The following is a 239,732-nucleotide window of genomic DNA, read 5'->3' on the forward strand; positions in this document are numbered from 1 at the left end:
AACCACATTGCTTGGGTGTGAAGTCACACGTAGGCCAGGCAGGGTAATTGTAAAGAGCATTAGTGAACCCGATGGGTTTTTTATAACCATTAAAGATAGTTATCATTGTCACCATTATTGAGATTAGCTGTTTAGTCCTTTTTAAAAGAACAAATGATCAAATAATAATAATAATAATGAGGGGGTGACAGCCCCTAGTGGGGCATTAGAACTTAAAAACATAAAAGGACACAACTAACTAAACCAAAATGTCATTTCCAGGGGTAAAGTTACACTCCAGCCTCCATGGTGCCCACGGGTCACAGAAGGCCTCAAGTGTACAAGTGGACACCACGTGCTCCCTCTCCAGGGCCACCACAGTAGAACAGGCAGACGAGTGGGACAACCCCCTTGACTGCCCACTGCTTGGACCTGTTTATGGCCATCTTGGCCAGGCCCAGGCCTACGAGGAGGTAAGAGGCATTAGTGATCCAGACGGGTTTTTATAATCAGTGATAGTTTCATAGTCACCACTAGACCGTACGACGTTAGAGCAGAAGTAGGCCATTCGGCCCTTTGAGTCTCTCCGCTATTCAATGAGATCATGACTGATCTGATAATCTTCAACTCCACTTTCCTGCGTCGTCCCCATAACTCTTGATTCCCTAGCCAATTAAAAATGTCTACCTCAGTCTTGAATATACTTAATGACCCAGCCTCTACGATAAAGAATTTCACAGGTTCACTACCCTCAGAGAAGAAATTCCTCCTCATCTCTGTTTTAAATGGGTGACCCCTTACTGAGATTATGCCCTCTGGTCCTAGACTCTCCCACAAGGGAAAACAGCCTCTCAGCATCTACCCTGTCAAGCCCCCTAGAAATTTTATATGTTTCAATAAGGTCGCTTCTCATTCTTCTAAACTCCAGTGAGTACAGGCCCAACCTCTCGTCATAAGAAAATCCCTCCATACCCAGGATCAACCTAGTGAACCTTCTCTGGACTGCCTCCAGTGCCAGTACATCTTTCCTTAGATAAGGGGACCAAATTGTTCACAGTATTCTAGGTGTGGTCTAACTAGTGCCTTGTATCGTGCATGACTTCCCTATTTCTATACTCCATTCCCTTTGAATTTAAGGCCAACATTCCATTTGCCTTGCCTATTACCTGCTGAACTTGTATGTTAGCTTTTAGGGATTCATGCACAAGGACCCCCAAATCCCTGTGCTGCAGATTTCTGCAGTCTTTCCCCATTTAAATAATATTCAGCTCCCTCTACTCTTCCTGCCAAAGTGCATAACCTCACATTTACCCATATTATTCCTTTCCCAAGTTTTTGCCCACTCACTTAACCTGTCTATATCCCTCTGTAGACTCCTTGTGTCACCCTCACCACTTGCCTTCCCACCTATTTGAGTGTCATCCACAAACTTGGTGATAGTACATTCACTTCCCTCATCTAAGCCATTAATATATTTTGTAAATAATTGTGGCCCCAGGACTGATCCCTGTGGCACTGCACTAGTTACAGGTTGCCATTTAGAAAATGCCCCCCTTATCCCAACTCTTTGTCTTCTATTAGTTAGCCAATCCTCTATCCATGCTAATATCCTACCCAACACCATTGGCTCTTATCATATTAAGTAGCCTTATGTGCGGTACCTTATCGAACGCCTTTTGGAAATCCAAATATATTACATCTACTGGTTCCCCTTTATCTATCCTGCTAGTTACCTCCTCAAAGAATTCTAATAAATTTGTCAGGCATGATTTCCCCTTCATGAAGCCATGCTGACTCTGTTTGATTAGATTATGTATTTCTAAATGCTCTGCTATTACATCCTTTATAATAGACTCCAACATTTTCCCAATGATAGATGTTAAGCCAACCAGCCTGTAGTTACCTGTTTTTTGTCACCCTCCCCTTTTGAATAAGGTGTTACATTGGTCGTTCTCCAATCCTCTGGGACTTTTCCAGCATCTAAGGATCCTTGGAAGATTACTACCAGTGCATCCACTATCTCTGTAGCTACTTCCTTTAATATCCTAGGATGCAACCCATCAGATCCAGGGGACTTATTGGCCTTTAGCCCCATTAGTTTTTCTCTAGTGATAGTTATTATACATATTTTCTCCCCCACTTTTGCCCCTTGATTATTTAGTATTTTTGGAATGCTATTAGTATTTGTTTAGTATTAGTATTCCCCTGCCATTACTGAGACTAGCTTTCAATTCCAGATTTATTCATTGAATTTGAATTCCACCATCTGCTGTGGTGGGATTTGAACCCAGGTCCCCAGAGCATTACCCTGGCTCTTTGGAATACTAGACCAGTGACAATACCACTACATCACCACCCCCCAAACTCAAGTCTCAGGATTTACCACATTAAAAAGCACTATATAAATGCAGGCTGCAATGATTAGTAATCCAGGCCTCCTGATCACTAGTCCAATAACATAATCACTTGCGGATTCTGGAATGGTATGAGAAGCCAGCGTGGTGGACAGGTTAATTTTGGACTAGTTAAAAAAGCTGGCACAAATACAGTGGTGCCAGACTGTCTCCATGGACACAAGAAATCTCTAACTCTTAACAGGAATGGGCAGAAATAAATGAAAAGTTAACAGGTGGTGTAAAATTTGGACATTTTTAAATTATTTACTAGAGCTTTATATACAGTAAGGTGCACAAATTACTTTGAGAATGAAAGTGTACAATTTAATACACGAGAGCTGGCATACAGCCCAGGCAATGGTGATTTCCACAAACACTCCAACTCAACAGTTCAAAAGCCAATTTAATTTTCACATATCTGTTAATACCAAGCATTCTTAAAAATTAAGAAAACCATTGATCATTATCTGTCAGAAAAAGTCACATTAAATCACATCACAGCTTATATCTGATTTCAAATCATTAAATCTGCAGCAGGAAATTCCTTCGATAATCAAGAACCTGCTGAACCATCACACTGCAGTTTAATGGCAGGATGAGGGATGCAATTCATGCTTCTCCCCCTCAATAACACTGAAGACTGTCCCAACCAGTTCTAAGCAGCTTACTCGCAGTTACCTGTCGAATTAACCTTTGACACTGTTGATTGGCTACTTAATCCCAGCTACACAAGTCTATGAAAGGAGGACTGATTGTTCTAACTCCCACACTGTGAGCAGGTGGCAGTGCAGAGACTGTGTTGAGCACTTATTGCACCAATGATCGTGTGGCATTCTGTTCATTCTAGTACACGGTGGCTCAGGATTAAAAAGTGTCCTAGAACGGAACCAAGGTGTGGATCAGCCTGCTGTGTTGGGGGCGATGGGTCTCACTTTGCAGACGCAGCAGGTGTAACTGTTTGCTGCCCCGAGATGTTTGCTGCCTCACAGAGTGGGATTTCTCCTCCATCCATTACAAGTTACAGAAGAACAGTCGGCCATCTTGCTCAAGTGCAGCACGGCGATTTAGCGGACTTAGAATTCATATTCTGATTCAGCGCCACCGTATCGGAGGGTTTCATTCGCTCCTTCACAATGCGCGACACAACCAGTTCAAAAACAGTCTCAAAGAGTAGGTCAACATTGTGGCCGGTTTTAGCACTGGTTTCAAAGCACACTTTCTCAGCCACTGGGAAATCCTTCTCATCCAGCATCTTGTACTTAATGAGCTGTTTGTAGAGATGAATTGCATCCTCTTTGAAAGCCTGTTTACTTGCTCTGGGAGCAGGGGATGCTGGAATTGGCCCCTCTCCCTCGGCTTCGTCAATCTCCGCGCAGTCATCAGTTAAGTCAGACTTGTTCCCCACCACAGCAAAGATACAATCGGGCTGAGCCGTGTCAGTCAGGGTGAGGAATCTCTCTTCCAGCTCCCGGAGACTCTGAAGGTTTGTCACATCGTAAGTGAGGATCACAGCAGCAGCTCCGCGACAATACATCGAGCCCAGCCCATGGAACTGCTCCCGCCCTGACAAAATAAAGCAGCACGTCAGAGAAATCGACAGAGTGGCAGAGCGAGAATCCCCCTAGCCCCTGTTCCTATGCTGTGCAGTGGTGGGGAACTGAGCTGTCCAACTGGCTGAAATGTTCAAACCTGCCTGCTCTCTCAGGTAGATGGAAAAGGTGCCCTGGCCACTATACCTCAAACAAATCAGATGATCTCATTGTATTTTGTGGGATCTTGCTGTGCACAAATTAGCTGCCATTTTCCTGATATTACAAAAGTGACTACGCTTTAAGAGTGTTTAATTGGCCTTTGGGATCGCCCAAGGTTTATACAAGTGCAAGCCTTTCCTTCTTTCCACCCAACTAACTCGGGTTTAACATACGAACCAGTAGCAGGAGGAGGCCACTCGGCCCCTCGAACCTGCTCCGACATTCAGTAAGATCATGGCTGATCTGACTGGAACCTCCCACCTACCCCTGATAACCTTTCACCCTCTTGCTTATCAAGAGTCTACACAGCTCTGCCTTAAAAATATTCAAAGACTCTTCCTCAAAAGGCAGTGGATGCAGAGTTCCAAAGACACACAACCCTCAGAGAAAAAATTCCTCCTGACCTCACTATAGGCAGATACAGGAACTCGCCACAAGCTGTGTGAGGGCACTGCCGCTATTCTCCTGTCTACATGCACACGCTGCACCCCTAGTCGAAGGGGAGGAGTTGCTTCAACCACCCCCACCACCCCGGAGTCCGGCTGTGATAGGCACCACTCCCTGGAGATACAAGCAGAGATCTTCAGACAACATGCAGGTAATGCCTCCAGTAAGCTGCCAACACAAAGCCATAATCTTCTTGTTCATTTCAGTTTCAAACATAAAAAATTATTTTCCTACATGGGGAGAGACTTGTACTCCCTTGAGTATCGAAGATTGAAGGTTGATCTAACTGAGGTGCTTAAGATGATTAAAGGATTTGATAGGGTCGATAGAGAGAAACTATTTCCTCTGGTGGGGGGTGGGGGGGAGTCCAGAACAAGGAGCCAGATCCTTAAAATTGGAGCCAGGCCGTTCAGGGGTGATGTCAGGAAGCACTTCTTCACACAAAGGGGAGTGGAAACCCGGAACTCTCTCCCCCACAAAAAACTGTTGAGGCTGAAATTCAATTAAAAATTTCAAAACTCAGATTGATAGAAATGTGTTAGTTAATGGATCTAGAACTAAGGTGGGTGTATGGGGTTAAGAGACAGATCAATCATGAACTTGCTGCTTGGTGGAACACGCTCAAGGGGCTGAATGGCCTCCTCCTGTTCCTACGTTCCACTGGAACTGAAATTAACAATGTATTGCAATAAGTTTCTCTTTTTACTAACAAGAGTGCCCTAAAACATGATTTATAGGGAACACTGTCACAGGGAGGTGACAGACTGAATGATTTAAGGATCGCTCCACACATTTCCTTTACAACACTGACTGTTCCAAAGCAAATAATGCTTCACACTAATAATCTTTATTCCCCATTGAGGAACTGCAAATATTTTGTAAAATGCTGATGTTGAAACATTTGGGATGTTGATTTTTTTTTTACAAAAGTTGCACAAAAAACTGTTACAAGTTAAGAAAAAGCGGGTCAAAGTTTACTTACCAGAAAGTGGAAATTTTACTTTAGAAAGTTTGTCATGTTTTGAGTAAAGCGGTGACGATATTGCGGGACAAGGTCTATAGACACAAAGCCACGAGGAAGTGTTACACACAGGAGTTTGATACAATTGATAGGGACACAGGAATCACTGGACGATGAAAGATTGGGATCCATCGAGTTCACCTTCTACCATCCTGGCAGTCCCATGATGCAACGATAATGGAGTTGTTGACCTATCAATCTCTATCAGAGTCTACAATGAAGTGAGCAAAACCTCCAGTGGTGGAGAGATTTGGGAACCATAGATCCAAAATCACCTGTTTCACTCCAACAGGCTCCACTCACCACATCATCTCTCAAATTGCTCAGTGTCCCAAAATATGGTAATATTCTCTGACAGAGATCTCTCTCACTTGCATTTGAATGAATCAATAATGTTGAAAAAGTTGGTAACAAAAAGCTAAGGAGAGGTTTTGTAGTTTTAGAAGGGCCACTGGGGGCAAATAACAGCAGAGGGCTGTTGAAGGGGAGGGAAGTGCTGGGTCTCATCGGTGAACAATGGATTGACTCCAGACCCAGGGAGCATGTGACTGCGGATAGGGAATGGGGACATGTCCCATCAGGTAGAGGCCCACCCAGAAAAGGAGAAGGATGATGAGACCCACCCAGAAAGAGGGTGACACGAGATGGATAAAGGTCACAAAAAGGAGGGCTACAGAAAGGAAACAAAACCCAGAGGGTAAGAGGTAGTTACAAAATCAGCATAAATGTCACAATGAAAATGTAGAGATGCCATTTACACAAATTGTAAAACAAACGATTGATCAAAGCAGCAGTTTTGGTGATATTATTAGAGGGATAAATATTAGCCAGGACATCGACAACTCTCACACTCTTCTTTCAATAGTTATCATGGGATCTTTTACAGATGCCTGGTCGGGCAAACAGGACATTGGTTTAATGTTGCATCTGAAAAATGGCGCCCCCAACAATGCAGCACTCCCTCGGCACTGACCCCCCCCGGCAGGGCGGCGCTCCCTCGGTACTGACCCCCACGAAAGGGAGGCGCTCCCTCGGTACTGACCCCCGCGACAGGGCAGTGCTCTCTCGGCACTGACCCCGCGACAGGGCGGTGCTCTCTCGGCACTGACCCCGCGACAGGGCGGCACTCCCTCGGTACTGACCCCCGTGACAGGGTGGCGCTCTCTCGGCACTGACCCCGCGACAGGGCGGCGCTCCCTCAGCACTGACCCTGCGACAGGGCAGCGCTCCCTCAGCACTGACCCTCCGACAGTGCGGCGCTCCCTCAGTACTGACCCTCCGACAGTGCGGCGCTCCCTCAGTACTGACCCTCCGACAGTGCGGCGCTCCCTCAGTACTGACCCTGCGACAGTGCGGCACTCCCTCAGCACTGACCCCGCGACAGTGCGGCACTCCCTCAGCACTGACCCCGCGACAGTGCGGCACTCCCTCAGCACTGACCCCGCGACAGTGCGGCACTCCCTCAGCACTGACCCCGCGACAGTGCGGCACTCCGTCAATAACAATACTAGGGTATCAGCCTGAATTATAGGTTCAAGTGTCTCAATTGTCTCAGGGAAGTTACGCTGAACATTTATAAAGCTCTGGTTTTGCCACTAGAGCATTGCATCCATTTCTGGTCACCACAATTTAGTAAAAGTGTAAGCGTCCCTGACATTGTGCAGAGATTTACCAGAATGATCCCAGGGATGAGGGGGTTTTAACTACAGGGTTAGGTTGGAGAAGCTGGGGTTGTTCTCCTTGGAGCAAGGGGGGGTTGAGGGGAGATTTGGTCAAGGTGCACAAGATGGTGACAGGTTTGGATAGGTAGGCAAAGAAAAGCTGTTCCCATTGGCTGATGGTCCAAGGATGAGGGGACACAGATTTAAGGTTTCAGCCAGGAGATACAGGGGGCTGTGAGGAAATGAACTGGAACTCTCTGCCCAGGAGGATGGCTGGAGTGGAGATAAAGAATGATTTCACAGGAGATTGGATGGACATTTGAGGGAAATAAACTTGCAGACCTACAGGGGCAAGAGCTAGCGGGAATGGGACTGACTGGGTTGCTCTCCAGGGGGCCAGCATGGGCCCGACGGGCTGTATGACCTCCTTCTGTGCTGGAATGATGGTGCTCAAACCCACAACCTTCGGACTGAGAAAGTTACCAAGCTAACACACTCAGAGGAGGTTCCCAAACCTTCTAAATAAAGTCAAATACATAATTTCTGGAACAGAAAGTATCTCGGTGTCAGTGCTTTCAATCAGAAAATCCCTTAATGTCTGCCCTCAGCAAAATATAGCTTTCCTGTATTGCAAGAATTTAGACCCTCGAGTCTAACTTTAGCTCTGCAGAAGCCAGCCAACCTCACTCCCTTGTGCAACTTGGCAGACAGCCAGTGTCCTCTTTCTGCTGTCAACTTTTTCAGTTTCCAGTTAACTTTTGCAACTTCTCTTGGTTGGAATATATGCCACCCAAGCCCCTCCCACTGCCACCCTTGTCCAAGCTTCCCCACCCCCCCCCCCCAGCTCCTACTGCTTTGTTCTCCGAAACTGGGCGTTAGTCCAATATTTTTCAGGGGGTTGTTTAAAGATGAAGAGCTGTATTGACCTTAAGGATCAGTTGCAGCTCAATACAAATATTTTACTGCCATTAATTTCATCCAGAAGAAAGTCCAGAACGACCAACAAAATAGACTTTCAGGAAACATTCATAGGGGGGAAAAAAGAACAAGTTTTATTTAAATGTAAACTTGCCAAAGAGTTTTTGAAATCTGAAAGTGCCTTCAAAAAACTAAACTGTTGGAAATGTTTTCCACAGACACATCCAAAACCCACTGTTGAAAAAGCAGAGTGAAAACTAGAAAGAACGCAGGTGATTAAGCTGAAAGATTGTCCGCAAGGTGGATTTGTGAAATGTCAAAAAAACAGAAGCAGCACAATTCCTTCGGGGTTGGGAAGCAGAGGGAATCCGTTTGTAGAAAGGCCTCCACTTCCATAGGAATGTCATCGACACATTCCCACATCATAAAATGTCTCAGGATGCTCCGCGGGAGTCATTCCCGGCAGAGAGCCAGAAGGAGATATTAGGGGCAGGTGTGACCAAGAGCTCAGTCAAAGAAATAAAAGCAAAAAACTGCAGATGCTGGAAATCCAAAACAAAAACAAAAATACCTGAAAAAACTCAGCAGGTCTGACAGCATCTGTGGAGAGGGACACAGTTAACGTTTCGAGTCCGTAAGACTCTTCAACAGAACTAAGGAAAAATTGAAGAGAGGTGAAATATAAACTGGTTTGGGGGGGGTGGGACAGGTGGAGCTGGATAGAGGGCCAGTGATAGGTGGAGATAACCAAAAGATGTCACATACAAAAGGACAAAGAGGGTTGAAGGTGGTGATATTATCTAAGGAATGTGCTAATTAAGGGTTTGAAGGACAAGCAAGGTACAGATAGCCCTAGTGGGGGTGGGGTGGGGGGAAGGGGTCGAAATAGGCTAAAAGGTAGAGATAAAACAATGGATGGAAATACTTTTAAAAATAATGGAAATAGGTGGGAAAAGAAAAATCTATATAAATTATTGGAAAAAAAGGGTGGGATCGGAAAGGGGGTGGGGATGGAGGAGAGCTCAGTCAAAGAGGTTGGTTTAAAGGAGCATCTTAATGGAGGGGCGATAACAAAGAGGCAGAGAGGTTCAGAGAAGGAACCCCAGGGCTTGGGGCCCGGGAAGCTGAAGGGACAGCCACCAGTCGCAGATTGGTTAAAAATCAGCAATGCTCAAGGGGCCAGGATTGGAGGGGACAGAGATCTGGGAGATTTGCGGAGACAGGGAAGGGCAGAGGTCAGGAAGAGATGCGAAATCAAGGATGAGAATTTTAAAGTCAGGTTCCGGGATCAAAGAACCAACGAAGGGGTTAACATGTGATTGTTTCAGGCAAAACAGAGCTCAGAATAGCAGGCATACGCCCCAGAAAGTGTTATCCCGTTGGAACATAGGATAGAGGCTCAGGCCAGGCCAGCTGTCTCTGCTGTTCACTTTGAGGTGCAACAATTGTAGAGATGCCTCTACTTTCTTCCACACAGTGCAGAGACTGACCACACAGCCCAATACGGAGCCTTTCACAATGTTAGTCTTTTAAAAATCGCATTGTGGGGGCTGGTATGGTTTAGCCTGTTCCTCCTCCCCATTGCCACCAGACCAGAAACAGATTTGTACCCTCCGCTAAAACCCACCCTGCAGATCGTTAACAAAAACCGATTCTCCAAAACAGTCTGAACACAAGCTCACTGATGTCAAACCTTGGAATCCATCTTAAAACGGAAATGAAAGGATCACCCTGTCCAGTCAGAGGCAGATTGACCCCCCACTTTGTGTTGGCCCGATTGCACAAATTAGCAGCTACATCCCCTCATGCAACCCCGCACCACTCCTTAACCTTTACACTCACAACCAACTGACTCACACACACTTTTAACCGGATTTCCTCCCAATAACTTTCGGCATGACTGACAAGCTTTTCAGTGCAAAGATATTCTTGTCCTCCGATTAATTCCAGTTTCTTACCAAATATGGGAAGAAACAAAACCACAACTAATCATAGAATCATACCGTATAGAAGGAGGCCATTTGGCCCATCATTCCAGCGTGGGCTCTTTGAAAGAACTATCCAATCTGTCCTACTCACCCTGCTCTTTCCCCCAGGCCTTTCAAATGTTTCCTTTTTAAGTACTTATCCAACTCCTTTAGAAAGTTACTATTAAATCTGCTTCCACCGCACTTTCAGGCAGCACATTCCAGATCACAACGACTCATTGTGTAAAGAAAAATTCTCAACTCCCCCTCTGGTTCTTTTTCCAGTTTCATTAAATCTGTGTCCCTCTGGTTACTGACCCTCCTGCCACTGGAAACAGTTTCTCCTTACTTGCTCTATCAAAGCCCCTCCATGGTTTTGAACACCTCTATTAAATCTCCCCTTAACCTTCTCAAGGACTTATCAAGAATGGCTAAACAGGTTAGGCCTTTATTCATTAGAGTTTAGAATAATGAGGGGTGATCTTATTGAAACATACAAGATTCTGAGGGGGTTTGACAGGGTAGATGTTGAGAAGATTTTCCACTAGTGGAGGAATCTCGAACTAGGGGACAAAGTTACAGAATAAGGGGACACTCATTTAAAACTGAAATGTGAAGGAATTTCTTCTCCCAGAGGGTAGTGAATGTCTGGAATTCTCTACCCCAGAGAGCTGTGGAGGCTAGATCACTGAAAGTATTTAAAAAGGAGGTAGATAGATTTTTGAAATATCAGGGAGATGAGGGTTATGAGGAGCTGGCACGAAGGAGGAGTTGAGGCCTGAGGCAGATCAGCCATGATCTTATTGAATAACAGGGCAGGCTTGAGGGGCCAATGGCCTACTCCTGCTCCTATTTCTGTTCTTACGTTCTCTGCTCTAAGGAGAACAATCCCAGCTTCTCCACATGAACTGAAGTCCTTCATCCCTGGTCCCAGTCTAGTAAATCCCCTCTGCAACCTCTCCAAGGCTTTGAATCCTTCCTAAGGTGTGATGCTCAGATTTGGACCCAACTATCCAGCTGAGGCCTGATCAATGTTTTATAAAGGTTTAGGATAACTACCTTGCTTTTGCACTATCAACCTCTATTCCTGAAGTCCAGAACCCCATATGATTTTTAACATTGTTAATTTTGTGTGTTACTGGGACATTCAGAATTCTGCAAACAAATCTGTGTCCACAACAGTTAAGAACTTTTTTGGATATTTTTCATTTTTAAACCGTAACCAATGTTTTGATATTTTGTATGGCTGAGGAAGCAGTTACAGATTGGGGTCGAGGTTAACAACCCATTCAACAGCTCCAGCTGACACGGTGTGAACGCTCGTGCTGTCACCAGGAATGGGTCTCTCAGGGAAGGACTTCAGTATGGAAGCGATGGTTTGACATGGATGACCACAGTCATAATTTGATCTGTTCCTCAGGTTTCACTTGTGGAACCGGTGACCACATCTTCCCTGACTTGTCCTCAAGCGGCTGAGGGTTGTCCAGGTTGAAACCTGAGACTTCACCACTTGGGTCAGTTACCAGGTTGTTGTTGGTGATGTTTGTGGTCAACCTGGAAATTTGCCATTGAGAGGTGGGGCTGCTGTCAGTTTGTAAGGGGTGGTGTGTGGTCCAGCAGGGACTGCGGGATTTCAGACAACCGGGTGGGTTTTCTGTGAGGTTGTGTGTCAATGGGAGAGCTGAACCAACGACTGTTACAAATCAGACCCATTTACCCTGTGTCTAACGCAGCCGACTCTGAATTAATCACGACATTTAATCTCTAGCTATTACTGGGCTCAGCAATCAACAGAGAGAATTGACCAGACACCAAAACTAATCCTAGATCCAAACAGAATTGTCACTGTGATCACCCTTTAGTTAAACTGAAACCTGTCTGTATAATGTGCTAGAACAGAGTTAAAGAGTTAAACCAAACTTGAGAAAATACAAAGTTCAAGACAGCAATTTGAACTGAGAAACTAGAAGCTTATAGTATGTTAGATTGGTTAATATTCCTTGATCAAAGGAAGCATAGAATCAAGAGGCCATCCAGCACCTCGAGGCCTCTTGCACCATTCAATAGGATCATGGCTGATCTGTATTTTAACCCCATCTACACGCCTTGGTTCCATAACCCTTAATCCCCTTACCCAACAACAATCCATCAATCTCCATTCTGAAATTTTCAGTTGACCCTCAGCCTCAACAGCTTTTTGAGAGTTCCAGGAAGTGTGGAGGAACAACTCTCCTTTGTGTGAAGAAGTGCTTCCTGACATCACCACTTAGCTCGAATTTTGAGGTTTTTCCCCCTTGTTCTGGTCTCCATCCACCCCCCCCCCCCCCCCCCACCCCCTCCACCAGAGGAAATAGTTTCTCTCCCTACTGAATCCGTTAATCATCTTCAACACTTTGATTATGTCACCCCCTAATCTTCTAAACTTGAGGGAATACAAGCCTAGTCTGTGCAGCCTGTCCTTGTAGTTTAACCCTTTCGGCCCTGGGATCATTCTGGAGAATCTGTGCTGCACCTCCTCCAATGCCAATATATCCTTCCTGAAGTGCAGGGCCTAGTCACTCCAGAGTTTTATTTAACTATAACATAACTTCCACAATTTTGTATTTCATCCACCACTTGAGCTAAAGGTTAACATTCCATTAACCTTTTTAAACTGTTTTTTTTTGTACCTGTCCACTAGCTTCTGGTGATTTCTGTAGTTAGGCCTCTAACTCTCTCTGTTCCTCGACAGTTCCTAAGCTTCTCACATTCAGAAAAGCATCTTCTGTTAATGGCAAGAGGTCTAACTAGGCAGCTAATAAAACTTTACACAACCAAGTGACACATTGTGGTCAGAATCCTTATGAAGATATTGAAACAAGCTCCTGACCAGCTAGACTAGATCAGCCCACCTCGGTCTTGTGATCCTTCAGAACTGGAGACAGAGAGAGAGAGAGAGAGAGAGCTTTAAAAACAAGCCTCAATATAGCTGGGAACATTGCACAATCAACAATCTATTCATGACTCAGAATAAAACCTGACATTGTGTTACACAACCCTCAAGCTAATGGGGAAAGATTGCACAAAATCTGCATTATTGCAAGTTGTAACTGGACTGGTATTTGGACAATACTGTACTTCAGATTGTAGGTGATAATAAACTGAAACTTATTAGCACACCTTCTCAGGTTAATCCTTCAACGTTCTACAGAATCCCCCTTGTTATAACAACAATTGCATTCTGTGGTTAAGAACAATGCAATGGGAATTTATTTGGAAATTATCCAAATGTAGCCCACAAGAAAACTTTTTGCTATCCGGTATTAACAGCCCAGAAACAGGTCATTCGGCCCAACTGGTCCACGCTAGTATTTCTTCTCCACGTGAGCCTCATCTCAACCTATCAGCATACCCTTCTACCTGCAGAGAGGTATTGAATAGAACAGGCCTTCACTGGACACGACCAGATGTGAACTTTTCTCTACAACTTACATTATCAAATCTGGCCGATGTTTGAAAGCAGAGATTCCTCCAACAAGAACAGAAAGTGTTTATCTTGTACAAAAAGGGAAACGAGGAGGAAAAACTTGCATTTCTATAGTGCATCCTGAAGCACTTCACAACCAATCAGCTGCTTCTGAAGTGCAGTTACTTACTGTAGTGAATGCTGCCAATCTGCACATAGCAAGATCCCACAAACAGCATCCATACTGGACTATTAGTCTAGATTAAGGGTTGATAAGGTAGATAGACAGTAGCTATTTCCTCTGTTGTAGGAATCCAGCACAAGGGGCCAGAATCTTAAAATTGGAGCCAGGCTGTTCAGGGGTGATGTCAGGAAGCACTTCCTCACACAAAGGGGAGTGGAAATCTGGAACTCCGGGCAGAATCTTTCCCTTGGCGTGTGGGATTGGTGGAGATGGTCAGGAAACCGTCTCCTGGCCCGCGATCGGCAGCATTCTGCGATATTACATTGGCGGCCTAATTAAGGCCCACCCAGCGTGGTACGCAGGTGGCAGTGCTGAGTGCTGTCTGTGCGAGCAGGGTGGGAGTGTGAGCAGGCCTAGCATACCATTCAGGCATGTGCACGAAGGAGCGTTGAATAATCTCCCTGAGGCACGGAGCTGCCTCAAGGGGTTGAAGCAAGTGTTGAAAAAATTATTAAACGGCACAAAAAATGAATGAAACTCTGTCACATGAGCTGGGACATGAGGTTGTGGGTGAGGTTTCCAAAAAAAAATGCAAAGGCCTCTTGGCCTTTTTGCCCACCAAGTGTAAGGTTGAACAGGCAGTGAGAAATTCAGCACAATTGATAACATAATGGCCTCATTTGGCCTTTTAATTGTCAGTGGGCACGCTGCCGGCTCTGGTGTGTGTCCACCGACCGAACTATCACGCGACTGTGCGTTGGCGCGCTCGGCCGAAGTCCTTGCGCGTCATTTCACGCTTGGTCGAGTCGAGCACCCACCTGCCCGCCAAGCTAAAATCCTGCCCTCTCTCCCCTTAAAAAGTTGTGGCTGATGAGAGGTCAATTGGAGCGTTCAAGCCAAGGTCAATTTTTATTAGTAACAATATTATGGGATAAGGAGTAAAGGTAGGTCAATGGAGTTGAAGTGCAAATTAGCCATGATTTAACAGAATGGAGGAATGTGCTCGAGGGGCTGAATGGCCTCCTCCAGTTCCTCAGTTCAAGACTATGGAGTGGGCTTGAACCCATTGACTTACTGAGCTACAGCTGGCACAGGTAGCTATATGTGGGAAAAAAAATCAGACCAACTAAGTGGCTTGTACAATGCCCAGTCATTGCTCCCAGTGAGTCTAAATCTTCAACTCTACCTGAATTGCATCCCGATTCATTTTAGAAACACGTGTTGGCATTGGAGAGGGTGAAGTGCCATCGTTTCACACCAATCCTTCCCCCAGCAGCTGTCTCTCTCAATGCCTTACAGGAGCTTCAAATAAAACAGAAATAAGAAAGATTCCAGCTGTGTGCAGATGTTTCCTTTTAACTGAAGCTTACCCAAGGATTATCTGAGCATCAGATGCTGATGATACAAAGTGTTAATTGATAGAGTTAATTGAGTAAAGGACCATTTTTGGTCATTTTCCAACTGTGTACAACTCCACAAACACTTTGTGCTGAGGCAAACTGACCCCAGAGGGTTTTTTTATTGTATTGCTACAAACAACATCAGACATAAATCGAGCAAGGTGTTTGTAGAACTATTTTTTGCAACACCAGTTCTGTCACTTTCTATAATGCTTTAGTTTTGAGTCTCACTGTCAGGGTGGAAAGTAATATTGAGGCTTCTCAAACAGCCACCTCAGTAACTCCCCATCCCCACTGATTTAATAACAAGGCTTCAGCTTTGACTGTTCAATCAAACAAGACCCTTTTCCTGTGTTACCTGGCAGTGGAGAGGGAGGTCATCCCAAACCAGAAGAAAAGGATGGCACCAAAACTGCGATCTTATAACTAGCAGGAAATATAAAACAGCCCGAGACTCTTCCCCAGAAGAGAGAAGATTGAGGGGGTGGCCTGATAGAGATCTTTAAAATTATGAAGGGGTTTGATAGATAATGTGTATCCGCTTGAGGGGTCATCCAAAACCAGCAGGTTTAAATATAACACAGTCGCTCAAATTCATTAACTAACTCGGAAAAAATTCTTTATCCAGAGAGTGATGGGAATGTGGAACTTTTTCCCACACGGAGGTGAATAGCACAGATCCATTTAAGGGGAAACAAATGAAGAAGAAATAGAAGGATACAGTGAGATGATGAAGGGTGGGAGGAGATTTGTGTGGAGCATAAAAACCAGCATGGACCAGATGGGTCAAATGGCCTGTTTCTGTACAGGACATTCCAATTAACTTGACAATCTGCTGGGCTGTTCTCTGCTGGGTCAGTATATTAAGTGGACAGATCAGCTACTTGAAATACAAACAATAGTTTGCTCTGTTTAAATATTTTGGTGCTGGTATCTTAATGATTTCTGTGGGTTGGAGACTTGAAGTTTTACAATTGCCTTTGATTTGCAGTCGCAGGAGTGAGCGCTGGGTCTATAATTCCACAGTCCGATGAGGGAGATAGTTTTTAGCTTTGTGAACAATTTACGTTTAAGTGTCTTTAACGTGGGAAAAGATACCAAGGAGCTCCACAGGAGCGACTATCAAACAATGTGCATCTCCAAACCACATTTGCTGCAATTGTACAGGGCCTTGGTGAGACCACACCTGGAATATTGTGTGCAGTTTTGGTCTCCTTATCTGAGGAAGGATGTACTTTCTATAGAGGGAGCGCAGTGAAGGTTTACCTGACTGATTCCTGGGTGGGGCAGACATATGAGGAGAGATTGAGTCGGTTAGGATTATATTCACTGGAGTTCAGGAGAATGAGGGGGGGGGATCTCATAGAAACCTATAAAATTCTAACAGGACTAGACAGGGTAGATGCAGGAAGGATGTTCCCGATGGTGGGGGGAGTCCAGAACCAGGGGTCACAGTCTGAGGATACGGGGTAGAGCATTTAGGACTGAGATGAGGAGAAATTTCTTCACCCAGAGAGTAGTGAGCCTGTGGATTTCGCTACTACAGAAAGTAATTGAGACCAAAACATTGTATGTTTTCAAGAAGGAGTTAGATATAGCTCTTGGGGTGAAAGGGATCAAAGGATATGGGGAGAAAGTGGGAGCAGGCTATTGAGTTGGATGATCAGCCATGATCTTAATGAATGGCGGAGCAGGCTCGAAGGGCCGAATGGCCTCCTCCTGCTCCTATTACCTATGTTTCTACGTAGGGAGATATCAACGTAGGCAATGAAAGCATCGTAAAAGGAGAGAAAGAGAGAGAGGCAGTGAGGTTTAGGGGGGGGGGAATTTCAGAGTTTAGGGCCCGAGCAGCTGAAGGCATGGTCACTGTGAAATAATTAAAATCGGGATGATCAAGAGGTTAGATTCGGAAGATTGCAGAGATCTCGGAGGGTTGTAGGGCTGGAGGAGGTTACAGAGATAGGAAGGGGTGAGGCCATGGAGGGATTTGAAAACAGGGATGAGAATTTTTAAATCACAATGTAACGGGTGAGAAGCATGGAATTACATCGAAAATATCTGATTTTAAAAGACTGTTTTCTGATCAAGGACATACAAAAGGACAAAAGATAAGGAAAATGTTTTTGAAGGAAGGTGTAAAGGACAGGGAGTGACACAAATCACCCACACACACACACACAGTTTACTGAGCCAATCAAGCAAATACAACAGGTTGAGGAGTTGGAGAAGGTTAGAGAGACAGCAAACAAACCCTTTTCTGCAATCAAAATATAAAAGCACTATATGTTAGCACACCCTCAGAGTACAAAGCATGAAGTATAGTACGCAGCACTCTAACTGTGAGAGACAGATAATTGGAGGCAAATAGAGAGGGGTGCTGATCTACACTGGCACCTGCTCAAGCAACATCTTCATTTAAAAATTCGCATCTTTATTTTGAAATCCCTGCAGGCCCCTCTCTAGCGCTGTACTTTTTTCCAGTTCCACAACCCCTTGAGATCTGTGTTCTTATAATTCTGGCTTCTCGAGCATCCCGATTTTAATCACTCTATTGGACCCTCAGCTCTAGAAATCCCTCCCTAAACCTCCCTGCCTGGCTAACTCATTGCCCGGCTTTAACACGCTCCTTAAAATCTAGCTCTTTGACCAAGCTTCTGGTCACCTGACCAAATATCTGCTTATGCGGCTCAGTGTCATGTTTTGTTTTATAACGTTCCTGTGAATCATCTTGGGGTGTTTCATTATGTTAGACACACTATAGAAATATAACCTGCTGTTATTAGGGTGCGGAACCCTGTCAGCTCACTCCAATGTGTCACAAACTGTAGTCGCTCTCCAGTGCCTGGGTTAACATACAGAGATTTGCAGCATCTGCAGTATTTGGCCTTTATTTTAGCATACAGAGGGCTGTTATGGTCAGAAATTGATATGTTTTTGGATACTAAGGGAATCCAGGGACATGGGGATGGTGCAGGGAGGTGTGGCCGAGGTAAAAGATCAGCCATGATCACACTGGATGGTGCAGCACGCTCGAAGGGCCGAATGGCCTCCCCCTGCTCCTTCGTGCAGCAGAGAGAAAACGCTACAAAGGACAAACCTGCATTTGAAATTTGTCTGTCAATGTCCCAAAGCCCTTTACAGCCAACGAAGTGCTTCTGAAGTGCAGTTGCTGTTGTAATGCAGAAAACCCAGTGCACAGGAAGATCCTAGAAACAACAGCGGGATAATGACCAGACCATCTGGTTTTAGTAATACAAAAGCAGAATACTCCAGGTGCTGGAAATCTGAAACAAAAACGGAAAACGCTGGAAATGCTTAAGCGGTCAGGCAGCCTCTGTGGAGAGAGAAAGTGTTAATGTTTCAGGCCTGTGAGGTCTGTGACCTTTCTTGAAATATTAACTGTTGCACTTTCCACAGAGCTGCTGTGTGTTTCCAGCATGTTCTGTTTCTCTTTTAGTATTTAGTGATGCTTACTGAGGGATAAATATTTGCTGCAGACACCAGGGAGAACAGCTCTTCAAAATAACATCACGGGATCTTTTACATCCACCTGAGAGTAGACATGGCCTCGGCTTAACATTACATCTAAAAGAAGGTATCTCCGACAGCGCAGCACTCCCTCAGTACTGACCCTCCGACAGCGCAGCACTCCCCTAGTACTGACCCGCCGACAGCGCAGCACTCCCTCAGTACTGACCCTCTGACAGCGCAGCACTCCCTCAGTACTGACCCTCCGACAGCGCAGCACTCCCTCAGTACTGACCCTCCGGCAGCGCTGCACTCCCTCAGTACTGACCCTCCGGCAGTGCAGCACTCCCTCAGTAGTACACTGGGACTGTCACCCTGGATTACAGACTCAAGTCTCTATAGTCAGGTGTGAACTCACAACCTTCTGACTCACAAGCAAAAGACCGAATCAGATTGAACTGTCCAGCACCTGAGTGAGAAACAACAGCTCACACCCACACATGATCCCATCATCAGGAAAATGAAATGATTGCTCAGCTCCTGTTTTTGCTGGTGCTGTTTGAGCAAGGAATGTTGTTCAGGAGGGCCCCCTGGTCACTCCCCCTCATGGCACCGGGAGGGACCCCTGGTCACTCCCCCTCAGGGCACTGGGAGGGACCCCTGCACCATCTGATCTTTATGTTGCGCCCTCCCAGGGCCTTGGTTTAGCACCTCATCTGCAAGAGAGCATCAACAGTGTCGCACTCCATCTGTACTCCTTTGGAGTGTATCAGCACCGATTACAGACAAACTCTGGAATGGGGGTTGGTCAGACCCACAAGCTGCCTGCTCGACAGAGAGAGAGAGAGAGTGAGAGAGAGCACAATTCATCGAGAAACCTCACAGCCCAACAGAACAAGCAGCCAACCTGACTTACAGAACATTTACTGGTGATCTAAAAATGATGCCAAACTCAGAAGCAACTTACATACAACATCCATCAGCTCAACCAATTAATCCGAGCTACAGACCCAGTAGGGTGAAAGTTTAGAGCTTTTCCCCCCAGTCGGAGTAGAGTTTGGGGTGTTACCCTGATTAAGGGTATGGGTTGAGGTTTTACCCCCAGTAGGGGTGGGGTTTGGGGTTTTTAGCCCCAGTTAGGGGTAGGGTTTGGGGTTTTGCCCCCAGTTGGTGTGGGGTTTGGGGTCTTACCCCGATTAAGGGTATGGGTTTGGGGTCTTTACCCCGATTAAGGGTATGGGTTTGGGGTTTTACCCCCAGAAGGGGTGGAGTTTGGGGGTTTTACCCCCAGTAGGGGTGGAGTTTGGGGGTTTTACCCCCAGAAGGGGTGGAGTTTGGGGGTTTTTGGGGTTTTACCCCCCAGTAGGGGTAGGTTTTGGGGTTTTACCCCCAGTAGGGGGAGGGAGTTTGGACACTGACTGACCTGCTGTGTCCCAGATGGACACACTGTGCTGTCCCCACTGTTTCAGGAAGAAAGCTCCGCCGACAGTGCTAACCGTTCCCTGGAAGCGACGCTCGGTGTAACGATGCAGGAGGGAGGTTTTACCCACGTTCATATCCCCCAAAATCACCACCTTCACATCGGGTTTCATCATCCTGGAGCCGGACCCGGAGGTGGGGGGAGGACCTGGCTCACTTTCCGATCTTGCTCCTCTGGCCAGTTCCGCGCAGCCCCTTGTAAAACTTTCCCTGGGATCCAAACGGAAACAGGCGGAGACTCCGCTCGGCGCCCCGCCCGCCTCCAGCGGCCGCTCCCGGGATCGGACTTGGGGAACCCTCCCCCTTTCCCGAAGAGAAGCTTCCCCGCAAAACCTTCCAGGCTAACTGATCTCCAGAGAGGGTTTTATAGTCCTAGATTTGGTTTCTTGTCTCTCTCTAACACAACTTGCAAAAGTTTCCTGACAAGATTGAACTTTAAGCTATTCTGACAATCTCACCACCACCTCTCTCCACTGTCTAAATTATCAGACTGTTTATCCAGCATTCAGTACTGGGTGAGGAAGAATTTCCCACAATTAAATATTGGGAAGACTGAAGCCATTGTCTTCGTCCCCGATCCAAACTCCATTCCTGAGTTATACTAGAGCTGTACCTTGAGTGCCCTACCATCCGTTCTGAATTAGCACATTCATTTAGATAATATCACCACCTTCAACACCTCTTTGTTCTGTTGTCTGTGACATCTTTTGATGATCTGCTCCTATCACTGCTTGTTTGTCCCTACAACCACACCCCACCCCACCTTAAACCAGCTTATATTTCACCCCTCTCCTTGGATCCACTCAGTTCTGTTGAAGGGTTATGAGGACTCGAAACGTCAACTCTTATCTTCTCCGCCGATGTTGCCAGACCTGCTGAGTTTTTCCAGGTAATTCTGTTTTTGTTTTGGATTTCCAGCATCCATAGTTTTTTTGTTTTTATCCATTCCTGAGTTACTGACTCCATCCCTCCCCCTGGCAACTGTCTGAGGCTGAGCCACTGGGCTCAAATTTTACATTTCCCTTGGGGGTGAGGTACATGCTGGGCGTGTTTCCCTCGGGGGTGGGGCACGTGCTGGGCGTGTTTCCCTCAGGGGGTGAGGTACATGCTGAGCGTGTTTCCCTCGGGGGTGGGGCACATGAAATAAGGTGAGCACCCATTCCATCACCATCCCACCAACCCCTGAGCTCTCCTCCATAATACGAGCGAGGGAGGGGACAGGCCCAAAGTTGGCTACGCACCCGCCATATTTAAATGAATAAGTGTGGGTCTATTAGGCTTGTTATCAAGCCAATTGACCCTGACAATACCCTGCCCATACCATGGGCACGGACAGCTGGGCGGGAGCCTGTTTAAAGGGGTGGATCGGTCTTCAGTGGTTGCCCTTGGCCAATCACAGGGCAGCACCCCTTAGATTGAACGCCCCCCTTCCTTCCTAGCTACCTACTGCCCCACCCCTCTCCCTAACCCACCCAAAACCTTGGACTTAATACTACAGGGATCCATGGGCCTTGGTCGTCTTCATCTCCTGCAGTCCCGGCATTGGCCACTGATGCCTTCCTGGCGTTGCTGGGACCGATGAGGCTGCCAGCCAATCGGATTGGCCGGCAGCTCCAGAGGGCGGGACTGGGGCCGATGTCCCACTCGGGTCTGCCCCACCACGCTCTACGGTTGCAAGGCAGGTTGGCAGCATCGTCTGCACCCCTGCATTATCCGAGCCAGTGTCTCTGCAACATTGGTGTCGTATTCAAACCCCAGATGAGCTTCCAAACTCATCACTAAGGCCAAATAAAAACAGAAAATTCTGGAAAAACTCAGCAGGCTGGCAGCATTTGTGGAGAGAGAAACAGGGTTAATGTTTCGAGTTCGTGTGACTCTTCTTCAGAGCTAAAGAGAAGTAGAACTGTGATGGGGTTTACACTGTGTAAGAGGGGATGGAGCAGGTGGAGCAAACCAGAAGGTCAGGGGTAGGTGAGAGCTCAGGAGAGATTGACAAAGATGTCATGGACCTGAAACATGAAAAAGGGAGTGTTAATGGTAGTGTTAAAGACTAAAGAATGTCCTGATAGTGGCAAAAAGGTAAGATAACAGAATGTGTTAGTAGCAGAACAAGGGTCAGTGCTATGTGAAAGCACAATGTAGAAACAAGTGTCAGATGGCCCTTTTTGGAGAGGGAGTTGGGGGGGAAAAGGATAAAAAAAATGTAAAATTATTTAAGAAATTTTTTTTAAAAATAAGTAAATATAAATAAATAAAAATAAAAATATTGGATTGAAAAAAGAGGTAAAGATGGAGGAGAGAGTTCATGGTCTGAAGTTGTTGAACTCAAGGTTGAGTCCGGAAGGCTGTAAAGTGCTTAATCAGAAGATGAGTTGCTGTTCCTCCAGTTTGTGTTGGGCTTCACTGGAACATTGCAGCAGGCCAAGGACGGACATGTGGGCATGAGAGTTGGACCATTTATTTCCATCTCCATATCATTGCCCATTTTCACCCCTGTCTCAGCTCATCTGTTGATGACATCCTCATTCAATGCTTTTTTTTTATTCATTCTTGGGATGAGGGTGCCACTGGCTAGGCCAGGATTTATTGCCCATCCCTAATTGCTCTTGTTAACTCTAGACTTGACTGCTCCAATGCACCTTGCAGCAAGTCCCATTTCCCTATCACCGCTATGCTCACTGACCTTACACTGGCTCTTGGTCAAGCGATGTCTTGATTTTAAAATTCTCATCCTTGCTTCCAAATCCTTCCATGGCCTCACTCCTCCCTATCTCTGTAATCTCCAGTCCCACAACCTCCTGAGATCTCTGCGCTCCTCTAGTTCTAACCTCTTAAGCATCTGCAGTCTTAACTGCTCCACCATTTGGCAGCTGCGTGTCAGCTGCCTGTGTCCGAAGCTCTGAAACTCCCTCCTAAACCTTCTCACCTCTTGTAAGCCAATGTACTATTTACCTTTTTAATGTGCAATCACTTTTCAACTGTTTCTTTATTTCTTTTAGATTAATGAAAGTAGAGCGGTTGTGGTGTAACCCTGTGCATGGAGTCTGTCTCATGGAACATTGAGGTATAAGAAGAACCCAAACTGAAGATATTATAAAGAACTGAACTGAGCTGCACTCAGGCTCAAAACACAAAGCATGATGGTTAATGTAGACAAATGAAAGCCTTGCTAAAATCAGCAAGTTCTGCAAAACTGACTGAACCTGTGGGAGGGTTTGTACCAGGTAAAATAAACAGACTGAACTTCATCAAGGGGCAATAAATGTGCTGCCTTCTCCTGGCTCTGGAGCTTGATAATGGCTTTGGAGATAACAACGCAGAGTCAAGCTGGCTATGGTACCTCTAGTGTGACCTTCACAAGGGGCCCAGCCTGGGTACATCTGGAGAAAGCAGGGAGGTGTGCAGTGATGTAATTGAAAACCAATTAAATGGACTAAAAATCAGGCTTTACCTTATATGGCACAGGGCCATTGCAGTGAAAGGTATAAAGAAACATCCCACAGAACCATTCCTACTGCAGTGGCTTAGAGCAATTGGGCAGCTGCTCGGAAGATGCACATGGAGCACTCGTCATCAGATTGACCACCGAGACGGACTCCGACTCACAGGGAAGCTAATCAACCAGTATTATCGAGAGTATGTACTATTGCTTAGCGGTTTAATAAATGTGTATCACCTTTGATGAAACTTCATCCAAGTTGTTGTGTGCTGTTGATGTCCAAGAGAAACCTTCAGACCAGGGACAGGCTCTCACACTCTCAAACTCTCTCCCCCCAGCCCTTTAAGATGCTCATTTAAAAAGCATCTATGTTCAAGGCACTTTAACTTATTATTGGTGTAACTTTCCTGCTCTTCAGTGGCAGAGTTTGGGTAGAACTTCCTTCGCTTTTAAAGGGGTAAAATGTAGATTGTTCACTCCTTGGGAAAGATATGTAAGTGAGAGGCGGGGACCACCCAATAATCCTTTTGAGGGTGGAGAGGTTAAAAAAAGAGGTTCAAGGCCTGTAATGTAATTCAGGGGACAAAACTGGGAAAAGGCAGCCTACTTTCAAAGCAGAGCAGACTGGCTTGGTCAACCAACAAGCATCTAAATCCAAGGCCCCTTGTGAATGCCCATTGTCAATGGAGGGCAGAAGGCAGTGAAGAGGCAAGCCTATGGGTGTGGCACTGGAGTCACATTTTTGCCCAGAGTGGGTTAGGCCAGTAGGTTTTCTTCCCTAAGCACATGAGTGAGCGCTGCTATGTTTGCTGTGTCAGCTGAGATGTCACAGGTATGATTCGAGCTTTGCCGTGGAGCCTGGGGGTTTGCGACTCTGTGCCTGGACTCTAGATTATCAGTGTCAATCTTCAAGACAGTAAAACGAGATAACCCCAGTGAAGTCAGCCAAGCAACATTAACAATGCCTTTACATTTCTGAAGGAAAATTTGCCTGTTGTGTTTCTTACATTCCCACTTGTGGAAATTCAGAAGTAGGAGCCATCAATATAAGACAGTCACTAATAAATCCATCAGGGAATTGAAGGGAAACTCCTTTACCCAGAGAGGGGTGAGAATGTGGAATGCCTTACCGCAGGGAGTGGTCAAGGTGAATAGTATGGATACATTTAAGGGGAAGTTGGAAAAGCATATGAGGGAGAAAGAAATAGAAAGATACATTGATAGTGTGAGATGAAAGTGGGGAGGGAGGAGGCTTGTGTAGAACACCAGCAGAAACCTGATACGCCGAATGGTCTGGTTCTGTGCAATAAGTTCCACATAACAAGAGCGACAACACTGCAAAAGTACCTCATTGTCTGTAAAGCATTTTGGGAAATCTTGAGCCTGTGAATGGCGCTATAGAAATGCAAACCGGTCTTTCTTTAAAGTTGTCTCTGTTTCCTCAAACAAAGCCATAGAACCACAGAAACATAGACACATAGACACATGGAACCACAGAAACATAGACACATAGACACATGGAACCACAGAACCACAGAAACATAGACACATAGAACCACAGAACCATAGACACATAGAAACATAGAACCACAGAAACATAGACACATAGCCACATAGAACCACAGAAACATAGACACATAGACACATGGAACCACAGAAACATAGACACATAGACACGTAGACACATAGAACCACAGAACCACAGAAACATAGACACATAGACACACAGACACATGGAACCACAGAAACGTAGACACATAGACACATGGAAAAACAGAAACATAGACACCTAGACACATGGAACCACAGAACCACAGAAACATAGACACATAGACACATAGAACCACAAAACCACAGAAACATAGACACATAGACACATAGAACTACAGAACCACAGACACATAGAACCACAGAACCACAAAACCACAGAAACATAGACACATAGAACCACAGAACCATAGACACATAGACACATAGAAACATAGAACCACAGAAACATAGACACATAGCCACATAGAACCACAGAACCATAGACACGTAGAAACATAGAACCACAGAAACATAGACACATAGCCACATAGAACCATAGAAACATAGACACATAGACACATAGTACCACAGAACCACAGAAACATGGACACATAGAACCACAGAACACAGAAACATAGACACATAGACACATAGCCAACTAGAACCACAGAAACATAGACACATAGAACCACAGAAACATAGACACATAGAACCACAGAACCATAGACACATAGAAACATAGAACCACAGAAACATAGACACATAGCCACATAGAACCACAGAAACATAGACACATAGACACACAGTACCACAGAACCACAGAAACATGGACACATAGAACCACAGAACCACAGAAACATAGACACATAGACACATGGAACCACAGAAACATAGACACATAGACACATAGAACCACAGAAACGTAGACACATAGACACATTGAACCACAGAAACATAGACACATAGACACATAGAACCACAGAACCACAGAAACATAGATACATAGACACATAGACACGTAGGCACATAGAACTACAAAACCACAGAAACATGGACACATAGAACCACAGAAACATAGACACATAGACACATGGAACCACAGAACCACAGAAACATAGACACATAGACACATAGACACATAGAACCACAAAACCATAGAAACATACACACATAGACACATAGACACATAGAACTACAGAACCACAGAAACATAGACACATAGACACATGGAACCACAGAAACATAGACACATAGACACTTAGACACATAGAACCACAGACCCACAGAAACATAGACACATAGACACACAGACACATGGAACCACAGAAACGTAGACACATAGACACATGGAAAAACAGAAACATAGACACCTAGACACATGGAACCACAGAACCACAGAAACATAGACACATAGACACATAGAACCACAAAACCACAGAAACATAGACACATAGACACATAGAACTACAGAACCACAGACACATAGAACCACAGAACCACAAAACCACAGAAACATAGACACATAGAACCACAGAACCATAGACACATAGACACATAGACACATAGAACCACAGAACCATAGACACATAGAAACATAGAACCACAGAAACATAGACACATAGCCACATAGAACCACAGAAACATAGACACATAGACACATAGTACCACAGAACCACAGAAACATGGACACATAGAACCACAGAACCACAGAAATATAGACACATAGACACATAGTACCACAGAAACATAGACACATAGACACATAGTACCACAGAAACATAGACACATAGACACATAGAACCACAGAACCACAGAAACATAGACACATAGACACGTAGACACATAGAACCACAAAACCACAGAAACATAGACACATAGACACATAGAACCACAGAAACATAGACACATAGACACTTAGTACCACAAAACCACAGAAACACGGACACATAGACACATGGAACCACAGAAACATAGACACATAGACACATGGAACCACAGAACCACAGAAACATAGACACATAGACACATAGACACATAGAACCACAAAACCACAGAAACATACACAAATAGACACATAGACACATAGACACATAGAACTACAGAACCACAGACACATAGAACCACAGAACCACAGAAACATAGACACATAGACACATGGAACCACAGAAACATAGACACATAGACACGTAGACACATAGAACCACAGAACCACAGAAACATAGACACATAGACACATGGAACCACAGAAACATAGACACATAGACACGTAGACACATAGAACCACAGAACCACAGAAACATAGACACATAGACACACAGACACATGGAACCACAGAAACGTAGACACATAGACACATGGAAAAACAGAAACATAGACACCTAGACACATGGAACCACAGAACCACAGAAACATAGACACATAGACACATAGAACCACAAAACCACAGAAACATAGACACATAGACACATGGAACCACAGAAACATAGACACATAGACACATAGAACCACAGAACCACAGAAACATAGACACATTGACACATAGAACCACAGAACCACAGAAACATAGACACATAGAACCACAGAAACTTGGACACAAAGACACATAGACACATGGAACCACAGAAACATAGACACATAGACACATAGAACCACAGAAACATAGACACATAGACACATAGAACCACAGAAACATAGACACATAGACACATGGAACCACAGAAACATAGACACATAGACACATTGAACCACAGAAACATAGACACATAGACACATAGAACCACAGAACCACAGAAACATAGATACATAGACACATAGACACGTAGGCACATAGAACTACAAAACCACAGAAACATGGACACATAGAACCACAGAAACATAGACACATAGACACATGGAACCACAGAACCACAGAAACATAGACACATAGACACATAGACACATAGAACCACAAAACCATAGAAACATACACACATAGACACATAGACACATAGAACTACAGAACCACAGAAACATAGACACATAGACACATGGAACCACAGAAACATAGACACATAGACACGTAGACACATAGAACCACAGAACCACAGAAACATAGACACATAGACACACAGACACATGGAACCACAGAAACGTAGACACATAGACACATGGAAAAACAGAAACATAGACACCTAGACACATGGAACCACAGAACCACAGAAACATAGACACATAGACACATAGAACCACAAAACCACAGAAACATAGACACATAGACACATAGAACTACAGAACCACAGACACATAGAACCACAGAACCACAAAACCACAGAAACATAGACACATAGAACCACAGAACCATAGACACATAGACACATAGACACATAGAACCACAGAACCATAGACACATAGAAACATAGAACCACAGAAACATAGACACATAGCCACATAGAACCACAGAAACATAGACACATAGACACATAGTACCACAGAACCACAGAAACATGGACACATAGAACCACAGAACCACAGAAATATAGACACATAGACACATAGTACCACAGAAACATAGACACATAGACACATAGTACCACAGAAACATAGACACATAGACACATAGAACCACAGAACCACAGAAACATAGACACATAGACACGTAGACACATAGAACCACAAAACCACAGAAACATAGACACATAGACACATAGAACCACAGAAACATAGACACATAGACACTTAGTACCACAAAACCACAGAAACACGGACACATAGACACATGGAACCACAGAAACATAGACACATAGACACATGGAACCACAGAACCACAGAAACATAGACACATAGACACATAGACACATAGAACCACAAAACCACAGAAACATACACAAATAGACACATAGACACATAGACACATAGAACTACAGAACCACAGACACATAGAACCACAGAACCACAGAAACATAGACACATAGACACATGGAACCACAGAAACATAGACACATAGACACGTAGACACATAGAACCACAGAACCACAGAAACATAGACACATAGACACATGGAACCACAGAAACATAGACACATAGACACGTAGACACATAGAACCACAGAACCACAGAAACATAGACACATAGACACACAGACACATGGAACCACAGAAACGTAGACACATAGACACATGGAAAAACAGAAACATAGACACCTAGACACATGGAACCACAGAACCACAGAAACATAGACACATAGACACATAGAACCACAAAACCACAGAAACATAGACACATAGACACATGGAACCACAGAAACATAGACACATAGACACATAGAACCACAGAACCACAGAAACATAGACACATTGACACATAGAACCACAGAACCACAGAAACATAGACACATAGAACCACAGAAACTTGGACACAAAGACACATAGACACATGGAACCACAGAAACATAGACACATAGACACATAGAACCACAGAAACATAGACACATAGACACATAGAACCACAGAAACATAGACACATAGACACATGGAACCACAGAAACATAGACACATAGACACATAGAACCACAGAACCACAGAAACATAGACACATTGACACATAGAACCACAGAACCACAGAAACATAGACACATAGACACATGGAACCACAGAACCACAGAAACTTGGACACAAAGACACATAGACACATGGAACCACAGAAACATAGACACATAGACACATAGACACATAGAACCACAGAACCATAGACACATAGACACATAGGACCACAGAAACATAGACACATAGACACATAGAACCACAGAAACATAGACACATGGACACATGGAACCACAGAAGCATAGACACATAGACACATAGAACCACAGAACCATAGACACATAGACACATAGACACATGGAACCACAGATACATAGACACATAGACACATAGAACCACAGAACCATAGACACATGGAACCACAGAAACATAGACACATAGACACATAGCCACATAGAACCACAGAAACATAGACACATAGATACATAGAACCGCAGAAACATGGACACATAGACACATAGAACCACAGAACCATAGACACGTAGACACATAGAACCACAGAAACATAGACACATAGACACATAGAACCACAGAAACATAGACACATAGACACATAGAACCACAGAACCATAGACACGTAGAAACATAGAACCACAGAAACATAGACACATAGCCACATAGAACCATAGAAACATAGACACGTAGACACATAGTACCACAGAACCACAGAAACATGGACACATAGAACCACAGAACACAGAAACATAGACACATAGACACATAGCCAACTAGAACCACAGAAACATAGACACATAGACACATAGAACCACAGAAACATAGACACATAGACACATAGTACCACAGAACCACAGAAACATGGACACATAGAACCACAGAACCACAGCAACATAGACACATAGAACCACAAAACCACAGAAACATAGACACATAGACACATAGAACTACAGAACCACAGACACATAGAACCACAGAACCACAGAAACATAGACACATAGACACATGGAACCACAGAAACATAGACACATAGACACATAGACACATAGAACCACAGAACCATAGAAACATAGACACATAGACACACAGACACATGGAACCACAGAAACATAGACACATCGACACATGGAACCACAGAAACATAGACACATAGACACATGGAATCACAGAAACATAGACACATAGACACATAGTACCACAGAACCACAGAAACATAGACACATATACACATAGAACCACAGAACCACAGAAACATAGACACATAGACACATGGAACCACAGAAACATAGACACATAGACACGTAGACACATAGAACCACAGAAACATAGACACATAGACACATAGAACCACAGAAACATAGACACATAGACGCATAGAACCACAGAAACATAGACACATGGAACCAATTAAACACAGAAACATAGACACATAGACACATAGAACCACAGAAACATAGACACATAGACACATGGAACCACAGAAACACAGTAACATAGACACATAGACACATAGAACTACAGAAACATAGACACATAGACACATAGAACCACAGAAACATAGACACATAGGCACATAGAATCACAGAAGCACAGAAACATAGACACATGGAACCACAGAAACATAGACACATAGACACATAGAACCACAGAACCACAGAAACATAGACACGTAGACACATAGAACCACAGAAACATAGACACACAGACACATGGAACCATAGAAACATAGGCATATAGACAAATAGACACATGGAACCACAGAAACATAGACACATAGACACATAGAACAACAGAACCATAGACACATAGACACATAGAACCACAGAAACATAGAAACATAGAAACTAGGAGCAGGAGTAGGTTATTCGACCCTTCGAGCCTGCTCTACCATTCAATATGATCATGGCTGATCCTCTATCTCATCCCCATATTCCCGCTTTCTCTCCATATCCCTTGATGCCCCTAATATCCAAAAAATTATCAATTTCTTTCTTGAATATACTCAGTGAATTGGCCTCCACAGCCTCTGTGGTAGAGGTTGACCACTCTCTGAGTGAAGAAATTTTTCCCCATCTCAGTCCTAAATGACCTGCCCCATATCTTGAGACTGTGACTCCTGGTTCTAGACTCTCCAACCAGGGGAAATATCCTCCCTGCATCTAGTCTGTCTAGCCCTGTTAGAATTTTATACGTTTCAGTCAGATCTCCTCTCATTCTTCTAAACTCTAGTGAATACAGGCCCAGTCAAACCAATCTCTCCTCATACGACAGTCCTGCCATCCCCGGTATCAGCCTAGTGAACATTCGCTGCACTCCCTCTATGGAAAATATATCCTTTACTAGGTAGGGAGACCAAAACTGCACACAATACTCCAGGTGTGTTCTCACCAAGGCCCTGTATAACTGCAGTAAGACATCCCTACTTCTGAACTCAAATCCTCGTGCAATGAAGGCCAACGTACCATTTGCCTGCCTAATTGCTTGCTGCACCTGCCTGTTTACTTTCAGTGACTGGTGTACAAGGACACCCAGATCCCTTTGTGCATCCACATTTCCCAATAGATCACCATTTAAATAATACTCTGCCTTTCTGTTTTTCACACTAACGTGTATAGCTTCACGTTTATCCATGTTATACTGCATATGCCATGTGTTTGCCCACACACACACTTGTCTAAATCACCTGAAGCCTCCTTGCATCCACCTCACAACCTCACCCAGTTTCATGTCATCAGCAAACTTGGAAATATTGCATTTGGTTCCCTCATCCAAGTCATTTATATATATCGTGAATAGCTGGGGCCCAAGTACTGATCCCTGCAGTACGCCACTAATCACCAGCTGCCACCCAGAAAAAGACTCATTTATTCCCATTCTCTGTTTCCGGTCTGTCAATCCATGCCAGTATATTACCCCTGATGCATGTGCTTTAATTTTGCCAACTAGCCTCTTATGTGGGACCTTATCAAAAGCCTTCTTGAAATCCAAATGCACCACATCCACTGGTTCTCCCTTATCTATTCTACTAGTTACATCCTCAAAAACTCTAGTAGTTAAGCATGATTTCCCTTTCATAAACCCATGCTGACTTTGTCTAATCCCATTAATGCTTTCCAAGTGTTCTGTTACCACATATTTTATAATAGACTGTAGCATTTTCCCCACTACTGATGTTAGGCTAACTGGTCTGTAATTCTCTGTTTTTCTCTCCCTCCTTTTTTAAATAGTGGGGTTACATTTGCCATCCTCCATCTGCAGGAACTGCTCCAGAGTCTATAGAATTTTGGAAGATGACCACCAATGCATCCAATATTTCCAGGGCCAGCTCCTTTAGTGCTCTGGGATGTAGATTATCAGGCCCTGGGGATTTTTCAACCTTTAACCCCATTAATTTCTCTAGCTCCATTTTCTTTAACTAATAATGATTTTCTTCAATTCCTCCCTCTCACTAGACCCTTGGTTCCCTAGCATTTCTGGAAAATTATTTGTGTTCTCTTTTGCGAAGACAGAACCAAAACATGTGTTCAACTTTTCTTCCGTTTCTTTATTCCCCATTATAATTTCCCCAGCTTCTGTCTGTAAGGGGCCTACGTTTGTCTTCACTAATCTTTTTCTCTTCACATACTAAGAGAGGCTTTTACAGTCAGTTTTTATGTTCCTGGCAAGTTTACTCTCATACTCCATTTTCCCCTTCTTGATCAATCTTTTTGTGCACATTTGCTGAATTCTAAACTGCTCCCAATCCTCAGGCTTGCTGTTTTTCTGGCAATTTTGTATGTTTCCTTTTAGATCTAATACTATCCCTAATTTCTTTTGTAAGCTATGGTTGAGCCACCTTTCCAGTTTTATTTTTGTGCCAGACAGGAAAGAATAATTGTTGTAATTCATGCATACACTCCTTAAATATTAGCCATTGCCTATCCATTGTCAATCCTTTTAGTAAGGTTCCCCAATCCATCATTGCCAACTCGTGCCTCATACCCTCGTAGTTCCCTTTATTTAGACTCAGGACCCTAGTTTCAGATTCAACTTCTTCACTCTCCATCCTTATGAACAATTCTATCATTTTATGGTCGCTCTTCCCCAAGGGACACGGCACAACAGGATTGTTAACCTTTTCTCATTGCACAATACCCTAGGTCTAGGATAGCCTGCTCTCTGGTTGGTTCTTCAACATATTGGTCTAAAAATAATCATGTACACACTCCTGGAAATCCTCCTCCACAGTATTATTGCTAGTTTGGTTTGTCCAATCTATATGTAGATTAAAGTCACCCATGATTACAGTTGTACCCTTATTGTATGCTCTCTAATTTCCTGTTTAATGCCTTCCCTTACATCTCCGTTACTGTTTGGGGGCCTATAGATAACCCCCACCAACATTTTCTGCCACTTGGTGTTTCTCATCTCCACCTAAACAGATTCCACATCATGATTTTCTGAGCCAATATCCTTCCTCGCTATTGCATTGATTTTCTCTATTACTAACAGTGCTACCCCACCTCTTTTCCCTATTTGTCTGTCCTTCCTAAATATTGAATACCCCTGGATATTCAGTTCCCATCCTTGGTCACTCTGCAGTTTGTCTCTCTAAATTACAACTATATCATAACCATTTATATCTATTTGTGTTGTTAATTCATCCACCTTATCATGAACGCTCCGCACATTAAGATACAACGAATGCCTTTAGACTTGTCTTTTTAACCTTGTTAGTCACCTTAGCTCTATTTTGCACTATAACCCCATTTGTTTCTCGCCCTTGTTTTTTCTGCCTTCCACTTTTGCTTCTCTTTTCTGTCTTTCGTTTCTATCCTTGTTTCCACTTCCTGTCTCCCTGTTCAGGTTCCCATCCCCCTGCCATTCTAGTTTAAACCCTCCCTGACTGCACTAGCAAACACCACCACTCCCTCCCCCTCCCCACTGAGGACCTTGCTCCCAGCCCTGCCCCGATACAACCTGTCCTGTTTGTACTGGTCCCATCTTCCCCAGAACTGGTCCCAATGTCCCAGGAATCTGAGTCCCTCCCCCTACACCATTTCTTCAGCCACGTATTCATCCAATATATCCTGTTATTTCTTCTCTCGCTAGCACCTGACACTGCAAGTAATCCTGAGACTACTACCTTTGAGGGCCTACTTTTTAATTTACATCCTAGCTCCCTATATTCAGCTTGCAGGACCTCATCCCTTTATTTTAACCTATGTGGTTGTTACCAATATGTACCACGACCACTGGCTGTTCACCCTCCTCCTTCAGAGTGTAACATAACAGAGCAGAGCGATTGTTCATTTTATTTTGCAAAAGATTGAAACAATATTCACCTTTAAATCAGTACTTCACAAGAAGGTGAGCTCACCGCCACCTTCTCAAAGGGAATTAGGAATGGGTGATGAATGCTGGCCAAGCCAGCGACACCTGCATCCCAAGATTGAATAAATATTAAAAGGAGGGTGGTGACATGATAGCAGTGTTCTCCTGTACCAGCCAGGACAGGCTGCACGCACCCACTGAAAATTCACCCCACCATCAGGAGGCAGCTGCTGCTGCACCTTGTCTTCCAGGATCACCCGTTCCTAGTTCCCTTTGAGAAGGCGGTGGTGAGACCACCTTCCTGTGAAGTAATGATTTAAAGGTCTCACCAGCATCAAAGAAAACAGAGTCACTCACAGCCCTGGTGTGAAACAGTGAATTACACATTCTATAATGTCAGCTGTAGCCCCAAGCAGAAGAATGTGTCAAAGACGCAAGCACAAAGTTCAGGGAGTACTGTCGGAGTGCTGCACTGTCAGAGGGCCAGTACTCTGTAAAGAAAATATCACTTTTTCCATTATTACTGTGGGATACTGTGAAGCAGGCTTGTTTGAGTTGCGTGTATGCTGTTTGTGTGTTATTAATTTAGTTAGACTGAAGACAGTCAGGCCGCAAGGTTTAAATCATCAAAGGGATAGGTGTGATGCAAGCCTTTCTGAAGTGGAGATGAAGGAGCTAAGATGGGATACCAGTAGATACAGCATGAATAGGAATTTGCATTAGGAGATAAATGAGGAGTTGAATTTTTAGCTGTTGAATTTCAGAGGGTCAGTACTGAGGGAGTGCTGCACTGTCAGAGGGTCAGTACTGAGGGAGTGCTGCACTGTCAGAGGGTCAGTACTGAGGGAGTGCTGCAGTGTCAGAGGGTCAGTACTGAGGGAGCGCTGCACTGTCAGAGGGTCAGTACTGAGGGAGTGCTGCACTGTCAGAGGGTCAGTACTGAGGGAGTGCCGCACTGTCAGAGGGTCAGTACTGAGGGAGCGCTGCACTGTCAGAGGGTCAGTACTGAGGGAGCGCTGCACTGTCAGAGGGTCAGTACTGAGGGAGTGCTGCACTGTCAGAGAGTCAGTACTGAGGGAGTGCCGCACTGTCAGAGGGTCAGGACTGAGGGAGCGCTGCACTGTCAGAGGGTCAGTACTGAGGGAGTGCTGCACTTTATTATGGACACCTGAGGAGGGGTAAAATATGACCCCCCTGGCCTACCACTCCAAGTCTGACCACAACAGGGTTTGTTGTGAATTTAGAAGGATGAAGGTATTTTACTCATTGTCTATGTTTAACCATTTACGTACTGGTTGTAAAGAAAAGAGTGACAGGCATTCTTGAGGTTTAAAACAAAAAGAGGTTGGTTTTTATTGAGTTAAATCCTCACTCAGGTAGATAGAAAAATATTTAGAAAGGTAGTCCCGCGCTTCTTGAGTTTTCTTTCACATGCACACAAGCATGAACGAATTACAAGTGATACTGTCGGTAGTTACTTTCTTAGCCGAATTAAAGTTGAATGCTGAAAGTTAAAGAAATGAAGAAAGAATGAAAGGCATCGGTGAGGGTTTCAGCAGCCGAAGAGCTGAGGCAGGGATGGAGTTTGGTGGTGTTATGGAGGTGGAAATATGAGGTTAATGATGGTACGACAATATGGGCAGAAACTCATCTCGGGGTCAAATGTGACACCAGAGTTGTGAGCAGTCTGGTTCAGCCTTAGATAACTATGAGAGAGAGGCACATGGAGTTGGAAACTAGGGAACGGAATTTGTAATGGGAATCAAAGACAATGGCTTCAGTCTTCCCAATAGTTAATTGGAGGAAATTTCTACTCCAGTACTGGATGTTGGATGACAGTCTTGATAATTTAGCAACAGTGGTTGGGGGGAGTGGAGAGAGATGGTGGTGAGGTAGTGCTGGCTGTCATCAGTGTACAACAGTAGGGAGAGTTGAGAGATGTGGTGGTGAGGTAGTGCTGGCTGTCATCAGTGTACAACAGTAGGGAGAGTTGAGAGATGTGGTGGTGAGGTAGTGCTGGCTGTCATCAGTGTACAACAGTAGGGAGAGTTGAGAGATGTGGTGGTGAGGTAGTGCCGGGTGTTATCAGTGTACAACAGTGGGGGGAGTTGAGAGATGAGGTGGTGAGGTAGTGCCGGGTGTTATCAGTGTACAGCTGAGGGACAGTGTGTAAATGAGAAATAGGAGGGAGCTAAGGATAGATTGTTGGTGGACACGAGGGGTAATGGTGCGGGAGCAGGAAGAGAAGCCATTGCATGTTTCCTCTTCACATCCAACTCCTTAGGAGTTACCTCTGACCAAGTTTTTACTCACCTGTCCTAATATTTCCTCCTGTGGCTTGGTATCAAATTTTGTTGCCCCTGTGAAGGGCATTGGACTGTTTTACTATGTTACAGGTGCTATGGAAATGTAACTTGTTGATACAAACTTTGCAGCATCAGATAATGCAGAGATCTAATTCACACCAATAAAAGACAGGGCTTGCCCTGCTGTATCAGACACTCCTTTGTTGCTCTCTTCGAACGTGCTAAGTTGATATCAACTAACTGCTGATCCTCTTCCTGGTTTTTATGTCTGAATTCAGTGCGGTTGGAGGGTTTGAATTGAACTTCAACATACCCTACCAATCTGGCCTTTGAACCTCAGCTGACTGCCACACGGTAAACCGAGGCCTTATCTGTCTTCTTCAAGCAGGCGTTAAAGACCTCATGGTCACTATTTGGACAGAGAGCAGGGAATTTTCCCTGGTGTTCCGGTCAATATCTATCCCTCAACCAACAGCATAAAACAGATTATTTGGTCATTATCACGTTGCTGTTTCTGGGAGCTTGCTGGGTGCAAATTGGCTGCCACATTTCCTGCATTGCAACAGCAACACCCCATAAAAAGGTGATTCATTGGTTATGAAGCGATTTGGTGTGAAAGTTGTGAAATATTCAGGGAAGATCCCATTAGATTGGAAGATAACAAATGTAACTCCGTTATTGAAAAAGGGAGGGAGACAGAAAGCGGGGAACTACAGGCCAGTTAGCCTAACATCTGTTGTAGGGAAAATATTAGAAACTATTATTGAATAAGTTATAGCAGGGCAATTGGATAAGCTCAAGGTCATCAGGCAGAGTCAATGTGGTTTTGGGAAAAGGAAAATGTGTTTAACCAATTAATGGAGCTCTTTGAGGAAGTAACATGTGCTGTGGATGAAGGGGAACTGGTGGATGTACTGTACCTAGATTTCCAGAAGACATTTAATAAAGTGCCACATCAAAGGTTATTATGGAAAATAAAAGCTCATGGTATAAGAGATAACATATTTGATGGCTGGCTAACAGGAAACCGAGTAAGCATAAATATGTCATTTTCAGGTTGGTGCTGGAAAAACTCAACAGGTCTGGCAGCATCTGTGGAGAGAGAAACAGAGTTAACGTTTTTTTTGCAAAAATATACTTTATTCGTAAAATATCTAAAAGGACATGACAAAACATTTCAAAATGGTTGTTACAGAAATTGCAATGATATTCAAATTATCTGCATAGATCATGTTGCTCTCTGAGGTGCATCAATACATTTGTGATACATGTAGTATTTACTGTATACATTCATTGTGAGTCATACAGCCCGAGGGCTCTATACAATTCTCAGCCCCTGGGTGTACTATGGCTGAAAGGCCATAGACAGCAATCTTTGCCCATTGCACCTCTGCAGCAGCTGCCCCAAGCTTTAGCGCGTCCCTCAGCACCGAGTCCAGTTAACTTTCGGGTCCAATATGATTCTGCTTTAGAACTGGAGAGAGGTAAAAATATGATGGGTTTTGTGCCTGCTGAAAAACTGGGGAGGGGGGTCAGGTGGAACAAAAGAAGGCCAGGGATAGGTTAGAGTTTGGAGGTAGATTAAATGGCATGGAACAAAAGGCAAATGAAGTGCTGATGGCAGTGGTAAAGAAACAAAGCATTGGTCCAGAATAGGTGTTAATGGCAGAATTAAGGTCACTCTGAAAGTGCAAACATGAGGACAAGATACAGACTGACACCTGGGGAAAAAAAGAAATCAGAATGGAGCTCATGCTCTGAAATTGTTGAACTCACTGTTGAACCCAGAAGGCTGTAAAGTGCCTAATCGGAAGTTTTGAAGACTGAGAGTTGAGCTCATTGAAACATACAAAATTGTGAAGGGGTTTGACTGTGAAGGGCGGATACTGAGAGGTTGTTTCTACTGGTCGGGGAATCTAGAACACGGGGGCACAGTCTCAGGATAAAGGGCCGATCATTTAGGGCTGAGATGAGGAGAAATTATTTCACTCAAAGGGCTGTGAATCTTTGGAATTCTCTACCCCAGAGAGCTGTGGACGCTCCACCATTGAATGTATTTAAGGTTGGGTAGACAGATGTTTTGGTCTTTCAGGGAATCAAGGAATATGGGGAGCGGGTGGGAAAATGGAGTTGAAGGCCAAGATCAGCCATGACGGTATTGAATGGTGGAGCAGGCTCGATGGGCCGTGTGGTCTACTCCTGCTCTTATTTATTGTGTGTTTATGGCTACTCACCAGCTTTAAATACACCCAGCCTATCAGATGTGTCCTCTTTTATCAATTTTTAGTCCATTTAATGTCTCAACTGCCTCTTCTTTCACTATGATTCGGGCAGCATCTTCTTCTTTGGTGAAGCCAGGTGTAAAGTGCTCAATCATTTACTAACTCAGCCATGGCCCCCTCATCACTCAGACAACACTAAAAAGAACTTGTGGGATCTTACTGTGCACAAATTACAGCCTGTGTTTCCTACAAAGTATTTCAAAATCTATTTCATTGGCTGTTAAGCGCTTTGAGGCATCCTGATTATGTGAAAGGCACTAGAAAAATGCAAATCTTTCCATTATTTGTTGCAATATCTGCAATAAGTGCCAAGTGGATAGTGACGTCATATGGAGAGGCTGTGAATGGCTGACTCTGGGGGAGGCTATGATTGGCTGGTTCTTCCAGACCCTGTGATTGGCTGCCTCTTTCATAACCTGTGATTTCTTCCAGACTCTGTGATTGGCTGTTCTTTTCATACCATGTGATTTCCTTCAGACTCTGTGAGTGGCTGGTTCTTTCAGACACTGTGATTGGCTGGCTCTTTCATACCATGTGATTTCCTTCGGACGCTGTGATTGGCTGGTTCTTTCAGACCCTGTGATTGGCTCGTTCTGCAAGACCCTGTGATTGGCTGGTTCCTACAGACCTTCTGATTGGCTGAGTCCAGTAGACCATGTGATTGTTTGGGTCCTGCAGCCAATGTAAGTGGCGGGTTCCAGCGGACGCTCTGATTGGCTGCCTCATTCCGGATGTATCAATGTAAACAGCTGGCGGTCGCCGGGCTCCGCGCCGCAGGTAAAGGGACCGGGACCGGGGCCGGGGCCGGGGATCCGGAACCCGCGCGTGCTGCCCTCTCCCTGCTTTGGCCCCGGTCACAGCCGCTTTGTGCTCCCGCGGGTTGAGGGTAGAAACTCACCGGGACACAGTGATTCCGTCCCGGCCTCCAGGCACAGAGAGAGCCGGGGATCCACTCGCTCCCGCCGGGGATCCACTCGATCTCACAGGCGATCCACTCGCTCCCGCCGAGGATCCGCTCGCTCCCATCGAGGATCCGCTCGCTCCCGCCGGGGATCCACTCACTTTCACAGGGGATCCACTCGCTCTCACTACGGGCAATGGAGGAAACAATGCAACCGGAGACCAACCCTCAGTGCTGACCCTCCGACAGTGCAGCACTCCCTCAGTACTGACCCTCTGACAATTCAGTGCTCCCTCAGTACTGATCCTCTGACAGTGCAGCACTCCCTCAGTACTGACCCTCTGACAGTGCAGCACTCCCTCAGTACTGACCCTCTGACAGTGCAGCAATCCCTCAGTACTGACCCTCTGACAGTGCAGCACTCCCTCAGTACTGACCCCCTGACAGTGCAGCGCTCCCTCAGTACTGACCCCCTGACAGTGCAGCGCTCCCTCAGTACTGACCCCCTGACAGTGCAGCACTCCCTCAGTACTGACCCCCTGACAGTGCAGCACTCCCTCAGTACTGACCCCCTGACAGTGCAGCACTCCCTCAGTACTGACCCTCTGACAGTGCAGCACTCCCTCAGTACTGACCCTCTGACAGTGCAGCACTCCCTCAGTACTGACCCTCTGACAGTGCAGCTCTCCCTCAGTACTGACCCTCTGACAGTGCAGCACTCCCTCAGTACTGACCCTCTGACAGTGCAGCACTCCCTCAGTACTGACCCTCCGACAGTGCAGCACTCCCTCAGTACTGACCCTCTGACAGTGCAGCACTTCCTCAGTACTGACCCTCCGACAGTGCAGCCTCAGTACTGACCCTCCGACAGTGCAGCACTCCCTCAGTACTGACCCTCTGACAATTCAGTGCTCCCTCAGTACTGACCCTCTGACAGTGCAGCACTTCCTCAGTACTGACCCTCTGACAGTGCAGCACTCCCTCAGTACTGACCCTCTGACAGTGCAGCAATCCCTCAGTACTGACCCTCTGACAGTGCAGCACTCCCTCAGTACTGACCCCCTGACAGTGCAGCGCTCCCTCAGTACTGACCCCCTGACAGTGCAGCGCTCCCTCAGTACTGACCCCCTGACAGTGCAGCACTCCCTCAGTACTGACCCCCTGACAGTGCAGCACTCCCTCAGTACTGACCCCCTGACAGTGCAGCACTCCCTCAGTACTGACCCCCTGACAGTGCAGCACTCCCTCAGTACTGACCCTCTGACAGTGCAGCACTCCCTCAGTACTGACCCTCTGACAGTGCAGCACTCCCTCAGTACTGACCCTCTGACAGTGCAGCACTCCCTCAGTACTGACCCTCTGACAGTGCAGCACTCCCTCAGCACTAACCCTCTGACCATGCAGCACTCCCTCAGTACTGACCTCTGACCGTGCAGCACTCCCTCGTACTGACCCTCTGACAGTGCAGCACTCCTTCGTACTGACCCTCTGACAGTGCAGCACTCCCTCAGTACCGATTCTCCTACAGTGCAGAGCTTGCTCGTTCCCGACCGTTCGACAGTGCGGCACTCCCTCAGTACTGACCCTCTGACAGTGCAGCACTCCCTCAGCACTGACCCTCTGACAGTGCAGCACTCCTTCAGTACCGATCCTCCAACAGTGCAGCACTTCCTCAGTACTGACCCTCTGACAGTGCAGCACTCCCTCAGTACTGACCCTCTGACAGTGCAGCAATCCCTCAGTACTGACCCTCTGACAGTGCAGCACTCCCTCAATACTGACCCCCTGACAGTGCAGCACTCCCTCAGTACTGACCCCCTGACAGTGCAGCGCTCCCTCAGTACTGACCCCCTGACAGTGCAGCACTCCCTCAGTACTGACCCCCTGACAGTGCAGCACTCCCTCAGTACTGACCCCCTGACAGTGCAGCACTCCCTCAGCACTGACCCTCTGACTGTGCAGCACTCCCTCAGCACTGACCCTCTGACCGTGCAGCACTCCTTCAGTACTGATCCTCCAACAGTGCAGCTCTCCCTCAGTACTGACCCTTTGACAGTGCGGCACTCCCTCAGTACTGACCCTTTGACAGTGCAGCAGTCCCTCAGTACTGACCCTCTGACAGTGCAGCACTCCCTCAGTACTGACCCTCTGACAGTGCAGCACTCCCTCAGTACTGACCCTCTGACAGTGCAGCACTCCCTCAGTACTGACCCTCTGACAGTGCAGCACTCCCTCAGTACTGACCCTCTGACAGTGCAGCACTCCCTCAGTACTGACCCTCTGACAGTGCAGCACTCCCTCAGTACTGACCCTCTGACAGTGCAGCACTCCCTCAGCACTAACCCTCTGACCATGCAGCACTCCCTCAGTACTGACCTCTGACCGTGCAGCACTCCCTCGTACTGACCCTCTGACAGTGCAGCACTCCTTCGTACTGACCCTCTGACAGTGCAGCACTCCCTCAGTACCGATTCTCCTACAGTGCAGAGCTTGCTCGTTCCCGACCGTTCGACAGTGCGGCACTCCCTCAGTACTGATCCTCCAACAGTGCAGCACTGCCTCAGTACTGACCCTCTGACAGTGCAGCACTCCCTCAGTACTGACCCTCTGACAGTGCAGCACTCCCTCAGTACTGACCCTCTGACAGTGCAGCACTCCCTCAGTACTGACCCTCTGACAGTGCAGCACTCCCTCAGTACTGACCCTCTGACAGTGCAGCACTCCCTCAGTACTGACCCTCTGACAGTGCAGCACTCCCTCAGTACTGACCCTCTGACAGTGCAGCACTCCCTCAGCACTGACCCTCTGACAGTGCGGCACTCCCTCAGTACTGACCCCCTGACAGTGCAGCACTCCCTCAGTACTGACCCTCTGACAGTGCAGCACTCCCTCAGTACTGACCTCTGACCGTGCAGCACTCCCTTGTACTGACCCTCTGACAGTGCGGCACTCCCTCAGTACTGACCCTCTGACAGTGCGGCACTCCCTCAGTACTGACCCTTTGACAGTGCGGCACTCCCTCAGTACTGACCCTCTGACAGTGCAGCTCTCCCTCAGTACTGACCCTCTGACAGTGCGGCACTCCCTCAGTACTGACCCTCTGACAGTGCAGCTCTCCCTCATACTGATTCTCCTACAGTGCAGTGCTTGCTCATTCCCTACGGTTCGACAGTGCGGCACTCCCTCAGTATTGACCCTCTGACAGTGCGGCACTCCCTCAGTACTGACCCTCTGACAGTGCGGCACTCCCTCAGTACTGACCCTCTGACAGTGCGGCACTCCCTCAGTACTGACCCTCTGACAGTGCGGCACTCCCTCAGTACTGACCCTCTGACAGTGCGGCACTCCCTCAGTACTGACCCTCCGACAGCGCGGCACTCCCTCAGTACTGACCCTCTGACAGTGCAGCACTCCCACGGTGCTGACCCTCTGACAGTGCAGCCTCAGTACTGACCCTCCGACAGTGCAGCACTCCCTCAGTACTGACCCTCTGACAGTGCAGCACTTCCTCAGTACTGACCCTCTGACGGTGCAGCACTCCCTCAGTACTGACCCTCCGACAGTGCAGCACTTCCTCAGTACTGACCCTCTGACAGTGCAGCACTCCCTCAGTACTGACCCTCTGACAGTGCAGCACTCCCTCAGTACTGACCTTCTGACCGTGCAGCACACCCTTAGCACTGACCCTCTGACAGTGCAGCACTCCCTCAGTACTGACCCTCTGACAGTGCAGCACTCCCTCAGTACTGACCCTCTGACAGCGCAGCACTCCCTCAGTACTGACCCTCTGACAGTGCAACGCTCCCTCAGTACTGACCTTCTGACCGTGCAGCACACCCTTAGCACTGACCCTCTGACAGTGCAGCACTCCCTCAGTACTGACCCTCTGACAGTGCAGCACTCCCTCAGTACTGACCCTCTGACAGCGCAGCACTCCCTCAGTACTGACCCTCTGACAGTGCAACGCTCCCTCAGTACTGACCCTCTGACAGTGCAGTGCTCCCTCAGTACTGACCCCCTGACAGTGCAGCACTCCCTCAGTACTGACCCCCTGACAGTGCACCACTCCCTCAGTACTGACCCTCTGACTGTGCAGCACTCCCTCAGCACTGACCCTCTGACCGTGCAGCACTCCTTCAGTACTGATCCTCCAACAGTGCAGCGCTCCCTCAGTACTGACCCTTTGACAGTGCAGCAGTCCCTCAGTACTGACCCTTTGACAGTGCAGCAGTCCCTCAGTACTGACCCTTTGACAGTGCAGCAGTCCCTCAGTACTGACCCTCTGACAGTGCAGCAGTCCCTCAGTACTGACCCTCTGACAGTGCAGCAGTCCCTCAGTACTGACCCTCTGACAGTGCAGCACTCCGTCAGTACTGACCCTCTGACAGTGCAGCACTCCCTCAGTACTGACCCTCTGACAGTGCAGCACTCCCTCAGTACTGACCCTCTGACAGTGCAGCACTCCCTCAGTACTGACCCTCTGACAGTGCAGCACTCTCTCAGTACTGACCCTCTGACAGTGCAGCACTCCCTCGGTGCTGACCCTCCGACAGTGCAGCCTCAGTACTGACCCTCCGACAGTGCAGCACTCCCTCAGTACTGACCCTCTGACGGTGCAGCACTTCCTCAGTACTGACCCTCTGATGGTGCAGCACTCCCTCAGTACTGACCCTCCAACAGTGCAGCACTTCCTCAGTACTGACCCTCTGACAGTGCAGCACACCCTCAGTACTGACCCTCCGACAGTGCAGCACTCCCTCAGTACTGACCTTCTGACCGTGCAGCACACCCTTAGCACTGACCCTCTGACAGTGCAGCACTCCGTCAGTACTGACCCTCTGACAGTGCAGCACTCCCTCAGTACTGACCCTCTGACAGTGCAGCACTCCCTCAGTACTGACCCTCTGACAGTGCAGCACTCCCTCAGTACTGACCCTCTGACAGTGCAGCACTCTCTCAGTACTGACCCTCTGACAGTGCAGCACTCCCTCGGTGCTGACCCTCCGACAGTGCAGCCTCAGTACTGACCCTCCGACAGTGCAGCACTCCCTCAGTACTGACCCTCTGACGGTGCAGCACTTCCTCAGTACTGACCCTCTGATGGTGCAGCACTCCCTCAGTACTGATCCTCCAACAGTGCAGCACTTCCTCAGTACTGACCCTCTGACAGTGCAGCACACCCTCAGTACTGACCCTCCGACAGTGCAGCACTCCCTCAGTACTGACCTTCTGACCGTGCAGCACACCCTTAGCACTGACCCTCTGACAGTGCAGCACTCCCTCAGTACTGATCCTCTGACAGTGCAGCACTCCCTCAGTACTGACCCTCTGACAGTGCAGCACTCCCTCAGTACTGACCCTCTGACAGTGCAGCACTCCCTCAGTACCGATTCTCCTACAGTGCAGAGCTTGCTCGTTCCCGACCGTTCGACAGTGCGGCACTCCCTCAGTACTGACCCTCTGACAGTGCAGCACTCCCTCAGCGCTGACCCTCTGACAGTGCAGCACTCCTTCAGTACTGATCCTCCAACAGTGCAGCACTCCCTCAGTACTGACCCTCTGACAGTGCAGCACTCCCTCAGTACTGACCCTCTGACAGTGCAGCACTCCCTCAGTACTGACCCTCTGACAGTGCAGCACTCCCTCAGTACTGACCCTCTGACAGTGCAGCACTCCCTGAGCACTGACCCTCTGACAGTGCAGCACTCCCTCAGCACTGACCCTCTGACAGTGCGGCTCTCCCTCAGTACTGACCCCCTGACAGTGCAGCACTCCCTCAGTACTGACCCTCTGACAGTGCAGCACTCCCTCAGTACTGACCTCTGACCGTGCAGCACTCCCTTGTACTGACCCTCTGACAGTGCAGCACTCCCTCAGTACTGACCCTCTGACAGTGCGGCACTCCCTCAGTACTGACCCTCTGACAGTGCGGCACTCCCTCAGTACTGACCCTCTGACAGTGCGGCACTCCCTCAGTACTGACCCTCTGACAGTGCAGCTCTCCCTCAGTACTGACCCTCTGACAGTGCGGCACTCCCTCATACTGATTCTCCTACAGTGCAGTGCTTGCTCGTTCCCTACGGTTCGACAGTGCGGCACTCCCTCAGTACTGACCCTCTGACAGTGCAGCACTCACTTCGTCCTGATCCTTGAGGTTGAGCCTGGAATTTGTGCTGAAGTCTCTGGGCTGGTGCTCAAATCCACAATCTTTTGACCCACATGCGAGAGTGATACGCATTGAGGCACTGCTGTCAGTTTCCCTTGATTCTAAAATCAGTTGGAAAGGGGCAGTGAGGAATGAGAGCGTGTTTAAATGTTGGTCCTTTCTGGTTATGTTACAGGTTGTGTTTCTTTGTTTCAGTTCTGTACAGAACTTTTACATTTCACAGTCACAGACCTGCAGGAAGTATGGAAAAGAACCTGCAGCTGGTCAGGAATATTGTTCCACCTTTAATCGAGAAAAAACATAAAGGACAAGATGGAAAGATAGGGATTATTGGTGGATGTACTGAGTGAGTGCACTGTAGACCCCATTACTGTCACATTCTTTATTTTCTTGGTTTGAACTGAAACTATGGGCTGTCGATGAAATTGCACATGGCAGCAAACAGTTCGGGCACTTTCTGGATGTTTGTTTGTGTTTTGAGTCTTGCTAAAGTTGTCAGACTGTAACAACAGCCTGCATTTACACAGCACTGCAACCATCAGCTAATGTTCCTCGTGATTCAGAGGTGGAGGTGCATGCTGAGGCTGGGACAGTGGGAGGAGGGGTGTAGGGGCAGAGGCTGGGGCAGTTGGGGAAGAGGAGACAGGGAGAATGGGGATGGGAGTAGGGGGTAGTGATGGGAGGGTGGCTGAGGGAGAAGAGAGGGAAGCTGGGGGAGAGACGGTCTGTGGGTCTAATAGGGAATGATGTAGAACAGCTACCATCAACTGCCAGTGTGCAATGTATACTTGCCATTTGTATTTTCAGTTTAAAAGTACTCACACACAAAATAAAACTGGGTGAAAAATAATAATTGGGAAAATTAAATAACTTGTGTCACACAAAAACTATGTTTCAATAAATTCTGTCCATTTTTCTCATTTACAGGTATACAGGGGCACCTTACTTTGCTGCAATTGCGAGTCTTAAAGTGGTAGGTTCTTAACCCGAGTCTGAAGAATGATATTTATATTTTGAAAAAAAATTGTCCCAGTTTCTGTTGGGTTTGAATATTAGAGACACATATACTGACCAGTTTACAACAGCACCTTTGGAACACAGTGATAGAACAGTGTTGACTTTAACTGATTTATCTTTTCAATTGCAAAATCTCTCAGGAACATTGAACTTGTGTAGCATACTGCAGATAATTAGACCTCAGAGTTTTGGCTGTGAAGAGAAACGCGCTGTCAGCTGAACTGCTCAGCGACTTTGTGTTTCACATGTTGTGTTGGCGTCAGCACACAATGGAATTGAAATTAAAGAATTTGTATTTATACAGGACAGAGGAGCCCAGCAGTTGTTAGATTGTTGTAAAAACTCAACCGGTTCACTGACCCGTTAGATTGGAAACTGTCGGTGAAGCCCATTTGAATCTACACGTGACTCCAAACCCATGCCGTATGGTTGGGCTCTAGTGTCCTCAGCAACCAAAGATGAGAATAAATGCAGGCTGGCCAGACCTGTTTGGATTGTGTGTTGCTGGATACAGTAGGTGTGGATGTGAGAAAGTTGCTGAGGTGTGTGAAGTATATTTAATCTCTCTTTTGCTTCCCTAGGGTGCTGACCTTTCCCATGTCTTCTGCACTAAAGATGCTGCACCAGTTATTAAATCCTACAGCCCGAATGTCATTGTGCATCCTGTCCTGTAAGTTTACTTTATGTCCTTAACAAGAAGCAGCGCAAAGCTCCTCGAGTCTGTTTGAGGCAGATTACAGGCAATGTTGTTACGATCTGGTTAGGGAACATTAATGTTTAAAGAAATTCAAGCAACTAGCAATTAACCGACAGAAATACCCCACAAGATTTCATGTTTTTAGACAAAAACAAACTTTGTTGTATATCAAAAAAATTAAACAAATTAAGCACTGTTAATACTATAGCTCATAACGACTGATGCTATAAACTCAGTTCTACTTTCCCCTCCGAGCGTTCCTTCATCTTACAAAATCTTTAAGATTCATTTACTTTTCCTGGGACCAACTCAAAAATTATATCACCGCCCTCTGGCATTCACTGATTTTTCTTCAGTGTTCCAGTCATTCACCAAGGTACATGGGGGCCTTCCATTAGCTTTTGGTGAAACGACTCTCCAATTTCTTTACTGCTCTTGTGACTCTGGATTCCACAGCTCCAGCACAGCCTCCCTGCGACTCCTGCGCAGTGACTTAAAACGTCAGAAAACACCCTTGGTATCCAGTAGCCCACTGCTATGGTTTCAAAATTCAACCAAACTGATTACTTCCAGAACTCCAGCTGCAACAAGATTAACTTATTGAGAAGATTACTGCAGATTCCTTCCTTTAGCTTCCATCAAAACAAATTTTTCCAGTCATTTTCCCCTTACCAACTGCATCATGGATGAAGATCCAGCATTTACTTCACTGCAGCTGGAGGTCTGGCTTTCTCTCACAACTTCCAAGGAGCTCCAAGTTCCTGGGTAAACTGCAAATTAACTACCTTTTAATTCTAAAGCTTTCCTTAATTCTGGGAAACCACATGAAGATCCCGCACTTGAATAGCTGCTGACATTATATCTCTGGTTCTTTAGCTAAATAAGCCCTCTTGCTGTTCTTTGATATTACCATTCTAACTGTTAACTTCTGTTTTAAGTGTAATAAACTCCAAGCTTGATTGAATTGGCTTTTACTTCAGGTTACCTTTACCAGTTTCTAAACCAGATGCCCCCATTTTCTGCAATTAAAACTTTAATTCCTAAAACTTAGTTATATTCTAAAACATACAAATTATGAACTAGATATTTACAAGAATATAATCAAAGGGTTTAAAGTGATGAAAGGTTTGGACAGGTTAGATAGAAGCAGACTGTTTCCAGTATTCAAAGGGTGAAAAATAATGGGTCATTGATAGAAGGTTAACTAAGAGATTTAGGACAGGGACCAGGAGAAAAGTCCTCACACAGAGAGAGTTGGGAGGCTGTGGGATTCACTCGCAGAGTTAGAGCTGGAATCAGAAACCTTGCCAACATATGGGATTAGATAAAGGGAGTTGAAGGATTACAGAATCTGGATTGGTAACGGTGATTAGTTGCTCTTGCCGATGTGGACAGGATGGGCCAAAGTGCCTGTACCTGGGGCTGGGATGGCAGTGTGGATACGGTGGGGGGAGGTGGGGTAGGCAGAGCTCAGCATTGTGTTGTTTCCTGAGTTGCTACTGATTTATCATCCTTCCCAGAGAGACGCCCATATCAATGCAGATCAATCCAACAGTGAGCAGACGCACTGACCCTATCCGAAGTACCCAGTTAGCGAGTGCAGAGTTGTGTTGTTAAACTGTATCCTATTTGGCAATGTGGTTTTGTTTTTTCAGAGACAGTTCCAGTGGTGTGGTGGATGTGGAGAAATGGTTTCCTGCTCTGCACACAATGGTGATTGGGCCGGGGTTAGGAAGAGATGAGAAAGTCTTAGAGAATACCAAGGTGAGGATCACAATCCATGTGACAGTTCCTGTAGTGAGGTCAACCAGGAGGTACTTTGGATGGTTAGAAGCAGGCAGCCAGTGTGCTGTTGGTACTCTGTTCCTTCTCTCTACACATCTCAGAGGGCAGGGACGAGAGGGAATGAGAGCGTTGGAGGGTGAGAAGGGCCGGGGTATGGGGGAGATAGGGGGCTCGGGGCAGGGCTGGGGTTGACATTTCCAGGGCCAGTTTCTCAGGAGCTGATACGTCAATGTGTGTGTTTTTGGTGGGTGGGGGTTGAGGGTTGGAGTTGTGACGGGGTGGGAAGTGTGCTGATTTGAGTGGGCGAGTACTGCCTCTCTGAGGTCTCGGCATGACTGGGTCACCCTGAGGCAGCTTGTTCCACAGCCTTACTGGAGGTCATTAGAGGACCAGCGATAAGGTTCATGCTTACAGTAAACTTACCTGAATGTGGAATTCAGAGAGGCAGGTGTCACAACCCTGCGTCCTGAGAATACAGACAACATCCATCCCTATCCCCACAATGCTACCAACATTCCTCCCCAACTGCTCCTGCATCCCATAGGAGCAGGAGGAGGCTATTCAACACCTTGTTTGTTCCACCATTCCAATCGATCATGGCTGATCTGTCTGTATCTTACCTCCCATCTCCCCACTTTGGTTCCTTGTCCATTCGTCCCCTTACCCAACAAAAACCTATCAAACTCTCAGTTTTGAAATTTTCAGTTGACCCCAGCTTCTTACTTAATGAGAGAGTTCCAGATTTCTGTTCTCCTTTGTGTGAAGAAGTGCTTCCTGACATCACCGCTGAACGGCCTGGTTCAAATTTAAAGATTCTGGCCCCTTGTTCTGGACTCTTTCCTCCTCCCCCCACTAGAGGAAATAGTTTCTATCAACCATATCAAATCCTTTAACCATCTTGAACACCCCAATTCAATCACCCCTTAATCTTCTAAGTTTAAGGGAATCCAAACCTAGTCTATGCAACCTGTCCATTTTTATCCCTGTCCTATTGATATTAACGTTAACTTGACCCAGGGGCTGGAGTTAGCATCAGATGGGCCCAGCCTTCAAACACTCACCACCAGGAAAGCTGCTTCTTGCTGTTCATAGCTCACCTGCTTCATAGATAAGAGGGCTGAGTCCCAATAGAGGGGACATCCCAGGCCCCACAATTTACCCTGTGCCTAGAATATCCAAGCACCCATCTTTTAACAGTTGAATTCTGGGGGTAAATCTCACGATGTGGCATCACTCCTGTTGTTCCTCTGGTGTCTCACTACGCTGCTGGGGACAATAACTCAGTTACAGAACACGAGTAATGTTGGATAATGCCTCAATTGAATCAAATCTGAATCTGTTGACGCTCATATTGCCTGTGGCATCTCTGGCTCCGCAGAAAATTCAATATGAATTTAAAAAGTGTATCGTCACCAATATAGGACAGTCACTAATAAATCCAATCAGGAATTCAGGAGAAACTTCTTTACCCAGAGTGGTGACAATGTGGGGATCACTACCTCGGAGTGGTTGAAGTGAACAGTATAGACACGGGAAGCTGGATAAACACATGAGGGAGAAAGAAATAGAAGGATATGCTGATAGGGTGGGAGGAGACTTGAATGTGGCTTAAACACTGACGGACAGCGAATGGCCTGTTTCTGTGTTGTAAGCTCTGTAATGTGGGCAGCCTGTTAAATCCTTGCGAGTTGGAGAATTAAGTTTTTTTCTTGAGTGATGTGGTGACTGAAAGCGAATTTCTTTCACAACAGGTTATAATAGAGAAGTGTAAGCAGCGAGGGTTGCCCATTGTAATCGATGCCGTGAGTAAATCTTTTTGGCTCCAATTCACACAGAACTCACCATACTTTAAGCTTTGGGATCTCGCATTTCTTGGATTGTATATTAACTGTCGAATCTGTCACTGCTGAATCCAGAATTGGCATTTCTATTTCACGAAATTGTCTTTCGTGATCTTAGGACACCCCAAGCGCTTTCCAGCTAGTGAAGTACTTTTGAAGTGTAGTCACTGTTGGAATGCAGAAAACAGCAGCCAGTTTGCACACAGCAAGATCCCATAAACAGCAATATGATCTGTTAGTTGAGAGATAAATGTTGACCGGGACACTGGGGAGAACTCTACTAATCTTTTCTGAAATAGTGTTGTGGTAACTTTTAAATCCATCTGCGACAGTGCCTCTGACACTCAGCGCTCCCTCTGTGATGCAATGGGAATGCCTGTCTAGATTATCTGCTTAATTCGCTGTTTGGAGCCCTCACATTACGAAAAGCAAAGAATCCATGTTATTTAATTAAAAAAATTGTCTCTAAGCATAGTACGGGTGTGTAGAAGAATAGATCATTTTTTGAATTTTTAAGCTGGGAAATTAATTGTTCGATTCTCCTTGTGTCCTGGGCACCAACCATCAAGAATCTTGACAGTTTTTATCCTTTTCTTTTTCAGGATGGATTATGGGTGATTGTCCAAGAACCCTCTGTGATTCAGGGATACAGTAAAGCCATCCTAACACCAAATGTCATTGAATTTGCCAGACTGTACAACACAGTGGTGAGTCTTTGAGCAGGTAAACAGCGGGACTTTTTAACCAGCAGTGTGCTCAGTGGGAGCATGTTAGCCACCTCAACCTTTGGTGGGTTGAATGACATCTTAAAAAGCAGTTGCTTTAGTAACATTAGCTCTGAACTGGCTGATTGCATCAGTCAGCTTGGACACAACTCTTACAAAGTTGCTTAGTATTACCTTGTCTCTTTGAGAAACCGTTTCCATTGATAGAAATGTTGGTAACCAGAGGGACACAAATATAAGGTATTTGGTAAAAGAACCAGGGAGGAAATTAGATATTTTTAATGCAAATTGTTGTAATCTGGAACGCACTGTATGAATGTGTGTTGGAAGCAGATTTAACTTTAATAAGATCATAAGAAACAGGAGCAGGAATAGGCCATTCAGCCCATCAAGCCAGCTCTGCCATTCAACATGATCATGGTGGATCTGGTTATGGCCTTCACTCAACTTTCTTGCTTTCCCCCATTACTCTTGATTCTCTAGTAGATCAAAAATCTGTCTAACTCAGCCTTGAATATATTCAATGACCTGAAAAGAATTCCAAGTATTAACACTCTGAGAGAAGAAATTCCTCCTCATCTGTCATAAATGGGAGCCCATTATTTTTAATACTATGCCCCCTTGTTCTAGATTCCCACACAAGGGGAACCATCCGCTCAGAATCTTATGTTTCAATAAGATCACCTTCTCATTCTTCTAAACTCCGATGAGTATAGGCCCAACTTGCTCAATCTTTCCTCATAAGAGAATCCCTTCAACCCAGGAATCAGCCAAGTGAACCTTCTGTGAACTGCTTCCAATGCAAGTATACCCTTCTTAAGTAAGGAGACTAAAACTGTACACAACACTCTAGGTGTGCTCTCACCAATACCCCATACAGTTGTAGCAAGACCTCCCTACTTTTATACTGTATCCTCCTTGCAATAAAGGCCAACATTCCATTTACCTTCCTAATCACTTGCTGTACATGAATGCTGACTTTTTGTAATTCGTATACAAGGTCACCTTGATCCCTCTGTACTGCAGCATTCTGTCGTCTCTCTCCATGTAAATAATATTCTGCTTCTCTATTCTTCCTGCCAAAATCGACAACTTCACGTTTTTCCACATTGTACTGCAACTGCCAAATTTTTGCCCCTTCGCTTAGCCTATCTATCTCTCTTTGCAGACATCCAAAAGGGGAACTGAATAAGTATTTGAATAGAATAAATTTGTGGGGCAATGGGGGAAGAGCAGGGGAACAGGGATAATTCGATAGGTCTTTCAGAGAGCTGGCACAGGCATGATAGACCAACGGCCTCCTCTGTGCTGTATGATTCTACTATGCTTTGCACAGTTTGTTATAAGCATTCGGGTAGATGAGAAGTCACATGGATTCTCTGTGCTTAGCTCAAGGGTCCTTTGGATGAGTACGATCACCAGGGCAACTTGCTTCAACTCAGCCAAGCACTGGGGAACGTGACTATTGTCCAGAAGGGACAGAAGGATCTAATTTCAGATGGAACCACAGGTGAGCTATACTAATGTAAACTTTGTCACCTGTTCCAGGCTAATTGGTTGTTTTGGGCAGGAGCCCCACAAACTTATGCAATGTCTGCTCTCCTCTTGCCAGTTGCACATTTCTGGTGTCCATCGCTGCAACATTGGTGATCGTGACTTCAACTGTCTGGGCCCTAAAGTCAGAATTCTCTCCTTAAACCTTTTTAAAACTCTGCCTAAAATACTTACCTCTTTGAGTAACCAACTTGATATCATCTGATGAGCTCGATGTCAAATTTTGTTTGACATTCGCTCCTGGGAAGCACTTTGGGACATTTTACACATTAAAGACACAGGTTGTTGAGGAAAGCAACAGTGAGACTTTGCAAACTCTTCAATGTAAACAAGAGATGCATTGATGTGGATGCGTTTGATAACTTTGGAAATCAAGCCAATCGGATAGTGACAGAAAAATATCAGCTTTTTTTTTATTTGTTACTTTTCGATTGTTGAGATTCTAATAATCAGATTTTTACTTATATAAAGGGTTTAATTTTGGGTGTTTTCCAACAATTCCCAACTCGGAGCTCCTGTTTTGTGTCCAAACCAGCTGGGTTTTAGTTCATTTGACAATAATAGATCCAATCTGTCCTTTAAGAATCGGCCACACTAATATATTAAAAGTCTCCATTAATTCAAAAAGATTATCCAATATAGGAGTGAAGAGCGGACTGGGAATTAGCACTCAGCAGTGGAGTTTGTCCTGATACTTGGACTGACCAGTGGCTCCTTACAGGGGGACAATGAATGATTAAATTATGATTAAACCAGTGTTAAATACAAAATTGACGTTTCCACACTGAATCATTTATATGCAACAGTAGGTTTCGGTTAGGCCAATGTAACATTTAAATGTTTCAGACACTGAGAATCAGCTTAATTCAAATAATTCATAACATCATCTACTGTTTCCCTGTGTTATACAATATTTTAACCCATAGTCAAATAAAGCAGCCACAAGGACAAAAAAAACTTGTGTGAAGTTCACATGCATCACTGATTAATGATGCTGTCTATCACTCACTACTTATCTCATAAATAAAATGTAATTCACTCCATTTGGATTCTCAACTAACCACAAGTGACAGGACAGAGAAAAAACAAACTTGCATTCCTAAAGCACCTTTCATGACCTTGGAACATCCCAAAGTGATTCACAGCTGGTGAAGTCCTGTTGAGGTGTAGTCACTGTTCTAATGTCGAAAACACAGAAACCCTCAGTGCAGGACTCCCTCTGTGCCCCCCCCCCCCCCCCCCCCCCCCCAAATCTCCCGCGCAGCACAGCAGTTGCTCAGTGCTGCTGTGGAAGCGTCACCTTAGATTTTGTCCCCCTGTAAATATTCAATGTGGAGTTATCACAGGTGATTCAATGTTGAGGGGGAGGGGTGGGTGGGTGGTTAGGGGGTGTTTACAGAGGGAACAAGGGAGCATTTGCACTGAATGATTAAATTATGATTAAACCAGTGTTAAATACAAAATTGACGTTTCCACACTGAATCATTTATACGCAACAGTAGGTTTCGGTTAGGCCAATGTAACATTTAAATGTTTCAGACACTGAGAATCAGCTTAATTCAAATAATTCATAACATCATCTACTGGTACAGGTTCCGGACTGATTAAACAGATCTTATCTCCTTTCTAAATCTTTCTCCTTTTTAAAGTTCATTAGTAAGTGGATAATTTTAACATGTGTTTCTCGTAAAGGTTAAGCTAACGGAGTACCTGTTTCTCTGTGTTTAGTGCTGGTATGCTCACAGCAAGGCAGTGGTCGGAGGTGTGGAGGTCAGGGAGACCTCCTTTCTGGATCACTGGGGGTCCTTGCCCACTGGGCTTTCACCGCTGGGAACGAGAAAACAGATGGGTAAGAATGGCCAATGGTGTGCCTCTGAGCAGTGGAAATACGTTTGGGGTTGTATTATTTGTGATGCTAATGAGCCTGTACCTGCTTACACAGGAGTGCCTCGTTTGGAATAGTGCTGGCACTCCCGCCTCTGTGTTATGGGTTCAAACCCCACTCCAGACAGTAGCACAGATCTAGACGGTGTCAGGGAGAATAGAGACTGAAGCTTCAGTCAGCAGGGGGCAAACTGGAGCGTTGTCTCGAGTAGAATATTCAAGTCCAGTGGATATGTCTCTTCTCCAACCCACCCCCCCCCCACAACCCCACCCCACACACACACACACACACACACACACACACACATATATGGGGTTGTGGACTGTAGGCTCTGTACATTATATGGCGTTGGGACTCTATTGCCTGGTATAAAGATAGCTTTGGTCATAAATGCAACCTATCAGACTGTTAAACAGCCTCACAAAGTTACCAAGGGAAATACAAGAGCAATATCCTGGTTAAACAGGATGGTTAATTGACAAATCTCTGCAGAATGTAGATATGTCTGGTTCAAGTCAATGATGAATCTAACTGTAACCAAAGATCCAGAACCATGTGCTCTGGGCAGAAGAGACTTTTAAAAATCTAGTTACTTATTTCTCCTGTTTGGACTTCTGCTGCCTCTGCATCAGTTTCCCAGCTCAGACTCTATGATGCTTCCTTATTTCTCTCACTGCTTGCGAGGCCAGGTTGGAAAAAGCTGCTGTCCCCCTTCTCCTGGCAATGTTTAACATCCTGGCTGGAGCCCTAATGCCCCTGTGGCTGAAATGGGAGAGGTCATGTGCAAAATTGGGAGAATGAAAGTGCATTTTCACACACTCCAATGCAGTGATGCATTGTCCATTAATCATGTCTGCAGTGAATCGGGGATGCAGAACACTAAAAAGCAGTACTTTAGAGAGATTTCTTTTTTGATTTGTGTCAAAGGGAAGATTTAACAGATGCTCAAATTTATAAAGGGTTTTGATAAGGAGAAACTGCTTCCACTGACAGGAGGGTCAGTAACAATAGACACAGAATTAAGGTAATTGGCAAAAGAACCAGAGGGGAAATGAGGAGAATTCTTTTTACACAATGAATTGTTATGATCTGGAATGCGCTGCCTAAGAGGGTAGTGGAAGCAGATTCAGTGATAACTTTCAAAAGGGCAATTGGATAAACACTTGAAAAGGAGAAATTTTCAGGGTTCTGGGAAAAGAACAGGCGAGTGGGACAGACACAAAGCTGTGATGTATGATTTTAAGATGTGGGTGTCTCTGAGCCTTTCCTACAGTAGCTCATCGTACTCTCTGTTCTCCCTCAGGTTAAATCCCACTCTTGTAGCTGCATTTGGAGCCTGTGCCTTGACGAGGCAGTGCAACCACCAGGCTTTCCAAAAACACCGACGATCAATGACAACCTCGGACATGATTGTGGAGATTAGTACGGCTTTTAACAAACTCTTTGAGAGCTAATGGGAAGAATCAGCTTTTGGCAGGAAAAGTGTGATGAATACTGTACTGAAGTGCCAGAGTTCATGTGGTCTGCACTGGCTGTTTGTGGGCAGTCCCCAACTTGGCAATGTCTCTGATGATTTTCTTGCTAAAATGTATAAGTCCAGCTGGCCAGCTACAGTTAAAAAACAGGAACCAGCAGTTACGATGGGCTGAATTCCTATGATTCCTATCTCAGGAATAAACACATCAAAATAATGGAAATATTTTGATGAATATAAGTGTAACTGCTGGAGTGGGGGACAGGAGAGCAGGTCCAGCATTATAAAATCCAATGCCTCGTTACCATGCTTCAGCCTTTTATGTTGGATGAGTTGCTAGAGTGTCGATTGAAGTTAATTTCACTCTCTGATCTAAATAAAAACATTACAGCATTGTATTGAACAGATTGCTTTTTCAATAATGGTGTCTAAATTTCCTTGTTTTAACAGCTGAGTATACAAATTTGAAGGCAATTTACCTTAGGCTGTAACTCACTGATCTGCACGGTGAATGTTTGACATATGATATTGAGAATTAGGATCGTTGCTGGTCACCTGGACATGAGCCCACTGCGGGCATGAGGAGGCAGGAGGTATGTTTAGTTAAGCTACAGTTGGATCACTGAGTGTCAGCTGTGGTTCAGTGCCTCTGAATCAAAAAGTTGTGGGTTCAAACCTCACTCCAGAGATTGAGCCAATAATCCAGGCTGATAACTCCAGCACAGTACTAAGGGAACGCCACACTGTTGGAAGGGCGGTATCGAGGGAGTGCCATGCTGTCAAAGGTGCCATTTTTCACGGATCCTGGACTTTAAATCTATCAGCACAGAAGTAGACCACTTGGCCCATATCCCTGTGCTGGCTTTTTGAAAGAGCTATCCAATTAGTCCTACTCTCCTGCTCTTTCCCCAGAGCCCTGCAATTTTCACCCCATTCACATATTTATTCAATTCTCTTAAGTTACTAGCCAATCTGCTTCTACCACCCTTTTCAGGCAGAGTAAACAATTGTGTTTTTTAAAAAAAACATTCCCTGCCACATAGTTGTTAATTTTTTAATTGTCTCAGAGAGCTGTGCCCTTTGTTTCCAGTGGCAAGAATGTCAGTAATAAAGTTGCATATTTTGTTAGACACGCATGAATTAAGAGCAGGAGTAGGCCATTTGGCCCCTTGAGTCTACTACTTGAGGTTGATCTGCCATTCAATGGGCAAAATTTTACAGTCCCGATTCGGCGGGGATGAGGTTGTAAAATGTGGCGAGACATTATAAACCCCATTGACTTCTGCGGGAATGTAAAATCCCACTGCCGTAAAATTCTGCCCAATAAGCTCATGGCTGATCTGATTGTGGCCTCGTCGCCACATTTCACCTACACCCAATAACCTCTGACTTCCTTATTGGTCAAGAATTTATCTCCCTCTGCCTTAAAAATATCCAATGACCCAGCCTCTACCATTCTTTGGGGAAGAAAGTTCCGCAGACTAATGACCCTCAGAAAAAAATTCTCCTCCATATCCGTCTTCAATGGGAGACCCCTTATTTTTTAAAACTGTGTCCCTAGTTCTGGTCTCTCCCACAAGGAGAAATGCCCTCTCAGCATCCACTCTTATCAATCCGCCTCAGGACCTCTCATTCTTCTAAACTCCAATGGATACAGATCCAGCCTGTCCAACCGATCCTCATAAGATAACACCACCACCCCCATCCCAGGAATTAGTTGAGTGAACCTTCTCTGAACTACCTCTTAATGCAATTAAATTCTTTCTTAAACAAGGAGACCAAAACTGTGCACAGTACTCTAGATTAGGTCTCTCAAATTCCCTGTACAACTAAGCAAAACTTCCCTACTTTTATATTCCATTCCCCTTGCAATAAATGCCAACATTCCATTTGCCTTCCTAATCACTTGTTGTACCTGCAGACTGACTTTTCCTGATTCATGTACCAAGACACCCAGATCCCTCTGTACCAGAGTTCTGCAATCTCTCTCTATTTAAATAATTTGCTGCTTTTTTATTCTTCCAAAGTGGACAAGTTCACATTTTTCCACATTATACTCCAAATGCTAATTTTTGTCCCATCACTTAACCTATCTAAATGTCTCTGCAAACTCCTTGTGTTCTCTTCATATCTTACTCCCCTACCTATCTGTGTTATCAGCAAATTTAGAAACTATAAATTTGGTCCCTTCATACAAGTCATTGATATAGATTGTAAGCAGTTGAGACCCCAACACTGATCCCTGTGGCACTCCACTCATTACATCTTGCCAACCTGGAAATGATCCAAATATGCCTACTGTCTGTTTCCTGTTAGCTAACCAATTCCCTATCCATGCTAATATGTTACCACCTACACCATGAACTCTTGTTTTGTGTAGTAACCATTGATGTGACACCTTGTTTAATGTCTTCTGGAAATCTAAGTACAGCACATCCACAGATCCCCCTTTGTCCATATGGCCGGTTACTTCCTCAAAGGAGTCTAATAAATTAGTCAATTTCTCTTTCACGACACCATGTTGCCTCAGCTTGATTGCATTAAGATTTTCCAAGTGCCCCCCTATAATCTTAATAATAAATTTCTAGCATTTTCCCTATGACAGATATTAGGCTAATTGGCCTATAGTTTCCTGCTTTCTGTCTTTCTTTCTTGAATAGATGTGTTACATTCTCTATTTTCCAATCTGATGGGACCTTTCTAGAATCCAGGGAATTTTGGAAAATCAAAACCAATACACCTTCTATCTCAGCAGCCTCTTCTTTTAAGACCCTGGATAAAGTCCATCAGGACCTGGGGTTAGGTCAGCTTTTAGATCCAATAATTTTCTCGATACCCTTTGCCTGGTGATTGTAAATTGTTTTAAGTTCCTCCATCTCTTTTGCCTCCTGATGCAAACTTATTTCTGGAATGTTACTTCATCTACAGTTGAGACAGATGCAAAATATCTGTTCAATTCTTCTGCCCTTTCCTTATTTTCCATTAATTCCACAGACTCTCTCTACAGGACCAATGCTCACTTTACTCACTTTTCCTTTTTAAATACCTGTAGACTTTAATTATTTTTTTATATTTCTAGCTAGCTCTCTCATACTCTAATTTCTCCCTCCTTATTATACTTTTAGTCACTCTTTGCTGTTTTTTATATTCTGCCCAATCTTGACCTGCCACTCATCTATACTGAATTGAATGCTTTTTTTTCAATTTGAGACTACCTTTAACTTCCTTGGTTAGCCACTGACAGTACATCCTTCTCATAGTCTTTCATTCTCACTGGAATTGAAATATCTCCTTGACTGACTGTTGTTTTATCATAATTTAGTGTTGAATAAAGCTGCTGTGGAGAATTCTACCCTCCTGAAATTAGGAGCAAGGAGCCACTAGTTGAGATGAAGGTCAACATTCCATTAGCATTTTTAATAACTGTTTTGTACCTGCCCAATAGCTTTCAGCGATTTCTGTAGATCTCTCTGTTGCTCTACAGTTCTGAAGCTTATCAGCAGTTAAAAACCACTACCTTACGTGCAACTGTTTAGTCATTGCAACACATCTGTGTAACACACCACTATCAGAATCCATATCATGGACCTGATCTACCATGGAAGATCTATAAGTTATTTTAAAATGATGGAATCAGCAGAAATGACTGAAGAATCTGCAGCCAAGTGTAGCTGTTTCGAGGCCGCCTATTACCAGGGAAACAAGAATGAACTGAGTACAAGGAATGATTTCCATCAATAACGCCAAATTAAAAGCACAAAGTTCCTTTCAACTGATGAGTGAATAAAGGGTTAAATTCAACCTGGAAATGCTTTTCAAACACAGCTGTCACCTAGCAATAGAAACAGAAAATGCTGGAAACACTCAATAGGTGAGGCAGCATCTGTGAGGAGAGAAACAAAGTTAACACTGGTAATCTGAACACTAGCATCATGAGCATGGAATTGTCAGACCCAAATGCTACGTGGGGAGTCGGTGCATCGCCGTAGAATGTTACCACAATTGGCCACAGTTAGTAACCTCATCCCAAACACAGCTACAGCTCCATGTATTCATAAACTGCTTAAAACAGGGTGGGGGGTGGGGGGGGAGATTCTTACTCTACAAACTTGCACACCTATTGTGGAACTTTGTAGTTCAGTGCACATTTGGGGAAATCAGGTTCAAAGATCAACTAAGGGCTACAGGATTTTATGGATAGTGCTATTTTAAGAGAGCAGCATTCTTTAGCTGTCTGGGCCTAGGTTCCCTACACCCCCTCTCCCTGCCAGTCCCTTTCCCCTTCCTTCCCATCTCCCCTCCCCACACCCACCCCACCAGAAACAGAATAAGTGGTCACTGTTGCTTGAACTGCAACCTTCAGGTTGTTCTAAAATGGTCCAAGTTGTCTGAGGATGTGATGAGCTGTTACTTCATGTAAGTGTAAACTCTTAGTTTTCAAAATTTTTCGCAACTTGTTGAATACACCCAGAGTCAATTTTTTTAAAATAATTTATGTATGAGACAGAAACACAGCATGATCAATGAACATGGTATGAATTAGCTAACTACAATCCACTATGATTTTTAACTTGCCTTCGGTGATCATGATTCATCCTTTGGCTTGAATGGCTTCCATCAGTTTTTCTCACCACTACTTGGTGTAACTGTGATTAACAAGCTCCCTGCTGGAAACTGACATTAACATACCTGATCCACAGGAAAGGCAGCATGGAGACACTGCAAGTCACTAACAGTCTGGCCAGCCTCGGCAAAGTTAAGCACAGGTCAGCTGTGCCAGTCCAGCCTGGGACGAGAACTCTGAATCTGACCCCTCTGACTCTCAGTCCAGTATTACCACTGTAGCTAACACTGGAGCCTTCCAATTTGTGATAATACCAATGAACAATTTAACCCAAAGATAAAATGTACGTCTCCATGACTATCAATAGGTTGCCTGGCACCCCAATATTGGTGTCTATGAGGCTGAAGTAAATGATCAGGCTTCACTTTTGTTTTCCTTGGTAAGATGTTCTGTCAGCTCCCACGATGAAGTTGCCCCTCGATCCTATGAAAGAGCAAAATATAGGTTTGTACACAGATTCTGGGAAATTATGACAGTGTAAAACTAATCCTGTATTCTGCACAACCATGGTTCAAGCTCTTCACTAGAAATCATCAGACTCTAACACATCTTCGTTCTCAAGCTGCCCTGGGTAGATGGAACCATGGCTAGCTGAACCCCTGATCCCAGTGCGTCCTGTCAATTCAGCCAGTGGAAAATGTCTCTATTTATGACCTCTTGGCAGAGAATGCATTGCATCGACTATTAGCCAAAATGCTAACCCTGGGTAGATGGTGTGGTGTATTCATTTGTCTCATTCATTAGAAACTGATTGAAATTAAGTACACTGAGATTTGAATATATTTTTCACTCTAAATTTCCTTACTGTCTGAAACTAAAACAGCTTAATGATTTGTATCTGGCCTCATCTCACTAAAACACCATCAATCCATCTATTTAAACAGTGCAGGACTGCAGTGAGGCCTCTACAAAACACACAACATGCTGTTCAGGTCGCAAGGGAGTCCCAGATTACACAATGGCCTATTGGCCAGTACAGGCAACTCAAATTCCAATGTTCAGCTGCCTGGGTCTTAAACTCTAGAATTACCTTCCTAAATACTTATCTCTCCCTCCCCCTCCCTCTTCCTTTAAACCCACCTCTCCCACCAAGCTTTTGGTCACTTGTCCTAATATCATATGTTTGTCTCGTTGTCAAATTTGGTTTGATAATGCTCCTGCAAAGTGCCATGGGACATTTCTTCTACATTGAAGGGGCTATTTTAATGCAAGTTGTTATTGTTCACAGTAAGCCAGATGGAGCTGCTTTACAGGAATAATGAGAGCCATTGAACCAAAGACACACCTTTGTTTCTGCTCTGCCTTTCTGCATGTTATATCACAGAATCACTCCAGGTGAATCATTCCATCGAAGCCTTTCTGCTTTAGATGCTGTTCTGTTGAATTTGTTTTTAAACTTCCGTAATGGAAAACTTATTAGTGTGGACAAATAGCCAGTGTTGTGAATGGCTGCTGATCTAATGTGGTTATGAGAGATGCTGTTGATGCAGCTTTGTTTCAGTATATCTTTAAAAGGATGTTGAATAATGTATCTGAGTCAGTCATGGTTAGCAGTGCTTGAATTCAATTTAACTGGTAGCATTCAATCCTGGGCTCTCACTACATTTACTTTGATATGGGATACAGACACATATAGTTTATGGGGGATGCAAGGGCTTGGGAGCAGTCATCAATGGTGAATTCAGCATAACAACTAAATTTGGAGGAGGGAGTATCAGAAGTTGGTAAAGGGTGAGAAGGGTCATCAGTCAAGATGCATGGCTGGTGTAAGTTGGCAGTAGAGGAAAGGGAGAATCAGTGAAGGCAGAGAAAGGATGCTGGCCAGCAGGAGGAGGCAGACTTCCTCTAGTGCATAACTTGGCACAGGAGAATTTTGACAAAACCAGCTTAAAACCAAACATTTGCAGAGGTGGTGATTTCGACGAGTACACGTTTTTGGCCAGACACTGCAGAACCGAAAAGTTGGCTGGAAATACTTTACCGCCCCTTGGCTCGAGGCATTTTCACGCAAAGACTGAACAGATAGTACAAACTCATTGTAAGTCTTTGCTATTTCTACAGCCTGTGATTTAAGATCAGAATCACACAGTCAAATACTTAACCAGCAACAGGAAATGCTGAGTTGAACCTACAAATATCTAGTAGCAGAGCTGGAGGATATCTGGTTGATAGTCAGCTAGAGAAAATGCAATGGATTATAAGGAACTACGGCAATTAATGTTAGGGGAGCAGTCTCTTAAGCAGTTCCAGATGATCAGAGAGTGTGTGGGATTAATCAGCGGTTCAAGAAGGCAGCTCACCACCACCTTCTCAAGGCAAATTAGGGATGGGCAATAAATGGTGGCCTAGCCAGCAACATCCACATCCCGTGAAAGAATAAAAAAAGCTTTGGATGGTTAAGGAAAGACTTGCATTCCATAGCGCCTTTCACAACCTCCCTAAGCACATTGCAGCCAATGAGGTCATTTTCACAAATTGTCCCTGTGATAGATACAACAGAGATGTGTCGAGTAGGTACTTTCCAGTTTTACGTCTTTAAATTAGGTTAACAAAAGCATCAGGATGAAAGGTGGCTAATGAGCTTAGATATGGCTTCTCCAAAGATCATGACCAACGACAACATGTTAACCTGCCTCAGTAACCAGTAAACTTCTCACAGAGATAAAAACAAAAAACTGCGGATGCTGGAAATCCAAAACAAAAACAGAATTACCTGGAAAAACTCAGCAGGTCCGGCAGCATCGGCGGAGAAGAAAAGAGTTGACGTTTCGAGTCCTCATGACCCTTCGATAGAACCTGAGTTCTGTCGAAGGGTCATGAGGACTCGAAACGTCAACTCTTTTCTTCTCTGCCGACGCTGCCAGACCTGCTGAGTTTTTCCAGGTAATTCTGTTTTTGTTTAGTAAACTTCTCCCCCCCTCCCTCATTGTGTTAGGAAGTCTCTGGTCCCAGATATTTAGCGGAGATGGTCTGACAGGCCTCTTCCCTTCTACCTCCGGACATGGCAGACAAATAAAAAACTGCAAGGACAAGCTTTGGCCAGGATCCATTGCGGAATGCAGGATGGTAACTAGGGGTTATTTTAGTTCAGTAACAGGATGTACCAAGCTTGAGAAGTGCAGCATCTTCATTATTTTGTATTTATTGCTACAAAGACAAACTGTACTGTTTGAACTGAGTGAATTTCCTTATAACTGATAACTGACATAAAATAGCTGAACAATCTATTTTCAAAATGATTAAAATGGTACACAAATATCTGCTTTAGATCTCAAGGGGGTACCTTCTTTTACTGGCTAATCAAGTCAGTCCCATTCCCCCACTCTATCACCGTAACCCTGCAGGTTTATTAACTTCAAAAGCCGATCCAATTTTCTTTTGAAATCATTGATCATCTCTGTTTCAACCACCCTCATAGACAGAGAGCTCCAGGTCATTACCATATGCTGTGTAAAAAAAAGTTCTTCCTCTCATACCCCGGATCTCTTGTCCACTGCTGCATCAAAAGATGGGAGGATATTGAGAGGGGTAGAGGAAGTGAGAGACCTTGGTGTGCATGTCCACAGGTCCCTGAGGGTGGCAGGACAGGAGGATAAGGTGGTAAAGAAAATATATGGAATACTTTCCCTTATTGGATGAGGTATTAAATACAAAAGCAAGGATGCAATGCTGGAACTTTACAAAACGCTGGTTAAGCCACAGCTGGAGTTTTGTGTACAGTTCTGGTCACATTACAGGAGGAGCATAATTGCACTGGAGAGAGTACAGAGGAGATTTACAAGAATGTTGCCAGGGCTTGAAAATTGCAGCAATGAGGAAAGCTTGGATAGGCTGGGGTTGTTTTCCTTAGAACAGAGGAGGCTGAAGAGTAACCTAATTGAGGTGTACAAAATTACGAGGGGCCTAGATAGGGTAGACGGAAAAGACCTGTTTCCCCTAGCTGAGGGGTCAATTACCAGGGGGCATAGATTTAAGGTGATTGGTAGAAGGATTAGGGAGGACATGAGGAATAACTTTTTCACCCAGAGGGTAATGGGCGTCTGGAGTTCACTGCCTAGATTGGTGGGTGAGGCTGAAACGCTCAACTCATTGAAAAGGTACCTGGATCTGCATCTGAAATGCTGTAACCTGCAAGGCTACAGACCAGGTGTTAGAAAGTGGGATTAAAAATGAGCGGCTAGTTTCTTTTTTCTCTTTTTATGGCCAGCATAGGCACAATGGGCAGAATGGCCTCTTTCTGCGTCGTAGCTTTTTTATGGTTCTAAAACTAAAGCAAGATGCTCCATGTAGCGGCGATATTATCCATCTGTTCATCAGTAATAGCCAATCCTAATTTATAGTGAACTTTTTTCAACTGAGAGAATAGAGTGGAATGTGAACAGTAAGAACCGTAACCTGATTTGACAAATTAATTTCAATGCAGATTAAGTGCGAGGTAATACACTGTAGAAAGGAGGAGGTCACAGACTCCTTGGAAAGAAAGTGTCTGAATAGGGTAGAGGAACAGGGGAATCAGGAGTACAGATACAGAAATCACAAGTACTGATGCAGGTTAAGAAGGCCATTTTTGGGATGAGACATTAAACTGAAACCCTGTCTGCCCCCTCAAGTGAATGTAAAAGATCCTATGGCACTATTCTGAAGAAGAGCAGGGGAGTTCACCTGGGTATCCTCTGCCAATATTTATCCCTTAAGCAACATCACAAAATCAGATGAACTGGTCATTATCACACTGCTGTGTGTGGGACCTTGCTGTGCACAAATTGGCTGCTGCATTTTCTACATTACAACAGTGACTCTGCTCAAGAATACTTCATCGGCTGTATAATGCTTTTGGATATTTGGTGGTCATGGAATGTATTACAGAACTGAAAGTTTAATTTTATATTGACATTAAGAACAAATGGTGGGTAGAGTTTGGGAGATCCAACAACTTGCGAACACCAACGACATACATGGTTTCTTCAGCACTATTAAGATGATCTATGGCCCAAACAGCCGAGGCCCCACCCCACTGAGTGCCGAGATGGGGGCGAGCTCGTCAAGGACTGGGAGGCAGTCGGTGTCTCACTGGAGAGGACGTTTTGAAGAACTCCTCAACCAAGACTCTGCCTTCGACTTGAATGTCCTCAACTTCATTCCTCAATATCCCGGTTTGCTCAATCTTGGTGCTATCCTGGTCTGGAGTGAAGCTGAAAAAGCCATTCAGCAGCTGAAAAACAACAAGGCCTTGAAGCAGATAAAATCCCTATGGAAATTCTGGAACACAGTGGAGAGACACTCCATACATGGCCGCACAACCTCATCTCCCAAGAACAACACATGCCGGGGGTCTCAGGGACGCTGTGACCATGACTATATTCGAGAAGGGACACAAGTCTGATTGTGTTGCCTACAGAGGATTCTCTCCGTTGTCTGCCACAGAGAAGATTGTTGCAAGGATCCACCTCAATTGGCCCTCCCAGTGTCTGGAGAGTTCCTTCCAGAGCCGGTGTGGTTTTCACCCTTCGAGAGGCACCACAGACATGATCTTCACTGCACGGCAAATTCAAGAGTAGTGCACAGCACAGCACCAGCCACTGTACACTGCCTCTTTCAACCCATAAGAGGTCTTTGGCTCTATCCACTACAAATCCTCCTCAAAATTGGCTGCCCACAGAAATTTGTCACCATCCTCCACCTAATCCACAATGGCATGATTATAATTAAAGGGAAACAATGGACAAGGTGGAAAGACATCCGCTTCTCAAGATTAATGCAATCTTCACTAAGTATTAAAACTTTTCTTAAAGGAATCATACCAAAGTCAAACAAATCTAAGCACTTAATCCAGTCCTGACCAAGGGGTCCACAGGGAGACAAGGCTGTTCTTGAAAGCCCCGTTTCAGTAAGGACATTCTGCTGATAAACAGTGGCTTTGCAGTTTGCAATGCAGCATCGCAGCGGTGCAATCTGTACTTTGAGCAGCAGAGGGCAGTCACAGCCTGTTCAGCCAATGAAGTTTAATGCAAGGCCACAATAGTTCAACCTTTCTGGGGCACAGTAGGGAGAAATGTAAAGTCTGGTGTAACATGAAAAGAGTGCGCAAACAGTGGTTAATGCCTATGCATTGTGTATTATAGGACATTGTGACTTGTTAATCACTAAGCACTGCAGAATATCAGTACATTGTGCTCCAAATGAACCATATTTAAATCATTTAGTCAGTCTCTCCTAAGTCCTTGACTGACTAGCCATCTTCCGACTCCCTTCTCTCTCCCCTTGTCCAGTCCCTTCCCACCTACATCCGTGATTCCTCTGACACCTTACGTCACATCAACAATTTCCAGTTCCCTGGCCCCAACCGCTTCCTCTTCACCATGGACGTCCAATCCCTCTACACCTCCATCCCCCACCAGGATGGTCTGAGGGCCCTTAGCTTCTTCCTCGAACAGAGGCCCGAACAATCCCCATCCACCACTACTCTCCTCCGTCTGGCTGAACTTGTTCTCACGCTGAACAATTTCTCCTTCAACTCCTCTCACTTCCTCCAAATAAAAGGTGTGGCTATGGGTACCCGCATGGGCCCCAGCTATGCCTGTCTCTTTATGGGGTATGTGGAACATTCCTTGTTCCAGTCCTACTCCGGCCCCCTTCCACAACTTTTTCTCCGGTACATCGATGATTACTTCGGTGCCGCTTCATGCTCTCGTCGGGACTTGGAAAAATTTATTAATTTTGCTTCCAATCTCCACCCCTCCATCATTTTCACGTGGTCCATCTCTGACACTTCCCTTCCCTTCCTTGACCTCTCTGTCTCAATCTCTGGTGATAGACTGTCCACCAATATCCATTACAAACCCACCGACTCCCACAGCTATCTCGACTACAGCTCCTCACACCCTGCTTCCTGTAAGGACTCCATCCCATTCTCTCAGTTCCTTCGCCTCCGTCGCATCTGTTCCGATGATGCTACATTCAAAAACAGTTCCTCTGACATGTCCTCCTTCTTCCTTAACCGAGGTTTTCCACCCACGGTCGTTGACAGGGCCCTCAACCGTGTCCGGCCCATCTCCCGCGCATCCGCCCTCATGCCTTCTCCTCCCTCCCAGAAACATGATAGGGTCCCCCTTGTCCTCACTTATCACCCCACCAGCCTCCGCATTCAAAGGATCATCCTCCACCATTTCCGCCAACTCCAGCATGATGCCACCACCAAACACATCTTCCCTTCACCCCCCTTATCGGAATTCCGTGGGGATCGCTCCCTCCGGGACACCCTGGTCCACTCCTCCATCACCCCCTACTCCTCAACCCCCTCCTATGGCACCACCCCATGCCCACGCAAAAGATGCAACACCTGCCCCTTCACTTCCTCTCTCCTCACCGTCTAAGGACCCAAACACTCCTTTCAAGTGAAGCAGCATTTCACTTACATTTCCCCCAACTTAGTCTACTGCATTCGTTGCTCCCAATGTGGTCTCCTCTACATTGGAGAGACCAAACGTAAACCGGGCGGCCGCTTTGCAGAACACCTGCGGTCTGTCCGCAAGAATGACCCAAACCTCCCTGTCGCTTGCCATTTGAACACTCCACCCTGCTCTCTAAACCACATGTCTGTCCTTGGCTTGCTGCATTGTTCCAGTGAAGCCCAACGCAAACTGGAGGAACAACGCCTCATCTTCCGACTAGGCACTTTACAGCCATCTGGACTGAATATTGAATTCAACAACTTTAGGTCGTGAGCTCCCTCCCCCATCCCCACCCCCTTTCTGTTTCCCCCTTCCTTTTTTTTCCAATAAATTATAAAGATTTTCCTTTTCCCACCTATTTCCATTATTTTAAAAAAAAAACCCCACTAGAGCTATACCTTGAGTGCCCTACCATCCATTCTTAATTAGCACATTCGTTTAGATAATATCACCAACTTTAACTTTAACACCTATGTGTTCTATTGTACTACTGTCGTTGACATCTTTTGATGATCTGCTTCTATCACTGCTTGTTTGTCCCTACAACCACACCTCTCCCCCCCTCCACCTCTCTCTCTCTCTATATCTCTCCGCCCCCCACACACACACCTTAAACCAACTTATATTTCAACTCTTTCTTGGACTCGAACTCAAGTTCTGTCGAAGGGTCATGAGGACTCGAAACGTCAACTCTTTTCTTCTCTGCCAATGCTGCCAGACCTGCTGAGTTTTTCCAGGTAATTCTGTTTTTGTTTAGCCATCTTCCAACTCTGAGTTGTATTGGTCTATTTAAGGAGCTATTTAACACAGTTTGTCATAGGAACAGGAAGAGGCCATTCAATCCCTGAAGCTATTCCTCAATTTAATTAGTTCGAGGTTGATCCGTGACCAAATTCCATATATACACCTTTGCCCCATATCCTTTAACACCTTTAGTTAATAAAAATCTATCAATCTCAGTTTTGAAATTTTGAATTGATCCCCAGCCTCATTAGCTCTTTGTAGTGAGAGAGTTCCAGATTTCCACTCCCCTTTGTGTGAAGTGCTTCCTGACTTCACCCCTGAACGGCCTGGCTCCAATTTTAAGATTCTGTCAACATTTCACTTGCATTTCCCCCAATTTAGTCTACTGCATCCGTTACTCCCAATGTGGTCTCCTCCACATTGGAGAGACCAAATGTAAACTGGGCGACCGCTTTGCAGAACACCTGCGGTCTGTCTTTTATGCTCCCCCCACCCCCATTAGAGCTATACCTTGAGTGCCCTACCATCCATTCTTAATTAGCACAATCGTTTGGATAATATCACCAAACCTCCCTGTCGCTTGCCATTTCAACACTCCACCCTGCTCTCTTGCCCACATGTCTGTCCTTGGCTTGCTGCATTGTTCCAGTGAAGCCCAACGCAAACTGGAGGAACAACACCTCATCTTCCGACTAGGCACTTTACAGCCTTCCGGACTGAATACTGAATTCAACAACTTTAGGTCTTGACCTCCCTCCTCCATCCCCACCCCCTTTCTGTTTCTTCCACCTTCCTTTTGTTTTTTTCCAATAAATTATATAGATTTTTCTTTTTCCCACCTATTTCCATTATTTTTAAATATTTTTAAATCTTTTATGCTCCCCCCACCCCCATTAGAGCTATACCTTGAGTGCCCTACCATCCATTCTTAATTAGCACAATCGTTTGGATAATATCACCAACTTCGACACCTATGTGTTCTTTTGTTCTGTTGTCTGTGACATCTTTTGATGATCTGCTTCTATCACTGCTTGTTTGTCCCTACAACCACACCACCCCCCTCCACTTCTCTCCCCCAACCCAAACCGCCACCCCCCCCCTCCCCAACACACCTTAAACCAGCTTATATTTCACCCCTTCCTGGGATTCACCTAGTTCTGTCGAAGGGCCATGAGGACTCGAAACGTCAACTCTTTTCTTCTCCGCCGATGCTGCCAGACCTGCTGAGTTTTTCCAGGTAATTCTGTTTTTGTTCAAGATTCTGTCCCCTTGTTTTGGACTCCCCCCACCAGAGGAAATAGTTTCTCTCCATCGACCCTATCAAATCCTTTAATCATCTCAAACATCTCAATTAGGTCAATATTCCAGGGAATACAAATTGAGTCTATGCAACTTGCCCTCAGAATTAATCCCTTTTGTCATCAATTTCAATTTTAGGATGAGTTATTTTATTTCTGGTATCATCCTATCCTCAAGAGATGTCATTGATGGGAAACAAGGTAAGGGGCTAGGGGCAGTGCTGTGTAGAAGTTACACCAGGACTGTGTATAACAGGTCCAATAGACCAGTAAGTGTTTTCATATGTCCTTTTCCACATATCTCTCTGCTATGGTCACACATCTCCCACTAACCTTTATATTTATTCCTATAGCACTGAGATTCTGCCGCAGCGAGTCACAGGTCTGGAGGAGAGGTTGCCGCTCACTCAGCAGCTGCCTATGCCTCTCCTTCACCTGCTGTTTCTCTTCCTTGGACAGCTCTCTGCCTTCACTCATTGCCAGCTCCTGGTCATCCACTGCCAGGGCAAACTTCCTTACTTCCTGTCGAAAACCAACCAGCTGCTCAGCGACACTGCGAAGGGTGGCTGAAGATTGGTCTACTGCCCGTACCTGGAAAAAGAACAAAAATAAACATGTGAAACAAAACAGCAGAGCCAGGATAACAATAGTGAGGCTACCCAATGCTCTGTATACTCAGGGCATGACGAGCTTAATTTCCACCATTACTAAATACAGGGATTAATTACTGGTGACTGCTAGTTGAAAAAAACAGACAAAAACAAAAACTGACCACAGAAGTTATAGGTGCTGATCATTCAGCCCATCGAACCAATGCTGGAGCTAACTCTTGTTCTGTCAACTATTACCACATCCTGTATCCTCTTATATTACTTATTTTCAGATTCTGATCAATTCCCCTGTGAATGATGTTACAGTCATTTCTTAAATTTTCCCTGTTTGTTTACCTCAGTAATCAGCATGTGTGTGTCACTGATTCACTAACCAATGGAAAACACCAAATATATTTCACTATTTTACCCTCTCAAAATTATGAAATTTTCTATTAAATTCTCCCTTAGCCAGTGGTAAAGAGCCCCACTTTCTTCCTAACCACAACCTCTCCTGGTATCAGCCAAACTCTGCTTGCAATGTTCATCCCATCAACTAAACAGCTGGTTTTTTCAAGGTACAGCCTTGAGGAATCTTCAAATATTACAGTGTGCAATGACGCAAAATTAAACTGGGAGGAAAATTGTAAATTAAGTTAGCGGGGGTATTTTTCAGTTCTATTTGTGGAGTGGTTTGTCACATTCTGGAGATGACAAGTAATCACTGCCACCCCTCTTGTTTACAGCAGTGGAGGGAGGTGCAGCACATAGAAAGCAAGCAGGAGGTGACTTGAACAGCAAGTGTGAGGTAGTGGTCAATGGAAGTATGACAGTACAGGGAGCAGACAGCGGGAGAGAGAGGAGGGCTCAGTGTTACATACAGAGTATAGGACAGATAAAGGCCGCTCAACCCAGCTGGTCCATATCAGTGTTTACAATTCTCCTCCCACCCTTCCTCATCTTACCCCATCAATAACATTTCTGACCACAAAATTACCGAGGCAACTTAACTTGGTATTTAAAAATAATCACTTTAAGAAATCTGTTCAGCACTCAAAGCTGACAAATTTCCTGTTTATTTTATTTGACCACTCAAATAAAATGAAGAACACTCAACTAATCTCCCAGTTTTTCAATAAAAACATTAACTGATAGGGTTACAGATGTCTCAGTATTGTTCAGTGGTAACTTGGAAACATACTGCAGCACAGTTTATTCAAAGTTTTGCTGAATGTGGTTGTTGACAATTTTTTAAAAAAAGACTTCTAACTTGATGCTTGAACTAGGTTTAACATTGTCAAAGAGATCAAATAATTTAAGGGGCCACTTTCATTTTCATAACTGTGTCACATGACTAAGAGATACTACTACAGGAAACTAAAAGCAGGTTAAAAAGGTCAGGAAGAGATCAACATGTGCCACTTTCTCCAGCCACTGTGCAACTGTATTTTCAACGAAACTAACTTTATCCTAAACAAAAACAGAATTACCTGGAAAAACTCAGCAGGTCTGGCAGCATTGGCGGAGAAGAAAAGAGTTGATGTTTCGAGAACTCCAGTTCTGTTGAAGGGTCATGAGGACTCGAAACGTCAACTCTTTTCTTCTCCGCCGATGCTGCCAGACCTGCTGAGTTTTTCCAGGTAATTCTGTTTCTGCTTTGGATTTCCAGCATCCACAGTTTTTTGTTTTTATTTTTGTTTTTATTACTAACTTTATCCTGTTTGTCTCAGAATACAGTCTGTGAAGCAATACTAGAATTTATCACAAGCACATCTCTCCAGAACTGATGGATAAAAGTGAGGTGGAGGGGTTAAAGAACCTACTGAGTACTTTAATAAGCCAGAGCACCCTTACTCACCTCTACTACATGCACAAATAAATGTATCAATTTTATCCTAAAGGCTCCATTTTATTAGAGAGTTTAACAAGTCAGACATCTGGTGCACATCTGTTGTATCAGATTTTAGAGACTTCACACATGCCAACAGCATAAACAATAACAATGGTCAAATACGTCAACCATACTGAGTGTCTGAAGTTGACAGGCTCCGAATCTGGTCTGTATCTGAACTCAATGTATTCAACCCTGGCTCTGTAACCTTTAATATCCTTACTCAACAAAACATTACTAACTAACAACCAATCAAATTTCTCACTTTTAGCAAAACTTGAATGTCTTAGGGGCCAGAACAGCACACAATGTTTGCAATGCATTCTGTCCAAAGCCCCACACTGTTGGTCACAATCTGTATCCTACTGGTTTGTGATGAATATAAAAGGTACAAGAGGAACAAACAGTAACAAAAGCAGAGAAACAACAAAAGGACGATACACAAAAAGAGAAAAAGGACAAGAGAGATAGAAAATTAGAGGAGAGCCACACAGTGGGAGCAGGAAAGGCAACAGAGACCTGCACAGCAGGACAAATGTAAGGGAATCTGAAACATACCCAGAGATAAAAGACATAAGTGAGAGGAAAAGAAAATGAGAAAGAAAGAAAATATGACTTGAAAGAAGGTATCAGAGCCCGGGTAAGGTATCAGAGCCCGGGTAAGGTATCAGAGCCCGGGTAAGGTATCAGAGCCCGGGTAAGGTATCAGAGCCCGGGTAAGGTATCAGAGCCCGGGTAAGGTATCAGAGCCCGGGTAAGGTATCAGAGCCCGGATAAGGTATCAGAGCCCGGATAAGGTATCAGAGCCCGGATAAGGTATCAGAGCTTGGATAAGGCATCAGAGCCTGGATAAGGCATCAGAGCCTGGATGAGGTATCAGAGCCTGGATAAGTATCAGAGCCTGGATAAGTATCAGAGCCTGTATAAGGTATCAGAGCTTGGATAAGGTATCAGAGCTTGGTTAAGGTATCAGAGCCTGGATAAGTATCAGAGCCTGGATAAGGTATCAGAGCCTGGATAAGGTATCAGAGCCTGGATAAGGTATCAGAGCCTGGATAAGGTATCAGAGCCTGGATAAGGTATCAGAGCCTGGATAAGGTATCAGAGCTTGGATAAGGTATCAGAGCCCGGATAAGGTATCAGAGCTTGCATAAGGTATCAGAGCTTGCATAAGGTATCAGAGCCTGGATAAGCTCTGTGCATTACAGGAATAGCTGATTTTTCTCAACTCGTGTGTGTGTGTGTGTGTGTGTGTGTGTGTGTGTGTGTGTGTTCTCATCACATTCTAATATCATGTTTTATTATGTACACTGCTGCTGCCACTGATAGATTAAGTTCTCTCAAATCAGACCCTTACATATGAGAACCAATGAAGATCTACTCCAAAACAGAAAAATAATCTTCTAAGTTCTTTTTTCTCAATTCCTTTCTGTTTGCCTTTTTGACTGCATAAATCCAAAAATCTTAGGCTCAAAGTAAGACTTATAATAGACCGAGATTGATTAAAAATCATACATTTCACAATAGCAAGATTAACTGTCTAGAAAACAGTCCTGTTTATCCTGACTGAGGTGGGGAGAATTGCCATTATAAATCAATAGGATATGCTCAGCTCTGTACCTGTTTATCCTCAAGTAAAAAAAGTTTTACTTTTCTTTAGTTTCAAAATAAACAGAATCAGGACCATAAATTTCAGAACCTTTTCAAAGGATGATTATGTTGCTAATTTTTAAAAATAGAAAATAATGAGAATATTTGGAACACACATGCTTGGCTTTGCTAAATGGATTCAAGAACAATTATTGTTTAAAACTGTATTTATGTTTCACAGATCAAAACGTGAAGAATATTGTTCCTTGAACAACAATAATATTCATGAGTTTATATTTCCAAATGATTTGAAAACAAGCTGGAGGATGACCTGGTAACTGAGGCAAAACTTATTTTTCACTTGAGAGAATGTTCCTGGCAGTGAGAGACAGGCCAACAAACTGAGACCAAGGCAGTGATTTGAGCAACTGCCTGTTATTCTCCTGAGATTGAGAGAATAAAATAATTGAGTATTCACAGAAAGATTTATTTATGCAGATCAGTTAATTACTTTTTCATCCAAAATGCAGATGGATAAGGGGCACTTGTTCATTTTCCAGGAACCAATCAAAAAGATGGAGATACTTATTTACAAATTCTGTCCTTGAACATATGCATCTGTCCTCCTGCCACATCCTGACACCCCTACACCAACCATCCCAAAACTCCATAACCTGACTCCCCTTGACACACTAACATTAAAATATTAGATTCAGCATGTTGACACCGTGCTGTAAAATATCAAACGCACCACAAGAAAGTGAGGCAATTGACTCAGAGAGTGGCTCCTTCTGACCTGGAACGCAAGACCATTATCATCTGCAAAATCTCTTCAAAGATCAATAACACATGGTGCCCCTCATAAAAAGCAGAATATCTCAGTTATAAAGCAATAAATCAGCACTTAGGACAACATCTGTTTCAAAAGCACAGAAAGTAGTTTAAGAAAATACAAGGAGGATATGCAAAGATATGGAATAAAGTAGGAGCAATTAGCAAGCTGTGCCTACAAGAGAGAAAGTGAACCAGTGGACCTGTCTCAACTCCACTCCATGCCACACAACCTAAAACATATAAAAGCTAATATTTAGCAAAAGCATAATGATCTGTGTCGGCCCTACAGTGAAACCCCATGTAACCATGTCTGTCAGAATTACCAAGTCTGAAACTCCAGGAACCAACTTATCTAGTTGAAAGCTTTCTGTACTTTAACTGAGAAAGTTCTAGCCAGCAGGACATCTAGCAATGGAACAGCAAAACCATGCAAATGATCTGATGGTATATCTTGGCTCAAAAAGCATCAGACTCCACACACTGACGCTCAGGCTCCTCGAAACACAGGAAATTCTCTTGTCCTACCCACTGCAATGGGACACCCTGCAATGGGCTTCACTGCACCTCAACTGGCCTGTTTATAAGAGTGGATGACCAAACGCAAGGGGCTCCCATAGAATTGGAGTGATTGTTTTCACAATGACAGCAAAAAATACATTAAAGAAATACATAACAAAAAGTGAATGCTGGAAATCTGAAGTGGAAGCAGAATCTGCTAGAAGCATTCTGCAGATAGCTTGAAGGAGAACAAAAGGCCACCATTCTGGGTGGTGGGCCCTTTCACAGAACCACATGGCGATGAACTGATTCTGCTGCACATTTTTAGCATTTTTTGTTTTTACTAGAGTCCAAGCCAAATAGGACATCAATACTTTGCCTCATTCACATTTCAGCTCCAGCTCTCCATGAGGCAATAGTCTCAACAAAAGGTTCACTCTTATTTGCAAACTGCTGGAGTGAGGTGTGTCTGGAATGTTAGACACCATCCCATGTTGCCCAGTCATACAATCCATACTGCACAGAAAAAGGCCATTCAGTCTATCGAATCCATGCTGGCTCTCTGTAGAGCAATTCAGTCAGTCCCATTCTAACCTGTGGCCCTGCAACTTTATTTCCCTCAAGTGTCTGTCCAATTTCTGTCCCTGACTGAATTTTTGGCAGAGGGTAAAACAAAGAAACAGAAGTCCACTCTTAGTAGCAGAGTGTAACGGTTTATCCAGCATTAAAACAGATCAAATAATGGGAGTCCGCCTACATTTTCTTAGTTTTACAAGGCTGCTTGTAAATACAAGTCAAGATATATTTAAGATAAAAGCAAAAAACTGTGGATGCTGGAAATCGAAAACAAAAACAAAAATACCTGGAAAAACTCAGCAGGTCTGGCAGCATCTGTGGAAGGGAGCACAGTTAACGTTTCCAGTCCGCATGACTCTTCAACAGTTTTTCCAGGTATTTTTGTTTTTGTTTTCGAGATATATTTAGCTTGTTTTCACATCAGCTAGTCAAAAAATTTGAGGGAATTACAGACCAGAGGATCAGCAGATACAGAACATATAACATAGCAAGCAACTTCTCTACTCCATAAAGCAAATTTTGAAATGTTTGTACAATAGTCTGTCTAATCATTCTCAAACCATTGGAGCATTGAAGGAAGTTTCAAGCTTCTGCTGGGTGGATGGTGAGATGATCTGCGCAGTGTATGATCTTTCGATATAATCCAGTCTCCCCATACAAACCCAGAATAAAAACTGCATCATTAAGAGTTTGCTGTCAGGTAGTTCTTGCCTAGCTGAAGGAATTCATACTGGAGCCACAAGTCAGTTCCACTGCCAACTCAATGCAAGGGAATAAAAACAATGCCAAGGATGGGCAAACAGGAGGAAAATCAAAACTAGAAAATCAGGGAGCGGGCAGGAGGCATATATAGAACCATAAAATGTCAAAGAAGACCATTCAGCCCATTGTACCTGCGCTGGCTCTTTGAAGGAGCTATCCAATTAATCCCACTTCCTGCTCTTTCCCCAACATTTCCTCCTTCAAGTATTTATCTAATTCACTTTTCAAGTTATTATTGAATCTGCTTCCAACACTTTTTCGTGCATTCCAGATCACAACTCACTACTTGCAAATGTGTTTCTGTATATCATTTCAGATTCTTTTGTAAATCACTTGAAGTCTGTGTCCTTCTGGTTACTGACCCTCCTGCCACTGGAGACAATGCTTTCTGAGTTGTGAGGGTGCAAAGAGGCTTCAAGAGAATTTAGACAGGCTGAGTGAGCAAGAACATGGCAGATGGAATATAATGTGGAAAAGTACAAAGTTACCTATTTTGGTAGGAAAAACAGAAATGCGGAGTATTAGGAAGTGTTGATGTCCAAAGGGACATGGGGTATCCTTGTTCATAAGTCACTGAAATCTAACATGCAGATTCAGCAAGCAATTAGGAAGGTAAATAGTAGTTGGCCTTTATTGCAAGAGGATTTGAGCACAGGAGTACAGATATCTTGCTGCAGTTGCATTGAGCCTTGGTGAAACTGCACCTGGAGTATACAGTTTTGGTCTCCTTACCTAAGGAAGTATATACTTGCCATAGAGGGAGTGCAACAAAGTTTCACTAGAATGATTCCTGGGATGGCAGAATTGTCCTATGAGGCGAGATTGAGCAGACTGGGCCTGCATTCTCTAGAATTTAGAAGAATGAGAGGTGATCTTATTGAAAGTTACAAAATTCTCACAGGGTTTGACAGGGTCGATGCAGGAAGGATGTTTTCCTTAGCTGGGGGTTGGGGGGTCTAGACCAGCGGACACAGTCTCAGAATAAGGGACAGGCCATTTAGGACTGAGATGAGGTGGAATTGCTTCAGTCAGAGAGTGGTGGATCTTTGGAATTTTCTACCTGAGGGTGCGGAGGCTCAGTCATTGAGTGTGTTCAAAACAGAAATAGGTAGATTTCTAGGCATTAAAGATTTCAAGGGATATAGGGGATGGTGCAGGAAAATGGCATTGAGGTGGATGATCAGCCATGATCAAGTTAATCGGTGAGGCAGACTTGAAAAGCTGAAAGGCATACTCCTGCTCCTGTTTCCTATGGTCCTAAGAATGAAGATGACAACCAGTACAGTAGGAAATTATCTTCCTTCTTCATTCAACTTCCACTTAGAAATGACTTGTTGTCAAATTAGAAACAGGAAACCATGCCTTTAAGTGTTGAACCAAGGCCCCCTCTGCCCTCTCATGTGTATGTGCAAGATCCCACAGCCACTATTTCGAAGAGGAGCAGTGGAATTCTCCCCACTGTCCCGGTCAATACTTATCCCTCAATCAACATCATCAATAACAGATTATGTAGCTATTACCTCAATTCCATTTGTGGGATCTTTCTGTGCACAAATCTATTGCCTTGTTTCCAACATTAAAACAGTGACTACATTCAAAAGTACTTCACTGACCGTCACGCGCTTTGGGACATCACGGGGTCAAGAAAGGTGCCGCATAAATGCAATCTTTCTTTCTATTTCAGGCCATTTTGCAGCCAAATACGTGTACCCTCAGCTGTCCAAATACGTGTACCCTCAGCTGTCCAAATACGTGTACCCTCAGCTGTCCAAATGGTGCTTTCAAAATGGTGTCAATTGCAGTATTGTAGATTATACCAATTTTCTTTGGGTACTCAGCTGACAAAGCCCAACAGCACAGGTTGTATAATTTTGAGCAGTATTCCAATACACAATTAGTTAAATCCTGCTCCAGAATGGCCTAGCTAAATCTTTGTTAAAAACAAAACAAATGGCTACCTCAATAGTAAGTTGAAGCATCTCTCCAGGAATTGAGCCCTTCAACTGAAGGAGTGCTGCACTGTCAGAGGAGCAGCACTGAGGGAGTGCTGCACTGTCAGAGGGTCAGTACTGAGGGAATGCTGCACTGTCGAAGGGTAAGTACTGAAAGAGCGCTGCACTGTCAGAGGGTCAGTACTGAGGGTGCACCACATTGTCCAAGGGTCAGTACTGAGTGTGTACTGCATTATCAAAGATTATGGAGGTTCAGATGGATGAACAAAATTCCTAGTGGGTTTAATAATTTCAGATATTCTGTGTGTTCAAAAAGGTAGACGGACTAGCACTAATATAGCACCTTTCACAATCTCAGGACATCTCAAATCGTTTTATAGTCAATGAAGGCCTTTTGAAGTGTAGTCACTGTTATAACATAGGGAAGTGTTCAAAGCATTGCCTGTTCCAACAGTCATCACTAAGCACCACTATTTTTTCCATCATTCCCTTTCTATGGATCCACAGTCAGGCTAGCCACCTTGTAAACTGAACCTACCATATGGAAACCGGTCACTCTGCCCTTCCAGTGCCTGCCATTTACCCTCCACATGAGCAAGTGGTAAATAATGAATGTGGAGAATACTGAAGTCAGCATTAAAAAGCAGACAGAGTCAGGTAATGCATCACCCACTGGATTCAATGCACTAATAAATAGAAGGCAGTAAAGATCAGCCATAATGGAGATTTAGAATCCTCATCAGCTGAAAAAGAAAAGTGTGGCTGCCTCAGGCATATCTTGGGAGTAAATGTTAATGGAATATCCTTCTCCTGTAAGCCAATATGCAGTGTCGCGAAGTGACTGCCTCAGCTGACTCAAACTTTATGCAAAGACTAAATCAACTCTGCAACACAGAAACTCTGAAAGACTTCCTGCATTGCAGTTACTCACCTGACTTTCTCCAAGAGAAATACCAACAACATCCAAGAATCGCTCTATATAAGAGATTATTGCCCCAAACACAGCAGGACTCCTGGGGTAGTCGCCCTCCTGCCATAAACATAAAGAGCTGACTGTTAGGTATGCCAGAACGGTCAAATTTCAGCCACAAATATATATGCATTCTCAGTGCTCACTGATCTCAGAACTAACACCAATCCTCTCAGACCTTGTAATGACCCTACTGAATTGTCTGATAGGATACTTTACATCCACCTGAGGGCACACAGTGCCTCAGTTTAGCATCTCATCCAACAGCATGTTTGACAGTGCAGCACTCCCTCAAAACTGATCCTCTGACAGTGCTGCGCTCCCTTTGTAGTGACCCTTCGACAATGTGGTGGTGCCTCAGTCTGGCCCTCCAACAGTGCAGCTCCATACTGACCCTACAAAATGCAACCCCTTCAAAAATGGCAACCTCTCTTTTATAAGTAGGATCATGGAGCATAAAACTGGTGTAATGATAATCCTACAGAAAATCATTGATTGAAACATATCGAGAAAACAGTGTCCAGTCTTGGCTGTTCTAGTGGAGGAGAGTCTATGTGGTGGTCCAGCAATGTTTAGGGTAATACCAGGGGTGGGAAGCTTGAGTTGTGAAGGGCGACCAGAGAAACTGGAGAGCTTTTCACTCAAAAATAAAGTTCAAAATTATCAAAAGTTTTGATAAGACAAATAATTTTTTTAAAAATCCTCTGGTCAGTTGGTGGACAACAAGGTTACCATGAAAAGACAAAGGAGGAGTGATGGAGAATGTGTTATTTTTTAAATACAGTGGGTTAGTAGGGCATGAATACCTTGCCAGAAACAGGGTTGGAAAGCTTTCAAAAGGAATTGATAAACATTTTGAGGAAGAAAAATTTACAAAGGATAGAATGGGGAAAAATGACATAGGAATGGGGATCAATTTGGATAATTCTCTCAGAGCTGGCACAGGCACGATAGGCTGAATGGTTTGCTTCTGTGCTGTATCATTCTATGATTCAATCAATTAATCTTCACTTTGTATTTTATATGCAGTGTCAACAAACTTGTTCAAACGTTAGTGGAAGATTCCTTGCTGCCCATTTGAAGCCAGTATGCGTGCAGCCATCCACATTACTGAACAGTGGCTTAGTGGAGAAACTAAATCTGTTGCCACTTACAGTACACTGCTAACAAGATTCTCTGCATCCTGGGGAAAAGCTATGCCGTGGGTTTCCTTGGGGAAGAGACTTACTTCCCCAAATATTTTCTGATAACTAATCTAGTCCAAAGTGAGTGAATTCTTTGGCATGAAAAGATAATATTCGCTGCAATATTCCCTGCCTCTGCTTCCTTTCTCCAGCACCATTTAACACTGACCAACCTCAGGACCACTGCCAATAGCAACTCAGATGGATTAGAATTACATAGAACGTTCAGCACCCAAACAGGTCATTTGGCCCACCTGGTCTGTGCCAGTTTATGCTCCACACAAACCTCCTTCTACTCTACGTCATCTTACCCTATCAGTATATCTTTCCATTTCTTTCTCCCTCATAGGATTACCAGGTTATACGGCACAGAAACAGGCCATTTGGCTCAACCAGTCTATGCTAGTGTTTTTGCTCTGCTTGAGCCTCCTCCCATCTTTTCTCATCCAACTCCACCATCATAATTGTCTATTCCCTACTGCTTCAAATGCTTGCCTAGTTTGCCCTTAGTGTACCTTTACCATATGCTTCAACCACTACCTAAGGTAGCAAGTTCCAGATTCTCACCACTTTCTGGGTAAAGAAGTTTCTTCCGAATTACCCATTGGATTTCTTGGTGACTATTTTATATCGATGGCTTCTAGTTATGCTCTTCCCAACAAGAGGAAACATTATCTCTGCATTTACTCTATTAAAACCTTTCATGATTTTAAAGACCACTCTTAGCCTCCTTTTTTTCAAGAGAGAGGAGACCCAGTCTGTCAATCCATGTGTTATCCAGCTTCCCCTTTAATGCATCTAAAGTATTCACCTGAACCACTACATGTGGTGACTTCAAAAGGACCAGTGCTACAACTTGCAATCCCTAACATCAGTTTAGTGAAGTTATGATTTAAATTGAATGAGTTCCTAAGCTGAAAAACAACAGCTCATTTCGAATTAGTGCACGTAATGAAACTTAATGCTCCAGAGTCTCTCATCTTTCTCATTGCTTCCCAAGAGAGCTGCGACACTAACTATCAAAGCACTGTACAAACCCCCGCCTCACCTCAACAAACCTAATGATGGTCTTGAAAAATCTAATACACCCATCGTGGCCTTACTCTGAATAATGCACTACCTTCAGAGGGATTGTGAAATCCTAATGGGTTACCTTGGTAACTGCTTGAAGCTGTCTGTTGCCATGGTGAATGAGGTTCATAATTGAATCAGTAGCCCCTGGGGTGTCAAAATCATCAGCGAAGGCAGCCTGCACATTGACTTTAGCTGCATTTAACCTGGATACAAAAGAAAAAAGCAGAGAGCACGCAATTTACACTTTAAAAAATAAAGAAAGACAAACCTATATATTTTTTGAGCCACAACAATAAAGGCACTATAAAATTATTGTTATTGAAAGCATCTGATGTGATTATAGCCTAAAGAATGAAACCAGAGGGATAATTGTGTGATCCTTCACTCCCAGCAGGGTACATTACTCTCAGGAAAGCTGGGCATAGCAGCCAGTGGCTTTTGTTTTGATTAAAATGGAAAATCGCAGGTGCTCCCAGAGAACACACTTCCCCATTTGGCAGCACTGGATCACATGGTCAGCCCGCTCACTACTGTTAGTTTTTGATCAATATGCCAGCCGATTTTCCCTGGCTGGTCATTGCAGAATAAGGCATTTGGACACTGCAGAAAGGGGATTATTTTTAGAAAGTGTTTCTACCTGCTGGATCAGCTCAGCTTTGTGACACAGGGTACAACATATAGCAGCATTGTGGCTTGGTGAATTCCCAGCCCTTTAACGAGCCTATTTCCTGAAACAACATGATAAAAAAGTCTGAGGGGGTCACAGTTTGAAAGGGTAGCACACAACAGTGTTTACAAATCACACAAACATCAGCTGTGGCTCAGTAGGTACCACTGTCATCTCAGAATCAGAAGGTCATGGGTTTAAGTCTCACTCCATTGAGACCTGAGCACAAATTCAGTGCTATACTGCAGAGCGGGCTGTTTTTGGATGATTTCTATTTCAAATAAGAGTGGGGGCAGGTTTCCCCAGTTTCATAACCAATAATTATCTTCAACCACACCTCAAAACAGATTATCAGGTCATTATCTCATTGATGTTTGTGGGTGCTTGCTGTGTGCAAAGTGACACTGCATTTCTTATAACAGTAACTACATTTCAAAACTACTTTCTTGGTTGTAAAGCGCTTTGGGATGCCCGGAGGCTGCAAAAGGCGTTATAGAAATGCAAGTCTTTCTTTTCCTCTGCCTTACCTTTCCCACAACAAAGTTTCATCGACCGATGGGCAGATCAACTGTCCTTTCATGTAAGCAGACGCGTCATTGATAAAAGCTGAAATGGAATGGAGAAGGTTTCCAGCCTCTGTCATGCTCGTATCACTGTATTCCACTGCTACAATTCAAACACAATACAGATTCAGCATGGTCCTCCCATCACACATCAACCTTTTTTCCAAGCTATTAAAGCTTTCTTACCTGATCTGTATTTTGATAGAAGACAAAACATTCGAAAATGATTTGCAGAGAATTTTTCCAAGAAACTCTGGTTAATAATCAGAGAAATTGAAATGTTATCATTGTGCATTACATGTATAAAGTATTGATAAGTATTAAAAATAATGTGCTGGGGCACAGCAGTCCTCATTCGACAAATTCGCCAATCCATTCAGCGCAAATACTAAGCTGTCGCCAGGAAATGCATCAATTTCACTACATGGTAAGAATCAAGTCCTGAGTCTTTGTAAAACAGAGAATGTACAGCACAGAAACAGGCCAACTGGCTCAGCTGGTCCAACCTGGTTTTAATGTCCCAGTCAAGTCTGTTCCTCCCACCTTACCAGCAAGGACAGAATTTTATGGTCCCCCGCCAGCAGGCTTTGCAGGCTGGGGGGGGTGGGGGGGGGGATGGAAAATGGGTCATAAAATTCCCCAAGTGGCCTTCCCACCCTCCTCCCACATGCCCTGACCTGTCTGCAATTTTACAGGGGAACAGGCGAGGCCAAGGCCAGCCCTTGCCCCAGTTGAGGCCCTAAGTAGACAACTAATGACCACTTAAGGGCTGTTACTGCCCGGCCTCAATTTTGAGGCTGCTGGAAGGATCTCACCCTTTTTGAGCATCAGGCGAGAAGGGCAGGGTCATCTCCTTCTCTACATTGGGCATGCCCCCAAGATCTGTCCCAGCTTACCCTTTGGATGGCAGGGTGGAAAACCCCACCATGCGAAAAATCCTACCCCATATCCTTCTAAACCTTACCCCCTCATGCAATTAACTAGCTTCCCCTTAAATATATCTACATCATAAATGTATCTATACTATTCACCTTAACCACGCACTGTGGTAGTGAGTTCCACATTCTCACTATTTTCTGGGTAAAGAAGCTTCTCCTGAATTCCCTTTTGGATGTAGTAGTGACCATCTTATCTTGCAAAATCTGTAAATTAGGGAAACCTAAGGGACTTGAATTAGGTCTCCTTTATTTGCCGATGTCTTTATTTTCAAAAATGCTGTATATGTAGTGAATCAGATGAACCAAATACCCCAAGATTGGCTGCACCTCCCCTTCCTTCTTTTCTCTTCTCACCTAGGAATGTACCTATTCTGGAGCCCTGGTGGCAGGATTCAGTTTCAATTCTATTCCCTGCTTGTTGGTAGAAGCTGCAAGGAGCTCATCAGTGCTTGATGTACTGGTGAAATGAGATTCAATTCTCCAATCACAATGGTACATTTTCCTGCTCTCTCTCCAGCCACTTCGGTGTTTTAAAGTTGTATTTGGAGCGCCCAGACTTGTGTTTGCAGTGCCCAGGCTTGTGTTTAGGATTGTGTTTGGAGTGCCCGGCTTGCGTTTCGATTTGTGTTTAGATACCTGGGCTCGCATGTCATGCCCACTGCTCGTAGTCTGACCAGAGCTTTCCCCTGTGTGGCTGCTTCAACGCTGCATCCATGCTCCTCAAATTCTGATCACATGATGTTCTGACCACATGATATCTGACAATACGATCACGTGACATGTATTAACATGTAATGCTTGGGTTCACTGAAGTTGACTCTTTCTGCTTGTAGATTCACATTAGCAGCTGGTGTGTGAGAAGTTCCGAGAACCAGAAAGCCTGCAGTAAGCAGGAGACACAGGAGGAGCATTTCAGCTCCTGATGTTTACACTCTCCTGAATTCCCCTCAGACACTTTTATATTCCTCCTTTTCAAATATTAATTCCCTTCCCTTTCATACTAAACATTAGTCTCAGAATTACATGTGGCGAAGGATGCCATGATCTAACAGCCCTCAGTTTAATAACCTGCCTCCTGCAAACACCAACCCCCAACTCCCAGGCTCTTTCTTCATTTTCCTTTTTTCCCTCTTTCTACTTCACCCTGACGTTCCACTCGCCACTCTGCATTTCATCCCGAATTCCCCAGTCTACCACTTCCTGCCCCAATTTCAGAGTCCTTCCCACACCTGACTTCATTATTCCCTTGAATGCTAAGACCATCACATAAGACCCTCTCCCGAAGGTCAACACCAATGAGCCCCAATTCTACAGGCCCCTCCCAACTGTGCTCCATGCTGTCACAGCTCTCTGCGGCGGGGGTCAGGTGATGTCATGCAATGGGATGGGGTTCACAGATGCAAGAAGTTTAATCCAGTGATATACCATATGAATAGAGGTAATACCATGGAGGTCCATGTCATTTTGCGCCCGTACCAGACATTCGGGTACAGTTTCCGGTTTTTGTGGAATGGGAAGTTCTTAATCCAGCAGGCACAGTGGCAGTGAACCCTCTGTATCGCTGGGACAGAGCCATGCAGGCATCCTCGAGATAGAGGGGTTTCCCTACCAGTGAATGCTGGATAAAGAACTCCACATTTCACAAAAGTCATTTCTTTCACCTTTTGCTGCCTTGTATCCAACCGTATATCCCATGTTTTCGATTACAAACGGATTTGGTGAAATGAAGGGTGAGATTAGTTTGGAATTTGTAAGTGTCTGTGGTTTCAAGGGGCAGTTTCTATCTAATATAATGCAAGTTATTTGGCACTATCTGTTTGTACAGGTTTAATTTTAAAGACAGTTACGGGGTTAGCCCTCAGCCTTCTCTGTTCTAGAGTAAAGAACCCCAGGCTGTTCAGTCTCCTTCGTGCATTTCTTCTGTCCAGAGGAGGATGAACACAGCACACTTGTCAGTTTTCAGCAGCAGTACTTTTATTATATAATACTGACTGTAGGGACAACTATTAAAAGCCAAGGAGTAACCATTGCCCAGGGTCACAGAACTTATTTTACACAAAGATGCTCTAAGCCATTATCTTTTGAAATTTTATTACTGCTATGACCCTTGGGTCGATAGCTCACTTCTACAGATTCAGTCAACATTTATAGGATCAGGGAACGATTACAGTGGAGAAGGCCATTCCAACCATTCTGTCCATGCCAGTTCAATGTAGGAGCTAATTGGCTAGATGCTAGGAAGTTTTTTTTCTCAAATTGGTCAGACTAATCTGAAAGCTTAACGGCATCAACTTGTTACTGTTTTTCTCTCCTATCGGACACTGAGATTGCTCATTGGAGAGGACTGTTTATTTCTCTCAATTAGTCAGCAAAGCAGAAGGCTCTTTCTTTACTGCTCCTCAGCAAGTTGACCAGAGGTAATTCTGAGGTAATCCTTGCTTGCAGCAGTTGGAGAATCAGGGCTAAAGCTCATTTACACCTCCACACCTGCAGCCTAACTGTACAAAATAACCTGCAATGTTTCAGTCCCAGGTTAGAATAAGTATGTGGGTTTCCTTCATCCAGTTGGAGAGCGGGACATATGAATATATGAAATAGGAGAAGTAGGCCCCTCAACCCTTGAGACTGCTCCGCCATTCAATAAGATCATGGTTGATCTGTTTGTGTTTCAAATTCCACATTCCCATCTACCCCTGATAACCTTAGATTCCCTCGCCTAACAAGAATCTCTTTACCTTTACCTTAAGAATATTCAATGACCCCGCCTCCACTGCCTTCTGAGGCAGTATTTCAAGGTCGCACAACCCTCAGAAAAAATTTCTCCTCATCTCTGCCTTAAAAGGGCAATCCCTAATTTTAAAATAGTGCTCCCTAATTCTGACTCACCCACAAGAGGAAACATCCTTTCCATGTCCACCTTGTAGAGATTGTTCAAAATCTGATATACTTCAATCAAGTCACCCCTCACTCTTCTATACTCCATTACAACAAGCCCTGTATAACATCCTTCCTTTTATGTTCAATCCCTCTCGTAATAAAGGATAGCATTCCATTAGCCTTCTTAATTACTTGTTGTACCTGCATACTAACTTTTTGTGACTCATGCACTAGAACACCTAGATCCCTCTGCAGCTTGGAATTCTGCAGTTGTTTCCCGTTTAAGTAATACTCTACTTTTTATTTTTCCTGCCAAAGTGAACAACATCATATTTTCCCACATTAAACTCCATCTGCCAGGTTTTGTCCGCTCACTGAACCTCAATATCCATCTGCAACCTCATATCCTCTTCACAGCCTAATTTCCTACCTACCCTTGTGTCATCTGCAAATTTAGCTACCATGTCTTCGCTCCCCTCAGCTAAGTCATTTATATAAATTGTAAAAAGTTGAGGCCCCAACACAGATCCCTGCAGGACTCCATTCATCACAACCTGCCAATCAGAAAAAGAACCATTTATGCATACTCTGTTTTTTGCCAGCCAGCTAATCTTCCATCCATGCTAATATGTTACCCCCTATACCATGAGCTTTTATTTTCCATAATAATCTTTGATTTGGCAACTTATCAAATGCCTTCTGAAAATCCAAGTACAGTACATCCACCGGTTCCCCTTTATCCACAGCACATGTTACTCCTTCAAAGAACTCTAATAAATTGGTTAATCATGATTTCCCTTTCGCAAAACCATGCTGACTCTTCGCAATGATCTTGAGTTTTTTTAAGTGCCCAGCTATAACCTCTTTAATGATCGACCTTAACACCTCCCCCACGATAGATGTCAAGCTAACTGGCCTAGAGTTTCCTGCCTTCCTTCTTTCTTGAATAGAAGGGTTATATTTGCTACTTTCCCAGTCTGATGGAACCATTCCAGAATATAGGGAATTTTGGAAAATTAACCCCAACACACTACTACCTCATTAGCCACCTCTTTTAAGACCCTAGGATGAAGTCCATCAGGACCTGGAGACTTGTCAGCCCGCAGCTCCATCAGTTTGCTCAGTACCATTTCCCTAGTGATTGTAATTTCACCAAGTTCCTCTCTCTCACCTCCACCTCCTGACTTACAGCTATTACTGGAATGTTTTTTTGTATCCTCTATAGTGAAAACAGACGCAAAATATTGTTCATTTCATCCGCCATTTCAATATTATCTATTAACTCCCCATTCTCTCTCTGTAGGACCAACACTCACTTTACTTACTCTTCATTATTAAATACCCGTAGAAACTTTTGCTATCTGTTTTTACGTTTCCAGCTAGCTTCTTCTCATACTTTCATTTCTCTCTCCTGATTAACCTTTTAGTCATTCTCTGGCATTCTTTACATTCTGACCAATCATCTGATCTGCCACTCATGTTTACACAGTTGTATGTTTTTTCCTTAAGTTTGATGCTTTCCTTAACTTCTTTAGTTAATCATGGATGGTGGGCCCTCCCCTTAGAATTTTTCTTTATAGTAGGAATTTACTTATCCTGAGTATTCTAAAATATATCCCCTTAAATGTCTGCCGCAGCTTCTCTATTGATCTATCCTCCAGCCTAGTATCCCAGTTCACTTTGGCTAGCTCAGCTTTCATCCCCACAATGTTGCCCTTATTTAATTTAAGATACTAGTCTTAGATCCATTCTTCTCCCTTTCAAACTGGATGTAAAATTCAAACATATGGTGGTCACTGCTACCTAGGGGTACCTTTACACTGAGGTCATTAATTAATCCTGTCACATTACACAATATCAAGTCTAATAAAACCTGCTCTCTGGTTGGTTCCAGAATGTGCTGCTCTAAGAAACTAACTCCTCATCCAGGCTACTACCGTCAATCTGATTTTTCCAGTTTACATGTAGATTAAAATCACCCATGATTATTGCCAGCCTTTTATCAAAAGCACAAAATGTTTCTTCCTGCATACTTTATCCGACATTGTGGTTACTGTTAGGAGGCCTGTAGACCACTCCCACCAGTGACTTCTTTCCCCTATTATTCCTCATTTCCACACAAACCAATTATACATTCTAATCTGAACCAAGATCATCTCTAACTATTGCACCAATACCAACCTTGACTAACAGTGCTACCCCTCCACCTTTACCTAGCTTCCTATTCTTCTTGAAGTCCCTGGTCAAATGCATTCTTCATCTGCACTCCAGATACTCTGAAAATTATATTCTATTAGGGAATGTCTGAAGGACATCTTACTGGGAAACACAAGGCCCCAAGAACCTTTGCTCTTGGAATGTAAGCAAATTGCGTTGCCCAGCCCTAGCTGCCCCGAAGACAATATGAGACAATCAGATAGTAAAGAAAGACATTCACCTGTAGAACTAAGGGTATAGGTTCCTTTCCCTGGAAGCTATTGGTGAACCAGTTAGATTTTTATGACAGCCTAACAGCTTTCATTGGAAAATGTTTTTTAAAAAAAGGAACAGTGGAAAAAGTAAACAAATGGATAGTTACCTTAATTGTGATGTAATTTTTCAAAGATTTCGACATCTTTGCTTCACTTCCTTTCAAACGCAAATGCCCTGAACAAAAGGGATGCAGACAAGATAAAGATGTTTTCTTTCCATTGTTGAAGTCATGCAGGGCTGAAATTGGTCTTGGAAGGTAGCATGAAACGGGTGATGATAAATCTGCCGTCCATTTTACACTGCATCCTATTTTCTTTACCATCAACTTTCACAGAAAAGATCAGTCAGAATGTAAAGGAGGCAGCCAGTACCACAGTGCCTGCTTCCGGTTACTGCCAATTTCAAAGCCTCACCGACTAGCCCTGATCTCATTATAAGCCCTCAACAGAAAATGGGGAAGATTAGAAGAAACACTTCCAGGATAAATTATTGGGATGTGATGTTTGGTGTGAAGTCAATGGCCACATTCAACAAATATGGATAACTACTGAAAGAATGTAGAATAAAAGATCTGGAGAGAAAGCAGGGATATGGAACAGTATAAGATCAATTACCGAAAGGCCAAAGCTCAGCACAGGTAAGAAGGAACAAATTGGTCAAAAATATCTAGGTTCCCAGGTTAAATACAAATAAATGGCAGCAGAGCTGTAAATCTGGTTAAACAGAAGAACCGTTTTAAAGCTTTATATTAATAATTTCACTACTGCGCAACGAATTAGCAGGACTGCTGGAACTAAGAACCTTAGGCCAAAAGAATTCTAATCTCATGAATCAAAAACTAAAAAGCCTGGATTGTCAGCCTCTTCATGGAAATTCAAGAATTACATTCTTAGATCAAGGCACTCAACATGCTAGCAGTTTAAGCAGCTAAACAAACTCAGAGATCCCTCTGCCAGCAAACAATTCACTGTTGTTGGCGAAACACTTTCAAAAACATAGCACAATCTTAACAGGGGTTACGATGCACTGCTCCAGGGCTTGAAGTCAATTACATTCATTCTGCTCATTTCTAAGCCACAAAATAATTCCCCTCATCACAAGGCTGCAATGCTTGTTTCCCAACGAGGCCAATTAATAAATGACTATTGTATATATTTCATCTTTTACAACCAAGAGACTTGGAGGAAAACTGAAAAAAAAACATCCAAACTGCTCAGGGATTTTATCCAGACTGAAAGTTGGTTACGATGCTGTCTCTGTTGTGAACCCTTTAGAAACATAATGGATAGGTTTTCCATTACATACTCCCAGTGTCGAAGCTTTCCCTCCAGAGGACACATTAAGAAATTGCATGATTAAAATTGATGGTCAGAAAACTACACATAGATTACCAGATACACACACTCTCACAACAGAAAAATTACACTATATTTCCCTACTAATCACTCAAGTATCAAAAACTCATAAAAGCTTTTGAACATTGATTACTGTCTTAATTTGAATTCGATCTGCCCTTTATCCAATGCCCAACCAATACATACCTGAGTGTAAAAAGTAGTTGCCCCATTGTTCACACTTGTGGTAGGCCTCACATTGAGCAATCTCATTCTCGTGATGGGGAAAGGCCAGGTCTATTCCACCCGAATGGATGTCCAGTTTATTTCCAAACACAGAGCTGAAAATGCCACACAGTGAAGCTCGCCATTTGTTATAATGCAAAGTGTGAAACTATTTTCGTAGTCACAACAGCACACTGCAATAATAAGGGGTCTTGGATATGCTTTTATGCGAACAATACAGGGAGTTCACTGGAAATTTTAAAAAATCTGTAAAAACTGAAAATGGATGAGATATTGACTCTCAGTCTGGCAACGCCTCAATTTTAAAACTCTCATCTTTGTCTCCAACTCCCTTCATTGCTCTTGCCACCTCCCTATCGCTGTAACCTCTTAAAGAGTCCTATAACCTTACAAGATCTCAATACTCCTCCAATCCTGGCATCTTACACATCCATGATTTCTATCACTCCACCATTGCCTGCAGTGCCTTCAGCTGCCTGGGCCCTAAGCTCTGGAATTTCCTCCCTAAACCTCTCTACATCTCTCTCGTTAAAACATAGCTCTTTGACTAAGCTTTAGCTTGCCTGTCCTAATATTTCCTTCTGTGGCCCCGCGTCAAATTATTTTTGATAACACTCCTGTGAAGCAGCTTGAGACACTTTACTCTGTTAAAGGCACTTTATAAATGCAAGTTGCTGTTATTGAGTGACAGCATGTGGAAACACAGGTGGAGAGAGACAAAAAAAATGGACACAAGTGTTGTTATGGCCAGAAATTATGACAACAGTAAGATTCTATGTTTGTTCCTTTAATTCCAGCACTAGGACACTCCATACAGTTAATACACGGTCATTGGATTATTAAAAATCCCAACAGACATTGGAATCGAACTGTCATAGAGATAATACTATTACCAGATCAGAAAATGAGCACGATAGTTAAACAAGTCTGCCTTAACGTGATTCCGCTTCGTGAGCAGTACAACTCCCAGGTCAGCTTCAGTCAAGACACTGTTCAACAAGAAATACACGGCACTAACCTTGCAACTGTCGAACACTCGATGTGCCAGCCGGGTCGGCCCTTACCCCATGGGGACACCCAAGATGGCTCATGTGGTTTTGATGCTTTCCACAGGGCAAAGTCTCTGACATGTCTTTTATCACCACCACCTAGTAATAAAGGATCAACAAATAAAATATTTAAAATACTTTTCAGAACATAAACTTGTGCCATGTTGTTGATTACCACATCAACATATCGTGAAGGGGAGTTCTCCTATATGGTTTACTTATCCCTCCTTCCTCCACTGGCTCCTTCCCTCCGCCTGCCATTGCAAGAGAGGAAGAAATGTTTCCACTTGCAGACGAGACCAAACTTCTAACATCTTTCTGCTCTGATGAAAGGTTATCGACCTGAAATGTTAACTGTGTTTCTCTCTCCAAAGATGCTTCCTGGCCTGCAAATCATTCCCAGCATTTTCTGTTTTTATTTCAGATTTCCAGCATTTGCAGTATTTTGCTTTTCAATGGTTCCTTTGTCCTGGTGGTGAGAGTAGTCTGTCTGTGGCCAACACACATTGCTAGCTTATTTAATAGGACCTTATTCAATCAGAGGTCTGTCCCGATTTATTATCTTAACCCCCCCCGCCGCCGCCATCCAAATGTCTACCCAAATCCTTTACTACTTTACTCTAATTCTAGTCTCTTGCACATTCTTCACTCCACCATTGGCAGTCATGCCTTCAACTGCCTCGGCTCTAAGCTCTGGAATTCCCTCCCTAAACCTTTCCACCTCGCACCCTCTCCTCCTTTAATTTGCTCCTTAGAATTTACATCATTGACAAAGCTTTTGGTCACCTGTACTAATATTTCTTACATTTTCTCTTTAGGTGTTTCACTACATTTATATAATACCTTCAATATAAGTAGTTGTAGCTATTGTCAAGAACCAATCCAACTGGGAAGGTACAAACAGGTTTCCCAGACCACAGTTACTGTGATGGGTGTCACTTTTATAAAACAGACTCCTTCTAGGAAAGACTCTTCATAATCCAGGATTTCTCTCGGGGACTCAAATCTCCTCACCTCTTCCATAAAAGGGAGATAGCATCACTAAAATAAGTCTTACCATCAGAGATGTCTTTCTAAGAACATGCTCAGAGTGCTGCAAGAGTTATGTACACTGTGTTTAAACAGGCAGCCAAGTTATGCAATGTGCAAGTAGATTCCTTTACTATAGAACCAGACATAATATCTTTATTTTAAATAAACCTTTTTGGCCATTTTGGCGCACCTTATTTGTTATTTGCTTCAGATGACAAGGGAGCATGGGAACATCACCACGTTACTACAATTCAGAGACAACTGTCAAATTTGGTGACACTGACCCTTACATTGCAGGGACTAAAGGAACAGCTTCCAGTCTGGGACCCAATCTGCTCACAGAAACTCTGGCCACAACCAGCGGAAAGATGTTAAACATAACAACTCAAACAGTAAAGAAATTAACACAATTGTAGATACATACTTGTTTCTCCAGCAGTATCAGCACACATCCCAACGAACTTCCCGTACTGACCACCAATAGACTGGATATTGAAATATACATTTCCTGAAAATTTTCAGAAAAAAAAAGTGTTTTGCTCAATAAGTAAAAAATTGTGTTCTGAAATCATGACAGGCTTAGATAAGAATTTCTTTGTATGTTGCAAGATCAATACCTCATTTGTACTAGGATTAAATGATACTGAGCTGCATACTGTCACTAAAAATCACTGTGAATCATAGAATAATACAGCTAATGGAGGCCTTTTGGCCTATCATGCCTGTGACAGCTCTTTGAAAAAGAGCTATTCAATTAGTTCCACTCCCCCGACTCTATCCCCATAACCCTGCAATTTTTTTTCTTTCTCTAGTATATGTTCAATTCCTTTCTGAGAGTTACAATCAAATCTTCTTCCACTGTCCTTTAAGGCAGTGCATTCTCAATCATAACAAATCACTGTGTAAAAGAGAGTTCCGATTTCCGCCACCACTAACCCTCCTGCCCTCCCCAGAATTTTTTGACAATTATTCTAAACCTGTGTCCTGCTACTAACCCACCTGCCAATGGAAATAGTTTCTCCTTCTGCATTCTGTCAAAACCCCTCATTATTTTGAACGCCTCTATTAAATTTCCCCTCAAAAATGAGGGCTAGATTATTGTTACTATCTGCCACTATATTATTTGGAACAAATTAAACCAGCTTGGCTTCAACTGTCTTAGTAACACTGAAGTCTTAAACGGTACCTATTTTCAAATCAAGCTCCTCTCAAAATGGTGAAATGGCCCTGGAACAAATTCCCCAACAGCCCCCCCCTCCCCAACTTAAACGACAAGCCCGCACCAACGTGGCAGTTACTGTCCCAGTAGGGACCAATCATTTTTTAAAACCAAAGTTATGCCCACAACACCAACAGAAAAGAAAACAGCTGGACAAGATTTCACTTGTTCAAACTTTTACTGTTAACAAACCAACTAAAATCAACAGAATTCAAACAGTAATTAACAACCAAAGGATATTTCTAACAAAAGGTAAATTTCATTTTAAATAGTCAACACAACAAAGATACACCTCACGTAGGTACTACGCCTCACATAGTAAAGCACTTGCATTACTTCCCACACAAATGTCGGACCACAAGCAATCTCACAGGCTTTCCAGCTTGGCCTCCGCTATGTAGAATCTCTCACTTCCCCCAGTCAATTGTTTCGGCCCTTTAGTCACATTCACCAGTAGCCGTATTCTACCCGAAGTCCCCGACACAGTGAACACCAACAAGGCGTACGTCTCCAAACCTTCTCTCAATTGGATCACGACAGAGCTGACGGCACAGAATGCCCAGAGACTCCCTGGGAGTCTGTGGTCCCTTTAAATGGTCTAGTGGATTCTGGGAACACTAAACCAGCAGGCAGGGTCTTGCCCAATCTACAATCCCTTGCCCTTCCTGTCTTCAGCTCTCTGCTCTTTCCAACAGTACAACACACACAGTAACACAATCTCTGCTCTAGTCTCAGAGAACGTTTCAACACCAGGATCTGTTCAAAGACTTCCAATCAGAAAATTGTTCCATTCAGAGAGAACTTTGCTTGTTTTCTCTCATCCAAATTCTGTGTTCTGATCAGCCAAGCAAAAAAACTGCTCCATTCAGAAAGAACCTTGTTTCCTCTTTACACAAAATCTCAATGTTCTTAACTGTAAAACAGAAAACTCAAGCTGAAACCCAAACCCAATACAATTAGCATTCTATTTACCCTTTGCCTTTTAGCTATTCATCCCCATGTCAACCTTAGGTCACATGGGCATTCCTTGAAACCTAAAGAACTCATAATCAGGAAACCAAATAACCCTCTTTTATAATACTCCCCAGACCACTTTGGTCTTAAAAGGGCATCGCACAAAAGAAAATACAAGCTTTTGCCAACACATGGGCCATCACAGCCACATGCAAAATTTTACTTTAACACATACATCAAATAAGATTCTCAATCAGTCTAAAGGGTCCACGATTAATTTAAGGCAGGCTGTCGGTTGATTGGAGTTATGTATCCACGGACTAAAATTTATATTTTGCCTGTATAAGGTTAAGAATACCGTTTATTAATAAAAACACAGCAGAAAGTCACTCATTGGGCAGCTATCACTGCACAAACTCACCTGTCGAGGTGGAATAGGCATGGCCATTGTGAATGATTCTTTCTATAAATTTCACAATCTGGGGAATATTATCGGTCACTCGCATGTAAACCGTCGGTGGGAGAACCTACAGAAACAACAGTGATAACATTATTCAGTATTTGATGAAACCAGGTTCCTACTTTTGTCTCACAAGTAGAACTATATTGTTTCGGGGGGAAAGAGTTAGATATCAAAAGATCATTTAAACCTAAAGTGAACTCTTTCACAGATTTAAATAGATTAATACAGGGGCAGGTTCAAAAGCATCTCTGCAGTATCATTCCTATGACTCTTAACAATAAATGACTGCCTTGTCTTGTGTCCTGTCTACATAATAGAAGTACAGGTTGTGTACTTAAATATTACAGGTACTGAAGCTGAAAACAACTCCAAAATAGACCAGATTACATCAAATTCCCATTTAGAAAACCTTTACAGTCATACGTGACAAGAGCCCTTCTATTAGCACTGAATTTAAGAGTCCCACAAGCTTCTTTTTAAAAATAAAAAGTAACTGTTAAACTCTCTGGGATAGATATTGACTTTGTACAACAGTGTGAACTGGGTGACAGTAAATCAGCAGTAGAAATACAAACAAGGAGGTGTAAAACAGGGTTGCCATCACAAAGTTACAATCAACCTGCTTTGCGGAGGACATGAGGCCTGTTTCCTCAGTATGACATTCTATGGCAGAACCAGTGCCCACCAACACATAGTCCAGGTACTCCAGCCTATCAGGGAGCTTTACAAAGGTAAAGGCCATGGTGACGGCGAATGACAATACCCCTAAACATTGACAAAATTGCTACTCTCCCAAAATATGAGGTCTTCGCAATGTATGAATAATAATGTATGGAATAAAAGGCAGATGCAGAAGAGTGCGAAGTGATACATTTTGGTCGGAAGAATGAGGAGGGGCAAAATAAACTAATGGGCACAATTCTAATAGATGTGCAGGAACAGAGAGACCATGGGGTATATGTGCATAAATTGTTGAGGTGCCAGGGCAGGTTGAGAAAGTGGTTAAAAAGGCACACAGGATCCTGGGCTTTAAAAATAGAGGCAAGAGCACAAAAGCAAGGAAGTTATGATGAACCTTTATAAAACACAGGCTCACCCTCAACAACAGTATTGTGTCCAATTCTGGGCATCGCCCTTTAGGAAGGATGTGAAGGCATTGGGGAGGGTGCAGAAAAGATTCATGAGGATGGTTCCAGGGAGGAGGATCAGTTATGAGGATAGGTTGGCAAAGTTGGGGATGTTCTCCTCAGCACAGGGAAGGTTGAGGAGAGATTTGATATAATGTCAAAAATCACAAGGGGCCCAGACAGCGTAGCTGGATAGGAAACAAAAACAGAATTACCTGGAAAAACTCAGCAGGTCTGGCAGCATCGGCGGAGAAGAAAAGAGTTGACGTTTCGAGTCCTCATGACCCTTCGACAGAACTTGAGGGAAATGGAAAGCAAGGAAGGTGAGCAAGACAACAGAGAAATACGGAAATCTTGTCGCAGAGAGGAACAGAACTTCTTCAAGGAGGTAGGCATTTCTTGAAGAGCAGTGGCAGTCAATTAAACAAGTTCTGTCGAAGGGTCATGAGGACTCGAAACGTCAACTCTTTTCTTCTCCGCCGATGCTGCCAGACCTGCTGAGTTTTTCCAGGTAATTCTGTTTTTGTTTTGGATTTCCAGCATCCGCAGTTTTTTTGTTTTTGTAGCTGGATAGGAACCGTTTCCACTGGCAGAGGGGTCGAGAACCAGAGGACTCAGATTTAATGTAATTGGCAAAAGAACAAATGGCAATACAAGGAAAAAATGTTGTTTCTTTACGCAAAAAATGGTTAGGATCTGGAATGCATTACCTAAGACTGTGATGGAGACAGATAAAATGAGGGTTTTGAAAGGAAATTGTATAATTATCTGACGGGAAAACATCTGCAGGGCTACAGTGGAAAGGCAGGAGACTGGTCTAGCTGAGTTGCTCCTACAGGGAGCCAAAATGGACATAACAGATTGAATGGCTTCCCTCTGTGCTGTAACAATTCTATGATTCTACAACTTTTAAAAAATACTCCAAGATAAACTGCTCGACATGAAAATAAAGTTTTAAAGAAACCAAGAACTTACTGGGAAAAAAACCTAAAGTTTGACTGTAAAATTTCAGTTGCTAGCTACAGACAGCTCAGGCTATTTCCCTCACTCATTTCTGTGAGTAATCAGCATTTACTTTCAATTTTGAAATTTACTAGCACAAGTGGATTAAAACAACCCCTGTCCCATGAAAGCACTTGACTCTGCCTCATTTGAACTTCACGGCTGTCAGGAAAAGCAGCAATTGGTACTGGAAGTGAACTCTTGGTGCGGCAGTACCAAGAAAGTGCTACACTGCCGAAAGTGCCGTTTTTTTTAGAAAAGGTGTTAAACAGGAGCCTCATGTGCCCCCTCAGGTGGACATTAAAGATCCTATGAAAACTATTTCAAAAATGAGCATGGGAGTCCCTTACTCTGCTCTAGCCGATATTTTTCCTTCAGATTATCTGATTATTATCTCATTGCCATGTGTGAGGAAGTATGCTATGCAAAAACTGGCAGCCTCATTTCCTGCATTACAACAGTTCAAAAGTACTTCATTGGCTGTAAAGGCTTTGGAATGTTTGGAGGCTGTGAAAGATGTTACAGAAATATTTCTTTCTTTAAACCTAGCACTTCTAACGTTTCTCAGCACAAATCTTTCTTCTGTCGCTGACTTCCAGCCGAGTCGAGGCTTGGATTCATTGCCTCCATTTTCAGTTGATATTCCAGCCTTATAAAAGCTTAGCAAATGGGGGTCAATTGAAAATCTCAAGACTGAGATTGTTATATTTTTGTTTAGTAAGAAGGTGGGCAGGTGGAGTTAAGATTCAGATCACCCATGGTCTAACCAAATGACAGAAGAGGCTCAAGGGGCTGAATGGCCTCAGTCTGTGATGTATTATTCTATGGCTCCTGCTCTTCCCCTTGTTGGTAATCACCTTCTCCCAATTCAACACCTCCAATGCCAGGGTGCAATTACCATAAGCTGCGTTGGTGTATTTGATATGATACAACCCCAGGCAATTATTTCAATGTGACTACTCCACTAACCAAGAAACCTTTGTAACCCAATTGTAAATTTTAATCATGGAACATATCATAGAATCTTACAGCACAGAAGCAGGCGATTCAGCTCTTTGAAAGAGCTATCCAATTAATCCCACTCTCCTGTCCTTTTTGACTTGATCCAATTCCTCTTTTGAAAGTTGCTACTGAATCTGCTTCCTCCACACTTTCAGGCAGCACATTCCAAATCACAACAACTTGCTGTGTAAAAAACAAATTCTCCCCAGCTCCCCTCTGCTTCTTTGCCAATTATCTTAAATCTGTGTCCTCTGGTTACCAGCCCTCCTGGCAGTGGAAAGGGTTGCTCCTTATTTACTCTAACAAAACCATTCATGATTTTAATATCTTTATTAAATATCCCTTCAACCTTCTCTGCTCTTAGGAGCTTCTCCAGTCTCTCCACATAAACTGAAGCTGAAGTTAAAAGTGCTTATGAATAGTTAGCAGCTATGCCAACATGTCTTCTGTTATACCTCAAGGAAATACTAATTGTACCTTTAAGCACGCCATATCTTGTTTGAAATCCTCTTCATACATGCGAGCAAGTACTGTAGGTGAAATATTCAACTGCAATCCAGAAAATAATACTCAATTATCAAATATCAGTTTCATGGTTTTAAATTAAATACTTCCTGAGACGCAAACATGTAATTTACCTCATTGGCTCTTTGAATTATTTTGTCATCAATATCTGTGATAACCATCAGCATAATGACATCAATGTCAAAGACCTTGGTTAGTATTCTTCTTAGGATGTCAAATCTAACATAGGAGCTAGAAAAAAAATGAAAAGGAGTGAAAAGGTTGTTGCTAATATTTCCAATTTAAGGTGCTTGCATTATATATGGGGTATAAAGTTGATGGTTTATTTCTAGGGTCTCACTCCGGCTCTGGGGTTTTGCTCTGAGTCTGGGTTCCGGTGCAGGGTCTTGCTCAACAACTTATTTATCCCTTAACCAAAGCAGATTATCTAAGCATTGTCGCATAACTCTTTGTGGGATGATCTTATGAATTCCCAGGCAGTGTTATGATCAGATTTCAGGTACTCCCATAGTGCTTTAAGCAGTGCTGGAATAAATCAAATTGAGTTTTTATTATAGATGTCATGGTCCTGTTAGTGAAGATTGCAGACTCTAATTCCATGACTGTGTACATATCTTTAATAAGGAGTGTTGTACAGTGTAACTGAGGATATACTAATGTAATGGGATAATTTGTATTCAAAATAGGACAAATCCTGGTTAAAGATGAAGAATCATAAAATTAAGGGTACAGTTGGACAAATTTAGAATTGAAGAGAATGATAGTTAAAATGATCTGTGAAATATATGTAATATTTTAGAACATACTGGTGTAACATCCTTCTGATGAGGAGCCCCCAGATTCTGTCCATTTATTAGGAAGCAAATGTGTTGCAGCAAAGGATATGGTGAGTTGGAGAACGTTGCTTGCGGGAGAAAGTTATTTTGATTGTAAGATGAGTGGGTGGGCATGGGCATGGTTAGGTGGGATGGGGAAGTGAAGATATCTAGGGGTGGTCAGACTATGAACACGGTACTGAAAGGGGAGTGAGTATTTAGGGAAACTTTAGTAGTGAGGAATTGGAAGTTTACAATGTGGGATTCTTAGATTGTCAATCAGTGGATGGAGAGGAAAGTGAGGTGGAGGAAGAGAATGAAGAACTCACGGGGAAGAGAAGTTCAATGAAAAATAAGGCTAAAAGAAATACACCCAGGGTCAAACAAACCACAGTCTTTAAAAAAAAATAATGTGCTTGCAATGAACATGAAAAACATAGCCCAGGGGAACTTTCTTAAAAAGTGAAAGAGACCAGCACAATCCAGGGCCATGATAGAAAACAGGGTATTTTTGTGGAAACTGCAAAAAAGACCCCAATTGTGTGCCAGAAGTTTCGCCAATATTTTGAAGGCTGGTGGGCCCAAGTGGCAGGGGGGGTTGGGGAGAGAGAGTTTTTAGGGAGTGGTGCCAGGTCAAAGTTCAGCCAACTGGTGGGGGGAAAAAACAATCGGGGTCCCAGAAGTGAGAGAGTCAGGGTTTAGACTTGCCTCTGGGGCAGCTCGCCCAAATTTTGGCACCAGTCCCTAAGTGTTTTGATGAGGAGGACGCTGCAGGGTTGGCTGGGATTGCCAGACTCTCCTGTCCAGATCGAGTTCTAAATGTTTCAGGGCAGGGGTCAAGGGCTCAGACAGCACAGGGAGCAGAGCTGACTATGAAGACGAGGAGAAAAAATTAAATGAGAAAAACTGAAATAATTTATTAAAATTTAAATTTGAGGATGAATTACAACAACCCAGCAGGCAAAGCCCTAGAGAATCCACAAGGCTCCAGAACAAAGTGTGGTGTGACAGCCAAGTCAGAAAATTACATGAAAATGCCTATCTTAGTGCCACTACTGGATATCACCAGTGAATGCAACAGCGTGGGCATTTGAATATAGGACGAACCATAAAGAAATGTTTTAGTAGCAATTTTCAACAGAACGCATGGCCAATGTCATCAATGCCAATATATTTTAAAAATGACTCCATTCTGACTGTATATTTGTGCGTGTGTGTGTGTGGGTTCGCACGCGTGTGCGCGCTGGAGCGAGGGCTGCATCCCATTGCCCAATCCCAACCCATACTGCAGTCAAATGCACCAACGCCATCTCGCACAGAGGAAACGGAGTCTGCTGCATCACAATTGACACCCCCACCTTGCTCTGTGGCGAAAGAAATCCACCCTCGCAGGAAGGGAAATCACTGCAGCCTTCCCCAGACTGCACCTGAGCTGAAGCTCTGGGCTTAAAGCGGGGGGGAAGGGAAAAAGAAATTACCCACACTAGTGGTATAGCAGCTCAGCCTCTCTCACATACTCCGGTCCCACTCTGCCTGTCATACATCTTACTGCTCTCTCTCCCTGCCTTCCTTTTTCCACATCCTTTCCTGGCTTCAATTATCCTCTATCTTCTAATCCCGATGACCTATACATCATGCTAATCTCAGATTCTTGAGTACAAAATCACAAAGAGAGCCACTGGTCTAGATTGAAGGTCTTGTGCCTTGTCCTCACTTACTACTTGTATTCACATTTTGTTACAACGGGACTCACGGGTTTTTCTAGGACGGCATTCCCCAGTGTTTGACACTTTGCAGCAGCTTCTCCACACATCCCTTCGGTATAGTAACTTCTTACTGGTCTATTCTATCCAGCTGTAATTCCTTTTTTATGAATGGATTTGACAAAGTTGATAGGGAGAAGCCGTTTCCAGTGGCAAGAGGGTTGTGAACCTGAGGACATGGGTTTTGAGGAAAAATATTTTTACAGAGCGAGTGGTTAGAATTGGGAATGCTCTGCCTGAGTGGGCGGGGTGCGGGGGGGGGGGGAGCGGGGGGGGGGGTTGTGGAGGCAAATTGCTTTTAGAGAGTGGAACTGGATAAGCACCTGATGAGAAAACATTTGCAGGGCTACGGCGAAAAGACACAGGAGTTGGACAAGCTGAGTAGTTTGTGCAGAGACATGGGATGGACCCAAAGGGCCGAACATCCTCTTTCTCTGCTGTACTATTCTAGGATTCTTTTAAACTTCGTCTGAAGGAGCACAAAGCACTTTGATTGCATTAACCAGTCTGCAGGAAAAGTAACACAATGGACCTTGTACTTACTCAACAGTTGAAAAAAAACAGCGGCAGCTTTACATTCTTTCAATTAATTCATTGATTTACCAGTTATTTCCACTGCTTTGAATTGGCCAACCTGACTGCAGACAAAAACAACTGCTTTTTTATTAATAAGATAGCTTTGGGGGAATCACATTAACAAAAATAACAGAAGTCACCTTTGATTTAACATTGAGGGGGGGAACCCATTAGGTTAAGCAGTCGCTGTTTTTCAATCTAAAATGTTGGAGGAAACTAATATATCAAATGGTCACATATTTATTTAGTAAATTAGTGTCAGCTGTAATTCAACCATCTAAATCAGGGGGCCATAGATTCCAAATACTCTAGCCATAAACACACAATCCAGACTGACGCTCCTAGTGCAGTACCGACAGAGTGCTGCAGTGTCGGAGGGTCAGTACTGAGGGAGTGCTGCAGTGTCGGAGGGTCAGTACTGAGGGAGTGCCGCAGTGTCGGAGGGTCAGTACTGAGGGAGTGCCGCAGTGTCGGAGGGTCAGTACTGAGGGAGTGCCGCAGTGTCGGAGGGTCAGTACTGAGGGAGTGCCGCAGTGTCGGAGGGTCAGTACTGAGGGAGTGCCGCAGTGTCGGAGGGTCAGTACTGAGGGAGTGCCGCAGTGTCGGAGGGTCAGTACTGAGGGAGTGCCGGAGGGTCAGTACTGAGGGAGTGCCGGAGGGTCAGTACTGAGGGAGTGCCGCACTGTCGGAGGGTCAGTACTGAGGGAGTGCCGGAGGGTCAGTACTGAGGGAGTGCCGCACTGTCGGAGGGTCAGTACTGAGGGAGTGCCGCACTGTCGGAGGGTCAGTACTGAGGGAGTGCCGCACTGTCGGAGGGTCAGTACTGAGGGAGTGCCGCACTGTCGGAGGGTCAGTACTGAGGGAGTGCCGCACTGTCGGAGGGTCAGTACTGAGGGAGTGCCGCACTGTCGGAGGGTCAGTACTGAGGGAGTGCCGCACTGTCGGAGGGTCAGTACTGAGGGAGTGCCGCACTGTCGGAGGGTCAGTACTGAGGGAGTGCCGCACTGTCGGAGGGTCAGTACTGAGGGAGTGCCGCACTGTCGGAGGGTCAGTACTGAGGGAGTGCCGCACTGTCGGAGGGTCAGTACTGAGGGAGTGCCGCACTGTCGGAGGGTCAGTACTGAGGGAGTGCCGCACTGTCGGAGGGTCAGTACTGAGGGAGTGCCGCACTGTCGGAGGGTCAGTACTGAGGGAGTGCCGCACTGTCGGAGGGTCAGTACTGAGGGAGTGCCGCACTGTCGGAGGGTCAGTACTGAGGGAGTGCCGCACTGTCGGAGGGTCAGTACTGAGGGAGTGCCGCACTGTCGGAGGGTCAGTACTGAGGGAGTGCCGCACTGTCGGAGGGTCAGTACTGAGGGAGTGCCGCACTGTCGGAGGGTCAGTACTGAGGGAGTGCCGCACTGTCGGAGGGTCAGTACTGAGGGAGTGCCGCACTGTCGGAGGGTCAGTACTGAGGGAGTGCCGCGCTGTCGGAGGGTCAGTACTGAGGGAGTGCCGCACTGTCGGAGGGTCAGTACTGAGGGAGTGCCGCGCTGTCGGAGGGTCAGTACTGAGGGAGTGCCGCACTGTCGGAGGGTCAGTACTGAGGGAGTGCCGCTCTGTCGGAGGGTCAGTACTGAGGGAGTGCCGCACTGTCGGAGGGTCAGTACTGAGGGAGTGCCGCACTGTCGGAGGGTCAGTACTGAGGGAGTGCCGCACTGTCGGAGGGTCAGTACTGAGGGAGTGCCGCACTGTCGGAGGGTCAGTACTGAGGGAGTGCCGCACTGTCGGAGGGTCAGTACTGAGGGAGTGCCGCACTGTCGGAGGGTCAGTACTAAGGGAGTGCCGCACTGTCGGAGGGTCAGTACTGAGGGAGTGCCGCACTGTCGGAGGGTCAGTACTGAGGGAGTGCCGCACTGTCGGAGGGTCAGCACTGAGGGAGTGCCGCACTGTCGGAGGGTCAGCACTGAGGGAGTGCCGCACTGTCGGAGGGTCAGTACTGAGGGAGTGCCGCACTGTCGGAGGGTCAGCACTGAGGGAGTGCCGCACTGTCGGAGGGTCAGCACTGAGGGTGTGCCGCACTGTCGGAGGGTCAGCACTGTCGGAGGGTCAGTACTGAGGGAGTGCCGCACTGTCGGAGGGTCAGTACTGAGGGAGTGCCGCATTGTCAGAGGGTCAGCACTGAGGGAGTGCTGCACTGTCACAGGCGTGCTCATTTGGATGGGACACTAAATTAAGGCCCCATTTATCTGTTCACATGAATGTAAAAGATTCCACCACCTTTTTTTGAACTGGAACAGGCTCACGACAAACATTTACTATGCACTGGCAGTTTATTTACATTACATCATGTCCACTCGGTCTGGATACAGCCCGCCTCCCCCAACCACTTCATCATACAGGCTTGTAGGAACACATAAAACCTTCCCACCACATGAGACTACCCTCTTTGCTGGTTGGTATAAAGATGTTTATGGTTATGGAAGGAGCATTCACACCACAACTGGTCAATCTGTTGATCAACCCATGATTCCATCTGCTACTTCACACTGTTCACCAATGAAAGAACACGAAAATACAAAAACAACAACCAGATATCTCTGACAGCCACGTTAGTTTATTGCATCTTATATTTATTTTCTGCCAAGGCCACTATTAATTCTAGACTACTGGTTTAATTGTTAACTCGAGTTTCTATTCCACTTCAATTTAATCCATTTCTTTTTTTAAGAACCCATTAAACCCAAAGCATACTATGTACAAAAATATACGTTATTTACTCTCTGCTACTGCTACTTGTAGCTACACCTATCAGAAGGATGCCGTCACGCTGTGTCACGCTCATCTGTCTTGTGCCATTTTCACACATTCACTGCAGCTCGTCTGCAATCACTCTGTGATATCTGTCATCCAACTATACCCAAGTGAACCCCTCTTTCTGCTGCTCTGCACTTTGCCCAGAAGACAACTCTGTGGCTTTTCAGCTCTGATCAAACAGTCAAAATATTGACATTTCCTTTTCTGGATGTCACAGAATAGATACAAATTAAAATACTCACATCATAAAAGTCCATCTAATAAAAGAAAAGGATATACATTTATATAGCACTTTTCATGGCCACCGGATGTCTCAAAGCATTTTACAGTCAATAGTACTTTTTAAAAACTTTATTTGAATTATTCTGAACTGTTAATCATTGATCCAAATTTTTTTTTTTACTCATTCACAGGGTGTGGGCTTGGCTGGCTGGATCAGCGTTTATTGCCCATCCCTAATTGCCCTTGAGAAGGTGGTGGTGAGCTGCCTTCTTGAACCGCTGCAGTCCATGTGGTGTAGGTACACCCACAGTGCTGTTAGGAAGGGAGTTCCAGGATTTTGACCCCACGACAGTGAAGGAACGGTGATATATTTCCAAGTCAGGATGGTGAATGACTTGGAGGGGAACTTCCAGGTGGCGGTGTTCCCATCTATCTGCTGCCCTCGTCCTTCTAGATGGTAGCGGTCATGGGTTTGGAAGCTGCTGTCTAAGGAGCCTTGGTGAATTCCTGCAGTGCATCTTGTAGGTGGTACACACACTGCTGCTACTGTGTGTCGGTGGTGGAGGGGGTGAATGTTTGTGGATGGGGTGCCAATCAAGTGGCTGCTTTGTCCTGGATGGTGTCAAACTTCTTGAGTGTTGTGGGAGCTGCACTCATCCAGGCAAGTGGGGAGTATTCCATCACACTTCTGACTTGTGCCTTGTAGATGGTGGACTGGCTCTGGGGAGTCAGGAGATGGGCTACTCATCACATGATTCCTAGCCTCTGACCTACTCTTGTAGCCACAGTATTTATATGTCTAGTCCAGTTCAGTTTCTGGCCAATGGTAAACTCCAGGATTTTGATGGTGGGGGATTCAGTGATGGTAATGCCATTGAACTTCAAGGGGTGATGGTTGGATTCTCTCTTGTTGGAGATGGTCATTGCCTGACACTTGTGTGGCGTGAATGTTACTTGCCACTTGTCAGCCCAAGCCTGGATATTGTCCAGGTCTTGATGCATTTGGATATGGACTGCTTCAGTATCTGAGGAATCGCGAATGGTGCTGAACATTGTGCAATCATCAGTGAACATCCTCAGTTCTGACCTTATGATGGAAGGAAGGTCATTCAAGAAGCAGCTGAAGACGGCTGGGCCAAGGACACTGCCCTGAGGAACTCCTGCAGTGACGTCCTGGAACGGAGATGTCTGACTTCCAACAACCACAACCACCTTCCTTTGTGCTAGGTATGACTCCAACCAGAGGAGAGTTTTCTCCCTGATTCCCATTGACTCCAGTTTTGCTAGAGCTCCCTGATGCCATGCTCTGTCAAATGCAGCCTTATATCAATGCGGCAATATATTTCCAAGTCAGGATGGTGAGTGACCTGGAGGGGATCTTCCAGGTGATGGTGTTGCCATGCATCTGCTGCCCTTGTCCAGCTAGACAGTGGAGGTCACGTGTTTGGAAAGTTCTGTCTAAGGAGCTTTGGTGAGTTCCTGAGGTGCATCTTGTAGATGGTACACACTGCTAGTGGAGGGAGTGAATGTTTGTGGATGGGGTGCCAATCTAGCAGGCTTTGTCCTGGATGGTGTTGAGCTTCTCCACTGTTGTTGGAGCTGCATTCAGTATCTGAGAAGTCACGAATGCACAATGTTCAGCACCAATCAACAACAAAAATTCCCACTTCTGACCTTATGATGGAAGGAATGTCATTGATGAAGCAGCTGAAGATGGCTGGGCCTAGGACTTTATCCTGAGGATCTTTTGCAGTGATGTCCTGGAACTGAGATGACTGACCTCCAACCAACACATCCATTTTCCTTTGTGCTAGGTATGACTCCAACCAGTGGAGAGTTTTCTGGTTCCCATTGACTCCAGTTTTGCTAGGGCTCCTTGATGCCACACTCGGTCAAAAGCTGCCTTGATGTCAAGGGCGGTCACTCTCACCTCACCTCATGTTTGAACCAAGGCTGTAATGAGGCTGTGATATTGTGCTTTACACAGCAGCTAAACAACATGCTTGTCCATATTTGACTCATTGCCACTAACAGCAAGGGAGAGCTCCCAACAATATAAAACCTGCATACAAGCTCTTCCTGTCACTCGTGCATCCTGTTACTTTTCACATTAAACTTTGTTGTTAATACCCTTATTGCACCAGGTCTAATGTTCCTGAAGCTTGCCTCCTCACAGGATGCAATGGTTTGATCAGTACCTTTAAAAAAAAAGCTTATCCTGAAATAAACAATAGGCAGCAGCTTTCATGATGCTTCCCTTGTTGGGAATGTCCATAGAGGAACTTCTGTTGCAGCGTTCTGTCTGTCCCCAATACTCCACAGAAAGTCACTGACAGCATTATTTGAAGCTTTGAAGATGGAGCTCACCTCCAAGATTCAAGTTATCTGGTCCTACAATATCAGGAAAACGTTCCCAAGCTTTATTCCCCTATCTGTTAGATATGAGTTTGCACACTTTGCAAGGCACCATATCTCTCAATATGACAGGCAGCCTCTCAGTCTAGCTCAGAGTTTAGCAGCATTCCACTTAATACATACATCATAATTCACAAAGCATTCAGCAGACTAAGTGACACTGAATAAGATCCATTCCATTTAAGAAAGCCTTTGCATTAGCTAACCTGTGAAGGACCACAGTGCTGTCAAAATAATCTTGCCAAGAGCCTGAAGTGCATCCTGTATATGGTACATGTTATAACTACAGTGACTGGTTGGAGTAGATAGAAGTCCAGTGAGAGAGGCACTGCGCTAACTGTTTTGTCCTGGATGATGTTAAGCTTCTTAAGTATTTGCTATGGGCGCTCCCATCCACCTGAGTACAGAGTATTCCGTCACACTCCTGACTTGAACCTAGTAGATGGAGAACAGGGTTTAGGGAAACAGGAGATGAGCCACTGACCACAGAATTCCCAGCTTCTAACCTACTCCTATTGCAGGTTGACGTGGTTTGTGCAGTTATTGGCAGGAAGTACAGTGATGGTGGTGCTGACAAAATTAATGACGAGATTTACCTTGTTCAAAATGGTCATGACACAGATTAGCTTTTAGTCAGTAATTGCATGTTTTACTGGGTTGTAATCAAAATCTACACAAGAAAATGCAAAATGTTTTCACAAAGTGACTGTACCAATTTTCTGCCAATGTACTTTGCTCTCTTTATGTTTTGGCCTTTACCCAATCAGAAATCCCTCTACGTACAGCATTTAGACATCAGGTTGGAAATACCGAGCAGACCGTATCTGATCACAGGCTGGTTTGTCAGCAGTCCCACTCATCTGGGTATTAGGTGCCATCAACCTCCATGTCCAGTCAAGCAAACCTTCTTTACTTTATTCGGCCCTTTGCCTCCTGCCACTTTATCCATCTCCTTTATGGACAGCAGCTCAAGGACTTCTAAATGGTACAGATTAAAAGTAATAAAAACAAAAAAACTGCGGATGCTGGAAATCCAAAACAAAAACAGAATTACCTGGAAAAACTCAGCAGGTCTGGCAGCATTGGCGGAGAAGAAAAGAACTGACGTTTCGAGTCCTCATGACCCTTCGACAGAACTTGAGTTCGAGTGCAAGAAAGAGTTGAAATATAAGCTGGTTTAAGGTGTAGGTGTGTGTGTGTGTGTGTGTGTGTGGGGGGGGGGGGGGGGGGGGGGGGGGGGGAGAGAGAGAGAGAGAGAGAGAGAGAGAGAGAAGTGGAGGGGGTTGGTGTGGTTGTAGGGACAAACAAGCAGTGATAGAAGCAGATCATCAAAAGATGTTATTGTTGTTGACATCTTTTGATGATCTGCTTCTATCACTGCTTGTTTGTCCCTACAACCACACCAACCCCCTCCACTTCTCTCTCTCTCTCTCTCTCTGCCCCCCCCACACACCTTAAACCAGCTTATATTTCAACTCTTTCTTGCACTCGAACTCAAGTTCTGTCGAAGGGTCATGAGGACTCGAAACGTCAACTCTTTTCTTCTCTGCCGATGCTGCCAGACCTGCTGAGTTTTTCCAGGTAATACAGATTAAAAGTACACTAATAGCGCCTACACTTGAAATGTACTTCATTGGCTGCAAAGCGCTTGGAATGTTCGTGGTCATCAGTTTCATATAAATTCCAGTGCTTTCTTCTACTTGGACTAGAACATTCCTGCTTGGTGTTTCATCTTCCAAATTCCTTCAGTTTCCAGTCTTGTGCTCCCAGCATCATTGCAGATGACTTAGTTCAACTTTTACCAGGGTTTTTAGTGGCAGCATGATATCTATTCCACTTTGACTGCTGCCATTTGTTTTGCTATGTTCTTTTCTATTCTTCACCCATTCTTCAAACCGTCCAATGGCATTTTGTCACCCAAATGTACCAACTGGTCAGAAACTAGTCCCTCTTACTGTCTGCTAGTCTAAATTAATACAGTCCAGCTCCACCAATTAATCCTTAACTTTTTAAACAACTGTGGATGTTCGATCATTGAGTATATTCAGGAGCAAGATCAGATTTCTGGATACTAAAGGAACTGAGCGATATGAGATAGTGTGGGAAGATAATGGGAGGTAGAGCAGCCATGATCTTATTGAATGGTGGAAGATGCTGAGGTGGGGGGGAGGAAGGAATGGCTAATTCCTGCTCCTACTTCTTATGTTCCGAGTGAGTTTCACATAAGATACCCACTACATTCCAAGTTAGGAACATTAGGAAAAAAAACTTGCATTCATGACCTCAGGACTTCCTTCAACAGCCAATGAAATATTTCTGGAGTGTTGTGACTGTTGTAATGTAGGAAACATGGCAGCCAATTTGCACACAACAAGCTCCCACAAACAGCAATGAGATAATGGCCAGATAATCCGATTTTTCCACTGGTGTCAGTTGATGGATAAATATTGGCCAGGACCCCAGGGAGAACTCCCCTGCTCTTCTTCGAAATAGTGCCAAGGCATCTTCTACAGCCACCAGATAGGCAGGTGAGTGTCGCTTTAAAATTTCATCTGAAAGATGACAGCTCTGATAGTGCAGCATTTTCTTAGCACTACACTGGAATCTGGAGTACTGTGTACGAATTTGGTTTCCTAACTTAAGAAAGACATACCCGCCTCAGAGGCGGTACAATGAAGGTTTACTAGATTGGTTCTTCGGGTGAGAGGGTTATCTTACCAGGAGAGATTGAGTAGAATGGGTCTATATTCTCTGGAGTTTAGAACATTGAGAGGTAATTTCATTGAAATATATAAGATTCTTGAGAAGGATTGACAAGGTAGATGCCAAGTGTCTGCTTCCGCTGGCTGGAGAGTCAAAAATTAGGAGGAATAGTTACAGCATAAGGGGTCAGCCACTCAGGACTGAAATAAGGAGAAATGTCTTCTTTGGAATCCTCTACCCCAGAGGTTGTGGATGCTCAGTCATTGAGTATATTCAAGAGTGAAATTGAGAGATTAACATTATAGGAATTTGTGATACAGGAGACCATTCAGCCCATTGTGTCTGCCTGCCAACCGAAAAAGAGCCTAATCTCAATATCCAGCTCTTGGTCTGCAGCCTTGGAGGTCACAGCAACTTCAAGTGCATATCCAAGATAAGTGTTCATGCTTCTACCATACTTTTAAGCATAGTATGTTATGGCTTGACGCAATGGTGATGGAGTAATTTTAATTGTTGGTGAGAATACATCTGATCGACATTGCTCCTAACTTTTCCTTCCATTTCAGTAGAAAGGAAAATGGGGCATGGAATTAAGGGATATGGGGGTTGGGGTAGGAAAGCGAAGTTGATGAGGTAGTGCAGCCATGATCTTATTAAATGGGCATGCAGACTCAAGGGGCAGAGTGGCCTACTCCTGTCACTGTTATTCTGCTCTATTCAGATGGAGCCCCCATGGAGTTTGATTAAATCGAATATCAAAGTACAAAATGTTACTTTGCCTCAAAGCAATAGCAGGAAATTCCATCTTAGTTTGGATTCACCCCATGTAGAGAACACAATCTAGGATCCAGTAGAGTGCTACGCATTGCTGAGACTCAAGCCTCACAATGCAGGTAGACAAACTCTCACCCCAAAATTAACAGAATACCACAATTCATACACAGCTGAAGATGGTTGATAAGTTAACACACACTCATTTGATCCAGAGGTTTTATACAAAACCACAGTGAGACATTGATGGTCACTGAAATAGCAGTCTGGAGGTCAGTGACATCCAATTTAAATTCAGTAAAACAATGACTTCACAAGGGACACAAATTTCTAGGTGTAAAAAAAACCAGTCTTTCTAGTTCTCATTCTATCATCCTGGCAATTCCACAAATAGGTCCTTGAAAAAAAGATGCCATGCTGATGTTGGAGAAACTGAGCAGTGAAATGGATGTTGGTTAAAATTGCATGAGCAATGGATTGTTTCAAACAGAATAGGGTGAAATTGGGAGTCAGTGAATAGTTTCCCAGGGCTTCACACATTGCTCATTATATTAATTAGTGATGTTAAGTGCTCCATTGGCATTACATTTTTATGGTGTATAAAGGTATAAAAGCTGACCATAAGGAGATTAATAGTTACAAAGCCAATTTCGATTTTTGAACGAATAGGCTCATGTCACCAAATGTGGAGGTCGTGCTGCTCCACGAGGTCGGACACCTCACGGGGCCAGGCAGCTCCCAGCTAATCTGCTCCTTGTACGAATACCTGTTACAAGTTGCCAAGCAAGACAGAAATGCAACAGCACTCACTGAACCCGGTCATAAATCGGTGAGGCAACTACAGAGAAAATCACTAGGGCAATAAAGTACAAGGACTAGAGGCACCATTCTTGTATAAAGCAGTTGAGTACTGCAGGGTCCAAAGCCAGACAAACCTGATGGATATTAGAATTTTACACAGGCCACTTTGCTTGCCTGTGCCAACGTTTATGTTACACACAAGCCTCCTCCCATCCCTCTTTATCTAACACCATCAGCGTATGCTTCTATTTCTTTCTCCCTTGTGTATTTAAGTTTCTATATTGAAATTAGTAACAATGAGCTATGTTGAACTCTGGTAAAGCTTCCTCATAAATTTAGCCATCAAAAGACTTTGGTCTCAGAGTCTCTCTGACTTAATTTGTTAGAATTATTTCAACAGCTGTTCATTTCTCATCAGTCCTCTGCTTTTAACCCCACATATGAAATATACAAAGTTTTCTAAAACAAATATATTTGACTAATTTAGTACAATACCAATGGTGTTGCTCAGTCAGTTGGAGGATATGTTGCTTGTAATGACAGGAGTGTTTATCTATCTTGCCCTTAAATGTATCTATACCATTCATCTCAATTACTCCATGTGGTAGCGAGTTCCACATTCGCACCACTCTCTAGATAAAGGATTGTGAATTCCCTGTTGGATTTATTTGTGATAATCTTATATTTATGACCCCTAGTCTTGGATTCACCCACGAGTGGAAATACCTTCTGTACATCTAACCTATCGAACCCCTTCATAATTTTAAAAACCCCTGCATCAGATCACCTCTCAGCTTCCTTTTTCTAAGAGAAAACAGTCCCAGCCTGTTAGTCTTTCCTGACAGTCATAACTTCTCAGCTTTAGGATCATCCTTACAAATATTTTTTTTTGCATCTTTTGTGCCTCTATATCCTTTTTATAATATGAAGCCCAGAACTATAAATGAACAAAAGTGCTCTGTTTTGTTTTGCATGGCCTTGTTGACTTACATAGTGACATTAATGATTTGTGAATCTGATACTGAGGCTCTAGAGGATGCAAAAGGGGACAAAGCTGTCCCTTGAACTGAAGATTTTTTAAAAATGTATTTATAAGAGTATTCTTTATGGAGGAAGATAGGCTGAGAGATATGACTAAAGTTTTTAAATTACGTAGAGGATTGGATGTGGTGTATTTGGATAAGATTTCTGAAATGGACAAGGACGGTGGAACAAAACGACACACAGCTAATCAGAGTTGATACCGAGAAGCATTTTTCCCAGTGTGTGATTAATCTACAATAAACTGCCTATTGTGACAGGAACGTATACACTTACAGTCCTTTACTGAAGAACTTGACACATTCCTGAGTCGGGACAACGTTTTGTGTAGAATGGCCAATTCCCCTCATCATGGCACATGTGCAGCCATGGCCTCTTGCTCGCACTTCGAATCTGGCAATTTCCCAGCTTTTCCCAAGGTAGTCTGAACATGGTTGTGTGGATTTTGTTTCCTCCCCTTGCCATTCCTGTTATCTGATCAGAAGATTGCACATCAGAAAATATTCTTTTTCCACTTTGCTATCCAGCAAACAAAGATTAGCTCAAGAAAATGTCATACTTTCTTGCACATCTGCAGCAAGTGTTGGTTGCTGGAGGAACTCCGGCTCAGAATTTATGAGCTGGAGTCCGAGCTCCGGACGCTGTAGCACATCCGGGAGGGTGAGCGTTAGCTGGACGCTTTGTATCAGGAGGCAGTCACACCCGGTAGATTAAGTACCTCAAGTCCGGTCAGGGTCAGCAGGGTGTGACTGCAAGTGAGGCAGGAGAGGGATCCTGTGTTCAGGAACAGAGGAGCCTCAGCTCTTGACCTTGTCCAACAGGTACGAGGTACTTGCTCCCTGTGTGGATGAGGAACAGGGCTGTAGGGAGGATGAGCCAGCTGACCACGGCACCGTGGCACAGGAGGCCATTCAAGAGGTGGGAGCAAAAAGACAAGTGGTAGTTGTAGGGGATTCTATAATTAGGGGAATTGATAGCTTCCTTTGTAAGCAGGATCGAGAGTCCCGCATGGTATGTTGTCTGCCTGGTGCCAGGGTGAGAGACATCTCTGACCGGCTTGAAAGGATATTGGAGAGGGAGGGGGAAGATCCAGTGGTCCACGTCGGGACAAATAACATAGGTAAGACTAGGAAAGAGGACCTGTTTGGGGATTATCAGGAACTAGGAACTAAATTAAAGAATAGGTTCTCAAGGGTTATAATCTCTGGATTACTACCCGAGCCACGTGCAAATTGGCATAGGGACGTGAGAATAAGGGAAGTAAATAAGGGAATAAGGGAAGTAAACACGTGGCTAAAGGAGTGGTGCGGGAAAGAGGGGTTCCATTTCATGGGGCACTGGTATTGGAACAGGAGGGATCTGTACCATTGGGATGGTCTCCACCTGAACCGATCTGGGACCAATGTTCTAGCGAATAGGGTAAATAGGGTGATCAACAGGACTTTAAACTAGAAAGTGGGGGGGGAATGAAGGGTAAAGCTCCAAGAAGTATGATTAATGGGAAACAAAGCAGCAGGTTAGCATGTGGGGGGGTGGATTCAACTTCATGGAAAATTATGAAAAAACTGAAAAGAAAGGAGAGCCCAGGAGAGGCTATTAAAGTCTCCAGAACACAAAGTAGGACAGAGTGTTTGGAAACGGCTAGGAATCTAACTTCAAGCACATCAGATAAAGGGACGACAAATACAGGACTAAAGGTGTTGTATCTGAATGCATGCAGTATACGAAATAAGGTAAATGAGCTTGTGGCGCAGATTGAAATTGGCAGATATGATGTGGTGGGCATTATGGAGACATGGCTACAAGGGGACCAGGGCTGGGAGCTAAGTATCCAAAGATACACATCCTTTCGACAAGATAGGCAGGTTGGCAGAGGGGGTGGGGTTGCTTTGTTAGTAAGAAATGAAATTAAATCGATAGCAAGTAATGATGTAGGGTCAGATGATGGAGAATCTGTGTGGGTAGAGTTGAGGAACTGCAAAGGTAAAAAAACCATAATGGGAGTTACGTACAGGCCTCCGAACAGTAGTCAGGACGTGGGGCACAAGATACACCAGGAGATAGAAAAGGTGTGTAAGAAAGGCAAGGTTACAGTGTTCATAGGGGATTTTAATATGCAGGTAGACTGGGAAAATCAGGTTGGGAGTGGATCCCAAGAAAAGGAATTTGTGGAATGTCTACGAGATGGCTTTTTGGAGCAGCTTGTGGTGGAGCCCACTAGGGAACAGGCAATTCTAGATTTAGTGATGTGTAATTTGGCAGATTTGATAAGGGAGCTTAAGGTGAAGGAACCCTTAGGAGGAACTGACCATATTATGATAGAATTTACCCTGCAATTTGAGAGGAAAAAGCTGGAATCAGATGTAACAGTATTACAGTTGAATAAAGGCAACTATGGAGGCATGAGCTGGCCAGAATTGACTGGGAGATGAGCCTAGCAGGAAAGACAGTGGAACAGCAATGGCAGGAGTTTCTGGGAGTAATTTGGGAGACACAGCAAAAATTCATCCCGAGGAAGAAGAAGGGAGGACGAGGCAACCATGGCTGACAAGGGAAGTCAGGGACAGCATAAAAGCTAAAGAGAAAGCATTCAATGCAGCGAAGAGCAGTGGGAAACCAGGGGATTGGGATGCCTTCAAAGACCAACAGAGGACAACTAAAAAAGAAATAAGGAGGGAGAGGATTAAATGAGGGTAAACTAGCCAGTAATATAAAAGAAGATTGCAAGAGTTTTTTTAGATATACAAAGGGTAAGAGAGGCAAAAGTGGACATTGGGCCGCTGGAAAATGACGCAGGAGTAGTAGTAGTGGGGAACAAAGAAATGGCGGAGGAACAGAATAGGTACTTTGCATCAGTCTTCACAGTGGAAGACACGAGTGACATGCCCAAAGTTCAAGAGAGTCAGGGGGCAGAGGTGAGTATGGTGGCCATTACCAAGGAGAAGGTGCTAGGAAAACTGAAAGGTCTGAAGGTGGATAAATCACCTGGATCAGATGGATTGCACCCCAGAATTCTGAAGGAGATAGCTGAAGAGATAGTGGAGGCGTTAGTGGCGATCTTTCAGGAATCACTGGAGTCAGGGAGGGTTCCAGAGGACTGGAAAATCGCTAATGTAACCCCCCTGTTTAAGAAGGAAGTGAGGCAAAAGACGGGAAATTACAGGCCGATCAGCCTGACCTCGGTTGTTGGTAAGATTTTAGAGTCCATTATTAAGGATGAGATTTCAGAATACTTGGAAGTGCATGGTAAAATCGGGCAAAGTCAGCATGGTTTCATCAAGGGGAGGTCATGCATGACAAATCTGTTACAATTCTTTGAGGAGGTAACGAGTAGGTTAGACAAAGGAGAGCCAATGGATGTTATCTACTTGGACTTCCAGAAGGCCTTTGACAAGGTGCCGCACAGGAGGCTGCTCAGTGAGATAAGAGCCCATGATGTTAGAGGCAAGGTACTAGCATGAATAGAAGATTGGCTATCTGGCAGGAGGCAGAGAGTGGGGATAAGGGGGTCCTTCTCAGGATGGTGGCCAGTGACTAGTGGAGTTCCGCAGGGGTCAGTGTTTGGACCACAATTTTTCACTTTATACATTTATGATCTAGATGAAGGAGCTGAGGGCATCCTGGCTAAGTTTGCAGATGATACAAAGATAGGTGGAGGGACAGGTAGTATTGAGGAGGCAGGGAGAATGCAGAAGGATTTGGACAGGTTAGGAGAGTGGGCAAAGAAGTGGCAGATGGAATACAACGTGGGGAAGTGTGAGGTCATGCACTTTGGTAGGAAGAATAGAGGCACAGACTATTTTCTAAATGGGGAGAGAATTCAGAAATCTGGAGTGCAAAGGAGCTTGGGAGTCCTAGTCCAGGATTCTCTTAACATTAACTTGCAGGTTGAGTCGGTAGTTAGGAAGGCAAATGGAATGTTGGCATTTATTTCGAGAGGACTAGAATATAAAAGCAGGGATGTGTTACTGAGGCTTTATAAAGCTCTGGTCAGACCACATTTAGAATATTGTGAGCAATTTTGGGCCCCATATCTTAGGAGGGATGTGCTGGCCCTGGAGAGGGTCCAGAGGAGGTTCATGAGAATGATCCCAGGAATGAAAGGCTTAACATATGAGGAACGTTTGAGGACTCTGGGTCTATACTCAATGGTTTAGAAGGATGAGGGGGCATCTGATTGAAACTTACAGAATACTGAAAGACCTGGATAGCGTGGACGTGGGGAAGATGTTTCCGTTAATAGGAGAGACTAGGACCCGAAGGCACAGCCTCAGAGTAAAGGGAAGACCTTTTAGAACTGAGATGAGGAGAAACTTCTTTAGCCAGAGTGTGGTGAATCTATGGAATTCGTTGCCACAGAAGGCTGTGGAGGCCAGGTCATTGAGTGTATTTAAAACCGAGATAGATAGGTTCCTGATTGATAAGGGGATCAAAGGTTACGGGGAGAAGGCGGGAGAATGGTGTTGAGAAACTTATCAGCCATGATTGAATGGCAAAGCAGACTCAATGGGCCGAATGGCCTAATTTCTGCTCCTATGTCTAATGGTCTTATGCAGCCAGCAATGCAGACTATTTCACAGGTCAACACTATGCCACGTGCATTTTAAGATGCATTTACACAACAACCACAGCAGTTAGCATGAATACTGCTGGAATGCAGTCTCAGTGCTCCATCTGGAGGAGAATCTCACCCTGCACAGTCAGTTTGGGCCCCATGAGCCGATTCATACTAAACAAGCTTTGAGTCACTGCTTCCCACTGATGTTAAAGTTATAATGTAGTTGTAGCTCTAATGCACACATTGCAGAAGGCTTCAAACTTACAACTTACCACTTGAAGTCAGCATTAATAAATGCTGCATATCGATATATGTCCTTTCCACTCAATTAACTCACACCTTATGGGTATAATGGGTTTCCTGTACATTTTTCAATTTTGCATCACAAGTTTGTGAAAAGCTTCAAATATGTTTTTAAAACAATTAGATTTTAAATCAATTTAGTACAACAGCAGTGGAGTTGCTCACAGTGAGTTACAGGATACGTTGTTTGTAATGACAGGAGTGTTTCTTTGTAATGTAGTTAATGTAGTTAAGTTGCACATTTTATATGTATGGATGAAATTAACAGCCGTTAAAATGATTCTAACAAATGATGCTAGATGGCCAAAGAGACAGTGAAATTTGAGTAAGCATTAACACAGTTCAACAAAGCTCATTGTTACTGATTTCAATATATTGAGCACAAGAACGTGGAGAAGACTGGGACAAGAAAAAATAATTCATTAAGGAAGATATTGCAACATAATACAAGGAGGTATTTAAAAAACTCACAGGCTGGGTCATGGTTAAGTGCCAAATGAATTTAACAGATAATGGGAAGGTGATGCACTTTAATGAATAGAATAATTTACCTCAATCATTTTCTATGGTGCAGAAGGGCAAAGGGATACAGGTGAACAATTAAAAGCAACTTTGCAGGTTAGCAAAGCAATTCACAATGTTAACAAAGCTCTGGAATTTATTTCTAGGAGTACAGAATTCAAAAGTAGCAGTGCGATTAATCTTGGAGAGGACCTGGTTAGGCCTCACAGAGTACTGTGAATAATTCTTGTCTCCATACTATAGAAAGGACATAGAAGCACTAGAGACAGTGCAAAAAAGACTTCCAGGGATTGTACCAGAACTGAGAGATTGCAGCTATCAGGAAAGATTGAACAGGTTGGGGCATTTTCTTTAGAAAAGTCTTAAGAGGAGCCCTGATTGAGTTGGGCAAGGCAGATGTACAGGGAATCCTGTGTCCTATGAGACAATCCAAAACCAGGGGCCATAAATACTAGATAGATGCTAATAAATCCCAGATAGTTGCTAATAAATCCAATAGAGATACAAGGACAACCTTTTTACTCAGAGTGGTTAGAATGTAGAACTCACTACCACAGGAAGTGATTGAGGTGAACAACATCCATGCTTTCAAGAGGAAAAGCAATGAGTAAATGAAAGGAAAGGGAAGAGAAAGATGAAATGTGGCAGGTGGAAAGGGAGCACCAACGTGTGACATACAAGCAACAGCATAGGCTAATTTAGCTGAACGGCCTTTTCTGTGCTAAATATGCTATGAAGCGTTTGTGATTTTATTGTGTGCCTGGTACACTGGCATATGCTGTGTACAAAACTATCTGCCCATCAGACAGTGGAAGCTGTGGTAGTGATCTCACAGAGGTAGTCCTTAATTTATAAATGTCAAAACCACATTGCAGTCCCTTGGACTATCAGACCACAACTGGCAGGATTGCCCAATTCTGATCACTAAGACACAAAGGAAATTTTTCCAGCCCCAGAGGTAGTAGATACAATAACGAACAAAGTTCATGTCCAGCAGCAGAAACTTTGTTCTGAGGAAAGATTGGAAAATATTTGGTTATTCATCCTTTGAAATCAGTTTTGAGGAGATAACAAAGGTAAATGCAGGATTGTACAACTCCAGCATCATGCTCCTCCTAAATCCCATTATGTGCTGATCAAGCTCTGAAATAGTGAGTTGCTTTTTAAGGTGTCTGGGTAATACATCCCCTGGAAAATTCAAAAGCATGGATATAAAAAAAAACAAATTTTGCAGTCTATTTCTGCAAAATGCTTACTGATTTATTTTATCCCATGGGGTCAGTACAACACCTACACTTTTCCTCTGTAGTCTTCTGTTAGTTCTCCTTTCTGCAACTTATTCCATAACTCTCTCATCTTTACTCCCCTCATGTACTTTACACTCCCTCATACTCTGTATTAAGCACACGGTGTCTGTCACTCTATCCCTTTGTGTGTTTTTCAGTTATGAATACACCATTTGATTCCATAATTCCAGAAATTTCTAGATTCTCCTGAATCTGCCCCCCCCACTGTGCTCCAACTGCACCAGACTTTTATGGTCTTCCTGTCCAGGGACTCCAGAAAGTTGCTCTTTGGTTCCCTGGAGTTAGTGAGCATAGAACAACAGTCCAAACTGGACACAGCTTATGCAGCTTCATATGGGAACATTGTCAAGTTAGAGGCTCCAGCAGTTACAAGGTTTACAGGTCAGTGCCTAAACTGGACATTAGTACACAAGCCTATAAATTGGTATTAAAAGGTAGGCAAAGTAGGACAGGTTCCAACTAGCAGGGGGCATAACGCAAGGCTGAAGTCAGGGAGCTCTTAACTCAGGGAATAAACACAACTTCCTCACACAAAACACACAATTTCTTGCCTAACAATTCAAAAATGATTCTTTGGTTGTGACAGGCTTTGTGAAGTCCTGAAAACACAAAAGGCTAATACATAACTGCAACCATTCCAATACATAGAATAAACTTCCAGCTGGGGCACTGAGGCAAAAATATAGATTTCAGAATCAGCAGGATTTTGTGAAGGAGAAACTGTGGGCAGGGAGGGAAGTGGTGGCAGGAATGGGGAGAAATAGATGAGTTGAGGCAGGAGCTATCCACTAGTTTACCTCACTACTGGGTACACTTCCTGGACTACTGCGCAGCTTTAGTCTCCTTACCCAAGAATGGTGGTGCAACAAAGATTCACTCAATTGATTCCTGAAGTGAGAGGGTTGTCCAATCAGGAGAGATTGAGTAGAATAGGCCCATACTCCCTGGAGTTTAAAAAAATGAGAGATAATTGCATTGAAACATTAAAGGTTCTGAGGGGTTTTGACAGGGTACAAGGTGAGAGACTGTTTCCCTGGCTGGACTGTCTAGAACAAGGGGTCACAAGCTTAGGGTAAGGGGTCAGCCATTTAGGACTGAGATAAGTGGAAATTCCTTCACTCACAGGGTTGTGAAATTTTGTTATTCTCTACACCAGGGAGCTATAGATGCTTAGTTGTTGAGTTTAATCAAGACTGAGATTGGTAGATTTTAGGCACCATGGGAATCAAGGGATATGGGGGCATAATGAATTTGAGGTGGAACATCAGCCATGACCTTACTGAATGGCAGAGAAGGGTTGATGGCCATATAGACCACTCTTGCCCCTACTTCTTAGGTTCCTGACTGTCCTTTACTCATACTCCTAACAGTAGAATGTTTGAATTTTAATCAAACGTCATCCATCAGCCAGAAATTTAACGTATTTACCTTGCATGGCCAAGATGAGATTGGTCATATACAGTAGGCCCACAACTGTACCTGTCAAAAGAGACACAAAATAAGACACAAGAACAGCTTTATCAGAATATATCAACACTTTAATTGTCCCTAACTTACAAAGCACAAAATAGCCCGAGCATCATTTTTACTATTTTAATTTTGTTCATCTAAATAGTGTTTTTTTAATATAGCAGGCTATCAGATATCTCATTTTATGTTGTGTGCAACACTCCTTTCCATGACCCTCATCATCATTCCAACTCTGGAAAACTGCCTGACCTTGAGGCAAAACTGTTCAATAAGACAATAAAGCTAATCACTCAAAATAATTTGGAACAGAAATTAACAGATAAAGCAGACAGTTGCTTTATATTACACAAAGTGTAGAAATATCCAAAATGAAAGTGACGCCATTTGCACAATCCATTCACGATGCTTCTACAAACAAAGTGACATCTCAACAAGTCTCAAACGTGTTAATGCTCACTGCCCGCTTCTTCACAACTTAACTTTTTGGCAAGAGTTTTCTGTGAGCAGGCTGCTGGCACAGCAACCTTGCAAACACTGTCTTGCAATATTTCCCCCAATCTAAAGCATTTAATTACTTCCATCTGACACAATAAAGCAAGGCTAACTATTCTGATAAAGGCTAAATGAACTATAATAAAGAAAAATGTAAATCAACTCAAAATAATTTAGGACCAATACCAATCATGGCTCATTGGGTAGCCTTCACAACAGAATTAGGAGGACATGGGTACAGGACCCACACCAGAGATTCAAACCAGTAAACGAGGCTAACACTCTCAGTGCTGACGGAATGGTGAGCTGTCGAAGGGGAAGCACTGAGGTGGAGCTGCGCTGTCGGAGGGACAGTCCTGAGATGGAGCTGCACTGTCAGAGGGTCAGTACTGAGTGAGTGCTGTACTGTCAGGGGGACAGTCCTGAGGGAGTGCTGTACTGTCAGGGGGACAGTCCTGAGGGAGTGCTGCACTGTCAGAGGGACGGCACTGGGGCACAGATGCACTGTCGGAGGGTAAGGCCTGAACGAGTGCTGCATTATACAGGGTCACAACTGAGGAAGCACTGCACTGTCAGAGAGTCAATATTGAGGGACTGCTAAACGGTTGGAGAGTCAGCACTGAGGAAGTGCTCCACTGTCGGAGGTCAGTACTGAGGGAGTGCTGCACTGTTGAAGGGTCAGTACTGAGGGAGCGCTACACTGTCAGAGGGTCAGTACTGAGGGAGAGCCGCACTGTCGGAGAGTCAGTACTGAGGGAGTGCCGCACTGTCGGAGAGTCAGTACTGAGGGGGTGCCGCACTGTCGGAGAGTCAGTACTGAGGGAGTGCCGCACTGTCGGAGAGTCAGTACTGAGGGGGTGCCGCACTGTCGGAGAGTCAGTACTGAGGGAGTGCTGCACTGTCAGAGGGTCAGTACTGAGGGAGTGCCGCACTGTCAGAGGGACAGCACTGGGGCACAGCTGCACGGTCGGAGGGTAAGGCCTGAACGAGTGCTGCATTATACAGGGTCACAACTGAGGAAGAACTGCACTGTCAGAGAGTCAGTATTGAGGGACTGCTAAACTGTTGGAGAGTCAGCACTGAGGGAGTGCTACACTGTCAGAGGTCAGTACTGAGGGAGTGCTGCACTGTTGAAGGGTCAGTACTGAGGGAGTGCCGCACTGTCAGAGGGTCAGCACTGAGGGAGTGCCGCACTGTCAGAGGGTCAGCACTGAGGGAGTGCCGCACTGTCAGAGGGTCAGCACTGAGGGAGTGCCGCACTGTCAGAGGGTCAGCACTGAGGGAGTGCCGCACTGTCAGAGGGTCAGCACTGAGGGAGTGCCGCACTGTCAGAGGGTCAGCACTGAGGGAGTGCCGCACTGTCAGAGGGTCAGCACTGAGGGAGTGCCGCACTGTCAGAGGGTCAGCACTGAGGGAGTGCCGCACTGTCAGAGGGTCAGCACTGAGGGAGTGCCGCACTGTCAGAGGGTCAGCACTGAGGGAGTGCCGCACTGTCAGAGGGTCAGCACTGAGGGAGTGCCGCACTGTCAGAGGGTCAGCACTGAGGGAGTGCCGCACTGTCAGAGGGTCAGCACTGAGGGAGTGCCGCACTGTCAGAGGGTCAGTACTGAGGGAGTGCCGCACTGTCAGAGGGTCAGCACTGAGGGAGTGCCGCACTGTCAGAGGGTCAGCACTGAGGGAGTGCCGCACTGTCAGAGGGTCAGCACTGAGGGAGTGCCGCACTGTCAGAGGGTCAGTACTGAGGGAGTGCCGCACTGTCAGAGGGTCAGTACTGAGGGTGTTGGCCTGGATTTTTTGTTTGGGTCTCTGGAGTGGGTTTATTGTGAACTCCCTACCACTTGATGGAGGGAGAGGGGGAGGGGCGGTTGGTGTTGCGGGTGTAGCTGCCCCACTGAGCCGGGACTGGGCCTGCCTTGAAGCCGCGGTCTCAGGCATATTTTGAGCAGGGCTGTACCAGGACGCGGTAGTCGGCTCAGCGAGCATCAGCGGCTCTTTGCTCCGTGTCAGGCTGTTGTAGACTCGCAGACCGGCGGGGTAGCCGCTTGGTTGCTGCCAGCTGCTGCTGCACCGTCCGGCCGCCCTCCGCTGCCAGGCCAGGAGCCAGTCTCGGGACCAGGCCAGCAGCGCCCTCATACTGTTCGGTGAGAGCGGCTGCGCGGCTAATCGAGCGCTGCTTGGACGGTGTGCGCTAGGCCCCGGACTGAAATGGCGGCGGTTGCCAGGGGGCGGAGCTTCTGGCTGGGGGGGGGTGGGGCCAGAAGCCGGGGGCGGGGCCGGAGGCTGGGAGGTGGTGCTGTCTGGAACCCGCCTGCCAGGCCCAATTGGCGCTGCCTGGCCCCGCCCTAATCTAGTTGGTCACGCCCATCTATCCCCCGCCCCGAACCTGATTGGACCCGCCCCCCTCCAGCCGAGGCCCCGCCCACTTTTCCTGCTGCCATCCATCAAGGCTTTATGTGGAGAGAGGGAACATTGAACATGGCGAATGTGAACTCTTCCATTCTGTTGAAGACTCATATTCCACTCGAAACGTTAACTCGGTTTCTCTCTCTCTCAGCAGATACTGCTTGAATGGCTGTGTATTTGCAGCATCCTCTGCCTTTATTTCAGTTTTGCAGTATCCGCAGCGATCTGCTTTCTGCCCGAGGCACAGGGCCCAGCCTGGGTGCGGCCGCAGCCCGGCAGAGTCTCAGACCCGGGGGTGGGTGGGTGGGGAGTCTCACCCGAGAGGTGTCCGCGGCCGCTGAAGGAGAAAGAAAAGCCGCGGCTCCCGCCCGGGAATCTCTTTTAACAGCCTAGCAACCGGCGCCTCCATAGCAACCGTGCCGCCCCTCCCCCATTTAATCAACGCAACTCAAGGTTACCGCCAGCCCGGCTAGAGCTGACCTTTGACCCGGTTCGCCTTTTGCCCGCTCATTTTAAATCTGACAGGAGACCGGCGCGCCGCTTCCTGGGAGCTGTAGTCCTTCCGGTCGCGGTTGTCATGGCGCCGGCCGGACAGCGGAACCACAGCTCCCGCAGGCCACCGCGGCGCCGCATGCGCAGTGCGAGCAGCCTGGCTGTTGACAACCCGCCGGGTGGATGGGCGGGGCCTGTGGGTAGGTCCCGCCCTCCAGCCCTAAGCCGATTGGCCCGGACGTCTCCAGCCGCGAGGCCTGACTGGTCGCGGCCTCACGCCAATCACGGATAAAAGTTAAAGATGACCGGAGATCGGGGAGAAAAAAAAGAGCAAAGGGCAGCGGCGCGGCCGAATCCACTTTGGCGTTCGCTTTCCGTCAAGCGAACGGCTGAAATGCCCGGCGGGCGGGGGGAATATTAAATGGAATTAACGAGGTGGTGGTGGTGGTGGTGGGGGGGGGGAGAGAGAGAGAGAGAGAGAGGGCGGCCGCTGACGTTGCGGTGCTATGCTAATGAGGGCGCGCGCATGCGCGTTGCGGACCGAGTCTTTCCCAAGTGTTTCAAACTGGGCTCCTGGTTTCCACGTTGGATCAAGTGCTCCAGGATTGGGATCGGACTGTGCTGAGAGACAGAGGGAGAGAGAGAGAGTGGGGAGGGTGAGGAGGGAGGGAGGGAGGCTATACCCCTTGCTGAACCCGGGGGGAAGAAGTGGGGAGGGGAGAGGAGGTTTCCCATTCATCTTCCCCCGTCTCTGCGGCGTGTTGTTTTTTATTTAATAATTGCTTTTCTTCACCAACCCCCCCCTCCTCCTCCTCGTCCTCCTCCTCCATCACCACCAACCCCCCCCACCTCCTCCTCCAAATCCCCACCAAAAAATATAAACCCGGGGGGGGGGGGAGGGTTTGGGTGAGTGAGGCCGGACAGACCCGACCTCCCTCTCCAGCTCCTGACGGCTTTCAGCAGCTTCACACACAGAGAGAGAGAGAGAGAGAGAGAGAAAGAAAGTCAGCCTGTCCCTGCCCCCTCTCCCTCTCCCTCTCCCTCTCCCTCACTCCCCACCAACAAATAACAAATGTAGCTTGGAAGATGCTGAGTCCTGCGAACGGAGAGCAGATCCACGTTGTGAACTATGTGGAGGATTATCTGGATTCAATCGAGTCTTTGCCTTTTGATCTCCAGAGGAACGTCTCCCTGATGAGGGAAATCGATGCAAAATACCAAGGTAAAGAGAGAGAGAGAGAGAGAGAGAGAGGTGGGGGGGAGAGAGGGGGTGGGGGGGGGGGAGGAAGCCCGGGGCTGGCTCCTCACTGCAAAGCCCGTCCCTGCCCGGCTCCGCTCGGCCATCATTATTTTTTTATAGTTAGAGACACACAGAGAGAGAGAGAGAGAGAGAGAGAGTGTGTGTGTGTGTGTGTGCGGGGAGAGAAGTGAACTGCAGCGTCAGGATTGGGGCGGAACAAAAGATCAGCTTGAAAACACAGCCATTTTGACAGAAAGAGGAATAAAGGTCCTGCAGGCAGAGTGGGGCGGCGAGGGAGGGAGGGAGGGAGGTGAGAGAGAGAGAGAGCCCGAGCCCCATCCCCATAATCCCCACTCCCCCCACCACCACCACCACCACCACCACCGCCGCATCAAAGCAGCGGAAGCCGGGCATTGGCACCGGCACAAGGGGGGGGGGGGGGGGGGGGGGGGTGGTGGTGGGATTCTGCCAGCTTCCCCCCTGACGGCTGGGCTCCCGGCCCGGGCTGGGCTGGGCTGGCAGCTTGTGCCCGGTCTGGGAGACACTCCCACCCCGCCCCCCGAGGGGGGGGGGGGCTTCTTTTAAAGGGGCAACTGGACAGAGCCCGGGGTTGGGGGGACGGGCGGAGATCCCGCCTCACAGCCGGGGATGGGTGAGCGAGGCCAGGCCAGGCCAGGCCAGGCCAGGCGGCTGTGCCCGGCTCCAGGAGCCGCTAACCCCGGGGGGTCTGTGTGTGTGTATGTTTGCGGTGTGGGGAAAGGGTGGCGGGAAGTGCCGGGCGGGTGTAAAGGGCGGTTAGGCCGCCATGCCCCAGCCCTATTACTCGACCGGAGGCTCCATCTCCTTCTGTCTGCGGCCCCTCCGGAGCCGCCATTTATACTCGCAGCGCCTCATTACCATAGCCCCGCCCCTCTCCCTCATTGGCCAATTGCCGTTTCCTGATTCACGGGCGACGACCACTGATAGGTCGCCGATCCCGCCAATCACTGGAGGGAGAGGGGGCGGGGATGTCGGTCGCTGATTGGTTGAACTCTTGCCGAGCCCTGTCGGAGTCTCGGCCGCCGATTGGAGAACATGGCTGTCAGTCTGGAGGGGAATTGGGGGGGGGCGAGGAGTGGGCGGGGCCCCTCTTCGCCTCGAGGCTCCACCTCCTCCGGGCACCTCCTCCATTTTGGCCCCCGGTTGCGGGGTCGGTAGGAGGCGGGTTGTGTGGAGGGAGTCCCGGCCCTGATCCCGGCTCCAGCCTCCCCTCTCTCTCGGGCCGAGTGTACCCGGTGCCCAACACCTGGGGTTTCCTCCGCTGGGGTTTCCTCTGGGCTCCTTCCCATTGCCTCTGACACCCAGGGAGCTGTGCCCTCTGACCTGTGCCCTCTGACCTCTGCAACCTTCACCCTCAACACTCAGAGGAAACATGCAAACACTGGCCTGTGGGGCTCCCAATAACTGCCCCATTCAGGTTGTGGGTGCTGGATCTTTGCTAATAAACCACACACCTTGCACCCAGGACCAGAACCTGATGATGACAGGAGATTAAACGTTTGGTTCAGATACAGGGCTACAGGTTTCCCCCTTTGGGAAACGTTTTGCCCCAAGTTAGACAAAGTATTTACCAGCAAAGCCAATACCCAAGTTTGAGGTGATAGAAAAATACCGCGGTTGCTGCAAGTGTGAAATAAAAACAGTGGTGGAAAAACTCAGCTGGTCTGGCAGCATCTGTCGGAAGGTCAGTGCTGAGGGAGCGCTGCACTGTCAGAGGGTCAGTACTGAGAGAGCGCTGCACTGTCGGACGGTCAGTGCTGAGGGAGTGCGGCACTGTCAGAGGGTCAGTACTGAGGGAGTGCTGCACTGTCACAGGGTCAGTAGTGAGGGAGTGCCACACTATCAGAGGGTCAGTGCTGAGGGAATGCCGCACTGTCAGAGGGTCAGTACTGAGGGAGCGCTGCACTGTCGGAGGGTCAGTACTGAGGGAGTGCTGCACTGTCACAGGGTCAGTACTGAGGGAGTGCTGCACTGTCACAGGGTCAGTAGTGAGGGAGTGCGGCACTGTCAGAGGGTCAGTACTGAGGGAGTGCTGCACTGTCAGAGGGTCAGTACTGAGGGACAGCTGCACTGTCAGAGGGTCAGTACTGAGGGAGTGCTGCACTATCAGAGGGTCAGTACTGAGGGAGTGCTGCACTGTCAGAAGGAGAGTACTGAGGGAGCGCTGCACTGTCAGAGGGTCAGTGCTGAGGGAGCGCCGCACTGTTGGAGGGTCAGTACAGAGGGAGCGCCGCACTGTCGGAGGGTCAGTACAGAGGGAGCGCCGCACTGTCGGAGGGTCAGTACAGAGGGAGCGCCGCACTGTCGGAGGGTCAGTACAGAGGGAGCGCCGCACTGTCGGAGGGTCAGTGCTGATGGAGCTTCGCACTGTCGGAGGGTCAGTGCTGAGGGAGCTTCGCACTGTCGGAGGGTCAGTGCTGAGGGAGCTTCGCACTGTCGGAGGGTCAGTGCTGAGGGAGCTTCGCACTATCAGAGGGTCAGTGCTGAGGGAATGCCGCACTGTCAGAGGGTCAGTACTGAGGCAGAGCTGCACTGTCGGAGGGTCAGTACTGAGGCAGAGCCGCACTGTCGGAGGGTCAGTACAGAGGGAGCGCCGCACTGTCGGAGGGTCAGCACAGAGGGAGCGCCGCACTGTCGGAGGGTCAGTACAGAGGGAGTGCTGCACTGTCGGAGGGTCAGTACTGAGGCAGAGCCGCACTGTCGGAGGGTCAGTACAGAGGGAGCGCCGCACTGTCGGAGGGTCAGCACAGAGGGAGCGCCGCACTGTCGGAGGGTCAGTACAGAGGGAGCGCCGCACTGTCGGAGGGTCAGTACAGAGGGAGCGCCGCACTGTCGGAGGGTCAGTACAGAGGGAGCGCCGCACTGTCGGAGGGTCAGTACTGATGGAGCGCCGCACTGTCGGAGGGTCAGTACTGAGGGAGTGCTGCACTGTCGGAGGGTCAGTGCTGAGGGAGCTTCGCACTGTCGGAGGGTCAGTGCTGAGGGAGCTTCGCACTGTCGGAGGGTCAGTGCTGAGGGAGCTTCGCACTGTCGGAGGGTCAGTGCTGAGGGAGCTTCGCACTGTCGGAGGGTCAGTGCTGAGGGAGCTTCGCACTGTCGGAGGGTCAGTGCTGAGGGAGCGCCGCACTGTCGGAGGGTCAGTGCTGAGGGAGCGCCGCACTGTCGGAGGGTCAGTGCTGAGGGAGCGCCGCACTGTCGGAGGGTCAGTGCTGAGGGAGCGCCGCACTGTCGGAGGGTCAGTGCTGAGGGAGCGCCGCACTGTCGGAGGGTCAGTGCTGAGGGAGCGCCGCACTGTCGGAGGGTCAGTGCTGAGGGAGCGCCGCACTGTCGGAGGGTCAGTGCTGAGGGAGCGCCGCACTGTCGGAGGGTCAGTGCTGAGGGAGCGCCGCACTGTCGGAGGGTCAGTGCTGAGGGAGCGCCGCACTGTCGGAGGGTCAGTGCTGAGGGAGCGCCGCACTGTCGGAGGGTCAGTGCTGAGGGAGCGCCGCACTGTCGGAGGGTCAGTAATGAGGGAGCGCCGCACTGTCGGAGAGTCAGTGCTGAGGGAGTGCTGCACTGTCGGAGGAGCTGTCTTTTAGATGAGATGTAAAACCAAGGTCCTGCCTGTCCTCTGAAGTGGATATTAAGGATCCCATGGCAGTATTTCAAAGAAGAACAGGATGAGTTATTCCTGATGTCCTGGGGCTAATATTTATCCCTTAACCAACATCAGTGAAAGAGATGATCTAATCATTATCACATCACTGTGAGATCTTATTGTGTGTAAATTGGCTGCTCTTTTTCATACATTGCAACAGTGACTACACTTCAAAAATAGTTCATTGCCTGTAAAGTCTTTGCTATGCCCTGAGGATGTGCAAGGTGCTATATAAATGCAAGTTTTTCTTTGCTTCCTCTCTCTCCAGACATCCTGAAGGAGCTGGATGAATATTACGAGAAGCACAAGAGAGAGACAGATGTAGTTCAGCGCAGGCGGATCCTCCATTATATCCAGCGGGCTCTGATCAGGAGCCAGGAGCTAGGTGATGAGAAAATCCAGATTGTTAACCAGATGGTGGAGCTGGTGGAGAACCGGAGTCGGCAAGTGGACAGCCACGTCGAGCTCTTTGAAAACTGTGCAGAGAGCAACGATGCCAACAACAAGTCCTCACTGGACAGGTCCAGGAACGAGGGCACGGCTCCGGCAGAGAAACCCAGCGCCAAGAGGTCCAGGAGGCAGCGTAACAACGAGAACCGAGAGAACGCGTCCAGCAACCATGACCATGAGGAGGCCAGTGCCGGAATGCCGAAGGAAAAGAAAGCCAAGACGTCCAAGAAGAAGAAGAGATCCAAAGCCAAGGCGGAGAGGGAAGCATCTCCGGCGGACCTGCCCATTGACCCCAACGAGCCCACTTACTGCCTGTGCAACCAGGTCTCCTACGGTGAGATGATCGGCTGCGACAATGAGGAGTGCCCCATTGAGTGGTTCCACTTCTCCTGTGTGAGTTTGAACCACAAGCCCAAAGGCAAATGGTACTGTCCCAAATGCAGGGGGGAGAATGAGAAAACCATGGACAAAGCACTGGAAAAATCCAAAAAGGAAAGGGCCTACACCAGGTAGTTGCAGCACCAGCCTTTTCTGCTATCTGTACAGCAACACAAATTAATGTATATTTATTATGGAGAGTTGAAAGGATGGTGAGAGTGTATCTGAAGGAGCCATGATTTCTGGAGACCAGTTATTTTTTTTTTTTTTTTTTGCAAAGTAGAGAGAGGGGGGGATAAAGGAGCCCTGGTTTTTAAGTCTCGTGTCCAACGCATGGACTGTTTCTGTTTTGTAAAAATAACACACCCTTTCCTGGGAAAATTATAAAACTGTCAGTGTTCATTTTATTTTATTATCAGCATTTCATCCTCACCAGGACAAAAAAAACAACAAATTGGAGGAAATGGTTTTATTAAAATATTTATCAGAAATAGCTCCTTTTGTTTTTAGTTTCTCAGATGTTGTATAAATGTACAGGTGCGAGCTTTTCATGTATAGTGTATGATTCATAAGCATAGGCCTTTAATCATATTGTAAGAAATAATTTTATTGTTACTTGTTCAACACAAAAACTGTACAGCTGTGATATATATATAAAACAAAAACTCGCAAATGAAATGCCTGGCACTGGTGCATGTGATTTCTGCCTCGTCCAGCGACTGGTGGTGATGATGCCATCTCCATCTCCTGCACCTCTCCCGCCGTAGTTTGGGAACCGGTGGACCCATATCTACAGCTTTTCCCTCACGCAGATTGTGCTGCTTATTTCCACCACCACTACACACACCCCGCCCCACCCCCAGCGGATGCGGTGAGTCATTTAAATCTTCATTCAGTTCGGCAGGATTGTAATATCCGGCAAGGCGGGAGGGGCTATAAAATCCTGGCCCTTGTGTTTATCTTCAAAATCTCACCTTGTTTCAGATTTTCATTTCACTTGTGAATAAATTCCCACATCCTCACTTATAATGGAAACTGCCTATGTAAACTTGTCACACTGTAATTACATCCTCCCACCAGTGGTGGTGATGTAATCATTCAGATATGCATTTTTCAGCCCCTCTGATTGAATGCTGGCAAGTCTCTCACTGACTCTACTTCATTGCTTCCTCCTGCATTATAAATTTGCCTATTTAATTATAAATGAAATATAATTTTAAATTGATACATTAAAGCATATGAAAATATCCCTCGAAGATGATGCTGTGATAGTCCATCTCAGCAGACTTTCATCCAGAGCCCAGCATTCTGGGCATTAACTGCTCCCTCATGCATTGCAGTATATTTATTTACTTCAGATGCTATCTGCCTGGTGTGGGACCAATTCCCTCAACACAGATCAAATTTTAATCTCATTCGCCTTAAGGATTCTGACGCCAGCACAGATTTTCATATCACCCGAGATCTCGGGATACTGGCCTTCCCCTGCCCTGTGCCAGTAATTGATATGAAGTGAGGTGGAACGGTCTCGATGCTAAGCCCAGCAGAACTCTACTTGTCCCTGTATCAGTTTGCTCCCCTTCCTGACAGCCCTGTAAATTCTCTCAAGCTCCTTATCCAACCCTGGATCTGCCCTCTAACCCCAGAGGACTCCATCTGGCATCTTATCAACAGCTGCTTTGAAAGTCCAAATATGCAAAGTCCACAGAGTGATTTTCATCCATCAGCCCGGTGATTTACAATAATTCAACTTGATTGACCTATTTCGTTCAGAGCCATGTTTACATGCCCTCATTTCTAGCAGGATTTGCTCAGATAAATTTCTCATGTTCTATTTACATTTAGCCACTGTGAGCCAAATTTGTGAACTGTTTCTCCCTGATTAGATACCATTGTTAGACCATCTCAAAGTAATGTCTCGTTGTAGGTTAGCCTGCTTGAAACTTGTAAATTTGCCATGTTTAAGTAATTACCTTTGTTTAAAATCTATAGGAGTAGACCATTCGGCCCATCGAGCCAGCTCTACCATTCACCATAATTATGGCTGATCTTGGGCTTCACCTTCATTTTCCCGCCTGCTCCCCATCCTGTGACTCTTTGAGAGACCAAAAATCTATCTATCCCAGCCTTAAATGTATTCAATGATGGAGCATCCACAACCCTCTGGGGTAGAGAATTCACAATCCTGTAAGTGAAGAAATTTCTGCAAAGTATCTAATATATACTTTTTTTATTCAGTCATTGAATGTGGGGCTTCACTGGCTGGGCCAGCATTTATTGCCCATCCCTAATTGCCCTTGAGAAGGTGGTGGTGAGCTGCCTTCTTGAACCGCTGCAGTCCATGTGGTGTAGGTACACCCACAGTGTTGTTACGGAGGGAGTTCCAGGATTTTGACTCAGTGACAGTGAAGGAACGGCGATATATTCCCAAGTCAGGATGGTGAGTGACTTGGAGGGAAACTTCCAGGTGATGGTGTTCCCATCTACCTGCTGCCCTTGTCCTTCTAGATGGTAGAGGTCGTGGGTTTGGAAGGTGCTGTCAAAGGAGCCTTGGTGAGTTCCTGCAGTGCATCTTGTAGATGGTACACACACTGCTGCTACTGTGCGTCGGTGGTGGAGGAAGTGTATGTGCTGTCAATCAAGCGGGGCTGCTTTGTCCTGGATAGTGTCGAGCTTCTTGAGTGTTGTGAGAGCTGCACTCATCCAGGCAAGAGGAGAGTATTCCATCACACTCCTGACTTGTAGATAGTGGACATGCTTTGGGAAATCAGGAGGTGAGTTACTCGTCACAGGATTCCCAGCCTCTGGCTTTCTTTTATAGCCACAGTATTTATATGGTTGGTCCAGTTGTTTCTGGTCAATGATAATCCCCAGGATGTAGATAGTGGGGGAGTCAGTGATGGTAATGCCATTGAATGCCAAGGGACGATGGTTGGATTCTCTCTTGTTGGAGATGGTCATTGCCTGACACTTGTGTGGCGCGAATATTACTTGCCACTTATCAGCCCAAGCCTGGATATTGTCCAGGCTGCATTTGGATAGGGACTATTTCAGTATCTGAGGAGTTGCGAATGATGCTAAACATTGTGCAATCATCAGTGAACATCCCCACTTCTGACCTTATGATGGAAGGAAGGTCATTGATGAAGCAGCTGAAGATGGTTGGGCCGAGGACACTACCCTGAGGAACTCCTGCAGAGATGTCCTGGAGCTGAGATGACTGACCTCCAACAACCACAGGCATCTTCCTTTGTGCTAGGTATGACTCCAGCCAGCAGAGAGTTTTTCCCCTGATTCCCATTGACTCCAGTTTTGCCAGGGCTCCTTGATGTCACACTCGGTCTAATGCTGCCTTGATGTCAAGGGCAGTCACTCTCACCTCACCTTGGGAGTTCAGCTCTTTTGTCCATGTTTGAACCAAGGTGTAATGAGATCAGGAGCTGAATGACCCTGGCGGAACCCAAACTGGGCGTCAGTGAGCAGGTTATTGCTAAGCAAGTGCCACTTGATAGCACTGTTGATGATCCCTTCCATTACTTTACTGATGATGGAGAGTACACTGACGGGGTGGTAATTGGCTGGGTTGGATTTGTCCTGCTTTTTGTGTACAGGACATACCTGGGCAATTTTCCACATAGCTGGGTAGATGCCAGTGTTGTAGCTGTACTGGAACAGCTTGGCTAGGGACGCAGCAAGTTCTGGAGCACAAGTCTTCAGTACTATTGCTGGAATATTGTCAGAGCCCATAGCCTTTGCAGTATCCAGTGCCTTCAGCCTTTTCTTGATATCACATGGAGTGAATCAAATTGGCTGAAGACTGGCATCTGTGATGCTGGGGACCTCCGGAGGAGGCCGAGATGGGACTTCCACTCGGCACTTCTGGCTGAAGGTTGTAGCAAATGCTTCAGGGCTCCTCCATCACTGAGGATGTGGATATTTGTGGAGTCTCCTCCTCCAGTGAGTTGTTTAATTGTCCACCACCATTCATGAGTGGATGTGGCAGGACTGCAGAGTTTAGATCTGATCATTCACGACTGGATGTGGCAGGACTGCAGAGTTTAGATCTGATCCATTGGTTGTGGGATCACTTAGCTCTATCACTTGCTGCTTATGCTGTTTGGCACACAAGTAGTCCTGTGTTATAGCTTCACCAGGTTGACACCTCATTTTTAGGTGTGCCTGGTGCTGCTCTTGGCATGCCCTCCTGCACTCTTCATTGAACCGGGGTCGATCCCCTGGCTTGGTGGTAATGGTAGAGTGGGAGATATGCCGGGCCATGAGGTTACAGATTGTGTTCGAGTACAATTCTGCTGCTGCTGATGGCCCACAGCACCTCATGGATGCCCAGTCTTGAGTTGCTAGATCTGTTTGAAATCTATCCCATTTAGAACGGTGGTAGTGCCACACAACACAATGGAGGGTATCCTCAATGTGAAGGCAGAACTTCGCCTCCACAATGACTGTGCGGTGATCACTCCTACTGATACTGTCATGGACAGATGCATCTGTGGTAGGCAGGTTGGTGAGGATGAGGTCAAGTATGTTTCTCCCTCTTGCTGGTTCCCTCACCACCTGTCACAGACCCAGTCTAGCAGCTATGTCCTTTAGGACTCGGCCAGCTTGGTCAGTAGTGGTGCTACCGAGCCACTCTTGGTGATGGACATTGAAGTCCCCCACCCAGAGAACATTCTGCACCCTTGCCACCTTCAGTGCTTCCTCCAAATGGTATTGAACATGGAGGAGCACTGAATCATCAGCTGAGGGAGGGCGGTACGTGGTGATCAGCAGGAGGTTTCCTTGCCCATGTTTGACCTGATGCCATGAGACTTCATGGGGTCCGGAGTCGATGTTGAGGATTCCCAGGGCAACTCCCTCCTGACTGTATACCACTGTGCAGCCATCTCTACTGGGCCTGTCCTGCCGGTGGGACAGGACATACCCAGGGATGGTGATGGTGGTGTCTGGGACATTATCTGTAAGGTATGATTCTGTGAGGATGACCATGTCAGGCTGTTACTTGACTAGTCTGTGAGACAGCTTTCCCAATTTTGGCACCTGATGTTAGTAAGGAGGGCTTTGCAGAGTCGACAGGGCTGAGTTTGCCATTGTTATTTCCGGTGCCTAGGTCGATGCCGGGTGGTCTGTCCGGTTTCATTCCTTTTTTGTGACTGTAGCGTTTTGTCACAACTGAGTGTCTGGCTCAGCCATTTCAGAGTCAACCACATTGCTGTGGGTCTGGAGTCACATGTAGGCCAGACTGGGTAAGGATGACAGGTTTCCTTCCCTAAAGGACACTAGTGACCCAGATGGGTTTTTACAACAATCGACAATGGTTTCATGGTCATCATCAGACTTTCAATTCCAGGGGCTGAATCCTCTGGCTGAGGTGTGGGTGGTGGAGCACGCATGTCAGTGCTTAAAGTTCCGTGCGCTAAAATCATGCGAGTGCCCTGATGCCAGCGCGCGGCATCGCAATGTTTCAGTCAGAGGGAGCGCTATGCAGCGTGACACATGCCTGCCATAATTAAAGGCCTTGTTAAGGCCATTAACTCACCAAGTGACCAGGATTTTGAGGGGCCCGTGTGAACTCTGGCTCAGTGCACAGGCCCAATGGGCAGGCGGGTAGGTGATTACTTTACAAACCTCGTCCACTGGCGGGATGAGGCTTGATAGTGGATTTTAAAAAGTTTAATAAAGTTTTTGTGTATTTCATTAACACGTCCCATCTCGTGTGACATTTTCACACAAGGGGGACATGTTAATGATTTTTTTATTGCTCTATTTTTAATCTTTCACAACCTTTCAGCGATCCCCCGGGGCAGCACTTAGCCTCAGGGAGATGTGCGCTTTTTCGTGCTATTGCATGAGAGAGCGCACTCTCACTTTTAGGGAATCCCACCACCCACCCCCCCCCCCCGGCTTCCTGTCGGGTGTCATGCTGCACGGGCCTTGATTGGCCCGACCACACAAAATGGTGGCGGGGCCCATTTTGATGGCGGGGATTGGCTGACCACCCATCAAGGGCCAAATTCAGACCCAGGTTTTTATTGAATTCAAGTTCCACCAACAGCCGTGGTGGGATTTGAACCTGGGTCCCAAGAGCATTACCCTGGGTCTCTGGATTACTAGCCTAGGCATAGTATGTAAATAATATATCTGGAATATAGTTGGACTAAGAAACCAGGGAAGGAGTTGAACCATCCTTGTCCTGTGCATTGGTAGTGTGGAGTATTAATGATGGGTTTCAGCAGCACTGGTTTCCTGGAGTGGTTGAGACATCCCATTTATGAATGTACTTATTCACTATTTTAGACGGGATCTTTGTAAAAGTTGAATTTGGTGTTTGGAGATTAATTCTTGGGCATGTATCTTTGGGGGTAAATTTAACCTGGGTGTAGTTGTAAAAATGGGTGGTAACAGCTTGATTCCCTGTTACACAACACATCCCATTTGTAATGTCTTAGAAAGTTAAATTCACTCCATCTGAGCCCAGACTTTGAGACAGGCTGAGGCCTTCACTTATCAATTTTAATGAAGGGTTAGAAATAAAATGGCAATTTGATGCATATATTTAATTCTATTGTAATTTCTTTTAAATTAAAACTTTTTTTGGACTTTGGAATTTCAGTCACTGAGAAAAAAATGACAATTTTTGGAGTATTTTGAATGATTGTGAGAGGGAGGAGAGTAATATAGTACCACCTCATGATGAGAGGTGAGAGTTGCTTTTCCTGTGCCCATGTGAAGGGAATCTGATCTCACACTGGAGCCGCTCCCAAGCTGAAGAATCCTCCATATAGTCATCTATGTTGAACGTCACTTGGAGGGAGTTTCAAGGGAAGCCATGGCACTGCATGTATATAGATAGCAAACTGTTCAGGCTGGTCAGATTCGAGAACATGGCTGTCAGGCATTGGGCCTGGTGGTAAGGGGTGCAGGAGAGCATGCTGGGAGCAGCACCGGGCATATCTAATATTAAGGTACTCAACCCAGCTAAACTACACCATTGGACTAAATGAAAACAGCAGAAGCAGCAAGCAACAGACGGATCTAAGCGATCCCACAACCAACGGATCAGATCTAAGCTCTGCAGTCCTGCCATATCCAGCCGTGAATGGTGGCGGACAATTAAACAGCTAGCAGGAGGGGCAGGCTCCACAAATATCCCCATCCTCAATGATGGGCAAGCCCAGCTCATCAATCTTCAGCCAGAAGTACCAAGTGGATGATCCATCTCGGCCTCCTCTGGAGGTCCCCAGCATTACAGATGCCAGTCTTCAGTCAATTCGATTCACTCCACATGATTTCAAGAAATGACTGAAGGCACTGGATACTGCAAAGACTATGGGCCCTGACAATATTCCAGCAATAGTACTGAAGATTCCTCCAGTGAGTTGTTTAATTGTCCACCACCATTCATGATCAGATGTGGCAGGACTGTAGAGCTTAGATCTGTTCAGAGGTTGTGGAATTGCTTAGCTTTGTTGATCACTCTGTTTCTTATGCTGTTTGGCACACAAGTAGTCCTGTTTTATAGCTTCACCAGGTTGACACCTCGTTTTTAGCCAATCCTGGTGCTGCTCCTGGCATGCCCTCCTGCACTCTTCATTAAACCAGGGTTGATCCCCTGGCTTGATGATAATGGTAGAGAGAGGAATATGCCGGGCCATGAGGTTACAGATTGTGTTCGAGTACAATTCTGCTGCTGCTGATGGCCCACAGTGCCTCATGGATGTCCAGTCTTGAGTTTCTATATGTTTGAAATCTAAAAAGTTGTGGTGCCACACAACACGATGGAGGGTATCCTCAATGTGAAGGTGGGACTTTGTCTCCACCATGACTGTACAGTGGTCACTCCTACTGATACTGTCCTGGACAGATGCATCTGCAGAAGACAGGTTGGTGACGATGAGGTCAAGTATGTTTTTCCCTCTTGTTGGTTCCCTTACCTCTTGCCACAGACCCAGTCTAGCAGCTGTGTCCTTTAGGACTCGGCCAGCTCGGTCAGTAGTGGTGCTACCGAGCCACTCTTGGTGATGGACATTGAAGTCCCCCACCCAGAGAACGTTCTGCACCCTTGCCACCCTCAGTGCTTCCTCCAGGTGGTGTTGAACATGGAGGAGCACTGGTTCCTCAGCTTAAAGGGGGGTTGAATTTGCCATCGTCATTTCTGGTTCCTAGCTCGATGCCGCGTGTTCCATCCTGTTTCATTCCTTTTTAGGCTTCACAGCAGTTTGATACAACTAAGTGGCTTTTCAAAGACCATTGCTGTGGATCTGGAGTCCAGACCAGGTAAGGATGGTAGATTTCTTTCACAATGGTTTTATGGAGCTTTTAAAATCCAGATTTTTAATGAACTCATGGGTTCCTGGAGCATTACCCTGGGTCTCTGGATTACTAGTCTAGTGACTAGTCTAGTCTTGTCACTAGTCTAGTCTAGTATCCTACTTGGAACGCTCTTTGACATCTGGTGTCAGTGGGGAGGGTTGGTCTAGATTTGGAGATCCCCACCATTTTCCTTTGTGGGAATTGTTTAGTTCTGAACCCTCTCCATCTCCTCCTCGGACAATTCCCGCTGCACTGACACTGATTTCATGGATCTGAATCCAGTCCACTTTTGCTAAATCACGTCAGTTTCAGTAAAATTAGTTGCTCCGCCTGATTGAAAACTTCTGTTCAAGGACCTTTGTCCTTTTCTGTGATTATGCTAAATCTAACCGAGTAATGCTCATCACTTGATTTGATAACCTCTCCCCGTAGCTGTGATTGTTCCTTCAACCAATATTGTGACCACCCCCATCCCCCCCTTTATCTTGATGAGAATGGGTTCCAGGGATGAGGAGCTTCAGCCTTGAAGGTAGATTGGAGAAGTTGGGACAGTTTTCCTTGGAGAAGACAAGGTTGAGAGGAGATCTGATGGAGGTGCTCAAAATCACGAGCAGTCTGGACACTCGAAAGGAATCTAAAATCCTCCCTCTTGCCCCATTACTCCAGCCATGCATTAACCTGTTCAGCCTTCCTCTTTCTATACTCACCAGCACTTGCCATGGGAGCTGATCCAGTTATTACTACCTTTGAGATCCTGCTTTTTAATTTCTTTCCTAGCTCTCTAAATTCCACCCGTCATCCTCTTTCTACCTATGTTGTGGTATTAATATGGACCACAGCCATGGGCTGTTCACCCTCCCCCGTCAGAGTGCTCTGGAGCCGCTCAGTGACAACCTTGACCCTGGCACCAGAGAGACAACATGGCTTCCTGAATTCGTCTGTGACTGCAGAAACACTTGTCTGTTTCCCTCTTTATCGAATCACCCATTACTATTGCTTTCCTGACCAAAGTTCCTGCTCCCTGTGCAGCTGAGCCACACTGTGGTGCCATGAACTAGACCCTGGCTGCACCTGCCATGGGCACCATCGCTCTCGCCAGCATTCAGAGGTTGGACAGTGAGGTGCACTCCAGGGAGGGGACTCCTGCACTACCTGCCTAGTGATTTTTGACTGCCTGATGGTCACCCATTCCTTCTTCACCTGCATACCCTTAAGCTATGGGTGACCACCTCCAGCTATGTGCTATCCATGTAGTTTTAATTCTCGTAGATGCACCACAGTAACGACAGTTGCTGCTCAAGTGCTGGAACCCAGAGTTTGAGCTCCTCCAGTTGACACTTCCTGCACATGTACTTGTACAGGACAGGAGAAGTGTCCTCGCATTCCCACGCGCAACAGGTTGTGCATTCACAACCTGTGACCTAGGTGCCCTGCTATGCCTATAATTATGAGATTATTAATTAACATTTCTTAGTTTAACTCACTGCCCTTAAGAGAGGGGAAAAAAAAGACTGGTTACAATCATCAGCAATCACCCACCTGTGTCCTGTGCCTGCATTCCTTCATTGTTTTTGGATTACCTGAAATATATACATGTCTGCGCTCTGGGATCATGCACACGTTAATATTGGGAGACAGCTGAGTTGGGTTCAGCTATAGAGAGCTTTAACACAGTGATACTGGACCTTCACTGTCGCTGGGTCAAAATCCTGGAACTCCCTCCCTAACAGCACGGTGGGTGTACCTACACCACATGGACTGCAGCGGTTCAAGAAGGGAGCTCACCACCACCTTCTCAAGGGGGCAATTAGGGATGGGTAATAAATGCTGGGCCCAGCCAGCGAAGCCCATATCCCCTAAATGAATAAAAAATGAGAAGGAGGTTGAAAGATGATAAGGTTTAGGAGGGGAATTTTAAATTTGAGGTTTTGCTGGACCTGGAGCCAATGTAGGTCAGCACAGGATGGACGGGACTTGGTGTGAGTAAAGCCTCAGGCAGTGGAGGTTTCAATGAGCTGAAGCTTATGGAGCATGGAAGATGGAAGCTAGCCAGGAGATTGCATTGGAATAGTCGAGTCTAGAGGTAGCAAAGGCATGGATGAGGGTTTCAGCAGCAGGTGAGCTGAGGCAGGAGCAGAGTCGGCCGATGTGACAGAGGCGATCTCCTTAAGAGAAGGCGGAGAGCGGATTTGATGGAGATGTTCAAAATCATGAGGGGTCTGGACAGTGTAGATGGGGAGAAACTATTCCCATTGGTGGAAGGATCGAGAACCAAGGGGACACAGAGTTAGGGGAATTGGCAAAAGAAGCAATGGGGACACAAGGAAAGTTTTTTCACACAGCGAGTGGCTGGGGCCTGGAATACATGGCCAGCGTGTGTGGTGGAGGCTGGTTCAATCGAGGCTTTCAAAATGGACGTAGATAATTATATGGAGAGAAAGAGAAGTGCGAGGTTAGGAGGAAAAGGCTGGGAGAGGGCTCAGCTGAGTTGCTGTTAGCAGAGAGCCAGCATGGAAGCAACGGGCCGAATAGCCTCCTTCTGTGCTGTAACCATTCTATGATTCTATGAAAACAGGCAGTCTCTGTGGGTGGGCATTCCAGCTCATTAAAATGTTGCTGTTTCTGTGTCAGATATAGTGAGAGGTGGGGAGCAGTATGGGAAAGAGGTCCTGACAGGATTATATTCTGCTATGTGGTCTCCATGACCCAACTTTGTCTTTCTGTTGCTCATGTGGGACAGATTCTCACATCCCAAGAGCAAATAAAAACTGTTCCACCTTAACCAGGGGATGAGAGCATCCAACTGGATTACCGACAGCCATTTCACTTACACACCAGAATATAAACAGGGAGCCAGAGCGGGAAGGTGCTATACTGCAGCTGGCCACAAGATGGCAGAGGCTACCCTCGATTCCTGATGGCATTCACCAGGCAGTGGGGGTGGGGGGGAAAGATGATTTAATTTAACAAAGTTTACTTTACAGAGTTTAAAAGTTTGTTAGAACTTTCATCCTTGCTTAATGCAACAATTTAAAATATACTTTGCCGTTGAACTATGAGTGATCATTTAGTCTGAATTGATACCAACCTCTCCGAGGAGAAAGTTCCAGAAGAAATTGAGCCACAATCCTCAAGTGGATCTGGTCAGTTAAACAGCAGAGAAACTCCTGGCTAATCCCAGATTCCAACCCACGGTGCATAGCATCTGTGTAACGTCACAAAGCTCTCAAAGAAATGGAGTTTCCGCTGCCTGTGTGCCTAGATACTAACTGTATTTATACAGTGCGTTTAACACAGTAAAACAGCCCAAGCCACTTTAAAATAGGACATAATTTGACACCGAGCCACAGAAGGCGATATTAGGTCAGTTGACCAAAACACTTGGTGAAAGAGGTCAGTTTCAAAGGAGTCTTAAAGGAGGAGAGGTAGAGGTAGAGATGGAATTCCAGAGCTTTGAGAGCTGGTTAGCTCAGTTAACCAGGTAACTAGAGTGTGATGCAGAATGATGATAATGACCATGGCTTCAATCCCTGTATCGGCTGTGGTAATTCATGGAGACCTCACCCCACACAGCAGAGCGATGCCCCTCAAACTATATAGCTAATTGTCTCCTTCCATACTGATGGTCCTCTGTGGATTATAATGACTTTACCTCCACAGCTTAGGGTCCAGACAGCTGAAGACACAGCTACCAATAAATTGAGTGATTAAAATTGGAGAGGCACAACAGGCTGGAAATGGAGGATGATGCATAAATTGTGTTACTGCCAAAAGGCACTCTATTTTGTGATATGATCTTTATGTTGGTTTCCTTTATACTAAAATATTTACACAAATTCTCCCAACACTCAATCAAATGGCAATTGGTCTGGGATTCAGACTATTGTTAAGATGCACTGCTAGTGGCAGCAAATTACCTTTAGTCAAATTATGAAACATGCAAGCGATCTGGTTAATTAAGATTCCCCTCCAAGCTACACAGCACCATGACTTGGAAATATATCGCCGTTCCTTCACTGTCGCTGGGTCAAAGTCCCTCCCTAACAGCACTGTGGGTGTACCTACACCACATGGACTGCAGCGGTTCAAGAAGGCAGCTCACCACCAACTTCTCAAGGGGCAATTAGGGATGGGCAATAAATGCTGGCCCAGTCAGCGAAGCCCACATCCAAGAACGGATAAAAAATTTAGCATCTTAATCTGGTTAATGGATTTAATAATTTGGAAATGAATAATCCCAACAATTGAATACAAACTAACTGCTCTCCTGTGATATTGTTCCCTGGTATTTGACAACTGGCACAGTCTCACTCCAGATGGAGCTCTGTCTGAATCAATCTGTCCCCATGGAGTCACCAGCCAGGATCTCCACAACTGAGAAAAGGTGTAAATAGAAAATTCCAGGGAATTTCTACACGTTGAGAGATGTTTGTATAATCCTGGCTCCTTTCATTTGGGAGATCTGAGCCTCTCAGGTCTGCGCAAATTAATTGTTCACCATCGATGTAACTCCCATAAGTAGACTTCATGTCTCCTCTGAATTAGATGACAATCTTCCTTCCCAATATAGGGTCACCACCTCGCATGACTTCAGGGAGTCGCAAAGTGCTTTACTGCCAATTAAATACTTTTAAAAATGAGATCATTAATGTAATGTTGGAAATTCAGGAATCAGAACGTGTGTGTGTCCAGGATCTTGTGAATTCACACACACAGCGCTCTGGGAAGATTCATCCGAGTGTAAACCACCAGAATTCTTAATGGGAAATATAAGATGGAACCAGAAACACTTTTCACACTGAGATATTACTATCTTCACATCGTTAAAATATATAACACCCACTTTCCTTGTCCTCTATTAAGACTAAAATTACTTAAGCTAATTGTCCCTTTATTAATTGGTACTAACCTCAGAAAGCAAACTTGACCTCACTTGGATTGTTCCAATCTCAAAACACCAAATCTGATCTCCTCCAAGAGGTGTTGAGGGACAGGGGTTGACCTCTGACCCTTCCTTCAGCTGTGGTGAGGTCACTTACCTAAAATCAAACCGAGCAGTGGGGCCTTCAGTGTGGGAGTGATAGCAACAAGATGATCTGTTTCTTTCCTTGGAGCTCGGTTGCAGCAGGAGACTCCCAGGAGGAGGGAGGAAATGCCTGAGGGATGCCCTCAAAGCATCGCTGTAGATATCAAACATCCCCACCAACTCCTGGGAGACCCTGGTTTGTGATTGACCAAAATGGCTTATTTGGGAAGGTACTGAACACATCGAGAGGTTCCACTGGGAACCTGCAGAGGCAAAGTCGAGCTGTTGGAGAGAGTGCACAAACCTCCAAATATCTCATTAACCAGCCCCACATGTGGCAGCCTCTGGAATTATCTGCCACCTCAAAGCCTATCCACCCGGAGCGGAAGCAAGTCATCCTCGATCCTGAGGGACTGCCTAAAGGATTAACTGTTTAACAACATGCGTCCACTGTTGAGGATATTCCACAGAAACCATCCTGACATTAATGATGTGCTCTGCTGTGCTTGATGCCTGCCCATTTGTTTCCAAGCAGACCAGGGTACAATCTTTTTAACATTAGCTCTCTTGTGGTATTTCAATACCCTGGGTGGCTTAACCCGTTGTGACCTGAATTTGTTTTTTTTTACCAGGAATATAAATTGAACCACAAATGCCTTCTGGACTAAAGTGTTAAAAATCTCAAGATGAAAACCTTGGTTTTCAGAAACAGCAAGATGTGGCTGGCTATTTTTCATAAGCTTTTGATTGTTTGAAGTCATGATTCGCATGTGACAGTAGAATTTAGACATGGGGGGTGTGATGATGTCTGTATATTTTTATATTTCTGTGTATATATCTATATATTCTGTGTAGGTAAGGATAAACTGTGTCTGTGTAGGTAAGGGTAAACTGTCTGTGTGCGCCCAGGGTTAGTCAAAGGCAAAGGTTTTCTATAGAAAGTAAAGGATAAAAGAGTAGAGGGTGTTATCTTCTTGCATTTTGTAATGAGGCATTATGGTGAGTTTTTGACTTACAAGTAAACAGAGTAGATTTGAAATTTTCATTTGGGGTTAAGTGTTGAAATTGATTTGTAGCTATTGCATTTCAAAAGAGTCTCGGAGATTCAAAGGAACATTTATGTTTTACAGGAGATCTGAGTAAACAGGAGCAGGCGTTTTAAATTTTATTGACCCAAAATAGAGAGGAAAAAGGAACATGGGAGGTTTTAATATTTGGGGAAACTGGGTTTTCAAAGGGACATTTGAAGACAACGGATGACTAGGATGAAAAGGGTAGTTATGAAAACAGGGTTTCAGCTGTAGTGAGTTGCTATAGGAGAAGTCCCACCGACTGAAGGCCAATTCCTGTGTGTATGGAATGTGCTGGAAAAGCTACAAAATTCTTTTAACTAAAGAAAGCAACTCAAGTTTTGGGCCAGAAGAATATTTATCCTGAGAAACAGTTTGTTTCAAATCTCCCTTTGGAAAACCCACATCAGCATGGAGTTGTTTGAGAAGTCATGGATTGTACTTGTTTAAAGCGAAAGCAATTTCTCGGTTTGGGTAATATTTCCTGGATTTGATGGTTACGAATCAATAAGGGCTGTTGCCAAAAAGATAGTTTTATTGTGTACCTTTGATAAAGCATTTTGGGGGTTATTTTTGTAAATTTTTTCTGACTGAGTATCTTTTAACCTGTGTGTGTTTAAGTTTTATCTTGTCTATCTTTTAATAAACATTTTAATTCTCCAAATTTTAAGAATGATCACTGGAGTCCTGTGCTTTTGTGTTCAGTAGCTTTCCCTCTTTGTTTCTACAATATAGAAAAAGATTACGATCAGACGAGCTGGATCTCTTGCTTGCTCAGCATTAGCATCAGCTGCTTGGTGACTATATATAATGTATATATTTTGTATTGCAAGGGTGCAGTTTCCTGAAATCCCACCAAAAAGGTCAGCATCCAATAAACAGTTCTGCAGTGTTTTGTCTTTCAATGAAAACTGTGAAATGACAGACAGGAACGTTTATGTACAGTACTCAACAATATCTCTAAAATAAGACAAGACTTTGGAAGACAAAAGTTTTTTAAACAGTAGTGTGAAAACTTTATTTAATCTGTTATACACAAATTGTTTTACAAAAACTAGGACAAGCTTCTGATGCTTTTCAAGGAAAACAAAGCATGCATTAAGCAAAGCGATAATTACAAGGATAATGCCTTTTAATGCACATGGTTAGAGGCTGTAATTGATGAAATTAAGCATTTTCCTTTTATAAGCAAAATTAACAATTAAAATATGAATTTTATAATGGCATGGAAACACAAAACTTTCCATTTTTAATAAGCAAAATATTGACTTTCTTGCCGATTTAACCAACACAACATCAAAAAAAGGTTATGTTGAAAACTGCTTACATTCTCTCAGGCTGGAAATTACGGAGATGTAAGTGACAGCAGGATAACGCAAGCTCTGAATCATGCAGAATATCAACAAAGGCTTGAACTACACAAATCTTTCTTCAAATTAATCCACTTTTCATCACATTTAAAACATGTAACCATTAAATCTTAACGCACATCAATGAGTTCTCGAAAAACAATTCTACTTTTGTTCAGCTGTAATCTATCACCCAGAGAACTTAAAATGGTAATGTCTGGACAAAAGCACAGAAGATAAGGTTGTCACTTCCATATGTAACTGATGCACATCTACATGTGTAATTCAGTCACATATGCAGTTAGGTGTCAGGTGGGGACAGCAGGTTTCCTTCCTTAAAGACAGAAATGAACCAGATGAGTTTTTAATGACAGATCAGCAAGTTTTGCAGTGATTGATTTTATCTGGTGCCAGCCCAGTCATAGCCAGGTTTTCTGAATTCAGTCTGTGGGGGGATTTGAACTGAGTTACTGGCAAGGACCATAACCACTTGCATAACCAGAGGACAGGCTTTTCAACAACTAAAAGTCACTGTAAACAACGTTACCAAAACTTAAATTGCCCAGGTGAGAAATTATTCACCGATTAAAATGGATTAAATCAAAACATTGCTGGAGGAAGTTAAAACATAGAACTTTCCTAACAGCACTGTGGGTGTACCTACACCACAGGGACTGCAGCAATTCAAGAAGGCAGCTCATCACCACCTTCTCAAGGGCAACTAGGGATGGGCAATAAATGCTGGCCCAGCCAGCGAAGCCCACATCCCATGAATGAATAGAAAATCTCAGAGGAGCCTGTGCTTAAACTATAGGTTTCGTCCCGAATGTTCAAATGACATTAATTAGAACAAAAGTGATATTTATAAATGCTGTCTTTTTACAATTTGCTTCCCTGCTTTCATTGGGTCAATTTAATCCAGTAACAAACATTAACTTGCTCGCTCAGGTTAACAATTCTTTTTGAACAGGCCTGAGGGGCTGAATGGCCTCCTCCTGTTTCCTTGTGTTGCCCCTCCTAATGTAAGAAACCCAATTAAAGCTTCAGTTTTTAACAAGACAATACCATTTTAAATTGAAATATAAAAATATAAACAAACATTCGAGCGTTTCATATAACCCTGCTGGTGAAATTATCAGTGTGGCCAACAAGAAACACCAGCAACTCCCAGCAACCTGTCTTACGATCCGTGGAAGAGGTGAACTGCGCTATAAACAGCGTTGTTATAGCTCTGCTCCACCTTAACAGAATTGGAGTGTTCCATAAAACTGTTGAGGTCGGGAATACTTTCGGCTGTGTCTCCAAACCCGTGATAGTGGCCATACTGTAGTGGATCATGATCCTCCAGGCATCCAGCTGTGTGACATGATGGTAACATCGGTTTGACTGTCACACAGCTGCCAGGGCTGCCATTGTGGTGGAGTGAGCCACAGGTTTCTGACAGAGGCTGGGCACTTGCCACACTTGGGGTGGTTCCATCAGTCTGAAATCCACTTCCATTACAGGAGAGCTGGGCAGAGACGTTACCCAAACCGCCAGTCAATTCAGCAGCTCCTCCGAAGGAGACGTCACCCGCTCTGTTCATCTGAACTGGAGAGAAGCTGAAGCTGTGGAAGGATCCGTTTGTGACAGGCTGATGGGTCAATACTTTATCCATGTAGTTATAGCCATTCATATCTGTGGTGAGATACACACCTATCACAGTACTGGAACAATTCAGTGTTATTTTAAAAAGCCATTCCGACTCCCTTTGTGTCCTTTGGTTGCAGTAGGGTTGGAGGTGGGGGCATGGGATGGGCTGGGGCGGACAGAGGCTTGCCAGGCAGCTTTGTCGCCGTTAGCGATGGTGTTTCATAATGACCTGAGGAGTTTGATGTTTTTAAGGTGGAACGTTAGATCTCTCTCCCTCCACTGCCTTTCTGTTCTAGGACTGAGAACTCGAGAGTTGTTTGGAACAGAATCTGAGGCGATTGGGTGTCTTTTTGTTTTTACATACCCTCCCTTCCACACCCATATAGCAGCAGTTTACATTTATACAGTGAGTTTAACAGACACAAGGGGTGGGATTTCATGCTTTGCCCTGAAGCGTGTTTGGTAGCAGGGTGGCAGGTGCTGGGTGAAGACCCTGCCAACTTCCTGCCTCTGCCCGAATAGGTCTAGGGCATGGGGTTACCAATGCTTCAGCATTGGCCTAGAGTCTCCAGCAATTGAAGATCAATCCCCAGAACACTGCTGTGTGCAACTCTGGAGAAAAATCATCAGGACATTAAAAGAGATATCTTTTTGCCATTTTTTTGGACTATTTCTCTTTACCAGATATAAAAATATTGAAAATGGGTAAAAAGGCTGTTTGGCTGACAGTCAGACATCATCCAATTGGGTAATGAGTCTTTTTGCTCTCCAATTGGTGTAGGAAGGCAGGATGGATGTGTCACAAGGATGAGCGTGTTGGCCGACTAATGGCTGGGGTGTGGGGGCAAGTCATGTGACGAAACCCCCAGGAATGCATTCATCCACAATCGTAAACCTATACTGGGGCGGAAGCCTTATCCCACTGCGGGCAGGGGACTCACTATGTGGGAGGTGGGGGGCAGGGGTGCTGAGAGCCAATGCACTGCCCCACGTCCCCCCAGTCACTCACCAGTAGCCAGGGTCGCTCAGTGGATAGGGCTGAGGTGGCTAAAGGCTCTGTCATTAATGCTGACGGTAGGTGTATGAACGCCAGAATCGGGGGACCACGGGTGCAAGGGGGGGAATCCAAGGCTGGAGCAGGGATTGACTGCATCAAGACTAATAACGGTTATTGGAAAATTCAATATTCAAGGCAAGTGAAAAAAAAAACACAATTTCAGTTATAGGACGGATCAAGAGAATGATAGAAATGTTTTTAAAATATTCAGCAATGATGGACCTTTTAATGGTAGCTGAATCCTAAAGCAACCATAAGGACAAAATCATCCTTTTTCTGGCTTCCCTCTATCTTTATATCAGGATTTTGATTATTAACAGGTTCTAGCCTTTGGATAGCAACACAGAGGAATCAGATACACCGACTCTAACTGCGCCATGTCCTATAATCTTGCCACTTTAATTTTAGCAAGGCCACTAGGATTTAAAATAAAGCTCTGGCTATTGGGCTTAGCCATGCCATTAAGCGGTATGCGAATATAATACTGATGTCGACAGAAGAGAGAGGAGTTAAATGGATAACCACAGACAGCCAAAAGTAGCAACAGGCTATGTCTGACAAGACAGGAACTGAGGAGATTTCCCTTTCCCACCAGTAATGAGGGATGGAAATAATTACTCATAAATCACCAGTCTGTTGGAGAAATGTTTGACCATTGCCAGTGTGACCCAAAGTGTGATAACCTGCCTTGAGTGGGATTATCAGCTGCTCCTTTGATCCATTTTACAGTTCACTTGTTTCAGCCACATTTCCACACCTTGGGCAGGTAAGGTGGAGCTACCTAACACTGTAATGTCCAAAATTCAGTGAAAAGGTTGAAAAGAATTATAAAAGGAATTGTTTTCCTTTCAGAGAACATTTTGTAAGTTCAAATAGTGTTGCTGCTTATCAGCGATTTAGTTTGGAACCATCTAAAGTTGTGATCTGCAATAACTTTAACCTGAATCATACAAGCCTGTCTGCACACTGCTTTTCCATCTATGGAAATGATCGGAAACATAGTGAACATGCTACATCTTCTGGTGCAAAATATTAAGATAAACTCCTGTCGCACATCAATCTATTTATTCCACACACAAGGTTTTCCAGTTCTGATACAAAATAGCTTCTCCTGAGAGGAAGTTAAACTGTAAAGATCAGCGACATCTTTTTGGTCACCTCTCAGTAAATATTTCCACCAGCTAAACTGAACTGAGACATTATGTTCCTGTGTGGATATTCAATAACAGTGATGCATCACTAATACAGTAACAAAGGGTGGACAACCTGCACTTATACCGAACATTTAACATAGAAGCAAGTTCAAACCTACTTCCACAGTAAAGTAAGGAAAAAGGATTCAGTAGCTAAAAAACACAACGGGGGTGTGATGTTGACCCAAAGCTGTTGGAGAGGCAGACAGGCAGAAGAGTTTAGAGAATTCCAGAGTTGGGAAAGAAGGCTGAAGGCTCCTCTGCCAGTTGAGGCAAAGCAGGTGGGGAAGAGTGCACAAGAGCCCTGAGCAATGGACAGGGTGGGGGCTGGGAGAATTGCAGACATTTAGAAAGGCAGTGAGAGGCCAAAACAATGCAGAAATTTTAACAGAAGGGCTAGAATATTAAATGTAAAAACCTGGAGTTAATGCAGGGCAACAAGGCCACATATAGTGAACAAATGGTGAAGATTTAGGCAGCAGAAGCTTGGATGAGTTCAAGTTTATGGGAGCTTTACTCTGAATTGATGAAAATGGTCATTTTATTTCTTGGAAGCGACATTTATATATAATGCATTTACAATAGCAAGATGTCCCAAAGCACTTAACGAGGGCGTTATCAATATTTTGACAGAGAACCACAGGAGATGACACCAGGACAGATCACCAAAAACATAGTAGAGAGGTGGGGAGTTTAGTAAGGGAATTCCAGAGCTTAGGACCATAGGAAGCAGAAGGCAAGGCTACCAATGGGGGAGAGGCCAAAATGGCAGGAGTTTGCAGAGATAGAGGGAGGGTGAGACTATGGAGGGACTTGAAGACAAGGATGAGGTCTTAAACTTTAAAACTGATGGCGGTACAAAGTGTTTCCACAATTTGGAATGGACCTTATCTTTTTAAAAATAAAACAAAGTTCCTACAGATTCCTGTACAAGTTAATGCAGAGGAAACAAAGTAAACTTTCAGTGTGTGCGCAGCGTGTCAGCAACGCACACTGGGACAAAACACTGGGCTTATTACTGTAATTCCTCACATTATAATTTCAGGTTGTGACTGCAACACTATACGGGGTGGTGACAGCATTTACCCCACTCCAGTCTGAGACAGAAAAATACCAGCATACCAATCACTCTAGCTTTTAACAAACATGTTAGGGACAGGAGCATCCTGGATCAGAGGGTAGCTCCTTCTCTGGGCTGGAAACAGTGAACAGCATTAGAGAGAAGGGACAGAGGAGAATAAGATAAATAATAAAATTAGCTGAATTAATGGACTGGAACATGTTAGTTAGGTATTAAGATTTCTTTATTGTTGCAACACAGAGAGTGCAGAAAAGCAACACAAGTACAAAACTATTGGAAGAGGTGTAGATGAATTAATTTCACATACTTTAACAAACATTTTGTACTTGCAACCAAAGTCAATAACAAAGTTATATTTAATCCTTCCAAACAGACTTAAGTTACACATTATCAAAGCACAGACTAATCAGAGGCACACCCATAACCTGTACCTCGAAGTTAATGTTTGTTTTGTCCAGTAAAGCTGTGATCAGAAGTTTACACACTGTATGTTCTCTCCACAGATGCTGACTGATTCCATCATTTTCTGGCTTTATTTTAACTGAGATAACTAGTCATCTCAAAGCTAATTGCAGCAGAGAGTGTGTTTAGTTACATGTGCGCCTAAGAAGAATATCTGAATGAAAATATTTACCAAACATTTCCTTTCTCTAAATGAATTATATCGTCTGTAAAGAAAATCATTGAAATAAAATAATTACACAATCAGGTGACAATTACCTTTCCTAAATATGATCCTGCTCGTTCTTTGAAACCGGTGCCTGAATTCAGCAGGGTTAGACGCTGGGCAGAGGCACTGGGCAGAGACACCGCGGAGAGACAGCGGGCAGAGACATTAGGATTAAGAGCCCTGTGCAATGCTAATCTTTCAGCTCCTGTTTATAAAAAGATGATGTTCTGGACCACACCTTAATTAATCCTCTGACCAGAAGCTGCAGAGTCTGAGAGATGTCAACACAGAAATAGCAACAAGCTCCAACTTGCACCAGTCAGAAGGAAAGGGAAGAAAGGCAGGAAAACAGTGAGAGGTAAAGAGGGAGCTTACACTTTATTCTAGGACCGGGAAAGTCTTGTTGTGGTAGGGAACCTAACATTCATCCAGCTTTCAGCAGAGATAAATTGATTATAATATTTGCATATATGTACCAAAATAAAGCAAAGTATTGACACCTAAGCTTGTATAAATAAACTTTAAAGGTGAGAAACATCCTGCTAAAGTTCAGTTCACACCTGGACTGGAACAATTTTAATTGTGAACTGTTGATATATCAAGACAAAAATGTTGAGTGAAACTAAAAAGATAATCCACAATGCTGCCTTAGATTATCTCAAGTCCTCATAGACTGGCCCAGGAAGAGAACAAGGTGCAACATTCCCTGGTTTAATTGTTATGTTGAGTATATTGTGCTTTAACTTGCATTTTAAATGTCTGACTTGACCATTGCAAAATAAATTTGATGTATTGGCTATTAATGGAATAATACTCGCTGTTTATTGATCAACAGGGAAACTCAATGTCCTGAGTCAGGAATGTTTATGAAGCAGTATTGAACAGGTCACTGGTTTACGTCGAGTGCACAAAGCTGTGCGTGTTTAGCTGCTTGGATCTAAACAATCTAATCTGTTTCTTTCATCTTGCCTTTGGTCACTACCCTTAGCTCAGGCTCAACTCCTGCCATATCCAATGTCCCTTATAAAGCACCTTGGGGGAAAAGCTACCATATTTACTTTAATGAGTACAACACAAAACTCCAATCTGTCAGGAATCATAATTAATCAAACCAGTCTTCTCGGTAAAGCTTTGAGAGCAACTTTCTTGCTCGTCAATATGTGTCCACAGGAAATTTTGAAAGTTAGTCCTTTCTACAGAACTCCAGGAACAAGCTCAATCTGTGCTAAAGCAACAAATACTGTACCAGACCACATTTATAATTGGGTTCTGACAATGTGCCATCAGCCAGAGACATTGCTGCATTTCTCTTGTTCCACAGATGTTGCCTGATTGTTGAGTGTTTCCAGTATTTTCTGTTATTTCATGTTTCCAGCATCTGAACTATTTGCCTTTTGTTGGCCGTGAGTACACAGCAGCTGAAGACTGACAAAATTTACTACTTTGATAACGGATGCCTGAAGGAGAGTTCTTCAGGCTGGAGATGGAGAAAACTGCATGAGTCTCAGGGGAACAGACAACCTCATCAGCTGTTGTACAAAACAAGGTTTGTATGAGCTACTGGGTCACACCCAAGAGCCATCCCTGCCTCCGTTCACTCTCTGAGCTTGCATAGAAAATTTGAAGGGGCCAACTTGCCCCAGCGGAAATCCACTTAGAATTCAACAGTACAACAGTTACTTGACATTGAGGACACCCTCCATCGTGTTGTGTGGCACTACCACCATGCTAAATGGGTTAGACTTTGAACAGATCCTAGCAGCTCAAGGCTGGACATCCATGAGGCGCTGTGGGCCATCAGCAGCAGCAGAATCGTACTCGAACACAATCTGTAACCTCATGGCCTGGCATATCCCCCACTCTACCATTATCATCAAGCCAGGGGATCTACCCTGAAGAGTGCAGGAGCCCATGCCAGGAGCAGCACCAGGCATTCCTAAAAATGAGGTGTCAACCTGGTGAAGCTATAACACAGGACAACTTGCGTGCCAAACAGCATTAGCAGCATACGATAGATAGATCCTACAACCAATGGATCAGATCTAAGCCCTTTGGTTCTGCCACACCCAATCGTGAATGGTGGTGGACAATTAAATAATTCACTGGAGGAGGAGAGTCCACAGATATCCACATCCTCCATGATGGGGGACCCCAGCAGATCAGTGCAAAAGAGAAGGCTGAAGCATTCGCAACAATCTTCAGCCAGAAGTGCCCAGTGGATGATCCATCTCAGCCGCCTCCGGAGGTCCCCAGCATCACAGATGCCAGTCTTCAGCCAATACAATTCACTCCACGTGATATCAAGAAACAGTTGAAAACACTGGATACTGCAAAGTCTATGGGCCCTGACAATATTCCGGCAATAGTACTGAAGACATGTGCTCCAGAACTTGCTGTGCCCCAAGCCAAGCTGTTCCAGTACAGCTACAACACTGGCATCTACCAGCAATGTGGAAATTTGCCTAGGTTTTGTCCTGTACAAAAAGCAGGACAAATCCAACCCAGCCAGTTACCGCCCCATCAGTCTACTCTCGACCATCAGTAAAGTGATGGAAGGGGTCATCAACAGCGCTATCAAATGGCACTGGCTTAGCAATAACCTGCTCACTGACGCTCAGTTTGGGTCCCGCTAAGACCACTCAACTCCTGACCTCATTACAGCCTTGGTTCAAACATGGACAAAAGAGCTGTACTTCCGAGGTGAGGTGAGAGTGACTGTCCTTGACATCAAGACAGCATTTGACCAAGCATGGCATCAAGGAGCCCTAGCAAACCTTGAGTCAAGGCGAATGGTTGGAGTCATTCCTAGTACAAAGGAAGATGGTTGTGGTTGTTGGAGGTCAGTTCATCTCAGTCTCAGGACATCACTGCAGGAGTTCCTCAGGGTAGTGTCCTCGGCTCAACCATCTTCAGCTGCTACATCAATGACCTTCCTTCCATCATAAAGTCAGAAGTGGGGATGTTCGCTGATGATTGCACAATGTTCAACATCATTCGCGACTCCTCAGATACTGAAGCAGTCAATGTCCAAATGCAGCAAGACCTGGACAATATCCAGGCTTGGGCTGGCAAGTAGTAAGTAACTTTCGCGCTACACAAGTGTCAGGCAATGACCATCTCCAACAAGAGAGAATCTAACCAACGTCCTTTGATGTTCAATGGCATTACCATCGCTGAATCCCCCACTATCAACATCCTAGGGATTACCATTGACCAGAAACTGAACTGGACTAGCCATTTAAATACTGTGGCTACAAGAGCAGGTCAGTGGCTAGAAAACCTGTGATGAGTAACTCAACTCCTGACTCCCCAAAGCCTGTCCACCATCTACAAGGCACAAGTCAGGAGTGTGATGGAATACTCTCCACTTGCCTGGATGAGTGCAGCCCCCACAACACTCAAGAAGCTTTCCACCATCCAAGACAAAGCAGCCTGCTTGATTGGCATCCTATCCACAAACATTCACTCCCTCCATCACCGAGACACAGTAGCAGCAGTGTGTGTACCATCTAAAAGGTGCACTGCAGGAATTCACCAAGGCTCCTCTGACAGCACCTTCCAAATCCTTGACCACTACCATCTAGAAGGACAAGGGCAGCAGACACATGGGAACACCACCACCTGGAAGTTCCCCTCCAAGTCACGCACCACCCTGACTTGGAAATATATCGCCGTTCCTTCGCTGTTGCTGGGTCAAAATCCTGGAACTCCCTCCCTAACAGCACTGTGGGTGTACCTACACCACATGGACTGCAGCGGTTCAAGAAGGCAGATCGCCACCACCTTCTCAAGGGCAATTAGAAATGGGCAATAAATGCTGGGCTAGACAGCGAAGCCCACATCCTGAGAATGAATAAAAATACAAAAGGTTATAGATGTTGATGAGGGTGAAGGTTCATGATCATTGATCTTAAAGCCAGGTGACCTGGTCTCAACTGGAATTGATAATGACTCAAATACAGAGGATCTATTGAGAGGTATGAGAATGTGGAAAGACTAGATCACTAACTGTGATTGTTTTTGAGCACTAGTGTGAAACTAGCAGCTTCTTGTAGAGCAGTACTTCACCGAAGTACATCTATATATGCAGCAGCAGCCACCAAAAACAAGACTTCACTGACAGCAGGGAAGAAATATATCGATGAACTTTGGCTCTGAACCCTTTGTACGCAAACGGGAACCCGATCCAGCTGGTCCGAGCACTTCACAAATTTCTGAGTGGCAGCAACATGTCTACTGCCCAGAATATGGAATCCTTAAATGGGGGCTGACTAAAGCAGGAGGATGAGGAATATCTGCTGACAGACAGACAAATGTCAGGGACACATTACAGGAAGACTGGAAAATGAGCCATGGCCAGATTGTCCTCATTCTCTGGCAACTGTATCCCCTATCAGACTTTGAAAGTCTTTGATCTCAAGCTTTGACTCTGCATTTAAAGGGAACTGTGGTGTAGCTTCCCAGGGTAGAATGTAGAGACTGCTTCAACTTCATCCAGCAGACCAGACTAAACATAAATCAAACCATTCAGCTAAGACTTTATCTCCTTCCATCAAAATATTCCTCCCTTCATGAATTGGTTCATTGTCAGAAGGTGCAAGTGAAATAACCCTTAGTTCACCCATTTTACACATAGAGAAATGTTAATGCACAAGTTGAACATTCTGATTTTCAAGTCAGGTCCCCCTCAGGATAGATTCTACACTTTTCTACTTCCCAAACTAAATCCATTCTCTTATACTCTCCTAAAAATAATCTCATCTCCCTGCTTTCTCCCTGCACTCCTTCATATCCTTTCAGTAATTATCTGGTACCTTTTGGGAATTTGTAATTGATTTAGTATCAGCCATTTGTACCAAATTGTCCCATATTCCCAACTCTGTAAAAAGGTTTCTTCTAGTCACCTCTTTATGTGCCTCAACAACTTGATTTCACTCCTCATCGTGCACCGATATGATGGAAAATCATATTGTTCATTTTTAAAAATCACTGGAACTTTGCTACGTAATAAGCTATATGGCAGCTCACCACCACCTTCTCAAGGGCAATTAGGGATGAGCAATAAATGCTGGCCCAGCCAGCGAGGCCCACATCCCATGAATGAATAAAAGAAAATTGATAGTCCCTGTACCCATCAGCTTTTTTCCCCTGGTCTGATTCCAGCTCCCCTCCAATTTGGATTTGAAAAACAGAAGGTACAATGTAAAGCTCAGTCTGTCTGTCCATGGCACATTCACCATTTCTGGTTCCCACCATGAGGAGTCTGGGCCCTTGAATCACAGTAAGCTTTCCTGACAGTCCTACACTATTGTGTAGGATTAAAGGTTTAAACAAGTTATTACAGCAAAGCAAAGCAAAAACCCGCCTATACTTTTTGAACATTCAATATACTGTGTGCTTTAAAATTTTATCCACAAGCTACAATAGTAGTCTGTATTATGTACTTTTAAGCTCCAAGAGGTTTCCCCTTTTCTCTCAGTTTTTGTAAAGTTTACTTGTCCGGGACAAAATCCCTGCATAACTATGGTTAGGAAATAGAAACATCTGTCTCACTTATTCCTCAAAACGTTCCCAATGCTCCCTTTTAAAATTATTTTAAAACATCTTTGCAAATTCAATAATGATCCAGTGGTTAAAGTTAAGGGTGGGTAACTGAGATGTGCTGTGGGCACTTCACCATATATCAGGTATCAGACTAGTTGAATCACGATCTCTGAGCCAGGCTTGACAAGTGTGGTTTTCATGTGAGTATGTGTACCCCAACAGTAACGACAAATTCAGTGACAAAAAAAAAGCCGTGAACCACCACAGGAAGCTGGCTGAAGGAACTGTTCATTCAAGCTGAGTAACCATGCTGGGGATTGGCTCTCACAATGCTAAGTGTGCGACTTGAAAGAGCAGAGAAACCCAGACACTAATTAAACTGTGCTCAATTGCTAGCCTAGGACGTATAGTACATTAAAACTACACTGACAGAGGCTGTATGGCATGAACAAGATAGGCTCCTGTATCAGTTTTGTATCTAATCACTGTTCAACTGTAAGAATATTCTTACAAATACTTAATAACACCAACATTCACAAAAGTTTTTGCACCAATAATTGCACCCAGAATAGTTAAATATTCAAAGTATCAGGTGCTTCTCCAAGAGTTTATTTAGGGAGAAGCTGAGCCCAAGCAGAACCCAGGCACGATGCTGATGACTTCTGAATTGCTGCCTTTAGTCAGAGTGATGGCAAAGACACTATAATTGGCCTTGGTGCCTTAGATTAAGTGAGGGGGAAACAAGTAATCAGGCGTGGTCCCTGCTCTTGATTATCCAGTGTACTGTACTGAAACAGCTAGCTCATGGATACTGAAGAACAAAACAGAGCTCAGCCATGACGCCACCAAAGGTTGAATAGCTTGCTGACATCGCCCGGGCTCAGGTACAAGGCTGGTGCTTTCCCAGAACTATTGCTCAGCTAGGGAGCCGGTGCCTTGACAAAGAAAGGGTTCAAAACCAAAAACAAAGGAAGAAGCAAAAGTTAAAGTATCAAAAGTATTTATTAAAATAACATGTTGGATCTAAACTAAGTGCATTTGGATAATCCATCATCTAAAAGCACAAAGGAATGAAAAGAAAGAAAAATTGCACTTCTATACCATCTTTCATGATCTTAGGACATCCCAAAATTATTTTGAAGTCATTGTAATTTAGGAAATGCAGTAACCAATTTGTGCACAGAAAGCTCCCACAAACAGCAATGTGACCATGACCAAATAATCTGGTTTAGAGATATTGGTTGAGGGTTAAATACTGGCCAAGACATTGAGGAAAAATCTCCTGCTCTTAGCTGAAATAGTGTCATTGGATTTTACATTCACCTGAAAGGGAAGATGGGGCCTCAGTTTAAAACTTATTTTGAAATACAAACCTCTGATCAGAATATAAACAGCACATTACATGGGAATAAAGACAAGGTATAACAGACTCCAGCTGAAATGCTGTGTACACATAAGTCATGCAGGAAGAACTTGTATTTATAGAGCACCTTATCACACCCTCAAAACATCCCAAAGCACTCTGCAGTCTGTTAATTATTATAGAAGTGCAGTCACTACTGTCCTCTAAGTAAATAGCTAAATGTGTAAATGTCTGGGTGTGGCTGTGCGCATATGCCAGTATCTGTTTGCATGTGTACCTGTGTGTGAGTGCACGTGTGCTTGTGTGTGTTAGTCAGGCCATGTGGTGCCAGGTGGCACATATTCAGAGAAAGCATTGCCCCAGTTTTTAGAAACTTTTTTCTTCAAAACCACTCATGCTTTCCAGTTTGAGCAACGGTGGGTGTGGATTGTTAGAGAGCAACTGCCTAGCTCATGAATCACAATTAGGAAAGAAACTGACTTTATAATATGAAGGCTGAAAATGTTAAAAGTCATATGCATATTTAGTTATACAGCGACATGGCGTCTGCATGGGAGAGATTGTGAAGACTTCAAAATCCTGGCCTCTAAGAAAGGCAGCCTCCTGAGCTGTGGGATCCGGTTTGATCTGGTTGCTGCCACACTCGGCTGGGAATCCTCCAGCCCCACCCGATATGGCAGAGGGCGTGGTCTCTGTGTAAATGCTTTCAAAGTTGTTCATGGTGATGCCATTGGCTGTTGTCCCGAAGCCATCAAAGCTCAGAGCTGCGAGAAGGAGGAATCTACCATAAGCACACATGCACATTTGCATGTTTAAGTATATGACACCAGCCCATCATATATGGATTTATTTAGGCCCAGTGAAGTCTCTGCTGAAATGTCACGGCCACTATAACCACATATACATACAAAATAGACTTTTGCTTTATGTTAAAGGGTCTGCTTTGCGGGTTTGTGATACCAGTGGAGTGTCTCTCCTTACAGTCACAATGAGTGTGTCACCCACAGAGTTCCATTTATTTCCAATCTGTTCCCTGGTGCTAGCACAAACTCAAAAACTAACCCTTCGGCATGCCTTTGCTTGATAATTTATATTTAAAAGGTCTTACAAACACTGCAGGGATTCATCATTGAACTCTCCCAGCATAAAATACTGGATAGGATTTAAAAGGTGGAAAATGGCCAACTAAAAAGATAACCATGAAAATGAAGTACACTAACAGTCAACAAGTTCTGAAATATCCTAAAGCATTTGATGGTGACAGTCCTCACTACTTACAGCAGGTACCTTGGTCTTTCACTGTTTGCCTGTTGTAAGTGAAAGGACATAATGGAGTGAGTGCTGTGAGCATTTTTGTGAGAGTGGGGCCACAATACTGACACCCACCACTGGCATGACAGCCAACTCTGGCTAGCTCACCCAGCGCTGAGCCAGCACTCTGAGCAAGCGTATTGCGACAAACTGAGGGCACACCAACAGTTAGTAAAGGGTGCTGTTGTTGGGAAGCAAGGGGAAGTGACTGCACGGGTAGTGCCAGGCCTGGTGGGGAATCAATGTCAGGGAGGAGGGTAACAGGGACAAGTTACTTTTATTTAGGGGCAGTCAGCTGCTCACTGTCGATTACCACTGGCTCCATGTGGCCAGAGCTCTCAAACATTACAGCCACACTAGGGCGTCGGTATTGGAAGCTGTGGGGTGAGGGTGGGGTGCAGGTGAGCTTTTGGGCTACATGTGCTGGAGGCAAGCCTCACTGAGTGTTTACTGCTCACACCGGACATGCAGAGGGCCCCAGCTGCAATTCCGATTTGCTACGAATTGTTCATATCTCAGCTGTGATAAATTAAAGAAAGGCGACAATATCCATCAATCATGTCCATCCCTTTCGCTCTATGCAGGGTTTCAATCCAGTCAGACTGACTGACAAACTGAAACTGGTTTAAGATGTCCTGGCTCAGAGTCTGCGTACTGTGAGCTTACAGCATCTGCCAATTTTGGATATTTCTGCTGAATTCTCACATTTGGGATAATTCAGCAGAAATATATAGAGTGCTGTCACTTACAGTTTCCAAAGCAGAAGCTGGTTTACTGTACGCTTCATAAAACAGGTCCATTTCCTAAAAGCATTTCCCTTCAGTGTCCTTCAGGATCGTTTGACCTCAAGTATCACACTACCCTGTAAATTACTGTTTAACAGGTCCCATTTCTAGTGAGTAACCCTGTTTCCCCCAAATTTAACCTTGTTAAAGATACTTGGTCAGGAATTTCTACAGCAAGGATCGAGCTGCTCACATGCATACAAGAAACAGACTCAAAGGATGGAAACATCCATTGCTGCACCAAGTACATAGATACACTGGCAAGTTCAGAGGAGGCCTCTGTGTATTGTAATACTCGTATGATTGACAGCAGTTGCTGAAAAGTGTCAGAGGAGAAACAAATAGAAACATATCCACATATGATTTAAAGGAGCCACATGTCAATGACTGGTTATGGGTGGGTGATGTTATCACCATGTGGTTTTTGACTTAAAAATCAAAACCAAAACTTGTTTATGATGACCCCTGACGTCAGGACCCTGCTCATTGCCAGACACTCCCAAAATATATCATGGGAGGCCCAAGGGTCAGTAACTGACCCCACCACCACCCCAAAGGAAGGACAATGACCAGTGACCCCGTGGATCGGGCTGGGTGACCGGTGACCCTGTGGGTCGGGCTCGGTGACCCCGTGGACCAGGCTTGGATATGGCACAAGGATGGGGACAGGGGCAAAGGGAGTTTGGACATTATTAAAAGAACTTGGCCGGGGGCAGGGAACAGGGGTTTAGGAAAAGGGGGGATGGAGAGACTGGGATTGGGGAAAGGGAGGATGGAGAGACTGGGATTGGGGAAAGGGAGGATGGAGAGACTGGGATTGGGAATGGTGCTGAGTTTCAAATCCCCAAATATGTTCATGATTGTTAAAAGACGACTTTATATAAAACAAAAAGCTGGTAACACAAAAGTGTGGAGGAGGGTAAAAATAGAGGGCGTAGGACGGAGGGACGGGGAGTGTGGGACAGGGTGTCAGGGAGTGTGGGACAGAGGGAGTGGGGTGGGGCACTGAGGGCGTGGGGCAGGGGGACAGAGGTAGTGGGGCAGGGGGACGGAGGGCGTGGGGCAGGGAGACGGAGGGCGTGGGGCAGGGGGACGGAGGTAGTGGGGCAGGGGGACAGAGGTAGTGGGGCAGGGGGACGGAGGTAGTGGGGACGGAGGTAGTGGGGCAGGGGGACGGAGGGCGTGGGGCTGGGGGCAGGGGGACGGAGGTAGTGGGGCAGGGGGACGGAGGGCGTGGGGCAGGGGGACGGAGGTAGTGGGGCAGGGGGACGGAGGTAGTGGGGCAGGGGGACGGAGGTAGTGGGGCAGGGGGACGGAGGGAGTGGGGCTGGGGGACGGAGGGCGTGGGGCAGGGGGACGGAGGGAGTGGGGCAGGGGGACGGAGGGAGTGGGGCAGGGGGACGGAGGTAGTGGGGCAGGGGGACGGAGGTAGTGGGGCAGGGGGACGGAGGGAGTGGGGCAGGGGGACGGAGGGAGTGGGGCAGGGGGACGGAGGGAGTGGGGACGGAGGTAGTGGGGCAGGGGGACGGAGGGCGTGGGGCTGGGGGCTGGGGGACGGAGGGCGTGGGGCAGGGGGACGGAGGGAGTGGGGCTGGGGGACGGAGGTAGTGGGGCTGGAGGACGGAGGACGTGGGGCTGGAGGACGGAGGGAGTGGGGCTGGGGGACGGAGGTAGTGGGGCAGGAGGACGGAGGACGTGGGGCTGGAGGACGGAGGGAGTGGGGCTGGGGGACGGAGGTAGTGGGGCTGGAGGACGGAGGTAGTGGGGCAGGAGGACGGAGGACGTGGGGCTGGAGGACGGAGGTAGTGGGGCTGGAGGACGGAGGTAGTGGGGCTGGGGGACGGAGGTAGTGGGGCAGGAGGACGGAGGACGTGGGGCTGGAGGACGGAGGTAGTGGGGCTGGAGGACGGAGGTAGTGGGGCTGGGGGACGGAGGTAGTGGGGCAGGGGGACGGAGGTAGTGGGGCAGGGGGACGGAGGGCGTGGGGCTGGGGGCTGGGGGACGGAGGGCGTGGGGCAGGGGGACGGAGGGAGTGGGGCAGGGGGACGGAGGTAGTGGGGCAGGGGGACGGAGGGAGTGGGGCAGGGGGACGGAGGGAGTGGGGCAGGGGGACGGAGGGAGTGGGGACGGAGGTAGTGGGGCAGGGGGACGGAGGGCGTGGGGCTGGGGGCTGGGGGACGGAGGGCGTGGGGCAGGGGGACGGAGGGAGTGGGGCTGGGGGACGGAGGTAGTGGGGCTGGAGGACGGAGGTAGTGGGGCTGGGGGACGGAGGTAGTGGGGCAGGGGGACGGAGGTAGTGGGGCAGGGGGACGGAGGGCGTGGGGCTGGGGGCTGGGGGACGGAGGGCGTGGGGCAGGGGGACGGAGGGAGTGGGGCTGGGGGACGGAGGACGTGGGGCTGGAGGACGGAGGTAGTGGGGCTGGAGGACGGAGGTAGTGGGGCTGGGGGACGGAGGTAGTGGGGCAGGGGGACGGAGGTAGTGGGGCAGGGGGACGGAGGTAGTGGGGCAGGGGGACGGAGGGAGTGGGGCAGGGGGACGGAGGGCGTGTGGATGAAGGGCAGAGCATGTGGGGTGGAGAGCCTGGGAAAGGGGCTGGCTGTTCACAGAAGAGGGAGGGACAGAAGGTGACGAAGGAGAAGTGAAGCATGAGCAACGTTTCGTGGGAGGTTAGGGGTAGAGGTGAAGGAATGGAGAGAAAGGGATAGAGGGAGATGAAGGGAAGGAAGAAGGAAAATACTGAAACTATAACTGAAGTAATACATTTCTCTGCGCAGATGAACAAATGAGACAGCACAGGCAGATAAATTAAGCTTAAAAGTGGATAAAGGTTTTTAAAAACACCATTAAAAAGCCGAACGGACCCTAGACCTTCCATCAAGAGCAACCAAATACAATCAAGAGTTTTTGCTGACTGGGTTCCTCACTATAGGATGGATCTAATCATTCTGGACAAGCTGCAGTGCAGATTTAGCTGGACTGATGGTCTGGGTGAGGAATGACGGCAGGAGCAACAACAACTGTGTTCTCTTGAGAAGAGAAAAATATGAGGTGGGGGGGGGGGGGTTGAATTATTCTTAAGAAAAGGAATAGGTCAGGTTAGCAGAAGGAATCTTTCTAATGCAGAGAAATCAGAGACACAAGGCCATAGGAAGATAAGCACTGGTTGGAAGAAATGTCAGTCACAGGCGGCGACTGATTCTAAATCCTGTACAACACTAAAAAGGATCAGTTTCCCAAAGAACATAAAGGAGAACAGAATAAATAAAGGAGATGGTTGTAAAAATCAACCCCAAAATGGACCTATATTCAGCCCAAGCATGAAGGGTGAAGGTGAAATAGCCACTTCCAAGTTAAACCTTTATGTAAAAAGAACATTTGGAATTTAAACTGTGAATTCAATAGAATCTTTCTTGAAGTTTTCCCTTAATTTCAGTCCACAATTCTGTCAACTGTTGCACTGATGGGATCATTGGGTTGTTATGATCTTGAATGTGCTGCCTGAATGAATGGTGGAAGCAGATTCACTGATAACTTTCAAAAGCAAATTGGATAAATACTTGAAGGGGAAAGTTTTTTCAGGGCTGTAGGGAAAGAGCAGGGAAGTGGGACTAATTGGATAGCCCTTTCAAAGATCCGGTACAGGCATGATGGGCTGAATGGTCTCCTGCTGTGCTATGTGCCTATGATTAAAATGCTTTTGCTACACCAACAAAAGTTGGGCAACTTTTGGTCCTTTTGTTATTCACGTGATTATCACAGTGTTGATGGGATGCTGCTACAAATGCAAAAAGAAATGATTTTGATAATTCTTATGCAGCAGAATAAAATGTGTAACGGCACAAAGTACTTACCGTCAGTTCTAGGCTTCTTGATTCCGCAGTGCTCAGATTCCTCGTGGCTTCTCTTGCGGTTGGTTCCTGTGTAGCCATTTAGGCTGCCCGTGATCAGATTATCCTGGTAAAGACCGTTGGCGACACCATTGGTGTAGAAACTATTTAGCTGATGGTTCTGCACACTGCACAGGAACTGGGAACATTCATGGAACCCCTGAGCCAGGGCAAGCTCAGCTGCCGTCAACCCATTAGCATTCCTTAAACTGCACAAAGGAACATGGAAACAATTACACTCCATCTTATCACAGCGTTTCACACATAGGATAGATCTGGACATGTGGGAAAGATTAGTTAGGGCATTTCGTTGAAGGCGATATGAAAAATTGCATTACAATAAATATATTAAAGTAATCTGCTAATAACAGTATTAGGGTATTATTGCAGCATTTACACATTTCATTTTGATGGGTACTGAAATTAGCTGCACTTGGTTCTCAAATATCTTAAGTCAAGCTGGGCTACTGAAGCAAGTTTAAACAGAAGTAGCAAATCACAAGCAGAATTTCTTTTTAAAAGTTTCAAACAAAACTGCAGCACCTTTGTTCATTCCCTCACTTGTACAAAACACTTGTAATTGATTGTTTAAACTGACTAGGGTTAACTATAAAACTCGCAGCAATTCACTTCTCTCTGGAATTGCTTTGCAAAATGGCAGCACAGGTCAGTGATACTCAATAGTTCCTCAGCAACACTACAATGATTCTCAGGATGAAACACGTATGTTAAAACACTGAATGAAATACTTCAAACAATTCTCTATTATACTTTTTGCCTCTTGCTTTTCTTTTTTCTCCTCTGCAGCCAACTTATTTTCCGTGTCTTGACGACCCATCCATTTATGTTTGGTTCTGAGACACACTCTTTGAAATCAGCTGATCTTGTAGGTTTTCAGGACTGGAAACAACAGTAAGAGAAGTACCAAGTCTTCCATTTGTCTCGTTCTCCAGATGATTACCTGTCACAGTTAACTTACCTTCTAAGTTATTTTCACCATGATTCATTAGTTGTCCTGGAATTCTAACCAGGGCTTTAATCGGTACATAATAGGAGAAGCATGCTAATGCGCCCATGAAGCCTGCTCCACCAGTCAATAAAATCATGGTCGACATTCCACTTCAACTCCTTTCCTGGTCTATCCCCATATCCCTCTATTTTCTCCAGACCAAAAACCTGCCAATCTCAGTCTTGAATATACTCATTATCAGAGCATTCACATTCCTCTGGGGTAGAGAATTTCAAAGATTCGCAATCCTCTGAGTGAAGAAATTTCTCATCTCAGTCTGAAATGGCCAACCCCTTGTCCTGAGACTAGACTCACAATGCTGGACTCTCCAGCATGGAGGGGGGGGGGGGGGGGGTGGAGAGGAGAGGAGGAGGAGGAGGAGGAGGAGGAGGAGGAGGAGAAGAGAGAGAGAGAGAGAGAGAGAGAAAGAGAGAGAGAGGAGGGACAGCCTCCCAGTACCTACCCTGTCAAACTGTCTAAAAATTTGCAGTGTGTTTACACCCACACTACAGAGTAACACTGTGGGACAGCAGAAAACTTGCAATGGGAGGCATCAACACAGGAGCCTTCACTGAAATCATAGCTGAACCAAGTCCATCTCTGGTGGGAATAAAATTCCAGATATCTGTTCTCTTCATGTCAATATATATATATAAAAACAAAAAAACTGCGGATGCTGGAAATCCAAAACAAAAACAGAATTACCTGGAAAAACTCAGCAGGTCCGGCAGCATCGGCGGAGAAGAAAAGAGTTGACGTTTCGAGTCCTCATGACCCTTCGACAGAACTCAGGTTCTGTCGAAGGGTCATGAGGACTCGAAACGTCAACTCTTTTCTTCTCCGCCGATGCTGCCGGACCTGCTGAGTTTTTCCAGGTAATTCTGTTTTTGTTTTCTCTTCATGTCATTTCCTGGTTTGGCAGCAACTGAAGATTTTTTTAAAGACAATTTGCATATTCTTGAACTAAACACTAGAATCTTTTCAAAGGTGCTCTTCCCAAACACGTGTATTTTAATAAAGGAACTTACTTCTTTCTTTCCTTACAGTTGCTGAGCAACTTCAGTCACACAAAATACCCCTCTCTCCAACCACCCTTTCAAACTTCCCCTTTCCCCCTAATGTGCCTCTCCAATTCCCCTCTCCAACTCCCTTCTGACCCTTCTCTCCACCACCACCCTCACCTGATGTAATAATTCATTCCTTTGTCACAAAAGTGAATACCATCCACGGTTGCCTCCAGTCTCTTGCAGACTCACCACCTATCCCAGCTATAACCCCCTCAAAAAAAAATCCACTACCTACCCCCAGCCTCAAAATATCCACCATTTGCTGGCAGCTCAGCTAGTCCCTCAACCCTAAGTATTTTTAACTCCTTCCCCATAAGCACTGATCGAACCCTTCTCTACATGATCCACCAGCTTCTACTGACACGTAACAAACTCTCCTCAGCCAAAATCTCAAGTACTATTCTTCCCCCCACACCCCTTACTCACCCCATTCAAAACTGCAATCACTCTCCTCCTCAAAGAGCTCACATACAATTGTCTCCCCAATTTCAAACTTCCCTTCACCTCACATTGCCAATACTCAACTCCTCACCAATTCAGTAAGGTTCGAGACCAGTCTAGCTTTATCCCACTTGGCCAGGACCACATCTATGCTGATAACACCCTACTTTGCCCTCTAGCACACTCCTGCATGCTGTCTGCATATACGGCTACTATTTATCCATGGAATTGACATAATTCTCCATAAACATTGGCAATAATCAAAGCTGTACTGATAGTTTCCAACTAGAAACTTCACATCTCAACCCAGTCCACCCACTCCCCTTCTGGAGTACATACTGGGGCTGAACCTGATAGCAGGCAACCTCACTATTTCTTGACACGGAGTTCAGCTTCAAAATACCACATGAAGTCCATCAACCGGACTGCGCCTGCCGTTAACTCACCTTCACTAACAATGCAACCCTCATCCACACCATTTGTCATATCCAGGTTCTCAACAGACTCAAGTTCCATCAGCACTTGGGACAAATCAGCCAGATTCTGCCTGCGTCCAATGCTGCGCTTAAGTCTTGCAATATTCATTATGTTAGAAGCATAAGTAGTCACGTCTGGTTGAAATAGGAACTATCAAGTCTCAAATTTCTTTTGGACAGGAAGAGGTGAGCTTGGCTGGCATTAAATTTGGGAATAGTGTGTTATGATGAATGAAGTTCACCTTTCAAATCTGTAAGGCCCATGTTTAAGACTGTTTGCTCTCAGAAATCTAGAACATACTGCTACTAAGCTGGCTGTTTGCTCTTAAGCTTCTCATAAGTTTTAAACACTTAGATGAGTGATTTTCTCTGACTCGTCCATTGCCTAGCATTCTAAAACTCAGCCATGTCAACAAATCAACATTAGTCAGGAAAATGTTAGAATCTATTATAAAGGATGTGATAGCTGAACATTTAGAAAAGAATGGTAAAATTGGGCAATGTCAACATGGATTTAAGAAGGAAAATCATGTTTGACAAATTTGTTAGTTTTTGAGGATGTTACTTGTAGCATAGATATGGGAGAACCATTGGATGTGGTGTATTTGGATTTTCAGGTGGCTTTTGATAAGGTCCCACACAGGTTAGTAAATAAAATTAGTGCATGGGATTGGGGGAAGTAAACTAGTATGGATTGAGAATTGATTAACAGACAGAAAGCAGAGAGTAGGAATAAATGGATCATTCTCAGGGTGGCAAGTTGTGACTAGTGAGGTACTGCAAGGATCAATGCTAGGCCCACAGCTATTCACAATCCATTTAAATGATTTGGATGTGGAGATAAATTGTTATATTTCCAAATTTGCTGATGACACCAAACAAGGTAAGTTGTGAGGATGTAAGGAGGCTTCAAGAGGACTTGGACAGGTTAAGTGAATGGGTTATCATATGGCAGATGAAATATAATGTGAATGAGTGTGACATTATTCACTTTGGTAGTAAAAAACCAAAGGCAGAATATTTCTTTTGCAGGTGTCTAAAGGGACCTGGGTGTCCTTGTTCATGAGTCACTAAAAGCTAGCATGCAGGTTAAGCAAGCAATTAGGAAGGCAAATGGTACGTTGACCTTTATCGTGAGGGGATGAGAGTACAGGAATAAGGATGTCTTGCTGCACTTGTATAGAGCCTTGGTGAGACCTCACCTGGAGCATTGTACACAGTTTTGGTCCCCTTATCTAAGGCAGCATATACTTGCCATAGAGATAGTGCAACAGAGATTCACCAGATCAATCCCTGGGATGGCAGGGTTGTTTTATGAGGAGAGACTGAGGAGACTAGGTTTGTATTTCATAGAGTTTCAAAGAATGATAGGTGACCTCATCGAAACTCTCAAAATTCTTAAGGGGCATAACAGACTGGATGTAGACATGTTTCCCCTGGCTGATGAGTCTAAAACCAGGGGACATAATCTCAGGGTAAAAGGTAGGCCATTTAAGACCGAGACGAGGAGGAATTTCTTCAAAGAGCAGTGAATCTTTGGAATTCTCTACCCCAGAGGGCCGTGGAAGCTCAATCATTGAACATGTTCAAGACAGAAATCGAGAGATTTCTGGAGACTGATGATATCAAGGGGATATGGAGATAGTGTGGGAAAGTGGCATTGAGGTAGATGATCAGCCATCATCTAATTGGATGGTGGAGCAGGCTTGATGGGCTGAATGGCCTACTCCTATTCCTATTCTGGAAACAAAAGCTGGATTTTCATATTACAGTGGAAAAATCTGTTATTACTGAATTTTTGGGGTACTTTCTTGAAAGTAAATGCAATTTTTTACTTGCAAAGTATTTTTTTGCTCTGGTATGAAACTACCATAATTTTTCAAGAGGTTCAATCAGTAATCAGAGGGGCTATCCTCACAGCAGGATAAGCTGTTGTTACAAGCTAGCCAGCTGAGCATCTTATTCCTGGCCACACAGGATGCTTTTCAGAGGCAGGGATGAACGGCAAAAAAATTGTACAGGTTAACATATTAGATAAAATTACTTTCTTAGCATCATAAGTGATGGAGGCCCATTTCGACTTTTAACTAGTCTTAGTCTCCCAGTTTTCCTAGCAAGGGTGGTGGTGGAGGAAACTAAAGAAAATATTTTAATAATCAAATTCATTTGTTTGTGGGGCTGCCTTCAGTCAATTTGTGAGTGATTAAAGCTTGCAATGACATTGTTGACACTTGACACAGCAGAATGATGGGAAATACTGACATAGCAATTTAGTGGTTAACACTGGCAAGAACACCACCAAGAACTGTGACTTGCAGGAAGTAAAGTTTCTGTACAGGATGTATGTTATGCAAAATTATTTTTTATATAAATGAAATAAACAGATGTTTATTTTCAGAGGATAGTCTTGATATAACTGTCTGGCAAATAAGTTATCCGATGGGCAAGGGATGATAAGTTCATGGAAATATTGCAGGTAATACTCCTGTTAAGTGCTTTGGCATGGCCACATTCAAAGGGAGTAAGAACTGGCATCCATTTCAGTACATGAACAATAACAAACAATGTCCTAAGCCCAAACTAATGCCTTTCCCCTCCCCTTTCATGTGTTGATCAGAGTATATCAGTGCTGCCTCATACCTCGAAATCAATGTGCAATTAGCAAAATGAAGTTGGCTGGGTCCCTGTTAGTGCACTTGGGAGGCACAGGGTATTATCTACACCCTTCTCTTCAACTTTGGAAAAAAAATAAAATTATTAACCCACCACAGGAAGCTCTGCTGTAAATATCTGTAACGGGATAAAACCTTACAGGCATGTTCAAGGGTCCCAGAGCCACAGGGTGTAAAGTAGAAATGAAGTCAGGGTTACAGCTGAAGACCTCATCACTGAACTTGGCAAAGAATCTCCACAAAACAGCAAAAAGAGAAAAGGCAGACCTAATACTTCTGAATAAGCATATGCAACTTAGACACATAAAAGAAGGGACACTTGGAAGAGGTAGGTGGATGAGCTGTATTTTCATTGGCCGTTGGCAAGCCGATCGTTGATTCAAGCACTTCATACAACTGGCACCAGACAGATAGGCCGTGTCAAGTGAGAGCACCAGAAGGGTCATTCGGACTCGAATCATTAACCGTATCCTCTCCGCAGAAGCTGCCAGACCTGCTGAGTTTTTCCAGGTATTTTTGCTTTTGTTTCGGATTTCCAGCATCTGCAGTTTTTTGCTTTTATTTAAGCACATTCACTGACTTGTAATCAAACCCCCCAAAAAAATAACAAGTGAAGGCTGGAGGGTGTTTAGATGGCTTGTACATTAGACAGCCCAGGGTGTTGATTGCTCATTTTGCCTAGTGAAGCAATGTAAATATCCAGCAGCACTTCCCTTGGCTAACTAACTAGCTGTACTTAGCAACATCACCTGCAGCCTAGCAAACATGGATCAGATAGAATACCCACTTCTGGTTTCTAGAAGGCACTCCTCACAGCCAATGTTGCGGAATAAAAGCATGCTAGAACGTTGTGAGATGGAACTCAATGAACAGCCAGAAGAACAACCCAGTCTGACAGCAAAATAATTATCTTGCAGGATACTGTGGCCTTGAGTGAAACACAATCAACAGAGAGTGAACGAGTTATAGTTGAAGGAAGCTCCAAATGCTTCTGGAATGGACAAAGCTGATAAGCGGACATGACCACAAAAAAACATCTCTGATGTCCTGAAAACTGTATTCTGCAAAGTTGTGATCTCAAACTGCAAGAGAGATGCAAGAGGCAACTCCTTGAAATCTGACCCGCCAATGCAATGCAATCTCTTTATACAGAAAGTTAACATTCAAATGTTCTTCTGCAGTTGCTGAAACAACTTTACACAAGATTAAAAGAAAGAGACAGAAATCCTTGGTGAATATCGGGCCATTGCAGAGTGCGCAAAGCTTTGCAACAAAGAGCAGTTAAGCCCCAGGTTGTAACATATAAACCAAAGCGCTGTCTCAACTGGTCCACCTGATATGGGAGAGCACATGATGGAAACACAGATTTATGGCACAGTTCATCAAGTCCTAATCTTCAGGATGCTCCCATTCAGGTGTGACAAACAAAATTCGACCACGGAATATGATGTAGTTCTTCTCTCCACTCTGGGGCACGAAGATGAAACGTAGTCAACTTTAGGTCAACTCTGGATATTCTTTGGGCAAAGCTTAGCAACTTTTTGGCCCAACTGATGCAGAAAGGTCAAAGATAACATTAGTGTTCATTGATGGCTCTCAATGCCATCAACCAAATACTCTAGAAGCTGGTGAGCTGTCCCCAATAAGCTCATTAACAAAGGTCAGGCAACATCACAACAGTGCACTGGGCACAACTAATTACAGTAGTACATCTAATACATTTTCCTTAGGACATAGTGTGAAGCAGGCTGTGTAAAGCCCTCAGGTTCACTGGGGTTCTTACTCACAGCAATGCCAAGAGACTTGAATGGAGACATCAACTGCAGTTCCACCAGGTCAAAGGCCAAATCCAATAAAAAGCTACGTGCTATTGGTGAACTTTGATTTACTGGTCACTGTGCAACATTCCTGCACTCTAATGCTGATTGACAGCAGCTTAGCAATTGGCCTTTTGATATGGGCTGACCAGCTTACAAGGGACAAAGCTATGCATCAGGCTGTACAAGGTCAACTTTATAGTGAATCCAAGACCATAGTAAGGACACAACAGTAAATTCCATGATCAGTTTTATGTAGTTGGAAGCAAGCTTCCTTACTTGTATGTGGTTTGAAATCTGAGACACTTCATCAACTTGTGAAGAAGCTAGAACGATTCAGGATGCAGTATAAGCTCATGAAAATTTTGCAGTAAGAAAGAATACCAAAGTGATGCAGTGTACCACATTACCGGGACAGTCATGGTGAAACAGGCATAATTGCAGTTGCCCAAACATTTGCGTCTCTATGTCAGTTGAATGACCATCCAAGATATATTGTACAGCCACTTGTTTATGAGGGGAAGAAATGTCTGGAGCAAGAGAAACATTTCTAGGATAACTGAACTGGAAGCAGGAAGCTGGGGAAACTTATGCCACAACGAGCAGGTTGTAAGTACAATGTCAACTTCTTTGAAAACAACATACTTAAGAGTACTGCTCTGGAAACAAAAGCCAGAAGTAATTGGCAAATAGGCAATAATGGGTGGAGAAATGACAGTCAATATGTGTGGACCATTGGTCTATGGTGACCCTCCTTCAAACACAGTTACTGATGATCTTTTCTTATACTTGCATGGCTTGGTCATCTTTGCTTGGAACTTAAATTCTATTCCACCTATACTGAACACAGCTGTGCAGTGACTTTCCCCTCAACTGTCTACTCAATTTTGCTTGCCAGCTGTGGTAATTAGCATTAAAGAAATGTTGACAGCAGGCTTTTATACTGGACATACAGCATTCACACTATGATCTAACTTTTTTTTTATTTGTTCATGGGATGTGGGTGTTGTTGGCTAGGCCAGCATGCCCATCCTTAACTGCCCTTGAGAAGGCATTAATTGAGTATTGTGAATGTTTATAGTTCCCATTTTCTCAGGCAAACAATATGGATAGTGATGGCAAGAGTGTAATAAAAAGATATTTGGGGATAGGTGGCGTAGTGGTAATGTCACTGGACTAGTAACCCAGAGGCCCAGATTATACTCAGCAAACATGGGCTCAAATCCCAATACAGCAGCTGTGTAATAAAAATCTGGACTTGAAAGGTAATCTCAGTCATGGTAACCATGAAACTATCATTGATTGTTGTAAAAACCCATCTAGTTCACCAATGTCCTTTAGGGGAGGAAATCTGCCATCCTTACCTGGTCTGGTCTACATGTGACTTCAGATCCACAGCAATGTGGTTGACTCTTAACTGCCCTCTGAAATGGCCTCGCAAGCCACTCAGTTCAAGGACAATTAGGGATGGGCAACAAATGCTGGCCTCGCCAGTGACACCCACATCCCAAGAACACACGCAAAAAATATGTGCTACACCACATTACAGAGAATAATTTTTAAGTTTGGTTTTTAAAAGATCCAAACACCAAATAATGGCTTAAAAATTATTCTAAAGTAAATATTCCCATTTTCAAAAGCAACCCAGTAAAGAAGTGAAAACTCATTTAAGTTTGATCAAGATTTATTTAAAATACTCAAAAGGACATCATAGCATAGGGGCAAAGAAGTACTTCTTTAATATTTAAGAGTTTATGTTGATCTTCATAAGGTGCATGCAGTACTTTTTGTAATGTCAGTTTTTTTTAAACTTAGTATCAAATTTATGAGCTGCCCAATAAAAATACAACCTTCAACAGTGAGCACAAGCTCATGTAATTCAGTGGATAAGCAATTTAAATATAAAAATAAAAAGGAATGCAGACTTGCTCAAATTCCCACAATCTCAGCTCAGGACACCTGATATAAAACAATGGTGCAACTCGCTCAGGAAGGTTTTGGGACAGCCAGTTAAACAATGCCCATTTAAGATTCATGCTGCAGTAAGTGGAGCAAGTCCTGAAAATAATACAGGAATATAACATGAACCCAGCTAAGTTGAGAAAAGAGACAATTTTTCAACATACGCAAAATTAAAATGTTGGCTTCAGAAGAATGGTCACCAACTTCCCACAACTCTTGCACATAACCTTGTGGCCCACTCTTTGCCTTCAACTCAAGTTCGATGATCTTGGAACACAGCCAATGTTTCATTCTGCTTCTGCCATCATGACAGCCAGCATGTTGAATCTGATACTCCAGAGGAATCCCTGGTCCTAGGGGGACCCTCCTAACAACCTCAAAACATATGTCTTTGTCATCTGCTGTCTTCACAATTCCTCTCTCTTCCAGTCTATTGTTCCTTCCCCCATGCAAATTTGCTGGTTATCCTATCCCTAACAAAGCTGATCCCTGTTAACACTCAAGCATTTGCTCTTATATTTTTGCTTTCTATAGTATGGAAGCTGCAGTTAACCTTTAAATTATGCATCCATTTACACTTCTGGTGTAACCGACAATCACCATTATTGTATTGTGTATGACCAGCCTATTTAGTGGCAACATTGCAAACTTCTTGGTGAATCATTAGTCATTGACTTGAACGTCTCAGAAGGCTCTGGCACTGTACACATCAAAGCAAGTAGCACTGCATCTCCAAAGTTATATTCATAGCAATTTAGTTTTCTCTCAGTTTGCCCTGTCTGTGCTGTAATTGATTTCTTTATTTTCCTTCCATTAACTCAGGGTGCTGCCTTTTCTCTCACTGTTCCTTCCTTATATTGAGGTCTTGTTCCAACCTTCAGCTAATGATTCTGCTGCACATTCATCACCCTCCTTCAGATCACATGTTCTGATTATTCTCAATCTCCAGTTCACTCAATGGTTGAATCAGTACACGTTTATCTTCTCCATTCCTTTCAATGAGCACGAAAAGTCTTAGTTGAGCACTAAAGATGTTATTTCTCTCAACTCTTAAATTTATTATTTACAGACGCTCCCATCCACTGTCCTTTCTTGTTTCTTCTAAGTTCCAAACATGCCGTTGCTCTTCCTCCTCAGTGCACTGAAATTAAGATCATCGTGCAATGGCTCTAAATTATAATTTCCAAAAGATAGCAAAACTGGAGCTCATCTCTTACAAAGCTTCCTTTCCAAGCAATCTTCAAGCCTTTAAAAGCTAAGGGAGACTTTGTCACCTCTTGTACTCTTTTCAATCCATGGTGGTTGGTCCTTCTCTGGTTTTTCAGTTGTTGATGCTATTAAATTACTACCATTAAGTCATCAAATAAGGCAGTTGGTAATGCCTGTTGGCAAAAATCCAGTATTCAGCAATAAGCACAAATGGAGGCCATTCTGCCCATCTTACCACTGAAACCTTTCAATTCCATCACCGCAATATAAAAGCTGCGATTTTTTTTCATGGCATCCAGGAGGAAAAATATAATTTATTAAACTTAGCAGATGAACATATATTCTTTCCATCCAAACAAAAGTGTCAGTTTCCAAGTGATCATATGGACTTATGTTTAGTTCCACAGACAGACGAATGCTTGGACAATGGGATCTTTTAAGACCATGACTGGTGAATTTTAATGGGTAAGGGTATCAAGGAATAAGGTGGGAAGATGGAGTTAAGATACAGATCAGGCATGGTCTAACTGAATAGCTAAGTAAGCTCAAGGAGGCTGAATGGTCTCCTAATGTTCCTATATTCTATTGCTAAAGATATTAAGAGTATTGCTCACATCATTAGGTAGAACATGGGCCAAAATAAGTATATCAGCAGCTAGGCAAGCACTCCTGGCATCTGGCAGGGTCGATGCTGGAAGATCTTTCGGATTGTATTAATCATTGGGATACAGAGGAATAGGATTCCCACCCAATCTTCTGCCTCAGCCAGTCAATAATGCTGGAAAACCAAAACCTGGTAAGAAATCCCACTGACCGGACCCAAAATTGGGTGAAAGAAATAAAAGCAAGAACTTGGTATTTGTACAATGTTAGATCACGTCCTCAAGATGTTCCAAATGCTTCACATGGCTGCATTACTTCTTTTTACAATCACACATGCTGGAGGTAGCTAATTTGTGCACAGCAAGACTCCACAAACAGTGAACAACCAGTTAGTGAGATTTTGGTGTTGATGACTGGAGGAGGAATATTGGTTGAGACCCTACTAAAACTATCTGTTCTTCTTTGAATGGGAGCCTGGGATCTTTAATACCCACCTAAATAGGCAGATAGGGCCATGAGTTGACATGCATGCAAAGAATGCACAGAACACAGAAATGATCATTTGGAGTTTTTTCCACAGCTCAAACCAAAATTGTACAGAAAACGCATCACTCACTACTAACTGCTATAAGGTACTGATACCCTAGGAACAATATTATGTGTCCACGCCACCATCATTTAATAAATCCCAACAACAAAGGGTGGTTTATAAATATTCCGTGAAGCCCAGTACAGCCCAATGTGATTGTAGTATATCATTCAGCACAACTGCTTTCCTGTGAAATCTTGGTCTCGACGGATTCTTGCATCACACGTTCACACGATAAGGACACAGGCACAGTTCCAAAATCTCTCGAGTTTATTAGATCACGTAACAAAAAGGGCAAGAATAGTGGGAAGGGATTTGTTGCTGTAAAACTGGGAAATGAGTCAGCCTACAGACAGGAGCATTTACAAAATAAAACAGGTGCACCAAATTATCTCTGTCACTACTTTGTTACCTGAGTGTGCAATGCATAATACGTTAGCATTCAGATACAATGACAGCTCGCTTTGTGGTCACTTCTGAAAGAAGAGTTTGAGTCAAGTTAATTATCAGAGTTACTGAGTCACACAAGAAAATTATTAGCCTGACAATCTAGGTACCTGGACTACAAAAAATTGGGCTGTTTTTGTAATTGGCTAATGAGAAGGGGATCGTGACATTTGTGGGAAAAGAATTTTAAATTATATTTATTTTTAAATATGTTGTAGTTTCAGGAAACAGCTTTCCAAAAATTGCTGAGAAGTTACTTGCTGCTTATTTTATAAAGCGAACATTTTCTTGGGTTGGAATCATGATATTTAGACATACGACAGGGAAAATGTGAAAACTGGAGTTAAGAAAAACGCCAATTATAAATCTGATCCATTTTATGTAACTAAAATGACATTTTAATATTTGCATGTAGGCGATCGAAACTAAGGTTGGGGGGTTGTAATTTCTTGCAGTGGCATGTAGGATTCAAGCGGGGGAGGAGGGAGAATGAGTCGAGAAAAATAGGTGGTGTTAAAAGAAATCTTAACTTCTTTCTAAAGTATAGTAATAAATTCAACGTTAAGTGAATACTGTTACTGCAGTTTTCTCTACAAAGCACTTATCATATTATATCTGAATAACCTGCAAATTTCATATCGCTTTCAACAATCAAATTGTTCCTGGTTACAATCATGCGGCAATTAAGTTCAATAAGTAAACCATTTTTTTCTTGAAAAATTGTGTAAAACTTACATTAAAACAAAAATTTCTCAACTTAACTATATTAGTTTACATATCTGAAGTAATTTTAAATTAGGATAAACAAAGCATGCACAACTAAAAGATCTATAACGCAGTTCCTACATAGCATTAAAACCAATCACCACAACAAATACCTCAACGGTATGCCTTGTGTGCTGAGGGGAAGCGATACTGCGCACTCAATGCCACAACTGTAAGGTTTCCATGAAGCCCCTGTGGCAGTTTCAGCGTTTCTATTGGGAATGATCCCCCTTTCTAGGATTACTTCAAAATCAAGTCAAATTCAAATTACGTAGCTGGAAAACATTTGACATTTTTCAATCTCTTAAAGACTCAATTCTCTGCACTGTTACAGTTACATGGGCAATGGCAAATAAAACAGATTAAGGGGTGCTGGTGAAAGTAATCTTAACAATGAAACAAGAACATGAATACATCTTGAATTAATAATGCCATTTAACCCATTTCATATTATTTCCAAGTCCTGTACTGGCCGTAAATATATGGAATACTTCTATCCATTCATGTGGAGTATTATAATTTCTGTAGCAGCATATACTAACGTGGGCTCCATACAGAATGAGGTTTGCAGAATTATAATGCTGCTATAAAAGAAAAGAGAATTAAAGTGCATGATATATGGATCATTTCTCTATTCCAAATATTTACCTGTAAAAGATGGAAACATTTTACTTCTAAATAACTCTGAAATGGGTGAAAAATCATTACATATTAATAATTTGTATCTACAGTATTTCACCTCTCCAGTTGAGGTGATTTTTGATATCCCCACCTTCTAATTTAGTCATGCAATGTACAGCTTCACTTAAACTGTACTTAACATCTTCATTCTTCAACTATCCAATATTATCTTTTCAAAAATATTTTATGATTAGAATTTACTTGGCTTTATGTGGTAGGTGTCATATATCTGATCCAACTACGAGTGACCATTTAGGAATCTCAAGGCAAGAAAACAATTAGCAGGCTTGTTTAATTTTATCTACCTTCATGTGGAATTATTTTAGTATCTCTACCTGCCCTAATTTTGACTGCAGGACTCCACTGGTTTTTGATACAACTTGAAGCAGTGGAATCAATGTCCTGACAAAGGTGACTTCTTTTTGTACATGTGTGCATCTTTGGAGGAATCCCATTAAGATGCATTATAGGGACTTCAGGCTATCCTCACTGAACACAGAGGGGACTAGTACCTGCAGAAAACATTCACCGCATGGAAAATGGCACAGGTAGAAGGCTTCAACTAATGCCTCAGGTTTTCCTTCTTATTCCTGTCTCTTGCCATAGCTACATTCAAATAACTTGGAGATGTTCATCCCTTTCATCCAGAAACAATCCACCTTCTTCATATTACCCCTCCTGGCTCCAAAAGGTCCAGTCATTTCCTAAGCATCTATGGTCCCTTCTAGATAAATAATCGCCATTCTCTCCATTTCCTGCGGATGATACTTGCTGTGGTTCTTCCCCCCAGGATGACTCTCCCTCCCCTCCCCATGCACTGCTCCCTAATTATCCTCAGGAGTGTTCCCTATGGATCTTCCTGGATTCTATTAAATTCTGTTTCCTGATTAAATAATGCCCTTCAGTCCATCAGCATTTGCTACAAAAAATTTGAAACCGAAGGCCACAATAAAGCAATTTCCAGCAGCAATAACCCAATTTGGGAGCAGAGCTGGTAACCCAATCAGGAAAAGACAGTAACAGTTCAATTTGATCACACATCACCCTGCAACTGAATACAACATAACACAGTTAGGAAACAGGTCAGAATTTCTCCAGCATTCCTGATCCACCTACCTCCATCAAATTTCAATCAAGAAGAAAGATTTTAGGTCCATGAAATATCTAGGGAACCAGGGCAGGGAACCATGACATCAGTGATTCACGACATGTGTACTGGAAAAAGCAGTAAACTGCCAATAATTATAGAGTATCCAAAAATCTTACCATCTTTAGTTTCCTCTTCCTTGATATTCAACAAAGGCTAATAGATGATGAACTAGGGATTGGTGCTAAGGGCAAGTGGGAGCAGCATTCAGAGAAAAAAAAAGTATTATTTCAATGTCTGTGACTGGAATTGCTAATCAGGGAAGAGTCTCAAATTAGAAGTCCCAAATGTTGCAGCAAACACTTGTATTCTATTTCAGAAAGAAGTGTCAAAGAAAACCACAACTAAACTTATTGCTGCATTCTCCACTGTTCTGACAGCAACTTCTGCTGTTCCCTCCACCGAAACCCAATCCTCACCCCACGCCCTCCAATCCAAAACAACGGAATAAGAAACTTCAACCAACCCACAAACAATTCCACACTTTATCATGGAACAGAATATTTCATTTCACTCCTTTTCCAGTGCCGCACCTGCATCCTGCTCTTTAAGGTCTCAGGAATCTAATTTGCTTGCAATAGAATCTAAATTTCCTTCAGTTGACAGCAGTTTTCAATTCAGGATCAATCTCTTGCATCTTCGATGGCACTTTAGCATACTGACGTTGGTTTCACCACTATCCATACCTGTTTGGGCATTTGCTTTCCTCCCTGCCCTCCCTTTTAAGAAGGTGGAAAAAGCATTTACATTGTGCTACTCCCTTCATTCTTGTTTAGTTCCTAACAAATGGTCATCTCTAAGTCTTTCACCCCAGCTTGATTCAGTGTCTTCTTTGTTGCTTCATTCACAGCCTTTCAAATAGTATGCCCACCACAATGGAGCTTAATATTCCAACTCTGGCCTCACCAACACTTTATAGTGCATCCATGTCACTTCCTTACATGACATTGATCTCCCTGCAGATGACATTGCTCTGTTTGTCATGGTATTTACTGCCATATCATGGCATTTTCGATGTTTGGGAACAGTCAAAACCAACTCTTCAGTTTCAATATATTTTCACACCAGCGTACCATACTTTGCATTTCTCAACTAACAACTTCACATATCTGCCCAACTTGCATTAACCTTTGCTTCCAAAAATCCTGGTTCCTGAGTAATTTGTCTGCATCCTCTTCTATTAACTAAATCAAGGTGAATAGAAGAGATCTCACTGCCAGCCCTTGCTGAACTCCATCTGTCCATGTTGACTAGATGAAACCCCTCGTTTACAATTTCCTTTCATTTGTTAATTTTCTTCAATTTGCAACTTCTCTCAAATTTCTTCTGCCAAAATACTCGATCTTTTAAAAGACAACCTGTCCCAGCACAATAAGGACAAGGCAAAAAGACATTGAGGAGGGAAACAGAGTTACATTGTGTGCCCCCTGTCCACAACACTAAGATTAAATAGGGGGTTACTACAAGCAGCATCGTTGCACACCATATACTTGGGCATACTTCCAACTCCCTTAGACTCCACTCGTTCCCTCTTTTCCGAAGAGGGCAAAGTGTCTTCCACAGAACTTGGAACTTCAAGTGATTCAATACTCTCGTCACGGGCTCTGCTGCAGTTATGTTTGAATAACAAGGAATTGTTTGTACACACAGCCAGCCAGAGAAGCAAAATACCTGCAAATTCATTCAACTTTGCAGTTGATAGGGAACGTCTTATTGGAAAGTAATAACTGTAAAAGCTGGTCTTCGTACCTAGCCTGTGGTGATTGAATGGATAGTAAGGTGCTCATAATAATAATGCATAACTGGGTGGCGCAAGACTTATAAACAACCCAAACGGAGGGAAAAAATTGACTGATTGATAAATGTCAGGCTTCAGGGATCAATTTGAAAAGCTCTTGAAAGGTGGCGTCGGAAGGAGAAGTAGATGAAAAAGGCAAGTGAATGCTGTCACGCCAGCTTACGAATCTTCAACTCTGCATAAAGGGGGGTCAAATAAAATTCAAAAAACATAAACCATGCTCAAAAGCATTCCCTGCCCAAGTGAAATGTGTTAATGTGGTGGAAACCAATTGAAAAATAAAACGTGAATGTAATATCTGTACAATTATTACTGTGTCAGTAACCCTAGTGCAAATGTAGTTTTGCTTTTTTTTTGTTTTTTTTTATATAATTAATGGCTAAAGAACTAAGCCAGCTGGACATTAAGAAAAAACTGGTGCAAACTTAGTCTGTTGATTGGGGAGTTAAATTTTTAACTGAGCAACGTGAAAGCAACTTTTATTTAAGTAACTGAGGAACTCACTTGGGAACTTGGCAAAAATCCAAAGGAGCTTGTTGACTAAGGTCGCTAGAAACTACTTGTGAGAATCATCGCTTGGGTTGAAAAGGATGAAGGCTTTTAAAGAACTCTAATTAAACGTAGTGAAATTGCACTAAGGATATTTCTAAAGAATGTGTCAAAAATAAAACCCTCACATTTGAGCACACAATGTTCATAGCATTATCTTTTTCTGATCTTTTAAAGTTTACATTGTCAATGACTACAATGCCAGTCGAGAGTGGGACAATTCCCAGCTGAAGAGATTACATATATGGTGAAATTATTAAGTGATTATAAAAGATAGAGATGCATGTTGGGGGCGGAAGATTGTTGGGAGGGCTACCGAGGAATATTAAAGAAAAAAAAAGCTGGATTAGTGACTAAATTAATGGAAGCAGTTGAGGTTAAGTAAGAACAAACATTAAGGCATGAAATAAATCCTGCATTGTTGTAGCATTACTATACAAAGCTTTTAATGGGTTTGCATATTGCAACATTCCAAGGAAAGATACCAAAGTTGCCCTGCCCAGTAGGAAGGATGAATGTGCCCCACAGGACATGCCAAGGCCAGCATTTCACAGAGAGCGCACCTTTCAGTGAGGGTTTCAATTTAAGAAAATTGGGGTGGGTGGGGGTGTGAACTCCCTAACTTTACAAAGGAGTATATTAAATTCCTGTGGCCCATTAAGTAAAGTGCTTTTAACCTAACTATTGCAAAGCAGGTAACACACTCTGAACTGAATGGGAACACCTTAGTTTGTTAAAGTACTTAGTGAGGAATTAAAGTTTCAAAAATTGGAGGAAATATAAGAATATTTCACATTTTAAAGGTAAATTACTCCTACGGTCTGTCTTGTTTTCAGTCTATTTAAGAATTTTAATTTAAATTTCAAAACTGTGTTTGGAAACCAATCAATACAGAGCAACTGCTCAATGGCACTTTGGTTACTCAATGGTACTCTTTAAACACGTAGATTTTGATTTATTGGTTGCATCAGAGAATCATGGAAATACAAGAACAATCTTTTCCAGTTTTGAGTATAAGTAATGGAAGCGCAGAAGGTAATGGTGTGTAATATTCTTTATTAAACATTAAATTTGTATAGAGGTTTAACAAATTAACAGCTAAATAAGTCACCACATTCAGCTGGACTATTGTTTTTAAAGGAGCTTAATGCTATAATTAAACAATTTCCTGAATACATACATTGGGAAATTACAGACCCACATCCACCCCACCACTACTATCTGTCCTTGAAATGTGATCAGGATACCGCAGGGAATCAGCCTACCAATTTACATTCCCAGCAGGTAAGGTTCCAATCTGGAGCTGCACTGGTAAAATACTTTCTAGCAAGGCAACTGCTGTATTTAGTAAAACATTCATTGGAACGGCAATATGTGAAGTTACTGGAAAAAGGACTCTGTGGTTGAAAAATACTACGGGCAAATATTTCAGGGAATGATTTTAGTTTTAAAAAAATCCTTGGGCCAAAATTAAAGCATACAGCTCCTTTAATTGTGCCCTTATATCCATCACCTTTCGCATATTTACGAGTTGCTGTGTTGATTATTTAAGAGGTGCTGAAATGTTTACTTACTCTGTTTTAGCCCCATGAGACACAAGGACATTAAGACAATCCAAACTTCCTGATCGTGCTGCTTTATGGACAGGGGTTTCACCCACAACATCCTGTAATGAGAGGAGATAAATATTACAGAGACTGATATACACCAATTATTCAATGTAACTACATTCAGTACCATTCCCTATATTCAGCAATAAATAAGGCTTTTTTGAAAAAATGTACATCAATTCAAATTCTAAACTAACTGAGGACAAGAATAAACATGGAGATTTCATGAAAAGGTACTTTTCATGGTTAGTGTTATCTCAGTTAACTTCATTTCAGATTTAAATCCTTTACTCATTCTATTTTACACATTAGCCAATAACAGAAGATGTGTTTTAAAGAAAGCATTTGCGTCTGCTGCAGAGGATGAGAGAGGGGCAAGGCCACCAGGCCAATTAAATCTGTCCCACCCAGCCAACCGTGCAATCACATACACCCAGCAACACTGCCCCAGGACAAAATCTGTGCAGAATCTTGGGAAAACTGGGAAATTCCTCTCCAATTCTCAAAAACAACCAAGTTGCCAGCAGTTCACATCATATTCATGATTCGCTTGTAGCTTAGCTCTTCCCCCACCGAATGAACTCTTCTCTCCAGAAATTGCTAAGCACCCTTTTAAGGGATCACAACAAACTCCTACTCAGAGGGCAAGGAATTTGGAATGTAACTTAACTCTGCATACAGATGCTCTGGACATGGCTTCTGTGTGAGTGTATCACCACATGCCAATAAACCCCTCCAGTCTCCTCCAGATACCACTCCAGTGTAGGCCCCAGGTTCACAGAATCTTGGGCTGAGATTTTCCAGCCCCGCAGCAGATGTGGTGAGCCATTCAAATCTCTGTTGACTTTGACAGGACCGGAAGATCCTGCCAGTGGGAGGGGCCAGAAAATCCCACCCATAGAAATTTACAGCACAGGATGAGGCCAATCAGCCTGTGCTAGCCTTTTGAAAGAACAGTGGTGCTTAATGCCACACCCTGCTTTGTCTCCATCACCCTCAATCTCAAATAGCTGTCCAACTACCCCTAACATTATTTATGGAATCAGCCTCCATCGCCTTTTAAGATACAGCATTCCAGGTCCTCTCAACTCAGAGTGAAACATTTCTCATCTCCATTAAAGGTCTTTTGCTAGCAATTTTAAATCTATGACACCTGTCTATTCACCCACTTGCCCAAGGGAGCAATTTTTCTCTGTCTAATCTATCAAAACCTCTCACTATTAGGCCACCTCTTAGGCTGCTTCCACCATCCACTACTACTGACTGTAACTCTGTACAGCTCTGATCAGTGTTCAGCCAAACCATCCCAACCTTCAAGTAAGCCAACAAACTTTAAGATCTCACCGAGCAAAAGTTTTCCATGAGTGGAGAGGGAAATCAAGTCCTGTGCCCATATTTAAGTCTGTGTAAGCTTCAAAAACATTATTTCCCCATTAGTCACAGGCACTGCCGTTGTTTATTTTTCCTTCTTGGCACCCACTCTGCTCGATCTGAGCTCTGAATTGGCATTCTATATATACAGGATTACTCAGATGGAACTAAAATCTGTAAAGATCTTGGTATCACTGCCTGTGATGCCATTTCTGTTTTAATCCAGAGGAAAAAAATCTCAGCCTAGAATTAATGCAGATCATCCCCACCAACGCTGTCTGTCATTCAATCACAAGGTTCAGAAAGATCCAACCAGCAAACAAACTGAGGTGGGGAAAGGCAATGGCACACGTGTGATCAGAATGAAGTCCTGGCACATGGCTGAGATGGTGCAACGATAACCCGATTCTGTAAGCTGTTATGCTATTGCTGGTTGTGCAGCGTTTCACACTGACAGTGGCTACTGGAAATACTATATTCTCCTTACTAAAAGGAATACTATATTTTCCGATCTTTCTGCGACAGAGGGGCATGGAACCCATCAGCTGCAATTAATCTAGTTGAAGAAAAATATACCCAAAATGTGAATCAGTGTAAAAGGGATTAGAAACATTGTCAATTTTGAATATCAGTGTCACCTGTGACCCTGAGGTAGCACTCCTGCCTCAGAGACAGGTAGGCCACTGCTTGAAGCCCTGATCCAGCAGGAGGGGGCGCCGGGCTGCTGGTGCGGAGGGGATGCCAGGCCGGCACTGCCTGAGCGACAGTGCCGAGGGAGCGCCACCCTGCCCGAGCGACAGTGCCGAGGGAGCGCCACCCTGCCCGAGCGACAGTGCCGAGGGAACGCCACCCTGCCCGAGCGACAGTGCCGAGGGAGCGCCACCCTGCCCGAGCGACAGTGCCGAGGGAACGCCACCCTGCCTGTGCGACAGCGCCGAGGGAGCGCCGCCCTGCCCGAGCGACAGCGCCGAGGGAGCGCCGCCCTGCCCGAGCGACAGCGCCGAGGGAGCGCCGCCCTGCCCGAGCGACAGCGCCGAGGGAGCGCCGCCCTGCCCGAGCGACAGCGCCGAGGGAGCGCCGCCCTGCCCGAGCGACAGCGCCGCCCTGCCCGAGCGACAGCGCCGAGGGAGCGCCGCCCTGCCCGAGCGACAGTGCCGAGGGAGCGCCGCCCTGCCCGAGCGACAGTGCCGCCCTGCCCGAGCGACAGCGCCGAGGGAGCGCCGCCCTGCCCGAGCAACAGCGCCGAGTGAGCGTTGTACTGCCAGTTGGATAAGACTGAGTGAGCACTGCATGGACAGAGCGACAGTGCGAAGCGAACACCTGCGGGATTCAGTACTGAGGGACTGACACAGGGATGATGCTCAAAGAAAGCTACACTACCAGACAGTCAATACTGAATGGATGCTACCTGTCAGAGGGACAGGCTGGCGGAGCACAACACTGTTAGAGGATAATACCGAGGGAGTGCCACACTGTCAGAGGGTCAGTACTGAGGGAGAGCCTGCACTGTTGGAGGGTCAGTACTGAGGGAATGCTGCACTGTCAGAGGGTCAGTACTGAAGAAGTGTGCACTGTTGGAGGGTCAGTACTGAGGGAGTGCCGCACTCTCTTTGGGGTGAGACATTAAGCAAGATTCTGCCTGCCTGTTCACGTAATGCAAAGATCTTACGGCACCTATTCAAAAAAACAGGAGAGTTCTCTCAGTATCCTGACCAACATTTATCCATCACCATAAAAACAGATTAACTGATCATTTATCTTACTGCTGTTGCTGAGATTTTACTGTGCAAGAATTGGTTGCCGTGTTTGTCTACAGAACAACAGTAATTCTACACTGACTGCGAAGCATTTGTGATGTTGGGGCAGGCAGGAGAGGAGTGGAATAAATTTATTAATAAATTAACTTTATCGGTAGGTGATAACTTAAGTCCTTGTTAATCTTGACAGTATAAGATTTGATATTTTGCAGAAAACGCATGAAAAAATGATGGAAATTTTCCAGACAAAATACCAGAGTATATGGCTAAATACAATTGTTTGCAGCAAGGATTTTAAACAGTTATGAAATATAAAGCAATGTGCCATAAACTTTGAAGTAGGCCCTATGCATATTTTCTGCGCAGTCGGGAATCTATTAAAAAAACTTCTGTCCGAGTTACAGCAAATAGTTTGGGATTAAATCCATAAATTCAATTGAACATATTTATAAAGGTTAAGCATTTTTAAACTAGTCAGTCATTTGTCACCATATTTGAATTAGACTGTTATTTCCATAAAATTAGTCTGATAGCATTCGAAGCAGAGTAACTGACACACAGCAACAAAAACCCAAACGACAGAAACAAACAGGGAAATGATGGTGTAGGGGCAACATCATTGGACTAGTAATCCAGGCGGCCCCAGGCTAAAGCTCTGGGGACATGGGTTCAAATGCCAGCACAGCAGCAAATTTGAATTTGCTCATACATCTGGAATTATAAAGCTAGTTTCATGGCACCATGATTGAGACTATCAACGCTTGTTGTATAAACCCAGCTGGCTCACTAATGTCCTTTCAGAAAGGAAATCTACATGTCACTCCAGATCCACAGCAATGTGGTTGACTCTTAACTGCTCTTTGAAATGGCCCCACCAAGGGCAATTAGAGATGGGCAGCAAATGCTGGCCTTGCCAGCGACACCCACAGCCCATGAAAAAATAAAGCAAATATGATGACATGAATTGACACACACAAACGGAAAGAGAGACAAAAACAAAAAATGCTGGAAAAGCTCAGCAGGTCTGACAGCATCTGTGGAGAGAAAGACAGGGTTAATGTTTCAAGTCCATATGAACTCGAAACGTAGAAATGTGGTGAAATACATACTGTTTAAGGGGGGGGGGGGGTGGAACACATGAAGCTGGATAGAAGGCCAGTGACAGGTGGAGGCAAAGGAGAGATTGCGAAAGATGTCATAAACAAAAGGTCAAAGGTTTGTTAATAGTGGTGGTACTGGCTAAAGGAGGTGCTAATGGTGACACTGAGAGTGGAAAGCAGAATGTGATAATAACAGGACCAGGGTAAGCACTCTGGAAAGTGACGGATGGCCCTAGTAGGGGTGGGTGGGGAGAAGGGGACGGTGATGGGAAAAGGCTAAAAGCTGGGGATAAAACAATGAATAAAAATGGAAATAATTTTTTTAAATAATCATAATGAAAATAAGTGGGAAGAAAAAATAAATAAATAAAGAATAAAAGATAAAAATGAACAAGCAAAAAGGGGGGTTTCAAAAAGGGGGTGAGGATGGAGAAAGTGTTCATGGTCTGAAGTTGTTGAACTCAATGTTAAGTCAGGAAGGCTGTAAAGTGCCTAATCAGAATATGAGGTGCTGTTCCTCCAGTTTACGTTCAGCTTCACTGGAACATTGCAGTAGGCTAAGGACGGACATGTGGGCATGAGAGCAGGGTGGAGTGTTGAAATGGCAAGCGTCAGGAAGGTCTGGGTCATGCTTGCGGACAGACCAAAGATGTTCCACAAAGTGGTCACCTAGTCTGCGTTTGGTCTCTCCAATGTAGAGGAAACCGCATTGGGAGCAGCAAATGCAGTAGACTAAACTGAAGGAGGTGCAAGTGAAGCACTGCTTCACCTGAACGGAGTGTTTGGGCCCTTGGACGGTGAGGAGGAGGAGGAGGAGGGTGTGGGGGGGGGGAGTAAAGATTTCCAGCATCTACAGTATTTTACCTTTATATAAGAGAGGGAGAGAGAGAGATAGGGAGAGAGAGATAGAAACAGAGAGGGGAGGGGACACAGTGACGGACAGAAGTGTGCATGCACACAGACAGGTTGGCGCATAGACATACATGCGCGCAGACCACAGTGAGAAAGATATAAGGCATAACGAGGGGCACACACATTTGCTACTCTTTTCTGTGCTACATTTGTGAACTTCTATTAAAAACAGTGACTGCTTCAGCGACAGTATGGCATCATGTTTCTAATGTCTGAATTGCAGGTCCCTAGGTTCTTTTCTCATTTTGTGCAGTTCTTTGACAGAAACTAGGCACAGTGAATGCCCTCTATGGCCATCAGCAATAGCACTACTTTCTGGCAGCCAGTAGGAAGATGGAGCACCACTCTAAACCAAAACTATTACTTTACTGTCAGAATTGATGGTGGCTGCTCCAAACTAAGCTCTCTGAGCAAGTCTGAAATTAAGTTGGAGACTCTAATGAATCTGCAAATTCTCTTGACCCTTTGGGCTTACCTGTATATTATAATCTGCTCCTGCTTGGATCAACCACAACAAGCCTTGTGGATGCCCTCCAAAAGCTGCAATGTGGGCTGGAGTCTGAGCAAATCGTGATGTTGCGATGTTGACTCCAACGCCTGCTTGCACCAACTGCATTACACACTCCAGCTACAAAACAGAAGAGAACAAAGTGAATGACCATTTACCTTGTCAAATTGTTGCCCATACAATGTAATGACACCAATCCCTGAAAATCTAACAATGACACTAAGTGAGATTTGTAGCCTTGCGGGTTCTCAATCAGTGGAGTATTATTTCAAATACCAATATTCCATTTTCAACCTTGTCAAAGCAACACCACACTGCAGGCTCCAGGAATTGAGAGATCTCACACCTTGTCAGGCATCAAATAGACTGCACTAAATAGACTAAGTCCCAGCAAAATGAAGCCAAATGCCAAGACTCCCATTATTAAAAAATTAGGCCCCTTTTTAAAAAGAAGCTTTACTTCCTCAGGTCAATAGATGGCAAAGAAGAAACTTACTACTCAGAAGCTTCCGACAGAGGTATGAACTTCTGGCAGCTCCAGCAGCCAGATACCTCAATGTGAGACAAGGAAAATCAACTGGCATCCAATGACGAGTACATCGGAGCATGGACATATGGCTCAAGGTGACTTTAAGTTATCTGGAGACAACTTAAAGGTTTTTTTCCAGTTATGATCATGATGCTGGTGAGGAATGACCCATGGTTATTCTGAAAATGAGCTAAAGGATCCTTAAATAAAGTGTTCAATTCTTACTTGGTTCAGTGTGAAACAAGTTAGAGCAGAAATTGACAAGAACTTTCACCGTTGGAGTTTCAAGCACAGACTACTTCATTACCCAGCTGCCAATGTGTTAAACAGGTATAGAAAGAGATAATCTAAGTCTGTGTTTTGTGGAAGGGCAGCAGTTTGATGAAGAGATGGACAACTGCAGAGGTGACCTGAAGCAGGAGAAACTCCAGAACATCACAATTTAAGAAAGCAAAATGAAATGTCTGTAAGACTCTCACTTTGATCATTCATAATTCCAAGAGTGAGATACTCTTTAAGCAATGTAAAAAATGAATCTGTTTTTGTGTTTTAAATTAGGGGAAAAGAGAAGCAATATTACATTGCACTCCTACCCAGCTCACCCCAAGCCCCATTCTACAGCTGACACAGTGTATATAAACAGAATTTGGTCAGCTTGCCATTAAATCTGCTGCTATAATAGATGACGAGCAATCCCACTGCTCCAACTGTTTAATGATAATTTTAAAAAACACAACTCTGCAGGACCTGTGAAATATATTTTTAATATAAAAATTTAACAACAATTGGAACGCTCTTAAAGCGATAATTTAGTTTACCACTCTATGCAATCACGTACTGAGGATGACTACAGGTTTGGCTGGTTTCCCACCTTCCCATCCCCTTCCACAATCCCTCCTACATCCGCCCCACCAACCATTTAAAGCACTTTGGGGCATTTTCTCTACATTAAAAACGTTATATAGATGAAAATTGTTGCCGCTAAATGCTACTTGGAATTATTTAAAATACTGTATTCTATAAGAATCACAGATGCTGATAGCACAGATGACAGCCTTTCCATCATAGTGCTTGCGCTAGCTCTTTGCTACCGCTTTAGTAGAATGGAGAGGTTTTTGTGGTTGCCACAACACAATCAAGAATCAAGTGAATCAATCTTCACCCAGTCCTTTGATGAAATGGCGAAAGGAATCACAGTTCCCAATGTAAATTCTCTGTCCTCAACATCAATGCACTTTTCCAGCCCCTTCAAGTTTGGCATGGCCGATGTATTGTTGCATTTAACCATGTTGTAAAAAAGCGGGGACATTTGTGCGAGGCTCATCTTATCTTTCTCTTATCTTTTAAGGCTTTGTCCAAAAGATTTTGCAGCTCTGCCAGGATCTTCCCAGGAACTGGCAATGAGGTTGTTCACTGTCTATAGACCAGACGCTGGGTCTGGGAGACCACAAACTTGAAGCAGTTCAACATTACATTACCTATCTCACTGCCACAGGGAGTAGTTGAAGCAAACAGAATAGATACATTTAAGTAGGAGCTGGATAAACACGAGGGAAACAGAAATGGAAGGATACACTGATAGGATAAGATAAAGTCAGGGGGGAGAAAGCTTATGTGGAACATAAACACCGACATAGAACAATTAGGCCTATTGGCCTGTTTCTGTCATGTAACATTTAAGTAATCTTAAGTGCAGCCACAGATATGTCACAGGAATCGAATGGAACAAGGTTAAAAGAGTGGAACAGTTAATTATTGAGCCAGATGGTATCCACACCTCCTCGAGCAGACGTTCTTGTACATCACAAGTATATATCTCTTTTGTAACTGAATACTTGAAGTGGAAGGGATAGGCTTCTGGGAGCTCAACCTGAATAGTCTTCGACACAACTACAATTCTCAGGCACCTGAGGTCCTCACTGACGGAAAGCTCCCCAAGCAAGAGTATGCAGAATACGCAGAAAATGTTGTGTTGAGATTCCTCCAACATTGAAACATTCAGTTCAGCAGGACAGCTGGCGGTTGGGTAGCAAACATCAATGGACTCTGCACTAGCATCCTAGGTATCCAAAATAAGGTCCAGGGCAGTAAGATACTAGCTCCACTCAGGCAAATGTTTACCCAACTTACTGTATTTATAGTCTGACCCTGCAACGACCTGTATCCCAGGAACAGGTTAAGCCTGGAGCAGACAAAAGAACTTTCGTTATTTCTATACTGCTGTTTTTTGGTGGTGTTGAAGGTGGGATGTTAGTCAGAACAACTAGGAGCAGTCTCTGCTCTTCCCAGAACTGCGTAAGACCTTTTGCATCTAATTGAGCAGGCAGAAGAGCCTCAATTTAACATCACTTCCAAGAACTGGAGCCATTTGTACTCCAGCAGCAGTCGTACCTGGAACCACTTGTACTCCAGGAGCAGCCTAATCCAGTATCCCAGTGATAACTCGAAGCTCCACAATGAGCACCAAGAGCTCTTCTTATTCAGGAAATTTCAGATTATTTCCCTTTGCAGCTTTTAAAGCTTTTCTTCTTTCAACTTACCCAGCAAAGGAGGCAAAGAAAAGGGCACCAAAAAGAGATGGCTTCGATGAGGCATGTTCCAGATTGTTTTTTGGTAAAGTTTTTGCCAAGTAGAGACAAAAGACATGTTTCTGCAGTTAAGAAACGTATGCATCAGTTCACTTTCTTTGGACCAAGCACAAACTTCCTCTCAATACTTCTCATTTTCCTGATCAATGTTTCCTGTTACAAAAATGGAATCCCATGTAAGCTTTAATTCAGGTGCTGTTACCCCTGAATCCTTCTGACTGAGCAGATTGGGGAAAACTATTTCCAATGGCAGGAAAAGTTGTTAACCAGAGGGCACAGGTTTAATGTAATTGACCAGAGGGGAAGATGGGGAGTTTTTTTTTTTACACAGCAAGTTGGTGTGATCTGGAATGCACTGCCTGAGAGGAAGCAGATTCGATAACAACTTACAGAAGGAGATTAGATAAATACTTTAAAGGGAAACATTTCCAGGGTTACAGGTAAAGAGCAGTCGAGTGGGACTAATAAGATAGCCCCTTCAGAGCCAGCACTGGCATGATGGGCTGAATGACCTCCTATGCTGCAAAATCCAAAATGGTTACTCAGAAACACAGAAAATGACTGCTGCATTCATTTCCTTAAAATGTAAAATTGCAAAGCACTTTATCATGGTGTAGAGTCAACCCCCACCACGATGAAACATCGCGAATAGGGAATTTTGCCTGCGATCACTTCCTTCTTTCACATCAGATGTTCAGAAGTTCACATTGCCCCAGCTACCTCTAACCAGGGTGAAAAGAAAATGACTGAAAGACACCAGTAGACGAACATATTCGCTTGTCTCAGGCTGTTCAACAGCTCATACATCACCCCCTTTTAATAAGATACAGCAAAGCATGATGGCATGTACTGCTATAAACCACCTGCTTTTTACTGCTTAGCTTTGTAGTTTGTCATTTGTTAAATAGACAATATTTGCTTTATTCAGAGTCAGCTGTTTGCAATTGAGTAATCACATCTTGTACATTTGGTAGATACTTCAGGATTAGTTCTTCAATATTGCACGATTTATTCCCCACAGATGCACCTCTTTTACGCATCAGAGACTCAATAGCCACGTTCTTTCAATACAATTTCTCTGCCAACTTTCTCATTTGTTACGCTACCACATGTTGCGGTTCATTTTAACACTGGTGGCACATGCCTGTTACAAACAATTACTTGTCATAATCAACAGATGCATACTAAGACACAAGATGTCACTGCTTAGATGCTTCCACGATAAACATAGCAACATGCAATGATCCACAGTCCGCAATTCCCATTTTACACCTAACTTGAGAAAGCACCAAGTAAATTTTTTAACAGCAGAAAAACATACATGCAAAATATTTAGGCTGGTATGAATCCCAAAGAAAGACAGATTCCCACTTATACAGTGCCAAACAGGACATTCAAATGCCCTTTAAAGCCAGTGAGGTACTTTTCGAGATGTAATTACTGTTGTTATGCAGATAATGCAGCAGCCAATTTGTGCACAGCAAGCTCCCACAAATAACTATGTGGTGATGATCAGATCATTTGTTTTAGTGACGTTGGTTCAGGGATAAATATTAGCCAGAATTGGGGAGAACTCCCCTGTTCTTCATCAAATTAGTGCCGTGGGATCTTTTAAATCCACTCAAGGGGGCAGTCGGAGCCTCGGTTCATCATATCATCTGAAAGGTGGCATTTCTGGCATTGCAGCACCCCCTCAATACTGCACTGAAGTCAGTCTGGATTACATGCTCCAGTATAAGAACTGCGCAAGGTGTCAGGTAGAAAATACAATGGAGATTCAGGCTGAATATAGAAGGACCAGAGGGAGAGTGAAGAAACTAATAAGGAAAGCAACGAGAGAGACTGAAGAGAAGCTGGCAGTGAACATAAAAGGGAATCCCAAGGTCTTCCATAAGTATGTAAGTAATAAAAGGATGGTAAAAGATAAAGTAGGGCCGATTAAGGACAAAAAAGGAGACTTGCATGTGGAGACTGGAGAAATAACAGAGGTATTGAAGGAGTACTTTGCATCTGTCTTTACAAAGGAAGATCCTGCTACCCAGGCCAAGATGAGAGGGGAGGTAACGGGTGCACCCGAAGAACTTACAATCGAGAGGGAGGTGCTGTTGGAAAGGCTATCTTTAATTAAATAGGTAAGGTGCCAGGACTGGATGAGATGCATCCAAGGGTACTGAGGGAATTAAGAGTGGAAACTGCAGAAACACCAGTGATAATCTTCCAGTCTTCCTTAGACACAGGGGAGGTGCCAGAGGACTAGAGAGCTGTGAATGTTATACCCTTGTTCAAAAAGAGGTGCAAGGATAAAGCTGGCAACTACAGACTAGTTACTATGCATTAAAATCAATAATCACTTAGACAAGTGCAGGATAATTAAGGAAAGTCAGCATGGGTTCATCAAGGTAAAATCATGTTTAACTAACTTGGAGTATTTCTGAGGAGATACAGAGAAGGTTGATAAAGGAATCATTGTTGATGTGGTGTATATGAGTTTTCAAAAGGCATTTGATAGTGCCACACAACAGACTTATGAGCAAGATTCTAGCTCATGGAATAAGAGGGAAAGTAGGTACTTGGATAAGAATTTGGCTGAGTGACAGGAAACAGAGAGTAGTGATAAATGGTTGTTTTTTTCAGATTGGAGGAAGGTTTGTAGTGGAGTTCCTCAGGGATCAGTGTTGGGACCCTTGCTCTTCCAGATATATATTAGTGACCTAGGCTATGGTGTTCATGTCATGGTTTCAAAATGTGCAGATGATACGAAGATTGGAAATGTTGTCAACAGTGACGGCGATAGTCTTGAATTTCAAAAGGACATAAACATGTTGGTGGATTGGGCAGACAAGTGGCAGATAAAGTTCAATGCAGAGAAGTGCAAGGTGATTCGTTTTGGCAGGAAAGATATGGTGAGACAGTATAAATTAAGGGGCGAGCCTCTAAAGGAGATGAAGGAACAGAGGGACCTCAGTGTATACATACGTAGGTCACTGAAGATGGAAGGGCATGTTGAGAGAGCAGTTAATAAAGCATATAAGTATCTTAGGCTTCATTAATAGAGGCAGTGAGTACAAGAGTAAGGAGGTCATGTTGAACTTGTATAATGCAATAGTTAGGCCTCATCGGGAGTACTGTGTCCAGTTCTGGATGCGATACTGGAGAAAGGATGTGAAGGCATTGAAGAGAGGACAAAGGAGATTCGAAAGAATGATTCCCGGGATGAAGAACTATAGCTACGAGGATAGATTGGAGAGGTTGGGACTGTTTTCCTTGGAGAAAAGGCGGCTGAGGAGGAGACTTGATAGAGGTATTCAAGACCCTGAGAGGTATGGGCAGGGTAAATAGTGAGAAATTGTTCCAACTCAAGAGAACATCTAAGAACCAGAGGGCACAGAAAATAATTGGAAAAAGGAGTAAATGTGATGTGAGGAAAACTTTTTTTCACCTAGAGGGTGGCTAGACTCTGGAACAAACCTCCTAAAAAGGTAGTGGAGGCAGGTTTGACCGAGGTATTCTAAAGGGAATTGGGTTGCTACCTGATAAGGGGATAAGGCATGGGAGTGGGAATGCTCTTTCAGAGTGCCAGTGCACACTCGATGGGCCGAATGGCCACTTTCTGCACTGTAAAGATAGTGATAAGAAAATTCACTTGCCTGGAATTTTGTCAAAATTCCAGTGGAAATCTGTGATCCAACTAATGAATATGAAGGAGTGTGGCTGCAGGGGTAACTCGATTGCTGATTTTTTTTCTTCCCTTCCCCTTGCCCCTTTGCTTTTTACATTTGTTTTTCTCGCTCCAAGGGAACTGGAACAGGCCACGCACCAAACATGCAAACTCACTTACCATCTAGGGTTTAGTATGCAAGAAAATGAACACTCCATGCAGAACTTAAATGGCTCCAGTTAGCTGTAGACTTGAAGTGAGGTTCCTGTGCGAGTAACACTTTAAATGTCAAGCTTTAACTGTAACTAGTGGAGTGCTGGGGCCTCAACTATTTACGACCAATGATTTGGATGAAGCAACCGACTGAAATGTAGCCAAATTTGCTGATGGTATAATAGGTAGGAAAGCAAGTCATGAGGAAGATAAAAAATAGTCTGAAATAGACACGTTAAGTGATTGGGCAAAAAATTGCTATATGGAGGATAATGTGGGAAAATATGAGATTGTCCACTTTGGCAGGAAGAATAGAAAAGCAGAATATTATTTAAATGGAGAAATGCTGCTGCAGTACAGGGGGATCTGGGCATCTCTGTACAAGAAACACAAAACGTCCGCATGCAGGTACAAGTAATTAGGAAGGTAAGTGGAATGTTGGCCTTTATTGCAAGGCAGATAGAATATAACAGTAGGGAAGTGTTGCTACAGCTGCACAGGACACTGATGAGACTGCACCTGGAGTACTGTGTACAGTTTTGGTCTCCTTACTTACCTTGTTTGCATTGGAAGCAGTTGAGAAAAGGCTCACCAGGCTGATTCCTGGAATGAAGGGGTTATCTTGTGTGGAAAGGTTGAGCAGGGTGGGTGGGCTTGTACTCATTCGAGTTTAGAAGGATGAGAGTTGATCTTATTGAAACATATAAGATTCTGAGTGGGCTTAACAGGGTGGATGCTGAGAGGGCATTTCCCCTTGTGGGGAAATCTAGAGCTAGGGGGCCCAATTTAAAAATAAGGGGTCTCCCATTCAAGATGGAGATGAAGAGGAATTTCTTCTCCCTGAGGGTCATTAGTCTTTGGAATTCTCTTCCCCAGAGAGCAGTGGATGCTAGGTCATTGAATATATCCAAGGCCAAGTTAGACAGATTTTTGATCTGCAAGGGAGTCAAGGGTTAGGGCAGTTCAGGCGGGAAAGTGGAGTTAAGGCCACAATCGAATCTGCCATGAGGTTATTTAATGGCTGAGCTAGCTTAAGGGGTTGAATGGTCAACTCCTGCTCCTATTTCTTATGTTCTTACCCCAGCCATGAGTAAAATGTGAATCTCAGGCTAGCTGAAGGGTAGCAAAACTGTCAGAAAACGGAATTGAACAGTGTTGTTCCCAAAAAATCTGATCGCCCTAAAGTTAAACATTGTTTTATTTAAAAACCTAGCTAGCTTGACCAAGTGTTAATGGGGTGGGGGTGGGGAAAACGTTTTATGCTTTTTACTTAATGTATTATTCTTGCGATCAGTGACACAGGTTGCTCTCTTAAGTGAATGTAGAACCAGACTGAACTTTTAATCTTCCTAATCTCCAGCTAACTGGTACTCAGTCAGGGATCAGCTACAGGTTATTAAATGTACTTCCTTCCTGAGCTTGAGATGGCAGTCGAATAAACGCTAAACCTGCAGCTTGGTAATGAGCAAACACATTTATTAAGTACATGAATAAGTGACAGCAGCAATGACTCACTACAGCTTTACAGTAGATACTGGCTTAGCTACTCAGCTTTGTAAAGTAGAAAACAGCAGTCACAACAGCAGTGAACTAAGCTGCTATGTGCATCAGGTCTTTACATAGTTGTTTTTTGCTGTCCATTGAGATTTTTTTTTGGTTTCTCTATGATGGGACTATCTAATTTCAACAAGGCAGGTTGAGACCTTTACTGAGCACAAGCAAGTTTAAACGTCTCAAGGATCTGCTAATCAAACATGATGCAAGAGCAGATCAGAGGCTGGCTTGCCAGCAACTAGTGGTTTGCTGCCTGACCCCATCAATCCCATTGGTAAAGCTTAAGTCAGCCATGTGATAGAATCCCGGCCATTCCCCTGGATGGTACAGCCACAACACTGAAGAAGCTCAGCACAAAGCCCCAATTATTGGTCTCAACTATCCATGCCCTCCCCCACTGGTATACAACCCACAAGATACTCTGCTACCAATAAGAAAGGACAAGTATACCAACCTTATGAAACACCATAACTTGCAAATTCCCCTCCCAAGTCACACATCATTATGATTTGAGGCACATGGGTAAATGGAAGTTACAACACAGAAACAGGCCCATGTAATATTGCTCCTGTCACTGGGCTATTATCCTGTAATTCCCAAATTCAACCCCATCAGCACAAGGATGGCATCTCATCAAGTTCACCAGCACCCAACAAGTTAACAAATGCAGCCTTGCCAGCATCACCCATTTCCAACAACAAATAAATAATTCAAATACAAACATATGTGCAATTTAAGTGGTTTGACCACTCCCATATACATCTGACCAGGCATACCACCCAAACTCTGTGCCTCTTGTACGAAACAAACTGGGCCATTTTTGGTGAGTGAATCTGCTTTTTAACTCCATGAGTACCAGGAGAGAAACCACTTCACAATTCATTACACACAAAGAAACCTGATTTTTGTCACAGGGTTACTGCCAATTAAATCACAAAGTGGGTTGTTTTAATTATGCAGCACAGCTCTTTTAAGTGAATTGCTGATTCATAGTCTTTGCTCATTTTAATATCAGTTGCTTTCTTAATATTTACTCAAACAGAAAGCACGAGAATTACTTAAAGGGCCTCATGAACCGCAAAAAGGTTATGAAGAAACAATGACAGAAGTAAATTCACAGAAACATGTTTGAATAACTTAGAAACCATTTCAACTATCTGTGCTTACCATAAATAACGCTCAGTGCCTTCCAGAAGTGATCTGTCTAGTGTTCTTTAATGTTCAATCTGGACAGAGTTACTGCAGATGCTTTGTATCTGGCATTTATATTTATACATTCATGCCCTCATAACTTAAAAATAATTCTGCTGACTGCTCGTCATCAGGAATACATTTCAGTGCCTTTGGAATCTTCAATCGAAAACAACTTCAACAGCAACCTGAAACAAAACCTTACTCCAATACTAACAACAGTTATAACAATCTATCCTCCCTGCTCATAACACTGCAAACTGCTTACTAGATGAAGCCAGCATAATACAATTTCAAATGACTGTATGAAGACAGGTTAACTGAAAGAAGAACAAAGATGCATTCACTACGGCTCCCCAAAGTACAACACATTCAATTTGCTACTTGTCCAGGTGCAGTGACTGTCAGTATTGTGCTCAGCAAGATCCCATTAATGGGAAATGAGATGAATGAGTAGTGAACGCATTTTTAGTGCTGCTGGTTGGCCAGGAGGATGGCAAATAGTGCTACGGGATCATAATGATCGACAGGGAGCATAAGAAATAGATGGGGCCTCAGTTTTAACACCTCACTGGAAAGAACCAAGTAGCACGTGTCACAGCACAAGAAGTTAATTGGATTTGGGAATAAATAGGTGGAGGAAGTGGGCACAAATCCTGGAAGAGATAGATCTGTATTGGCACAAAGCCGCCACACCCAGAGCCCGATGTACGATTCTGCTTGCCGTCAGAGGAAAGATATTCAGGTATTGGACACTTTGCTGAGAAAAGACACTGAACCTGAGCAGTGAGGAGTGTGTGAAGAACCCAAGATTGGGTCAAGAAAGGGATAAGGGCAACAATCATTGATGAATTCAAGGTTCTTAAGAAGCAGGTAAACTGAGCCCAGATCATAGCTCAATCTAAACTCAGGATGAGGAAGAGAATACAATGGAATATTTGGGGAGGGTGTGAGCCAGCCAGACATTGCAGGAGAATTGGAAGGAATAGCCAATGGTGGTGCATTAACTTTGGGGCATAGCTGTACTGACCTTTCTGGTCCTGCATTTTGCAGTGTATTTAACAAATCATAAAAATACCAGACAACAAAAAAACAGTAACAAACCGAGTTGAAGAACTCAGGGTTGATGATCTCTGCAAGCCAGTAACAATTCCTCAGCATAAATAACTCGAGCCGCTATTATCTGCACTGACTCAACTCCACCATCGATTTCACATAGTTGCTTAAATGACGGAAAAAAAGGCGGATATTAAAAAGCTAACCAAACCAAATAAAGTGTCAGGCCCTTTAACACCAGCTTCCAGGCTTTGAATAACAACTTGCTGATTGACACAATCTAATCATAGGAGAGGGTGAGGGTGCCTCTTCAGGTGTCAATGAACTTTGACAAACATAACACCTGGCTCTCAAAATTGATAAGGCCAGTCTCCTGGACACGCACAATGAAAGTAACCAGTCCCCTGGACAAGTGATGTGAAACGAGACAGTCACCCAGACGGGCACAGTGAAACGAGACAGTCACCCAGACGGGCACAGTGAAACGAGCCAGTCCCCCAGACGGGCACAGTGAAACGAGCCAGTCCCCCAGACGGGCACAGTGAAACGAGCCAGTCCCCCAGACGGGCACAGTGAAACGAGACAGTCACCCAGACGGGCACAGTGAAACGAGACAGTCACCCAGACGGGCACAGTGAAACGAGACAGTCACCCAGACGGGCACAGTGAAACGAGCCAGTCCCCCAGACGCAGACAGTGAAACAAGCCAGTCCCCCAGACGCAGACAGTGAAACAAGCCAGTCCCCCAGATGCCCACAGTGAAACAAGCCAGTCCCCCAGACGCAGACAGTGAAACAAGCCAGTCCCCCAGATGCCCACAGTGAAACGAGTCAGTCCACCAGACGCAGACAGTGAAACGAGCCAGTCCCCCAGACGCAGACAGTGAAACAAGCCAGTCCCCCAGACGCAGACAGTGAAACGAGCCAGTCCCCCAGACGCAGACAGTGAAACGAGCCAGTCCCCCAGACGCAGACAGTGAAACAAGCCAGTCCCCCAGATGCCCACAGTGAAACGAGCCAGTCCCCCAGACGCAGACAGTGAAACGAGCCAGTCCCCCAGACGCAGACAGTGAAACGAGCCAGTCCCCCAGACGCAGACAGTGAAACGAGCCAGTCCCCCAGACGCTCACAGTGAAACGAGCCAGTCCCCCAGACGCAGACAGTGAAACAAGCCAGTCCCCCAGATGCCCACAGTGAAACGAGCCAGTCCCCCAGACGCAGACAGTGAAACGAGTCAGTCCCCCAGACGCCCACAGTGAAACGAGCCAGTCCCCCAGACGCGCACAGTGAAACGAGCCAGTCCCCCAGACGCATAGTGAAACGAGCCAGTCCCCCAGACGCATAGTGAAACGAGCCAGTCCCCCAGATGCCCACAGTGAAACAAGCCAGTCCCCCAGACGCTCACAGTGAAACGAGCCAGTCCCCCAGACGCATAGTGAAACGAGCCAGTCCCCCAGACACAGACAGGGAAACGAGCCAGTCCCCCAGACGCAGAGTGAAACGAGCCAGTCCCCCAGACGCATCGTGAAACGAGCCAGTCCCCCAGACGCATCGTGAAACGAGCCAGTCCCCCAGACGCAGAGTGAAACGAGCCAGTCCCCCAGACGCATAGTGAAACGAGCCAGTCCCCCAGACGCATAGTGAAACGAGCCAGTCCCCCAGACGCGCACAGTGAAACGAGCCAGTCCCCCAGACGCATAGTGAAACGAGCCAGTCCCCCAGACGCAGACAGTGAAACGAGCCAGTCCCCCAGACGCATAGTGAAACGAGCCAGTCCCCCAGACGCGCACAGTGAAACGAGCCAGTCCCCCAGACGCAGACAGTGAAACGAGCCAGTCCCCCAGACGCGCACAGTGAAACGAGCCAGTCCCCCAGACGCAGAGTGAAACGAGCCAGTCCCCCAGACGCATAGTGAAACGAGCCAGTCCCCCAGACACAGACAGTGAAACGAGTCAATCCTCCAGACGCTCACAGTGAATAGAGCCAGTCCCCCAGACGCTCACAGTGAAACGAGCCAGTCCCCCAGACGCTCAGAGTGAAACGAGCCAATCCCCCAGATGCTCACAGTGAAACGAGTCAGTGCCCCAGACGTGGACAATCAAACGAGCCAGTCCCCCAGACACAGACAGTGAAACGAGTCAGTCCCCCAGACACAGACAGTGAAACGAGTCAGTCCCCCAGACACAGACAGTGAAACGAGTCAGTCCCCCAGACACAGACAGTGAAACGAGTCAGTCCCCCAGACACAGACAGTGAAACGAGTCAGTCCCCCAGACACAGACAGTGAAACGAGTCAGTCCCCCAGACACAGACAGTGAAACGAGTCAGTCCCCCAGACACAGACAGTGAAACGAGTCAGTCCCCCAGACACAGACAGTGAAACGAGTCAGTCCCCCAGACACAGACAGTGAAACGAGTCAGTCCCCCAGACACACACAGTGACACGAGCCAGTCCCCCAGACGCTCACAGTGAAACGAGCCAGTCCCCCAGACGCTCACAGTGAAACGAGCCAGTCCCCCAGACACTCACAGTGAAACGAGCCAGTCCCCCAGACGCTCACAGTGAAACGAGCCAGTCCCCCAGACGCTCACAGTGAAACGAGCCAGTCCCCCAGACGCTCACAGTGAAACGAGCCAGTCCCCCAGACGCTCACAGTGAAACGAGCCAGTCCCCCAGACGCTCACAGTGAAACGAGCCAGTCCCCCAGACGCTCACAGTGAAACGAGCCAGTCCCCCAGACGCTCACAGTGAAACGAGCCAGTCCCCCAGACGCTCACAGTGAAACGAGCCAGTCCCCCAGACGCTCACAGTGAAACGAGCCAGTCCCCCAGACGCTCACAGTGAAACGAGCCAGTCCCCCAGACGCTCACAGTGAAACGAGCCAGTCCCCCATACGCTCACAGTGAAACGAGCCAGTCCCCCAGAAACAGACAGGGAAACGAGCCAGTCCCCCAGACACAGACAGGGAAACGAGCCAGTCCCCCAGACGCTCACAGTGAAACGAGCCAGTCCCCCAGACGCTCACAGTGAAACGAGCCAGTCCCCCAGACGCGCCCAGTGAAACGAGCCAGTCCCCCAGACGCGCCCAGTGAAACGAGCCAGTCCCCCAGACGCGCCCAGTGAAACGAGCCAGTCCCCCAGACGCGCCCAGTGAAACGAGCCAGTCCCCCAGACGCGCCCAGTGAAACGAGCCAGTCCCCCAGACGCCCACAGTGAAACGAGCCAGTCCCCCAGACGCGCACAGTGAAACGAGCCAGTCCCCCAGACGCGCCCAGTGAAACGAGCCAGTCCCCCAGATGCGCACAGTGAAACGAGCCAGTCCCCCAGACGCGCCCAGTGAAACGAGCCAGTCCCCCAGACGCGCCCAGTGAAACGAGCCAGTCCCCCAGACGCGCACAGTGAAACGAGCCAGTCCCCCAGACGCGCACAGTGAAACGAGCCAGTCCCCCAGACGCGCCCAGTGAAACGAGCCAGTCTCCAAGATGCGCACAGTGAAACGTGCCAGTCCCCCAGACGTGGACAATCAAACGAGCCAGACCCCCAGACGCTCACAGTGAAATGAGCCAGTCCCCCAGACGCGCACAGTGAAACGAGCCAGTCTCCAAGATGCGCCCAGTGAAACGAGCCAGTCCCCCAGACGTGGACAATCAAACGAGCCAGACCCCCAGACGCTCACAGTGAAATGAGCCAGTCCCCCAGACGCTCACAGTGAAACGAGCCAGTCCCCCAGACACTCACAGTGAAACGAGCCAGTCCCCCAGACGCTCACAGTGAAACGAGCCAGTCCCCCAGACGCTCACAGTGAAACGAGCCAGTCCCCCATACGCGCACAGTGAAACGAGCCAGTCTCCAAGATGCGCACAGTGAAACGAGCCAGTCTCCAAGATGCGCACAGTGAAGCGAGCCAGTCTCCAAGATGCGCACAGTGAAACGAGCCAGTCTCCAAGATGCGCACAGTGAAACGAGCCAGTCCCCCAGACGCTCACAGTGAAACGAGCCAGTCTCCAAGATGCGCACAGTGAAACGAGCCAGTCTCCAAGATGCGCACAGTGAAACGAGCCAGTCCCCCAGACGCTCACAGTGAAACGAGCCAGTCTCCCAGACGCGCACAGTGAAACGAGCCAGTCTCCCAGACGCGCACAGTGAAACGAGCCAGTCTCCCAGACGCGCACAGTGAAACGAGCCAGTCTCCAAGATGCGCACAGTGAAACGAGCCAGTCTCCAAGAGGCGCACAGTGAAACGAGCCAGTCCCCCAGACGCGCACAGTGAAACGAGCCAGTCTCCAAGATGCGCACAGTGAAACGAGCCAGTCCCCCAGATGCCAACAGTGAAACGAGCCAGTCCCCCAGACGCAGAGTGAAACGAGCCAGTCTCCAAGAGGCGCACAGTGAAACGAGCCAGTCCCCCAGACGCGCACAGTGAAACGAGCCAGTCTCCAAGATGCGCACAGTGAAACGAGCCAGTCCCCCAGACGCGCCCAGTGAAACGAGCCAGTCCCCCAGAAAGCACAGTGAAACGAGTCAGTGCCCCAGACGTGGACAATCAAACGAGCCAGACCCCCAGACGCTCACAGTGAAATGAGCCAGTCCCCCAGACGCGCACAGTGAAACGAGCCAGTCTCCAAGATGCGCACAGTGAAACGAGCCAGTCCCCCAGACGCGCCCAGTGAAACGAGCCAGTCCCCCAGACGCGCCCAGTGAAACGAGCCAGTCCCCCAGACGCGCCCAGTGAAACGAGCCAGTCCCCCAGACGCGCCCAGTGAAACGAGCCAGTCTCCAAGATGCGCACAGTGAAACGAGCCAGTCCCCCAGACGCGCCCAGTGAAACGAGCCAGTCCCCCAGACGCGCCCAGTGAAACGAGCCAGTCTCCCAGACACGCCCAGTGAAACGAGCCAGTCTCCAAGATGCGCACGGTGAAACGAGCCAGTCCCCCATACGCGCACAGTGAATAGAGCCAATCCCCCAGACGTGCACAGTGAAATGAGCCAGTACCCCAGACGCTCACAGTGAAACAAGCCAGACCCCCAGACGCGCACAGTGAAACGAGTCAGACCCCCAGACGCGCACAGTGAAACGAGTCAGACCCCCAGACGCGCACAGTGAAACGAGACAGTCCTCCAGACGCGCACAATGAAACGAGCCATTCCCCCAGACACACAGTGAAACGAGCCAGTCCCCCAGACGCGCACAGTGAAACGAGCCAGTCTCCCAGACGCGCACAGTGAAACGAGCCAGTCCCCCAGACGCAGACAGTGAAACGAGCCAGTCCCCCAGACGCGCACAGTGAAACGAGCCAGTCTCCCAGACGCACAGTGAAATGAGCCAGTCTCCCAGACGCACAGTGAAACGAGCCAGTCTCCCAGACGCGCAGTGAATAGAGCTAGACCCCCAGACGCGCAGTGAAACGAACCAGTCCCCCAGACGCGCACAGTGAAACGAGCCAGTCCCCCAGACCCACACAGTGAAACGACCAGATCCCAGACGCGCACAGTCAAATGAGCCAGTCCCCCCAGACGCGCATAGCGACACGAGCCAGCCTTCTAGACACTCGCAGTGAAACTAGCCAGTCCCCCAGACACGCATAGTGAAACGAGCGAGTCCCCCAAACGCTCAGTGATACGTGCCAGTCTCCCAGGCATGCACAGTAAAACGAGCCAGTCACCTAAACACACACACACACAGTGAAACTGGATAGTCTCCAACTGCACACAGTGAGACTAGCCAATGCCCTACGCACACAGACACACTGTCAGGCTGTAGGTCTGGGAGTAATTTGCATCAAACACCAGAACCCTACCATTTGGGTAAATATTTAGAAATAATCACTTCGTTTTGTGCAGGCAGTGTAGAAAAGCTTTTGCTATTTAATTGCTGTCACCTGTAGGCTTTGGAAAGCAACAAAAGAATACCAAAAGGTCTCCATCAGAAACACAACAGGTGCCACAGCACTGGACAACACCCTTAATACTGGATGCAGTTTCTTTGTTCAAATCTGCTCATGGGCTATATGGCAGACCATCGTGTGCTGCTAAATTGTCAGGGAATTGGGAGAAAAAGCGTTTCCTAAGAAGCATAAATCACACTGCATGAGGAGAATTCAATTTTCTGCTAAGCAGAACCAATTCTTAAATAAAATCAGATTGTTTCGATGTAGAGCAGGCCATTGTTGTGCCTTTGACGTTATTTACCCTCATAGCCTTTTTATTCTAGTCTATCTGTTCAGCTCGCTCCCTGCATACTTCAAGGTATCCCCAGGTGGCTCCAGTTCCCTTTCAAAATAAATCCTGCTTTGTGACAGGGAGAATTCCACATTCTACACACAAACGTACTGCTTTAACTTCCCCTTAAAGCTCCCTTGGTGATTAATTTAAGTTTGCGCTCTATTGTTATTAGTCTCAATGAGAATTAATCAATATATGCCTTCCTGTATCCTTGAAAACCTCCTTTCAGTAAATTCTTAACCCTCTCAGCTAGAGCAAAGAAAGTTCTAAGTTGGAGTTGATTAACTCAGCCCTCTCATTCCTGTGGAAAATCTCTATGAATCTACATTGCACCTTTCCCATTGGGTTCACATCCTTTTTATAATGGGGTGCCCAGAAACGTACCATACCTTTGTACAAAACACCACAGTATTAATTTAGCAATTTCTTATGCTCAGTGTAAAACACAAGGTTTCTTGTTTTGAACGTACTGGGTGAAAACATTGTTCCTTCCTTTCCTTGCAGTTTCTAGCTTTAAATGGATGTTACCTCTGTACAAACGGTTGTCTTGGAGCTAGCCAGCAGCAGAGAATGAATGCTCCAGTGCTTCTGATGGCCCGCCTCGCAGCGTATCAATCAAATTTCAAAGCTGTAATCAACCAATCAACCTGTACTTTCAAGCACTGCGATCCAGTACCTAATAATCTTCACAACAATTTGTACAAAGAAAAGGTTAGAGCGTACCTAAAACAATATACAGGAACAAAGTGAATTAGGAAGGGCAGCACTTAATACAGAGTCTTGTCAGTTTGGAGGCATTCCTCCCATCCTCATTGAAAGTAAAGTGTCGATTAGGCAGGAGGGTGCTTAATGTGTGTGATTCTAACATCTCATTTTCTGCACATTTTTCTCAGTAAACTCAGAAGCAACCATTACATCAGTGCAACACTGCACCGAGGTCTGGGGAACTGGACAGCAAACAGCACAAATAATTTGTTTTTTTTGGAAAAGGTGTAAATTTTGAACAAGTGCAGATACTGGGAATAACATGGCGCCTCAGCTGCTCTGTTGGCTGCGTCCGCCAGTGAATTTACAATGCATTGAGACGCTGCTCCAATGCAAAAGTTCACGCTCTTTTTAAATGGGAAGAAAGCAGAACATACACTTTCACTGGGGGCATCATCCATGAGACCACGAGGGGCCATGTCAGTGTAACATTTTAGTGTTTCCTTCATAGGGGAAGGGCTCACAGGAAATCTGACAGGCTAGCTGACTTTGGCACTTGTGCTCAGTGTATACCGTGTGGGCATATCCTGTCTGCTGATGTGTATGTTCCTATCAGCTCAGCTCAATGTCCTCACTATCCTCTCTGCTCCTTGCAGCGGTGTCTAAGTGCCCGAGTCTCCTCTGTGCTAAGCGCTAAAGGTGAAACCCTCCCTTAAGGCATCCTTCATTCCCAATCCCTGGTGACGGTAGTTTCCAAGGTGAGCCGATCCCTGGTTATGGCAGTTTGCCAAGCATGCCGATCCTCATGGTTTGAAATCGGGTGAGCCCCATTGCAGGAGGGGAAGAAAAATTGGGGTCTGGGCGGTGGCCAGAGAGGAAGCTGGGGAGAATCGGGGGGGGGGGGGGGAGAGAACCGGGGTCCCAGAGGTTGGAGGAAAATTGGGGTCCCAGTTAAGGGAGGGTGGGGGCAGGATGCAATCTGAGCTCCCGGCCACCAGGGGTGGTTGGGGGGGGATTGAGAGGATCGGGGACCTGGTGGCCTGTGGGTAAATTGGGTACCTGGTGGTCGGAGGGCGGGTGGGATGGAAATCAGGAACCTGGTGGTCGGAGATAAGGGAGAATCAGGGTCCTCGTGGCCGGAGGAAAATTGGGGTCCTGGTTAGTGGATGGAGGGATTTTGGGTGAAAACTGGGGTGCCAGCAGCTTTGGGGGAGGGGGCGGGGGAGAAGAGAAATTAGGGTCCCAGCAAACGGATGGTGCAAAATCAGGGTCCCGGCAAAGGGTGGGGGTGGGCAGATAAAAATTGGGGTCCCAGGGCACTGCAGGGTGGGGGGACCAATGTGCTCATTGCTGCAGGGCTGGAGGGGGGGGTGGATCGATGTTCCCATTGCTGCGAGGTAGGAATCAACGTTACCATTGCCACTGGAGCAGGGACAACATTCCCAATGCCACGGGAGCCGGGGGGGAGGGGGGGAGAGGAATTGATGTTCCCATTGCCTTGGGGTCGGGGCCAACATTCCCATTGCCGGGGGCAGGGGTGGGGGTGGGGGGGATCAATGTCCGTGTTGCTGGGAATGGCTTGTTGTCCTGATGGCTAGACATACAAGATGGCTTGCTGTCCTCATTGCTGGAGATGGCTCAATATTACACAGCGCCCACCAGGTCAGGTGTCCATGACATAAAATCCAATTGGTGTGTTGTGAGGGGGGTGGTAACAGGAACTGAAGGCCTGGAATGGGAAATCCTAGGACACTGGGATTTAGTGACGTGAGGAGCAAATTGTTGTAGAAAAATATTAATCTGCAATGGACCAGGCACTTTGTTTTAAAATGGGGGGGGGGGGGGAATGGTAATTTGCTAATTTGATGCTAAAAAATAGTTAGGTTATTCAAGGCAATAAACACTTTCCTTTATGTCTTAGGTATCGATGTTAAATTTATATTTATATATTTAGGCACATGTTAAGATATGTAAATCAATCTCATGTGGTATTGCACATGGAGCAAGTATGACCATGTGTAGCTGTGGTGTTCTGGTGCAATGGATTGGGGTCAGGGCAGGGTCATTGCACAAGCTGGGGGCAGTGCAGGTATAATTAAGTTCCTGCTTTAAAGTTGGACATTATGTCCTGCTATATGCGCATTAGAAATCACCATGTCCACTTTTATAATGGAAACTGCCTGTGTAAACTTGTCACACCAATTACCTCCAAACCAGTGATGACATTGCAGTGCCACCACTGGCAGGAGGATATAATTACTACGTGACAAGTTTACATAAGAAGTTTCCACTTTAAATGTGCACACAGGAATTGATAATAGAAAAGTGGACCTAAAATGTAACTGGATACAAGATTTTAAAAAGATTTAGTTATATTTATATAATTTAATCTCAATCTATATATCTAACTATTTATTTTATTCATATTCAAAACATTTTAATTGTAGTTTTATTTTAGCTATGTGTAACCTATAGCTGGGCTTTAAGATAATGTCAGGATTATTCAACTTCACTTTCACTTATTTCATATATAAACATGTGCAGTTTATATTAGTCTATTCATAATATTTACAAAGAGGTCGAGATCTATATATAAATACATTCATTTAATGTATTTAAAAACTTGTATCTGTAGACACTTCTTGTCAACTTGTCCATAATTAATTCCTATGCTCGGATTTGTAATAGAAAATGCCTGTATAATTTTTTTTTTCTCACTGGTAGCTGCACCCTCCTGTCAGCTGACTAATATATATTGTAGATATATTTAACCAGCCTCACTGCTGAGACGGATAACTAGGTGCAATCAATGATAGCGTTGGGGACTAAGCAGGGTAGGAGGGTGACAGATAATTGCCCTGGTGAGTGCAGCCCCACAGCTCAAGCCATATCTTCTGTCGTTCCTTTTACAAATTTCCACCATTGACTCCATCGCCCACATTTACAATGGCAACGTGAAGCCCGGGCTTGTCGCATTCCTCCGGCGGCGGCGGCGGCGGCGGCGGCGGCGGCAGCAGCAGCGAATGTGGTGCCCCTGCTGGCAGAAGGGTGTAACTACAACGTGACATGTTTACATAGGAAGGTAAACATGGACCGGGCGAGGTTGACAAGGAGTGCACAGATACACGATTTTAACGTAGAGGAGGGTTTTAAAAAAATTTTTTTTTTTTTTAAAGTAAAATGTTTATGTTTATTATAAGGTGAGATTTATACATATTGATGTATTTTATTGCTGTTTACGAGGTTATTAATAGTTCGCTTCCCATCCTTACCTCACATTCTGCACATGACATATGGACAGATGCAGTCAGGCCCCATACAATGTACAGCCGCGCATACAGATTCCATAGGCGGCCCTCGCTCGGCCTCAGGCCGGCCTTACCTTGCCGAAGTGAGCGGCCCAGTGGAGGGGGGTCCACCCGTAGAAGCTGTCCTCCAGGCTGATGTCGGTGAGGGACGAGGCGGCGAGGAGCGAGCCCACAGCCCCGGTGTCGCCGTCCCGACAGGCCCGGTGCAGCGGGAAGCGCAGCGCCAGCAGCTCCTCACTGGAGAAGCCGCGCTCCCGCTCCCAGGCCGCCATGCCAGCGCTCGGCCCCGGCTCCACCCTCACTGCCTCCCGGGGCGCTCTGGGCGCGGGGTTCTCGGGGCCTCTCGGGGTGGCGTGGGGGGGTTTTGGGGGGCGCGCTCGGCCGCGGCTCCCGCTTCTCCCTAACTCGGTGCCTCTGGGCTCCGCCGGCGCCGCGATTCCCTCCTCCTCCTCCTCCTCCCGCCTCCTCCCCCCCCCCCCCCCCCCCCCGCCGCGCTCTCAACAGGCGCCAAGACAAAGGGAGAGCCGCAAGAGCCGGAGCGGAGTAGCCAGACCCGGAGCGGAGTAGCCAGACCCGGAGCGGAGTATCCAGTCCCGGAGCGGAGTAGCCAGACCCGGAGCGGAGTATCCAGTCCCGGAGCGGAGTAGCCAGACCCGGAGCGGAGTAGCCAGACCCGGAGCGGAGTATCCAGTCCCGGAGCGGAGTAGCCAGACCCGGAGCGGAGTATCCAGTCCCGGAGCGGAGCGGAGTAGCCAGTCCCGGAGTGTGGTATCCAGACCCGGAGCGGAGTAGCCAGACCCGGAGCGGAGTAGCCAGTCCCGGAGCGGAGTAGCCAGTCCCGGAGCGGAGTATCCAGTCCCGGAGCGGAGTATCCAGTCCCGGAGCGGAGTAGCCAGTCCCGGAGCGGAGTATCCAGTCCCGGAGCGGAGTAGCCAGTCCCGGAGCGGAGTAGCCAGTCCCGGAGCGGAGTATCCAGTCCCGGAGCGGAGTATCCAGTCCCGGAGCGGAGTATCCAGTCCCGGAGCGGAGTATCCAGTCCCGGAGCGGAGTATCCAGTCCCGGAGCGGAGTAGCCAGTCCCGGAGCGGAGTAGCCAGTCCCGGAGCGGAGTATCCAGTCCCGGAGCGGAGTAGCCAGTCCCGGAGCGGAGTAGCCAGTCCCGGAGCGGAGTATCCAGACCCGGAGCGGAGTATCCAGTCCCGGAGCGGAATAGCCAGTCCCGGAGCGGAGTAGCCAGTCCCGGAGCGGAGTAGCCAGTCCCGGAGCGGAGTATCCAGACCCGGAGCGGAGTATCCAGTCCCGGAGCGGAGTAGCCAGTCCCGGAGCGGAGCGGAGTAGCCAGTCCCGGAGTGTGGTATCCAGACCCGGAGCGGAGTAGCCAGACCCGGAGCGGAGTAGCCAGTCCCGGAGTGTGGTATCCAGACCCGGAGCGGAGTAGCCAGACCCGGAGCGGAGTAGCCAGTCCCGGAGTGTGGTATCCAGACCCGGAGCGGAGTAGCCAGACCCGGAGCGGAGTAGCCAGTCCCGGAGCGGAGCAGAGTAGCCAGACCCGGAGCGGAGTATCCAGTCCCGGAGCGGAGCAGAGTAGCCAGACCCGGAGCGGAGTATCCAGTCCCGGAGCGGAGTATCCAGACCTGGAGCGGAGTATCCAGTCCCGGAGCGGAGTATCCAGTCCCGGAGCGGAGTATCCAGACCCGGAGCGGAGTATCCAGTCCCGGAGCGGAGTATCCAGACCTGGAGCGGAGTATCCAGTCCCGGAGCGGAGTATCCAGACCCGGAGCGGAGTAGCCAGTCCCGGAGCGGAGCGGATCTGCAAAACCTGGAGTGGAGTCGCAAGATCTGGAGCGGAGTGGCCAGACCTGGAGTGGAGCCGATAAACCTGGACGCATGCAACAAAAACCCTGAACAGAGCCGAAAAAGCTAGAGCAGAGCCACCAAAACTGGGGTGGGGGGGAGGATCAGAACTGCAGCAAGAAGGAAAACTAAATCCTGCAGTGGTCCCACTGGAAAATCCCATATTGCAGCCTCAGTGATCAGTGGCTTCAAAACATACGAATTAGGAGCAGGAGTAGGCCACTCAGCCCTTTCAGCCTGCTCCGCCATTCAATAGGATCATGGCTGATCTGATTTTAACCTCAACCCCATATTCCTGCCTACCCCCAATAACATTTCACCCCCTAAGAATCTGTCTACGTCTGCCTTAAAGATATTCAAGGACTCTTCTTCAAAAGGTGGGTGAAACAGAGAACTCCAAAGTCCTACAACCCTCTGAGAGAAAAACTACTATTCCCTCATCTCTGTCCTAAATAGTGACCCCTTATTTTGAAACAGTGACCCCGAGTTTTAGATTCTCCCAAAAGAGGAAACATCCTTTCCACATCTGCCCTGTCAAATCCCCTCAGGATTTTATTTGTTTCAATCAAGTCACCTCTTTCTCTTCTAAACTCCAGAGGATACAGGCCTAACCTCATAAGCTAACCTGCCCATTCCAGATATTAGTCTGATAAACCTTCTCTGAACTGCTTCTAATGCACTTACATACTTGCTTAAATAAGGAGACCAATAATATATACAGTGCTCCAGATGTAGGGCGGAATTTTACTGTCCCATCACAGCGGGGGCGGAGCTGTAAAATGTGGCAAAACCGTTCAAAAGACTTTGGCGGAACTGAAAGATCCTGCCTGCAAGAGGAGCCGTAAAATTCCACCCGCTGTCTCACCAATGCCCTGTACAACTGAAGCATAACATCCCTGCTCTTGTATTCAATTCACTTCCCAATAAACAACAACATTCTATTAGCTTTGCTAATTACTTGCTGTACCTGCATACTAACCCTTTGTGATTCATGCACCAGGACACTCAGATCCCTCTGAATCTCAGAGCTCTGCAATCTCTCACTGTTTGGATAATAAACCTGTTTTTTTTTGTCCTACCAAAATGGACAACCTTACATTTTTCCACATTATACTCCATTTGCCAAATCTGTGCCCACTCACCTAATCTGCCTATATCCATTGTAGCTTCCTTATGTCCTCTTCACATCTTATTTTCCCACCTATCTTTGTGTTGTCAGCAAATTTAGCAACCATTCCATCTGTCCCTTCATCAAAATCATTGATATAAATTATAAAGAGTTTAAGACCCCGCACTGATCCCTGTGGCACACCACTGATCACACCCTGCCAACCAGAAAATGAGCCATTTATGCCTACTCCTATTCCGTTAGACAGCCAATCTTATCGACTCATAGACGATTACAGCACAGAAAGAGGCCATTCGGCATCGTGTCTGTACCAGTCAACAAAGATCTGACTACACTAATCACATTTTCCAGCGCTTGGCCCATAGCCCTAGAGGCTATGGCAACACAAGTGAATATCTAAATACGTCTTAAATGTTAAGGGACGAGATAGAGAGAGGGATAGAAAAGGAGGAAGGGTTGCAATATTGATCAAGGAATCAATTATAGCAGTGAGGAGGGATGATATCTTGAAGGGATCATCAAATGAGGTCAAATGGGTAGAAGTAAAAAACACAAAACCCACTGAGTCACTAATGTCCTTTAGGGAAGGAAATCTGTCCTTACCTGTTCTGGCCTGTATGTGACTCCAGACCCACAGCAATGTGGTTGACTCTTAAATGTCCCCTGAACTAGGGCAACTAGGAATGGGTAATAAACGCTGGCCTGGCCAGCGACACCCACATCCCATGAATGAATATAAAAAAAACACAAAAAGAGCAAACACGCTGTTGGGTGTGTACTATAGGCCCCCAAACAGTCAGGGAGAGATAGAGGGTCAAATATGTCATCAAATTTCAGAGAAGTGTGAGAATAATAAGGCAGTAATATGGAGGATTTTAAACACCCAGATATTAACTGGGATAGTTTTAATGTGCAAGGTAGTGAGGGAGCAAAATTCTAAAGTTGCATTAAGAGAACTTTTTTAGCCAGTACATAGAAAGCCCAACAAGGGAGGGGGCAGTTCTGGATCTAATTAGGGACCTCAAGAGGAGGCCAAGATGGTTCATTGACCTGGAGCCTCAGATGAAGATTGTAGCAAATGCTTCAGCCTTATCTTTTGCACTGATGTGCTGGGCTCCTCCGTCTTTGAGGATGGGGATATTTGTGGAGCCTCCTCCTCCAGTGAACTGTTTAATTGTCCACCACAATTCATGACTGGATGTGGCAGGATTGCAGAGCTTAGATCTGATCCGTTGCTTGTGGGATCGCTTAGCCCTGTCTATCACTTGCTGCTTCTGCTGTATCCCATCCAACCACCCCCATTTCATACAAAGATACTCTTCATCGTCAACACATTAACTGAACATTTTACTTACTCCATCTCCAATCTAGCTCTTCCTTTCTGCAACCCCCATCCCCCAAACATTGCTCTCATTCTTTGCTCCCTTGCCTCTCCCCTTATTTACCTCTCACTCTCCTTAGTGAAGCTCCAGCTCTCTCCTTCTGCTTTTGTGGTAAATGGAATGGAGTGCAGCCACTGTATATTCCAGACAGGGGACATTCTGCTCTTGTCAGAATTCCACACAGGAGCATTACTTTGTAGGTCTTTGCCCTCTGTACATGGGTCACTTCAATGCTTGACTAGCTGTGATCCTTTAGCCAGTAGATGGTGCTAATGTTCCCCTTTCCATGAGTTACCAACACTGCAGACAGCATTCAGCTTGCTTTGTAGACCAGACAGTTCCTTAGTTTGAGCATACCCCTGTAAAAAGCACTTGGCCTGTGCAACAATTTGTTGAACTGGGATAATACATTTTCCCAAAACCAGAAAATTCTGGAAACACTCATCAGGTTTGACAGCATCTGCAGTGAGAGAAAAACAGAGTTAACATTTCAGGTCTGTGATCTTTGATCAGAATTTGGAAAAGTTAGAAATGCAATAGGTTTTAAGTAAATGAAAGGGGAGAAAGTGGGAAGAAAGATCTGCCTGAGATAGGGTGGGGGGCAGGAGAGATTAAATGACAGAAGGTTAATGGTGCAATGCCAAAGGGATTGGTAATGGGACATTTAAAGAGTTTGTTTAAAGGACAGTGAGTGGCAGAATGACTATTCCAATACCTTTCAGTGGGATTACTGAATTAGTATTTGTTAAATTGACATTTTTTCCTAACTGTATATACATCAACAAGCTAATAGTAATTAAAATCTTGCAATTACTTGAAAAGCTTCCAAAATTCAATTCACAACTCAAATTATGATGAACTATTTCACTTTTCCCCTATTTAGTTGGCCAGCTATCTCTGAGATATATTGTCTCTCTAAACTATATACTTGACAGTTTAAACCTCCAATGCCAGATGTTTTCCAATAATTTCAAAAATTTAGAAAGAAACTCAAAAGTGCTTTAACACAACAAGCACAACATTTTGTATTTATGTAGCATTTTGAACATAATTAAATGTTCCAAGGCACTTCACAGAAATGTTATAAAATAGAATTTGACATTGAACTACATGGAGATATTAGGGTAGATGACCAAAGTTTGGTCAAAGAGGTAGGTTTTAAGAAGCGTCTTACAGGCAGAAAAAGAGGAAGAGACGTTTAGGGAGGTGTAGTAATTCTGGTTTTATTTAGTGTGCAATGTACCTTTAAGAATAATACTTGCTAGGCAAGATCAAATGTAACCAATAGGAGAGTAGCTCATGCTACCTCAACAGTTAGTGTAGAGTTAGAGTTGGAGTTGAAAGCACATCGGTAGTTGCTGCTTAGTATATTATAAATAAACTTAATGTTTACAGCCAAGAAGTTTCTGCTGATCAAATCTATCATTAATTGCACAACTCCACCACCCTACAACAAACTAGCGATGAGGATAAAACAGGACTGAACAGAAGACATCAAGTTAGATAGAAATCGGCACTGTACCTCAGCCAGTGATTGTAAGTAGCAAGCTCCGTAAGTATTGAAGAAGTTATCCCCTCTCAAAATGCCACAATTTGTAAGAATTGATCCTTATGAACCTGCCAGTGATGATTAGTCTCAATGTATAGAACACCTCACGTTCTTTTTTTCAAGTGAATGAGATTATGGAGGGAGAGAAGAGGCAAATGATCCTCTTGAGTAATTGTGGGAACAAAACCTACAGCTTGATTCAAAGTTTGATGGCACCCAGTGCCCCAGATTTGAAGAATTTCGATGAATTGGTGAACCTCATGAAGGTTCAGTTTCGACCCAAGCCCTCAGTCATGATGCAGAGGCTCAGGTTTAATTTGTGATATAGAGCCCCAAGTGAGACAATTGCATGCTACATGGCAAATTTGAAGCAGCTTCAGAACATTGTGAGTTTGGTGCGACTCTGAATGACATGCTCATAGAATGTTTAGTGTGTGGCGTGAAAGAGGACACTATTCAGAAAAAATTATTGTCGGAAGTGAATCTGGATTTCAAGAAGGTGCTAGAGATAGCGCTGACCACAGAAAGCACAGTAAGAGATTCAAAAGCAATACAGGGTGAGCAAAATGGAGCCATCCTCCACATCTGGCAGGAAACCTCAGCTGAAAGTAGCACAAAAAAGTGAGGCTCTGCCAAAAAGTGGGAAACAGCCCCCACTAGTCAAAGAATAAAGAAAAATAACTTAACAGTGAAATCGAAGAATAATTGTAACAGAGATGGAAACAATCAGTCTTTTGGCGATTGGCAGTTTAAAAAATTGAATGTTACTATTGTCATATAATGAGACAGAGCAAAGAAAGATTGAAGCAGACTTGTAAACAAAAGGAGAAGCCCAATGAAATCTACAATGTAGAAGACCCTGACACAATAAATTCAGACAGTTACTCGGAGTTTAATCTGAAAGTTAGAAAGACAGAACCAACATTTGTAACAGTGAAAGTAAATGGCAAACCTGTTAGAATGGAAGTGGACACAGGAGCTTCCATTACAGTAATTGGGGAAAATACCTTCAGATATTTGAATAATGATAAACATCAATTAAGTTTAGAAGAAACAGATGCCAAACTAAAAACATATACAGGTGAAGACATTCAAGTAAAAGACATAAGCAGAGTAACTGTCCATTATGGAAGCCAATCAGCAAAACTACCCTTGGTGGTGGTAGCAGGTAAAGGGCCAAACCTCCTGGAGATTAAGTTAGAATGGGCTGAAATTTTCCAGTTGAGAGCAAGTGGGCTACCAGAGCTACTTAGAAAATATGTCACTGCCTTTAAGGATGAACTGGGGAAAATCCAGGGCCTGTTGGCCAAGATTCATGTGGATCCAGAAGCAACCCCTCACCTCATGAAGGCGAGTCAGGTGCCATACGCCCTGACAGAAAAGGTCGACATTGAAGCGAGCAGACTACAGAAACTGGGCGTTATATAACCTGTTCAGTTCTCAGAATAGGCAGCACCCAAAGTCCCCATCCTTAAACCCGACCAAAGCGTCCGGATTTGTGGAGACTACAAACTGATGGTTAATGAAGTTGCTAAACTAGACAGCCCCCATTCCAAAAATCCGAGACTTGTGTACTAAGCTGACAGGAGGGACAATGTACACAAAGTTGACATGAGTCTGAAGAAGATTCATACAGACTCGAAACGTTAACTGTGTTCCTCTCCACAGATGCTGTTAGACCTGCTGAGTTTTTCCAGCATTTTTTGTTTTTGTTTCAGATTTCCAGCATCCGCAGTTCTTTGCCTTTATATTGACATGAGTCATGTTTATCAACAACTAGAGTTGGATAATGCCTCCCAGCAATTTCTCACAATTAATACCCACAAAGGATGGTACCAATATGCACAATTGCCCTTTCGGTGTCTCCTCCGCTTGTGCTATCTTTCAGCGAACAATAGAAAGCTCACTGCAGGAATTGCCCTGGGTTGTGGTCTATTTAGACGATATATTGGTGACAGGATTCACTGGAAAAGAGCATTTGGTAAATTTAGAAAAATTCTTAAAACATTTCTTGCAAGCTGGAGTGCGTTTAAAAAAAAGTGCATGTTCCAAGCGAGGGAGGTGATCTATTTGGGTCACCGGGTAGATTCACAGGGCCTTCATCCAGTTGAGGAGAAAGTGAGAGCCACAGGAGAGGTATCTGTGCCAAAGAACACCTCAGAGCTCAAATCGTTCCTGGGAATGATCAACTATTTTGGGCGGTTCTTACCCAATTTGTCTAATGTGCTGGGCCCCTGCATTCACTACTCAAAAAGAACCAACGTTGGTCTTGGAAGGCATCCCAGAAAGAAGCTTTCATAAAGATGAAGCAACTGTTGCACTCATCCAATCTACTTGTGCATTATGACCAGACGAAAGTGATGGTGCTGACATGTGACGCATTTCCCTACGGAGTGGGAGCTGTGCTCTCTCATTGGATGGACGACGGCATGGAACAGCCAATAGGTTACCTATCAAGAACGTTCACCACAGATAGAAAAAGATCTGTCCATTATTTTTGGTGTCAAGAAATTTCACCAGTACGTATATGGCCATCATTTTACAATTGTTTCACAGAATCGTTATGGTGCAGGAGGAGGCCATTCAGCCCATCGTGTCTGCACCGGCTCTCTGAGTATTTTAACTTTGTTCGGCTGCTACAATTGAGAAACTATGTCAGAGTTTTGCCATTCACGGACTACCAGAAGTAGTCATTTCCGATAATGGCACAGCATTTACGAGTGCTGAGTTTCCACGTTTTTTTTAACTCCTGCCTTTTCCCCTGCACATTGTGTCTATTTAAATAATCATCCAATGCCCTCTTGAATCTGCCTCCACCACATTTCCAGATAGTGCATTCCAAACCCTAACAACTTGCTGTGTGAAAAAGTTTTTTCTCACCTTGCATTTGGGTCTTTTGCAAAACATTTTAAAACTGTGTCCTCTGGTTCTCGATCCATTTACGAGCAGGAACAGTTTCTCCCTATCTACTCTGTCCAGGCCCCTCATGATTTTGAAAACCTCTATCAAGTCTCCTCTTCGTATTCTCCTCTCTGAGGAGAACGGTCCCAACCTCTCCAATCTTTCCTCATAACTGAAGTGTCTCATCCCTGGAACCATTCTTGTAAACCTCTTCTGCACTCTCTCCATTGCGTTCACATCCTTCCTACAGTGTGGCACCCAGAACTGTACATAATACTCCAGCTGAGGTCTAACCAGCGTCTTATATAAGTTCATCAAAATCTCCCTGCTCTTGCACTCTGTGCTCCTGTTAACGACGCCTAAAGTACTGTTTGCAGTATGCAGACCACAAACTATTGCTAGGATTGTTTAGTGAGGACAAGGCTATACTACCCATAGTCTCAGCAAGAATAAAACAATGGGTTTTAATTCTGGCAGCATCCAAATACACTTTCACATATAGGCCTCGCAATCAAATTGTAAATGCCGACGCCCTTAGTCATTTGCCTTTACAAGAAAATGGTGAGCACGTCCCAGTCCCACAGGAACTTGTTTTACTGTTAAATTTCTTAGATTCCTCAGCAGTATGTGCAGGACAGATCAGAGACTGGACAAGTCGGGACCCAGTCCTATCTCAAGTACTACATGGTTGGTCACATGAGTCCGTATCTGATGAAATGAAACCATATTTCGACTGAAGACATGAAATAACCAGCCAGGATGGCATCTTATTGTGGGGAGCACAAGTGATAGTTCCTCCAAAGGGAAGGGAGCTACTTTTAATTGAACTACACAGAACCCATCCAGGAATTTCCTGAATGAAGATCATAGCACACAGCTATCTATGGTGGCCTGGGATGGATGGCAAAATAGGGAGTTTTATAAAGCTCTGTGTGCGATGTCAGCAATTGCAAAGGTTGCCAGTGACAGCTCCATTACACCCATGGGAGTGGCCGGGTAGACCCTGGGTGCAGTTACACATTGACTATGTTGGGCCTTTCCTGGGAACAATGTTTCTGCTCATTTTCGATGCCCATTCAAAATGGTTGGATGTATATGAAGTGAAGTCACCAACGTCGGCTGCTACAAGGGAGAAACTACGACAGAGTTTTGCCATTCACGGACTACCAGAAGTAGTCATTTCCGATAATGGCACGGCATTTACAAGTGCTGAGTTTCAACGGTTTATCAGCCTCAATGGTATCACTCATGTGATAACTGCACCGTACCACCCCTCCTCAAATGGACTGGCCGAAAGTGCAGTTCAATTTCAAGGCACACAGCACGAGAAAGCTAACTGGCCATTCCTTGGCAACCAAGCATGCTTTCTTTTTCATTGCAGGACCACCCCTCACACAACAACAGGTGTCACACCTGCGGAGTTATTGTTGAAATGCTGCCTCAGGCCAAGGTTGAGCTTAATAATGCCGAATAGAGAGGGGGAGATAGAAAGGAGTCAGGCAAGCCAGAAAATTGGATAAGACTGGCATAGTCGCAAGAGGAAATTTACCGTGGGAGAGCCGATATATGTGAAAAATTTCAGGTAAGGTCCAAATTGGTTACCGGGTGAAATAAGTGCGGTGACTGGACCTCTATCTTACCATGTGAAGGTAGAAGGCCGGATCATCTATAAACATGTGACTATTTAAGGAAGAAGAGAGAGAGAAATCATCAAGATTTGGTTCCACCAGTGACCATGACCGGGTCTGCAGTTCCTGTTGAGAATATTGATATGTCTGATGTTCCTGTACGAGTTGAGGATACAGAACTGCAAGTCCCCACCGAAGCACCTCTGGAACTCTGGAAAAGGAGGTTCCTGATAAAGAATCTGAAGTTGTGGAGCTGTGACATTCCACATGTACCAGGAAATCACCTGAAAGACTGGACTTGTAAATTCCTTACCCACTGTAAATATTATGCTGTCTTGAAAAATATGTACTTGTAAATATAATATGTATTTGTAAATATAATATGTATAGCTGAGTTAAACGGGGAAGAGTGTGGTAGTTCTGGTTTTAGTTAGTGTGTAACGTACCTTTAGGAATACTACGTATTAGGCAAGATCACATGATCTGTAGTATCCAATAGGAGAGTAGCTCGGGCTACCTCAGCAGTTAGTGTAGAGTTGGCATTGAAAGCACACATGTAGTTGTTGCTTCGTATGTTGTAAATAAACTTAATGGGCAAAATTTACCTGTTGGCAATCGAGGGTGGGACCCGCATGCTGACATGTAAAATAACGCGTGGTGTCGTCGGGAGAGTGTTCTGACATCACCGCGTGCCATTGCGATATTTCGTTGAGCCGGCTTGTGATAATATCTGTTGCGGCGCCAATTGATGATTTTTCAGCGCTCATGCGATCTTTGGGTCATTGCACAGGCGCAATGGGCAGGCGGGTAGGAGACATTTGTATAAACCTCACCCGCGAGCAGGATAAGAGGGTCAGTGGGGTCGCGAGTGTGCTCTGTCAAATATTTAATTTGCAAAGTTACTGATACTTGCCTGTGTGAGCTGCAATACTTCAAAATGCAGACCAGCTGCTTGAACTGGACTCACAACCTTCAGGTCAGTGCTCTGCAGTGAGGAATTGTTTCTGGGCCTGCAGCTTTCAGGAAGCCTTCCCTTAGCCTGGGAATGAGAGCTGAACTGTCCACTGGAGGCACCTCCACTGAGGAAGAAGGGAGGGGTAGAAGGGGGAGGAGGCCAGGAGTGCACATTCAGCCTCCAGGGGAGCCACTTTTGGGAGGCCAGGTGCAGGCACAAGGGGCGCAGGGCCAAGAGGTTGTCCAAGGTGGAAGGGGCTGCAGAAGGCGCCACGATCCTGCCACCAGGGTTTACAGGCGGTGAAGCAGCTACCTCAATATGTCTGAGGTGCAGTGCCAAAGGAGGCTCCGTCTGTCAAGGGAGACAGTCGACGCTATCTGTCAGATGATTGGCCCTGAGATCCCCCTAACTGTGTGGGTGGACACCCCATGCCAGCGGCTCTGAAGGTCACAGTTGCCCTCAACTTCTATGCCTCTGGCTCCTTCCAGGGCTCGGTGGGTGATCTTTACAGTGTCTCCCAATCAGCTGTCCACACTTGTCAAGCAGGTTACAGACGCTCTGTTCAGATGGGCATTGACCTTCATCCACTTCTGCTGCGACCAGGCCAGCCAGACACAGTGAGCCAGAGGCTTCGCGGCCATTGCTGTCTTCCCCCATGTCCAGGGTGCTATAGACTGTACACATGTGGCCATCAAGGCACCAGCAGGTAAGCCCGGTGCCTTCACCAACAGGAAGGGCTTCCACTCCATGAACGTGCAGATAGTGTGTGACCACAGGATGCTGATTCTACAAGTCTGTGCAAGGTACCCAGGCAGCTCCCACGACACCTACATCCTCAGACACTCCCAGGTGCTGGGGCTCTTCAGTGCTCCAGCCCGGCTGGATGGATGGCTGCCGGGTGACAAGGGCTATCCCCTCAGAAGGTGGCTCATGACGCCTCTCCACCATCCAAGAACAGAAGCTGAGCAGCGGCACAATAGGAGCCACAGCACCACAAGGGCTGTGGTGGAGAGAGCCATCGGTCTCCTCAAGATGTACTTCAGATGTCTGGACCGCTCAGGGGGCGCACTCCAGTACCCCCCAGATCGTGTCTCGGTGATAGTGGTTGCATGCTGCTCTCTCCACAATCTGGCGTTGGAAAGGGGGGACACAGTGGATGATGAAGATGTAGACGGAGTGGCTGCGGCTGCACATGATGAGTCCAGCAGTGAGTGCGAGGATGAGCACACACAGGGAAATGCTGAGGGGGTAGATACTGACCCGGTCATACCCCAGGGAGGCAGGGACACCTGGGAGGCTTTAATCCATGAACCTTCAGCTAGCACAGCACACGTGGACCTCCAGGACAAGCCTGGGCTGCAGGCTCCATATTCGATACCTGAGTGCAAAATCTGCCAGGTTAGGAACATTAACTAAAGGCCTTGTTAATAAATCTGAATGTCCCACAAATCACTCATAACATTATTGGTAACCATCCACCTGCAGAATAGGTACCCTCAGCCATGGTGACATGTCTGAATTTAATGGTATAACAAAAGGAACTTAAGAGAACAAAATGACAAAGGTGTTCAACATCACACCAACTCATAAAGACCCCCTCTCGGGCCAACACAAGAGCACCAGTGAGAAACCCGTGGTGTGCCTAAGGTGCTTTATCTTTCCGCTTCCGGGTTCTACGTCTTGGTGCTGCTCCCTTGCTGGGAGTGGGATCTGAGCCAGCCTGCTCCCTCTGCTGTCCTGTTGGACTCGATGACCTTGGCGATTGTCCTTTGGCCCGTGGAGCCTGTGCTGGCCCTGCCTCGGAGGGAGCTGCCAGTCCCACAGCTGGCATCTCCCCAGTCACTGCAGCTTCACTGGATGCAATGGTCACTGGCAGAGGGGCAGAGGAGCTGCTGCCCTCATCCGGAGCGCCCTGAGAGGTGCCCACAGAGATGCCAGGCAGCTCCTGCACCAACGTGAGGTCAGTTCGGACCTCCCTGCTCACCGTGGATGGATGGGCACCGAGCTGGGAAACTTGGTGCCCAAACCATCTCCCACACTGGCACTGACCAGCTGAGGTCAATGCCGATGTGAGGGCTTGCTGGTCCGAGGACATCCCCAGGAAGCCCTGATGGGTCTCCTGGAGGAGCCTCTCCATGAGAGTCGCCACTCTCTCCATGGAGGACGCATGGCGCTTGGCCATGAGGCTCATTGCTTCGGCGATCGTCTGCGTAGATGCCTCCACCACAGAGACCAAGCCAAGCATGGCCTCATGTATCTCCCCCAGATGCTCCCGCACACCCGGCCACATTTCCTGCATTTGCTGCATCACGGACGACTCCAGAGGCTCATCATCAGGCACTGACTGAGCATGTGCCTGGTCCCCTGCAGCCCTCCAACTGCTGGCGCCATGGGCACTCTCTGTCCCTGCCAGCTCCTCCAGTGACTGTGAAGTGCCCTCACCACTGTGCCCCGGGACACTAGCTGATGATGTGCATTCTTCTCCTGAGAAGGAGAGAAGGGCATTGATTAGTGCTACTTGTACCTGAGCTCTCTTCTTGGATGGTCCACCCCAACCAGAGTGGGACATTACAGGGCTCCAGTGTCTTCTCACCCCACTACTGCCGAACACTCATACAAAGATGCTCGGCCTGTCTATCACTCCCCCAACTTGCTCCCCCTTGGCCAAGAGCTGCCTACATCACATTGGGCACCACAAGGTCTAACCTTCCATTGCAAGGAGGCACAAGCACGTGGAGCTCAGAGGGCAGCAGATGGATCAGTGCCAACGCCACCTTGAAGCTCCCCTCCCAGCGTCTCATCACCCTGACTGTGACATGTCCTGGAATTCCAGCTCTGTGCCCAGGTACAGCTCCTCCAGGTTATCCCCAGAACAGTCATGTGGGTCTCAGTGTACCACATGCTGTGGGGGCAGAACCCATCTCTTCACCACCCTCTCAGGGTGACCTTGGCATGGGCAATATCTGCTGGCCCACCCAGCAAAGGACACAGGCCATCAATGATTCAATGCAGTCACCACACTCAGACTTGGGGGTTGGGGGTGGGGGCAGCAGCAGGGTGGGGGGTTGGGGGGGGTGGTTGGTGCGGTGAGCTGACCTGCAGGGTTAAGTGACCAATGCCAACATGGTCCTCACCCTTCCAGAGTGCAACAGGTCCTTGATGCGCTTGTGACACTGGATCCACGTGCACCGCACCACATCGCGGGAGCTCACTACCTCCGCCACCTCCTCCCAGGCATGTTTGTTCATGTGGGGGGGCCTCCTCCTCCAGTCCTGGGGTACCAGGACCTCCCACCTCCTCGAGGAGGGCAGCAAGGCACTCATCTGAAAAACGAGGGGCACACTGGTCCCCTGCCCTACCCTCCGGCCTGGCCTGCTCACCAGCAGCGCTCTGGGGAGCCCTTCCAGCCACCATGTTGACAGCCTTGGACAGGCTGCAGCACCGGTTTTTTAACCAGGCAGCTGGGTCGCCATTGGACCCAGTGGTCATAGCTGTGCTGCTGCCGCCTGCCCACTCCCGCTGTCCTCAGGACCGCAATTCACACTGGGCAGGCCCTAATTGGCCAGCCCGCGTAAAATGGCGGCGCGGACCCGATTGCGGGCAGTGATCAGTTCTGTGTCCGCTCCCATTGCGCCTGCTCTCACTGCGCCTGCTCTCATTGCGCCTGCTCACACTGCGCCTGCTCTCACTGCGTCTGCTCTCACTGCGCCTGCTCCCACTGCGCCTGCTCTCACTGCGCCTGCTCACACTGCGCCTGCTCTCACTGCGCCTGCTCTCACTGCGTCTGCTCTCACTGCGCCCGCTCTCACTGCGCCCGCTCTCACTGCGTCTGCTCCCACTGCGCCTGCTCCCACTGCGCCTGCTCACACTGCGCCTGCTCACACTGCGCCTGCTCTCACTGCGCCTGCTCCCACTGCGCCTGCTCTCACTGCGCCTGCTCCCACTGCACCTGCTCTCACTGCGCCTGCTCCCACTGCGCCTGCTCTCACTGCGCCTGCTCTCACTGCGTCTGCTCCCACTGCGCCTGCTCCCACTGCGCCTGCTCACACTGCGCCTGCTCTCACTGCATCTGCTCTCACTGCGCCTGCTCCCACTGCGCCTGCTCTCACTGCGCCTGCTCTCACTGCGCCCGCTCCCACTGCACCCGCTCCCACTGCGTCTGCTCACACTGCATCTGCTCACACTGCGCCTGCTCTCACTGTGTCTGCTCCCACTGCGCCTGCTCTCACTGCGCCTGCTCTCACTGCGCCTGCTCCCACTGCATCTGCTCACACTGCACCTGCTCACACCGCGCCCGTTCTCACTGTGCCTGCTCTCACTGCGCCTGCTCTCACTGCGCCTGCTCTCACTGCGCCTGCTCCCACTGCGTCTGCTCTCACTGCGCCTGCTCTCACTGCGCCTGCTCACACTGCGCCTGCTCTCACTGCACCTGCTCACACTGCGTCTGCTCCCACTGCGCCTGCTCTCACTGCGTCTGCTCCCACTGCGCCTGCTCTCACTGCGTCTGCTCCCACTGCGCCTGCTCTCACTGCGCCTGCTCCCACTGTGCCTGCTCCCACTGCGCCCGCTCCCACTGCACCCGCTCCCACTGTGTCTGCTCTCACTGCGCCTGCTCTCACTGCGCCTGCTCCCACTGCGCCTGCTCTCACTGCGCCTGCTCCCACTGTGCCTGCTCTCTCTGCGCCTGCTCTCACTGTGCCTGCTCTCACTGCTCCTGTTCTCACTGCGCCTGTTCTCACTGCACCTGCTCCCACTGCGCCTGTTTTCACTGCACCCGCCTCTGCCTGCTCCCACTGCATCTGCTCTCACTGCGCCTGCTCCCACTGCGTCTGCTCTCACTGCACCTGCTCACACTGCGCCTGCTCTCACTGCGCCTGCTCCCATTGCGCCTGCTGTCACTGTGCCTGCTCTCACTGCGCCTGCTCTCACTGCACCTGCTCCCACTGCATCTGCTCCCACTGCGTCTGCTCACACTGCGCCTGTTCTCACGGCGCCCGCCTGTGCCTGCTCCCATTGCGCCTGCTCTCACTGCGCCCGCTTGCACTGGCCTGCGCCTGCTACCCCCCCCCGCCCATCTGTGCCTGCTCCCCCTGCTCCCACGACGCCCGCCTGCCAGCCGAAAATTCTGCCCAATGTTTCCACCCAAGAAGTGTCTTCTGATCAACTCTATCATTAATAGCACAACTCAGCCACCCGACAAGAGGATGGAATTCCAGGACTTTGGGCCAAGGCAGCTGAAGGCACGGCCGCCATTGGTGGAGTCATTAAATTGGGGATGACGAGAGGCCAGAATTAGAGGAGTGCAGAGATCTTGGAGGGTTGTGAAGCTGGAGGAGTGGAGGGGATTACTGAGATAGGGAGGGGTGAGGCCATGGAAGGAAGTCAGAACAGGACGAGAATTTTTAAATCAAGGAATTGCTCAACTGGGAGCCGGTGTAGGTCAGCAAGCTCAAGGCGGTGGGCGAACACCAACACAGTGTGAGTTAGGATACAGGCAGCAGAATTTGGATTGCATCAAGTTTACAGAGGGTAGAATGTGCGAGGCTAGCCAGGTGTGCATTGAAATAGTCAAATCCAGAGGTAGAAAAGGCTCGATGAGGCTTTCAGCAGCAGATGAGTTGAGACAAGTAAGCAGTTTGGCAATGTTATGGAGGTAGAAATAGCCAGTCTTAGTAATGTTGCCGATGATATGGTTGAAAACTCATTTTGTGGTCAAATACAACAGTAAGGTTGCAAAATTTCACACACTTTCATGTTAATTATTGTGGCAAGAAATTGACTTAGCAGTTGCAACTTGGGAGTGAGTCATCAGCACTCTATAAAAGCAGACAGGTTTTGCTATCGCAAAGTGGGAGCACAGAGTGAGATGAGGACTGAGTGCAATGAAGAACGAGTACTAAGTCAGGAATTTGGTACAGGTGGGAACTCGGTGCAGTTACCTGGACACTTTATTCGAGGAAGCAGTCACACCCCTTAGGTTAGGCAGAACTTTAGAGTTGGTCAATGGTCAGGGACAGGAGGATGTGACTGCGAGTCAGGCAGGTAAGGGGAACCAGCGTGTTGTGATGAAGGAACCTCACCCCCTGACTTTGTCCAGTAGATATGAGGTGAGTGCTGCCTGTGTGAATGAGGAGGACTGCAGGGTAGATGAGCAGACTGACCATGGCACCATGGTGAAAGATGCCATTCAAATGGGAGCAAGCAAAAAGGGATGTGAGATAGTATAATCAGGGGGAGAGATACTGTTCTCTGTAGTCGTGTCTGGGAGCTCTGAAGGTGCCAGGGTTAAGGACAGCTCCTCACAGCTGGAGAGGAATTTGTAGTGGGAAGGGGAGGATCCAGTGGTCCATGTGGGAACAAATGAGATAGATAAAACCAGGATTGATGTTCAACTAAGAGAATTTGAGGAGTTAGGGATTAAAACACAAAGCATCAAAGGTAACCATCTCTAGATTGTTGACTGAGCTGCAAGCCAATTGGCATTGGATCAAGCAGATTGGAGACTTAAACGTGAGGCTCAAAGAGTGGCGTGGGAAAAAGGGGGTTTCAATTTATCGGGCACTGGCATCAGTACTCAGGGCAGGGGGAGCTACTCCAATGGGATGGGCTCCACTTGACCTGAGCTGGGACCAGTGTCCTGGCCAATTGTATAACTAGGGCTGTGGAGAAGGATTTAAATTAACAGAGGGGTGGGGTAGGGGGAGGGTTCGAGTGAAAGGAGATTTAGAAATCCAAAGATGCATCGGAACAGTATAATGATGTGGGTAAAGGCAAGCAGAGCGGGACAGAGAATTTAACAGTAATTGTGCATCAACAAGTAAGGCCCATAGAGGGAATAGCATTGAAGGAAAAGGCTCTTTATCTGAATGCAATAAATATCTGCAATAAGATAGAGGAACTAGTGACAAAAACAGAGATGAATGGATTAGATCAAATCATTATTGTAGGGGTATGGTGGCCAAGGCTGGAAAATGTATATTCCAGGCTACACAATATTTTGAAGAGACAGGCAACGTGGAAAAGCAACAGTAGCCCAGATAGTAAAGGATAAGATACAATGGGGTGGGGGTTAGTGGGTGGGGGGGGGGGGGGGGGGGGGGGGGGGGGGGGGGTGGGCGGTGATGTTGGGGAGGGCGGTGGCATAAATATTGGTAATGTCACTGGACTAATATTCCACAGGCCCAGGCTGATGCTCTGGGGGCACAGGTTCAAATCCCACCATGGCAGCTGGTGGAATTTACATTCAATTAATGAATAAATCTGGAATATAAAGCTAGTCTCAGTAATGGTGGCCATGAAACTATCATTGATTGTCGTAAAAACCCATGTGGTTCACTAATGCCCTTTAGGGAAGGAAATCTGTCATATTTACCTGATCTGGCCAACATGTGACTCCAGAAGCACACAAACGCCCTCTGCCCTCTGAAATGGCCCCACAAGCCACTCAGTTGTACCAAATTGCTACAAAAGTCAAAAAAGGAATAAAATCGGACAGACCACTTGGCACTGACTTAGGCACTGGAAATGTCAATGGCACACCCAGTTCTGTCAACCCTGCAAAGTCTTCCTTCATGGGGCTAATGTCAAAGGTGGGAGAGCTGTCCCACAGACTTGTCAAGTAACATTCTGACATAATCATACTCATGGAATCATACCTTAGAGCTTCTGTCCCAGACATGACCATCACCATCCCTGGGTATGTCCTTTCACACAGGCAGGACTGACCCAGCAGTGGCACAGTGGTATACAGTCGAGTGGGAATTGCCCTGGGAGCCCTCAGCATTGACTCCAGATTGTATGAAGTCTCATGGCATCAGATCAAACATGGATAAGGAAACCTCCAATTAATTACTACCTTCCAACCCCCTCCTCTGATGAATCAGTGCTCCTCCATGTTGAACACCATTTGGAAGCACCGAGGGTGGCAAGGGCACAGAATGTACTCTGGGTTGGGCACTCCAATGTCCATCACCAAGAGTGGCTCGGTAGCACTGCTACAGACAGAGCTGGCTGAGTCCCAAAGGACATAGCTGCTAGACTGGGTCTGCGGCAGATGATGCGGGAACCAATGAGGGAAAAATCTACTTGACCTCATCCTCACCAACCTGCCTGTCGTAGATGAATCTGTCCATGACAGTATCATTGGAGTAACCACCACACAGTCCTTGTGGAGGCAAAGTCCTGTCTTCACATTGAGGATACCCTCCATTGTGTTGTGTGGCACTACCATCGACTAAAACCAGAACAGATCTAGCAGTGCAAAGCAGGGTATCCATGGGGGTGCTGTGAGCCATCATCAGCAGTGGAACTGTATTCAGTTACAATCTGTTCATGGTTCAACAAATTCCTCACTCTACCATTTCTATCAAGTCAAGGGATCGATCGACCCTGGTTCAATGAAGAGTGCAGGAGGCCATGTTAGGAGCAGCACCAGGCATACCTAAAAATGAGGTATCAACCTGGTGAAGCTATAACACAGGACTACTTGTGTGCCAAACAGCATAAGCAGCAAGTGATAGACAGAGCTAAGCAATCCCACAACCAACAGATCAGATCTAAGCCTTGCAGTCCTGCCACATCCAGTCATGAATGGTGGTGGACAATTAAACAACTCCCTGGAGGAGGAGACTCCACAAATATCCCCATCCTCAATGATGGAGGAGCCCAGCACATCAGTGCAAAAGACAAGGCCTTTGCAACCATCTTCAGCTGGAAGTGTCGAGATGATGATCCATCTCGGCCTCCTCCTGAGGTCCCCAGCATCAGAGATGCCAGTCTTCAGCCAATTCAATTCACTATACGTGATATCAAGAAATGGCTGAAGGCACTGGATACTGCAAAGACTATGAGCCCTGAGAACATTCTGGCAAATGTACTGAAGGCTTGTACTCCAGAACCTGCAGTGTCCCTAGCCAAGCTGTCCCTCTACAGCTACAACACTGGCATCTACCCGGCTATGTGGAAAATTGCCCAGGTATGTCCTGTACACAAAAAGCAGGACAAATCCAACCCGGCCAATTACAGACCCATCAGTCTACTAATCATCAGTCTCCATCATCAGTAAAGTAAGGGAAGGTGTTGTTGACAGTGCTATCAAGTGGCATTTACACAGCAATAATCTGCTCACTGATGCTCATTTGGGTTCTGCCAGGACCACTCCTCCTGACCTCATTATAGCCTTGGTCTAAACATGGACAAAAGAGCTAAACTCAAGAAATTAGGTGAGAGAGACTGCCCTTGACAGCAAGGCAGTATTTGACAAACTGTAGCTTCAAGGAGCCCTGGCAAAATTGAAGTCAATGGGAATCAGGGGGAAAACTCTCCGCTGGTTGGAGTCATACCTAGCACAAAGGAAGATGGTTGTGGTTGTTGGAGGCCATTCATCTCAGACTGAGGACATCACTGCGGGAGTTCCTCAGGGTAGTGTCCTAGGCCCAAACACCTTCAATTGCTTCATCAATGACCTTACTTCCATCACAAGTCAGACATGGGGATGTTCACTGATGATTGCGCATTATTCAGTACTACTCATAACTCCTCAGATACTAAAGCAGTCTGTGCCCATATGCAGTGAGAACTGGACAACATTCAGACACTCGCACCAAACAAGTGCCAGGCAATGACCATCTCCAACAAGAGAGAATCTAACCATCTCTCCTTGACATTCAATGCCATTGCCATTGCTATCAACATCCTTGGGGTTACCATTGACCAGAAACTGAACAGGACCCAGCCATACTGTGGCCACCAAGAACAGGTCAGAGGCTGAGAATCCTGAGGTGAGTAACTCACCTCCTGACTTCTCAAAGACTGGCCACCATCTTCAAGGCACAACCTTGTAGCTCAAACCTACCATAATATCTTATTACTAATGCATACTGAACACCTCTATCCTTTCATCTCTCAAACCTCCCAGACAACCAACCTCCCCAGCTTAATCAAATAATTTACACACACACACAACCTTCTTCATAGAATAACACAATATTCCCCAAAAATATTTGAAAAAAGCAACCATTCTTACACTTCCTTAAATATGGAGATCAAAACTGCACGCAGTTTTCCAGATGTGATCTCACCAAAATCCTGTACAAATGTAGCAATACTTCTTTATTCCTGTACTCCAATCTCCTTGCAATAAAGACCAACATGCCATTTGCCTTCCTAATTGCTTTCTGTACCTGCATGCTAACTTTCTGTGGTCCTTTTGTGAGCATACTCAGGTCCTTCTGAACGTCAACATTTACAAGTTTCATGCCTCTTAAAAAATATTCTGCTTTTCTATTCATATGATCAAAGTGAATAACCCACACTTCCCTAAATGATATACAATCTGTCACCTTGTTGTCCACTCACGTAATCTGTCTATATCTCTTTGCAGCCCCTCTGTGTCCTTCTCATAGCTTATGGTATATTTCCACTTAGCTTTGTATAGTCAGTAAACTTTGATACATTACTCTCTGTTGCTTTGTCTAAGTCGTTAATAATGATTGTAGATAGCTGAGGTCCCAGCACTGACCCTTGCAGCATTCCAGTCTTCACAGCCTGTCAACTTGAAAATGCCCCATTTATGCCTACCCTTTGCTTCCTGTCCAATAACCAATCCTCTAAACTTGATAGTGTATTACCTTCAACTTCATGGGCCCTTATCTTGCCTGTTAACCTTTTGTATAGCACCTTATCATATACCTTCTGGACATTAGATTATTATTTATAGTTAAATGACAAGACTTATACCAATTTGGGGTGAAAGGCTGTAGAGTAATTTGGAGCACAGGAGATTTTGCGGGAGAAGTGCAGCTGAGATAACAGAGCCATCAAAGGTGGGAAAGTGCAATTACAGTGTGACAAGTTTATATGGGTAGTTTTCATTATTAGTGCGGATGTAGGAATTCCAGTGTAATGGAAAGGTTGTACAGGAAGTGCATGCAGATGTAAGTTTTTTTTTAATTTAAAGTAGCTGTTGATATAATGGTCCCATCATAAAGGAGCAGGTTGTATCTTGTGCAGGTCATGTAGCCTTTTTTCAGTCAAAAATGTCAATACAGTGGGACAACCTGTAAATCAGGAATGCTAGTATTTAGTATCAGACTCATCTAACTTATTTTGCTTACCTATTTCAGTGATTCAGAGGAAAAAATAATTTTTAAACTTTCTTCTCATGGATTCCAAACCTGAAGTTTGTTAGTCTTACTCTGGTTGGTACTGAATACCTGTTGGCTGTGGAACACTCAGCCATGTGTGAGAAGCAGATAAGTCAAATGAACTGACTAATATTTGCATAATAAACAACGTAATTAAATTTGAGATCTTATTTTTTTAGGAGCAATACAGGCTTTACTAAGCAAGTCACAGATAAATGATTTTGAACATCTTAAAGCCCAAGAACTCTTGCTAAAAAAAAACGATTTGAATTACTGCATCGTTGAATCAGAGGAGCTGTTGTGTTTCACTTGAGAAGGCCACCGAGTTGTAATCACGTAATATACTTTATGTTTTCTGGTTATAGGACTGGCTGTTGGATCCCTCTTGCCTCAGAACAGACTGGGGTTCAAAATATTAAAATGTAACAATGAAAACTTTGAGTATTTAACTTTATCTTCTCGGGAAACCCAAGGAGAATGAGTTACCATTCGTGGGCGCTTGTATTATTTTACAATGTATCTTTTAAGTGAAACAGTCTATTAACATCACCCTGAATAGAGCCATTCACATTTTTTTTGAACCCAACTGCACCTCAAAGAAAGAATTTGTGTTTACATCTCACCTTTCACCCCCCTGGACATCTCACGTTGTGCTTCACATCCAATGAGGTCTTTTTGGAATAGAACTACCTTCATAATGTCAGGAAACGTGACTGCCAATCCACACACAGCAAGATCCCACAAACACCAATTGAGGTGACTGGCTAATTGAACTGTGCTTTATTGTCAGTACTTTGTGTCTGGGGAAACATCATTCATTTACAGCATGCAGAATACAATTGTTCTCTAGCCTTCTCCAACTGGGCATTGGGAATACCAAAGCCATCTCATGCAGCTCCTGCTGCTCACTCAACATCCTTGCCCAGAACTTTATTTAATTATCCTCTGGATTTGGGCAAAGTCGTACTCATTGACTGTTCATTGTCACCCCAAGATGCAGACAGGGGCCACTCCAGGAGTGTTAAGAGTCAGTTAGGTGCTTCCAAAAATCCAGGGGATTTGATTGCAACCTAAAATGACCAGGTTTATTGAAGTTTTTTCACCTTTTATCATGGTGACTTTTGAACTCGCCACCTCTTGTCACCAGAACTAACACCAGCTTACCACACGTCATAAATAGATCAATAAAAGGACTAGCACTTGCCTCAGCTCTAACTAACGCTTAAGAGAAATATACATATCTAGCATTTATATCACACCCTTCATTCATGGGCATCCCAAGGTTTTTGAAGGGATGAGGTTTAGAGAGAGAAGGGATTGGGAAAGAGATTTGTGAGGGAAAGGAGGAATTGTTGGGGAAGGGGAATTGTGTGGGGAGGGGGAATTGGGGAAAGTTGGTGTTAATTTGGGGCATACCGAGTCAATGGGGGAAGAGGGAGTCAATGGGGGAGAGGGGGGTCAATGGGGGAGGGGGTTCAATGGGGAGAGGGGTGCTCAATGTGGGAGATGGTGAGTCTATTTCGGGGGAAGGGTGTCAATGGGAGAGGTCAATGGGGGAGAGGGTGACAATGGGGGGGAGATGGTGTAAATGGGGGGATAGAGGGAGGAGGGTAGGGTATAGGAAGGGGGGGAAGGGGAGGGGGACAGGGAGGGGGAGGGGGAAGAGGGAGGAGGGGGAGGGGAGAGGGGGAGGGGGATGAGGGAGGAGGGGGCAGGGAAGAGGGAGGAGGGGAGGGGGAGGAGGGGGAAGAGGGGCAGGGGGAGGGGGAAGAGGGCGAAGGGGAGGGGGAAAAGGGGGAGGGGAAAAGGGGGAGGGGAAGAGGGAGGAGGGAAAGAAGGGGGAAGAGGGGAAGAAGTAGGAGGGGGAGGGGAAGAGGGGATGTGGAGGAGGGGGAAGGGGAAGAGGGAGGGGGAAGCGGGGGAGGGGGAGGGATGGAGGGGGAGGGGAGAAGGAGTGGGAGGTGGAAGGAGAGGGGGAGGAGGGATGGGGGATGGAGAGGGGGTGGGGGGAGGTGGAATGCGGGGAGGGGGAGGGGAATGGGGAGAGGGGGAATGGGGAATGGGGGGAGGGGGAATGGGGAAGGGGAGGGGGGATTTGGGGAAAGGGGTAAGGGAGAAGTGTGGGGGGAAGGAATGGGAGGAGAGGAATGATGGTGCAGAACGGGGAGGGGGAAGGGAGGAAAGAGGGGGGAAGGAAAGGACGAAGGGGGTATGGGAGGGGGAAGGGGGAGGGGGAGGGGGTGGGGAGGTTGGGAGGGGCGAATGGGGGAATGGGAGGGGGTAAGAGGATGATGGGAGGGGGAATTGGGAATGGGAGGGGGGAAGTGGGAATGGGAGAGGGGAGGGGGAAGGGGGGAATGGGAGAGGGGAGGGGGAAGGGGGGAATGGGAGAGGGGAGGGGGAAGGGGGGAATTGGAGGGGGGATGGGGGAAGGGGGAATGGGAGGGCATTGAATGGGTGGGGGGGAAGGTGGGATGGGGAAAGGGAGCTAATGGTGGGGAAGGGAGGCAATGGGGGGCAAGGGGGGGCGATGGGAGGCAAGGGGGAATGGGAGGGGGAAGGGAGGGATAGGAAAGTGGGGGAAGGGGAGTGGGGAGGGGGTGGGGGGGAGGGGAGGGGGGGGTGGGGGAGGGGGAGGGGGAAGGGATGGGGAAGGGTAAGGGGAGGAGGGAGGGGGAGGAGGTTGGGGATAGGGGAAGGGGAGAGGGAAGGGGAGGAGGGAGGGGGAAGAGGGGGAGGGGGAAGGGTGAGGGGGAAGGGGAGGAGTGAGGGAGGAAGGGGAGGGGTGAGGGAGTAAGTGGAGGGGGCAGGGGTGGAGGGGTAGGGGGCAAGGTGGAAGGGCGAGAGGAGGGGAGGGAAGGGGAGGGTGAAGTGGAGGGGTGAGGGAGGAAGGGGAGGGGTAAGGGAGGAAAGGGAGGGGGAAGGGGGAGTGGGAGGGGGAAGGGGGAGGAGAGGAGGAGGGGGAAGGGGGGAGGGGGAGGGGGAAGAGGGGAGAGGGGAGGGGACAATGGATGAGGGAAAGGGAAAATGAGAGTGGAGGGAAGGAGAGTGGGGGGAAGGAGAGCGGAGAGAGGGGGAAGAAGGGTGGGGGTAAGGGGTGAGGAAGGGGGCGTGGGGGGTGAGGAAGGGTAGGTGGGGGGAAGAAGGGGGGGTGTGGCAGAAGGGGGTGGGGAGAACAGGGTGGGGGGATGAAGGGGATAGGTGGGGGAAGAAAGGGAGGAGTGGGGGGTGAAGATAGGGGGTGGGATGGTGGGGGGAAGAAAGGGTGTTTGGGAGGGGAGGGAAGAAATGGGGTGGGAGGGTGTGGGAGGTAAGAAAGGGGTTTGGGAGGGTGGGGGGGATGAAAGGGGGTGGGAGGAAGAAACTGGAGGTGGGCGGGAAGAAAGGGGGTGGGAGAGAAAGGGGTGGGGAGGAGAAAGATGGGCAGAAAGGGGAGGTGGGGGAGAAAGGGGATGTGGAAGAAATGGGGGCTAGGGGGAAAGAAAGGATGTATGGGGGCAGGGGGAGAAAGTGGGGGGTGGGAGGGAAGAAAGCGGGTGGGGGCATAGGGGAGAAGAAAGGGGTGGTGGGGGGTAAGAAATAGGTGGTGGGGGGAAGAAAGGGGGGTGGGGGGATGAAAGGGGGGTGGGGGGAGAAAGGGGTGGGGTGGGGATGGTAGAAGGGGGTGGGGGTGGAAGATAGGGGGGCGGAAAGGGGAGGGAGGGGATGGAAAGGAGGAGGGGGTGACGAAAGATAGGGAGGGGGTAGGAATGGTGGGAGGGGGAGGGAAGCGGGAAGGGGAGCTGTTGATGTGGGGAGGGACGAAGAGGAAGGGGAGGAGGGAGGGAAGCGGGAAGGGGGGGAAGGGGGAGCAAAGGGGGAATGGGGGGAATGAAAGGGGGAGCGGGGGGAGAATGAAAGTGGGTGGGGGGGAATGAAAGGGGGTGGGGGGGAATGAAAGGGGGCGGGGGGAATGAAAGGGGGTGGGGGGAATGAAAGGGGGTGTGGGGCGGGGAATGAAAGGGGGTGTGGGGGGGATGAAAGGGGGTGTGGGGGGGAATGAAAGGGGGTGTGGGGCGGGGAATGAAAGGGGGTGTGGGGGGGAATGAAAGGGGGTGTGGGGCGGGGAATGAAAGGGGGTGTGGGGCAGGGAATGAAAGGGGGTGTGGGGGGGAATGAAAGGGGGTGTGGGGGGGAATGAAAGGGGGTGTGGGGGGGAATGAAAGGGGGTGTGGGGCAGGGAATGAAAGGGGGTGTGGGGCGGGGAATGAAAGGGGGTGTGGGGGGGAATGAAAGGGGGTGTGGGGGGGAATGAAAGGGGGTGTGGGGGGGATGAAAGGGGGTGTGGGGGGAATGGAAGGGGGAGTGGGAGGAATGGAAGGGAGATGAAAGGGGGAGTGGGGGTGATGAAAGGGGGGGAATGGAATGGGGGAGCGGGGGGGAATGGAAGGGGGAGGTGGGGGTGATAAAAGGGGGGAGGTTGGAGGTGATAAAAGGGGGGTGGGGGTTGAAGGGGGTGTGGGTTGAAGTGGGGGTTGGGGGATGAAATGGGTGTTGGGGGGATGAAAGGGGGATAAGGGGGGTGGGGTGTTAAAAGGGGGGGGTTGGAGGGATCAAAGGGGGGTGAGGTTGGGGGGAATGAAAGGGGGTGGGGTGGGGGGATGAAGGGGGGTGGGGGGATGAAGGGGGGTGGGGTGGGGGGATGAAGGTTTCAGGGGTGGGGGGTGGCAGGGGGATGAAGGGGGGGCGGGAGATGAAAGGGGTGATGAAAGGGGGGATGGAGGGATGAAACGGGGGATGAGGGGATGAAAGGGGGGAAGGGGGGATGGGGGATGAAAGGGGGAAATGGAGGGATGAAAGGGGGTGGTGGGGATGAAGGGGGGTGGGGAGGATGAAGGGGGGATGAAAGGGGGTGGGAGGGATAAAAGGTGGGGGGTGGGGAGGATGAAAGGGGGGTGGGGGGTGAAGGGGCGGTGTGGGGGATGAAAGGGGGTGATGGGCGGATGAAAGGGGGGATGGGGGAAGAAAGGGGGGATGGGGGATCGGGGATGAAAGTGGGGGATGGGGGATGAAAGGGGGATGGGGGATGAAAGGGGGGATGGGGATGAAAGGGGGGAATCGGGGAAGAAAGGGGGA

The 239,732-nt window shown here is 45.6% G+C and overlaps 5 protein-coding genes across 15 annotated transcripts; 2 read left to right on the plus strand and 3 right to left on the minus strand.

The window, feature by feature from the left end:
• Positions 1–2,614: 2,614 nt before the first annotated feature.
• rab20 (RAB20, member RAS oncogene family) lies at positions 2,615–20,334 on the minus strand. The gene is made up of 2 exons (XM_041198614.1): positions 20,061–20,334; positions 2,615–3,938 (listed from the first exon to the last, which is right to left on the minus strand). Exons 1-2 carry the CDS (start codon positions 20,230–20,232, stop codon positions 3,421–3,423), a joined length of 690 nt encoding a protein of 229 aa, XP_041054548.1. The 5' UTR covers positions 20,233–20,334; the 3' UTR covers positions 2,615–3,420.
• A 19,842-nt stretch (positions 20,335–40,176) lies between these two features.
• On the plus strand, positions 40,177–57,961 carry naxd (NAD(P)HX dehydratase). 3 transcript variants are annotated; one of them, XM_041198582.1, is made up of 10 exons: positions 40,177–40,295; positions 46,781–46,931; positions 47,513–47,558; positions 48,184–48,272; positions 49,955–50,063; positions 51,836–51,886; positions 52,528–52,632; positions 54,040–54,160; positions 55,933–56,053; positions 57,393–57,961. In XM_041198582.1, exons 1-10 carry the CDS (start codon positions 40,250–40,252, stop codon positions 57,541–57,543), a joined length of 990 nt encoding a protein of 329 aa, XP_041054516.1. In that variant the 5' UTR covers positions 40,177–40,249; the 3' UTR covers positions 57,544–57,961. The 3 variants fall into 3 exon arrangements, with proteins under 3 accessions (XP_041054516.1, XP_041054517.1, XP_041054518.1); XM_041198584.1 differs by having other exon boundaries at positions 40,270–40,295; positions 46,761–46,931; XM_041198583.1 differs by lacking the exon at positions 51,836–51,886.
• A 4,080-nt stretch (positions 57,962–62,041) lies between these two features.
• Positions 62,042–125,852, minus strand: cars2 (cysteinyl-tRNA synthetase 2, mitochondrial). Of its 4 annotated transcripts, none has more exons than XM_041200034.1 (16): positions 125,581–125,657; positions 123,093–123,143; positions 115,251–115,448; positions 101,185–101,302; positions 101,024–101,095; positions 97,374–97,479; positions 95,204–95,287; positions 93,717–93,846; positions 92,660–92,793; positions 91,225–91,292; positions 85,018–85,084; positions 84,796–84,934; positions 83,681–83,804; positions 81,305–81,403; positions 72,014–72,271; positions 62,043–62,610 (listed from the first exon to the last, which is right to left on the minus strand). In XM_041200034.1, exons 3-16 carry the CDS (start codon positions 115,325–115,327, stop codon positions 62,542–62,544), a joined length of 1,545 nt encoding a protein of 514 aa, XP_041055968.1. In that variant the 5' UTR covers positions 115,328–115,448; positions 123,093–123,143; positions 125,581–125,657; the 3' UTR covers positions 62,043–62,541. The 4 variants fall into 4 exon arrangements, with proteins under 4 accessions (XP_041055967.1, XP_041055970.1, XP_041055968.1 ...); XM_041200035.1 differs by lacking the exon at positions 125,581–125,657 and adding an exon at positions 122,513–122,608 and having other exon boundaries at positions 123,093–123,117; XM_041200033.1 differs by lacking the exon at positions 115,251–115,448 and having other exon boundaries at positions 62,042–62,610; positions 125,581–125,852.
• Positions 125,853–127,335: 1,483 nt separating this feature from the next.
• On the plus strand, positions 127,336–132,927 carry ing1 (inhibitor of growth family, member 1). Its single transcript, XM_041199411.1, has 2 exons — positions 127,336–127,743; positions 131,706–132,927. The coding sequence occupies exons 1-2, from the start codon at positions 127,608–127,610 to the stop codon at positions 132,398–132,400; spliced, it is 831 nt and encodes a 276-aa protein (XP_041055345.1). The 5' UTR covers positions 127,336–127,607; the 3' UTR covers positions 132,401–132,927.
• Positions 132,928–147,688: 14,761 nt separating this feature from the next.
• LOC121284098 (ankyrin repeat domain-containing protein 10-like) lies at positions 147,689–212,529 on the minus strand. 6 transcript variants are annotated; one of them, XM_041199173.1, is made up of 5 exons: positions 212,151–212,529; positions 191,020–191,172; positions 185,369–185,460; positions 166,527–166,771; positions 147,689–149,715 (listed from the first exon to the last, which is right to left on the minus strand). In XM_041199173.1, the coding sequence occupies exons 1-5, from the start codon at positions 212,346–212,348 to the stop codon at positions 149,219–149,221; spliced, it is 1,185 nt and encodes a 394-aa protein (XP_041055107.1). In that variant the 5' UTR covers positions 212,349–212,529; the 3' UTR covers positions 147,689–149,218. The 6 variants fall into 6 exon arrangements, 5 of the variants coding, with proteins under 5 accessions (XP_041055107.1, XP_041055110.1, XP_041055109.1 ...); XM_041199176.1 differs by lacking the exon at positions 212,151–212,529 and adding an exon at positions 208,592–208,739; XM_041199175.1 differs by lacking the exon at positions 212,151–212,529 and adding an exon at positions 208,534–208,739.
• Positions 212,530–239,732: the final 27,203 nt, after the last annotated feature.

This window comes from Carcharodon carcharias, chromosome 11 (assembly GCF_017639515.1).
Source record: "Carcharodon carcharias isolate sCarCar2 chromosome 11, sCarCar2.pri, whole genome shotgun sequence".
NCBI classification, from domain to species: Eukaryota; Metazoa; Chordata; class Chondrichthyes; order Lamniformes; family Lamnidae; genus Carcharodon; species Carcharodon carcharias.

Coding starts and splice junctions, on each gene's coding strand:
- rab20 (XM_041198614.1), bottom strand. CDS start 20,232: ATGATGAAACCCGATGTGAAGGTGGTGATTTTGGGGGATATGAACGTG. Junction 3,939..20,060: donor GTCCATCTGGGACACAGCAG/GTCAGTCAGTGT, acceptor TTATTTTGTCAG/GGCGGGAGCAGTTCCATGGG.
- naxd (XM_041198582.1), top strand. CDS start 40,250: ATGTATCAATGTAAACAGCTGGCGGTCGCCGGGCTCCGCGCCGCAG. Junction 40,296..46,780: donor CGCCGGGCTCCGCGCCGCAG/GTAAAGGGACCG, acceptor TCTTTGTTTCAG/TTCTGTACAGAACTTTTACA. Junction 56,054..57,392: donor GGGAACGAGAAAACAGATGG/GTAAGAATGGCC, acceptor GTTCTCCCTCAG/GTTAAATCCCACTCTTGTAG.
- cars2 (XM_041200033.1), bottom strand. CDS start 125,759: ATGAGGGCGCTGCTGGCCTGGTCCCGAGACTGGCTCCTGGCCTGGCAG. Junction 97,480..101,023: donor AAGATATGGCGTGCTTAAAG/GTACAATTAGTA, acceptor TTGTTTCTGTAG/GTTCTCCCACCGACGGTTTA. Junction 91,293..92,659: donor CAACTACTTTTTACACTCAG/GTATGTATTGGT, acceptor CCTTTTGTTCAG/GGCATTTGCGTTTGAAAGGA.
- ing1 (XM_041199411.1), top strand. CDS start 127,608: ATGCTGAGTCCTGCGAACGGAGAGCAGATCCACGTTGTGAACTATGTG. Junction 127,744..131,705: donor AATCGATGCAAAATACCAAG/GTAAAGAGAGAG, acceptor CTCTCTCTCCAG/ACATCCTGAAGGAGCTGGAT.
- LOC121284098 (XM_041199173.1), bottom strand. CDS start 212,348: ATGGCGGCCTGGGAGCGGGAGCGCGGCTTCTCCAGTGAGGAGCTGCTG. Junction 191,173..212,150: donor GGGCCGCTCACTTCGGCAAG/GTAAGGCCGGCC, acceptor TCTGTTTTGTAG/CTGGAGTGTGTAATGCAGTT. Junction 166,772..185,368: donor TCTCATGGGGCTAAAACAGA/GTAAGTAAACAT, acceptor TCCTTTGTGCAG/TTTAAGGAATGCTAATGGGT.